Source organism: Rhea pennata, chromosome 5 (assembly GCF_028389875.1).
Source record: "Rhea pennata isolate bPtePen1 chromosome 5, bPtePen1.pri, whole genome shotgun sequence".
NCBI lineage: Eukaryota > Metazoa > Chordata > Aves > Rheiformes > Rheidae > Rhea > Rhea pennata.
The window spans coordinates 58,962,974-59,249,835 of NC_084667.1; the positions used below are offsets into that span (position 1 = coordinate 58,962,974).

At 44.3% G+C, this 286,862-nt stretch overlaps 5 protein-coding genes, 1 long non-coding RNA gene and 1 other non-coding gene across 41 annotated transcripts; 4 read left to right on the forward strand and 3 right to left on the reverse strand.

Annotated features, from left to right (window-relative positions):
* Nucleotides 1-16,762: 16,762 nt before the first annotated feature.
* LOC134141021 (exocyst complex component 3-like protein 2) lies at nt 16,763-64,081 on the reverse strand. 23 transcript variants are annotated; one of them, XM_062576878.1, is made up of 18 exons: nt 63,813-64,077; nt 60,217-60,359; nt 49,996-50,169; nt 47,668-47,872; nt 46,859-46,945; nt 46,427-46,530; nt 40,917-41,231; nt 39,347-39,935; nt 37,476-37,614; nt 33,258-33,332; nt 31,263-31,363; nt 30,035-30,118; nt 28,605-28,737; nt 27,749-27,859; nt 25,892-26,047; nt 22,785-22,906; nt 21,153-21,311; nt 16,763-19,435 (listed from the first exon to the last, which is right to left on the reverse strand). In XM_062576878.1, exons 6-17 carry the CDS (start codon nt 46,428-46,430, stop codon nt 21,158-21,160), a joined length of 1,983 nt encoding a protein of 660 aa, XP_062432862.1. In that variant the 5' UTR covers nt 46,431-46,530; nt 46,859-46,945; nt 47,668-47,872; nt 49,996-50,169; nt 60,217-60,359; nt 63,813-64,077; the 3' UTR covers nt 16,763-19,435; nt 21,153-21,157. The 23 variants fall into 23 exon arrangements, 20 of the variants coding, with proteins under 20 accessions (XP_062432862.1, XP_062432853.1, XP_062432847.1 ...); XM_062576869.1 differs by lacking the exon at nt 46,859-46,945 and adding an exon at nt 49,676-49,853; XM_062576863.1 differs by lacking the exon at nt 46,859-46,945 and adding an exon at nt 54,151-54,268.
* Nucleotides 64,082-72,868: 8,787 nt separating this feature from the next.
* Nucleotides 72,869-81,360, forward strand: EIF5 (eukaryotic translation initiation factor 5). 4 transcript variants are annotated; one of them, XM_062577013.1, is made up of 12 exons: nt 72,869-72,967; nt 73,561-73,753; nt 75,789-76,068; nt 76,342-76,423; nt 76,798-76,970; nt 77,289-77,400; nt 78,089-78,228; nt 78,696-78,854; nt 79,120-79,281; nt 79,508-79,672; nt 79,965-80,099; nt 80,962-81,360. In XM_062577013.1, the coding sequence occupies exons 3-12, from the start codon at nt 75,997-75,999 to the stop codon at nt 81,052-81,054; spliced, it is 1,293 nt and encodes a 430-aa protein (XP_062432997.1). In that variant the 5' UTR covers nt 72,869-72,967; nt 73,561-73,753; nt 75,789-75,996; the 3' UTR covers nt 81,055-81,360. The 4 variants fall into 4 exon arrangements, with proteins under 4 accessions (XP_062432997.1, XP_062432999.1, XP_062432998.1 ...); XM_062577015.1 differs by lacking the exon at nt 72,869-72,967 and adding an exon at nt 73,053-73,144; XM_062577014.1 differs by lacking the exon at nt 72,869-72,967 and adding an exon at nt 73,372-73,390.
* On the forward strand, nt 77,762-77,885 carry LOC134141719 (small nucleolar RNA SNORA28). The gene has a single exon (XR_009958702.1). It is a non-coding gene; the product is annotated as a small nucleolar RNA SNORA28 (small nucleolar RNA).
* Nucleotides 81,361-115,642: 34,282 nt separating the features above from the next.
* MARK3 (microtubule affinity regulating kinase 3) lies at nt 115,643-175,667 on the forward strand. Of its 9 annotated transcripts, none has more exons than XM_062576918.1 (20): nt 115,643-115,974; nt 123,907-123,945; nt 129,269-129,460; nt 135,580-135,633; nt 140,573-140,621; nt 141,317-141,382; nt 143,958-144,028; nt 149,634-149,690; nt 150,559-150,795; nt 150,922-151,041; nt 152,536-152,635; nt 152,875-152,987; nt 153,797-153,950; nt 155,625-155,842; nt 160,735-160,838; nt 165,846-166,010; nt 166,813-166,986; nt 169,433-169,459; nt 173,245-173,289; nt 175,110-175,667. In XM_062576918.1, exons 1-20 carry the CDS (start codon nt 115,924-115,926, stop codon nt 175,453-175,455), a joined length of 2,382 nt encoding a protein of 793 aa, XP_062432902.1. In that variant the 5' UTR covers nt 115,643-115,923; the 3' UTR covers nt 175,456-175,667. The 9 variants fall into 9 exon arrangements, with proteins under 9 accessions (XP_062432902.1, XP_062432900.1, XP_062432901.1 ...); XM_062576914.1 differs by having other exon boundaries at nt 115,645-115,974; nt 166,729-166,986; XM_062576916.1 differs by lacking the exon at nt 173,245-173,289 and having other exon boundaries at nt 115,644-115,974; nt 166,729-166,986.
* Nucleotides 175,668-197,473: 21,806 nt separating this feature from the next.
* On the reverse strand, nt 197,474-205,331 carry CKB (creatine kinase B). Of its 2 annotated transcripts, none has more exons than XM_062576931.1 (8): nt 205,254-205,331; nt 204,274-204,486; nt 202,984-203,138; nt 202,027-202,159; nt 200,963-201,134; nt 199,350-199,473; nt 198,401-198,590; nt 197,474-197,837 (listed from the first exon to the last, which is right to left on the reverse strand). In XM_062576931.1, exons 2-8 carry the CDS (start codon nt 204,464-204,466, stop codon nt 197,659-197,661), a joined length of 1,146 nt encoding a protein of 381 aa, XP_062432915.1. In that variant the 5' UTR covers nt 204,467-204,486; nt 205,254-205,331; the 3' UTR covers nt 197,474-197,658. The 2 variants fall into 2 exon arrangements, with proteins under 2 accessions (XP_062432915.1, XP_062432916.1); XM_062576932.1 differs by lacking the exon at nt 204,274-204,486 and adding an exon at nt 203,622-203,809 and having other exon boundaries at nt 205,254-205,320.
* Nucleotides 205,332-209,309: 3,978 nt separating this feature from the next.
* On the forward strand, nt 209,310-233,553 carry TRMT61A (tRNA methyltransferase 61A). Its single transcript, XM_062577008.1, has 4 exons — nt 209,310-209,381; nt 211,903-212,252; nt 222,675-222,941; nt 232,152-233,553. Exons 2-4 carry the CDS (start codon nt 211,922-211,924, stop codon nt 232,478-232,480), a joined length of 927 nt encoding a protein of 308 aa, XP_062432992.1. The 5' UTR covers nt 209,310-209,381; nt 211,903-211,921; the 3' UTR covers nt 232,481-233,553.
* Nucleotides 233,554-250,455: 16,902 nt separating this feature from the next.
* On the reverse strand, nt 250,456-254,806 carry LOC134141092 (uncharacterized). The gene is made up of 3 exons (XR_009958539.1): nt 254,769-254,806; nt 253,647-253,770; nt 250,456-251,188 (listed from the first exon to the last, which is right to left on the reverse strand). It is a non-coding gene; the product is annotated as an uncharacterized LOC134141092 (long non-coding RNA).
* Nucleotides 254,807-286,862: the final 32,056 nt, after the last annotated feature.

The window sequence follows — 286,862 nt, forward strand, 5'->3', positions numbered from 1 at the left end:
CCATATGCATCAGCAGATACAAAACAGGATTTGTCTTCAGGTGTCCCTTTGAGGCTGAAGCCCAAAGGAGTGGGGAAGCTGTGAAATTTTTTCGGTTCTCATTCCCTGAGTATCTGAGTACAAAGATACTGAGTGCAGCAGCCTGCAGGCGGCACAACCTGAGAGCTGATCAACCTGGAGAGGTCAATGCCCTGCTGGCCCATCCTTAGCATCCCTCTGGTTTCTCTCACTGACCAAGCTGCTCACAGGCTGGAGGAACAAACCAATGTATACAAAATGTCAGCTGTCATGCAGATGGCTTTGAAACTGAGACTCCAGAGGCAAACCAAGGAAAACAACTGAATGAACTATGTGTTCAACCCTGCCAGTGAGGCATCCCCCATGTTTCCAATCAGATATCAGCACTGGTCAGATCCTTCCTTGCTCCCGTGGGGACTGAAGGCTTGAAGAAAGCTGCCAGAGGTGGAAAGGACCTGATAGGGACCTGATCGGTTGGGGAGTGGGGGGTCTGTGTGCCCTGTCTTCAGCCAGTCTTCACTAGGTGAAATAGGAGAAATGCCCAATACAAACTCTGTGAGCTTTTATCCACTACAGTCCCAGAGATGACGCCAAATGTGTCCTTTCAAATGTCACAAATTGAACCTGTAACACAGTCAAGATGGGGTTTATTGGCCACATTGTCAATGAACCATATCCCAGCTGTTTACACTGGGAAAGGACTAGGGTGGGGAAAGCTATTAATTCTTGGAAAACTGTCTTATAAGGTTAACTCCAGCCAATTAATTTACCTCGGGGCATAATTTTCTTCCTGGAGCACTGAATTCTATTCTTCTAAGAGGTCAGTTTGGCTGATGGCTGGATATCGCAGCTTATCATTTTCAGTTCATTTGTAAATTATCTTATGCAGACTGGAACAGGTAAGTTTTTAACTACTTTATGGAATAGAAGCAGCAGAGAAAAGTCACTCTCGTTGGTCAAGAAAAACTCATCAGCAAAGCAGGGTGGGCAACACTAGGAGTTAGTAACCAGAACTGCATCCCCAGGCTCCAGGGCAGTTGCCCAACTCCATACTTGCCAGGGGTACCACTTGAAGAAAATCTACCACATTAAGGCCATTTTAGTTATAGGGTCTCCAAGAAATTTGATATTTTAAATAATTTTATTAGATGCAAAGCTTCCTGCATCAGGGGGCTACCCTTGAACGCTCAGCTTTTGCACCTCTGTCAGCAGTACTCAGACATCGGCACTGAATGGAGCACACCAGGAGAGGATGACTGTCACAAGAACAGCATACCCAAATATGTATGCTCCTTCCCGCTCAAAACTGGGTCATTTCCCCAGAGAAACTAGAATAACTGTTTCTACCTTAAAAAAAATGGAGAAGCACGTGAGATTTTTCTTTAGTTGACATTTACGTCATGAGATCAGTGCTTGTTTTGAAGTGTTAGCTACTCTCTTTGTTTTCATTTCATCTCCCATTTCTCCCTCCCATCTCCTAAGAGGTCTAATTCTCTCTTCTGTCCTCCCATATACTTCTCTGCTGACATGAAAGTCACTGAAAACAAATGTGTCTGGAAAAGGGGCAGCAGCAGCGCCGTGCTGCTGGTGGGAGCAGAAGGGAGTGCAAGTTTTCCCCCCTTCTACACCAGACCTGCTCCTCTGGAAACCTGTTCCCTGACCTCTCCCTGTACGACCCCTTCATGTCCAAGGAAGCAAATGAAAAATAACAGAAATGATGTCAGATAGACCCCTGAACCATGCAAACTGGCTCTCAAGGAGGTTGCCAGCCCCATTCTTCTGGGATGGTAGTCAAGCAGACTGATCATTTCTTCCTAAAACACTCTAGCGGCTCCAGTTCTTACTGCTCTGTGTTTCTAATGGACAAGCCCTGTGTATCCTGGCTGTGAGACATGGGCTGGTGGGACAAAGAGTCCAGTGTCTGCTGTGTGGGCCATGAGGGGGAACAATGTCCACTCCCTCCATTTCTGCCCAGAAATGTCTCACCCCACAAATTCCATTCACATTTGCAAAAACTAACTGTAGAGATTAGCTGACCTCTGAAAGAGGGAGACGCACATGGATAGATCCTCCCAGAAGCTTCAGGAGCCCTGAAATCTCTCGCAATGCCCTTGCCTCAGCGTGCAGCCCTGCACCTTCCTCCCTAGGAGGGAGCTACAGGATGGAAACTCCCTGGCTGCAACACACACCCCTCATATCTCCCCCATGGACAACACACAGACCAGCACCCACATTCCTGGCAGCAGAGCCTTCATTCAGGGAAGGTGCTGCAGCACCACAACAGAGCCTTGGATAAATCACTTCACTCATTTCTCTGTCCCCTAAAAAATAACAACTGCCATACAGAGCATGTGCTGAAGATCAGTCACCCTCAAACTGTTTTAAAAACTCAGAAAATATAAAGGACCATCTTTGCTACAGCCCTGGCTTCCAAGAGCCAAAGGAATGCCTGAAAATGAGGTTTATTTTAGGAGCAAAGAAATGTAGAGCTCCTGAGCTGTGCACGTCTCACTGGCAGTTCACTGGTGTCTCCTGTCCCAAATCGTATCTCACTGACATGGGGGCTGCTGAGCTATATGAGACCCATTGGTAGCAGGAAGCAAATCAGTCTGGGCTGCAGTGATGGACATTTCCAAACAACTTCAAGGACATTCATACAGCCTGGTCTCATCCATGCGGTTGTACAAGTACCTGGCAGGAACCTTGTCATCTGCTGCCTCATCTATTCTTGATTGCGCATCTTGGAAATGAACAGAAACTACAATAAGGATGGACTCAGTGGGCCTACACATGTATGTGACACATTGAGGAAGAGTCAACCCCACTCTGTAAACAGAAATGGCACCTTGCAAACCCACTGGAGCTCTTGGAGGAGGGTCAAGAGAGCTGATAGACTGTTTGGTTTTCAAAAAGCACTTGGCAAGCTCTGTTGCCAAAGGATCTGAAGAAACTAGGCAGCAACAGGATGGGGGCAAAGGTCCTCATAGAGATGAGTAGTAGAGTAAAGCTGGGAATCAGATGGCAATTTTCACATTGGAGAGATGTCCTTCCCTGCAGCGTTGTGCTGGTGTTTCTCCTGGGACCTAGACAGCGAGCATGCTGAGCAGGCTGGTGAGCAGGCATGGGTCAGCATCTGTTGCTGATGCCAGATTATTCATGGTACTATAGGTGACCTGAGATTAAGCAAGGTAGTGTTCAAATGGTAAGTGACAGTCAGAAGAGATATATGTAAAGGGATGCAAATGAGAAATAATCCTGTTTTACATATAAAATAGTGAATCTAAATAAGATCCTGCGCAGATAGATCTGTGGAGATATCAGCTAAGGAAAGGAGGTGACCAGAAACCACAAATTAAATGCTAGGAATTACTAAGAGAGGAAAAAATGAACAGACCATGAACATAAAATCATGCTTCAGTCCGATTGCATGGTGGCCCCAGCTCAAGGACTGTGTGCCATCCTGGTCCCTCCATCTTAAGGAGGTGGCAGCAGAACTGCAGAAGGTCCAGAGCAGAGTTAGCATATTAGCGGTGCTATGAAAGAGTTTCTGGGTGAGTAATGACTACACAGGATAGGACTCTCCACGCTGGAAATGGGGCAACTGAGGACAGAGGTCTGCTAAATCACTGAGGATGGGGAAGGGCAGGAAGGAAAAAACTGTCTCCTCCTACACAAAAGAGGAAGAGGAAGGTAGTAGGCGCAAGACCCAAAATGGGAAAAATGAAGTGTTATATCACACAGTGTGTAATTAAACTGCAGCAGCTCCCTGCTACAGGACACTGTGGTTGCTAAAAATTAACATAGATGCAAAAATCAACCAGGCAGGGATGGAGAGTGAACAACAGAAACAAAAAACACTGAGGGTTCTTAAATATGGACACTGCTCCAGCGTAGGAAATCTGTGAGACACAAATTGCTGTCATTTAGCAGAGTATTTGGGGATGTATCACTACATGCTTCTCCCATATTTTCTGCTTTTCCCTGGCATCTAATTCTGGCCACTGTCACAGAGAGAGTGCTGAGCTAGGTGTATCTTTGGTTTGGTCCATTCCAGCTATTCTTCATCTACTCCCAATCTACCCTAGCTGTTTTAGGTATATAGATTGTGTCGTTTGGTTCCCGACTATCTGAATTTTTTGTATATTTTTATGATTTTGATACAGTACCCAGTAGCTCAAGAGGAGCGGTCAGTGCCATTGTGAAAGGTCACCCTCAGACTGCCAAACCTCACTCATACTCATTTTCAAGATCAGAAGCGGTCTGGGAAATGAGATGGGTAAATCAGTCTCCTCACAGTCCTCCCCAAAAAGTATCTTATATGCTTTCTCTTGCTGTCACCCAGCAAAAAATTAACATGATTGATATTATGTTAAATATCGAAAATACACTACACAGAAGAACTACATTTATAAATTTAAGGCAACTTTATCTCACCAAAAACGCAAAGAGCTTTTCACCCCAGTCAAAGAAGTTCTAGTTTCATGGGAGCCTGGAGACCTGCCTCATCACATCCCTATTTACAGCTGGAACATGTTTATGTTTCAGTTGTATCAACAAGAACAAACATCATGAACAAATATCACTTCTTGGTTCGATGCCTTGAAAAAAGAGGGGGTTGTGGGAAATTCCACTCCTGCCACAGCTCTCAGGAGGCCTTGCTTCTCAAGAAGTGATACAAGAATGTAGGTCCTTGATGCCAAAAAAATTGAGAATTGGAAGGACAATCCAGTGACGTGACAGAAGTCCTGTCCTTCCATTCTGCTCTTATCTGGTGGCCTCCCACAGCGCAGCCAGTGCTTTGTCACAGTCTGGTCTAATCCCTGCATGGACACTAAAGTGTGGTGAAGAAAAGAGACTTCTGACTTTGAGAGACTGCAGAACCCTCTAGTGTGCTCTTAATTATGTTTTCCATCTCTTCATTTGCCCTTTCTCTTAGTACAGAGGTCAATATTTTAAAAAATGTAGAAGGATTTATCGTTTGTCACCCCAGCTCTGTTAACCTCTCTGTTACACCATATTTATAAGAACAACTGTTCAGAGAAAGTCCATAGAGCCCTCACCTCCTATTTCTTCCTCTCAGCTTCCAGTCTGCCCATGGGTGATGGCCAGACCGACAGTGGGTGAGAAGTGATGATGCATGTACACACTCGGACAAGCTTGGCCACAGAGCTCACAGGATGATAGTACTGCTGGAAAGGGATCTTGGGAGTCTCTTGACCACCCTCCCATTCAAAACAGGACTATGACCAATGTCAGATCAGGTCAGCCCATGCCTTTGTCTAGCAAGTCTTGAAAACCTCCAAGAAGAGACACCTTCATCTCTCTGGGTTGTTTCACCCTACTAGGGAAGATTTTTTTCCCTAATGTTGAACCTGAACTTCCCAAATCACAATCTGTGGCTGTTTCCCTTTGGTCTAGCACCTGGTACTATTGAGTTCAGCTCTGTCATCGCTGCAGCTACGCTTCAGGTAGGTTGCTATTAAATTGTCCTTTATCCTCACCTTTGCCAGGAAAAGCAAGCCCAGTTTCTGCAATGTCTTCTCATAGGCCATGTGCTCTAGATTCCTTGGCGCTCCTCTCCTGAACCCTCTCAGGCACCTACCTCTTGAACTGGTGGAACCACAACTGGATACAGTATCTCAGGTGCAGCCTCACCAGCACCGAGCAGAGAGGGGCACTTCCCCAGTCTGCTGACCATACCCCTTCTAAACTAGCCTGATTCATAGTTTACTTTATCCATGCTGAGAGCATACTGCACTGCTGGAACATATTTGCTGTAGTGTCTAGTGTAAGCCAACTTCCACCATCATGTCACATCTTTCTCTTTTTCTGGTGGGTATGTAGTGGCACCTTGTAATGCTTAGGACACTAATTTTTGCAAAAATATAACTTCAAGTAGGTTGCAGACAGGCACGTATTTGAAGGGGGACTCTATTACCAACAATCAGATGTCACTCAGATCCCAAGTCACTCCACCCTGTGCAGGAATGTTTTACACTGTCCATTATGGCCCGAGTGTGCAGGTCCTGGAGGATTAGGAACCACTTTCTGCTCTGAGTTGCATTCACACTAGCACAGAGCTCAGCCCAAGCGGCTGGGAGATTAAGCTAGCATTAGGCTTGGGTAAACATGTGGTGTGTCTGGAAGGAAACTCCATTCCTCTCCTACAGCAAACCTTAAGCCTTGCTTAATGAGGAATATACTGACCACCAAACAGTCACACTGAGAGGAAGGCACATGCAGTCACTGTCCTTTGACAAGTTGATGAAGGTAAAGAAGCTTGTGAGCCCCACTGCTGACTTGGCTGGGCTCCTCCATCCCACTGCAGAGGCAAATATCCCTCTCCCTCCTGTGCTGGCTGAGAGCTACAGGCCACCTTGCTAACAGTAGTTTCCACTACTTGGGCAAAACTCTCTGGCACATGTTTTCAGGAAATGAGATGTGTGGGATGTTGTTGGTAATCCTTCCAGCAAAGAGTCATGGTCATGGTCTTCCAAAGCTAGTGACTGTTATAGGACAGGCCACTGCCCTGTCTCAAAGCCCCCTGACATCCGCTACTAGCATAGCAGTAGGGGAGATACCAGAGGTGTCAGTCCAACCTTTGCTCTGGGGGCCTTTACAGCTCTTTGCATTTTAAGCAGCAAAAGAAAGCTACATCACAATGCAGCACAAGATGTTTTAATACCAAGAGAGCAAGGTTCCCGTTGACCGTCAGTGACTCTCTGACAACAGAAAAAGAGTTATAAACAAAACTTCTCACAGCTTCAGCCAGAGCCCATCTTTTTCAAGCAGGCCATATGTGACCGAAAGAGTTTGTGCGGCTTAGTTACATTCCCTAGGCTGGCTTGGCCTGCAGCTACTGCTTGATGAGCCATATAGATGTGCAGCCTTGGCCAAATTGAGATGCCAGCTGTGAGTTTTCTCCCCAGATTCTTTCTCTCTGCAGAGGAATAACACAGGCACTCCTGAATCATGAGCCTACCCATGCTGCAGGTTTGCCCTGGAAAAAATACAAAAGAGCCTGCTGGGAGATCACTAGGGCTATCAGTCTCCTAATGTTGAGGGGTACTTGGTGGCCTCAACTCTGCCAGTTGGGTGCATTTTATGATACAATATTTGGGCAGGATTCCCAAACATGCCCATGTCCTGTGCTCCCCTGCTTGTGGTACATATATAGTGAGTGCCACCACCAGCTGCTCCCCTGAAAGGATGAAATGTTTTTTGCAATGCAAAGAGCTGGGCAACCCAAAGGAGGAAAATAAAAAAGATGTGGGTGAGTTCCTTCTCACTGCATTTTATTTCCAGGTTACTCTGGTGAGAAATTTCTTCTTTACAGCACCAAGTTGTCCAGCACCTCCACAGATGTTGAAGCGGCGCTGCCCTGGCTATGCTGGCTGCGCCTGGCAGCAGCATGGGGACCATGGGGGACCTGGTCTAGCAGAGTACTGTATCCCCAGTCTTCATTTAAGACCAGAAGGGAGAACCCTGGCTCCATCTTTTCTGAGGCTAAAGGGGAATTCATCTGTGCTGAAACCTTGGGAGTTTGGCGTTGTGCAAAACATTTGAGACTGACATAAACATCTTTATATTTATGAAAATGAAAATGAGATATCATCTGAGTGAACCCAGAGTGCCATCCCCTCAAGGCAGCTCTCTTCCATTTCTTCATAGAGCAAAGAAGCTGCTCCTCCAGGAAGTGTATAGCTTTTCTACCAAATGACTCAGCCTACACTCTGCCTTCAGCTGTAGCAACAGCTATGTTTTGACACGCTCCCTAAAGCATGCAGAAATCTGAGCTTCCATTAAACTTGGCAGCCTTGATTGTTACCAAATGCTTGGCGAGACCATGTGATTTCCTTGAATTGCTTCTTTTCCTGTATCCTTCCAGCCATGCCAGCCTTTAAATACAAGCTGCTGCACTGTGCTGGGCTGAGAGATGAAAAGCTCTAAACACGCAGCTTAACCCCGGAGAGGCTGGCAGTGCAGCCTCCACTGCAGGCCAGGACACACACTAGCTAGGTGAATGCCAGCTTGGACTCACCTGCATGGCCTTGTATCTCTTCTTACCCCCAAGCCAGCTCTTCTGGAGATACCCCTTTTCCCTCCCAGAGCTTCTCATTCCAGCTCCAAATGACCTCCTGTTGGGAGAGGCTCATCCCAGCCCTATCCCATGGCTGTTCTGCTGGCCAGGCAGGATCAGAGACATCTGTGAGCACCCTCTTTGTGAGACAGGAGGCAGGGTCCACTTCTGGGACAGAGGATAGATAATGCAGGAGCCACCTCTGCATCAGACCAACTGCAAGGGGCTGGCTGCAGATGGGAAGAAGAAAGGTGAATTAGGCAGCAGAGATGGTGAAATGAGAGACTGTGATCCTCAGGAGCTGGTAAAATTAACTCAGTGGAGGAAGATTGGAAGGAAGGTTTCAGAGACTCAGATGTGATAGGAGAGACTGCAGAGTAGGTCAGTCCAAGGAGAAAGTTGAATTTCAAGGAGCTGGCAGCTCCTCAGGAAATAATATCAAGGGTATGAAGAAATATCCCAATGCAGAAGGAGGATGTGTGATGGGAACTCAGCTGAATCATAAATTTCTTAATCCTCTGAAGTTTAAGGGGGAATTAGAGAGAAAAACGATAGTTGTTCAAATTCCAGTAGATTCACATAAAACTATGTCACAAGCATCTGGTAAGCAACTGAAAAGGCAAAGCACAAATGCAAGCACAAGGCAAGGGAAGAAAAGCAGCAGAGGAGCACAGCTGTAAGTGCTCAGCAGGTGATGGGAAGGACAGCCAAGCACAGAGGCTGGTATCTGCTGCCCTTTTCAGTCCTGCCTTCGTGAGGACCATGAACTGCAGCCACCATCCTGGTGGGACCAACCCCCTCAGCACAGGGCTGGAATAGAACAAATCTCCTTGAGACTGTGCGGCCTGGTTGGAGGCATGTTTACTCCAGGAGCAACACTGGCTTGAGCAAACTCCATCATTCCCCACTGCCGCTACTCCTACTCCCTCCGCAGGTCTCATCATCCTGAGCAGTGCAGTGCTATGAACCTGATGGGGAACCAATCTGCATTAAACATTTGCTCTGCAAGGAAATCCTACCCCCGAGCAGACCCTCAGTGTGGCTTGTGAGGCAGCTGCCCAAACAGCTGCACTAGCACAGAGTTGGGGACAAGCAGTGGGAACACTCAAGCCAACTACACTGCCAAAAAATAAATGAAATAGCACAATGCTAACAAATTGTGTGTCAAATTGCAACCTAAAAGAACCCAGAGATTTTCAGGGATGGGTTTCATTAGGCTGCTGCGTCCCAGCATATTGTGTTTAGAAAGCTGGTCAGAGCCATCTTGCAGCCACCTGTCAATACATTTGAGAGGGATGTGGTTCTCCTATGAAAGGGCAACCAGTGCTGATCTTTAAAGAGTGGGAGGAAAGAAGTTGTGGGGTTATTTCTTGGAAGATTACTGGTAAATATAAACAGTTTTAAGCAAGAGAAAGATAAGGCAATAAACCAAGATAGATTTACCCAGAACAAATTTAGTTAAAACAATTTGTTTTCCTTCCATGGTAGGAGTTTCCCCTTACTGTGAGCCGAACAGCTGCAGTTGTTGCAAATCTTGACTTTAGTGAGGTTTTTGACACTGTCTCAAATATCACTCTCAAAAGTGATTTAGGGAATGTCCTTTCTATTGCTAAGCACTGTCCCTGACAGTGGCAGCGGGCACCTCATTCAGCAGCAGCAAGGACAGGTTTCACTGCCAGATGGCACTGACCAGGGCAGCGCTACACATCTCTGGTGGTACACAGACCACTGGCAGGGGTCTGCTCTTGAAAAGCTCCTGGAAGGTAGATGCAAACCTGATCGGTGATTCACAAGCAGAGAACCAAACTGCACAGAGGTACTGAGCGTGGCTCCACAGGAATTATTATCTGTTATATATTATCCATTATCCTGTTATTGTCCACTTGTTTCATTCATGATTTGGATGGCCAAATGCAGTGGATGCTGACAATAGCTTCAGGTGGGTGCATGGGAGGGAACAGGATTTGATCTTGCAATTATTTAGGGAAAAAAATCTGTAAGATGCAATTCAGCCAGAACAATCCAGCATACTACAATGATGTAGGAATAATCAACTGCAAAAATACAGGGAGAAATGACCAGTTCAGTAATAACTCTGTAAAAAATCCAAACACTCTGCAGTAATGAAGGGTCACAAACAGGCTATGTCAACACATTTTTGTGAAAAGGGAAATCTCTTGCTGGACTTGCAAAAAGGAACAACACCTGTACAACATGCAAAGTAAGTCTCCTGCTCCTGCTGCCATCACGAAAGCTTGACTACTGCGCAGTGTCCAGACTTGGCAACCCACCTCCAGAGTGTCGAAAAGACAATAGAAAGCATGAGTGGCATTCAGAAAACATGACAGCTGAGAAAGTGTTGAAAGAACTAACATTGCTTAATGTAATAAAGTCTGGAGAAACGAGACACTGGCCCTCAAAGAGGCGAAGAATGCTTCTTGAGAGAAGGGAATTAAATGCAATAGGCTGATGTTGAGCTGCTGTCTGGGAAGAGAGGTAATGGGATGGTATAGGATGGCACAGTTTGGCATTGTATGGCATCTCTGGATATATTTAAGACCAGACTAGACAAATATTTTGCCAGAGAGACCTTAGGTAGGATTGATCCTGTCTTGGGAGAAGGAGAAACATCATTCCTGAAGGTCCCTTCCAGGTCTGCTTTTTGTGATTGACACTGGTTTTGCCCTTTTACCTTTAGGCAACAGGTAATCTCATCCTCAGACTTCAAAACTACCCAGCACAGCACAGACAAGCAGGGACACCCTGTGGAGGGAGTGACAGATAGCGCAGGTCGCAAGACACTGCTTCTCCACAAGACCACAGGCTGTCCTGAGGACCCAAGGCAAACCCTCCTGCAGGAGATACGTGCCCTTCCCACACAAGAGCAGGTCGCTCATGTTTCCCCACCAGGGAGGCCAGACTCAACTTCTCTCTGTACAGAGACAACCTAGCACTTGTGAGGTGGGTGATCTGCCTCAGACTGGAGAAAGCTGGTCAAGTGTTTAAGATACCTGATGCCTTTGAATTTTGGCCTTGCCTGAGCAAGCAGCCCCTTCCAGGCTGCTCCTCTCTCAGCAGTGGAGAAGAGGGACAGATTGACACCCTGGACACACAATCGTTCTCCTCCGCTCCCCTTTCCAACAGCAGCCCTACCACTGCTCCCATTGCTCCTTCTTCTTCCTTTGCCCAGTTTTTCCAGCCACATCTTCCCTTTGGGGACAAGCCCAGCCTGGACAGGTTTTTGGCAAGTCTAATGCACCCAGCTATAAGCAGCAGCTGGTGCATTACTGTGCAGGGTGTGCAGCAAGCTCAAAGAGCTGTGGCACACAAAGGGAAGGTAGCTGATGGCCAGAGGAGCTCTGAGGCCCTGGTAGAGTTTGGCAGTAGGAGAGACTTAGGCCATGGAGCCCATCCAGGCATGGTGGGGAGCCCTTCCTCTCCCACAGTATGGACTCTCCACACCCCACAGGCTTCTTCCATGCTCCGCAACACAAGGGCGCACAGGGAGCATGGGCCAGCCTGGAAGCAGGGGACGAAGCATCCTCTGAGATACAGAGAAGCAGCTGAGGCACGCAGAAATGGTCTATCACTGGGCAGAAGGTGAGCGGAGTGAGCTGTGGATGTGCACAGAAACACACATCCTCACTTAGTATTGCTTACGGATACGCTGCAGGTGGTTAAAACAGAACAGGCACATATTCCACACCAGCCTGCTGGGGCTAATCTCATGATTTTTTTAACTCTCAAGGTCAACAGTCCAGGATTCCACATGTCGGACCTGCAGCCAATAGTTGCAATGTTGTAGCTGCCACCCTAACAGCCGTCACTTCTGCTCCAGTGACTTCCCTGGCGCGGGCCTGGTGTCACACCGCACGGCTGCCCTGGAGCCACACTTCCCGCTGCCCTGCGGAGACCTGGCCTGGCAGCCACACGACTCCACCAGGGTTTGGTTCCGGTCTTTCTTGCCCTGAGGGGGAAGTGTGGACTCCCGCTTCTGCCTGGCTTGGATGTCTTCTGAGAAATTCAGTTCTAGTCTGGCTTTGATCCCAACCCCTGGCTGCATGATGGATGTTTTCTAACAACACTCTCAGGAAACCGCTCACTGATAGCTTCCTTGTATACTGTGAATGTATATCATTTACTGGCAGCTCTCTGCTTCTCCAGGGACACTGTTTTTGAACAGTCAAAAGAGGGAACATTGCTAGAGTCCCACACCTTGAACAGAAGCTTGACATTTTGCTCTTCCTGTCACCATCTCCCAAACCCTCCTCCCTCCCCACAACAAGTATCTGGTACACAGAGGCATTTTCCATTACATTCACAAAATAATCCTGGTCCAAGTGATTATCATACAATTTTGGGGAAAACATCTGAATTGTGACTATTTTTAATTTCAGTCTCATAGCCTGAACTCCACCTGCCTTAATTTCCTTTTCTCAAAAAAGAATCGAGATGAGACGCTCCTGGTAGAGCTGGTTATTAAAGACATGTGGGTCACAACATGGAGCAGAATGCTCCCCAACACATCCCCACTGGTCCAGACAGCCATCTAATAAAGAAACTTTGGCTTAATGTGTGCTTCTCATGATGATGCCCCTCGAGCCGGACTCCCACTGTGGGGAGCACACAGCTGGAGACCAGCACAGCCCTGGGAGCCCATAGCCACCAAGCCTCTGGGCTGCAGGGAGGCACCAGGCAGAGACACCCATGTGCAGAGCTGTCTCAGCACCCCAGGACAATGAGCTGTCTGCCAAACAGGCAGGAATAGAGAAGCAGCTGTGCAGGCTGTGAAAAGGTGCAGGGCTTGTCTCCAGGAAGCAAAAAGCAAAGTCCTCAGCCCCCAGAGCAAGGAGCATGGCTGCACCAGCAGCAAATGCTGTGCACCAGGTATGAGGCTGAGTTGGGGCCAAGAGATGGAGCAGGGTGACATGAAACAGGGGACAAGGAGGAACTGAGAGGACATTTGCAGTCCCAGGGCAAGCAAATCCATCTGCAGTGAAGGCCAGAACATGACTGAAGGACTTCCAGCCAGGGAAACGCTCGGGCAAAGAGAGTTTCGGCCATGAGGGCCAAGTTAAGGATGACTCTGGAGCAGCATTTTTGGGCAGCGCTCAGAAATGCCGCAGGAGAGGAAGATGGGTGAGCTGATGGAGCTTTTACAGGAAACAGACTCAGCATAAAAGCAAAGGGAGAAGGAGGCATGTTTCAGGTTTCCTCTATGCCTTCAGCTTAGCTCTCCTCTCCCCACCTACTTTAGCCCAGACAGACCAGCACCAGATGGGGGAGGCAAGACTCAGTGCACCGGTGAGGGGTTAGTGGCAACTTGCTTGTATGGGAAAAATCCTCAATGCTTTACAATACAGATCATATGCTCAAAAAGCCACACATCAGTCGCATACCATTCACTACACAGGGTACAGCATCTGGACAGTGAGATACAGCCCCTTTCTTTCTGCAGCAGAGAAGAGCACCGGTTGTAGGTCACCCCCTGCTCCCTCCAACCCCAGTATCACAGGAAGCAGAGTGTCACAATAGCCACGAGTTTGCCGAGGCTCTGCCTCAAGTGAGCCATTGGCGTAGTGGGCATCCTTCCAGGGCCACAACCCTTCTGCAAAAATCCCCTGCAGCCGGGCACCAAGGAGGGGACCAGCCCAGTGAGAAACAAAAAACTTTTCCACTTGTGCTATTTTAGTCTCTGCTTGCATCCTCCTTTGTGGAAGTGGGGCTTTCTGACCACAGATTATTGCTGGCCAAGAAAAAGAAAGCGTGAAAGCACAACAATTGGTTTGCGGAAAATCTGGAACACGAGAGAGGTGAATCCCGGTGGCTGCTCTTGTTTGGGGCAGGGAAAAGCGCACAGCTCCTGCTAAGCTCCCCTGGTGCTGCCTGCTTTGAAGGGGGGCATTTTGCCAGCAGATGCCTGCTCCTCACCAGACAAGGGCTGTCAATCAGGATGGGGCCCAGTGTGGTCTGGCACTGGGCAACTCAGCGAGCATCTAGTCCCTCTCCTCAGCCACAGGGGCAGCTCACCGGGGCTGAGAAAAGCTCCTTGCATAGCTCACAGTGCCCTTCCTGGTGGCCAGCCCCATGGCAGTGCCCGGGAGGACTTGAGGAATACCTGAGGCTGCACACTGCCAGCATGGTTGGCAGTTCAACCTGCCAGAGCTCAAGGATCAACACTGATGTTGGCCTCTGCCAGGTCACCCAACCTACAGGTAGCTCTCCAGAAGACATTTGCCTGGATCTAAGGCACTTTCCTCCCTCTGCACTTTAAACCAAGGCTTTGCTGTCCAGCAGTGGCCAACACCTCACATGGAGAGCACTGCATTTAAAATCTGAGAATATTTATTTCAGAGAAACAAGTAAATAAAAGCCATTTTTCTCTCTCTCTCTCCACTGCAGCAGCAAAGAACAAGGGTTATTCCTCAGCAGTGGGCAGGCCAAGCCCTGGCTGTGCACAGCTCCAGATGTTTTGCCAGTTTCTATCCCCATCTAGTGGCTGGTTCCAATCTCACATCAAAACCAAATGCTCCTTCACTTTCCAGGCTGCAGCAGCAGCCTGCTCTTTCGGGGGACAAGGTTTCTGCCCATGGGGATATGTTGGGAGTATACCCTGGAGAGCAGACAGTGGTGAGCAGGCCCTGAAGAAAGACAGCACCCTCTGCCAGAGGAATCAGGGTATGGGATTAGGGAGAAAAACAAGGTCATACTAATAGCTCGGCCCTGCTGAAGATGCATTTTCAGCACATGCAAGGAAAGGGGCAGTACGCACAGCTCACAATCTTATCTTTGCAGATGCACTCTGCTTATCTGCGGGTAAGAGATCTCTCTCTGCAACTCCTTGTGTGCTGCTGCTCAAAGAGAGGATCACCCACGTGTCCTGGCAGCTGACCCAGGGCTACATCCCAAGTGTCTGGACCGCCTGTGGAAGACAGTTCATCCAAGCTGAGCTTCACATGAAATATTCACAATTCCAATAAAGTCTGCAAGTCCATCAGCACACTGGGTATCACTCAGGTGAGGGAAGAGAGCAGCGGGCTGAATCAGTCCAGGAAAGAGTTCTGCATCCTTATGGGTGCTGTGGGGTGGGGGAACACCTAGACTAGACAACAGTGCCATGGGGTGACCACAGCACAGGGCTGCACACACAGATGGGTGCTGCCACTCACACAGGGCCAGTCCTGCAATGTCAGAGAAAGCAAAACACAGATGGGGAGCTGCAGGGCTTTGGGTGCTTGCCCTCCAGAAGACCTTATATAACTGAAACCCTGTTTGAATTACCATGATAAGAGCAAACTTGTGAGCACAGTGAAGCACGAGCGGTTACTCTAGTGCAGCTTGCCTTCATTGCGTGCTGCCACCTCCTGTTCTACAAATAATTGGTAGGAAACATGCCCATGGGTGACCCTCAAGGCCACTGACACACCTGGCAGGATTGCAAAATGCAGTTCTGTGCAGTGCTCTCCCCAGCTCCACCAAGCCTTTAAATAAGAGCCCACGTTGAGGAAAGCCAGCAGCTACGCAAGCCCCTTTCCAGCGGGAGCGTCTCAAGGCTGCTGTGCTCTAGCGCAGGCTTGTTCACAACACCGTTAGCCGCTTGCCAACGCAAGCGATCATGCCCATGGTGTTGCTTTGCAGCGCAGCGAGGTGACAGCTAGCCACCAGCCCACAGAAAGCCCACGTCGCAGGCTCCTCGCAGCCCTTCTCGACACGGCCACAGCACGCTAGCCCAGCAGCCTGATGCCACTGGCATTTGTCACCTGAAGGAGACACAGAGGAAAGAAATCCCTGAGTGCTGCCCTTCCCTTTGCATTCTGCAACCCACCCTCGCATGGAGAGCAGCCTCCCAAGGTATCACCTGCTCCCTAGCACTTATTCCTCTCCAAATAAGAAATGCAACCGGTATCTAGAAATAGAGATTCAAATCTTTCTTGAGAGCAGTCCCAAGGGGTAATGAAATGACATCCGTCAGCATAGTACAAGCCCATTTTGTTGGAAACACGAAAGACCGGTGTGGAGCAGTTAGGAGGATGCAAACCAGTGAAAGAAAAAGATCCAATACTCATTTGTGAGAGACGATTTGCTTTTTACTTTTTATAAACCCCTGCAAGGGTATATGCTATAGCATACCATTACAGTTGGTCTTTGCTACTCTGCCTCTTTGTAAATACAGTATTCTTGAAATGTGGATTTTTTTCCTAGCAGCTGTTATAAACCCAGCCATGTTATTTTAATTCTTTGCAATCTGCCATCCATTTTGCAGCATCTCTTCTGGGCAGTAAGCAAAGATCCCCATGCAGAGTGTGTGCACTGAGGTAGAGCAGGACAGACGTTCATGGAGGATTTAGCAGCTGTAGGTCCTCCACGATGTCGTGGAGAGTAGCAAACCAATCTCCCAGTGAGAGGAACTGCTCTGTCCAGAGCAAGGGAAGCAGCTGGGGAACCGTCTGGAGACACCAGCTGGAAACAGGTTGGAAATCACAGCTCCTGACAAACTTTCATGTGGAAATAAGATAGAGGTCAGCAAACGCTCAGTGCAAAGCTTTCCACGCGGGCCAGCACGGGGAGAGGCAGCTCTGGGTTTCAGCCAGCTGCAGAAAGCAGACAGGCTTCTGGGCTCATGGTCTTTGATTTGGTTCCCACAAAACAAAAGCCAAATACAGCTTGAATAGCACTGTTCCCAGTTTATTTGCTTTATCTCCAGCAATCAGACCACTTGAGAGAAAAGGAGAGCTGGCAGGTGTGGAGCTGGCGGGTAGGACAGAGGAAACAGGCCCAGGGCCCTGGGAAGGAGGGAGGAAAGGTCAGCTAACACATACCTGTTTTATTTCTGCTGCCGAGTAAACTTGCTCTCACCGGAGCGACCGCGCTGAAGGCGAGCGGCGCCCCTGCGGGCTCCGGCCGCCGGGCAGCCCCGCGGCCGCCCTGCCGGGCTCCGGCCCGCGGGCTCCGGCCAGCGCTGCGGGGGCTCCGCGGGGCACCGGCGGCCGGTGCCAGCCCAAAGAGGAAATACAGCGGAGCCAGAGCCCTTCCCAGCCGTCCCGGTTCCGCTAGATGGCACCAGCCGCGCATCCTTCCCGGGTCTCGGCTTCTCCCCTGGCCCGGCTGGGGGATGCACTGGGAGCTGTGGGACGCACTGGGAGCTGCCCCGCCGGTGCCTGCCGTCCTCCCTCTGCTCAGCCCTCCTTGCCCAGGAGCGAACTCGGATCCCCCACATCTTGGGGCCTCCCCACACCCCGCCTGCTCCGCCAGGTGACTTGCAGGCCACCCGCCATCTGCCCCCAGTGACACAGCCGCTCTGCCCCCGTCTCCATTCCCGCATCCTGGTGAACACCCCGGCATCCTCCTGCTCCAGAAAACCATCCACAGGCCACTGATGCTAAAGGCCACGGAGAAGGTTCCCAATCTGAGGTTTCCTTCCTGAAGCGAAGTCTTTATCTACCCTTCCTGTGGCATGATGCTCTACGCAGGGCAGAGGAATCTGTGGTTTAGAGACCCCACCAAAAGCAGTCTTCTTTTGCCCAGAGCACATGGAGCAGCAGGCACTGCCCAGCCAGCAGCAGTGGAGCCGGGAGCTGCAGCACAGACTCGCTCTGAGCCAGGTCACTAGCGCAAAACTGTGCAGCCCCGCCAGCTTCCTCAGCTCACCAGCAGCGTATGCGCTTCCCCAAGCATGAACGTCCAACGGGAGAGAGGCACGTAGCAACCAAAGCGCTTTTGGAAGGAACCCTCCAAGTGCTGAGGAATTATTTTGAGAACAACCATGATCAAAACATCTGAGGGCTTTTTATTTATTTCCTCCAGAAGCACCGCTGATAGAAAATCCAACAAGCAGAGGCCACCTCTAATCCTGCTGTGGAAAAGCAAGGCCTGTGATCACTTCCTGAGAAAACGTCCATTAGGCAGCGCAGGAGGAGGAATAGCACAGTCTGCTGGGTTCCCACCCCGCTTAGCGCCGCCGGGTCACCGCATCTCTGCAAATCCATGGAAGGCTATACCTGGGGCAGCAAGGGGCAATTATAAAATGCAAAGGATGTGAAGTTTGGGCTTTTGAAGTGGATTTGCAACCAGTAGGGCCGGGCAGGCTGCAGGCGTTCGTGGGAACCCTATTCCTCCCCTTTTCCGGTCCAAGCGATGGATTTTGACAGCGCCGAAGCCTCGCGATGATTAAACCACCAGCTCGGCGTGACTCGGGCGCTGCGCCAGGAGCACAAACAGCAGCGGCCATCAGCCCCTTCTTGCCCCCACGCAGCTCCCAGGCCAGAGGGGCTTGCTGCGCCGAGCGGCGCCACGGTGCCTGCCCAGGGCTTCCTGGGGTCTCAGGGCTGGCCGTGCCCACGGCCAGGAGCCCTTATGGTTATTCCCAGATCTGCCCCTTTTCTAGTTAAAGGAGAGTCTGTTCAAGTGCCAGGAGATGAGGGAGCACATCCGAGCAGGAACGGCTGCTCAGGAAGACCGAGTGTGGGAGACAGCACCGCTTTTCCATACTGTTAGCTGGCTGACGTGGCCAGAGCGGCCAACAACCTATATCAACACAACTGCAAACGACCTATATCGATACAATAGCAAATGAGGGCTTTGATCCAAATGCAGCTTGGAGGCTGTGACCAGGCAGTAGATGCGTAGCTGCCTATTTACATCTGAAAGCAGCATAGGCCTTGTGCGAGGTTGGGACGAACAGCGACCTTCACTGCCCGCTTGCTTCCCACGAGAGTCTCCGCAGTAAGAAGTCCCTCTGCAAAGCAGCTGCTTCCCACAGAAAGAGAAATTTCCATTAAGTGAGGTGTAAAATGAATGCAAAGCTCAGCCTCAGAGCCTGCTGTAAAACTTGTGCAAGACCAGCAGCCACAGGCTGCCACGAGCCACGGCGGCTGCATCCTCCCACGGCCTGCCGGGGCAGCCCCTCTCTGCACCGCTCCCGTGCAGGTGCCAGGACTGAGGTTGCGGGGCTGGATCCAGGTCAGCTGTGGACACAGAGGTGCCGTGTCACCCACTAGGATGGGACAGCAGTCCCTGGTTACATCTGAGGTGGCATGTAGGAAATTTGGGAGGTTCCCCCTCCACATAGCACCATGCCACATCCTGAGAATGAGCAACTGCACGCAGCCAAGCTGCAGTCTCTAGGAAATGTTGCAGGAGTATCACTCTGCTTTGACCTTCTTATGCACCATCCAGCACATCTTTGCACAGAAGATTGGGATTTAGGCCTCATGGTTTTCTTGAAGAAGTGCAGGAATTGTCTTCTGCAGCTGGCCTGCTTCTTCGTGCCTCCGACCACAGCATCCCAGAAACTCCCAAGGAGCTGTGATTGCAGGTGCTGCTACAGGGCAGAGAGATCTAATGTTTTTCACAGCAGATCGGAGTGAAAGAAGAAAAAATATGCATAAGTAAAGAGCACTCAGCAGCAGCAGCAGACATGCAAAAGAGTCAAACAGCAGAAATATCCCCCATACACACAGCCTCTTGAATGAATGTGTGTCAACATTTCCGTTGTCAACGCCCAGTTCGTGGGCAACCCTGGGTTATGCAGTCCACAGGCTCACACCATCTGCTCTGCCCACACTATCCAAACCCGCTCGCTCCTCATCTGGGAGGTCAGTTCATGCTGACACTTAAAGCAACCAAGGATAACACTTTTCCAAAGATCTCCCACCTCTGCACACAGAAGGGACTAGATTCCCTATGGATAAGGACTGGTGTACCGGCAGGTCACACCCCAAACCATCACACAAAACTGAGGGGGTGGGATGGGAAGAGGAAGGTGACCTTCCTGCGAGCAGATGCCATAACTGATTTCACTGTTACTGCTACTTGAGAGCTTGGTTGAAACTACCAGTCTGAGCTGCCGAGGTGCTGTCACTGCAGTGGAGACCCAGCCAGGACCTGTGGGATCTGGGAAGCCTCTTTGCCCAGGGGATTTCAGCAACTAGGAGGCTAAGTGACTTCCACTCTTCTAAAAACATTTTCCTGAATGTCTTTGCTAAAGTAAAGGTGGTGCTTAGGTAATTTCTTTAAAGGAGGGTATAAAAGTAGGTGGCTGGTAGCCAAGCCAGTCCATTACCTCAGAATCTGTTCCCATTAAGCAGGGAAAGTTTGCTTGCTTATTAATTGTTTCTCTAACCGCTTTCTCTCCCTGCTAACAGGGTATCCTGCTGCCTGCTTACGCCTAGAGGCCCCAGGTCACATCTCTGCGCACCTCATCCCTGATCTGCGAACACGGAAACTAAAAATAAATGGTGACAGTGGAGAGTGGAGGAGGAGGAGGAGGAAAGGGACAACGATTTTTAACCTAAGATGCTCAGTCTATTCAGTTTATCTGACAGAAATTAAGAGGTGACAGATGTCAGTCTGTAAACATTAACAGAGATATTTTGATAGTAGATGGCTCTGGCCTGGCAAAGATAAAACAAAATTCCCTGGCTACGAGCTGGAGCTGAGAAATTCAGACTAATAAGAAGCTGTAGATTATTTCAAGTGAAGTAAACAGCTATGGACTCTCCACCAAGAGGTATTTTAAAATCGTGATGCAGATCATCAGCAGGGCTGCAGCTCAAACAAAAAACAAAACAAACAAACAAACAAAAAAACAGGCGCCTGGTAGACATACCCCTGCACCACAGACACGAGCAGGACAACCACCAAGGAGACGCCTCCTTGGCGTGCCCTGGCGAGAAGCACTCACACTCGTCAGGGAGACCCGGCACATGAACGCAGTGCAAGAGGCCAGTGTGCCGGGAGAGAGGGCTGCACAGAGAGGCCTTGCTGCAGCAACCCCCAAACAGCGGAGAAGGACAGGGAGGACGAGCCTGGTCTGTCCCGCGTCCCTGCTGTTCCCTGCCTGGCATATCTCACCGTGCAGCGTCTGCACTTTCTGCAATGTGGTGCTTCATGACATGGGAATTTGCAGGTGGAGAGAGCAAAGTATAACCAGCGTATATTGCTACGAGGGACTCAGAGCAGTGATGCTGCAGTCATGTCACCCCAGCTCCCTCCCACCACAAATGCCTGTGCACATACATGTGTTTCACACAGGCACACGCACTCACACACCTACCTTTGCTAACAGAAGCAGTCACACAGTCCGTATGTCCTAGATTTTACCTCTATATCTCCAATTTCCTCACAATTATCATGAAATATCTTCAAGAGAGCAGCTCTGTCTCTTCGGCTGAGTGAGTCTTTGAGGTCCAGTATGATGTTCAGATGTTCTTGCCTTTCCAAAAGGATCAGATGATAGAGTCAAAGAAAAACCTCGCTTTTTAGGATGCAGTTTTGCTGAGCCAAACCAAACTCTGGAAGCTGTCAAACTGCTTTTCAACAGCCTTTGGCCACCTAACAATGAGGAGGCCATATCCAAGAGCTGTGCGTACAATGTGTGCTATAACCAAGCTAATGGGCCCCAGTGCACACAACATCCCAGCAAAACCGGGATGGAAATCTTCAACTCTCTCTGCTAGAAAAAGATCTGCATCGGTCATGCTGGTTTGGGGGATGACTCTACCTTTAATTGTTCAAAAGCATTTTTGTTATCTTTCCTCCCATCAGGTGGAGTTACTTCTTGGTTATCTGGAAGGTTACAGGCTTTTTGCTCTACATAGCATTGCTTATTAGTCTATTCAACAAAGAGGGTGAATGTATCCAGGCCAAACATAGCTTAAAGCATTTGGGAATCTATTGAAAACAAAAACAATGCTTCCGCTCAAACCAGGATGACCTCCTCAGAGATCTGCATCAAAATGACATTTCTCTGAGTATTTCCTATGTATATACATAGATAAAGCATAAGAACAGCTATGCTGTATCAGATAAACATCTTTTAGTTCAATATTGTGTCTCCAAAATACTAAATGCTTAGAGAAAGCATATAGGAACCATGGCAAGCATAACATGATCTTTTGTTGTCTTTTTTTCTTTCGTTGTCTTTCTTTTGGGGGGGCTTCTGGCAGTCTGCAGTTTAGTCACTTCCTTAGCTGGAGGTTATATCAGAACTGTCATGTTGAATAGCTGCTGAGACAATTATCTACTACAAATTATCTGCTCCACATTTGAAGCTATTCATGCTTTTGGCCTTCACGCCTCCCGTGACAGAACGCTAGCTAGCTAAAATATCATCTTTCTAAATAAAAGTGGACTTTCATTTCTGTTAACAGCTTTCTGTGAGAAATAGAAGTGTGTATATCTTTCTGAATATACCTAGGATTATGTGGAAATAGTTATGTCTGGATAGCTATATCCCCTAAATTAAAGGGATTGGTGAAGTATTAAAGCCAAGAGCCAAGTACTTGCAAGTTAAGAAATGTCCGAACTAAGGAAGCTCTTGAAGGTCCCAGTGTGGCCCACCTATGCCTGTGCTGTAAAATGTACCAGTGTAGCCTATAAATTGTCCATTCAGGGAGCATTTTTCCATAGCATCCCTTCTTTCTCGACAGACATCTCTTCCATCTCCACCGTTATGGATGAGACATGTCAGCTCCACTAGTTAATACCTAGCAAAGCGATGAACCTGTAAATCCGTATATGCTAACAGAACGCATTCAGTACATTCGACTGTAAGCACTGTGCCTGGCCCAACTTGGGCCAGTCTGGTGTAAAGAGAAAATATCATGGGACTAACATTGCTAAAGGCATTCTGATGGCAAATAATCAAGGAAGAAACTACATAAGTCAAATGAGTAAAACATCTTACCTTAGATCAGGAAAATCTCTGAGAATGGGCAGAAGGGCTATTTTCATTCCTTCGGCATCAGAAGTTTGAATAAGTTCTAGAATTGCTTTTATTGGATCCTGGAGGGAACCTCCTTCAGGACCCTGGGGACAGAAGAAAAGATGTATTCAGGGCAAGGGAAATAGAATATAATGTTAAAAGATGAGATGTTCACTGTGCAGAGTAGCAGCTTTGCAGGTGAGTATGTATAGGGCCATATTTTCCTCGCAAGGTAAGACAAAAAGAAATGGAGTGTAACCAGTCTACTTCCAGTGCAGCTCAGTAACTACCCTTAGCAGTGCAGAATTCCTTCCTGTGTTTTCTTTTGTAAACCAGGCCTTCCCCTACGTATACCTCCCCTGAAAGGCCATTTTATTCTTTGGGAAGTGGTTTTCCTTCCCATGCAAGCAACAGCCCCTGCACCTATGTGAAGCCAAGCCCTACAGGCCAGCCCGTGGCAGCATTTCTGCAGCCATGGAACAAGCCCAGGGACAGACAAGTGACCTCAGGGAGGGGGCGAAGGGACACATATCTTGTAGCTGAAAAACAACGAGAAGCAGGGCAGGACCCTGTGAGGATACAAGTATGGCTGGTAGAATATGATCAGCTCCCTCTAAACTAAAGCACATCACAGGATAAAGCTTCATAAAGCTAACAAGAAATACGCAGAATTTTTTAAAAAGCTAGGGAAAGAAGACCAATGATGAACTGCCAAGAGAGCGCTTCAGATCTTGCTCGCATTTTTGTTGGTGCGGTAATGCGGTTAAATTGCTAGTCTGAATTATTGATGCCATCACGTCAATAGAGATCCTGTGACAAAGCAAACCCGGAGAACAGGCTGTCAAAGTAGGTCAGGAGAAGCCCAGGTTCCCCTGATCTCCACAGGGTGTTAGAAACAGCAGGCTGGCTTCTCGCTGCAGCTCATCTCCGCATTGAACATAAATTAAAAATAATAGTAATACTTGAAGACAGCCTTCTCCCTCTTCCTCCGCACTGCAGACGCACAGTGTGTCTAGCTCTGCACAGTGAGCAAGCTGCACTATGCTCCCAGCACACAGATACTGTACTTGGCAAGCTCACAAAGTAAATGTTAATTAATTAGAAGGTGCCAGATTTTGTTAAGCATTGCATAGTCAGGAAAGGCCTAAGATAAATGGTCTGCAATCTAAAGGGACAAACAAGAGTTGTTTTGTCAGCTGTACTTAGCTGTCTTTGACATTTTACTGCTTTTAGGAAAGAAGCAAGGTGTTTCCAAACATGTTTTGAGGACAGAGTGACAGGAAGAGAAGCTGGACGGAGGGCAGAGCAGGGCAGGGAGCAGGTGCAGCCTGTGCAACTGCACGATAAATTCAGTCTGCGGCAGAGTACATATTTTGCATGCATAACCATGTACCTCATTTGAGGCTGTCCCCTGCAAATTGCTTATGCATTCCCTCCGCAAGGTTTTCAGTGCTCATGCTGAAGTAAGAATGAGAAGCGAGTGGGGACACAAGGGGAATGGGACTGACTAGATGCAGACTTTTTTCCCCAAAGTAGGATGCAAGATTTTAGTAGGTAATAAGATTTCCCATACCTTAATTACATTATAAAATCGATTTTCCTTGCACTTTTCATCCAAAGGTGTTCCTAAGCACAGCATTACTGGTAAGCTTAAAAGTTAGATATTAGAGATATTCCTAATGGCCTGATTTCTCAAAGCGTCGAGCTGTCTGTGATTGGACACCCTAGGAAAGGTTAGACTTCACCTAAAAGCACTGGGAACTTCCAGCTTTCCACCATGAAACTAGCAAGTGAGTTGTAACAGGTCTGAGAGATTTTAGCAGGAGCCTACAAATGATTTTTTTTTAATCTCATTTTATGCTTTGGACAGTCAGAATTACTGACAACTAACTTATAGGAGGCCTCTTTCGGGAGAAAATAGATTTCTAATCCCAAGCACTTAAATGCAGAAGTCATGAGAACGACTCAAAATCTGTGGAATTATTAAAACCAGTAAATCTGAGGTTTTCTATCTGCTGTGTCATATGAGAGTGCCTGTCTGACAGTCCAGACAATCTTCGCAATCACTATTGCGATGCTCAAGTCGGCTTGCTTACAGGGCACTGTGCCCGGGCGCTCACAGCCTCCATTTGCAAAAGCAGCCATGCCAGAGCCTGTTGCACGGCAGCCGAATCTCACGCTGGAGCAGCCGCAGGATGGGCTGTTCACGTGGCTGTCCTTGCCCTTGGATAACCAAGGAAACCGTGCAACAGAGCGGTGCCATCCACAGACACCATTTGTGGAACTGTCAGTTACATGGGATTATGAATTAAGTAACGAGGCTATTCTAAGCTTCCAGAATTGCTTCTGCAAATCAGACCTAGCATTTTCACTCAAGTTTTCTTCAGTGGTGTGGCTCTCTTTTCACACCTAATCTATCCCTTTTGCATCAGATCCTTATCCATAACCATGTGAGGTGTTTACCTCCTCATGAAGACTCACTCCTCAATGCAAGCATGACCAACCACAACAGCACCAATGTGCTTCCACCCTCATGGCAAACATTGAAATGCATGGACATGGCTCTGACTCACAGCCCCGCCTAGCTCTCCATGGGGTTGGGTTGGTGGCAGCCACTAGCCCATAGGTGAGGAAGGGCTTGCAGGGAAAAGCAGGGGCCACCTGGAAGTGGTCAGGCAGCCAAGAGTTCAACAGAGGCATAATAGAAAACACGGGGCGGGGGGGGGGCAACATTAGCTCCTGGGATAGCCCTTCCTCATCCTCACTGCCACAGCAAGGTACAGTAGGCCTGTCTAGGGGAACTGATAGTTTAGAGCTGTCATGCCAGCTTTGAAGAGCATCTCTCATTCTTATTTCAGTGGCAGGAGTGTGAATCTTGCCTCCTCCATTCACACATTTCAAAAACATAAATAACAGCTTCGGGCAGATTGGAAGGACTGTCTTCCAGCACATCTGATTTTCATTTCTGTGAAGTTGGATATCACTGTGGTAAGACCTGTTAAGTCTTTTCTGTTGTTTTCTGAGCCTTTTCCTCTTTTGGTACTGTTCTTAATAATGGAGAACACAGCATAACCACATCAAAGACTTACTAAGCATTCTTCAAAGATGGTTTGTAGTATCCTATAATCTTCTTCTATCTTGCTGACAATCCTCCTCCTCTGCCTAGAAGACGGTTTCCTGGAAGTGGTCAGGAGGGCCTGCACATATTCTGTGATAATGACGACTTTGACAGCCTTGACAAGATCCTGTTCCAGAGCAAAGAAGCCCAAATTATCTTCCATGTAATGAGGACATTGAACAAGGACTAGGCCAGAGCTTTAGGACTCTGGCCAACATAGGTAGGGGAAGTAGGGCCCATTCAGATGGGTGTCCCACTTCTCTGTCCCTTTAAAATGCCTGGTCTAACACATGGAGTACTTCCAAACTGTATGTGGATGACAGATATTGATAATACATGTGGAGATATTCAGCTGAAGCAGTAGGACCGGTTAGCTTCACCACAGGTCATTCACACTCCCAAGTAGCAAAATAAACTCGTCTTAGCCCCAAACTAACAACCACACAGTTTTGGGACAGCTTTGGGAAGGCAATATCCAGTCTACTTGGGACATACCCTCTAGATACATCCTAGAGCCACATGGTTGTGGCTGGGCCCAGAGAGCCACGTGGGCATTTCTGAGCCATCCACAATCTGCTGAGGGACCTCAGTGATGAGACCATGCAGTGCCTGAGGGGGAGGGAGAGAGGGAGCAAGCCTCCCTAAGGGAAGATGGGCCACTGCACAGAAAACACATTTTCATTAGCAATTGAAATCAGACTAGTTTTAGGCTGCAGTCCAAAGGTACAGGAAATCCCCAGTCCCATCCAATACAGACAAAGCATGAGACAGACAGTTCTGGCGTAGCACTGCACCACTGAGTTACTGCTTGTTCCAGCACTAATGTGACATGATGTCCAGTGACAGGTTCTGAACAGCAGCAGAATAGCTCCTAGTTTTTGTGTTCTGTTACTTTTTCCAGATTTCAAAATGTTAATTAAAATCAGCACTGCAAAGTGCTTACAGACCTGTGAGGGTAAGAGAAAGGGAGTTCAATACTTAGTGGGACATATATAGCATAGGTGGCAGCAACAGATGCAACCTCAGATTGAAGCACATGAGAAGCTGAATTTCCAGTATAATGGTAATTGGGAGCAGAGCAGTATCACAGAGAGCCCAATATTCCCCCTCTGTGTTTGGGAGATCCAATCATTTTCCCTATTCCTTCATTTCTGGTTTTCTCTGCTGAGATTACGGCAAAGGTCCTAGCTGTCCCTGTGAAGTAGATATCCAACTCTGTGGAATTTGACAGAGATGATTAGACCTTTAAAGGCCCTTTCAATGGCAAAATGGTAGTTTGGATTAACATTGAAATACTATGTAATCCAGAGATTCAAAGACTCGTTTTAGCAATTTTCTGAAATTTCCAGCTCTGAACTCTTCAATACAAGAGAGACATGGAACTACTGGAGAGAGTCCAGCAAAGGGCTACTAAGATGATGAAGGGACTGGAGCATGTCTCACATGACAAAAGGCTGAGAGAGCTGGGCCTGTTCAGCCTGGGAGAAGTGAGGACCAGGGGGGGATCTTATGAACATGTATAAGTATCAGAAGGGAGGGTGTAGAGAGGATGGAGCCAGGCTGTTTCTAGTGTTGCCCAGCAACAGGATGAGAGGCAACAGGCACAAACTGAAACACAGGAAGTTCCATCTGAACATGAGGGAAAAATGTTTTTACTGTGAGGGTGACTGAGCACTGGAACAGGTTACCCAGAGAGGTTGTGGAGTCTCCCTTTCCGGAGATATTCGAAAGCCATCTGAACAAGGTCGTGTGCAACATGCTCTAGGTGACCCTTCTTGAGGTGACCCTCAACCATTCTGTGATTCTTACCTTCTTACTTATTTCTTACCTTATACTTGCCTGTATTTTTCTCTTTAAATGTCAGAAAGCTTTGCCTTAATAATTCTAGGGTGTAGCTTAAACTACTGTCATGGTTTTTGAAGTGATTCTTTAGTATTCCCTGAGAGAAAGAGACAGACAGAGTCAAAGGATGAACATCCGGAGGCATGAATTACAGTGCATTCGCTCTTTTTGCTTTTGGAAAGAGACTTCTTCACAAACTGAAGCATCCTGTGCCTTTATTCAAGGAATGGTATTGCCAGCATTTCTTTAGTTATTTTTCCTCTGCTGACTTCAGCATGTTTGAGTAACCGTGTGCAATGAACATGCTCTAGGGATGCTCCGTAGATCTCCCTAAGGGAATGCACAACACCATATGCTTTTAGCAGCCCGCAGTTCACATCCAGGGGCCAGGATGTGAAGGTAGGCATCTGGGCTAAACATCTAATATTAGAAAGTGTGAAGGGAAAGAAATTTATTCCAAGAGAGGGATAAATGCCTAGTCTACCTTGTCTGAATCGTGACTACCCACCACAGTCTTGCTCTCTGTGAGTTGTCACTGCCCCTGGGAAGATGCCCAGCCATTAGGGAGGAGCAGGTACCAGCTGGTGTTCAGCCCTTGGTATGTGGCCGCCCAGGAGCCGCACAGGGTGCCCATTTTTAGCACAACAGCAGATAGTGGAGTTTGGATTCCAAAAACTGGAAAGGATGAAGCTGTCAAGATGCAGCTTCAGACAGGGTAGAAGTATATTTAGAGCCTGAAGACAAAACTATGGTTTTATCCTTTACAAATTAGGACATGAGAATGAAGTGGACACCTGTCTGACAGTATAAAAATATTTAATGTTAATATGGGTCTTCCATACCTTGACTTCAGAAGTGATTGTCTGCCGAAGATGTTCTACAATCTTGTCTTCCATCTGGTCTAGAAATCCTTTTACCTTAACATCCTGATCGGTGCTGGCACTGCAAATGTATGTTAGCTTATTCCAGGTGTCTCTGAACAAAAAAAGAAAAGGAAATGGAAAAAAGAGATCAGCTCAAATCAGGCTGTGCTTTCAGATCAAAACACTTCTCACTGCAACCAACATGACTGCCTAGATAGTCATGCTCAGGTGCAAGGCTAGCACAGAGCCTCAGTGACCCATACTTGTGCACCTATCTTTCAGGTAGCCTGCCCTAAGGTGCTGCCATAAGGACACAAAAGGCATAATGTACATAAATGGCCCTTTTACCAAGCACCAGTGAGTTTAGATGGATGAAAATGCTGGTATTTCCATAAATGAGAAAGTGTGAAGTGGCCTGCCACGAGGATCGGGGTATGCAAGTATCTCCTGATAAATGGAGGCTGGTTGAAGCCTCCTCTGTGCTTTCGACACCCCATATACACAAGATGAGCAGTTGTATTCCATCAGAACAGTCTGCAAGTCTGCAAATCCTAACTAACGCATCCACTGGTCTGAAACCAGACATTTCACTCTCTGGAAAACCTCAGTATGCAACTTCATTCCCAGTATAATTGTAAAGAATTACATAAAAGATTATCATAAATCTCAGTCTAAGGTTCAGCATTAGCAATATGCATGTACCACAAACAAAACAGCTGTCCAGGCCCAAAGCAGAGCTCCAACGTCAAGTTAGCACCGTGCGTATGCTTGATTTGGGCTTTTTGCTTACTCCAGAGATTCCCAGATAATCTTACACAGGAAAAACAGAAGCAATCTTGTTTTCACCATTGCTGCAAGCACTACTGCAGATAGCTCACAGGAGCAAACAGCTCCCCCCCAACGCACACACACACTGCTCTGTGCTTGGTTGCTTACTGCCTTCTTAACCACCCCACGGAAAGCCAGGCACGTTCGATAGAGTTTCATACAGCAAAGCCCTTAAGCCTGAAGCGTGCAAGCACATGCATTTCAGCGCTACGTTTATCAGGATTTCCCAGTGGGGGAGAATCAGAGCAGGGAAGGAAACTCCATCACGGCATGCAGTAGGTTTGACCGTGGCAGTGAAGTGTCCCCACTTTACCACGGTGAATGTGGCAGCTCGGAGCCCTGCCTGCAGCAGAGCCACTGTCGCCAGACCTTCTGCTTACTGGATGAGACGGGGGAGCTCCAAAGGGGCTCACTGGCTGCAGCCTGGTCCCCTCCATGCTTCAAGTTAACTGGGCAGTGTGCATGGGGCCATATGACCAGACCCAGACGGAGGCAAGGCTAACCCCACAGCAGAGTGAGAAAAAAATCAGACTGCAGAAAACCCATTTCACTTCATGCACCACAAGGGTCTCTTTGCTAACCTGAGAATGAAGAAGTTGTTGAGGATTTGTTGGCTGCTGCTGATCTGATGGAACTGGAGAAAGCTTCTTACTTCATTTTCATAGCTAAATTAAAACAGGGAGACATATTCTAAAGCTGATGTGCTTTGTAATGCATCTGACAGCAGTAGCCTGGCAGTATATGGGAGTAAAATGCCTTTTTACTGTGCAGAGTTTCACTCCGGGAGAGGGCTTCTAGACTAGGACAAAGATAGTTCCTGTCCTGCCCCACCGGGGGGGAAGGACAGCACAGTCACAGGATGGGTATATCCCTCACGTTGCATGGATCAGGGGGCAGGAGGTTGATTTAATCACTGCTGCTGCAGGAATATTTGCTTCCTGGAAGCAACTGAGGATTTGTCTATAATGCTGCAAAAGACTAAAGGCTTCAGCATGCATGAATAACCCACGAAGTCTATGGGCAGCTTCAGCCTCACAAATGGCTCCTGGACAATTCTGTTTTATAGGGATTTCCTTATCTTTATAATGTGGAACAGATCTTAAAATAAATCAGAGAATCATATAAAATAAATAAATACATAAACAATTAAAATACTAAAAAATATGTCTATAAATAAATAATTTTACACACACATACACACACACACACATATATGTATATACACACACACACACATATATATATATAAAACAAATCAAACAAGTACCACAGGCCAGAGCTCCTGGTCCTCATGGGGAGCCTGGAAGAGGCACAGCACCAAGGAAGTACAGACAGGGTAGGAAGAGCCAGTATGTTCACTTTTGCAGAAAATAATCTTAAAGTTTTCCTGCAGTCCTTATTCAGGGCCTGATACAAACCCTGCTGAACTCAGGAGGGGTCTGTGCGGCTGCTCCTGGCATGCCGCCCTGCTGCCTCCCGGCAGCCAGGCTGGGCGCCGGCCACACGGCTGCGACGCTTTCTGGTTGTTTTTAAGGTTTGAACTTCTCCGGAATAAATATCCTGCATGGCTTAACCCATCCAGGCGAGTCTGGGTGCACTTTGCCTCCTCAACTTTAGTCCAACAGCAAATGCTGAGAACACAGGCAGCCGTGAAGAGCCGTGCCTGCACCACAGCTGGGTGGGGAAAGGCCGTGCAATGGAGGAGGGTGACAGGGGACGAAGGCAAACACAGAATCACCCAGCGCTTTACCAGGGCTTCTGGTTTTGAGCACTGCTGACGTGCCAGGAGGAAACCACCACGCCTCTTACCTCCTGAGGAAGCTCAGGTACTCCTCCAGGCACACGGCTTCCACTCGCTCCCTCAGGCTCTTACCGACGCGCTCAGCAGCCTCTGTCTTCTCTCCTATTACCTATGGATTTCAAGATGTGAGAGAATTGGCTGAAGCTTTTTTCTTCAAAAAGAAGAATACCTCCTTCACCCTGCTTCACCCTCCTTCACGCCTTCAAAAAGAAGGATGGAATATTTCCCATCCTTCACCCTGCTGCAAATCCCTCTCGCTTCTTAGGCAACCAGGTATGTTTTGGTTTTGAAAGTCCTTGCATACATAAAAGCATTCAGTAGGAGCCCAGTCTGCACCCTCACTGCTGCTGCTTCCAGTGCAGTGAACAGGGTGCAGAAGTTGGGGAAAAGTGTGCCTGCGAATGCTCATCCCCAGCAATGTGTAGCAGGGCTGCCCAGACACCCGCGAAGATTTGCTGCCTGCGGGAACACCTGCACTTCCATGTGACTCCCCCTTGCAGATAACTTTGGATTCCACCCCAAAAAGTGGTTGAGCAGCTCTCAGCTGCGTGCCTCTGCCAGGGTCTCTATCAGGGATGCCTGCACAAGGCAGGGGTCTAGCTCCCGGCTCCCGCTGCTCCCGCCTGACACGGCAGTATGTCTTAAATCCTCCGACCCCTGTCTCGCCCCACTGACCCCTGTTAGGTGCCTGCAGTAGGCAGGCCACATCAGACAGCTAAAAACCCATCCCATATTGGATAGGCCTGAGCAGGTGGCATCTTAATGCCGTCCATTAGCTGCTCCGTGGAAACAAAAGCTTCAAGGGGAGGCGAGCCAGATGGATGGAAGGAGCCAGATGGACTCCTCTGCGGGGCAATCCCAGCGCTCCAGGAAGCCTCAGCTACACAAAGGGTGACTCACATCACCAGTGGGTTTCTCCCGCTGCTCAGAAGAAATATCACCAAAAGGGACAGGAGGAAACACGCTGCCCCAAGGTGTCAGGAAACCAGGGCTGATGAGTTTCCAGGATGCCTTGTTCCTTTTCTAACTGATCTTTAGGTGTCAGCCCATGAAAACTGAGGATGCAATATTTTTGTAAGAATTGTCTATTTATGCAGCTGAGGCCTGGGAGGTTGCTGTGAGGGAGACAAGCCGAGGGAGCAGCCACCTCTGTGAGCCCGGCACTGAGCTGTGCTGCAAGAGCCACTTTTTTGCCCACTGAAGGTGCATCCTTGTAAGGGAGACTGGCTGCTGTTGATCTGCAAGGCGTAGCACCAGCCCAGGCAGGGTGCCCGAGGCAGTTTGCCTCCTGCAGGACCATGGGGCTACTTCCCTCTTTCCTCTCCCAAAACAGGGCTGCTGCTTGGGTAGTGGCGGTGGAGAGGAGAGGAGAAAGACACAGTCACAGCAGCCCCTGAACTGCCCCGATCCCTAGCATCACTGAATCTACATGAAAACCCCAGGATTTACATCAAGACTTCTGCAGATCTTGACCCAAACGCCCTCTGGCAGTGGCTCTCAGATCAGCAGAGCATGCTTTGGCGGGACCTTTAGAGCTCTCTGCAATTGCTTCTGGAGCCGGCGCATGGAGCAGTGGGTGAGCTGCCTGCCCCTAGCAGGCCAGCACAGGGGATCCGCCAGGTGATCTGGTGCTCATGATTTGGTGACTGCTGCTCGCGATGCAGAGCAGGAAAGGATGCAGAGCGTGCACAGGGCAGGCTGGTGAAAAATACACTGTGGCTTTCCAAAGGGCTGTGTGAAATTCCAAGTGTGAACACAGCTTCAGCTTGAATCAGCTAATCTCAAGCTCACTGTTTTTTAGTTAGGTTACTTTTCCTTACATATGCACAAGAGAAAAAAGCAGGTGTAGGGGCAAACAGGTGCAATTGCTAACTTGCAAGCTCGTAACATGCTGAGCTTAGCCCAGGACATGCAAAACTGGGTCCTACTGATACCCACACATTTGTGTGTAATGACATGATTGCCCCAAAGAATGTGAGCTTTTCAGTTCCTCCCCAGTTTACCTGAATGACTGCAGCACTGGCACAAGGGGATTCCCCACTGTCAAAGACTTTTTTCAGGGCTTCCCTTACCTCCTTCTAAATAGTTAAAAAAGAAAAGAAAAAGAACAGTTGAGATCCAACAGCATTTGCAATGGGTTAGCTTTCCCTGACTCTCGTTATGCTTTTGGACCAGACAGTGCCTCTATTTTTTGATCGTCTTGTTCAACCCAAAGCCTGGATATTTTCCAGCTGAACTAATAACATTGTTCTGTTTTGTTCTCCGTGATTTGTTTGAGTATAAAAGATTTGGAGCCTGCTTTCACCCCAGAGTTAGCTCGGGTTATCTGCAGTCTTCCTGAGTTAGCTTAACTCAAATGAAGGTGCCTACACAGCAAAATAACGCTTAGACCCAATGCAGTATTGCCAGCTAGCTGAGATCCCCCACCCTTCCCAGCTCCAACCAGCACCCACGTAAACCAGCTAGTGTTAATGAAAAGTACTTGCTAACTGGAGCCAGGGGCTTATGAGTGCAAATAAGAGTTAGGCTGGTGTTCAGAGCTACTGTGGCAGCGAGATGAGCCCCATGAGGCTGCACAATGGGAAGTTTCCCAAGACTTGGCTGGTTTGTGTTATCGTGAATGCACTGTAAAAACAAAACTAATGCTGCAGACAAAGGGCTCCTTGCTTAAAACATAATCTGACCTTTAAAGCCTTTTTGAGGCTTTAAACTCAGAAGTCTGGCTTAGTTACTTATTCATTTATTTCTCCATCTTTCTTCTGAGAAATGGAAAGTATGTAAAGTCTGATCTTCCATTTTTATCTTTGTTCTTTTCTTGCCGATGACTTAGTAAATTTATGGCTATCGCTTAAGAATTTCATCAAAGGTATATTCAAAATAATGTGCTCTGCCATAGTCATCACAAACTGTTAATCAAACACAAATTAGCAGGTGTAAATAACCCAGGAAAAATTCCTTTCTTCCAGAGTGCTGTCACCTGACTGCACAACTGTATTAACACGAAGCGCTGAGCTAACCCATGCAAGCCGAGCTGCACAAACACCCTTAGCCTGTCCCCACTGCAAGGTAAAATGCGTGGCCTAAACCAACACAAAGGTCTTGCTCCACGATGGGACAGAGCTTGCGTTTAGTTAGTAACCGCAGGGCAATAATTCATTGAGCCAGAGTACTTAGCTGCTTTGGATCAGATGATGTGCCTGAATGAGCATGAGCTTACTCATTTGTAGCCCTTCTGGAGACACAGGGCCCCAGGCTCCAGAGCTCCAGTCTGGAGAGGACCAGAATTTCCGCTGTAACAAGCAGGTCCATAAGTAACCTTTAGCTCCCTCCTCATCCCTCCCTAGCTCACCAAGACAGGACACTCCACACTGTGAGAGCTTCAGATCTAGGGATGGCCAGTTTGCTGGTGCTGACTGCCCAGTCAGCTGCTGCCTCTCAGGAAACACAAGAGGCCAAGTTATAACTCATGCTGACTTGTGTCTCTCACATCTGTTCAACTGCTGTTTTAAAATACGTGAGAATTTAACAACCTTGAGGCATCAGTCTCTTTCAAATGTGGCCAAAATTGGCTACAATGTTCAACGGGGGTGAGAGGGCACAGCTGACACACGGACAGGCTGGTAAGCAGAACAACTGGAAAGCCATATTCATTTTGGAAGCACTAGGTCCTCAGCCCAAATTCTTCAAAGCATACACACTTCTGGGTCCTCCTCATATACCTTTGAAAAAAGTAGAGGGAAGAAGGGAGAAGACGCAGACCCAAGTGACCTCTTTACAGATCACTCTAAACTCTCCTTAATTTTAGGTCCAGATGTGCATACCCTGGCCCTGCCATGTCTGTTGTTGGACAAACAGCCCATTACAAGCTGGGGCTGCAGGAACAGGGGAGAGAAAGTTAGTTTTCCACCTCTCAGTTTTTGAATGAACCGTGACAGCGTTTTTGAAGTTGTCTGCCTTGCATGTGTGTCAAATTCTCCACCACTGCAAGGACATGGTGACTCATCAACAACCCAACAAACTGCACCATGATTTTCTTGTTCACCAACTTTGCAAGCCCTCTAACCTCAACAGACACAAAGGCCCCTCGCCTAGTCATTTCAGAGCCGGGGTAAAGTAGTCTGACAGCAGAGCTGACCAAGTTTCCAGCAGCAGGACTGGGAACTCATATTGAACCCCATGTGGCGTTTGAGCTCTCAGCATCCTTTGATGTGGTCACAGCTCTCCTCACTCACTACTACTAAAAGTGCATGCAAATGCTTTTAGTTTGCACGGACAGCTGGCTGGCACTCCCCATGGCAAAGCCAGGTATTCACAGGCAAAGCAGAATATTGCCTATTCTCTGTTCAATCACTTTTAATTTAGAAAAATTTAGTCATCCAAGTGGCAAAATCAGCACCATGTGACTTACAGTCACAATTATATATTGTGATCAATCAGAGATAAATCATGGAATATTTGCTCAATATACATGTCATCTCCCTATATATAAGGAATAATAAAGGGCTGGAGTATCCTGGAAAAATAAATTAAGGGATAAAGAAGGTTTTATAAGATATGCCAGTGAGCTCTACATGACTCCATGTAGAGTCAACTCAGGTCCACTTAATCTTGCTAAACTGAACTTCAGGCCGGTCCTACCAGGCATGAACCAAGCTGCGACACTGCTGTATTACGCTTCCCAACAACCCACGCTCCACGTGCTGACGCACAACGCAGCACCAGGTAGAGCTGCAACGCTTTCAGAGCCAAGCTGGCCTGAAAAAACACAGCCAACCCAGGGCAGCACTGCACGAGTGCTAGTAACCGCTGCCAGGCCTGGGCGAGCCTGCTCCGTGCAAAGTGCCCGTGAGTAGAGGAGACTTTCCTCCAGTCATTACTGCAGAGAGAGAAAAGGGTTAAATTCACTCTCACTGTTATTCACCATCTTTGAGAGTTTGTCGATGACTCTGCAGCATCCACTAAGATAATCTCACTAGCACTGCCTTGAGGATAGTAATTTTCTTCACTGAAATACATGCCAAAAACAGACCTTAGGAACATGTGGTCTTCAAGGTACTGCTTTGAAACAGCCTATAAAAATGCTTAATGTCAGACACCAAAAGCAGTAAGTTTTAAGCACATTGTCACCAGCTAGTGCCTGTACTCCCATGTTTGTGAGTACCTACAAGCTCTCCTGTAGGGAATAGGGCTGAGGAGAATCATTGCAACTCAGAGCACTTTCCTGGGGGTGATTCAGCAGTTTGTCAGGGAATTTCCCTCCTCTGCTCCCAGGGGCGTGTTGAAATGGAAACTGAGAGAGATGAATGTGGTAATTCCTGCTGCCGCAGTTTGGCTTTAGCTGAATCTAGGAAACTGCTGAGTTTTCCAAACAGTGTGATTTCCCTTGGTCCTCCCCATTGCTATGAGGCCTCTCCCCTGCTTTGTTTGTATTCCATGCACCTAGATACCACCCTTCAAAGGAGGAGCTTTGCTGGGAAAAGAAAGAGATCCCACAGCCTGGGAGCTGAGGTCATCTATGGGACTGCAAAGCAGGACGCCTTGCTCTGGCCTTGCAGAAGAGCTATGCCGAGTGCGCATTGGCTACCTGCTTCCTGGCACTGGGCTCTAGGAATAATCTTTGTGATAACCTCACCTGTGTCTGTTTAGTAGGCTGGAGAGGGTTGTGAGAGGGTCCACAAGCAAATCCAGCAGCCTGGATATCCTGCATAGCTAATGCAAAGGTGCTATAAACACTGGTCCACACTGTAGGTTTATTAACAGCCAGAGAAGACGAACAGCATCTGTAAATGGCCCTCAGCTAAGGGAATAGGTTCTGCCCATAGCTTCCCTTTACTCCAGATATATTGGTTTCTGAACAGATTTCAGTACTACGAAGATGCAGCAACAGGATGAAGAGAGACCATGTAAATGTCCCAGCATCCCTTCACTAAGGACCATCCATTTGGCAGGAGATAACCGTGGATCTCACACCAGGGCTTCTCAACAAAATTGCTGGCAACTTGGCATGAAGCAGGGGCCACAAGCTGCCTGCAAACCACCACCGCTGGTCACTAGCACGTGCAAGACCTGGGCTGCACAGCCAAGGTTGAGCCTTTGGGGCCTCTGTGGCCCTCAGCAGAGCTGAAGGCAGCCAGGAAGGGATCAGCCAGCCTAAAAAGAGCCTAATTTTAATACTTTGGGGATAAAACAGGCAGAGTGAGGTAAAACTCCTGAGTTCTTACCTGGGTGACTGCAAGTAACTTTTCCTCTGTCTTCAAAATAATCCCCATGAGGCACTGTGCATCAAGGGAAAGGAGGTGGTGTGGGGTCTGTCTGAGTCCCAGCAATGTCCACTTGCCACTGCGTACAGAAAATAGAGCTCTGACAAAGGGGTGAGCCATGGCCCTTCTCCCACCTCCACCCTGGTACCTCTGCTTCGTGCCAGTGGCTCATGCTACGCAAACAGGTTGAACAGCAAACACCTAGCAGCGATGGCAGTGCTGGAGTAGCCCCAGGAACGCTGACGATCTTTATCCAGCTCTTTTGCCAGTTATTCTTTTTTGCTGTTTTTCGTTTTCTTCCTGTATTTGCTGCCCTAATTACACCTTCTGTTCTCCTGTTTCCCCTCCTCTTCCCTCATTCCTGCCACCAAATTCCTTCTTAGGCTTGGGTGCAGTTATCCAAACTCACCTCCCTACATGCACACTTTTACAAGTCTCAGATATTATCTCAGTATGGAAAGCAGACAATAATAAAAGCACCTGTGTACTTGGACAACCGTATCCTCACATAAGTTTTTCCTAAGGCTTTAGTTGTATTCAGAGAGGAAAATCCAGGTAGTTAGACTTTTTTCCCCTAAAGTCAGTCTAGCATCTCTACTCTTCTCATTTCAACTTTCTCCACAGATTTTTCCCTCTGACAACAGTCACTGGTCTGCTCTTGTCTATTTTTTTTTCCTGAACAAATTCAGCACTGGCATAATATTTCTATTTTTTTTCCTATCTCTGTGCTTTTTTTATATATATTTAAATGAAGTTATTATTCACCTCCAATTTCATATAAGTTTTTCTATTTCATCAATCCATTACTCATATCTAAAAACAAAGCTTTGCTGTTTTAAACCTATAAAAGTATCCATAGGATAATACTGTCGACGTTTTTCCTGTGTGTCTGAGAACAACATGCACCAAAGGGTACCCATCACCCTGCCTTCTTGGGGATGAAGGAAAAGAGCCCATCTGATGAACTGTTTATGAACTGATCAAGTGTTTATGGGTGTAATTAACACAAGGAGGAGAAGCTCTGGGCAAGGATGGAAGCAATCAAATCACCCAAAACAGCTGAAAACCATTAGGGCAGAAATGGATTAGAGCTGTCAAGTAGCAAAGTAACCATGGATACAGAGAATCAAACTTCTCCTCTCATATTGAAATACAAAAAAGAAATCACAAGAAAACAAGACAGGTTCAGGCTTTGATAACACCTACTGGCATTCTCAGTGAAAGGCTTTGAGTTCGTATGGGGCCAAGAAGTCCCAGATGTGCTGGTGTTCTGAACATGGGGCAAACCACATCCGTTTTCCCAATCCTCAGTAGGAATTTAGTGATGGGCTGTATATTTTCCTGTGGTCCACACACTCATGCAGGAAATAGGGAAACATTTGGTGGAACTACAAGCCAGGTAAGGTGGCAAGAAAGCCCAGGAGAAAAGAGAGGTCCAGATGGTGTAATGCTGATACCATAAAGGCATGAGAAAATTATTCTAGAGTAAAGTGCTTGCTAAAAAGAGGCTCAAAACCATGAGCAAATGAACTCCTGCCAGCATGTTTCTCAAAGCAGGATTCTGTGCCTGTCCAACAGGAGTTCAGCAAGGAAATATCTGCATACCTCAGATAAGCCCCTGAGCTCAATAAAAGGATCTAGAAAAGGCAATAATGCAAAGAAAAAAAGGTCCAGGTTCTTTCTGAAGATAAAATAGGCAATGGGCAAGTCTAAACCCAGCAACAGCTGTTTGTTTTTATGTTCTGCTGTATTAACAAGAAACGGAAATTGTGCTCAGAAATGGAGAAAAGGGACAATGATTAATGTAGAGAAAAAGAAATCTTTGAACATACCTTTTGTACATTTCAAGGAACCATTCATAAACTAACAGACATCGGCTGAAGCTAACATGGTTATTGTCAGTAAGGGTAGAAATATGAGAAGATAAGCAGGCATGAAAGCACCAGGCATACATGTCAGGCAGGCCTGCTTCCTCAAAGAAATCACTTCTGCACTCCAGGCTGGGCAGAAATGTCATTTCCAGCTGTTTTAGATGCTGTTTTAAGGCAGTCTCATCTGTGTTACTAGTGGAATCGAAGTAGGGAATCTGGGCTGTCATGTACTCTGTTAGCTTTTCCTCCAGGTCTTTCTTCCAGAATCTTGGAATCCAGGTGGAAACAGGCTCCATCCCTTGGCTGCTGCCAAACTCCTCCCTTAGCTTCTTCTCCCACTTCAGCAATTTGCCCACTGACTGCAATGGCTCCAGTGATATCCTCTCGCCTCCACTGAACGCTTTTCCCACGGTGGACCACATCTCTTCAGCCAGCTGTGTATAAAGCGATTCAGATTTTCCCACACTATCGCTTCCAGAATGCTCCAGATCATAAATACGTTCACTAGCTTGACAAAATTTCCCATGTTCAATGAATCCACAGATTTCCTCTGCAATAGAGAGAGTAACAACACAAACTGATGTTTGTTTCACGCCTCTGCAGGGGCATCACTTTAATATCTGAGTACTGATGTGTGTAGTTTGCATGTACCCCAAGCCCACTCAGGATCTTTTCAAGATCACCTCACGTGCTAAAGGCCTACCACTACCACCTCTCACTTTTCTCAGGTCAAGTGCTTTCTTTCTCCTTTCTACTTTCTTCCTATCTCCTCCAGACTAAATCTGGAGACCAGACTTTCTTCTGCAGAACCTGGAAGAGAAATTAAACTTGATGAGAACCCAGAGAAAGTTAAACTGAGATATAAGAAATGAGACTCTGGAATCAATTTAATATATACCTTTGGGGTGTGATGTAGAGTCAAGAATGAATGTTTATTATAAATATCACATGTATCCTAATTTTCTTTTGTGAAACTATCTCAGCTGTGAAGTTAGAATTAAATCAAACAAGATCAGAGAGAGGAACATGATAGAAAAAAAAAAAAGAGGTTAAACCAAGGATCCTCAGCAAAGCAATGGGCAAGCTGCTCAACAGCAGGTCTAGCAAGTTGCACTCTTCCTCACTCAACACACGCCACACATAGGAAATGTTAGTTGGTACAACTAACCCATGCACAACCTACCTCCCCTCCACATTCATAGAAGAACCAGAGTTGCAGTATGACAGTGTAAGTCACACACACACCATCTTTTTTACGTGACGTATCAGGAGTCTTTGTAGCGAAAAAATAAGAACATCACAGGGAAATACTCCTGAAGCAAAGGGAAAGTGAAATTCAGACATTTCAGAGGAATGAGTGCACAATTTAGAAAGGGCATGAAATTAGGTGAAAGATAGCGAGGAGGAAAGTTTAAAGCACCTATTCCAGAAGCAAATGAAAACAAGAGTCTCCAGTCTGGAAGACGCAGAGAAGGTCTGGGACTGGTCACAGAGAGTAACAGAAAAATAGCACTTTCCGTAGCATATTTACCTGCAGACTTTACTTCTACTTCCTTCCTACATGTTGTAGTCTTCACCAAATTCCCTACCAAATTCTCATTTTCAGGCTTCTTTTTAGCTGCTTTTTTCTTAGTAGTCATAATCTTTAGCAAGTTGTCTGTTTCGTTTTTCAGTCTCCCTCTCTTCCTTGCTTCCAGCTCATTTCTCTCCTTCCAAGTGGTCTTGGGAAGCATCCTTACACCTTCACCAGTCGCTTTCTCCCCCTTGCTGCTGCCTCCCCTGAAGAGTCCCCAGAAACACTTCATCTTCTTCATTACCCAAGCAGATCCACGTGTCTCCTGCTCAGCTGGGAATATTAATAGAAAAAATGTCAGAAATACCTTTACGCGAGGTGATGCTTGAGGTGCAAGTTTAGCAGCTATGTTCCAGAGAAGTCATTTATGCCCAGATCTTGTTTCTGTGCCACTACAAGCTCCCACTAAGAAATCTTCTAAGAAATCTAACCTGTTTCCTGCCTATGCTGAGGGAGGAAATTTTTATAGACTGCTAACCTTGTTACATAATCTTTCTCTTTTAGGAAAACAGTGTATAAAACCTCATACACAATCTGATCACAAGGCGCTGGGGGGAAAGCCGGTGGAATTTTCAGCGTGTTCTGAATGACTCAACCATCCTTGAGTGCTGCCAATCATTTCAGTGACAATCCTATCAGCAGAAGAGAGTTTATTATTAGTAGCTTCTATGAAACACACCTCACATTTCCACACATGCCATGTGCCCTGACTGCACCTGAGTTCTGCAGGGAGGAAAGTACTCCTCATTTTGCAGCCAGATTTTCCTCCACTTCTTGGAAAATCTAACGCTAGCAAACAGAGAAGTAAATTGTCAGAAGATGGGCATTGTTGGTTCATGTTTTAGCAGCACTGTTCAGAGGAGATAACAGCGACCTCAAGCTTCCAGACTGAGCTATTTTTCAGCTGTTTTATATAGTATTATAAATTATTTATATACCTATAGAAAATAAATGTCATAAAATTAGAGCAGTCCATCATAAATGTGCATGTGTGTCTGTGTGATTATGCATGAACTTATGTATACACAGGTATTCACTAGCCAGGCTCCACTGCACAGACAAAGGAGATTGATGCCTACTCAGTACAAGGATCACATTTTTGAGCCCTGGACTACTAAGGATTCTGATCCATAATCCTCAGAACAAGTTCCTAAAAAGAAAATGTTATTTAACTTCAGGAGCTCATGTTTTAAACAGATTTTTAAGTCTCTGCACTGCTCTAAGAAAGACAATACACTTAGAGATAGGCTGAAATGCTATCCTCACCAAGCTCTGTTTTGATAGTTAGTTGAAACCTGGTTTTATTTTTCCAGTCCATTAATAAAAAACTGGAATCAAGAACATGAGGATTTTCATCAGCTGAAGACAGAGTCTTGTATTAGCTATTACAAGCCATATTTATTCAAAATCATGTATTATTCAAGAATGATTTTTCTGGATATGAATTAAGGATTAATTATTCCACCCAATATCTGGATTAAGGATATTTGAATTTTCTTCCAAGATTTTCTACATTTTCATGACAAAAATCAACTAGTTCACTGCTTGGAAACAAAGTAAATATTGTGTTGTTCTTTACTGATATACTTCTAGTTGAATCTCAGCCTTCATACCCTCTGACTCTTTTGCTCAGTGTTTAATTTCAAAGCCATGTTATTGCACAGCAGTCTGATTCATTAGTAACAAGACGAAAAAGGAGGAAATAAATACAGTTCCTTTATTACAGTTCATTTGGAAAGAGAAATATAAATTCCAGCAGTGGTCATAGATTTGAATTGTTGCCAATAGGAAATACTGAGATTGCAAAATATGGTGTTATCCCAAATTATGAAAAAAGTCAGAAACTCACAGTTTTTATGTACAGTCCATTTTGATCTTATTTTTTATTTACATAAAGATAAAATGTTTCCTTTGGAACATGATAGCTGCAACATATATTATACATGACAAAGCCTGAGCATTAGAACTGAAGAGAAGCATTCCAAGCATACTAAAACAGTTCAATAATATTTTCCCATGAAAATCCCAAGACAACATGTTTATGTTTCATTTCATCAGCATTTTCCAACAAGACCCACTCTAACAAAAATAATGTCTAGAGTTTCCCTGGACTACTTTGCAGAAAGAAGTGGGATGTCAAAGTGCCAATCCCGTAGGCAAGATTCTTTGCCCTATACAAATTTGGAATACAGTACGATAGCAGAATCAAACCCTAAACTGCAGCAAAGTGATATATGGAAATTGGTGTATTTTCCCAGAAAGCTCCTTTGAGAGGAATGAAATATGGGCCTCTGGAAAGTGGGCAGTGAGTGAGCAGAGATGGACAGACTTCCTGAGGTTAGGACCATCTACAGCATAGTCACCTTGATCCACTCAATCAAAGCCACCGTAGAGACCCCTTAAGATCAGAGTACCGTTAGGGTATACCCCATTTGAGCAGGACAGCACCAGCTGCCCAGATGGCTCACCTGCTCTGCCTTCACCTGGTTCACAAAGCAGTGGCAATTTGTGTCTATAGGCAAAGTACACAGCTGCCACGGGGAGCAGACAGCTACAGGTCCTCTGCAAAGGGACAATAATTTGGGGGTGGTCCATGGGGCTGAGTCCGCAAATCAGCAGCATAAGGTGATGACCCATCCCTCCTGCTGCCCTCTTGGGAGCAGCTTTACTCACTCAGGATATCTCTGCCCACAATTCTCTCTTTCTGAGGGCAAGGGTTGAAGCACGGTGTGACTGTCTGCCGTGCCCAGAGAAGGGACATTGCAAAGGAGCTGTCAAGATGTGTACCAGCAGCTTGCTTTTCTGAGTCTATGTGCCCTAGCAGCACATGTGCTGCACAGTGGAGGAGCTGAAAAGTGCCAGGATCAATCTACAATAAAGATCTTTCCCCAGGTGTTAACATAATGCAAAGGAATTGTTTGCCATCTAAAACTGTCACTTCAGAAAGGGCAATCAGGGCACTGCTGCATTTCAGCAGCCCCCTTCCATGGGCACCCAAGAGGGTCCCCCCCAGGCTATCCACCCAAGAGGGTCCCTTCAAAGCAGACAGAAAGGTAGCTGGAAGCCACATGAGCATGGCACCGTGACAAGTACAACCCTGTTTCTGAACAATCTCCTTTGTCAGGTGTACCAAATGACCTCCTTCTTCCTCAAAAGCTACTTCTTGGAAGTAGCTTCCCAACACTGACTGCACGCTACAACTCCTTGCTCCTGGCATTTCAATGCCTCTATTAGTATGCAGGGATAATTCTTCTTTCTGCCCTGACCCTTGCTCTGCTCACTGTGAAAGAGAAGGACATTGTCTTCCTGGGAACATCCCCAGTGTTCAGGAGGTTCTCCCACTGCCTGGAGCTACTGGAAAAGCCCATAGCCTCCCCATGTCACAGAGACTCTGTATTTCCTTCTGGGAAAAACTGTAACTCCTTTGTCTTTAGGAGCTTTCACTAAACAAGAGAATATCTCTGTTGACTTAACTCCTTATCTCGTTGCTTCCCATTTTCTTTGCCCATATACACAAAATCTCCTCATAGTAAGTGGATTGTGTGCCTCACTTGAACAATAGGCGTTTGGTCAGGATGATAATCGGATGAAGTCAGACTATTAGCACTTCTCTTTGAATGAAATGACTTTGCAAGAGTTCAGTTACACTAATATTCCAGTTCCAGCAATGTGATGATGCCCCTTCTTGCTTGGCAGAGACTCCGCATGAGTACAGTGAAGCATATACAATGGAAACTTTGTGCTCAACAGCATCTGTTATATGAAATACACTTGAGTGCTAACAGAGAGCTGGATCCACAGTATCTGGAGAGAGTTTTTTTCACCTCCTTTTTTCCAGAACATGCTGGTATCTCTCCACCATTCTGAACCAAAGGCATGATGGATGGCAGATAACAATATTAATTGCAATGCTAAAACATGCAGAGGATAGCACTGAAAGTATGGTGGTTCCCTAGGATATGAATTCACGTTAAAATCTTTCTGGAAACTATGCTCTAGTCTGACAGTGTGTTCCCCCACCCACACACAGCATCTTTGATTTCATCAGCAGTCAAAGAACAGCCAGCCTAAGCAAGTATGCTTAAAAAAATAACCTGTACATCGTAGCCAGCATTGCCACGATGGACATATGCAAGAGATGATTTTGTTAACTGTGCAGAATTAGTTGTTTATCATTCTATAGAAATTAAATATGCAAAAATTTATACTTATTGCATATATTTAGACTTATTTCATAAGGATACCTTCTTTCTAAAGAAATGAGAATATGTAGTCATAGGGTGCATGCATCTCTGTGCTCATCTGATGTCCTGCCCTAATGCATTTGAATTAGTAGGTCAATTTTAATCAAATTGACAGAGAGTAGCTGGCACAAACTAGTACATCTCTAAATGCTTCATGAAAATATATGGCTTAGGAGAGAAGAGAGACCTGTAATGTTCCTGCTGAGGAACAAAACACAGTATAGCTCAGCCTTTATTAGACATCAGAGACTCCACCCAGCAGCTCAAGTTAAGTACACAGACATGGTTTCCCTGGCTCTGCTACTCACCAAATTCCCTGTTTGCTCTCCAGCTAACCTATATATGTGCTACAGTAAATAAAACAACACAAATATTAATACAAGCAACCTTTTTCATGGCAACAGCTGCAACGAAGTTGCATCTCTACAGCGCCCGCCTCCTCACTGGGCTCTACCTGCTCTGCTCGCTCGCTTTGGGGCTGTCACCCCAAACAGGCGAGAAAGAGCTGCCGTGAATTTGGAGCCGCTGCCTCTGCGAGGCTGGCAGGCGGCCGCGCTCGCTGGCTGCACAGCCACGGCTGGACCGAGAGGGGAACGGCGACCTCTCCTCCTTTCTCTTTCCAAGGGCACTAACTGGTGTATCTCTCCCCTGCTCAGCCACTGATTTGTCATCACATTTTTCAGAAGTTAATCTGAGACTTTTCTCTTGCTCTAGATTTGTCTAAAACAACACGAATTTGAGTTATTAGGAGGGGATAGATAAATGCACTGACAGGCAAAGAGGTTGCATGCTTATGTCAGCTTTGGGCTTCTAAGAAACCAAGCTGAAGTCCTGAAAACAAGCTCACTGGGGAATTGAAACCTGCCCCTTCCTCTGCCCTGAATACTGAGACACAACAAGTTTGGACTTGCTCGACCACTTGCAGTGCCTGTGTTTTCCTCCTCATTGCAAGGACCTGACTCTAAACTGACCTCAATTTTCACTTAATTAGTAACCTAGTTTACTGTTCCTTTGAAATATTTTTAGCTAATTCCTGGGGATTTTGCCTAATTCTGGTTTTGTTCAGAATGAAGCAAGCATTGCTTTAAGGAAGATGCTCCCCCCTCTTTGAAAACAATAAGAAAGTCACATACATGCACACAGGTTTAAGGTTGAACTGCAAAAATTCCAGCAGTAGCGATGTTCAAACTGACTGTAAAAATCCCTACATTACAAATGTCTTACCCATATAGTAAAAGAAGAATAAAGCAATCCTTCTGGAAGTAGCAGTTTTGTCTTCAGTAAAGAAGCTGGTACCAAGCTGGGAATTCCCTTTCCCTGATTTTTCCCTGCAACGACAAGAGAATATTGCAGCAATTGTAACTTCCTCCTAGTTTTCTTCAGCATCTATGAAAGAGGGAGAGAGATTTATCCATGAGAAAGAGTGCATGGCATGTCATACACTCTGGTTAAAAAACTGTCCCCAAACCACAAAAATGAGCTGCTAGGCTCAATCAAATGCTAGGGGTAATAAAATATTTCAAAGCAAGCTCATTTAGTTTCATATATTTAACAGATCTTAAGGCCCCATTCAGGATTAGGTTATATTTAGCTGTGGAGAGGTGCAGAAATAGCAGATACAGGGAGGAGCGTGAGGTGGTTTCCAAGTCCCCTCACCTCCGCACAGAGGCCAGCAGCCAGCCTGGTTTTGCATTACTGGTGGGGAAGGACGGAGAGTTTTAGCCCTTCGAGTGGCACTAGCACCTGCAGAGGACATGGAGAGAGGAGAGAAATGTCACCGTGCCCTGCCAGAGCTGAGCCGGAGAGCGGCTGTACCTGGCTCTGTGCAAAAGGGCAGCGGGCTGGAGGTGCCCCCGGCACGCTTGGAAACACTCCTCCACCTGCACGGCCAACACATCCAGGACACGCAGTGGTTTGAAGGCGCACAAATAAAAGCAGTTAGCTAAGAACAGCAAGTCTCCTCCTTGCCTTTGGGCTTTCGCGTTCCTCCATGCGCCCCCACGTCGCACTGGCAGTGCCCCAAGGTGTGCTACAGGCCCGAAAGCCCTCTGCAACCCTTGATCGAAGGCAAGGACAGTGTCGGGGCGGAGGTGGGGAGCTGCGGGGCCCACGTGCTCCTCTCCTTGCCACGCGCACCGATGGGGATGACAGCTGGGCACAGGCCCCCCCAAGCAGCCCAGTTCGATAAAAGCCCCTGTTTCTGTAAAGGCTTGAGGGTCAGCTCACAGTTTCTGCATGGGTGAGGAGTCATCAGGGAAAGTAGCAGTCATGGAAAAAGTACGGCCACAAAGCAAGTGAGACTGATGTCAAGCCAGCTGAAACCCGTGTCTCCCCAGTGCCTCTACAGACCTGCCTGGTCAGCAAGCGAGGAAGATGTGCTGAGTGACCTTGTGCTCCTATCACATATACCTCTGGATATACGATACATACAATATAAACCTCAGAGCAAACTGTAAAGTACTTACATTGTGCTGAGAAGGGGTTCAAGGGACGGGCAGCCTGGTCCCTCTGCCTGCCTAGGAGGGGATCGGGACAACAGGCAGGAAGAGCACCCACAGAAGTAGTTTCTCAGCCTGTATCTCCAATTCCTCAGGGTCCCCCCGCATTACTTCAGCACTCAGAAGACCCAAATCTTGAGTGGGTTCCTACTGCTAGTTCAGAGAAATATTTCTGCAATAGAAACCACAGTAGTGTAAAGGGCTGATCATGTCCCTAGAAGAAAAGCCACCCAGCAGGTTTGTTGCTGCATCACAGTATTTCCAGTTCCAACCTCAAAAAAGGGTAACCCTAACAGAATCCTGCAGGTTTGCCAGAGGAAAACTACAATTTAAATTTTTGCTATCCTTGGAGCGGAAAGGGCTTTATCTTCAATAAATCATGCGTATTGTGTGCTAGTGCACTACAGAGTGCGTTCGCTCAACCAGCGTTGAGCTCTTTTCAAGCTGTTCCATGATTTTATCAAGAGGTTTTTAAGAAGCATGTATTATGAATAGTTCATCTCTGTTTGTGCAGAGGTAAGCCTAAAATGACTTTATTTGAGTCTTTTTGTCTGGCTTAGATTGACAGGATTCCTCTGTGCATCTTCACAGATCCTCTTCTACAGTAAATAACTCAGATTCAATTTTGAATGAAATTTCCTACATACACCTGTACGCATAGCCCTATATGGTGCAGTATATGTAGAGATTTGGGACTGAAAATGCACATTGCATGTTCCAAAATCATTTGCATGTTTTTTCTGCTGCCACAAGAGGCCAGTGATTCTATAATTTTTAATCATCTCCAGCATTTCACTGACACTGCACTGTTGTGTCTCCATAGACACATCTGTTAGACACCATCTGGAGGCTAAAAATCATAACTACAGATTGGCCTCCAGGACAGCTTGAAATTTCTCATACAGGAGCTCTGTGCAACTGAATACTAACCGAAGATCAAACCTCAATCATTTCTAGCCCTTGGAGACACCGAGAACATTAATGGCAGGTATCACAGGCTACAAAGACAAGCTGAAGAGCTAAAGGCAGGAACTCCTCACCCAGCTGAGCTACCTGCAGAACATGGAAATCTCTGTCTTTCCAAAATAGTTGTTAAATGTTGGGATATAAAATATTTACAACGCAGTTCACAGCCATCATCTTCATTGCTGAACATCCTGACACTGCAGACAGGTTATTTAGGACTGGAGGTAAGAGAAAAGAGTACAGTTCTCATAATAGATACCTAAATAAGTCACATTTTCAGAAATGCTCAGCATCTAGCATCTTACAGCTCATGTTTTCATTTCTAGACAGACTGAAAACAAGCTTCATTCCCATCTCACGGTGAGCATGGAACTGCTTTCAAGATTTATCCACTAGCCCTGGAAGAGCTCAAGATTACAAACAAGATGTCATGATATCACATCGCAAAAATGTCAGTTTTAAATGATTTTTGCAAACTCTGTTTTCCTTCTTCTCTCAGCTCTGAACAACTGGACTTGAGCTAGCTTCAATAAGGGACTTGCAGAAGCAAGTATAACCCGAAAGAGTCCTAAGAGAGAGCTAATCATCCTCCAAACCTGCTTCAGTAAAATACACCATGGAGAAAGCCTGCATGATCACAAAGAGAAGCATTAAATTTTAATCAACATAAGTTCAGGCTGAATAAGGCAGGTCTCCCAAACACATGGTGATAAAACATTTACGCTGTACCATCGCATTTTCTTCCAAACACAGCAAAGCATTCAGAGGAGATTTGGCATTAGAATATACAACATCATTACATGGTGAGGAAGCCCTGGGAGAGTCTTCAACTTTTTCCAACCTCTTCTTTTGTTACAGGAAAGAAAGAAATCTAGACAAAAGAAAAGGTTGGCAAAATTTCAGGGGGAGCAAATCAGACGTAGGCAAGGCAAAGGCAGAGAACTGTATTTGTAGTACATTCATCTGCCGTCACTGTCAGAACATATTTTATCTTTCCGTTGGTGCCTACTTCTCGGTGAAGTGGAGCAAGCACTATATAAAGATCCACAAACGCTATCACGGCTCCCGAGGATGGCAGAGCACGGCCAGCACAGTAGTAGCGCTCCTCTGCCGCATGCATCACCACGACTCCGCTTGCAGGCACGGCTCACAGCAGGCCCTCCTCCACAAACGAGAAGCATGTGGTCCTTGAGCAACCAAAATTAGATAACTTGTAAGGTTGTTTCTAAATTACCCCAAAATGTAAAAGGAACCAATATTTTTTTCCATCCTGAACAGGTATGTTATCTGTACTGTTGTGCCCTCAGAGCTCCAGTACGGGTTACTTACTGGCTTTCAGGAGTGGAGACTCTTGAAACTTGATTAATAAATCAATAAGGCCACATTTCAACCAAGCATTGGAGTACACGGCTATTTCCTTCCATCTCAGAGTGAAGCCAGGCCAGCGTGGTGTTTGTACACTCCATGGCTACGAGACAGTAAATACCTTGGAGTCAACAGCATCTGAAAATCGCACAAAATATAAACCAGTTGAATGTAACTGGTCTTGGCTCAGCATGGAGTCATTGTATTTTAAGGCAGTTTCCTGGAGCTTTTTTGTTTGAGTGAATGTGTTTTTAATGGTATTTTCCACATGAATTTTTGACATGACGTTTCCAAGCCCCAAAATGGTTACATGTTCAAACAAGGCCTCTTTGGCTGTTACCATGCTGTTCACAGTTATACATATTTTAGGTATGCAAAATGGGTAAAAAGTCAGCAAAATGTAAGCTTTCCTGCTCAAAACCTGTTTCACATCAGGAAAAAAGAAGACTGCACTGATTTTACAGATGGGGATGAGAAAATGAACGGGGCATTCCCTAGATCTGATTCCTACTGACCGTGCCCTGTGTAGTCATCTAAATCTATGCAAAGGGAAAGCAAAAGATCCATAAAGTACCTTCTGGATCAAAATGGCTATGGATCACACTTCTTACAGAGTCAAGTAGGGACCGAAGTCCTCTACATCTGCAATTGTCTCCCCTTCACACATATAAACATGGCTGAAAAAAAGCATATTTACACTTTCCCTCCTATTGCTTCACGGTGTTGGGGGGCTGGCACACAGATAGACTAGGAATTCCAAGCTAGGCTGTAGTCTTATACAAAATATATACCACAGCAGATCCTGTCTGGGTACAACTAGTTCTAGGAAACAGATGTACCTTGTGATACTAATTTATTTTAACATTATTTGGAGAAAAGAGAGGGGGAGAAATATTGGTATGTATAGCAGGTATTGGCTGATATTTAAAACCTTTGGCATTACCATATGTGCCTGGAAATAATTGTCAGTGCAATTAGTTGCTGTCATTGAGGATAGCATGTAAATGACTATCTAATCTGCATATACAATTAAATAATTAGATGCCATATGTAAGAGCAGTTATTTATAGGTGAGGAATCAGAGACAAAATTTAAGTGCATCCCCATAATGTATCATCTTATGAATCAAATCCTTTTAAACATATGTACAGATTTTCATCACTGAAAAAAGATTGTTCCATCTTAGGTAAAAATCAAAATGAATATTTCATATTATTGATTTTCTACTGTGGTACATTGAATCTGCAATGCCTACATCTATCCTGCTGACAGGAAGCTGGAGCTGCTGTCCATAAAATGGCTGTCAGTCTTAGGAGCTCGCTGTGAACAAAACAAGCAAGGAAAAATTGTCCTGCTGCAGGCCTGTGCATTCTGGTCAATGAAGGCTGGATCTTTTCTGCTGAACGGCTGACCTAGATTCTCTGCCTGAATGAGAACATTTCACAGCATTGAGGCTGTTCAGAGAGTCAGAATTTCATGTATCACTTACATGAGAGAGAAAAAAATGAGGATATAATCTCAAGGGAAAGCAATGGCTTCCATCAGTCCTAAAAGAGCTTTATCCTCATCCGCACAAAGCACAACCCTACACGCTTCTGTTCTCATTTTGGAGTCTGGAAAGGACTATAGTCCTCATTGCTACACATGTGGCAGCTGAGGCAGCCACCAGCTCCTTGGAGAGGCTGAGACCTGCCAAAGCCATAGGGCCCACAACCACACAGCAGGGTGGCCAGCTTGCGGTTCCTGAGCCACCGGCAGCTCTCCGGCAGCTCGGCTGCAGCTCCCGTCCCCAGGCTGTCTGCAGCAAGGCTCTGCTGGCTCAAGGACTGCTGGCTAAAGTTATGCCAAGAGGAAATGAGCCAGCTAGGTCTGCTGAGCCCAGCATTGCCAGGTTGTGATGGGATCAGCCACTATCTACACACAACACACATCCTTCCCTCATGAAGCTAGTGATGCCTTCAAGAGGCAATGCCATGTCCTACCTGTGACCCATGCATGACACTTCCCTGCTTCCCAGCTATCCAAGGGATGGGAAGTGCATCTGTTGGCCTTCAGAGGCCACAGAGGCAAGCCATGCGGTGTTGGTCACAGGACAGGGACTGCCCAGCAGTCTGAGTCCTCTGGGGCTGAGAGGCAGCCAGAGAAGGCCTCCTTCAATAGCAAAATGTTTTGATCTAGCTCTGCCTAATGGATGGAGACAGGAAGCTGAATTCATATATGTGGTCTCCTCTGATCTGCCTTTTCTCTGGAAGTGAACGTGCTGGACCAAATCTAGAGAAGAGGATTCCTGCTTACGCAAACCCTCTTTGACAACGGGGCACGGTGCTCCGCTGTGTGATCGCAGACAGCGGCAATACGCATGTCAAGCACCCGCAGAAGGAAAGCAACCACTCTGTGCCATCTTACCAGCAAGCATCCCCCTTTCCCACTTCACTGAATCCTCTAGAAGAGCAGAAGAGGTAAGAATATACAATCTAATTAGCCGCTTCTCAATTCAGATCTGGTTCAACGAATGCAAATACCACATCAGACAACTGGGGTTTCCTCACCATCTTATTTTTGTATGTGGGTAACATGCAAACTAGGTCAGTATTATTCCTACTGAAACACTCACCATGGGTGTTATTTTTAGAAAAACATGTGATCGTCTGACTTTTATTTATGAGAGCACAGAAAAATCCACTGTGTATCTTCCTGTCTGTCTTGTTTCGAGTGGTTTGCTTTTCTAGTTCTTTGGATTCTAGTTCTTTTGAAAAGACAGAGTTAGGCTAAATCAAAAGACCTTGTAGTTCACATGCCCTAGCTGTCTGTGAATCTGCACGTGTAGCAGTGAGCAAACTAAACCAGACAAGAGTGTGGAGAGGCTGTGGAATGGCAGTGCAGGGATGCAGTAGCAAGAAACAGAGACAGGAGAAGAAAAGTTGCCAGGGGATTGTGGGAGTTGGGGGATCAGACTGAATCTGAGAAACAGCAATTAGATCTTCACAGCTCTTGCAAGGTTAGACCCAGGATCTCAGCAGCTCAACAAAAGTCAGCCAGACATCCAAGTTTAGCAACAGAAACCTTGTCTGGAGTTTCAGGTTTATTTTCCAAGACCTGTTTTTATCTCCTTGGCACAAACAAAACAGCTCAAGGTAACAAAATCCTGGACCATGTTTTCATTCAGCAGGTTAGTGGTCACAATCCCAAGCAGGATGTATCAGATAGCTGAAAGAGGGCAGAGATCTTCCTCAAGAGATCTCTGCCTTGTGTTCTGAGGCCAGAGCCTAGCTGGAGCCCTAGGTACCTAGATTTCTACCTGTCTGGTTTGCACCTGGCCCATCTGGGGAATCCAGTCTTTGCCTAGGGCATGAGTTAACACGTGGTTTAAACAGTGGGGATGCGAGTTGTTTTATCTAACCTCAGGGTGGCTACTGTGAAGTCTACATCTCTGCTGATCATCTAGACTCCTTTCACAGTCAGTAAAGAGGCATAGGCAGTGCCCTTCCTCTCAGACCTATGCGTACATCTAAAACAGGCAAGCCCTGCACGAGGATCTTGCTTGCCCAGCTGCCTTGGGACAGCACTGCTAGCCAGGGCTCCTGGCTGGGAGACACAGTTGGCTCTTGGCTTCACAGCCATGCAGGCAACATTGGATTTTGCTGCTAAGGGGATAAAAGCATGAGGACATCTGCCCCTGCCCAGAAACCTGGACCCTTTCAGGGAGCAGCTCCTGGTCATTGCAGTGCTCCCAGCGAGCTGAAGCCCCAGGGCAACTGCCTCTCTGGCACATGCTCTCAGTCACCCTGCTGCAGGCCACAGCCCAGGGAACACTAATGGACCTATAGACATTCACCAAACCAGAAGAGATCTGCAACAGTGAAAATACAGCTCTTCCCACAGAGGGCAACACAGAGAGGAAACATGCCCTGCAAAATGCTGCTGTGAGATGTCATACCTGAAAACCACCCAGTTGTGACCAAACCTAATCATTATCAATGAAGCACTTTTCAAAGCAAAATCAAAAGATGCTGTAAGCCCATCATTTTGACCAATTAAGGAAAAGTTAATCGTATTGCTAGTCAAGGAGCTATGGGGCTGCAGTAGGATGGAGATTTTAGCATTAGTAATATTATTTACCAGTTTGTTTGCTCAGGTATTGCAGAGATTTAGAGACTGGCATGCTGGACAGGACTGCTGTGATCAAGCAAGCGTTGTCCTACGGAATGTAAATGAGGAGGACGCCCGGAATTAACTCCTGTTCGGATATGAACATATCCTTGAGAAGAAAGCACCAATCACTATTTGAACTGTTCCAGAATTAGTCAAAGGAAGTTATGCCAGTAGCTATTAACATTTTGTTGTTGAAAAAAATAAGCCTTCTTTCTAGTTTGGCTTTCTCTTGTTTTGTCTTCCAGGCACTGGATCTTATTTTATCATTATCAGTTTGACCAAAGACCCCTATATTATCACATTTCTGCTATTGGATAGACAATCAAACCTCCCTCCTGATAAGCTAACGAGACTGACCTCCTCAAGCTCATTGTCAGGCCTTTTAGTTCTTAGAGGATCCCCCTAGAAATATGTTTTCTTAATGCTAGTTCCTGATTTATAATTTAATTTTGAGACGCAGTAGCCTGGCTTTATTCTATTTCACATACATCATGATTTTAATAATTCAGTTTTCTTAATCAAAGTCAAATGCACCATGGAAAGTCTATTGCACTCAAACTATTTATTACTTTCTAAATTACTTATTAGTCCTTCAACTGGACTTGTAATTTCGTATTAATTAGCACTTGTTCTACCATTCTCTCTCTAATTCTTTATTAAACAAGTCTATATCAGCTACTCAACTATGTTTGGGATCAAACACCCAATTATCTCAGTGATTTGTTAATACTTTAAAAATAATTCTTCTAGCTCTCCAGAATTTCCCAAGTTTCTCAAGATATTTAAAGAATCTGACTCAATCACTAAGAACCTCAGCTAGTCCTCTTAAAACTGTTGATACAATATATTAGTTACTCCTGATCTAATGCATCTGGCTTTATCAGGTATTATTTAGTGTCTCCTAAATTACTGTTTGATGGAAAGGACTTACATGTACTGTTATATGACATGGCTTTTCCCCCATTAAGAAATAGTAATGTTTATTGAACACTTCCGGTTTTCTGGCACTATCCAAATTTCTATTGACTGTTTCCGTCTGGCAATGGACTGATACCATTCCTCAAATTCTTTGCTCATCTAATATACTTCTAACATTACCCTTGTTGTTTTTAACTTTGCTGACCAAAAACTTCTCTGATTCCTTTGTTTTGCCTTACTGAATTTTTAATATAGTTCAAACCACTGATTTACATTAATTACTATCAGTTTCTACTTTTTTCCATTTTTTATGTGTGAGGATTGGCCTTTGTTTTATTTTTAATAACTGCTTTCACTTCACCTAGCTTAACTTAATGTAAATTAGCACAACCTTCTCTGTGCTTTGTTGCTTTTTGATCACATACAAAAGTATTCTTACTCAGCTCTCACTTTTCATTCCTATTTTACTCTTCAAGGTAGGACTTTCTCTCACCTGAATCATCTCATACTTGTTTTCATCTTTATGAACACAGCTTGTTAAAATATCAAGACTACGTAATCCTGTCCGCTTGTCTGGACTTAAGCTTTTTACATGTAGTAACTATAGTAAGCATCCATATCTAAGCAATCATCCATTTTGGTTCAGTTCAACATCTCTTTATCTGCCAGAAGGCTGTTTAATACAGAAAAGGTTACAAGTTATTTTGAATCAGCAAATTTCTGTGTATTATCTTTAGAAAGTTCCAGGCCATTTAACACTAGCAGCCGTTATGATAGTGGTGATGGTAGTGAAACCTGGGTTTTATCTACCTGTCATGGACAAACAACACTTTGGGAGCTCGTGTCTTGCTCTGCAATGATTTGTAGACTGCAGTAGGTATCAGTTAGTGTAATCTCTTGCATTATATGTTAGACCATTTATCCATAAGTATTCAAAATTACTTTCTTCCAAGTGTTGCATTCTTATCAGACAAATCTTCCCAGCAGACTACATGATTACAACTAGTTGGAATGAGGAATTCTAGCTCCTCCTGGTCCTTTCCTGTTTGTGAGTCAGACTCTTTGAATAAGTTTGTAAATAATGAAATTGAAATGACACCCCTCTGACACGCCTGTCAAGCGCCTTTCTGGGTCCTCGGTTGATTTTGTCCTCATCCCACTGAATTCTGCTCTGAAGAAGCACTCATCACTTGTTCCTTCTTTTCACTCTTCCTTTGACTAATAATACAAGAGGAATCGAGAGCTCCAGATACTACCTGCTAGTAGATTCCACCAAACAACATCAAATGTCATCATTCCCCTGTTTCTTCCCAAAACAGCAACCTCAGCCCTTTCTCTGCTCTGTCAAGAGGACTGGGGCTTTGCATGAAACTATGCCCTGTTCAGCGTGAAAGAGAAGGGAGGTATACAGCTATTTCTATTACCACATTGTCACCAACACTGGATTCAAACTCAGAGCTCTCTTCATAGAGCTCTGAAACTAAACTTATCCCAGCTTCTCTAAGCCACGAATCATAGTGCTCAACCAATCATTACACACTGCTACAAAGCAGAAATCAAAGAATTACAAACATACCCAGGCCCCAAGGTTAGACACTTCCGCAGACATACTGTGTGTCTGCAAATTTGTTTTTAATTGTCCTTTATAACTGATCTGCAGATCATGTCCTAGGTAGCCTGTCTCCCTGAGCTAGTACCTGGTACCATCTAGGGGACTTTCCCCAAAAGAAACAAGAACAAATTGGAAAGGAACAACACAGCAGAGACAAAGGAGACTGGACCAAATCCAGCTCAACTTCCAATCTACAAGTAACATTTCTTTCTGCAAGCAAAGACCATGCTGCCACAGAGCATTAGGCATGCAGTGTGGATGGAGCTACACAAGCTATGTCCTCTGCTCAGAGCAGGTAATCACAGGCTTTCCTGCAAACAAGGGTGACACAAATGAATGGGAAGATGTAGCAATCTGTCCCTGCCGTCTTACCGCCTCACCGCCTAGGAACTCAGCTCTGTATTTCAGAGCTGGTGAGACTGAATCACATGCAGGGGAGCCTAGGGGTGTTTAAAGCACACTGGATATACCCTGCAAACTGGCTGGCCTGGCTAACACAGGATGGCTCGATGGGTTAGCCATGCATTGTTATCATCTAATGCCTCTGTGCCACAGGATTCTCATATTGCTCCCAGGAAAACCAGTTGTTTTGAACTACCAAAATCATAAGGATGGCTTCTTTTACTCTAGATGATTCATCCTTTTAACCTGTCACATAAAACTGCCACATAGGTCATTTCTACCTACCACCTGCAGCACATCACATGTGGTATGGAGCTACTGGTGTGTTGAATGGGTAAGCAGAACCAAGACTGGCTGGCTACTGCCTTCTGAACTGAGTATTTCCTATGTCAGGGCAGTAAATTGTATCTCCTCCAGCAGCTGATTTTGACATAATTTGTCAGACCTTTCATATCTTCAAGATCTTTACTTGTCTGTAAAATCTGTTAAAAAAATGCCAAAATACTGGGAGAAAATTTGCTGGAGAGCACAAATGTCATTTCTTCAGGCCATATGCCTACCTGCCTTACTCAGAGCAACTGTGCTATTCAGGGAATAACCTTATCGGAGACAAACATGAGTTGCACTGAATTTCTTTGTAACCTTATTCTTTTGGATTAAAATCATATAGAAAGAAAATGTATTTTATTATTCCCATTGATCTATTCATTTTTTATCTTCTTGTTAAAAACAGGAAATTGGTAATGTCTTGAAAAAGAACTGAAGGCAACAGTTACTGTCTGCACTCATTAGTACCAAAACTGCTTTCCAGTATTTTCCCTCCTGAAATTACGCAGTTAGTTGTTGGTGCCAGATTCCCATTTATCTCAAGAGCCTTTTGTAACAACAACAAACAATAGCTTCTTATTAATTTATCAGGCTTTCTATAAAAGGAAGAACTCATGTTACAAAGGAAGGGCCACATAACTGTGCCTTACTATCTCAAAGTACATGGGACTTTCACAAGTCCCTTAGAAATTTCAGTAAACACAATACCTAGGCGAATTACAAGTGCCCTGAGGAAAATAGTCTAATCTTAGTAACAGAAGAAACACTAATGAGTGCAGAACAATAGATACAGTCAGGTAGGCCAACCAAAAACAGAAGCAGAAGTGTAATGGGAGCCACGTTATCAGCTGTCCCATAACAAGAGAGCTGGTCCAGCTCTGCTCTGTCATCAACCATCATCATGTAGTATATCTATGAAGTCCTTGGAGCCACCCCAGATGCTGAAGTAAAGAGGAGAGGTAAGAAATGCAGCTCTTCTGCTAATCAGAAGGGGTGAGTCCCCTCCTCCTTTTAGCCCGAGTAAGTTATGTTCACCTCACCACCACACTTCCTCACAGGCAACATGCATGGGTCATCCCAGTACAAAACTGGTTTGAAAGCAGATTCAGGGCTACATCAGACTGGCATACACAAGAGAGTCCTGATTTTCCTCATTCTATAAACATCCTTTCTTTGGTTGCCACAAGAATGAAATTAAGACTTTGTGTCTTTTTCTGGGAGGGTAATGTTTTATTTAAGATGACTTGCTAGCACCATGAATTTTGCATAACAGAAGCGTCATTCCACAACACCCTTAAACCTCTCCTTGTTAGTCAGCAGGACTCTGATCCTGCAGCTACACAACCTGGTACTTCCCACTGGGAACTTTGCTGTGGGTTTTGAGTCATGTTGCTCACAAGCGTTGTCCCTTCTCACCACTGACCACCGCTGAAACACACCCTCCTCTGAAGCATCACATTAGAGACCTTCCCAGGAGACAGTTTTGCTGCAGTTCCTTCCTCTCCCAATGACTCCTGCAAATATGTCCCATGCTGAGTGTGAGACACACAGACATGGGTAAAAGATGGGCAGGTCAAGTAGGGCATCCTATCTCCTGCAAGGCCTCTGGGGACTACAGACAAGGACAATGCTAAAGGCATGGACACATAACTAAGACCACACAGCTGATCAAATGTACCTTCCCACAATTTGGGGGCTGGTGCAGGGATCTGTCAATGTCTGTGGAGCTATGCCTGGTAATAAGTGTTTAGAAAGGCAAGCTTTTACAGTAAACCAACCATATTCAGCTCTCCACTAGACATGGAAGACTAGCTGGGGGATGAACTGGAAACTTCCTCACCATAACTGTGGCTACAACACCGATCCATGGCATATGTAATGCTAGGCCCACATAGTCTCTGGGCCATCCCCAACTCAGACCCCAATGGGTTAAAACTGTCCCCGCTCAGCACAGAAACCTGCAGGCTTGTTACAAACCTTGCAAAGGTAAAAGACCCGAATATGTTCTTATCTCCTAACTGAGGTATAGTCTGTACTTGCCAGGATTTAGTTTTATCTAGGTTATCCCATCCCATATTGCCCTGGATGGCTGAAAGCTGACAGCATCTTAGTGAACCAGCCAGCAACACTATGCTAAAACAGGAACATACTGTGTAGCCTGCAAAACTTCGCAAAGTGTTAGGCGGCTGGTGCACTGACACCAGTGCCTACGTGCTGACTAATGATATCTCACTACTTCTTTGTGCTCTCCTCTCTATCTCCTTCCGTCTGTTCTTCCTTGTCTTCCACTTGGCCTGGATGCTGTTCAGATCAGGACCTTCTTTTAGCATCTAGCACAACAGGAGCTGATCCATGACCGGGCACCACAAATTTGGCCTGAGCAGTTCACGTAAGGAATCAGTGAATGGGATTCGACATTGTCGAGGAATGTGCATACGAATGGATGAAGCATGGTGTGCCTGGGTGAAAAACATGACTCACAAGTGCTACTAACATTATTCTTTTTCATGTCCATAAGCCAAAAGAAAAAATGGAGAAAATGGGGAAGGAGTAGAAAAAAGACAGGTAAATAGACAGCAAGCTGGCAGGAAAACATTTCTCAAATACAAATGTACTAAATAATCTGATCTGTATACAGATCAGATGCTGAGAAGAGCTGAGCATTTGCAACTCCTACTCACATTCTCATTTCTTTTATAGTTATTAACTTTGCATGCTTCTCTGTTTTGTTTTTGCTTCATTTTTCAGATACTTAGACCCAGGTTGGATCTTACCTTCATGTATCCAAGTGACTTACTAGCATATCATGTGCACACACAGCTACACCCACAGGTCAAGGCATCTCTTCTGCTGCCTTCTGTATTTAATGATAGTGCAACTACTGTGGTCACCAGGACAACAGTCACAGCCTGTCAAACTGATAAGAAGTTGGTCAGCTGGGTTCATGCTCTGAAAAAAGCGAGACTGAGGAAATAAAGGCACATACATGCATAAATACACAGCACTGGCCTGCAAACTGCATTTACTTTTCCCCTTAGGGAGTTGGAATGAGAATGCACATGATAGCTACAAAGAAAGAGCAGGGACTTCAGAGGCTTCTTGGGTATAGGGCATGAAGGAAATGTTAAGTGAATTATTCATATTAATCCTAAAAGGGCATATTTAGTAGAGGATAAAATAAGGAAGTGCTAAAACCATGTTGCATGTCAGTGTATGGTGCATAGACCCATCATCCTCTCCATAGCTTTACCTGGCTCTGTCACAAATACAGGTATATCTGTGCAAATTTGTCAGCACTTTTAATGCTCCACTATTAATGTTAATGGAGAATGAGAAAGATTTAAGACACGGGACTGGAGCTAAAATACAGGGGTTATCTCAGCCTTCCCATGGGAAGAGAGAAGTTTTGTACTTAGTTGCAAACTTTCAGAAGTGACCAGAGCTACTGTCATGCCAATGGTTTCAGCGGTTGTCCCTGCTAGGCACCAAGGTAAGGAGTAATTAAAGGAAAAGAGCATTACACTCTAAGTATTCTCTATTGCTAGAACTGCCTCTGGCTGACAGCTGCCAGGACTGCTAAAGAACTGTACTAATGCATGCCAACAGCCAGGCTGCCTCTTGGCTGGGCCCTGGATTCACAGCAAGGGCAGGAAGCTGCCCCAAAAGAGCCCCACCAGACTGCTGAACTGAATTGAGAATCAGAGCCTCTCACTCTAGAAAATTACTTCCCCAAGCAGACACTTGGTAGATATGGAGGTCAAGCTATAAATCCAATCTTTTGAATGCTGCCAAAGTTCAGGGAAATGCAGAACTGGTATCTCTAATGTTCAGTCTTTGAGCTTCAAGGCCCACAGTCCAATCATTTTTGCCAGTGTGGAAATAGATATAAAAGATAGTCTGTAAAGAAAGCCAGTTGTAACTGGAAGTCAAGTTCATTTTCATCAGGTCATCTATAGCCCATGGGTGTGTTTTTTTTAATAGATGGAATTTATCAGCGTGGCAAAGACTTGTCAGAACAAGAAAGGATTGTGCACATCCAGTTCAAGAACTCTGATGAGACCATTCCTTGTAAAACAGTTAAGAAACACTGTCCTGTGTCCTTGAGGCATATGCATGGATACAGAAGGGCTTTTGCCAGAGCAGGGTTTGCATCAGCTGTGTTCAAAACAAGGTCTGGAAATGCAGATCACATTGGTCAAGCGGTAATCTAAATGGTACGAGGGAGCAATGCAGTGTCGTTCTATGTGATGTGGGATCAGGCAACCACACCAGTCAGAGCTAAAGGGATAGGTAATGGTTAAAGGTCCCCTCCCCCCCTCTACTCCCCACTCCTTCCTAGACATAGAGGAAGAACTTTAAGCTCTTTATTCTGTCTCCTAGCTGCGATTAGGCAGTGAATTCTCTTTTCAGAGAAGTGCCACAGCACTCAGCACTCACTTTTTATCCCCTAGCCTGCACATTACAGAGAGGGCAACTGCAAAACCAGCTGTACAAATATTTCTGCTCAGCTCAGGCGGAGATGTACACAATACTCCAACACATTCAAGACCTCTCTGAGCACAATAAAGCAACACCAAGAAACAGAAGAATGTCACCAAGGCCATAGAGGTGGGCTTCTTGCATTTGTTCTGCATCTCAGTCAAAATAGGCAGGGGTACTGCACAGAGAGGGTTTTCTCAGTACACAGTTTGGCACAGTTTGCCTGGTCACATAAGGCAGCTGTGTTTTGCTTGTAGCTGCATCCTTTCTCTGTTGAGACATGGATACTTCAGTGTATTCTCACCTTTGCCCTCAGCTACAAGCTGTTTCTGCTTAGCTAATGCTTTTCTTGGCAGGCTGAGCTAGACAAGACAGAGTTCAGTTTGCACCCCAACCAGCTGCAACACAAATGACTGGGCTGGGGAAATGCTGCAGAGATATGGCTGAAATGAACCGAAGTCACTTACATGTAGCCGCAAATTGCTCTGTTGGTATTTGGCTGCCCATGACCGGGCGTCCAAGCACAGCCAAAGGTCAAATCAAAATAAATAAAACAGGAGTTTCTTCCAGGGACATGTTATGGAGAGAGTCTCAAAGCAGGATTTAAGAACAGAATCCTGCCTGTCCTTATATGCCTTATATGCATGGACTGTGGACAATGAAAACACTGCCAGAACCTCTAAAAATCTTTAAATATAGTTAATGTAAGAGGGAAATGGGTAAGATCTATCTAAGACATAGGACAAGAATTAAGACATGTGAGGGTTTTCACAGCTCTAGCACATGTCTGCCTTGCAACTAGTGCATGCTAAGTTTCCAAAAGTGGTCAGAGCTAATGGCTGAAGCTTTAGCTTGTACTGAGTAATAGCTTAAGAATTTGGCTTCATTTTATCTCATACTTTTACTTTATCATTGAGAAGCAGCCATCATTCAGTGGTCCATGAGAGAGACTGCTATGGGTTACCCATGACTAACAACTCTCCTTTGTTCCACTTCATCATGGTAAGCAGATTTTTTGGATGAATATGTTGCGCAGTCTCTTGTGCAACCGTCCTGTCCAGCACCCATGCACGCAGGGAGACTAACCTCCCCAGTAATGAGCATGCTTTCCACAGATCTTTCATCAGGAATGCGTAGGTTGGAATCACTATGGTAAACACAACACTGTTTGCAGAGCAGAAGCACAGTGAGTAAACAGGCAAAAATCAGGCAAATTTGCCATAATCTGAAGTAAACTGCAGAGCTACCTCTTAAGACTTTTTCTAAGGGAAAGAGAAAATGTCACTGAGCAGTTTAGCCTATAGTAAAGGATATGGGGTTTTGTGCTGACTGTCAAACAATTTAGCTAGCAGATTTTGACTTGGCAGTTCACTGCTAATTCGCCCATTTCCCTGCTGCTCCAGGAACTGAGTAAACTGTGAGCTATCTGTCCACACACATCATAGCATATGCCTCCCCATGCACCAGAATTAGCACCCTGTTGGACAAGCCGCATAAGCCAAGTCTTTCACCCCTGTCGCAGATAAGTGATGCACTTCACTCATAAGAGAGAAGCAGCAATGTATGTTTATTTATATAAGACATTGATTTAACAAAGTTCAATGCTAAATAAGCATTTTAACAAGATTCAATGGCAAGTTACACTTGGTTATTTACTGCATAGAGGACAGGGTCAGACTAAATTGTCAAGGAGACAGTCCCATTGAGTCACAAGGTTCAGGGTGGACCCCCTTGCTTTCCGAACTCCTCCTCAGAGGAGTATGGGTGCAATTGGATCCAAACTTAGCCCCAGACTGGTCAACAGTTTATGTCTAAAGGATTATGTGCACAATCAATCTGAGACACAACTTAGCAAAGTTTACAAAGTTTCAGCATGCCATCAGTCACTTACCGAGGACCTGTCGCAGATAAGGAACCTCTCAACCTCGAGGAGTGACCTTGAGAGGCTTCTCAGCTCAAGGGGAGACTCACTGCTGTGCAGTCAGCTGCCATGTGGGAAAGCTCAGTGGGCTCTAGGCTGCAGCACTCTTCATGGGCACGGGGTCTGGCTCATGGGCATACAATATTTGGTATGGAGATGTACCTTTTTTTTTTGCTGATCTCATGCCGTATTTGGGAAAATGTATCTTTTTCTGCTGATTTCATGCTTGTTTCTGGCCTTGCCAGTTGCAACCAGTATCTCCTAGTTCCTCCTGTTCAGCCCTGGGTGCTGTCAGTTATTAGTGGCCAGCTGTAGCCTGAGATAAGGTGCAAGGTCGGGGGAGGAAGGGTTCTTGTGCTCTACCACAACACCTCATGCTCACCTCAGTGTTTTTCAGGGTGCAGGAACTTGGGACTCTGTAGAGAAAGTGATGAGACTCCCTTATACCTGAAAGGCAGAACATTTAAAGCTTCATCTATATGAACCAGCTTCACTGCAGGCCTCTGTGGGAATAGTAGTGGCACTGAGATTCAAAAGGAGCTGTCCATAAAACAAAAAGTTTTATCAAATGTGCATTACTAAACATTCTCCGGAGTACACAGACTGTCACAGAGATTTACTCCTGCAGCAGACAGATAAAACTACCAAAACTCCTTGTTACAGCACTCCTTGTCTCAATGCACCAGGAAAAAAAGGCAAGGCAGGGAAATAGGGGCCTTCTTTAGCCACAGCAAGTGCTACCAATCAAAAGAACTAGTTAGCTACAAACTAAAAAATAAATATTTATAAACAAAGGCAACTCCAAAAAGTTTTATATCTACATGGTATAATCAGCAATAAGTGCACGAAGTGACTATCAGGCAGGACTTCGTAGAAGTGGAATATCTGAGTTAAACACATATCAATCGATGTATCTCCACGGCCTTGAATGAGCTCACAAGCAATTACATGTAACCTTAGAGATCCCAGCCACATCCACACACTCTCCATTACAGAATCACAGAATCACAGGCTAGTTGAGGTTGGCCAAGATCATCTGGTCCAGCCTCCTGCTAAAGCAGGGTCACCTAGAGCCCAGGACTGTGTCCAGCTGGGTTTTGAATATCTCCACAAGGATACAGACTCTGCAACTTCTCTGGGCAACCTGTTTCAGTGATCAGCCACCCTCACAGTGAAATGTTTTCTTCAGATGGAGTTCAGATGGAATTTCTTGCGTTTCAGTTTGTGCTCATTACCTCTCATTCTGTCACTGGTCACTGCTGAGGATAGTCTGGCTCCATCTTCTTTGCATCTTCCCATCAGATATTTATGCACATTGATTAGATCCCTCCTGAGCCTTCTTGTTGCAGCTCCCTCAGCCTCTCCTCATATGAGAGATGCTGTAGTCCTCTTCATGGTCCTTTGCTGGACCCATCCCGCTGGGGAGCACAGAACTGGAACTGGCACTCTCTCAAACTTCTGCCAACACTCACCCTAATGCAGCCCAGGATACCATTCGTCTTCTTTGCTGCAAGTGCACATTGCTGGCTCATGTTCAACTTGGTGTCCACCAGGGCCCCAGGTCTTTCTCTGTAAAGATGCTCTCCAGCCGATTGGTCACCAGCCTGTATTGGTACATGGAGTTATTCCTGCCCAGGTGCATGGTTTAAGAGTATCTGTAACTTAAGCTAGAATGGAGAAATACTCTGAGTTTTTATCCATCACCCAGCCATCCATTAATCTATCTGCCTTGTAAACAATCAGAAACAAGTCAAACTGTGTATTTATTACACATTTCTGAATAAGTCATGCCTTATTTCTAGAACAAACAGTACATTAAACCCTAAAGAATCTTTTGAAAAGTGCGCTACAATGAAAGAGTAACATGATAGAAACTGAATACAAATCATTCGTGAGAACAATTAAAAACAAAGCATGGGTGAAATGCACCAAAACAACACTGGAAACAGTGTATTCTTCTTGAATATCTCTTCATTTACAGACAGTGGAGTGGTTATGCGCAACTTTATGAAGTACTGTTTTGTCTTCTTTAGTGCAGGGAAGGCACACTAGACACAAAATCCAGTGAGATCTGCCCAACTGCAAATTGCAGCTTATTCTGATGCTTCATGACTACACCAGCAACTTAAGCAGAAATGCTACTGTGCTTAAAAATACTAGTGCAAAATATTGAGCTTAATGGATATGCTAAGGAAACAAGTGAAAGAAGTGTAAATTAGACTCCTAAGGGCTGAATAATGCTATATACTACTTATGTCTCTTAAATTCACATGACAATTTTAGAATCCTAAAATCAAGTCCTGAGTTACAGCACCAAAATGTTCACGACTTGCATCCAGTCTAATATCTTTGCTGATAACCTGTCTTCTTAGATAAGTATGAACAGATACTACTTGCAAATCATATTATGAGCATTAATTTTAGATGCCTTCAACTTTATGAAAATGTCTGTTTCAGGAAATGTTTTCAGAACTTGTTTCCTAAAACTATTTCAGGTAAAAAGCTCAAAGAACCAATGTAGACAAGGCTCTTCTTTGTTTTTTTAAGAATCTTAGAATAACATCCTTGAGCTTCAATAACTGATTTTTTAAAATTCAGCCTCCATCATGTAGTTGAGTGTTCAGTGGCCCAAATCTGCATTTTAAGACCTTTCAAGAGATGATCTTGAAAATCATTTCAAGAGAGTAATATTCTTGTAAAAGATTTCTGCCTTCAGTGTGTCTCCTAGGTTGTTCTCAAGAGAATAAACCTATATGCAGTCAATAAAATCATGCTAGACTCTACAATTAACACTATGTTTGACATGGATTCATATGCAAAGGTATTCTTAGACTAGTTTCTTAAACACAAAAAGTTTAGGTGATTGTGTTCCCTCCATGTAAGTGTGTGTGTGTGTGCGTGTGTGTGTGTGTGTCTGCCTGTGTCTTAGGTCCCACCTACCTATTCTTGAACCCACCGCATAATTTCAGATACACTGACATTTGGATACACCGTGCATGGGTAGCTGGATAGAGCAAGACATTACTAGTGCTTCTACTGATGGAAAATCAAATAAATTCAGCTTTTTTTAGACATCACAGAATCCACACAGGCCAAAACAAGGCTTAATTCATTATGCCACTCCTGGATACAATATGTGTTATCAGTTATTTTAATATTGCTACCAGTTTATGCAATATCATAAGCATATGTAACACTTGGCATGTGCAAAGCATAGAACAAAGTTTCTGCCTCTTCTTTCTTATTTTAACTACCACACCTTTCTTTTCAGTATGGTAAATAATTTACTTTAGTAATATAAATATTTGAGTTGCAAACCACTAGAGCATTCAAAGACTTTGGCACTGTGTCACAGTCATGTATTATTTGCTTCATTACCAAAGGTAATCTCTGTATTTTTATTAAGCAGCCTGCACCAGCTGCACTCAAGCTGATGGCGAAGCATACCAAAGAAGCAGCAAATTCTGTATTGCAACCTACAAATTCAGCATGACCCCAATACAAAAACTACAGTGCTCTGCAAAACACCTTTTATGTTGCAGTAAAGGCAAGTCTGAAATGGATACAAAATTGGACTTTGGAGACAGAAATTGTTCTGCTATATCTCTAGCTGTCTCTTTCCAAACACACAGCTCTGCCCTCCTAGCCAAACAGCCCCTTCAAAGGTTTAGTTCTGGGGAACGTAAAACATTCAAAACAGACCTTTTCTTTGCTTTCACCACAAGCATCAAGGATACCTTCTCCCCTACTAGGTCTGCCAGCACAAGCTCATATATAACCACTAGCTGGGCCTTAGGAATGTCTCCAAACTCCAACTCTCCCAGCAGTGTTCTCATATTATTTTAGAACACGAGAACTCCTGCATGCTCAGATGAGCACAACTGAACAGCAAAGCAAGACATAACCTACAGTGCAGACCCCTAGAAACTAGCTCAGCAGCCACCTGTTTTCGTATACAGGAAAAGGGCTTAAAGAGCACTTGACATCTCCAAGGTTTCCCCAGATTAGGAAAAGGCTCTGGAGACGGGCTCTCAAAATTAGGGGCAACAACATGCTCCTCTTGGGAACAGTGAAAAGCAAATACGGAACCCTAAGCACTGGCTTGGCAACTTTCAGAAGCCAAAGAAAAAGGATGAGAGAGGGTGCATATGCGGAGAGGTTGCATGTGACAGCTGCAGACGACCTAAGCAATTTCTTTAAGGAAGTGTCAGTCACTAAGACACTCCTGGAAGGGAGATTTAACTCAACCCACGGACAGATTTCAATAGCTGAAACCTGAATATGACAAGCAGCATGGAAATGTAAATGCAGTGGATGTTAATGGGCATAATGAACAGGCAGGCAGCTCTGACAGCCTGTTCTCAGCTGGAAGCTATATTCCCTAGGGACTCCTTATCTTCCTCATCCACTTCTCTCAACAGCCATATAAATGCAGCAGGCAGATTTGCCAACCACAAGCATGCGACTGCCGGGTAATGCTAGTGTTTGCCAGTAAGGGCCTTAGTCAAAGGGCTCTGCTACCTAACAAACTGAGGGAACCTGACTCCTCTGATTCTCCTCATCTACACTTTTACCTACTGTTGAGACACATGGCGAAAACACATCTCTTGCTGCCAGCCCCATTTGCACTCTTCATTCACTTCTGAGAGTCTGCCTTTATTTGCCTCTTTAAAAATATGCAAAGCCTAGTTTTATTTACTCAGAATTATGCTTTATTTTGCCCCACCATCCAAGCAACTGCTGTCTTTAAAACTCCCAACAGACTCCTCCTACAGACAAAAAATGAGCCAGAAGTGATGCCAAAGGTAAAGGTAGACTATTGAGAAGTCATGAAAGCAGAGAAACACATGCAAAGCAAATTGCACAGAGTTATGTGTTAAAAATTAAAGGACTACTATGACGAATATATATGTTATCCTAGCAAATAGACAGTGAGATCACTCAATATGGCTGTTGAGTACATGTAGCCTGATTCATTTTTCCTGTGCACTCTGAGCTGAAGATATTCAGTGCTCAAAATTCAGAGTATATAACAAGTGCCTAACATGGGAGAGCCATCAGTCCCCAAGCATTGTGTTATTATATATTTCTTCCTTAAAAATTCACACTTACACACAGAATACCATGGTGAATGGCACTTAGCACTGGATGTAGTTGCTGACTAGCCAAGGTGGGAGGTGCAGGTAATGTTACTTCACCAGATGAGCCAGGATGTGGGTCTCACATTGAGCAGTGCCAGCTGGAAATCTGGGGAGGGCCTGTGTCCCCACAGCACTGCCAGTGCCCTGATACAAAACACAAGGATACAGAGAAAGCATCCCCTTCCCTTAACTCTTATCGAGCATTAGAATATCAAATATTCTGCTGAGAAAGCTAGCTGTTTCTCTTTGCTGAGGCTCCTCCCTTTCATGCACAGACACACACTGAAAGAGAGAGGGAGGAAGGGCAGGACAGAGCGTCATGGTGTCTATCGAGATAATAAGAGATTTGGGGCAGAGCCTGCCTCGTGCTGTCGACTTTTTAGTGCGCTCAGACCCAAACACTAGCTGAGATATTTCAGCTCTCCTGTATAGTAATAAAAACAGTAACTACAAGAAAATAATGGCTGTATACCATAACCTCCCTCTCCCACTCCCTGCTTTCCTGTTTACTAATTCCTGAACTACTAAAGGTAATAGCTAATAATAATGATGTTGTGGAGCTGGGAAACAAAGGCATTTTACAAACAGAGTGTACAAAATGAACAGTGAGTCGCATGACAGTAGTGGATGTGGAGCTCCTGAACAGTAAAAAAAACATCTGACCTTGCTGCTACTCAGTGTTTAATGCTGATCAAAAGCATGAATGATTACCAAACAGTAAACTTACAGCTATTCAATGTATCTGCCTTCAAAATACAGAAGAGTGTATCAGCCCTGATGGAATTTGGACTTGCGCTTCTCCAGAGATTACCTATTCAAACCTGGCATGTAAATAATTAAACTTTCTCTACACATTTCCAAGACTGGAAGAAGAAATGGTATAATTTATTTAGGATTCAGTGTAACTATGCATAATCTTAGCCCTCCTTCCATCTTCCGAAATTACTACAGATGCAGCTGGAGCCTGTCTGACTAGCGTCCATGCAGCAGCTCTTTTCACAGTCAGGAATCAGCCATATTTGAGCACTGACTCCTGAAAGCCTCCCTAACTGGTTGCATTTTAGTGCTTTCTGGGGACCTGCTTTAGAGCTGTGGAGTGCTCAGAGACATGGGGCAGGCCTGAACCCACAGCATATGCAGCACCTTGCTCCTGGGTGTCCTGCAGCAGTGAAAATCACGAGGAATCACTTACTCAGGCTGCTCGGGATTCCTGCCTGCATTGGAAAAAATAACTGCCCTGACCATTCACTGGAAGATAACGCTTACAATTTACAGCATAGAAAAACACTCGTCAAGGCCAAGGTTAGCAAGTGAGTATTGAAAGAGGGTTATGTTTACAGCCAACCACATCACTGATAGATTACAAACTTGCTCAGGAACACACTGCAGATAGGACACAAGGTTATTTATTTGAGAATATAAACATGTACTATTAGAATGCCATTTTTTGCAGGATTACATTTTAAATACAGGTATCAAGATAAATAGAATTTTGATTTTGCTGCGTTACATATTACAGACATTGATTCTTTGTTATTTTTACTAAAACTCAACCCAGGCAACCAAGAACAAATTTGAATTGTTCAAGACTGAACTGAACCATAATAAAGCATTCCTGTGATAAGGGTACCTGCCCTAAGATCCATTGCTGAAAACTTCCAACTCTCAGTAACTAAACCACTTCCAGAACCTGACTTGCTATGCCAGCCAAAATGTCTTAATTACAAGACAGGAATATAGATAAAAACTGCTTAGTTTATAACAGTGAAATGCAAAGCACTTGAGTACTTTGAAGGGCACGCAAGCAATGTGAACTATGAACTTCAGGATTCATGAATCCATGACATTTAAAGCGAGAGGAGAGGAAATAATTTTGTCTTGTCTAAGCCACTAGATACAAAAAATGAACAAACAACAAGTATTTTGATTCAATAAAAATATTTGGGATCCAACACTGAATCTTAATGAATTGTTGTAGTGAGAAAAATATCAACAGCTAAGCACCAAGAGGAAAATAATCCACAGTTCTAATCAATTTTGTATGATCAGAGAGAATATTTTCTGACCTCATTTGTATGGGACCTGCCTTTTGCAGTAGGAGCACTATTTTAAAAGGTACCTCTTAACTTAGTGATGTCAATTTATATACTATAAAATAAAAATTTAATCTGTCTTTATGCTACTAAATCATAACTCTTTGGAGTTATTCATTATGTTAAATAGCACCATACCAAGTGTCTCTGTTTCCCTTTTGCTGCATAATAAAATGGTGTTGGCAGCAGTATATTTTAACACTTGTAATTTATTAACCTCAGAGGTGTTGTAGCTTGAAACTAAAGCCACAGAAAGGAGACATTTAGCAAGTTATACATGCTGCATATTTTCACAGCAGAGGAGTTCCTGCTGTGCTTTTCTTGCCTCCTACATTTTTATGATTTTTCTCCTCCCGTTAATTGCCAAGTTCATATATTTTGTAGATACTTCCTTATTTTGCACTAAACCTCTTTAATGTGTTTTAAAAAGCATTGCCGAGTATGCGTCAAGGAGTCATTTAAAATACCCAGAAGAATTTTTAACTTTTTCAGACAGAGGTAGTGAAGTCCAAGACAGTCATGTGTGACATTTTACAGGACAGTGCTGTGGCTACAAACATTTGCTATTCCATAGGCAGAGAAGAAACATGTAACTAGGGCAGCAGCCATGATGTAGGAGGGTCTTGTTAGAAGAAAGCGTTGTAAGAAACGCACATTCATCTCTGGGGTCCCTGTTCCTCTGCTGCTGTAGCTGAGGGAACGCATTTTTCATTACAATGTGTCACTGAGCGTGTTTGTAACGATAGCCCGGCTTTTCCTTTTCTAGGAAAATCACACCTATCAGACAGCTTTGTATTTTAACGTTCTTCTGCATATCAAAAAAAATGTTCAAGATGCTCTTAAAGGGTCACCGGGAGGTGGGTTTCCTCTGACCACATCAACATGATTGACCAGAGTGAGCCCAGAAACCTGTTTCAAACCCAACCTAGGACAGGGAAAAGTTAAGAGTACCTGATATTTTTCATTGTCCTTACTAGTTTTATCCGCTTTCCCTCATTTTCTCTACAAACCCACAAAACCATCAAGAAGCTTAAGAACATTATTCTGTAAGAACCAGTGACAGGAACTGAGGAGACCGGTTCTGCCTCTGAGTGTTTACAGGAGCAGGGGGGTTGTTTCATCGCTTGATTCACCAAGTCTCCGGGAGCACTTTGCCACTTGAACGTTACTCGTGTTCTAAAATGCCCCAAACGAGTAATTTCCGTGAGACTGGAAGACTGAAAATCTTAATGACTAGGAAAGAAGAGGATGGGAGAGAATGGAACCCAGAGGGGGGGGGGTGTTTTCTGCTTTTTAAGGAGAACGTAAATCCAAAGACACATCTCATCCCTGTTCCCGGATCAGCTGTGGAGGGCTGGCAGCACTCTGCAGCCGGGCTGGAGCACAAGCCCGCGGGGGCTTGTTACTCTGCCACCACGCAGAGGCAGCCCGAGCAGCCAGGGCTGCTCAGAGCCGAGCCTTCACCACAGCCAACTCGGATTTCCACAGGCTCTGCGCCCTGAACGCCCGCCGCACAGGCAGCCCGCGGCACCGCCGCCACCTCAGCCGCTCTAAACCATCTGGAATATAGAGGATTCGCTGCGATCCAAGCGCGCCGTACCCGCGGCAGCCGAGCTCCGGGGTCGGGCCGGCGCTCGGCGGCGGCGGGGAGCGGGCCTCAGGCCGACCCGGAGCGGCGAGCACCGCTGCTCGCCGCCCCCCTCGCCACAGGCGGGAGCTCGCGGCGCCCCGCGCTGGGCGGGAGCGGCCCGGCCCGCGCCCCCCCCCTCCCCCTCCCGCCGCCTCAGCGCCGCTCGCCGCCCCGCAGGGAGGTGCCACAGCCGGGAGGGGAAGCCGAGGGGCCCCTCCCCGCCGCGCGACGCGGAGCAGCGCTGGCCGGCGCGGCGCAGAGGTAGCTGCCGCAGCACCGCGAAGGCAGGGGAGGGGAGGGGGCGGCCGGCGGGCCGGGGAGGGAGGGGAGGGGGCGGCCGGGCCGCGGCTGCCGCCCGCCGCGCTCAGCACCGGGCCCTGCTGCACTGACTCATCGCCTCGCCGCTTCCCCCACCCGATCTCGCGAGAGCTCGCCGAGGTAGACGCGATGTCCTTTGGGGCACTGGTGGGGGGAGGGCGCGGGGGGGGGAGAGAAGCGAAGCGAGGGGGTGTCTTGATTGATAGCGGCCGCCGCCAGTGGGTTGGGGGCACGGCGAGCCCTGAGCCAATAGCTTCGTCCCAAGGCGAGCGGCGAGCCAATGGCGGGGCTGGGGAGGCGGGGCGCGCCGCTGGCTGATTGATCCCAGCTTTGGCGTTGTTCAGTCAGAGCGAGAACATTCTAGAGGTGAGTACGGGGCGGCCATTGCCGGGGTCCCATCAACCGCCCCTTTCTGCCTGAGCTGCGCGCCGGCCGCCGCCTCTCCCTTCCCCTCCCCTTCCCTTTCTCCCCCCTCCTCCTCCCTGTCCTCATAGGTGTCGCCACTAACGATGCCCCTGATTGTGTTCTGCACGCAGATTGCCCGGCGCCGCTGTCCCTGCTGATCCCGCCCGCCCCAGGACGCTCGGACCCGGAGGCTGCGGCGTCCGCCTCCGCCTCCCTCTCCGTCTGGATATAAGCGCCCCCACGGCCTTGTTCTCCTCGCACACTCGGCTTCGTCGCAGCCCGGGGCGAGCAGCGTTGGGTTTATGTCTTTATTGGACGAAAACGGTGAGTACCCCCTGTGCTAAAGCGAGTGGGTGAGTGGGGAGGAAGCGGGGGGTTAGAGCAGGGTTTGGGTCGGGAGGAGGAGAATTGCGGCTCTCCAGTCTGGGCTGGAGCACCGCATTACTGATAAACGTTTGATACCGGGAGAGGTTCCTTACAATGAAATAGCCGGGATTTTTTTTTTTTTTTTTTTTGGGGGGGGGGGGGGCGGGCGGGTGGGAAAGAGATAAGTAGCGTTTCAATTACCTTTCTTTATTATTATTATTATTTTTTTTAAGTTTCGTGTCGTTCCTTTTCTTCCCCACCCCCCTTCCCAAAACCATGCGACGAGACAAGATGGCGGCGGCTGGGGCCGCGCCTCCCTGTGCAGTGGGCGGGAAGGGAGGGGGCGCGCGGCGGGGGGAGCTGTGGCGCAGTTACACACCCGCAGCGTGGGGGAGGGGGCGCCGCCTCCCCGAGGCTTAGCCTCTGGCGGGGGGGAGCTACAGAGCGTCCCCCTTTCGCTGCTGGAGAGCGCATGCGTGGCTGGAGGTGCCCTCCCCCTATTTCTCTTAAGGCTGACTCAGTACTTAATTGGTGCATTTGTGACTCATCACAGTCCTGAGTGGGGCGGGGAAACTGCTCTTAAGCAAGGAGTCTATCCGCCTTTCCACTTTCCCTCCGTACTGAACGGGGAGGGGGGTGGGGCGAGAGGAAGCTTGGGATGAGGTGTCCTAAGGACCAGGAGAGGGAGCTTCAGTCCGCGTTAGACAAAAGCAGTAATCTGTAAGGAGGGGAAGCCGCACATTTCTTCCTGAGAGCTCATGCTCGGTCGCCCAGATACCTGCTTCCTCACTGCTGCGGCAGGCACGTGGTCGGATCACGTGTTGGCTCCTTTTAGCTAAAATTGGGGAGGGACGCCTCAGGCTTGAAACAAAATCCATGATGCATTTTTTTCCCTGAAGTGTAAAACTGTATCTAGACATCGAGTGTAGAATACACATCTATTCAAATCTCTGTGTGTTTTCTTTGTGTAAAAGATTCGTAAACCTTGTTCGAGGGACTTGAACTGTGTGGAACCAATAGCCATATTATTATGCATAAATACTAAGAATGGTTATTTCGTTGTGTCAACGCTTCTGTCATTAATAGTAACAACATGATGATGTGTCAGAAAAACCATGCTGTAATTAGTTGTCTGTCCAGTCAACTCAACCAGTTGTGGCTTAAGTAATCTTACATCTGAATATAGACACACATGTTAATTTTAATATGTAAATACTGCTTAAGGTAACTATAATAATAGGATTCATCCTCCTTCCCCTTCCTCCCCCACCCCTTCCCCCCAAGAAAAAAGCCAACTGGAAAAGCTGCTGCACTGCTCTGTACCTCTGCATTGCTAGGCTTTCTACAGTGAAGCAACTTATGTCAGACTTTATCAGGCTTATTGTTAAGTCAAAACTCAACAGAAGCTGCTATGAGAATCCATAATTGAGAGGGAGAATTACCTAATTTTCAACTCTTTTCCACTCCGATCAAAACTGGTAAGCCATGTAAAACTATGTTGGACTACAGATTGCTGCTGCTTCATCTTACTGATATTTCTCAACATCTTGACAAACTTCAGTTTATGTGATAAGTTTGTGCTATGATGAGGAATTTGAAGCTCTGTTCCAGATCTTTCTCCTGCTTCCCTCTGCCCTGCAGCCTGAAACATACCACATGACCCTCTCAGTGCAAGCAACATTGGTCTGCATAATAAGCAGTATTCCTTTCTCTTCTATTATGATTGCAGCACTCATTTAGAAGTTAATGTACAGAAAACATTCTTAAGCTGTTCAAATGTTCTTTGGGTAGTAAGAAAAAGAGGGTGGAAGGTTGTGTGGTTTAGACGAGTAGTACAATTCAAGGCTACTTATGTTCCACAAATTGGAAGTCATAGAAAGCCCCAAGATAACTAACTTTATCTACTTATAGCCTCTTAATACAGCTCTGTGGCAAGACCTGATGGGGGCACATTGAGATAAACTTCATTTCTTCTGTTTATTAACACTTGCAGAGCTGTTGCGCAGCCACTGGTACCTGTATTGGGGAAACATAGCATACAAGCAAGAACCTTACAGCCTCAGTGGCGAAAATCTTTTCATGTCAGAGACCGAGAACTCTTGCAGTCGTTTATGTCATCCCGTCTTCTCCAGACAGAAGATACTAAAAAACTGCAATCAAAGATCTCTTCATCTTATTGATAAAGCTACTAATAAGGCAAAATGTCTGTCAACGTCAACCGCAGTGTTTCAGATCAGTTCTATCGCTACAAAATGCCCCGTCTGATTGCCAAGGTAACTTACTAACCATTACTGGTAAATGGGTAGCATTTTGCTTTGCTCTATAGATAGAAGAATTGAGGTGTGAGGTAATGATATCACTACTTACAGGACAAAAAGGATGTCTACTCCTTTCAGTCTGCATTACATGTTCATTAGCTCTTTTAAAGAGATACATTCTAAAAGCAGAACACTGATACAGTGAAATGGGAAGTACTCACTGGGTTTGGCTGTTGTGGTCATTTAACCATAAAGCACTTTATTTTTTTGTTGTTTTTGCTTTTTAAGGTTGAGGGCAAAGGAAATGGAATAAAGACGGTTATAGTCAACATGGTTGACGTTGCAAAGGCGCTTAATCGGCCTCCAGCGTGTAAGTAGTCTGTGGAGCGATAGGGCATCCTTTGACTTGTGCTCTTTATATTGTTTGGAGTGGTAGTGTGAAATAGCTAATAAAACATTTGATATAATAGGTCTTTTTCACAACTGCAAGGCAGAAATGTGATAATCTCCAGGACAAAATTGTAAATGCAGGAAAATGGGGATGAGACCATGTGAATTGGGAGGGGACAGGGATTAGGGTGGAGGGAAGATGGGGATGGTTCTGGGTCGAGGCATTCTTGTTCTGTTTTGCAAGGGATTAAGTTTTGTAGCCACTGAGAATATAAAGCAGCAGTAGTGTATCTGCTTACTATTGGTTTTGGATTAAAGAGCTATGAGACTATTGATTATCTTTTTTTCTTTAAGATCCTACCAAATTTTTTGGTTGTGAGCTGGGAGCACAGACCCAGTTTGATGTTAAGAATGACCGTTACATTGTCAATGGATCTCATGAGGCGAATAAGCTGCAAGACATGTTGGATGGATTCATTAAAAAATTTGTTCTCTGTCCTGAGTGTGAGAATCCTGAAACTGATCTGGTGAGTACTTTGTCTTCACCATAACACTACAGAAACACTGTGCTACTTCTATAAACCCGAAGTGTAGAGTTAGGTACCTGACTTGAATATCAATTCAGAGAAGACAATCTCTCCCTTGTGGGGACTGTCTGGCAAGGCTTCACACATACAAAGTATATAACTTCACCACTTCCAAACTAGAGGTGCTCTTTTGGAGCTGATGAAAGCACTTAAACTTCTGGCTTAATCCTGCTGAGACTTACATGTATATTGGATTTAGACTTCAATGTGTTCCTCTTCTGTAAGCGGTGTTCTAATGACAGTTTGTTCTTCTTGCAGCATGTCAATCCTAAGAAACAAACTATAGGTAACTCTTGCAAAGCCTGTGGCTATCGAGGCATGCTTGACACAAACCATAAACTCTGCACATTCATTCTCAAAAACCCACCTGGTGAGTGTGTTGTTTTCTTTGGCAGGGGGGAGAGCAAATTTTTAAGCATGACTGCTGTTAACCAAGTAGGGAAGCAAATAGCTAACACATTTAAACTGTAAAAAGGGTCAAGGCTGCTCCTGGAGTTTGTGATTTGGGATGAAGTACTTGTGTTCATAGTTAACAAGATTGCATAGAGGTATGTTGGATCCCTTTTTATATAGGAGCATCTGGAGATGCATACACAGGATACAACGCAGCAAATCAGAAAAGAGGTAGCCTGCAGGTGACCGTTGCAGTTTTCTCCTTAAGTCAGTATGAAGCAGAAGGGTAGGAAGTAAAAGCGTCCTAGTATGTCACTACCTCTATTAGTGTTCTGTGCAAGCAACACTCTGTAGTAAGCATCTGGTTGCCTGCTGCAATTTAAGCTTGCTAGAAAAGTAAAGTCTAACCTATTCCAGGGGTCTCTGCTTTGTGAGGTCCCCTGTTATATGGACTTGAACAGCCTTATGCCTCAATGAGGAGTTGGACTTTGGTAGAACTGCATGTTCTCCCAGCAGGTGTAGATCTGCCCTGAATATGTCTGGGAAAGAGTACTGTATATGCTAATAAAAGCATTGGAACTGATTTATCCAGGGATGTGTTAGAGGTGTAATAGTGCAGATAGATTCTCTACCTCACCAAATAAACTAAAACACTTCACTTCCAGAGAGCGGTGACACTGGCACAGGAAAGAAGGAAAAGGAAAAGAAGAACAGAAAAGGCAAGGACAAAGAGAATGGTTCTGTGTCTAGCAATGAGACACCTCCACCCCCCCCACCAGAGGAGATAACTCCTCCACAGGTTGTGGTAAGTAGAAGAGAAAGTGGGGAGATAGGAGTGCATAGTACAGTGTTTTGGTCTGAATTTAAATCCCTCAGACTTTGGTCAGCACTGCATCAAAGTTAATATATTGAAGGACACTTAAAGTAGAACGGGAGTATTTCTGTCGCTCCCCTGTATTGGCAAGCAGCAAGTGTTGCGAGCTCTTCAGTAACAGCATGCATACCCCAACCTAAGTGTAAGGTGTGTAACCTTAAGTGCTTTCAAAAGACACCTGGATTGTATCTTATGAATGTAACCCTACAGATAGTTAGGCAATTTAAAGCTTTATATCTTCCCTTTCTGTCTGCCATGACTTGCAGATTATAGCATAACCCTTCCTTTGTGGAAAAGTCAAAATAAATGGCATATAAAAGTGCTCTTAAATACCTAGTGTTTTCTATAAGCTTAGTTAGAGAAGACACTCAGCTGTAACTGTGTGAATTCCACTTTAGGAGGAGGAAGATGATGATGACTGGGGTGAAGACACAACAGAAGAAGCCCAGAGGCGTAGAATGGATGAGATTAGCGACCATGCAAAGAATCTCACACTTAGTGAAGATCTGGAAAGAACAGTGGAAGAGAGAGTCAACTTACTATTTGACTTTGTGAAGGTAAATATTTTCTAGCTCATCACTTGGTAGGCACTCTCTACTTCTTTTACGTTCAACAGCATTTTAAGGAAATTTAAAAGACTTCTGTTAGGATGGAGATAGAGAATCAGTCTTCTCTTTCCTCTCCTGCCAAAGCTCTTGAACCTTAAAGCTTAAGAGGATAAAGACTGATTCTCCCAGTGGTGTGGAAGGAAACTGCACTAGAGCACTGACATAGACCTCAGTAGCAGTTAAAATACACTTTGTGTCTGTTTCCATCCTGCAGAAAAAGAAAGAAGAAGGTGTCATTGATACTTCTGACAAAGACATTGTAGCAGAAGCAGAGAGACTGGATGTGAAGGCTATGGGCCCTCTAGTCCTGACTGAAGTCCTCTTTGACGAAAAGATTCGTGAACAGATACGGAAATACAGGCGTCACTTCCTTCGTGTAAGCACAGTCTCCTGTTCCTGGTGTAGCAACTGTTGCTTTGTTGTCTTTAATAGCTACTTGAGGTCTAATTGCTTTGTCTTTAAACTGCTGCCTGCTTTTTAACTAGAAAAAATGAGTGGCAGGAAGAGCTATTGTGAATTCTGCTATTGCATTGAGTTGAGAGCAGAAGGAAAGGTTGTTCTGGAGAGGAAAAAAAAACTTATTTTTTTTATCACTATTCTAGTTCTGCCACAACAATAAGAGAGCTCAGAGGTACCTTCTCCATGGCTTAGAGTGTGTGGTAGCCATGCATCAGTCTCAGCTTATTTCTAAAATACCGCATATTTTGAAGGAAATGTATGATGCAGATCTTCTGGAAGAAGAAGTCATCCTTAGCTGGGCAGAAAAGGTAAGGGGTATTTTAATGGGCCCCACCTGCCAAATGTCTGAATTCAATGCTGTATGTATTCAATGCTGTATGTAGCCTGTCCATTTTGGTAGAGCCTCTTGAGCTCATGTCTTAACTCTGGCTAGTGTGTTTTAAATTGCTGTGTGGGGGAAAAGCTTGTGGTTAAGAAATGGATTATTCAAGGCAGTGAGGTGAGGTTAGACTTCTGATTAGGCTCCCTTGTACTTGGAAATGATCTGATGTAAATTCCTTTGGTATTTAAACCAGGTTTCTGTGCCCTTCTGTCTCCTAGGCCTCAAAGAAATATGTTTCAAAGGAGCTTGCCAAAGAAATTCGTGTCAAAGCAGAACCATTTATTAACTGGCTAAAGGAAGCTGAGGAAGAATCTTCCGGTAATGAAGAAGAAGATGAAGATGAAAACATTGAGGTAGGAAAGGCTCATGTCCCTTTTGGGGGAGGGGGGAGTGGAAATCCAAGGTACTGTTTCTGTGCATTGAAGTCTTGAGCTACTTGGTCTTGGAGTGTAGTGCCCTTACTGTATTGCTTTGTGTGTGGGGGAAACTGGAAGAGTTTCTCAGTTCTAATGACTCCATCCTGTTAGAGTATAGGCTTTAATGCTTTAGCTTCAGGTAAAGAGAGCTGATTTACCCAAAATCCACTTCTACTTTAACAAAAAAAAAAAAAAAAAAAAAAAAAACATATATAAGTAGCCAAAACACCACAGTTGTGGAATAGTATGGGCAGACTCTTACAAAGTGGTGGTCCCTACAATGGAAGATGGACTCTAGATAGCATTATAAAGCCTTCTCTTTTAGATGAGCCTCTGTGCTCAGTTAGTGAAGCTGCTTAAAGGACAAATGACTGATTTCTCATACCTGAGAAGTAGGTAGAAGCTGTTAGCTACACTTAGTTGCCTGGGTGGTGGCTGTGTGTAGTGTAGGCTAGGATTTTCTATTTTGGTAATAGTAGTTATTCCTGGCCCTGGTGGTGAGACACACTGTTTTTTGACCCCCATGCATGCACTCTTTATTTTCCCTCCTGTCTTGCTGTGTTAAGATAACAGCTGCTATGTCAGCATGCCTGAGTTAAGGTTTAAATATGATACAGTTCTACTGGAATATGCTGTCCAGGATAGTTCAAAATGTAGAATAGCATGCTGAACAGGTCTTGGCAATAGGTGGGAGGACTGCTGAGCAGGTGTGTTTGCAACTCCTAACGTAAAAGCAAAGCTATGCTAGTACTTGACGGCAGTAGATGCTATAGCAAGTGTGAACGTTTTGTCTCCACAGGTTGTGTACTCCACAACTGCCAGTGTACCTAAAGTTGAAACTGTGAAGCCTGCAAACAGCAAAGATGATGATATTGATATTGATGCCATTTAAAGTGATGCAACATAGCTTCCAGTATAATGATGCAAACTTCTCTGCATTTTTTCTGCCAGAAGTGTGACTTGTATGTGCACAAGCTGCAATGGCTTAACATCCTGCTACTTTGTATTCAAATATGTAACTTTTTACTGTGACTGGTCTTGTGTAACTAAGCCTAATACCAAGAAGTCAGCACCTAAGTGAACTATCTAGTTTGCAAATGGCATGTTATGTTTTGTTTTTCTAACTTGTGTTGGACACATACTTGGAGCACATTTATACAGTTGTGGAAATAAAGGATTTGGTTTTGGTCAATCTTCATATATGCCTAACTTTCTTTTTTTCCAAGTAAATATTCATACAACTTGAAGAGGTCATTACAGCCAGCCGTGTCACTACTACAGTTGGGATAATGGTTCCCTAATGACAGTGTGTCTTGGACTGAAAATGTGCAATTAGAGGTAAGAAGGTATGTGCCTTATCTTAAAAGAGGTGCTTTTTAAAAAAGCATTTCAAACTAGAGCGATAAAAGCTAGCTTTAGAGGGTAAAGTGCATTAGCTCGAATCAACAAGCAGCCTCTGAGCTGAGGGAACAACTAAGAGCGGAAACTTCAGTAAGGACAAAGGTACTGGGTATGTTTAAAGGGCACAGGCCCCTTCTTTTTGTTTAAGAAGTTGGCATTCTGCTAGTTCAGAGATTTTTTCCTTACCAGTTCCAGTTCTTAGTGTTCCTTTTGCTCATAGAAGAGGAATTGCTGTAGGTGTTCACTTAAACAGCTGTATAACTAAGCACAGCACTGCTCATGGTGATAGCAGTTTGGCACAAGTGCTAAACTGTAGCAAGACGATTCTGATGCAAGGAGGGGAGAGGACAAGGTGTGTTCCCTTGTGAGTCCTAGAAGTGGACTTTGCTTTGTAAGGGATCTTGCAGATGGTGAATACTGACTCTGAGGTACCAATTTAGCTTGGAAATAAGGTTCAGTAAGAAACAGAGTTGTCTTACCCTGTATCTATAAGCCTGTTTTGGAAATGTGAAACATAAGTAATACCTTAATTTAAATGAGAACGGAAAATCCTTAAACTTACCAGATAGAAAGAAGTGGATTGAAGTAACTTCGTGAGCAAAGGGCTTTTGACCTAGAAGTACTGGTAAAAGATTTGCCTGTCTAAAAAAACTTAGCACAGCTAGTAGAGCCTGAACCTCCACCCGCAACCTACATTCCTTCCTGTGAACTTCTGTGCTGTGGAAGTAAATATACTGCTAGGGCAGTTATGGATATGTGTGGAGGTATTTTTTTTTCTTTTTTATAAAAAGAATAGTAGTCTTGCTGTTGTGAGATAAGGTATTAAAAGTTCTGAGAGATCAAGGCTCCTATGCGGGCAGAACTGCTTTTTCTAACCAGATTGCTGCAGCAGAAGTTATGATTAGATGAAACAAAACTTTGATTATTTACAATGGTGGTGATTTGAGTTTCAGGTTTTCCCCTCCAAAATATGATACAATGTAAGCTTAAGAGTATCCTGTTTTATCCCAGGTAGTCCTGGGATAAAACTGTACTTACACACAAGCAGGTCTAGCAAGCAGTATTAAGGAAGATGGGATGAAGTTACACTAGACAATGGAGATAGTTTTGATCTGTTCTTTTACTAAGTTTGTTTTTTTTTGTGGGGGGGTCCTCAATTTCAAAGTCCCAACTTCATCCCTCCTCCCCCCCCACACACACACCAAAAAAGGGAAGCATCTTCCTTTGTTTTGGTTTAGATTTTAAAAATCTAATCTGTCTTATGTGGGAAGAGAGAGCTAGGTACACACCTCCTTTGTATAATAGTCTCCAGGTGTGTGTCCCTGATAGTTACTTAATTTCTCCAGTAGGAGGTGGGAGCTTGTACCTGAAGTGAGTCCTGTAGGTAGGACTTCGAATCTCTTTTGTCTTTCCAAGCAGGTTTCCTGCTTACAGAGGGAATAATGGGAAGTCTCACACTTCTCTAGGATTGTGTATTGGCTGTAAAGCTGAGAAATACTGAGGCCTGCTAACTCTGCCTGCACAAGAAAAGAGCTTTCTCTGCAGCCTGGGCAACACAATCTTCTACTTCTTTGAACCAGATTCTTAGCTAGTGTGATTCAATGTGCTTTGCCAAAATAATGAGTTTATCAGTGCTGATTGCTTGCAGATACCCTGCAATTCTGTCTGATAGTCTCTGAAACTTCTTTGGAAGGCTTCTGTGTAAGTTTTACATGCTGTTGATTGACATGAGTCGTGATGGTCATGTGGGGTTGTGGGGGGGAGGGGGTTTGATCAGATTGACTGTAATCGTAGGTTGTAAAAGAGGCAATTTCTTTTTCTACTATCATTAGTCATGCATGCATGTTCATTGGCATGCATTGGATCTGGTGGCTATCTAGTTAATAGCAAAACAGACCTCGTTGCTCCAATAAGAAGTGAACCCAACAGAACAAATTCTTCCATCAAATCCGGGAACTTAAAGTCTTAAAAAGTTGTATGAGGGATAGATCTGGTGTAAATGTGGTGGGTGGGAGCATGCAGCAAGTGAAAGTGTTCTTTCATGCTCAGTGTAGGTCAGATCGAGTGCACTATAAGACTGTACCCTAATAGGGAGTTTCTTGGAACACTTCTCCCTGTTTTCACGTATGTATCAGCATTTCCATCTCAGACAGTAAATTGGGAATGCTACTACCTAATCATAAAAATGAGTGTTCATATTACCATTTTCCTTGAGGGAAGGACAAAGTCTGACTTTTTGAAAGTTTCCTCCAATCTTACTGAACTTACTGCTGCTGCTATCTAATAAAAGTAACAAGTATGTCTTCAAAAGGCTGCTTGATACTTAGATGCAATCTGCTTGAAGCTTCAAAGAAACTCCTGGCACTGAGAAAGGAAGTAGTAAGTGTTCCTTGATTCCCTTCACTTCAGAGGATGCAGTCTCTGTGTTTAAAAACCTCAGCATGAATGCAGTCATCTGGCAGGTGGACAGGTCTAGCAGTAGGTCCATTAGCCTTGGCTTTAAAAATCTTGATCTCCCTCCATGAGCCTGCAATCTGGAACTTCAGTGCAGCTTGACAACTTTCATCAGTGTCTCCTCTTCATCCAGCACAACAGGGAGCTATTCTGCTGACAGGTTTGCTTGGTAGCATCACAGTAACACAAACATGAAAGGAGCTGAGTATCTTGAACTAGGGTTTGAAGTCCTGACTGTTGTCAAGCATAAGAAAGGCAGAATTGCCTGTTATTACTCTTATCTGTAAGAGCTTAAAGATTTCCATGTGAGGTCAGGACCTTGTTCAGCTGAATAGATAGATATGTACTATATAAAGGGATGCTCTTTGCTCCCAAGAGCATACAGTCCAGATTTGTAATGAGGTAATGGCTAAAGATAAGGGGAAAGTGACTTGAAATGATTGTGGTAGGCACAGTAACATGCTAAACACTTATTAATTTAGCCACTACTGGCTGAATGGCAGAGCTCAGAGGGTTATGAGCGGTGGTGCAAAGTCTAGTTGGAGGCTTGTAGATAGCGGTGTCCCCCAGGGGTCAGTACTGGCTCCAGTATTGTTCAAATTATTCATCAGTGACCTGGATGAAGGGACAGAGTGCACACTCAGCAAGTTTGCTGATGATACCAAACTGGGATGAGAGAGTGGCTGATCACATCAGGGGGCTGTGCTGCCATTCAGAGAGACCTGGACAGGCTGGAGAGATGGGCACGGGGGAACCTCATGAAGCGTAACAAAAGCAAGTGCAAGGTCCTGCACCCAGGAAGGAATAACCCCATGCACCAGTACAGGCTGGGGGCTGACCTGCTGGAAAGCAGCTCTGCGGAGCTCTGACCTGCAAGTCCTGGTGGACAACAAGTTGACCATGAGCCACAAAAGCATCCTTGTGGCCAAGAAGGCCAGTGATATGCTGGGTTACATTAGAAAGAGCATTATCAGCAGGTTGGGGGAGGTAATCCCCTCTACTCAGCCCTGGTGAAGCTGCATCTAGAATTCTGTGTCCAGCTCTGGGCTTCCCAGTACGAGAGACATGGAACTACTGGGAAGAGTCCAGAAATGGGCTACTAAGATGATGAAGGGACTGGAGCATGTCTCATATGACAAAAGGCTGAGAGAGCTGGGCCTGTTCAGCCTGGGAGAAGTGAGGACCAGGGGGGGATCTTAACGTGTATAAGTATCAGAAGGGAGGGTGTAGAGAGGATGGAGCCAGGCTGTTTTCAGCCCAGTAATAGGACAAGAGGCAACAGGCACAAACTGAAACACAGGAAGTTCCATCTGAACACGAGGGAAAGCTTTTTTCTTATGAGGGTGACTGAGCACAGGAACAGGTTGCCCGGCGAGGTTGTGGAGTCTGGAGATACTCAAAAACTGTCTGGACAAGGTTGTGTGCAACATGCTCTAGGTGACCCTGCTTCAGCAGGTAATCTGTGGGAGGTCTTCCAACTTCAACCATTCTGCGATTCCATAATTTACCCTTGCAGTAGTAGTGACTGTCCCAGCCAGTATAATCATAATGTGAAGCTCCCATAGAGTTCATCTTTTGAACACACGGCAGTTTATTATGTGGGGTCACTTGCACAAAGCATTGCAAATGTAGAGTCAGTCTTCTGTCTTACACTGCTCTGCCCCCGCACACACACCCACCTCCTTTTCATTCAAGAAGTCAGTGTTCTCTGCAGACAGACATTAGGACACTGGTAAGTATCTTTGCTCTGCATACGGCAAAGCAAAAACCAAAGCTGCCAGGCATGTTGCCCAAATGCATTCCTGTGTCATAGTCTTATTTTTACGCATGAGACTATCATTCCTTCCCTTCAAGATCTTTCTTGTTCTTTGAGTTGAGAAGCTCACTAAACGATCCTAACTTCCAGCAATGTCAAACAACTCAGCAGATGTGTCACTGTCTAGATGTACAATAATTTTTTAAAAAGCTGATTTACATCTTAAGGGATAGTGCACAACTGGGATGTTCCCACAGACTAAGCAAGTTCCTAACCTTGATGTTTGAGAGGAAGAGATACAAGTGAAAGGTAGTTAACATAGTGATCTGTAACAAAGCTGTACTTTCATCTGATGGCTGCTACACAATAGTAACAAAGATCACAACTGTTTTGAGCTCCCAGTAAAACCAGTGAATGGAAGTGGTAAGGACAGATGGAACGAAAGTAGCTGACCTGCCAATTAGTCTTCCAAACAGTGGCAACTATTTTCTTCTCAGACTAATTACCCAAACAGAGCCTTGAAGGATTGGTGCTGAGAAATGACTCTTTGGCATTCAGTAACACCACTGAACCATGAAGATGTGGAACTGAAAACCCAGAAGGAAAGACAGTAGAAAGCAGCTTGAAAACAATGCTCTTTAAAGCTTTATCTGCAAAATCCTGTTTGCATGCTTAACTTTCTGCTTAAGTTTTATAGAGCTGTTGGAGCCATTGGGATCATTTATGTGCTTAACAGGCTGATTGTGCAGTCTGTATTTCCTGTTTTGAAGACAATCATCCTGCAGCCATGGAGGTGTAAGATCTCTGCTGATCTGGAATTGATGGGGAGTTGCTCTGGTGCCATTAAAACAGGCTAGTCTGTTTATGCTGTGGACCTAATTCCCCTTTAATAGCTAGAAATGTAAAATGGAAACAAGCAATCAGATGCTGTAAATTCGCATAGCTCCAAATTAACTCCATTATAGCTGTTCTGACTGATACCCAGCAAGGGTATGGCTCCAGCACTCAGGTGATGCTGCCTTAGTTTGGCAGAACTGCACAGCTCCTTAATGTTATTCAGAGGAAAAAGAAAAATTGTTTGACCTCTTGGGTTAGAAACCCAAGAACCAAAGGCTGCCTAGCTCACTGGGCAGGTGGCTGTCAGGTGCTTCGCCCGTCAGTCTCCCTGTCAGTAAAGCGGAGGGAACCATTCCTTCTGTTAGGATGAGTGTGAGGAAAAGCCAGTAAATGCTAAACCACCTTTTCCGGATATCAGTTTGCTTGCAAGTGCTTCAAAGTTAATGTTTATTCAGTTATTAAATAGCTAAGGCTGTTTAATAATTTAGCAAAATTATGTTATTAGCCGAAAGCTATGTCCTGGGCTTCTGCAGAGGGGATGCTGTTTGCTTCCAGACAGATCTCCACGCAGCTCTGGGTAGAGTCTGGCAGGAGCAGCAGTGGGCGAGCTGGGGGCGACGAGAAGGCAGGCGGGGGCCGTGGCCTCACCGCCGAGGGCCACAGGAGCCAAGCGAGGAGAGCGGGGCCAGCGGCAGGGCCAGGTTTACCCAACAGCTCGGCGATGGCCGCGCGAGTCTGTAATGACGAGGCAGGTCCAAGGGGAGGCCGGGATCTGCAAGGTGCCTGGCTGGGCACGGACATGCCTAAAGCGTAGGCACGCAAGGGTCCCAGCTTAAACGCAGCTCCCGAGCCAAGGCAGGGAGGCCCCAGATGTGGCTTCTCACGGCTCTTTCTCACCGCTCCTTTCACAGCAGCCAGACCCAAGGTCACCCGACTGCACCGTACCAGAGCCGACCTTGAACGCAGGTGTCCGGCTGAACACCTACAAGGTGGGGGAAGAGGCTGCAGAGCCCGCGGATACTTCCAGCTCCCTGACAGATTTTTCTGAGGTTGGATCTAGAGAATGCTGTTTTTCCCCATTTCTAATCTTATCTCCTTGTTAGAAGCATTTCATACACTCTATTTTCTTTCACAGAAGGGGAAGAGATGACAAAAAGGACAGTTCTGGTTTGTGCCTGGAGTCTTAGGCATTTTGACAATACATTGCAAATTAAGAAAACATCAGCACCAGGAAATCCTCAATGAGACGCTTATGCAGGTGTCATATTATTCTCCCTGAATTTTTACTTTATACTTACTCTTTTTTTGTGCCTATCTGGTACTAATAAAACCCAGCTAACAGCACTGACGTCAATGGAGTTAGCCCGGATTTGTATTTGTGTAATTAAGGTAGACATCTGGCATCTTGAAAAGAAACATGTGAGGAAACAAGTACATTACCCCAGGAGAATCCCATGCCTGCATTGGCACAGAACTGTTAATTTAAGAATTGCGCTTAGGTACAAAGTTACAAGTGTACAAATTGTGAACAGAATGGTTGATGTAGGAAAAAAGCTAAATAAAGAGACTAAGGTTTTTTTACTTCATTGCTGATGCTGGGAAACCTGAATTTAAAGGCTCCTATCTCCAGTTTCACCTTTATTTCAGCCCACCCATATTCATGTTCTGTACCACCAGCTGGAGGTGGTGCAACACTCAGTGGGCAAGGACACTCAAGAGTGGGACAAGAAGCTGGAGCATGCTGGAGATCACCGGGAAATACTACTACACGTGGGAAAGTCATGGGATCGTAATTTTTAATCATCTCTTAAATGACCTCTTTTAGATTCTTATTCATTGCCTGGTGTTTAACCCAGGACTCCACATTTTCTGTGTTTTCTCCATTAACATGATGGATAGATTTTTTTATTTTCCATTTATTCTCATGAAAGATTCTTACGTAGATTCCAGAATACAGAAGCTGCAATTTTAAGGAAAGTCATTGACTATCAGTGGACTTTTAACAAAATTAGAAGAATCAATTTAAACAAAATGAGTGATGTCAACCTGGTCTCCATGAGTTCAGAACCTGTCTGAAAGCGTATCCACTCAAGCTGGCGAGAGGAATGCACCAATTCCAGAAGCAGGAAGTTCCCACTTGGATGGAGCAGTGCAGAGAAAGGGAAGGGAAACCTTTCTGCAAAGAAAGCAGGCTGGACCCTACCTAACAGAGGTGAGAAAAGAACAACGCCTTCATACTGCAGCCAGATAGAGTCGCCAAAACTTTAATCCATTCTTCCCTTCAGAGAATGCCCACTTTCCAGGAATACCTGAAGAGTTCGGAAATGGGAAGGAATATGATAAAAAGTGACAACACCTGAGCAGAAGAGCTGATTTTCTGTGAATTCCTCACACTGATTGAAAATGAAGGAGGGTGATGAGTTCACCAGATCAGCCTGTGATGGATCCTGATGCCACAACAGAGGAGTAACTCCTTAGATTGAGGCAAAACAAATGATGTGAAGAAAAAAGAAAGGGGAGCTTGTGAAACCTACAGAGGCCTCCTGAGCTACCAGAAGTGAACCATTCCCCAGTAACCATTCTTGGCAAATGTCCTCACTTCCATGAGCAAAGCCTATGGACACCTGGAGCTGCTTTCAGTTCTGCATGGCAAGGTTCAGGTCACCAGGTAAAACACTTGCTTAAGACAGGTCCCTCAAGGAGGAGCAGGAAAGTGCCAGCTGGACCCGAAATGCTAGAGAAGGCCGGGCTCAGGCACCAAGGGCTAAGGCTGGTTATATGTCCTCATCCAGCTCAGTGAGAGCAAAACCAGGATGATTGGTGGTTGCAGGTGATTGCAGTATGCGGTGGAAGAGTGAGACACAGCCAGTACAAACTTCCTGTTTTGTAATGCAAATATGCTAGGCCTGGGCAAAGGGGTGGTTTTAGCTGAATCACTGAGGGGGAACTGAATGTTCCTTGCAGGAGGAAAGGTGTGTGAGAAGATACCTGTCTGCCATGAGCAGCTGTTCTGCAGGTGTATGGTGATGTTTCATGAGCGCAAGATATGAACTATTGCAATTTCTTTTTTTAATGCAGTCTTTTATGATATTACTGCCTTCTTCACTCCTTTTTGGAAGGGGGATGGTTTTTCCTCCTGAGTGAAGTGTTTTGCAGTGATTCCCAGCTTTGGTCTTAAACAGAACTCCTAGACCTTCTGGGTGCCAAGTGAGCTTGCAGATATTATCCGTGTGTAGCCAAATCAGAAGGCAAAGAAACAGAGTTCAAGTTATCTTTTAAAACCCTACGGGTTTTTTCAGTGTTGGGAATTGGGAATGCAAGACAGAATGAAGTGGTGGTATCATTAACACCAGAAAACCTGTTCTGCAGGAAAACCTGCAGGTGTGAGCAGGATGGGGAAGGAGTGGCCGCACTCATGACACAATCTGCCCTACACATAACACACTGGGAGGCTAATTAGGGGTGACAGTCGCCTTTATCTGCCTTTTCCCCTTCCTCAGGAGTAAACACCCACTTTCAGCCTTGGATTGAAGTCTGGCTTCTGTTTGTAATCTGTGAGGACTACTCATCTCAGAGGAGTGCAGTGCTTAACCATGAGAAGGAATGAATGTCTCCTTGTGGACTACTCCACCACTTTCTATTTCGTGGGACTTGCTCTCCCGTGGCAAAAAGGGGCCAGGTATGACCAGCTGTGTCTCTGTATTGGTCCAGAGCTGGTCACTGGTAGAGGATTTGGGCCTCTCTAACTGAGATGGCTGTAGCTGTTAAAGATTTCACATTAGGGAGAAGGTCCAGACTGTGTGGAATTATCTGGGTATCCCTAAATGGCACAGAGAACCCATTAGTGCTTCTTTCCATCAATCTGCTTTCCATCCCCAAATTCTGTCTCTTGACAAATACAGAGACCCATTTCCCATTAATGTCCCCAGTCTCTAATGCAGAAGAAGCTGGCTGGGTGTCTCATCTGGGACTGAAGATGTTTGCTCAGATGCATGAATGCATGTGAACCAGCATTAGCACATCCTTTCTGAAGCACTGTGGGAAGAAGACCAAGCAGACAGGTGGGTGATGCAAAGCAAACAAGAAGATTTTGACTTGTGCTTAGTGCTGATGCCATCACCAGTCCTGAATACCCTACCATGACCCCTGACGTGTTTTGCTATTTCTTCTCGCATATAGCATGTACAGCCCACCACAACAAGTTTTGACACTGCAGGTAGCTGAAGGGTGCAAATGCTGATATTCCCGTGCTTAGAAGTGAGCCTGTGCTTGGCCAAGTGCTGTTGTTTCCAACGAGACCAAGAACAAGGATGCCCCTGCACTGACCATCAGGCTTGACCCTCCCTGTTTCTCTCCAGGTCCTGATTCTCCAGCCAGTCACCCTGTGCACAAGCCTCCTACCCAGCCCCCCCAAAGGAAACCTCAGCAGAATAACCCTGCCTGGCTGTCTGCACAGCTCGTGCCAGAGGTGGCCCCGAGCTGACAACACGGACTCGGCGCCTACCAAATTTGGTTCTCTGCCTGCAAGCAGCCTTTCTCCAGCAAGGCTTAGGACGGGGGGGGCGGGAGGGAGGAGCCCCGTCCCGGGGCAGCGGGGGCACCCAGCGCGCGCCGCGCAGCCCCGCGCTGCCGCGGACACTCCGGCCCGAAACCCCGCACGGCTGCTGCCCGCCGGGGCCGGGGCCGGGGCCGGGGCCGGGGCGGGACCCGGGGGCACCGCCGGGGCTGCGGGGAGCGCGCGGCCGCCAGGGGGCGCCCGTGCGGCGGCGGCGGGGCCGGGGCCGCGCGCGGGGCCGGGGCAGCGGCCGGGCTGCTGCGAGAGCGGCCCCGCGGCGCTTTAAAAAAAATAATGAAATGAAATGAAATGAAATGAAATGAAATGAAATGAAATGAAATGAAAAATAAATTATAATAAATAATAAATAAAATAAAACAAAATAAAATAATAAAATAAAATATAAAATAATAAATAATAATAATAAATAAAAACAAAACAAAGCAAAATAATAAAATAAAATAAAATAAATAAAATAAAATAAAATAAAAACATATTTAGCATCCCCCTGAGTCTCTGGAAATGGTTGCTTTCCTCTCAGCATCCCATCGCGACTGCTTCTGCTTTACCGTGGTAATGGCACCATCAAGGGAATAAGGAATACAATGCTCTGCTGGGCTGCAGAAGAGAGTCCCAGCTTCCCAGCTGTGCTTGGCGCTGCAGCCCTGGTTCCCCCAGCCTCAGCACAGCCCGGGGCCGCAGGGAGCGCTGAGGTGCGGCGAGCTGCGCCAGCCTCAGCTGGGCACTGGCCAGACACCTCCTAGGGAAAGAGAGATCAGATCAGCAACAGGAGCTAAAGAAAAATGTGACCCCCGGGGAGGCGGAGATGTGGCACGCTGATCTCACTGTCACCTTCTGCCTTAGCAAGGTAATGGGGTCATAATCTAACAAATCTCTCTGCAGGAGGAAGGCTCCTGGGAGCAGGGAGCTGTTTAATCTGTCAAGGCAGGATAAAGGATGAAAACAAGGGTGGTGGAAAAATCCGCTCCTGAAACAACTGTTGAGAGTTATGTCTCTCGGGAGAGAGATACAGCTGCCTTTCCATCACACAAGCGCTCTAAATGGGAGCATTTTTGCTCCAGGAGGTACACAGGGCTTTGAGTACTGACCCAGGAAGGATTTGCTTGCTAATAGCCTCCAGCCTGTGTCACGCAGGAAACCAGACTGGATGATCTTAAAATCCCGGGTGATACAACCTTCGTTCAGACGCTCGGAGGGCAAAATTATGGCCTTTACATCAGAGGAGATCTGCAGGACCTGCATGGTCTGTTTACCGTCAGCAGGACTTGCGTCTGCGAGAACAGCTACCAGCTCCCGGCACGCAAAGCGGCGCGCGCCGGCTGCAGAGGCCCCCGCCGCCGGGCTGCTCCCAGGCGACGCGTGGTGCCCACGAGCAGCCTCCCCGGGCCGCGCGCGCCTCGAGGTCGCGAGCGAGCGGGGGGGGATCCTGCGCCCGTGGCCGCGGCGCTGCCCCGGGGCCGCTTGCGGAGGGAGCCGCCGGCTCGTGCCCGGCCGCCCTCGCGCGGGTGCTGGGCGCGTCTCCTCCGACGTGGCGTCTCCTCCGACGTGGCGTCTCCTCCTCGGCGGGTGCAGCAAGCGCTCTGCAGCCCCGAGGTTTGGAAGGAGTGAGCTGAAGGGCTTTGCAAACGACACGGGGAAACGGAGGAGAAAAGGAAAATGAAGCAAAAAAAAAAAAAAAAAGAACAAAAGCCGAACTTGCTGCTCGGACGCGGTGGGTCTCCCTCACGCAGCGAGGGCAGAGCCACCAGCTCAGCAGCAGGCCACAGGGGAAGGCGACAGGGGCCGGCGAGCGACACCGCCGGGCGCCGAGGGGCTCACCCCAGCCCGCCGCTCGCTCTGCCTTAACTTGCGTCTCCGCGCGGGGCGAGCGGGGAAATGGTTACCATAGAGAAAAGGCATAATTTTCAGAAGTGGCAGTGTTTTTGTGAGGCTCTTGGAAACGAAAGAAACAGTCCTTTTTTTCACGATAAAGGAAGCCGGCAGGGGATTTTTAAGGGTTGGGTTTTTCCCTGTCTTTTTTTTGCCTCCTCGAGCAGGAGCGGGGCCCGTGCTTTCTGGAAAGGCGCGTAGGTGACCACCCCGCTGGCACCCCCGCGGGTTTACGGCCTTGCAGGTGCCGGAGAAGCAAAAGCTGATCGTCCGAATCTGATTCAGGCAATTTTAGCGTATTTGGGTCAAATACCAGGGGAAAGGGTATTTCACCCAGCAGCTGGACTTCGGAGCAGGGGTTTTCGCAAGGGAGCAGCCGGTTCCCCCGCTCCGCGCGCAGCACGGCTGCGCCAGCCCCTTTGCACGCCGCCGGGCAGCTGCCCGCGACCGCCCCGCCGGCGGGACCCCAAGGGCGAGAGCCGAGCGAGTTGTGGTCTCGGGCTCCCGTCGCCGCGCAGGGGCCGGCTGGCAGCGGGAGCAGAGGGACAGGGTCCCACCGCGCCGCGCCGGCAGCCCCCACCGCCCCCGGCCTGAGACCCCCTCCTCTGCCCGCAGGTGCCAGCTGGACACAGGGAATCCCCGGCGGAGGCCAAGCATCTTTAAGAGCTGGATTCCCCTCCTCCTCCCCCCCCCCCCAAAAAAAAGGAGGTTTGCAATCAGAGCCAGGGCTCTGGGTTCCCATTTTCTCATGCTGCTCTCAAGATGCTTAAAGCTCTCAAGATTTCTTAAAGCCACATTAAACCAGCCTCTGCCTAGGCGTTGCTGGGCATTTTCGCCATGCTGCGCCGCATCTTCCTCCTCCCGTTCTCGCCGGGGGAGGCTGCTGGCGGAGACGGCATGTTTCCCCCTTCCCGCTCCCCCCCACCTCCCGCGCTTTGATCGCAGCAGCGGCGGAAACTAGGCTTTGAAAATACAGCGATTTCACAGACGTGTTTATTAGAAAATGAAATTCCAAGAAGCAAATGACAGCCGAGCCGTACTGGCTGGATCTGTGAGACTGGAGCTCCCCACCAGCAGATGTATTTTCATATTTTTTGACACATCCAGGGTGTTGTATTATTAATAAAAAATGCAGACTGAAGTTCTTAAGAAAAAAATGACTCCCAACAGAAACTGCTTTCTTTTCTTTTTCCTGGGAATCCGCAGTCTCCCTTGAAGACTGCTCCATCCTTCCTCCCTTCTGCAGAACGTACATTCACCCCGGAGCAGGGAGAGTCTCCTGGGCAAGCAGAAAGACTTCAGTGATTTGTCTCCCTTGAGCAGGTCATTAATCAAGGTTTCCAGTTTTGCAGGAAAATGGCTTTAATGCAGGAGGGAGAGAAGGCTGGGGGCTTTCTTGGTTAACTCCAAAGAGAACTAATGCCAGCCTTGCGGTCCTGGGGGAACTGTGTCCAGGCCACCCAGCGGTGAGGGTAGAAGGGCTGATGCGGCAGCCTCCGCTGTAGCTCCAATGCCACGAGATGACTACGAGTCAGTTTTTCCTGATTCAGGAACCCCCAAATCCATCTCTGAAAAACGGTCTCCCCCCACCCTCTCTTTAATAACAGCATCATGTTTTTCTCAAGTGCTCCTGACTACTCTGAGCGATTATCTGGGGTGATGTGGCTGCTCCTTCACATTTTTGCAACTGCTCTCCTGTGCAAGCAGGAATTGCCCTCAGCTCCAGATGAGCTTGGGCAACTTTGTGCTCTGTATCTAGGACATGCTAGACACCGACTCCAGCCTTCCCTGCTGGCCACTGCCACAGCACCTCGGACTTGCCAAGTCCTGGGTCGCGTGCTGGGGTTAAACACGGAGGTGGGTTCACGTTTCTGGAAACTGCCTTCTCCCTGGAGCCTTGGTGTCTCGGCAGCTTCCTGAACACAGCTGCAGAGTAACTCAGACTCCTCTCACTTCACCTCCGGGCTGGTGTCTGTCTGACCTCTGCACAAGCCAGTAAACCAGCAAAAGCTACCCCAGAAAACAAGGGGGAGATGGGGTCTATTTTTCACCATTTCAGCATGGGCAGCTCATCCCTTTCAGCAGGCAGGAGAGCATTTCCTTCTCAGGAGATGCCAGCCTGTAGCTACAGCTGCAGCAGGTTACAGGTAACCACTGGCCAAGCCCCTGAGTAAACAGTTAAATGTGCCAGAAAGGTCCATTGCAGCCAGGCTCCTGCATCATGGCATGCTGCTGTGCTGGGGCATCAGCTGGGGCAAGGATCTAGGCTGGTTGGAGACCAGGGTGCTGCTAGGTGGGTTGTAAATCAAATTAAACGCTGCCACAGTGAGCTGCATAGCCGGCTGAACTACGGCAGGGAGGGAAAAATGAAATGGCCTGTGTCTGTGGGGAGCAGCGGCACGTGGGGTCGGGCAGCAGTTCGGATCCTCTAGAGGGTCAGAGATTTGGCAGCAGGTGGGACTTCGGGGAATATCACCACTGGCTTTTTCCCCAGATCTGGGTTTTACAGAAGGCTTTTCCAGAAGGTTTGAGATGAAGATAAGGAGAGGGCTTTGCTTAACCTTTCTGTGTTGTGGAAATACGTGCAGGAGAAAGGAGGAAGACAAACAGCTGGGAAACACAGCAAATAGCTAGCAAAGCAGAGGCCAGTGTCTGGTTGACACTGCAAAAAGGCTGTGAAGGAAAGGGCCTTCCAAACAAGGACAAATAATGTTTTCCTCGATGCAGTGAGAAAAGAAGAGCCAGGGAAGCAATGAAAAGAAAATCTGCCCCAGTGACAAGCCAGGAAAACAATTTGCAGGCAGCACTATGAATGGGTGCAAGTGATGTGACAGGGGATGTATCAGCGCCAGAGAGAGAGGCTAAAGCATCTAAGGAGATGATGCTGGCCTAAACACAAAGGGCTTTATCCTACTCTTCTCTAGCTGCCTGCAGAGACTTTCTAAATATCTGGGCAGACAGCGTCTGCCTGCGGGCATTGAAAGGAGGTAGACGACAACAGTCTTACCTCCTGTAGGCCTGCATCGCCATTTCCCTCTCGAGGGGCTGCCTCCCCATCCCAGGCACTGCTTAGAAGTGGTTCCAAAAATTAAAAACAAGGAGCAGCCCTTACATTCAGCGAAAGGCGCCCTGTGGGCCACGCGGCTGCGGGAAGGGATGCGATCGCAAGTGCTTCAATACCGCTATGGGCCGGGAGCATGAGGGACCGCGGCCCCTCTCCCAAAACCTGCTCGTGCAAAGCAACCACAAGGCTTTCCCGGGGCTGCCAGGAGGGGACCTCGGCGTGGGAAGCAGGGGGTCGGCACCACAGGGGCCCAGGGGAGCGCTCTGCTCCTGGCACGGAGCCACCCCGCGGTCTGGAGATGCCACGGTGTCTCGATCTGCCTTTCCCCTTGGTACAAGGTCAGCCACCTCCTCCGAGCAGCCTGGCTTGTCCCACTGCCTGCAGAGACCCAGCATGCGGGTGGCACCATTGCGTAAGTTTGTCCACCCGCCCAGGTCCCAGGCACGGAGCAGGAGCTGCGCCCTTGCACGTTTGGGACGCGGCAGGCTGCTGGTCTCAGTGGTGCGCTGACGGAGCTATTGCAACTTGAATGATTTGGAATAACACCACAAAAAGCACAGATGCTGATTGACAGTGACGGCCAGCAGCACGTGTTTCTGCAAATAGTCCCGTAAAACATAGTGCGTGATCTAGGCTGATAAGCAGGAAGCTGTGCAGTAATAGCAGCTCTTTGGAACAACGGAAGAGCTCCGAATTAACCTGCAGAGAGGCACCTTCTTTCACTCTTCTGCCTGTAGGACATGCGCTGCAAGTAGCAACCTAATCACGACAGCCTGGGATAATTAAAGGGTATGAAGCCAAGGCTCAGCTTCAGCTCCTGGGAATCTCTCTCCCTCCTTCTAAGGGACACCATTTCTAGTTCAGATGAGTTCAGGTGATGTCCTAATTAATGGTGTATCTGTTACAGGTGATCCCACAGTGAGTGCAGATGTCCAGCTCAATTCAAACAGCAGCATTACAGCATTCATCTAGCTCTTCCTCACAGTTCTGCCAGTGTGCCAAGGTGGTAGGTCTGCCCTCAGGAAGGGTGGAGGTATCCTGGTCCTTCTCCAGTGAAGGGACAGAGTCTGAAGAGGGCAAGAAGTTGAGCAGCGAGGTGATACCATTGGCCTCCTCTTGTCCTGTCCACTCCCACCACTCCCTCAAGGAGCTGAACTGCATCCTAATCCAGCAGTGGATTTTAAAGGACCAGCTGGCCCTGGGGACATGGCAGTGGCAACAAGCTCTGCCCACCTGTGCTTGGTGGCACCCCACAGCACAAGGGCACCTTGTCTTAGGGCTGCCTTGAGCTGGACTGGCACTCGCCCAAGGCGAGTTCAGCCTGCAAGAGACCTCGGTGCAGGGCCCAGACACTGACTTTCCTGGCTGGTCTTACAAGGCAGCCCAGCAGCTGAGAAAGATGAACTGGGGTCCCTGTTCATCTCTCAGTGCCTGCAAAAATATCACTTTGGTGGATGTCAGCTAGGCACTGCTGTGGAGCTCCAGATCCTGATTGTACAGCCCAGGAGGGAGGGCTGGGAGCATCAGGAGGGCTGAAGGGGTTTGCTTTCCAGCCTGGGACAGCCGGATCTCATCCTGCTCTGTTCCTCCCAGCTGAAATGAAGAATAAACCTCAAGCTAGCTGAATTGCTACTGAGTGCAAAGACAGTGAGATCTGAACCAGATCCGCTCTGTTGCATTTAGGCAAGTTAACTGCAGGTAAGATTTTTCTAAGAAACAGGAACCAACAAGGCACTTGGATCTCCTGACTTTTGGTGGGCAGGGAGCTGCTCCGGTTCCCCTGTAGGCAGCGAGGCCCCTGAGCCGTCCACAGGCAGGCAGGCTGCCTCCTGCTCTGCAGCACAGCCACTGCTGTTAAATCACAGGTGCTCAGCCCCAGCGATCGGCGGTTTCATCAGTCCTCCTGCCTCTTATGTCAGTGACTCTTGAACCTCCTGCCGATCCCTCTCTGCCTGACTGCCTGCAGCAAACATGCTGACCCATGCACACCTGCAGCTCTCTGGGGACTTAGACCCATGAGATCAGCTGTTACAGAGAGTTTTCCAAGGGCTGTCACCTCCCCTGCTGCTGTTGCCACTAAACAACTTGCTGGCCAGAGAGGAGGCAAAGGCTTGCTTATGCTTCAGCACGTGTATCATTTTTAATGCCTTTATTTTTAGCTTGTTTTTGTGGCCAGGAGAGGATTCCACAGGAAATCCTGCAGCCATAGAATTGCAACTAGCTCAGGTCCCCGATTGTGTTACATACGTTAACAGACGTGAGCTATATGGTTTTTTAAAAAGCAGCTATAAATACTTCCTCCAGCTGCACCAATATCCCCTCATCCCTCTTCCCTTGATGACACCTGTTGACACTCGTGTACCAAATTAAGATTAGCTGCTTCGCGGGGAAGGGGAGCCCTGACTTTGGAGGCATTTGGTCTTGTCGCAGCAGCACCTGGCCAGCCCATTTAGGGAGGCCCCTTGGGCTGTCAAAATTATTGTAGCCCTAGAGGACCGCTTCCACCGCCAGGTCCCTCCACCCAGCCGTGGTGCAAGGAAGCAGCTTGTAGCCGTGATGGCAAACTGGGGGGGAGTTGCTAGTTCTCAGCATTTTGTCCTTCCCAAACTCAGTGAGAGGCCACCCTGTGGAGCAGCAGCGCCTGGGGCTGGCGTGCGGGTTTTGTTTTGCAGCTGTGGGGTGCATTGCCAAGAGCATCACTTCCTTCCAGCTGTGGAAGCGGCTGGCTCCTTTGCAAGACCCCTCCAGGCTTGTTGCAGTGAGTAGTGGCTGGGGGTTGGACTGTGTTTGCAAAAATGGGGGATGCCCAGTCTACGCTGCTTGGATTCACAGCATTCATAAGTGCAGGGCAGTCATTAGTATCCTCCCAGTCTTATCAAGAGGGACTTCTCACATGTGAGTCCTGCCTGGCTTTGAGCAGGGTGGGGGAAAGATGCTATGCAGGATGTCCCAGCCTGAGCTCCTGCACCTGGAGGAGGCAAGGTAGGAAATCTGCCCCCTCGCTGACGTGACTCCTTCCTCCTGCAACCTGCTGCAGTAACCCACGGCAGGAAAACTCCTGCTAGATGAAAGCAGCTTGCTCCTGCAGTCCCTGGAGAGGAGCCAGCCTTGTGCTGGTGCTCGGCTCGGGCTCCACTAAGCTCCTGCGTTTTCAAGCCCCATGTGTTACGGTGCTGGTTGCTGGTACATTAATCCTGCACAGCCATCACTGCCCACGCTGCTCTGCAGAAAGCCTCGTCCAGCTGGGGGAGCTGGCAAACACTGGTCCCCCTCCACACTGGGATGCAGCCAAAAATTTTTTTTAGAGGTTTGTTTATCCACATTTTTTTCCAATTCACAATGAGAGATTCCTTGGTCTGCTGCTTTCTCCCATACACAGAAAGTTCTCAGCCCAGTTGCTTACGGCTGTCCTGCTCCATATCACTGTCGCCTCCTCCTGGGTGACCTGTTCCTCTCCACACAAATTACTCAACATGGGCTGGAGCAAGACTTGGACCCTGGCTGCCTGCTCCTTGGAGAGGTATAATCACCATGTAGATAATAACATACCTAATGGTGGACACTTATGACCATTCCACCAAAAGCAAGTAAAATGTCTTGTATCTCACTAGCCAGCAGATTGCCCATCAGATTGCTCGTGGGAGCTGGCAAGTGTGAGTTCAAGTCTCTGCTCTGGGCTAGACACAGTAGGAGCTTGAATCAGGTCTCCTGCAGCCCAGGTCAATGTCACAACCATCCACATTTCTCTGGCCCCAGAGAAATATGTCCAGAGGGTCTGTTCTGGAGCCAGGAGAGAGGCCTCATTAAAGTCTACCTGAACCGCTAAACATTTTGGCTTTCAGAAATTAGAGTTTGGTGGTGAAAGCTTGCCCGCCAATTCCATCGTGAGACTGGGAGCCTGAGGTAGGAACCAGAACATGTATTTTAGAGCTGTGTTCAGTTTTGTTAAAGCAATTGGAAATTTACCCCCTTGACCAGAAACCGTTCTGATGCTCTCCTACAGTCTTTAAAACTGTGCGCTTTGGTTCCCATTCAAGCGTGCCACACTCCCAGTCTGGCACCTGGGATCATGTCTCATTCTCCTTCACCCATTTTTCAGTATTGACTGCCAGTCAAGAAAAGCACTTTATCCCAGGCAGGTTCTGATGTGATTTTTATGTGGATCCTATACAAGGTCTTTCAGATGTGTGTTCTCAGCCTTGTATCAGCTGTGCGGTCCCTCCTGCGTAGCCTGACATCCCCATTTGCTTGTGCAGGCGAGGTGGCAGAAATCACAGGCAAGGTTCAGAGCATCAGCATGGAAGCCAGAGCAAGGGGAAGAGTGGGCTTACAGAGGACAGCTCAGCTGGTGGAGGAGGAGGGCAGAGCCCAGGTCAGGAGCCGAGGATACTGGGCTGGGAGGTAAATTTTGTCTGTTTATGGAGGTTTGGGACCCAAAACTCTGCACTGAAGTCTCTGTCTTGGGAGGAGCTTCCATGGATGAGTGAGAGCAAGCCCTGGGTCCGCTGACCGCCAAGGGCCTTCTGGATCCAGGCATGGTTCTGGCAAAGGAATCACATCGAAGGCAGGGTGGAGGGAAGAGAAGCAGTATTTGCCTTCTGCTGCCCTGCTCCTCCCAGGCTGTCGCTTTTCTCAGGGCTGCGGTATGCCGACAGCCCTTTCAGCTGAAACATACTCCAAAAATGTATTCAGGGCTTATATAAACCTCCCTTACCTTTCGTTACTCACCCGCCTTGTCGTAACACGCAGCTCCCCACAGCCGTTGTGTAACCTGGCGGAGCAGGTATGCAGGGCCGTTTCAGGGACGGGGTTTCTCATGGCACTAGGGAGGCTCAGCCACGGGCTGGCCATCAGGGGAAACGGGAGCCCAGCGCAGGGTCCCAACCCTCTCGTGTGGGCAGAGGGAAGGAGAATCAGGCCTTTGCAGAGTCTCTGGCTCGTGGCCACGGAGGCTGAGGAGCTCTCGGTGTTTAAAACTTGGCTCTCCTACATGCTCTGAGGTCCCCAGGCTTGCTGGGACTGCATCAAGCATACTGTGCCTCACGGCTTGAATTAGGATCCAGCGGGAGGATGGTGTGAGCCCAAGCTCCCGAGACAGAGCTCTTGTGGGTGCAGAGAGAGCAAAGGGCCTGGAGCACGGTTCTCTGAAGCGGGTGGATTTGCTGGGCTCCTCGCGGCCGGGCACTGCCGGCTGTGCCCACCATCGCCCCTTGGGCAGCCTCCCCGGCCAAGCACGACTGGGGCCCCCCAAGTGCAGGCAGCCCCAAGCAGGACCTTGGCTCCCGGTGTCACGTTTACTGCCACTGAAAGGACACGAGCCACTTCTGGGCAGCCTTATCTTGGCGTTTTTTGCGGCTGCAGTTTCATTTGTTTTTTTCACCCTGCAAATATTCTGTGTCCTGACGCGTGTGCCGTGAATAAAGCCTGGATATTTCAGTCCCCCAAGTAGCTGAGCTGCTGTAGATGGGGGTATTTGAGATGACAACTACGCATTGGCAAGTCAGTGGGAAACATCTGCCCTTCACTAAGGAATAACCGTTCCTGCCTTGTGCCGGTGCCTCTCAAAGAAATCGGAGGCATTTAATGGCGCTCCTCAGGTTCAGGTGTTGCCTTGTGACTTCAGGGCCAGATCATCAGTTGGGACAAGTCAGCACTGAAGGCAGCAGGGATGAGCAGATATTTTCCTGATGTCTTGCCAGTTCTTGATTTCTGTCCAGGACTCCACACCTACCCCAGCCTACCTTCTAGTGCAACAGTGCTCGGTCTGAATCATGTGAAGATTCACAGCCTGGCTCACTAGTCAAATGAAAAATGAAGTTAATGAAACTATTCTTGTTTATGTCGGGCAAGGATCTGGTTCCCAATACTTAGTTGCTTTGCAACAGAATGATAACATATTGGGGCTGACTCCTGGCTTCATGACTCCACTTTTAGACTAGTGTAAAATCACAGTAACACAGACATCAGACTCATTATTTATGAGATAGTTATAAATTATGCAGTTTTGCCCCCTCAGTCCATAGCCAGAAATCACCACTTCCCACATGCAGCATATGCAATGTTTTATGTTTTAAAAATAACTTCTTTCATCTCTCTGAAGAGTAAAGGCCCACCGAAAAGATGGATTAATATGACCTATTATTAAGTTACCAACTGCTTAAAACCCTGTAAAACCATACAAGCATTCAACTTCCTCAGGAAAGCAGGCAGTTGCTGCAGAGCTACTGTGACCAGTAGAAATCAGAAATCAGATGAAACTGGCTTCAGGAGATCTACACCCAATTACAGATTTGATTCCCAAATGTGGGTCACCATGAAGGCCAATACAGGTGACACTGAGAGATGCTCATAAGAAGCAGCTAATTATTTTTGTGTTATAATGACTACAACATCATGGCCACCATGAATTAAATCTGAATGAATGCGCCCTGACTTTGCCAGCCAGACTCGTTGGCTGCATGGCCATGGGATGTCTCCATGGACTGGAACGCAGTGCTGCCTGATCTGAGCACTACCTGGCATTTCTCCTTGTAAAACCTGCTTCAGTAGCTTAGGTTTTGCCAGGCTCTAACCACTCAGGCTGGCTTCAGACATGCTGGCTGGCTGCCCTGGGCCGAATTGCTCTAGGAAATCTCAGAGAAGATAGTTCAGCTTTTTAAAGTGTGAAGCTAGGGAATAACATGTTGTTTTGTTTTCAACCTTTGGGGAAAGCTCTGGGGTGAAGTGATAAAGAGAAGAGAGGTGAGTCTCCTGGGGAAGAGGTAGAGGGGGTGCTATGAAGCTGGGGTGGGATGGACAAGGAGCTGTGAAAAGGAGCAGGGGGGGAGGGGAGGCTGAGCCTCAGAGGACACAGGGCAGGAGAAGGCACCAGGAATCTCTCCTGGTAGAAAATGCCTCCTGCAAGTAGCTGGCATGAACAGGATATTCTGCCTGTGTGTCTCCTGTGTCACCAGCTGAACCCTTCCGGTCCTGTGTCTCATGTTGGTCAACACAGAGGATGGCATCCTTCCACTGCTGACAAATGCTTCGTTAGCTCCTGTCAGACAACCTGCCTGGTGGGCCTCAACGCCCTGGCTCTGCCAACAGCCCAGTAGCCACCGCATCAGGGGCTGATGGGGTGGTTCAGTTTGCTTCCCAGCAATGCCCATGCAGACATGAGCACACGTGCAAGCGACCTCTGAAAAGCTGAGGTTACCAAGTCAGCCACTCCAGAATTAGGAAATGCAAAAATGAAGGTTGCCTCTGCACGTTCTTCATTTCGTTATTTCCTCAAGGCTCCCCACCCAAGCTCGTCCCTGCGCGCAGAATGGATAGCTCCCACTTGCAGAACCACAGCTAAGTGAAAATGCTGCTTGGAAAGATGCCTGAAGTAGCCGTGTGTGAGCCCTAAAGCAGTCTGACTGCTGAGTTGAAGGTAAATGAGCCCACTCCGTTGTGCTAATGCATTTATATTGCTCCTGGTCGAGGTACCAGCGCAACTGTTCACTGCATTAGCTCATCCTGGGGAGCAGCTCTGAGACTTGCCCTTCTTCTTGTCAGTCAGTGCATTGGCTCTGTGCTGCATTTACCGGATTGCACAAACTTCCCTGCCCTGGCACTAGGCAAGGGTTTTACAGTCACTGTTGAACTGAGCTTTGTTACGATGTTCAGGGGCATCGGGCAACTGCCCTGCTTCCCCATCCCACAGATGGGAAACTGAAATAGGGCAAGATTAAGACCAAAAGTTGGCCTTGCTTCCCCCACTTTGGATGCTTGGCATCCAAAATGGGTAGGCTTGGGAGTGTTGAGAAGCACATTATTATGCTTCTGTAGGTAGAAGGCAAACGCGGCTGCGAGGGCGTGCAGAGCACACCTACAAATCGGCTCTGCAGGGTCAGAGCAGGTCCCCAGCGGGCTCGGCGTGGGCACGTCACCGGAGCTGGCGAAGCCGCTCGCATAGCAGCCTCCGCCGGGCATGAGGGCAGGGGGTGGCACACGCCCTGCCAGCAGGGAGACCTCCCCGCGCTCCTCAACCTCGGCACCCCATGGAAAACAACACAGGATTCCTCTCCTCCACGCACCGAGCCACCCGCAGAGCCCGACCGTCCCGCACGCCGAGGGAGGCGGGGGCCTTTGGAGAGCCCGTGTGCGAGCCTGGAATTAAAGCCTGGATCCTAGCGCACCAGCACAGAGAGGCCACACGCTGCTGATTTACTTTGTAACCTGAATAGCATTTCTTTAATGTAGGTGGGTTGTTGGGGTTTTTTTGTGCATGCGAGAAACATAAATAGGACTTCATCTTTTATGCATTTTCCTGTGCCTTCCAGACCCTTCCTCTCTGTGACTTGACATCGTTCCTTGTTTTGATAGATACACTTACTAGGAAAAAAGATATAAGGGTATTTTCATTGCAGTACATCATAGTCACACACATAAAATATTAAAAGCAATATAGCTGAGACCAAAAACAATGCAGTACTTTAAAAAATAGCATTAGTCCTTTCCCTAGGAACTAGAGAACGTGGTAAATCCTACTCTGTTACACATTGCAGCCTCCACGGGTTCCCGAGGGGCGCGTGTGTCACACACTCAGATACTGGGAAGGTCTGCTGTGAAGGTCGCAAGAAGAAGGTTCCCTCTTCGATGTATACCCGCATGCAGATATAGATATATGTATACAGGTTCTTACATATCAGTTGTCAGCATTTCTGAGTCGCATTGATTAGGTCTGCCTTGTGCTATTATCTGCAGAGGCCAGAGAGCATTTCCGCAGCCCCATCCCAGTTTGCACTGGATTTTCCCAGAGAAGTCTTGAGAGAGACCCAGTGGCAAGAGGACATAATGCCATTGAGAAGCTGCAGGGCACGGCAGCATGTGGCAAACACACAGCAAATACAGCCCTACAAAAACAGCCCATTTCCATGGCTTTGCAACAAATGTTTTAACGTTTTCGTTTAAGGTCGCTTCTGCTGAAAATCAGAAGCCAGGTGTCCTTATGTAGGACTGACAGCCTGGTCCCTTTGGAAGTCCTCTGCAGCAGGACTTTGGCCATTGGTGAGCTCAGACCTGCCCTCAGGTATCTCCAGCTGATGCCTCAGTCCTTCAGCAATATCCTCTGGGACAAGTGCCTTTGTCCCAAGACTAGTGCCCTAGCAGGTCTTCTGCCTCATACAAGCAGGCAGAATGATCCTCCTCCATTTTAAGGATGTCCTACAGGTTCGTCCCCATAATAACCAACTGCAAAATTAGCTGAAGTCAATTAGTCAGAAAATAGGAACTCCAAGTTAAACACTCACTCAAGATCATGCCCAATTTATGGCCCGTACGGTGGCCTCTCTCTGAAGGAACATCTTATAAGAGGAGTGAATCTACTCAGAAGGAAAATTCTCGCAGGGTTAGTGTTTGTGTGTTTTTCCAGTCGCAAGCTCTTTCCCTGTTTTTCAGATCCGTGTGTTTTTCCAGACTGTTAGATCTTCCTTTGTCTCGCATGTTCCTTCTCTTCCTCTTCTCACTCCTAGCAAGCACCCTGGAGCCTGCATTACCACATCCCTCTCTGAAGCCATCCTCCTGCTCACATTGCGTTGCAAGGACTGCTTACAGGAGGAAAATGCACCATCCCCATCTCCTTTCTCAGTGGGCTTGGACAAAACCACTTTCAATACGAGTTGTTTGAAAAATAGGAACAAACATTTGCTGAATCTTTAAAAATCTGCAAAGTCCTTTTTATTCTGCTGGCTTCTAGAGGGAGAAATCCTTTCTTTGTTCAAAAGTCTTAACAAAAGGTTTCTATTAAAAACTATTGGTGGCTCTTTTATGGGTGTTTTGCTTCTCTCCTCTTCCTTTTTTCCATCTTGCTATTGAAAAAATGGGTTAATATAAAAGTTTTTTAAAGCATGAAAAGTCACATCCCCAAATTTCTCTCCAATACTGTTTTGCTTTCCAAAATCATTTTGAAAATCTAGAATTATTGTGAAAGCTTTTTAAAAAAATTAAAGGCTAACTCTTCAAAGTTCTGGCAAGTCAAGCTTCAGTAGCCACAGAAGAAAGTAAAAACAGAACCAGTAGAAAATACAAAAACTTTCATAGGCAGAAAACACTAATGGCAGAAACATCAAAGGTTTTAATAGTACCAATGCTATATTCAGCATCTCCTATAAACGGGTAAGGGAATGTTACTGTTGGCAATCTTAGGCAATGACGGGCAATATTTATTGGCTCTAAGGGATCCTATATTTGTAAGGGTAGATCCTGCCAGCAAGACCTCCTGCTCCACTGCCAGAGCAGCAAAGAGCCAGGCAAAGGAGGAGCGGGGCAGCAAAGTGGGCATTAGCCAAGGGCAGGGGAGAGGTGCGCTAGCCCCCATCTAAGCAGCACCCACAGGGAAACATGGTCTTCTGTCATTTGCCGCAGGTGCCCCAGGCCTTTGCCCACTCTCCCTGCCCCGGGCTGCCTGTGGCTGTGGCCACTCCTAAGAGATAGGTATTTTTATGAATGGTGAAAAGGAGACTTTGGTCAAACAAGTGCCAGGAGAAGGTGCAGGTGAAAAAGAGAAGGGAAGAAAAGCAATGAATGTTAATTAATGTCATATACTGACTTTAAGCTGTTTGCCTGTAAATCATCTGGTTCCATATAATACGCAAAAAGAAAATCAATAAAAGAATTATAGAGAGAAAGTCCATAGAGAATGAAAAAACTCTGCTATGCTCTGGGCAACAGGCTAAATTCTCACTAAGAATACCTGTAATGTGTGTGGACCTCCCTGCCAAAAGACGATATTTATCTCTCGGGTTTATATAGCACTGAGCACTTAGAGCAAGTCCTATAAAGCTAACATGATTCATACAGATCACAGACCTAATTCCAAAATGTTGTCATCGGCAAAAAAAAAAGCTATCCAGGCAGTGACTGGCGTTCACAGCTAGGAATAACCGGAGCCTGCGCCCTGACTATTTTGGGCAGATGTCCCATTCCTCCAAACCCCGAGCTCCAGGCACCTCACTCCTGCTCAGGCGGCGCCGTGCCCTGGTTTACACCTCGAGGAACTATTGCCAGTCTGCTGGTAGTAAAGAAGAATCTGGCCTTCCACCAGCAGCTTCAGATGTCTATTCAGAGAAACATAGATGCAGATGAATACAGAAAATGAATGCAAAATTTGAACTTATTATTCACGTTTGCTTGAAATTGTGATAGTCCTAATTTTCAATTGCTGATTTTTATTTTGATAATAGTAAAAAGTTTCTTCTAATACATTTTGTTCTTTCTTTCTATGCAGCTTGAAAACAGCATTGTGCTTAGATAATAAAACATCTTCTCTCTCTCTCTCCAGAAGTGTTTTTACATTCTTGTGTGATATGAATTCTAATCAGGATTGTGGCAACCACATTAATTTGATATTTTTCTAATTTGATTTCAAGCTGTTGACCTTCTCTGAGATATTTCCAAATCAGCTTTTCAACTTTTTCTATGAAACAAGCCCAGATATGTTACATCCTATACTTGTCATGTCCTTGCTGTTCTGAAACAATCAAAAAAATGTGATGATTTACTACACAATTAGTTTCCGAATTTGTAGTAGCAACAGAATTGTTTCTTCATTTCCTCTGTTACTGTCATCATTTGAGCAGGAAAGAAGGTAAAAGGTAAAAGGTTTAGAACAAGAAAAGCAAAGGGGCTATAAAGCACTGTGACGGGGAACATGCACAAAATCCATCTGTGCTGTGCATCCCTGTGGCTGGACTTCTAGAAGACCTCCCGTCTCATCAGTCACACCTTCAAATGAAACCTCTTGCAGCCATTGTACTATATTGGGATAAAGAAACTCAAGATAAACAAGCAAATTAAGTCTTTCTTCCCATGCTTTTGCCAACATTGTTTGTAACTGCAGAGTCAAACTGTTCTTCTAAAAGACCATTGCTTCAGAAGAACACACAACACGTCTGCCTTCGGCACCGTGGCTCCTGAGACCGTACTCTCCAAGGCGTAGCCGCAGTGCGAAGGCCGTGCTGACGGCCAGCGGTGCTCTGGACAGAGGGGAAGTTCCAGAGGAAAGCAAAGGTTGGGTAAGTTTTTGAGAAAGATAGATAGAAAGATCTAAGTATTTATAGGCCTCTCTCTCTGCCATGAGTCCCAGCAGTATAATGGAATGACTCACACGGATCCAGATTAACAAAGAACTAAGGGAGGGAAATATAATTAATGCCAATCAACAGGAGTTTATGGGAAGAGACCCTTTCAAACTGACTTGTTTTCTTTCACTGAAGAGATTGCAGGATTGAGTGATAAAGGTAACAAAGCTGATGCAAAACACTGACTTTTCTAAGGCCTTTAGCTTGTTGTGGCAGAACACAATTAAGGAACTAGAACAATATGAACCCGACGCGATGTACGAAAAGGCTGTCTAGCTAATGGTCCTTAAAACATCGCTGCAAATGGGGAACACCACCGAGCCGAGGTGTTCCCAGAAGGGTGCTGGGAGCACCGGCACCCACGCAGACCGCCCCCTCGCTCAGGCAGGGCACCGCCGGGCCGCAGCTCCCTGGATGCCTGCCAGGGACGTTCGGCTCACTGCTCCCTCCTGTCTTTTTCTGAATATTCAATGCTTGCACCTCTTCCCTTTTCTCACCGGCAGATCCCTGTCATCAGTTGGCTTTTATTTTTTTTTTTTTCCTCTCTATGAGTTGTTTCTTTTTCCCACCCTGGGAGGCAGGTTAGCACCTAGCAGGAGAAGGACAAAACATTCTCAGATGTTAAAATTGTGGCTTGGCTGACCCGTGCCCATTCACAAGATTGGTATATGAGCACAAACCCACCTTCAGCAGCAGTTTAAACCAAGCCTCTCAGCTTTCAGGTGGAGATACTGAAGCACAGACATTTAGGCCGTTTGGGAGTTATTTGGAGCAGGGGGCTGGGATAGACAACCAGGCAAGACCCAGTTTTTAGCTCCCCACAGCCAGATCCACCTGGTTTAAGCTATTACTGTTTGCAGTTGTCCTCTGCTGGAGGATATTGGTCCGCAGGAGAGGTTGCCGAGGGGCATAGAGAGACTTGCGTCTTCATCTCAGCCCCAGCATGACCAAGGCCCGGACGCATACCCTCTCGTTGCCCTCCGTACCAGAGGCATGGCAACCTGCAGCAGAGGAGCATGGCAGAGAACCAGGTGCCTTGCGTGCTTTTTCAAGGTGACAACTTCTTATCAACTGTTTCTTATCTGTAGAAAAACACAGTATGGTCCTGTAACCCACTACAGTTGGTTCTTGATCTGTACCGTTTGATATTTTTATTGAGAACCTTAAAGGGAAAAAACTGATTACTGATAAGGTTTGCAGATAACACCAAGATGGAGAGGAGGTGGAAATTAAAAGATGTGTCACTGGTGTGGAGCAAAATTGTTTGCAAAATTGGGTTCAAATGAACAATATATGTTTTAATATGACCAAAGTTGAAATCACACTTGTACAAATAATAACACATACTTTCAGGATGGGATGCTCTATGTGTGTGGAGGAGAAGGGTCAGAGATATTGAAAAGGGCATGTGAACAAGGGCAGCTGAACATAAGTTTCCAGAGTGTTACCATATCTGAAAGGGCTAAAGCGGTTCTTTGTGGCATCAGCAAAATGTTATATCACATCTGTATTTGGGTTTTGCCTTACTACAGCTGGAATGCCATCTTCATTTCTGCTATCCACAGCACAAAATGATCAATAAAGTAGAGCAGAATCAGAAAAAAATATGCAAACTAATGCTTAGAGATTTGAATAGGATGACAGACCCCAGCATTTAAATCTCTTGAGTCTCTTAAAGAGATGGCTATGGCACGTACTGAGTCCTGCTTGGGAGTAAAAGTTTGATCATCCAGTGAGCAAAGGTATAGAAAGATCCTGTGGCTGGAAGCTGATATTAAGTATCTTCAGAATAGAAGTAAATATTTCTAATGGTGAGGGCAAATAATCATGCTAGATTGCTAGTGGATTTCACTAGCAATATTTAAAGAACATGAATGTTTTTTTTTCCCTGAAAGATATGATCTAAATCAAGCACAAATTAATTCAGGAAAATCTACACAAAGGCACCTTAGGGCTTGGTTCTGCTGAATCCGTGCAGACCACACAAGCAAGAGCTTGGGCCTGCATCTGGGGGTGCCTGCAGAGAGCACCAGAGCCCAGACCGATTTGTACCTCCATGCACGCTCTCATAGAAACAGTCTAGACTTAAAAGTGGGCTTGGGTGTACAATTAACCATCTGTGTAGACACACTTAGTGGTCCTTGGGGAACAAGCAATTCTTAATAGATAACAGCAGCAAAGGGTATAATAAACAGAGATGTCAGCTGAGAGGCCCCAGTGATCACTAATTCTTGTAACGGCGCAAAGCGGCAAAGAGCTATTACAGGCACGATATGCTGGTCGGCTGCTAGGTGCTCCTGGCTTGCAGATCGAGGAGGAATCTGTCTTACAAAATTTTGGCAAGTTTCTCCAGACAGAACTCAGCACTTGGGCTTACTGTGAGCACTGGGAATTTCAGCTCAGCTGTGTGCCTTGCATTAGCCCATCCACAATTTTAGATGTTCCTTTTTGAACACGCGTGGGCAACACCAATTTTAGATAACCTGTGCCCAAAAGGCCTGGAATTTATCTCACTGCTACACAACAATTACTTCCTACTAATGCTCAGGCACACCAATTATTAATTTGCACTTGAAAAGATCACATGTACTAGAGTCATCTATTCTCTTCCCATCATTGTGAATGGAGTCTTTGATTCAGTATTAACCACACAGGAAAGAGCGTAGGAGGAACAGTAACATGCCTGACTCAGATGGCAAAGCATCTGAAAGGATTTACGTTTAAGATACAGCTCTGCTGGGGTCATGCAGTAGCAGGAATGGAAGAGGCTTGTTATAAAACACCTACTGTAGTTTTAAATTTACTAAATCAAATTCAGAGCTAGCAACACTCCGAACCGGCTACTTGTCCTTTTGTGTTTCCTTTATAACCCACAAGGGGTCAGGTTTATGGAAAGCTGAGGAGACATTTTAGATTTACTCAATGCTGACCTTGTGCCCAGCCCGTAACTATAATTACTCACAGCTAGCTCTACCCTGAGCAGCATGATTCTGTCCCAAAGTCTATGCCCCATTTGAATCAAATTCCCATGGAAACAGTGCACTTTTGCACATGAGGGTGAACCCACCATGAAAGCTGACATCCCACGTGCCACGCCATGTGGTCTGCAGGCACAGCATACTGTGCCTCTCGGCCTTACGGGTAAGGAGTTAAACGAGGCATGTTTGCTCCTATTACTTTCTCCATATTTGTAGCCAGGTGACTAACTCTCCCTGACCTGAGGAAGGCAAAACAACCTCGGCTGCACAGCCATGGCCATTTTGCTGTCCCCAGGGACCGGGTCTTCCCCTGCACAGAAAGCAGAGTCCAGAAGCTGGGCATGCATAGAGCAAGGGAAGGAGCCACCACACAGAAGATCTTAGCCTGCCTTTGGGATCTTGTCACTGCTTGTGTGACAATACTGGATATGGAGCTGAAGAGGCAGATCTTTCTTCTTTCCACTGTTGTTTTCTCTGCTGACAAAAACCCATTTCACTCTGGCTTTGCAGTAGGTTACATTTGGGCCTGAATGCTTTTTCCAATTATAATTAAGTATAGACTATTGATTCGGGCTGCAGACAGTAATGAGTACTTCTCTATCAATTGTTTTGTCATGCACCATTTTCAAAATCACGTTTCTCCTTCCTATTATAAAATACTGTTAAGATTGTGTATCCTTTGAAAGATAAAATTTAAAAAACGAATACAAATAACAATTTTAATTTTAAACGCAACACTAAAGATAGAACAGTCCTGCAGATTTTCCACTGCATGGGATTATCTTAGGATTTCTAAGAAAAAAAGAACAAGGTGTCAGAGTATCCTGGCAGCAGAACACAACTCATGCAAAATATGACAAATATTTGTTATAACCCTGTGGCTTTTAAAAATGTGCTTTGTAAAGACCTGAAGAAACACTAAAGTCTTATTGGGGTTAACAATTATCAGTCTAAACTGATATTTTTGTATAAATCAAAATGATTTAATATTTGGGCAGACTCCCAGCTGGTGTATATTGTCATAGCTCCAGCAGACGATGAGGCAGCTGTAACAATTACATTAGCTGATCTTCTACTTGCCTCTACCAGCTGATGTCCCCAGCCTTTAAAGTGAGGTGAGGGGAACATAAATACCTCAGTCAGTGCTGTATTTGCAACCTTTTCGGCAGAATGGAGACTCCAAAAACCTCACTTTTGAATAAATTAAAAATTATTCCTCACGTTTCCCACACATTATACTCAATTCTATCATTTTTGCTCTGATCACAAACGCTGTTAAATTTATAGTCTACTATGTATGTTCACTGTACCGTTACAGGGAACAGCTGTGACATTTAATGTTCCCAAGGAAAAAAATTCTAAATTCTTCACAATAACAATGTTGTACAGTGTTGTACTGTTTTCTTTTGTTTTCAGCGTGCAGTAATGGCCAAGGAAGTGACATAAAAATGGCACCTTAACCAGCATATTGGCTTCCTGTGTGTCTTTGAGTCATATTTTCCAACTTCACTAACAAAAACAAGTTTTTACAACTGTTAGCATTATAGAGTCAATAAAGCTTAAAATGCAAGCTGCAGCCTATTCTAGATAACATACAAACATTGTCGTCTAAGTCCCACTTACAAAATCACGATCACTATCACTAGTGATAACACAAGAAGCAGAGAACACAATTTGACTGAGATCTCCGAGTTTTCAGAGCCTTTAGATAGGAAAAATCACTTTTTGATTTGTGAATTCAACTTTAGCAATTCCTGATTATATGGAGAGTATTTATAGTGAACAAAGCAATAGAAAACTCATGCAATCATTTTTTGACTGTGGTAGCATTTTTATAAAGAAAGTGAATTACACTTTGAAATTAACTCATCTGTTTAAACATGAGAAACAGCATATAGCAACAATGAGATATAAAAGAAAGTAGCTACTATGCAATTTTTCATTTATTCTGCAAGCTTCTGCTATATGGAAAAAACAACACTAATCAATGTTGCTGTTTATTGGCAATAGAGCAGCAAAATCAGCTGCTTTGTGTTCTCAAGCACTTTCTTCCAAATCACTTTGCCAGTCAGAAATACAATCCTGAGAGAAACAAAGATTCCTTTCCTACAACTCCCCTTTCCTCTTTGCCCCCCGTCCCTTTTTATTTGGCCTGTGCATGTTAAATGTGGGCTTTATGAAGCCGACAGCAGAAATCCTATTGCATCAACAGGTCTACGACTTCCACCTAACTGTCTATAGCTGCAAAGTTTAGATCTTCTCTGATGGATGTGTAGTATCAGTATACATAAATAACATAATGCTTAGCTTATTTAAATATCACTTAGTGTCTGTGCACAGATACAGATCTCAGTTCTGCTAGTACTAGGGACAGGTAAACTCATGCACACAACAGCACGACTGAACTCGGCGTGCTGCTCACACGCTGGGAACTACTGCCAGGCTCAAGCGCCTGCAGGTCGGTATCGCGATGTTAGCTACAGTCCCACAGGCGCAGGATGAGAGCACTAGCCAGGCTGACAACCAAAGTAAATCTCTTGAGTCTATTTTTATGCTTTTCGGACTCTATCATAAGTCAACGACCATTTTTTACAAGCACGTTGTAAAGAACATATTCTACTGGCAACTGAAACGAAAAGAGGCGAAGAAGCAGCAACAGCAGAGAGTCAGGAGATCCGGATACTTTCCTCGGCTTTCCGTCGGGCTTCATGACCGGCCTTGGCAGCCCAGATAGAGGCAGCTCCCACCCAGCCCTCAGCAAGCGGGTCCTGCCTGCACCGCCACCGAGGGACGGCGGCTCCACGATGGGAGACACGGACTCCAAGCACAAACATATCCACAAACACGGCTGCCTGCACGAGAGAGAAGTACTCCTCAAATCCCCGTGATCGATACAGGGCAAGGAGCTAGCTTTAACCGGGTAGCAAGGCAGGAAGATGTTATTGCTCTCTGCAGATCTACTGGCTTTTCTCCAGGTCAGGTGGCACGGGAGAATTTTGTAGTCCCCACGATGAAGTAACAGAGTTAAGTCAAGTATGTAAAGTAACAGTTCAAAGGCTGCTTCTCCTCGCCCGTGTCTCTAAAAGCAAGGAAAACTATTACCTACCCAATAGGATGGATTTCAAGGATAAGCTAGTAAATATTTGTAGGAGACAAAGTTTGCCAGATAAACTCTGCTTTAGGGAAAATGTTTATAAGAAAATGTTGTCATTATGGTGCCGGATCTCCAGAGACGCCAAGTTTCTACAAATCTCATCAAAACTCGCATTTGTTCTATGGAGGTTCACATTTTCTCAAAAACCAAACCAAACAAAAAAAAAAAAAAAAAAAAAACTGTCAGAAAAGATACTTGTTTCTGAACTACCTATATGTTGAATGTACACTTCCTTGCAGTCTTTGATTCACGGTTAGATCTGCTCACAGCCGCACGAAGGCCTTGTACTCTTAAAAACGAGCATGCAAAGCAACACATACGCGTGTGTATGTATATATATATATATATATATGCACGCATGCATACAAGGCATGAAGTCTGTGCTTCGCGAGCAGGGGCTCTTCACCCTCCTCCAGCACACGAACCAAGCACCAGGCCGGGATTAACACTCTGAGCGGCCACAGGGACGGTGCGAGGCTCAAATCTGCCAGCAGCAGCCTCGGGCCCGGGCCCGGGGCGCGCTGCCCTCCTTATCGCTGGCGAAGACGGCGAAGACCAAAAAAGAAAAAAAAAGAAAAAAAAAGAAAAAAAAAAAAAAGCGGGGGCGGGGGGAGAAACTTCGGCAGAAAGGGACTCCAGCCCCAATCTCGCTTGCTCGGCGCCGCTAGCCCGCAAGCAGGTTTATTCACTGGGAGTTTCGGCGCTGCTGCTGCTCCCTGCCACGGGGCGGCTCGGGACGCGCCGCGCGTCGCCTCAGCGGGGGGCGCCTCAGCGGGGGGCGCCTCAGCGCGCGCGCGCGCGCGGCCCCGCGGCTCCCGCGCGCCCCCGCGCCGCCCCGCGGCCCGGCACCGCCCCTAGCAACAGCCCCCCCCCGCCCTCCCCCCCGGCGCGGCGGCGGCGCGGGGGGCGGGCCCTTCCGGTTCATGTCGGAGCTGGGGCTCGGCGCGGAGGAAGCCGGGCGGCCATCTTGGCTCGTCCGGGAGTAGCAGCGGCGGCGGCAGCGGCGGGGGGCAGGCGGGCGCGGCGCGGCGCGGGCACCCAGCGTCCTCCGGCAGCGCGGCCCGGGGCACGCCGGCCTCCTGGGAGCGCGGGGCGGGAGAGCGGGCGGAGCAGGATGCGAGCGGAGGCCCGGTGAAGCGGCGCTGCAGGGGCGAGGAGAGGCTGAGCCCCCGCGGCCGCCCGCCCGCCCCGCGCTCCATGCGGAGCCCCGCCGCCCGCCCGCCCGCCCGCCGCCCGGCGCCGAGCCCGCCGCCCGCCCTGCTGCGGCCGTAGGATGAGCCCGGCGGGCGCCCGGGGCGAGACGCCGCTGCTGCTTTGCCGCGGGGGGATCTAGCCGGGGCGTGGGGCGCCGCAGGGGCAGGGCCGGGCCCGGGGCGGGGGGGACGCACGGAGGCGACGCCGCCCCCCGCCGCCCCCGTCCTTCATGGTGGCGCGCTGCGACCACCGTCGCGGAGCAGCAGCGCAGCCCGTGCTCGCGGAGGGGAGGGGGGGGCCGCGGCGGCGCCGCCGGGGGCTTTTGTGCGCGGGGGTCGCTGTGGCGGGCAGCGCTGCCGCCCGCCTGAAGGAAAATGTCCACTCGGACTCCGCTGCCCACGGTGAACGAGCGCGACACGGAAAATGTAAGTGCCGCGGCGGGGGAGGGCGAGGCGGGCGGGGGGCTGGGGGGGGGGGCGAGCCCTCCGGGGCTGTGCAGCCGCATCGCCGCCGCCGCCTTCCCGCGGGGTCCTCGGCCGGGGTCCGCCGGGGGCAGGCCGCCCCCCTTCCCCCCCCCGGCACCGCGGCGCGGGTGGGCTCGCTGACCTAGATAGGTAACCGGGCCCTTGCCGTGCCGAGCGCGCACGGCTCTAGCCGAGCCTGACGCTGTTCCGCCAGTCACCTGCTCGGGTGACAGCAGAAAGGCCCTCTTCCTGGAAAAAGCCGCCGCCTCTGCTGTGTTATTTCCTTCCGAGGAAGATGGGGTTTAAGAACATGAACGCCTCGTTTCAAACACGCTGTTTCATTCACAAGCTTAAGGCAGGCGCTCTGTTAGCAATCACACAGGTCGCATGCCGAAGGAGGGGGGAAAAAACCCCAGAGCGCTGCCGATGTGAGCAGATAGCCAAAAATGAAGCTCAGTAGGAGACTCCCTTTCTGCAGATAGGAGCGATTAAAACTCGATACCGCTGTATCCTGTCTAACCATTATTGCATTTATCCTTTGGGCGAAATGCAAGCAGCTGTGCAGAAGGGAGGTGTCACTCAGTATGGGCCTAAAATGAGTTGATCAGTAAACTTTGTATTTGGCTCCTTAAAAAGGCTACTTGATGTTCTTTATAAGTCAGATGCCAAGCTTGATACAAGAGGATTTTTTTTGAAGGGTGCTTATCTCTTGAATTGGCATGAAAAGTGGAAGCTTTGGTTAAAGATCAGGAAAAACTGCTGGATTGTTCAGTCCAAGAAAACTGATGGTAGCCCCATTGTTTAAAACAAGACTAGACAAAGCATTAGAAAACATGCTGCATGGAACAATTGCTGCATTACGAGGGATTTGGATTTTATTGACATAATAGGCACTTCTAACTTCTGTGATCTTTATTTGTTTTAGCACTTGATGCAACCTGCAGGCTAATGGCTATATTGAGCAAAAAGCCAACTAAGCATATTTGGTTGTAAAATCAAAATTAGCTTCCTACTTTGTGGAAGAAAATAATTAAAATATCTTGTGCCCCTTTCTTACGACATGGAGAGAGGTGAAGTTGTCACACACTCTACAAAGTACTTCTCAGAGTTTATTCAGATAATTATTTTAGTCTGTAAGTAAACCTGACTGAGGTTTTTCAAGCTTCACTTAGATGTATCAAGGCTGCCCAGTAAATCACTTTAGCAGCTGTTCAAGTCAGGTTCCTAACATAATTAATTCAAACTCTACTGTAGGTAACTTAATGATGGAAAGGCTGAGTATGTGCTTGAAGAAATGTTATTTCACAGGCTGTGTGTTCTAGCACTTGAGAGTTAGATTTTGCATGTCTTCCACTTAAGGCACCATGTTCTCACTTCAGAATGTTGGACTAACACGTCTCTTTAGTAATCTTTGTAATTTAACGTACAAGGATTGTCTTGCTTACAGATGAATTGCCTTAGGTTTTGATTAAGGCAGATCTTTTAACTACTGTAATTTGGGATGGTAACCACAGAAATACCTGTAGGTAATGATATTGGTGGTTACTCAGATTAATCCCTGCCTGTCAAATCCACTGAAACAATCTCACGATACAGTACTGCATTCCTCAGAGAGGCTCTCTCTGAGATTCTGACCATCAGCTATTAAGGCACCTAATGTATGCTGTTAAACACTGCGAAGATTAAATTTTAATTGATATTTAGTTTGTCCAAATTACTGCTAGAACTGTAAACACATACAAAATTACTCTTCAGTTATACTTTTTTGCTACAGAATATAGGATTTTTGCAACTTCAGCTAACTGTTCTTCCACCCTAAAACCTGATGTTTATTCACAGGTAAATTGAGCCCTTGATTCTCTTTCACTTCAGTGAGGTTTAATTAGTTAATATTCGTAGGATTCTTTGAAGTTCAGGTGGGAAGATGCTTTAGAAGTGCCAGGTATTCAGACAGCCTTTGGGCCATAGACCCCCTTAATGTCTCCTCTCTATTTGGAAGATTACCACTGCTGACAAAGGCTTGGCTGGTGTTGAATCTGGTGTAAGTGTGCTGATCATGGCTTATCCTGCCTATACTTGCATTTTTGAAAATGAAGTTAGCCTCCAGAATGATGGCAAACACAAATTATCATTGTCTATGCTTGCAGCTAACCACGTGCAGCAGTTGGCAATTCTTGTGGAATAGACGAGGCCTAATTGTCAGTACTTGCCTTTTTTTTTTTTTTTTTTTTTTTAAGGTAGGACATACCACTTCTTATTGAGACACTTCAATGTGTATAGTACTGAAGTGGAAATATAGTTACAGTGACTTTCCCCAAAACCTATTCACAGCTATCAAACCTTTAAAGTTCAGGATTAAAGAATCTGTGGCTATGGGTCACCAGGTTTTGAGAGGAAAGGCATCTCAGATGATCTGTGATCATAGGACCTTCACACTCGGACAGTTGGGAGCTGGCCATTTGTCTGCAAATTTACTTGTCACTGCAAAGGTAGAGCAGCATCTTGCTGGCAGTGCCTTTAACAGCAGTGGCTGTCTGCTGCTTAAGGGGCAAAGAGTGAAGGAGAGGATCAGATTTTTTTCTATTTTCTACAGAATTTTATGCCCCTTGTATGGGAGAAGAAGCAACAGAGGCAGAAGAGACCTCCTTCCCCCAAAACAGAGAGAAGGTAGACGCGGTAGAAGAACCTTTAGATGACAGAAGATCGAGTAAATCTGTTTTAATAGTAATGGAGAGGAAGAGAGCAACTCCTTGGAGGAGAAAAGAGTGTGGAAGCACAGTGGAAAAGGAAAATAGGTGATGGAAAACAAGCTATAAGGAGGCACAGAGGAATGTGCATATGACAGGATGGAGGACAGCCAGTGACAAAGAATCAGCAGCAGAAAACAGATTCTGGAGAGTAGGACAAATGTATTGAGAAAAAGATTTCCCAAAGAATGGCAAGGTGATAGAGAATTGTGGATAGAAACAAGGAATTACAGGTAGTATAGATTTTTAAGAGCATGAAATAGCAAAAGAAATAAACATTTTTGAGTGAACAGTTTAATGTGAACCTCTGTTTTCACTGCACAGCTGTGTTTCTGGAAAAAGAAAAAGACTAAGGTAACTGTTCTGACTGTGTTAGTATTGCAGACTAATCTGAATTCAACATACAAGTAATTTGAGGAAAAGCGAGACTAAAATATACTTTTATCTCCATGACTGTGGCTAATGTGAAAAATTTGCTATTGAAAAATGCCAACATGATGGTAATTGTGCTTGTTCAAACCTATACAAAAGAATTCCATGCAGCAAACTGTTTCATTTCTTTTTCTTTATTTAAAAATGGTTAGAAAGTAAGTTTAGGGTTAGACCCCCAATTTTATTTTTCCAGATACTGTGAGGATGTGTGTGGGAGCTCTTGGTTTATTACTGATTAGATCTGAAATGCATTAAAGCATTTGCAGACAATATGCAAGCTCATATTCTATATATTATTTATCGCACTTCTCCTATTACAAGTAGATCTATAATCAGAATGCTTTCTTCCATAGTGTGAAATCTTTTTTCTTTTTTTTTTTCTTAAACAGGCGAAGTGAGGGGAAGTGTGCTTGTGGCCATGAGTTCTGTTGGATTTTTTTCAGGGATGTTTAGGTTCTCTTACATTTTTTACCAATTATAAACATCTTGTTTTTAATTAGATTAGATGAAAGTGACAAAATAACTAGAAATAAAGTATATCTTAGGAATTCATCCAAGATGTATTTTATGTAAATTTTTGCAGAGCAGGAAAATTCTTTCCGTGCATTTCAGAGTGCCTGGGACACCCAATAGGTACAGTATTGTGTTGCTTGTACTCACAAAAAAAACAAAAAAAACAAAAAAAACCCACCCTATGTTGTATAGCATTGTGTCATTGTGTTTCAGTTCTGCTGAACAACCTATACTGTATCAGTTAGACATTTGGGTTTGCTGTCAGCTTGAACTGATGTAAGGCTGCTGCAGGAATCAGTCCTGCCTGGCCACCTCTTCCCACCTTATCATTTTTTTGTTAGCACTAATTATTGTGTAATTGTGTACAAGTCTGGTCAGCTCTATGATCTGACTAAAACTAATTCTTAAGATTTTTTTTTCCTCCATTCTGTGTAGCTGTTAATACTGATGAAAGGGAGAAGATGGGAGTGTCCAGTTCAGGGGGGAAAAGGCTAGAAACACTTCTCACTACTTTGTTGTAGCTTGATTAAAGCCAGTCATAATACAGCACTGTAAGGCTAGGATAACTTGTGCCACAACCAAAACTGGAGGTACATGACTGTGGTTACACACCTTTCTTGTGTTCTTGTGCTTCTGGTAACTATTTTCTTTCTCTTTACATTGTTTCAGTAACTCAGAAAAATTAAACTACAGTACCATAAGCCAGAAGTTGTTAAAATGTCAGATGTTTTTGTTTGTGTGTTTTCTTTTTGCCATTGAATGTGACTTAAATTGTGGCCTTAAAAGTAGCAATCCGCAAAAGGAAACACAACAACAGAAATTATTGAAATAAGACAAGTGGAAATACAGTTTTTAGTACACTGAACTTCCTTCCATAGATGACTTCCAAGGCTTTCTTACCAGTTCACTTAATACCCTTACCTGCAGGATTCTCTATCTTAATTCTAGCTGAAAGGTACTGTCATGTTGATGTAAGCAGATGATTCCTGTTGACTAAACATCTCAGGTGACTCAAGCATAAGGAATTTTAAGAGTGGAAGCATTTGTCTCTCTGGATCTCCATTTCATATGGTGTATAAGTAGCGTGTGTCTGGAACTTGTAGCGTGTGTCTGGAACTTCCTCTTCCTTTCAGTCAGATAATGCTGCCTTGTGCAAGTCAGTACGCTTACAGCTGGAGGTCACTTTTTTTAGGCTCATGGCGTATAAAGTTGGCCCTGCTTAGTTTGGAGAGCATCTGCCCCTAAAAATCTTAGAATATGTGTGGTGAATAGATGCTTACTGCTCTGAGTACACTTAAAAATAAACCAGAAAGGTACTGAGTATGCCTGTGGTAACACTCAAGTCAGTCTCCTGGATGAAACCCTTGGGTTAATAAGAATTCTTGGTCCATAAAAGAGCAGCTTGTTGAGCTATTTGAATGTGTGTGTGTGAATATGTGTGTGTGTACATATAAACAAAAATTAACTATCAAATCAGATTTGTTCCTGCAGGGTTAAAGCTAAACAAAGTTTTCTATCTGCAAGCTCAATGTGGTCTTTGAAAACCAACTGCAAGAGTTTTTTTGTTTAGCATGTAATTACTAACAATGATGATTCTGGAAACAACTTAGTTGGCAGTATTGTTGATGAAGAATAGAATATGGTTGGCTCTTCAGCTGTTATTCCCCAGGCTAATGTCAATAAATATCAATTTTAATCAGCAGTAAAGAAAATTTGGCTTGAAATATATGATAAATGTCAGATCTTGATATGCAAAGTAACAGAAGACCTTTTAAAAGGCTTTTCTGAACAGCACCAGACTTATCTTTTTGATTATGTAAGCAGAATTTCTTCACTGTTGTGTTGTTCAGTGCTAATCATGGAATTACAAATTGCATCTCTTTCATACGCTGCTGTATAGAATGCGAACTGAACTACATCAGAGGCATCAACACAGACATTAGCGCTTATATATTTGAAGGACTCTCGAGGCAGGGTCTGCGCTGCCCGTCACGGGGAGCAACCTTTTCTGTGTTGGAGGCTATTAGTGCTTAACCAGGGGAGCTTTTCCACCCCCCTCCACTGCGTAGCAGTGCCGAGCGAGCTTTGTCTCTTACTCTTTGCCCAGGCTGTCTGTGTGAGCGTGCAGGTGTTAAACACAACCCTTTTGTTAGTAATATTCCCCGTGCAGAGTGGAAATCTCTTGGATGTCAGTCGGTACTGTCAGCCTCCATCAGGTTGTGCAGTGTAGTGACTTGAATCCTGTTGTATTGGTTTTGATTTGAAGCAGGCTTGTCCTAACTGTTGCTATTTCTTATTATTATTGTTTTCCCTCTACCTGTTGAGGGCAGGGAGAATTGGGAATGTTTCAAGAGGTACAGCTTATGTGTATTGAAGATTGTATATTTATTCTTAAGGTTCTGTTTTTAAACTGGTTGTTTGACAAATATGACCTAATTAGACTAACCAATCGTTTTTTTGTAAAGTGTCGTACGAGTTAAACAACTGGGTTGAATAATAGGCCAACAATTCTTTACCTTTTGAGAATGGAAACATCCAAATTAGTCTTTTCTCTCCTTACCTGGCTATAATGGGTTTAGAGAAGACCAGTTTATTTCTTTTGTTTAATTCTAACCATCCTAGCTATTCCACTTGATTATAGCAACTGTAATGGTAGGACTGAACCAAACTTACGTCAGTAAATCTGTTTGCATGGATTGATAACTGATGCTATGTTGGAGAGTATTTTCTTTCATAAGGCAGCATTTAGAATTTCATGAGATGGAATGGCTGTTCATCCTTAAGATCAGTTATGTAGCAAGCTGGCTTAAAAGCTATTTTTAATTATCCGTGCCCAGACCAAAGAATTGGTTATTCAAATGTAAGCACAGTCGTACTGGGCCTAGTAAAATCTGTCTTGCTCAGTGTCCTGCTTCATGCACTGGCTAATAGTAGAAGGGAGATAAAAATGTGGACGAGCAAAGAAAATCCTCCCCTATAAAATAGGAAGAATATCTTTCTATTTTATAATAATTGCTGATTTAGAAACTCCTTGAGCCATATTTTGCATATGGACAATTGTAGTTAAATGTTTAGTGTGAAACTCTTTAGTGGTTACCAAAGATTTAAGTCTGTGTTTTGACTTTCCACTAGAATTCCTTCATAAGCAGCTGCAGGATACTCTACTGGCTTGATCTATGCTTTTTTATGGGCATGTCTGTGCAATAAGACACTACCTCTGAGAATATTTCTAGGGCTAAGCTTTTGTCTCTTATACTGAATAGTACTCAGCAGCCTGTACATTCTTAAAGATGTTAATGATAAATGTGAAGTAAAATACAGCACATTGTTAGGAAGAGCTGCAGTAAAGTTAGTCTTAAAATGTTTGGTTTTAAATATTCTGGTATTTTAAAAATCTGTGTCAAATTCCTGATATGTTTTTCTATAAATAGAGTCCTATGAAATAATGGGGGAGGGAAATTACTATGTATTTCTATTTTGAGTCTCTGAATTAGGGTAATGAAAAAAGTTACTTTTTTTTTCAAATGCTCGTTATGTCTTGGAATGTTCAGTTTACTAATGTTATAAGGTATAGACATGAAAACAGATTTTTCTTATTATAATTAAAAATGCTAAATCTAATGAAACTATCATGTAATTCTTACTGATCTTGACAGCTTTTCAAGAAGTTCTGTAATATCACTTTGTAATATTTCATCCAAGGATGTGGTGACAGCCAAGGTAATAGACATTTCTAGAGATATTTGTGAGGTGAAATTTTAATACTGTATGTGATTGATCAGAAGGTTATTTTCACTATTGCACAAAATAGATGCTTTAAAATAAAGTTAATACTATTTGTCCTCCCCATTCTAGAAAGAACACTTCCTACTTAATATACATAAACATGGATTTTTCTGCTCTTGGCCATTCTAATTTCCTAATATTTTTTAGCTTTTTTTGAATGTATTTCGGATTCTTTCTCTTTCAGGTTGTTTCAGCTGTTGGCACCTTCTTAAGTATTATAAGAACTTTGACGCTAGTCATCCTCTCTGTTCTGTGTGTTTCTAATGCTCTGAATGTTAAGATATCTCTAATCATACAAATATTGGATAATGCTAACATTTACCAAAGAGATATCAGTTGTCAACACCTTCATACTTCATTTGCTTTTTACTTTCTTTTCTTTCTCTTCATGCTAATCATTATCTGGCTATGAAAGGATGTCGGCTCATCATTGGGGGAAGGCTTTTGCGAAAAGGTGGGTTTTGCATTGTGCTCCAAATATAGTTGGTCTTAGGCTCAATCCCTCCCTTGCAGTAAGGATTCTCATAGTTGAAGGTGTTCTACTCCATTTCCAAAATTTTCTGGGTTGAGTAACATCAGTTTGATTTTTAGGGAGGTGGGAGGGCTGGGTTTTGGGGGGGGGGCAAGCTGAGTGAAGTTGTCTTATTGGCTCCATCTTCAGATGGATGGGAAGGCACTTCTACCATGTGCAGAAAAAGCTTCTAAAGCTAAGGCTTCGAAATGGAAGCTGATGCATGCCAAGGTCTGGAAGAAGGTGCTGTCTTGTCATGAGTGGAATTCAGGAGACCTTTTTTTTTTTAAAGAAGAGTGACTCTGGCTAATCTCAGGCCACATAAAATATGCAGTCTCTTTGCTTCACTTCTCTGTCTGAAGTATAATAGTCTTTCTTGGCCTGACCATGGAGTGAAGATAGGTATTTTGGGACTCATTCAGGCCTGTGGTGAATATCACAAAAGAGTTCTACCTTTATGGAGAATGCATGTCCATGAGATACAGCTTGCTTATCACAATGTTTGAAGAAGTACTACAAATAAACACCTGCTTGTTTTAGATGTTACATTTTTAAGGCAAAAAAAAAATTTCTTGTTGAAGGCTTTAGCCATATAAATGTGGACCTGGGAAAAGCCTGAACTGAATAAAATCTTTGAGAACAGAAAGGCAAAATCTGCTAATCTGGAGGCTTATTTAGGAAAAGACAAATGACTTGCATCTCCATGTAGGGAGTGGAGGATCCCATTAATGTTTCTCCTTTGTGAGACAGCAATTGTTAATTGATGGTTTTCTTGCATCAAAGTAGTTGCTGAGGAAGCTACCCTAGGAAGTAGCGAGGTTCAGCCAAGTCCTATATAAACCACTGCCTGACTGAAACTTTTCTGGACCATCTATATTTGTCCTTTTTGCATACAACATTTAGTTTATCTTCCCATCTACCCCCCATGGCTTATTGAAAATGATTTGGGTGGGAGAAACGCTTTATTTTACTTGCTTTTGAGTTTATGGCTTTTGGTACTGTATGCTCTCAAGCCCTTTTCTTCCTTCATTTTCATAAGCAAAGAAAATCCATGCTGAAATTGTGGAATGGTTCTCTAGGTTTTAGAAAGTTTGTGTTCTGCTCAACATAAGAATTATGTATTTGACAAAGGAAAGAGTTGCTGATAGATCCACATAGAAGTCCAAGTTGGATGTGCTTGTAAATGAGCTGATTTATACAGAGCTGAACGCAGTTATGAGCAAGTCGGTTGGAGATAACTGAAATACTTAGGGACACACTGCTCGATTTCAAATGCTGCAACTCCAAAAGGTCATTCTCTTTAAAAGAAGCAATCTGGGTTAAAGTGGAAATGAAAACCTTCCTGCAAGGAGTTTTTGTTAAACTTATCAACACTGAGTACTAATAAACTCACAGCTGTTAGAGGAACTAAGTGCAAAGATAGAAAGCATTAAAAAAATGATGAGACATAAGAAGTCATTCCTCAGTAGACCTAAGGACAGTGAAGCTCTCCAGAGATGTTAATTGGCATGTTTTACTACAAGGAATGGAACTTGCTAATACAGTAAAAGCTCCTTTTTTTGTATAGTATTGTTTATATAGAGTAGAAAATTAATAAGGTCAGTTCTGGAATAACGTATACGCATATTTTCTGATCTGGGAGCAAGTTGTACCTGACATCAAAAACTGAGCCACAGAAAGTTCCACCTGAAAATGAGGAGGAATTTCTTTACTGTGACAGAGCACTGGAACAGGTCGCCCAGAGAGGTTGTGGAGTCTCCTTCTCTGGAGATGCTCAAAACCTGCCTGGATGCAACCCTATCTAACATGCCCCAAGTGACCCTGCTTGAGCAGGGCGGTTGGACTAGATGATCTCCAGAGGTCCCTTCCAATCATACCCATTCTGGGACCATGTCTGAATTACCTCAGTAAAAGCTAATTCTGTCCTAATGCAGCTTATCAGTTCAAGCTCAAGGCAGCACAAATGTAGATACTCTTGTTTTCAGAACCAGCTGTGTGGTTGAGAAACCAACCTATTTGTGAGTCTGTATGCTGTAGAGCCTGAGCTAATAGTGCTCTGGGGGCAGGAAGGCTCTTGCTAAAGCCAGCTTGTGTGCCTGTACCGCATCTGTACCAGATGTGGAAGGGCTGTCTTCTAAATAGTTCTGCTATACTGTAGTTTCCAGGGTAGATTATCAACTCAGTGTAGTGCCATGTAAGTAGTACAGCTGTATTCCTGGGATACTGTACTTGAACTTAACGTGAACCTTTCTCTGATATACCGAAGAAATATCCTTGTAGTCCTGTGCAGGACATCCCCAGTCCCTGATTGCTGGGGATAGCAATATTGGAGGATGTTTTTAATCTACCGTCAGCAGTTGCTGCTTTTTCTAGCTGGTCTGAATAACTTGACACTTTAGTGTAGCAAAAATGCTGACAAGGAAGTTCTCTGCATTGTGTGTTGCAAGTTTTGCTGGAAGTCAAAGCTTAGGGAGGCGTAGAGGATTGACATTGCTGTGCCAGTGCATGCAGAGGCAAATAAGATGACCTGAATAGTTACTGTTAGCCTGGCATTAATGGCATGTAAAATAGTGAAATGGCTGATGAAAGATTTCAGTTTCTTTAGGAAACAGTCGAGGGTACAGTTCCTTCATTTGAGTTTTTGGGGGGAAATTGGTCTCGTCAGCCCTTTCTTTGAGAATGCTTGACTGATAACTGTTGGTCCAGTTGTGATATGAGGTAAAGTAAACAAGGAATTGTTACCAAGCTCTTACATTTCTAATGGATCTTGTTACAGATGTACTTCTTGTTCCTGTGCTGTTTATTAGCATTTCAGAAGAAACATGTTTCTCCTGAAAACTTTCATGTAGGATAAAGATTCCAGAGTATTACCTTGGGCAGGATGGACCGATCATTAGGAATATATATAGTAAACTGGATGGAAGGAAAGTCTATTTCACTACAGCCATATGTGAAATCTTACTACTAAGGAGTAAGGATGAAAGTCGCTGTGTGTGTTAAGGGAGGGGAAAGCAGTATTTTTTGAAACAGAGTTGAGGTTGATGTTGAATGATCAGATATACATGGCCTTCTGCCAAGAAGAGTTAGTTCTGTTCATGTGTAATGAGTGGAGTGTTGTGTAAAAGATGTAATCTGTGTTTGGGTCGTATCACAAGTGCTGCTGGGTTGACATGTCCAGCATGAATATCACAAAAGACGTTGGAAGAATTGGAGAGAGTTCTGAAAAGAACTGCACAAGATGTTTTCTAGTCTTCAATCATTTCTTGCAGCAGCATGTTTAGGGAGTTTGATATACGTATAATTTATTAAGGTAAAAGGGTAATGTGACCATAGTAAGCAAGTATCCATCTGGGAAATAGAAATCTGGTAACATTGCAGCCAATAGTGGTAGCCAGGCAATAGCAAAACACTAAAGCAAGGCTGATACTAAAACATTATATACGTGTACCACATGTTTGGGGAGGGATTTCATTTTTCTTTTTTTTTTTATGGTAGCTGTTGAAACAACTTTCCAAGAGTTATGGTAGACTTCCTATTGCTAATATTTCTTAAATGAAATGAATGTCTTATTTTTAAAAATAATTTGGTCATAGATGTTGGGCTCAGATTCAGACCAAAAATCTTATGATGTCAGAGTATGACAACAATGTTACATAAGATTATTAAATAGAATATAAGATTTGCCAAATGTCAGGCAGCATATATTTGTTCATTTGTGCCTACACCATGATGGTTAGCTGTTCAGTTATGATCTTACATCCCTATATTGCCATGATTTTTCAGACTGATTTGCTCTATGCCACATTTTTGACTTGCTGCTGGACTTCAGCAAGAGAATTAGAAGAGTTGGAGCTAGCACAAAAAGGGGTTAGAGGGATAGATAACTGAATAGGGGTCCATTTGTGGCGGGAATAAGAAACATGGAAAGTTAAGTGGCGAAAGGAACAGACTGAGTGCAGGACAAACAGAGATGACATTTCACTACCATGTATGATACAGACCTCATGGAATGAAAGCAAGCTATTCGGATTTTCAAAGGAACTTTGAAGTTCTGTTCCTAAACTTAACTAGATACTTGCTTAGAATTTGAAGTAAAAATAGTTCTTTGACATTTAAGTTAAGCAAAGATTTAATTGAGGAAAATACTTCTAGATGAAAGTAATTGCTTTAGAGAAGTATAGTATCAGCTGTTATAGTTGGAATTGCTTTAAGAAGGGGAGAAGAATTAAGCAGGAATATATTCTGCTTTCTCAACTAAGTCTACTCTGATGTCTTTAGGCAGGAAACAAGATCCTGAAACTTTGGGATACCAGTACATTTAGCCTATAATCTTCTGTGTGACTATATGTTTACTCCAGCTGGTTGCTGAGCATTTATAACTAATACTTTAATTAGTGAAGTTGGTGTATTGACCTCAGGCATGAATTGAGAACTAAGGGGAATGAGGGAGACCTACTCTTTCAGAAACAGGTACAGTAAATGAAAAATGTTTCAGTAAATGAAAAAGTATTTTACTGTTATCTTAACCATATGATCTAATGAATAAAGAATAATGTAGCTATAATATGTACTTATTTATTTATATAATTAATATATATTCAGAGAGCTTAAATGGAAGGAACTTAACAAATTAGAGCATGTATCTCAGATTGGTGGTCAGCCAGTTAGTGTCTGAGGTTTCTATATGATTGAGATCAGTAAGCTTTCTTTCCTTGTTCTTGAGAACAGCTTGATTATTTTCAGACTGTAAGTTATTTAGAAACAGGAGCTCAGTACAAGAGGAAAGTCTCCTCTAAGAGGAACTCTTATTATTTTGTCAGTAATACTAAACTGTATGAAGATGAGTATTTTACTGTCTGTGCTCTTGGAAAATCTTTGTTCGTGTCTCCTTTCAAGAGTCTTTCCAGTTGGAGTTAGCAAACATAATGCCACCGGGGAATAACGTCAAACACCTCCATATTCCGTAACTCTATAATTTTGCAGTTCATCTAAGTTACTAAAAATGCTTAATTATTCTTGTGGTTCAACTGTAGATCCACTTGGTCTTTACCAGGTGATAGGTTATGAAATAGATACTGTGTTATGATCCAAGAACCTCTTGAGAGTCTGTGTTAGAGTAAAGTTCAGTGAGAATCTGAAGTTTGAATTGGAGCCTTTGAAGGTATTTTCAAAGGAGCTGCTAATGTTTTTGAATGTTGTATGCTGCTTATCATTGACATGTTTTGTCTTCATTTCTCAATCTTATCTGTGTATGTTTTTGTTGTAGCAAACGTCCCATGGAGACGGACGCCAGGAAGTTTCCTCTCGAACTGGGCGCTCTGGAGCTCGTTGCAGGAATTCTATAGCTTCCTGTGCAGATGAACAGCCGCATATTGGAAATTATAGACTTCTTAAAACGATCGGAAAGGGAAATTTTGCAAAAGTGAAACTGGCAAGACACATCCTTACTGGCAGAGAGGTAAAGTGGTACAGGTGTAAACAATAGGGAATTGCAGTAGGTCTGAATGTTTTCTTGGAGTAGCATCATCAAAGTCTGTCAATATTTAGCTTTTTTTTTTTACTAGACAGTATTGCCACTCTTGTAGGAAAGATAGAAATAGAAAAATGGATTTTCTTTTTAGCAATGATTACAAAACAGTTGTTCTTTCAATGGTCTCTTAATTTTGTATTTTTGTCAAGTCTTTGTCCAACTGAACTGTGTTCAAGTTTGCTATTAGAATTTCTTCCTAAATTCTTCATTCCCCCAAAAAGGGCAAAAAATATAGCAATTAAATAGGCTTTTTGGAAAGACTGTTTTTTTGCTATATTTAAGCTGCACGGTTCAGGGCTGTACTGGGGGTGAAATTGGGAATGGGAATTAATATACTTTCTTGATTATGGTACTCTGTGTAGCTTTATGAAAGAAATACTGTGTTTGGGCTAGTCAAATGTATCATCCCAGGATGCTTCTGCTAGTATCTGCAGTGTTGGACTGACTTGGGACATTCCAGTCTGTTAGGCCCTGGTTTGTGTGTCTGTCGCTCTGTGGAGTGTAGTGCAGACAAGCCTTCGCTTTTATCTCTTCGTAGTGTCTAACACAGCTCCATAATTAGCTTCTGCATGCCAATGCAGTGTAATTAATAACTTCCATCTAACGATGGTTCTGATTTGGCGAGCTGTATTCCTCTTTGCTTGTTACAAAAAGTGTTTCTTGTTGCTATTCTAATAGTAACTTTAATTACCACAAGATGGAGAAACACCTTATATACCAAGTGTTTGCCAAACCTATCTAATGAAATAAATGCTTGTTGACATCAGTCAGGATTTTTAAAGAAATCTGTGTGACTGACTGTAGTGTATTAGGTGAATTTCTTTTTCTAAGTTAATATGGAATCAGTAGCACTAGGAGCAACTGAGAGGTTATCATTTTGGCAGAGCTGTTAGGAGAGTTTTTTTTTTTTTTTTTTCTGGCAGTTTTGGTGATCAGTTGTCTTACAATATTAAAATGGTGCTGATTGCTAGACAAAGCTTCTATGTATTTGCTTTCCACTTAAGTTCCCTTCTCTTTTTACTGATATTTAACACAGGAAATGTAAGTACTTGGTTAGTACTTACTTGCTGCTGTTACAGGCATGGGTGGTGAAGATAAGTATCATGTGGCCTATTTGGAGCTTTTGTCACGTATTGTGTAGCAAAAGTTGAACAGTTCTGTGTTCTTTTTTCTTTAATGCACATAATTGTATGTTAACCTTGGATTCAGTACTTCTGAAACTTCAGCAAATACTTTGGGAGTGTAAAATCTTTGGCCAAACTCATAAAGATTTAGGTATTAACTTTCTGTAGCTCTCATGGAATAGATTTCATGTAGTCAAGTCAGAGCATAAATACTTTCCAGGATCTAAACACAGATTTCTGGTTACCTGGAATGAGTGTCATCCCCTTGAAGGCAGCTCTTAACTATATTCCTGTAAAATTAGCTCAAAGTATTTTGAACTTGTCTGCCCTTTATAAGAGGGATTTGTAAAGTGTTCCCTTCCTGCTAGGAAAACTATGCTGCGTTGATAATAAATACATATTTTGGATATGTATGACCAGAAATGTTCACAGTATTCTAGATAACAATTTCCAGTGTCACTAATTTTTCCTTACCCTTGCAGAAGTACCTATCTCATCCATTTTAAGATGGTAGCTACCTCTGTCATGGTAGTCACTTTCCTTTTTTTTCTTCCCCCTTGTGATCAGTGGCTGTACTTTGTAGTGCTGATTCTCACTTTCTTTGCGGCTGTAGTCTCCAAGGTTGTTTACATCAGTTTTCTGTTTTATTTGGTGATGCTTCTTAACTCTTTCAACAGACTTACCATTATGATTTGCCTTCCTGTGCGCAGGTCACCAATGTAGATATTAACAGAATTGGTCCCAAATCTGATCCTTGAGAAACTCCATTACTCATTTACTTGAAATCCCTTTATCCAGTTTTCTTAAATTTTTACCTACAATTCAGCTTACTGACTTCAATAGTTTCCATGTGTCTTCACAGATGAGACTTTTTTTGTAGTCAAGATAGTTGTATCTGCCATGTTCCCATTTTTATTCAGAAACTGGATGCAATTAACTGTAGGGAAAATATGTTGCATTTTATCCATTCTCTCCATTTCCCTAATTTCTTCCTTCAAATCTTGAACTAAAGAATTTTGTGATAATTGGGTCTATTAGAAGGCTTGCAAATGCTGCCTTCAGTTTCCTCTTTTTATTAAAAGAGGGTGAAATTGGATAATTTCTATCCTATGCTGCCATTTTTCACTTGTTAGATGTTAAAAATCTTTACTACAAGAATCCTTCTTCTTTTAAATACATGACTCTTTAAGTCTGGGATATTTTTTCTCAGTCTTGCCTCAGAGTGCACTCATCTCTCTGAATTTCTTTCACCTTATAATATTTTGTTTTTATGTACTCGTTCTTGCTGACCATCCTGCTTTTGTTCCTTTTTTCTTCCCAATCTGTATATTGAAACATAAAATATTTATTTACTTGGGTGTCACACTTAAGTTAGCAATGATACAGCAGAGATCAAAGTTGTTTTGACCCTGCTTATCTTCTTGTTATCTTTGTGGCTATTCTTAATGTCTTTAGAAAGGTCTAGTTCGTTTTTACTTCGTGGCAATTCCCTCTCTGTATCACTGTGCTGATTAACTATTTAATCATGCAGCAGATCCGTACTTTTCTGTTGCTTCTTGCAGATATGGGGGGAGGATATGTTTGTTTAAGTGTTCTGCTGGGGTAGTTCCTATATATGAAGCCCTTCCCTACAAATTTTCCTGTTGCTTGAGATATAGCTCTCATGTTTCCATCTGGAGTAAGTATCAGGACTTTTTTATGCTCCTATCTTTAGGATATACCTGTAAAGATGTATAATGAGCCTACCCTCGAATTACAGAAAGGGAGAAATGTGCAGTCCGTTAGGGGAGATCAGAAAACAAGCCTGACTTGGATGTTTTGAGTCACCCTGCCAACGAGTGCGTGTCCTGTTTCCTGCAGAGGTATCGAGGGTTAGCTTCCCTGCACTAAATCTGGCATTTGTAAATAACTTCGTTTGAGCTCTTCTATCTAGTAGACTGTTTTTTGTAGTCTGTTTACCGTTCTGAAATCAAGAATCTTCATTGCAAATCTGCTTTTGTTAATTCTTTGACTTTAAGTCATGCATTTTTTGTTGTAACTTATCAAAGGTTATTTCCTCTGACAAATTTTCCATACTAGTCAAAACTAATCTAAAAGGTAGAATTACCTTTTGCTGTTTCCAAGATGGTTGGAATCATAGCCAAAAGTATATGGACCCTTCTGTTTGTTAAAGGCATAGGTTCAGTCAATATCCAGGAAGTTCAGGTTTCCTGCTAAGACGGAATTTGCTCAGAATCCTTTCAGGATCCAAGTGTGACTCGAAGGACTCTGTTGTCCTTTTTTTCTTTTGTTCATTCTTTTTTTTTTTTTTTTCCTTCCATTGAAAAAGTTGTCAAATTTAAGAGGGAGAAAATACCTGAGTGGTAGCCATTTAGCCAAGCAGCTCACAGTGTCTCAACCTTTTTTTTTTTTTTTTTTTTTTTTTTTTTTTTTTTTGACTGCTTTAATGTCTGCATTCCAGCCATGTAGGAGGAATGTCTCAAGTGTTGTTACTGTGAATAGTGAAAGCAAAGTTGCTTTTATTTTTCCTAATATTCTCACATAGAATATCACAGCTGATGTTGCAAAGTACTGGTGTAGGTGGACTCTCATTTTTCCAACAATGGCCATAGCACTCAATGCTTGAAATTTTTCCAGGTTTGCTTTCTATACAGAGAGCAGAATGTCTACTTCAGAAAGCAGTTTGCTTCACTAACTATGCTTAGTAAAACTGGATTTTCTTTCTCAAGCTTGTCAGGAATATTCTTGGGGACAGGCTCCTCTTGCTTGTGGTTTGGAGACCTTATTATAGAGCCTGAATATGTTCCCTGTTCTCATCACTTTAAGCTCTCCAAGTCAGTGTTAGCACATTGTACTTTGTTCGTACAGATAGGAATTCTCTAAATTCATCTTGCCTTTAAAGTTATAATTAGTGCACTGAACAATCATGCAAGTTTATCTTTTGAAAATTTAGGTGTGTACTGGTGGTGTATCTCCAGGGCTGAAATTGTTTGCCGGTGTCAGAGACTTCTTTCTTCATCTGGCGCCAGTGCACAGAGGTAACAAGTGACTTACATTTTGCAGGAACCCAATGCCTTAAGAGTTCATGGGCGTGAGTGGTGGTGGTGGTGTTGTCTTTCAAAATTCATCAGAATTAGTACAGCTGAGATACAAATGTAACTTGTTCTGAGTAGGATGCACTTAACAAGCAAACAGCTGTGTTCTGTGGCATGGTTAGTCTAGAGACACCAGATCATTTTAAAATAACATTATTCTCTGTTGAAAAAGGCAGTGGTCACTACATCCAGTCTAGTTTTAAGAGGTTGCAGAATGTAAATAACTTCGTTACCTAGGTGAGAACAGTTCAACAGACATAAAGGTAGAGATAAAATCTTCCTTGGTTTTGTACACAGCTGCAAATATAATAATGCCTCTACTCTAATGTTTTGTTTTTGAAGTGATTTCTCAAGATTTTGTGGTGGAATTTTGCCCCAGGGAGTACAGTGATCTTTAATTTCAATGGCATGCATTAGAAGAAAATATTCCCCAAACAGAAGTGTTCTTAGCCTCTTGGTGTCCTTGCACCATATGTTGCATGTCAAATGGCTCAAAATGTGTCTTGAATTTCAGTTTCAGAAAACTCCATACCCATTGTATAAAATACCTTGATGTGCCCAAATGTTGAACACTGTTTTGCTCTCACCCTCTCTGTCATGATGTTCCATCCATCCATGTGTTTCTGCACTGAATTGAGGGCAATAAGTTTGGTTTTTTTTAATGTATTCTTTATTCCATATGTTTCCAACCCCAAGTTTGATAAGAGGACAGAGATGAAGTGATGCAGGGAAATGGGAGCTGTAGCATGGGAGGGAGCAGTGTCTACTATTTGAACCAAAAGTTCAAGGGGAATTGAGCCCTTGTTTAGTGCTAGTGAGGTATTATAATCAGCTGAGTTGCAGCATCTAGCTCCTTTGAAAGGCACCATCTTCCTGACTCCTGTGGAGTTTCTTCTGGCATGTTTAACCTCTAATTTAGGATGGAAAAATACCAATTGGCACATAATTCTAGGAAGAGTCCCACTTCCTGTTCTAATTCATCTAATATCCAAATTGCATTGCATTAAGTTCCATCTCTGCTGCCTGTGCATTGTCTTAAATCTTCAGATTCTGACTGGTTACTGTGGTACTGAATTTCTCTTTCGGTTATCTTGTGAATTTTTTATTTTGTTCTTTAGCATTTCTGTGCAGTATTTACTGAGAAGATGAAAAGCGGTAAAGGAATAGATTTTTCCAAATTGTTGCAATACAATTCATGGGTCTCTGTTAATACACACGAGTGATATTTCTCTTCATTATCTGTCAAGGAACAGAATGATACAAATATTCAGTGAATTTCCAAAGATGACCTTAGTTCTTGCAAAATCTGTATAGCATTACTTTGCTATGAAATTTATGCTTTAAAAGCACGTTCACAAGTTGGCATTCCCAGTTATTGTTCCATATTCTGTATTGTAACTATGCTCTGTAAATATAATCTCCAGGCGCACTGCTCTCTACCAGGGTACTATCTAGTATTATAAGTTCCAGTATAATACATTATATTATCCACTGTAGTATAGTATAATGTAGTATATAACGTGTGTGTATATATATGTAATGTGTTACTGTTATGTCAAGCAAAAGACTAAGTGAAGTTCTCTCTTAATAGCCTTAAAATACTAGGGTTTTTTCTACTTTCCTGTTTAGTATGTTGCAGTAGAACTAAATTATCCTTCAAGCATCATATCCAAATGCTCACAGGTTAAAACAGTCTACAAGTATGTAATTTTCTGAAGATTTTTTTTTTGTTATTTTCATGTTTCTACTTCTGTTACTAGACCTATCCGTTTGTAACAAGGCTACAGTTGCTCATACTGAAAATATTAATTATTTATTCTTCCTCTAGGTTGCCATAAAAATAATTGACAAAACACAGCTGAACCCAACTAGTCTACAAAAGGTAGGTTTTTATGTTTAGTCTTTCAGCTGTTTTGTAACTTATTTCCTTCCATTAAGCCTGAATGCCTGTGCTGGAGAATCTGAAGTGTTTCCTGCCTTGCACACATCTGACTGCTTTATTTAACTGGGTTTGTAATGGATGTTTTTGAAAGCCATGCAGTTGTTCAAGATGTATATGCAATTTTATAGATGAGTTTGAACAGAGCTGTAAACTGAGAAAAGTGTTACTAGCTCCTCTTGTTTTAAGCTAATGAAATATCCTGAGACTAAGATGTCATCTGGCTTCCTTTGTCTCTAAAGCACAGTCTGACCCTATAGAGAGGATGTTTGTGGCTTGATGTCATGCCCCCATGTCTCCCGCATGCTGGGCGTTCTGCTAAATTTACAAATAGAAAGCTTGTTCTGTCCTCTTAAACTGGTCCTGAAAATGCTGCCTCAGGACTGAAGGCCAAACATTATCCATGCCCTTCACATATTTTCTAGCGGAAAAGGTACTGCAGTTTTCAGGAACAAATTTTAGCGTGGCTGTTCTGGTTTCTTCCCTCTAGCCTCAATTGTTTTGTGTGCTATTACAGTTGTATTGCCTTATCTGTTTTAGTAAGGAGTGATAGATCTTGCTCTTTCATCAAACAAACCTGCAGGAAGTACATTTAAATGTCACTTTTACCTAGGACTTTTCTAACTCTCCATTCTTTTAAGCACTGCAGTTAAAGGCTTTTTATTTACTTTTGTATACTTTGATAAAAAAGCTCTGTGCAATGTTTCTATTTGAGAGAGTACTCAGAACTTACCTGCAAACAAAATTAAACTGTACAACCAAAGTAAACTGAATAATATACACATTTGGATTTTATGCAAATACTAAAAAGATCTTGTGATTAGATGTTTTTATCAAAATTAAAGCTGCAAAGGAAATTGGAAAAATACACAAGTTCTTACATTGTATGACTTGATTGAAAAACAAGAGAAGAAAGAATAACTCTTCCAAGTCTGTAGCAACTTTGGTACTTCTTAGTGACCCTTTAGGCCATAGAAGAGGAAATAATGTGGTTCCAGTTTTCCCAAGGATTTTTTCATCTTAATCTCTGACTTATTGGTAATTTCTGGGAAAGCAAGGAGGAAATAAAATGTAAATTAGGCAATACGGTAAGTTAGGTAAAGTTCCTTGTTGAGTCTTTGGTTCTTCAGTGTGTTCAGTTTGCGTTCATATCTCTGTCTCAGTTGTCATTTTATTTATTTTCAAAACTTATAAAATTAGATATTTTAAAATGTGATTTGTGGATTGGTACTGTCCATTGCTACATTCTGAGCATCAGTGACTTTTTTAACCCTTAAATGGAAGTCTGAAGGCTTGGCACAAAATAGTGAGTAGGAGTTGGATCAAATTTGAAGAGTGAAATTGCTAATTTGCTCATTTCTGTAAGGTTGTTTGGCATACGTACACAGAAGAAGGTCTAGCAAGGTGTAATGTTAGCGTTCTCAATTCAGAAATGGAAAGTCATTTTCTTAATTTTAAGTGCCTGCTTGTTTATAGTAAGCAGAGTAAAGGTAGACTTTAATACACAATACACAATACCAGTGTTGCTTCATCTAGGCTTTTTGCAACCTCTTCTTCCAATTCCCCCCCCCCCCCCCCCCCCCAGTATTGCTGGCAATGTCATAGTCTCAGTGTATTTGAAGCAAACTACACATTTGTGGATTCAGGGGAAAAGAAAATGGAAGTGCTGCTGACCTTGCACTTTTGGAGGGAGCGATAAAATATTTGAGGTATGGTGGGGAGGGAAGGGCTGTGCAGAGGAGCGGATATGGTATATAGTGTCTCAGCTGTGATGTTGCTGCATATCATGTTCATCCTTAGGTGGTGAAGCGAGTGGTGATTGACTTAGTCTGCTGAGTCTGATCCTTTGTCTCTCATCTTCCACACTGATACTTCTGCTGCCAGAAAACAGTTAACCTTGTGAAGGACCTGCCTTCCTTTTTGAAGCAGCAGTAGTCAGTGTGTTGCTGCAGTAAGGTACTGGTGGCTGCAGGTTTGGCAGTTAAGTATTCAGCAGTGCAGTTCTTCACAAGGATGCGGGTTCCTGTCTGCTACTTAGGCGGGCTGTGGTGGCCACAGGCAGCTGCTCTTGACTATTGCGAGCCTCAATTAGGCTAATTACTGCTCTACTGCTTTTGCTTTAGTAAAGAGGAAACTGTAATGGGTACTTCCCTGCTTTAAAAGAAAAGGGAATTCTTAGCTTTTTTCCCATGGCAGTGCTGTTAGTCATATTCATTATTCTCCAAAAATGTACTTGTGTACCCCCCCGCCCCCCCGTGAATATCAGTCTTGCTGGAGCAAGTGTTGGTGCTACAGTAGTTCACTTCCTCCTAGACCAAAAAAACCCTTTGTTTTTTCTTTATTCCATTTTGCATAAGTAATTCCATGATATGCAAGACTTTTACCAAGGCTCTGTAATACACTGAATCACTTCTCATTTTCCTTTTTTAGAACTTGGCTCCTCAGCCAAATATTTTGATTGTTATACGCAGATGTTTTTGCCACTTGTTTGGGCACCTTGTTTTGTTTAAGGCTTTAAAGTTCTTAAGCCATCAATATGTACAGTGTACTTTCTCACCCTTGGTCAGGCAGTATTTTACAAGATGCAATGAAAAGATGAGAATTTGAAGTGCATAGACCTTTCTGATCCTAATGTATTTTGTCTGTGTTTTGGAGTTGTGATCTGTTTGAGGCAAATTTTTTCTTGCATTGTGCAAAGGCCTCCTAATTGAGGCTTGCAATTATATGTAGGGCATATCCAGTGGGGAGTTTATCAGGAGACGCCTAATACACAGCTGAGGCTTAAGCTGGCTTAGGACAGTATCTTGTGAAAATCTTTCTCCCTTTGCGGGGCTGGGGGCTGGGACATGGAGAGCTCTCCATCTGGCTAGTGTATGGACTTGCTGTTTAGCAAACATGTGCCTTTTTCTGTGTTTTTTATAGTCGCTTGTGATTGAAACTCTTGCAATATCTAATGCAGGAACTCTTCTATTTTATCTTTCAACGTGTACCAAGACAGCTTAAAAAACAGTTCCTTCTCCCAGCACCTCATTCTTTTAAGGCGTATACTGGCACATTGAAGTTCAGGTAACATTGATGCAGGGTTATTACTCAGCATGTATCTGTGCTTCCACTGCTAGTTTTCTTTTTGTTCGGTTTTCCCACTAGCAGTATTAATAAGTGCAACTCTTTCCATATGTCTAATATGACTTGCAGTCAAAGGATAAGGCGACAGCAAAACTGAAAGGCATTTATTTTGCAGACTGAGGATGTTTATCTTTGCTGAGTGCTATTTGTAGAGCTCCTGAAAATGAGCTGTTCAACAAGTTGGGAGTAGTTTTTAATCTTTGTATTAGAAATTAAACTGATAAATTGATAGTTTGCCCTTGTCTTATTAAGACAAGTAAATTTTTCAATTAAGAAGTAATTTTCAACTTCTGAGTAGAAAGCCTTGATGTTGTCTTGCTACACCTTCTTCTGTGTCCATATGTCAAAAGACCTCAGGTTCAGCAGTGCATTTTGTTTTTGTTTTCCCCATGATACCTGACTCTTTAATGAACTGTAACGTGGGCTTTAGAAGGTGTGGAAATAGGGACTACTTCATTTTTTGAAAGTTGATGCACATAGGTTATCCACATTTTGTTCTTCCCAAACACTTCCTTTTTATCAGGATACTTTTCAAAGTATCTTATTCCTCTATCAGAAATAGAATATAATATTAAACATTTACAGATCTTTGGCATTTTGACAAAGAACGCAACTTTAAAAGCAACAGAAAACTTTTGGGCAGACCATTTATATTTGGGGGAGTTCTGGTTTTGATGAAGCTTTCGGTCAAATTCATTCCTTATGAGTTGGTCCAGATGAGCACCAATGTTTGCGTAAAGGGGAGTAGTACAAACTTGCCACATGGGAAAGTAGGTGGTGAGGAGGTACAGCAGTTTTACAGCAGTTAGATCAGCTTGCTTGTGTTTTGAGACTTTACCCTTAAAATAATGCTTTAAATATCAAGCATTTCTTCTACTGACTAGAGTTTGTTTGGTCAGGAAGACACAGTTTGTGTTCTGTCCCGTTAATTTTGGCAGGTACATTAGTGTGTTGTATTGGTTCAACAGTCTTGGAGGCTGGATGTCCTGCAATCAGAGAGATTGAAACCATAGTAGTAAATCCCAAAATGGATGTTACCATGTCTCCGTCATCTTAGAGTAACATTTTTAGAATAGTCAGGAAGAAGCCTGGCCTTCCCATATATGCTTAAAATTTGCTTGTTGCTGGTATAGTTGAATAATATACTATTGCAATAGAAGCAGCAGATTTTCCCCTGCAAATTCCTGTCATTGCATAGTAATTCCATGGTGTGCTAGAAGATTGGGCTCTAATAACATACTGAAGAGTGCTGAATTCATGCCAGTAATATAGCAGAGTGGTCTTCAAGCTGTGCTCTATAGGGGGTTCATAAAGCTTTGAAAACAATATTTTCTATAAAGAAGTTTATATATATATAAACACACACACATGCGTACACACACACACACACACATATATGTATGTATGTGTGTATATATATGATATGTAGTGGCCAGGAAGAAGCTCTGTAGGTTCTTAATGGACTTTTGGCCCAAAAAGCATGGGAACCACAGACTTCACTGGTCTCCTGAGCTAACTGAAGTGCTTAGTGGTTTTTCTTTCAGTTTGCAGGGAGGGCAGGGGGATTCTTCGGGAGATTAAAAGAAGCAAGCACTTAACTCTTCCTTCCAATAAATGCTTATTTCATGAACTTCACTGAGATGCTAATAGTATGTTTGCATTTAAAACTAAATAAATCAAAATGATCAAACTTTAGGAAGACTGGGTGTTGCCTATTACTTTCACTAACTAACTTCGTGTTTCATGTTTATTTCAGCTCTTTAGAGAAGTAAGAATAATGAAGATCTTAAATCATCCAAATATAGGTACCTTGTTTCTTTCACGTAATTTCCAACACTGGAGAATGCTAGCTTTTTCCTCTGTTAAAATTATGATGATATAAATTTAATAGAAGATTTTCTGCATCAGAGCTTAACTTACTGTAAAGTAGTAATAAATATTTTGTCAGAGTTGTGTGTGTGTGTGTTTAAAAAAAAAAAAAAGAATCATGTGGACATTTAAAACATTTATATAGCTTTATAATTGCTAATGTTGTTCCTTTTGAGTGGAATGCTCACTTTGCTCCTGAGTTTAAGATCTCATTAAAAATAAGTATATACCAAAAACAAGCAGTGGCCAAGACTTTGTTCAAAATTGTGGTGTTTAGCTGATGTGCTATTACAGGACTGCGATCAGGCTATTTGATAACTTGTCACCATGTATGTCAGTACAGCACATGAAAATGGCTATTGCTGATGCTCAGTTTGGTGGAAATTTTGCTTAATTTGTTTTTCCCATGAAACTGAAGCAAAGTATTGTTTCACGACAAAATACTGTTCCTTATGAGTTGACCAGATATGATACAGTGTTTTCCATCTTGGAACATCAGATAGAAAAAGCTTCTTCAGAGAAGTATTTTAATATTGTCAAACAGCAATTCTGAAAGAATCTGCTATGGAGTTATCTTAAAACAATACTTCTGTAACTAGATAATTGGTTAATAAATGACTTTCTTTTCTAGTGAAATTATTTGAAGTCATTGAAACTGAAAAAACTCTCTATTTAATAATGGAATATGCAAGTGGAGGTAAGTGTCTCTGCTGTGATTATAAATGTAAACAAGTTGCCAAGTCAAAGAAAATAGGTGTTTTCTATTAAGTTTTGCTTGCTTTTATTAAATATTAATGTCATGATTGGGTAACACTTTCAGCAAAATATTTTGTATTCTCTGGGACTTCTTAAGGCTGCATATAAATTATAGCTTTTAAAACTACACTCTGAGTTATTGCAACTTAACAATAATTGCTCTATTTTCACATTTTGAATTTAATCAGAATCTGTATTCAGCTTTTTTTCACTTCAATCACATACAGATTGCTCCTGTTACAACAAATGTTAACTTTTAAAAGTTACTGTATTCAGTACCCTTCCTCTTGTTTTCGTTCTCACAAGATATTTGGTAAAAACACACTCAGATGCAACGGTTTCTGTGTTTAACTGCCACTTACTAAAGCACCAGTACTTCTGATTTTCAGATGTTGATGATATTTGACCTATCTTAGTCACAGACTTTCTACTATCAGAGTTTTGGGGCTTAGTCATTTGTCCGTTTTAGGAGGGAAGTTATAAAGGAGCTTAAACACTTAATTCCTGATTGTTGAGCAAAAAAAATGTATGTCATGCAATGTCATGCTCTTTCACCAGAACTAGAATCATGGTATAGAGAGTTAAATTACTCTTTCCTTGCTAAAACCTAATAGCACACTGTTTTTCAGTGTGACCCTTTAGAATCAGCTGCTGGGAGCCTCAGATTTTTGAGGCTTTTCCTCAGATTTGGGAGGGAGATACAGAGATTTCATAGAAAAGTTTCAGCACTGAATTTGACCCTGATGTTACATTATGTGAAGTGTATCTGATTACCATTAATCAGGTGCTGGTTTTCTACCTGCATACATTGTCTTTTAACAGCTCTCTAAGCACTCAGCAGCACCTTGTCTAAACAAAAACAAGGATGGTAAAATGCTCTTCTAACATTTTCTAGTATTCCCAGAGGCATCCTCTGTTTTTCTTTTTCTTTTTTTTTTTTTTTTTTTTTTTTTAATGGTGCTTCACTCAAAAGTGAAGTCCTATTGCCATCTAGTGATTGGCTTTCACAAGATAGAAGGGCTCACAGTTGTCTAAAGTAACAGGCATCTTAAATGAAATAGTGCAGAAATATGTATTGGTCCAAGAAGCCGTGAAACTATATACGTGCATGATGTAGTGCAAGATCAATTTCCCATCTTTCTTCGTTATCAAGTTGCTCGTCAAATGTGGTCTGTAGGCATTCTGTGGTTGGAAGATGAGGAAAAACTGTATCCCTACAACTGAAAGTTGCAGTGGATAACTCTTTCTCTGGTGTCCTTTTCCCTGAATTATAAAGTAGTAGTTTGTTTCAAGTTTTCTGAGGAAACAACTGTGAAGTACAGCTGAGATGAGTTGTGTTTAAACAATATGCTGTAGACTGAAGTAAAGTTATTCTGTAGAAATTCTTGGGACTAGATGATCTCCAGAGGTCCCTTCCAACCTTACTGATTCTATGATTCTATGACACTGTCAGATGGCTCAGATACTTTTTTTTTTCTTGCTATAAGTTTTTTTTTTTTTTTTTTTTTTAACTTTGTTTGTGGAAGTGTTTCTTGTCCAAAAAAAAGAAAAGTAAAGTGAAGTTACCCAGGTTTTCTCTTGAGGTGCCTGTATGTAAAACGGGAGATATTTTGCTCAGTAGAGAATATTTAGATATTTGATCCACTTCTAAATGTTTTATCATTTTTGCATGTCAGTGAAAAGTTTTTAAAATGGCATATTAATCTGTGTTTGCAGGGATTCTCTTATTTATCTAACTACTGATTTTTAGTAAAGAAAACCTCTGTGCTCACAAACACGTTGATATTTTGTGGGTCAGTTGGCTAAACCTAGAGCATGAATGTTGTAGTCTTTGTGCTACAAAATTGGATTGATTTTAAAAGAAATACAGCTCTTTATTGTGCATTAATAGTCTCCTTTAGATGTCCACAGCCATGCAACACTGGGCTTGTTCAGGATTGCTTCTCCATGTATTTTACAGGTCTGATGCTGGCGTGATGGATTACCTCAGTGTATCCTACTGTGCTCTTTAGCGTGGGTACCTGTTTTAAGCCTAGGATAAAACTTAAGATTTCTGCCTTCATTAGAACACTTCTGTATGCACATATAGAAAAATTACAATACTGGTATGACAGTATTTATAGATACCACTAGATATTTTCATATGAGGCTCATTTTTGTGGTGTAAAAGATGCTCTTTTGAGAAAGTCTGTGAAGGGGTACAGGTCATCTTAGTTAACAAAACGGAAGTATGCTGCTCAGTTTCTACCATAAATAATTGGAAACAAATGTTTTTGCCTATATTCAGTTTTTCATTAATCTTTCATTAATTCTTAATGTTTTCTTATATAGAAGATTATGGTATAGTAAATTGCTGTTGGCCTTCATTGCAGTTTTATCTTGTTTTGTCTTTACAGTTATAATAGTAAACTTCAATTTAAGTAAAATCGTTCTGGTGGAATTGTTGTGGGTAACTACTAGAAAGGAAACTCTAGACTCTGAAATTGGCATTAATGTACCTCATTACTTAATTGTAGGAGAGGTGTTTGACTATCTGGTTGCACATGGAAGAATGAAGGAAAAGGAAGCTAGAGCTAAATTTAGACAGGTATGTATATCATTCCTATACATCAGCTTTTTACTGATTTTTGCTAAAAATCAAAGGATAGCAGTTTTTCAGTTTTATTACAATGTTCAACATGTGCATTTGTTGTAGCACTCAGAAGAATCTTGGGTTTAAGTAGTACTTTGAAGGGGTTAATAGTTCATACTGGGTGCTGGTTTTCTTTGTGCCATGTACCAGTGTGCTCAAGAGTGCCAAAACACAGCAACTGCTCTGTTTGGACATGTACTGCTTTCCAATATTCATTTCCTCTGTGTTGATTTTATATATCCTTAGCTCAGTTGGTCTGTAACCTTCTGGAGGTTGTTCAAATGTAACAAACAGCTACAAAGTAGGTCAGCTTCAAAATGAAGGTGGCCTGTGTAACATACATCTAGTCCTTTACATGAAAAAAATGCAATTTAACAGCTGTTCTAAAAAGTCATGGAAAAATAATTTCCAGGCTTGTTGATTTATAATTTTATTTGATGGATAAACTAACTTTGCAAAAAGGTATGGGAATTTCGTTGATCTGTAAAAAGAATTTCCAGTCTAAAATAAAGCAGTACTGAACATAATTTCTATAAATAGTTAAAATCCAAACCTCTATGCTCTTGTAGCTTCTAGCATTTCATTTGCAGATCTGAATGTCTTATCTGATGTATTCAATTTTGTTTTCTGCTCTTGTGAAGAATTTCATAAATATTTCATATTTCCTTCTCTTTGGTCAGTTGGGTCATCTAGTTAATACTGTGAAAAGTAGTAAATATCAAAATTATGCTCCTGTTTAATGACACTTTAAAATAATGAATAAGGACAAGAATAATGTCTTCAATTGGTTATGGAGGTTAAACTGGTAAACTGACAGTGACATGACACTGATGCAGCGTGTGGGAGGGCAAGCTCTGATAACTTCACTTTTTAGGCATAGTAATACAAAGTTAATTTGACATTAGATTAAACACCGAAAAAATCAAGTAATCTTTTTCATAAAATACTATATAAAGTTTTTATATTTTTCTAATCTCATTTTAGCATCATGTGACCAAAAGCAACAATTTGGGAACTAAGAAATTGTGTAACTGTTTTGTTCCTGGTGTCTCACATTTTAAGAGCCATACTAAAACAATGTAGGCAATAAGCTCAAGAGCAGCAGTGAAACAAAAGAGAAAGATGGAAAGGTATTTAACCTGTGTTTGGGTCAGGTTTAGGTGTTTTGTCCAACTGTTCTCTTTTAAATCAAAACTTGCACAAACAGACCCATCACATTTTAGAGGAAGGCAACAAAAGCATGGTATGGAAACATCTACTCTCTGTAAATCTTGAATTTATCCTTTTTAGTCTTTTGCAATAAATAAATAAAAAAAACCCATCAAATACTATCACACAATGGAAGAAGGCATCTGTAGACTTCCATCCCCAGATGATGTGATGATTGCTTGAGTAATCTACATATTGATAGTAAGGAAAATTTGTCTTCCTATTTAATAAAAATCTTACACACTTTTAAAAACTGTTTCTCTCTTTCATATCCCTTAATGTAGAGAACTTTCTCTTGTTGTTCTGCTTCTGTTCTGTACATTAGATTAAATGTGACGAGTTCTAATGAGCTGTGGAACAGACATTTCCATCTGAATTGTTTTTTTGAATTCCAAACTCTTACCTTGCATTTGTAATGTCACTTGAAGAATTTCAGAATAACATAATTTAGAGGACTTCCTGTTCTTATTCGTATGCGACTATTGAAAATTAGTACTGGTATTGTTCTCTGCTCTTTGTACTGTCTGTTATAGGAATTTTGTGGAAATAGATCTCACAGTAATTCCATTGAAATCTCACTTGCTCAGCGATTGTCAGGTTTGGGTATTTTATTTAAAAGGGAGTCAAATATCTAGACAAAAACTTGCATAAGCAAGCCCATCATGTTTTACAAATACACTTAACACTTAATTTTATGGGCCAGCATGGATAATATAAAACATATATAACCTTTTTTTTAAAAAAAAAAAGAAAGAAAAAAGAAAAGGTCAAGGAAAAGAATTTGAGAGTTACCTACTAAGCTGGATATTTTACCCATAAAGAGTTGCTTCCATGCTTGATTTGTGTATTTCAGTAGACTAAAGGCTATCTGTAAAGATATCTAGATGGCATCGCATGAACCCACTGAAGCATATACGAATATGTATTTCTTTTTCTGAAAGTATAAGAGTTTCTTTTTATAAGGTTTTTTTCCCTTTCAGAAGCCTAGAGGAGGCAGCTATGCTTTATTGTACCTGAATAGCTGCTTTATTGTACCTGAATAGCAACTTCAACTGATTTTAGAGGATCTCAATCTCTCAGAGGATCTTGATACAAGGTTCATGAAACTTTCATGAGGATAAGTGCCTGGGAAAAAATAGAGAACCATACTGATGCCCCCAATGAAAAGAAACTGTAGCATGTGAGCTTAAGCTTTATTAGAGAAGAGAGCATACATGCAAGAGAGAGATCAGAATTTGGCAGATTTTTGGACACTGGGGCTGAGACTGTGGGACAGTGTTAAAGGAAATTGGACCTTACCTCATTTACAGGTCATAAGATTATTCATTTTACCTTACTGTAGTCCCAGAATAACTCCACAAAGCTTTTGGCCATTGTTGGAGCGAGAATGCTCTGTGTAGACCTTTTCTCTGATCCACTGCAGCTGCTCTTGTGCTAGATAGACTTATGACATAATAGGGATTTTTTTTTTTAATTCACTAACTGGCTTAACAGATGGTGACCCTCTTTAAACTGGAGAAACAGTTGTGCCATGATATTGAGCTTAGTTCTTACAATAGGTTGTTTTATCTGTTATTTTCAGATCCTGTTTCTTCTTTTGGTAGATGTGATTTCTGCAGCAAACACTTGTGTTTTATCTTAGGAGGCATTGACATTTTTCTCTCTCTAGTGGGTAGAGAGCAGAAATTGATAAGTCTCCCTCCTTGCTTTTTTTTTTAAGTCCATTTTTTTATGTATACTTAGGATTTTTATCAGGGAAAAAAAAATAAAAATATAGTGATCAAGTTATTCCAGTCATGCTTGACAAGGAACATAGGAAGGGATACAAACACTAAAAATATAGCTATATCTTCTGCAGTCTTCCATTTCAAGATTTTTTTGTGTAGTTGTATATGAGAAACTTAAATCCAGAATGTTCTGCATTCTTAATATCACCTAGTTCTTTCCCTGCTATAGCCTTCTGAGCAGTTCTGGTTTGATGTAACAATCCCTATTTGACAGAAATATCTGGCCCCTGGATAAGAATTAATGCAAAATTAGGAAATCAAATCTCAGAGGGCAAGAGGGATTATTACAGAAAATAAAATTGACAGTTAATATGTATTCCTTCCCTCTTTTCTTTTACCACAGTCAATTAGAACTGGCTTCCTTTAGTCTTCTGCTTCTTCTCTAAGAAGCTGGAGAAACAGTTTATATAGAGAGTTTCTAGTACTAGCAGATTTTAGGGTCGATCTTGAAAATTAAAAAATTCATAACATATCATCCTGTTGTATATACCAATTAAGAAATGAAATACTCATAGCAGTGTGGAAGGAACCTTGAGAGGTCATTTATCTTCTTGTCACTTTTACTCATCAGGTAGCCAACCCATTCTTCATAAAGATTTTATCTAACTTGTTCTTAAAAACTTAATATTATGCAGATTTTGAAATCCCGTCTCAATTTTTTGAAATCCTCCTAAGAGCATTATTCCAATGCTAACCTATATTTTTTCTAGGAAAAGGAGCCACTTCTGTTTCTTCTCTTATTCTCCCACCTACCATGCATCAGCAATTTTGTCACTTCCAAGTAATTTGGGGGGTAAGGGGACTGTCAATGGAAAAAAATGATGGAAGGTGGAAGATAAGGGACTCAACCCAATGAAACATGCATTGCCCTATGTCTTCCTCAGTTCTGACTGTCATTCTTCAGTTATAAATCTTACACGTTTTATTGTTTCCCTTCCATTTAGAGTTGATACCTCACTTCTGCAGTCTGTGCTATTCTGTTGCAATGCAGACTAGTTTAAAAGCATCTTCAAAGAAAACTACTAATTGATAATCCATAGACTTTGACTATCTGAGAGCAGAAGCAGTGTAGAAACAAATAGAATAGTGCTGTGTCTCATACTTTACTCAGGAATGCAGAGGTGTTCGGCATGCTGGCAGCATTGGAAACACCTGGGAAAGTGAACTTGTGACTGGTGCTAAAGTAATGGAAGCAGGGAGGAATGGAAAGAAAACCAAAAGGATGGTACAACTGATGATATGGAAGGAGACTGACAGCTTCAGCAGCTATAAAACAAACAGAACTCAGTCTGAAAGAGTGAAGAAGAGGAGGGAGCCAGTACTGAAAGGAATAAGTGAAGGCAGAGTAAAAATGTAGGCAATTGAAACAACTTTTCATAGAATATTCTAGCTTCTAAGGTAGGATTTTGCACATGTGCAGTACAATAATACAGGGGCACAACAATTGAAACATGGATTGCTTGAAAATGATGGGTAGGGGAGTTTCTTGACCTACCAAGAACCTTGCTTGAACCTATTCTAAATACTGAGAAAAACACTCTTTTCTCCTGTAGAGGAGGATCCTTATTCAGGATGGGCAGGCAGTCTGGTCACGAGTTACTTCGTGTAACAGTAACCATGCCTCATCTTTCTGTATTTGAAGTCTTGTTAAATTGTGGGACAAAAGTTACAAATACATTTATTTAAGCCTATTTATTACAGTAAAATATCTTTATGTGCTATTTTACATATTTAAAGAAGTCATAGTATCCACTGCCTCCATTCTGACCATTTATGCATCACATTGAATTGTTACATATTCAGTCTGTCAAATACAGTATGACTTTCACATGCACAGTTTGGTAGTTGTGCTTATAACTCTGTACTTGTAAGACAATATAGTAGGAGACCTGTGTAAATAGCTTGTATATTTTCCTGCTATGCAAAGCAGGGAAAACTCTTAAATATTTGGAAATTATGTTGGAAGAAATTACTCTGTTGTGTTTGAGAGGCAGACAGACTTTACTTTAAGCTTACTACATTTGTGTACCATACAAAATACAAGAGTGTGAAGGTAAACAGTAGACCTCTGCCAGAAGCCCTGTTGTTTCTTACTGTGTAACTGAAGTTTTGAAAAACAAGCTGTTCCTTAGTTGTTTCTCCAGTAGTTGAGCAGTTTCTTACACTTTTCTTCCCATGCTGTGGCATGAAAAATCACCTTTGGATAGAGATTGGAAAAGTTCAGGCTACAGGGAAGTCTGTTATAGCTGCATACAGTACTGGAATGGAAATACTTCAGTAACCTTTCTGAAAGTCATTGCTTCCCCTGGTCTATAATTAGTCACACAGGAAAAAACAAAATCCTCTTTCAAGTGTAGTAGAAACCAGATAGCTTAAATAACAAACACCTAAGTGGCTATGTATTTAGCAACTTTACCCAAGACACGCTGGTCACTGTAGGAGTTGGTTATATAGCTCTGAATGCATAAGTATGTGTCGATTCAAGTAATAAATTTGGAACTTACTGATTAAAAGTTTGTTTCTTTGAGATGTCACTTACATAATTGGGCTTGTTTTTTATCCAGATAGTATCTGCAGTGCAGTATTGCCATCAAAAGCATATTGTTCATAGAGATCTCAAGGTGAGTAAAAATATTTTGCTTAGGAAGAAGTGAGTATGTCAGTTTCTGTACCTCCGGGGTGTGGATTTTATTCTGCTGATATGTAGTGTGGGTTGGATTATTTATTTATTTATTTATTTTTATTATTGTTTGTGTTATAGCAAGTTTTGAGGAGTGTTGAAAATACAGAAATAAAAGGAAGACTCTCAATGCAGATATTTAATGGCTGGTGGAAGATAGCCTCTCACCTTCTGGCCACATTCAGTTCTGACTCAGATCAGTGTCAACTGAGAACTTTAAATTAAAAAAATAAATTTGGTAGTGATGTGACTAGTTTTAGTCTTGTGCAGAATTAATGAACTATCTATTGTCATGATGAAACTGAGGTGCAACAAGCCTGAAGCTTGATGTGGATTGGTATATCCGTTCTTTACAATGTGCCTTTTGTATTAATAACGTTACCACATAGCATGTGGTATATGTCCTAGCTTTGTAATTTTTTCAAAAAGAGAACAGCCTGAAAAGAGTTCAAAGGTTCTGCATATTAGCAAACTTCTACAGGGATACCCACTGAAAGTATGAATACTGTGAGCGTTCTTTTTCGATCTTAATAGATACAAGAATGTCAGTCACAGTAGTGCAGGATGCATCCTGCGCTAACAGATGCTAAAACACAGTTTTCAGTTAGCATAACAGCTGCTGTAATCTAAGCCATTGTACAGAGATTAAAATAGAGGATATACGAATGATAATCTAAAGTATAATTAAAGACCTTGAAAGGAAGGAGATGTTAATAGTTTTAACTTTCTACCTTTTATGAATAAAAATGGTCAACAGTTCTTTTTTTTTCCCAAGCAAATATCTACAAAGCATTCTTTTTTTCTTCCAGGCTGAAAATCTATTGCTAGATGCAGATATGAACATTAAAATAGCAGACTTTGGTTTTAGCAATGAATTTACAGTTGGAAATAAACTGGACACCTTTTGTGGCAGCCCACCATATGCTGCTCCAGAGCTCTTTCAAGGGAAGAAATATGATGGACCTGAAGTAGATGTTTGGAGTTTAGGTGTTATTCTTTATACCCTTGTGAGTGGATCTCTTCCTTTTGATGGGCAGAACTTAAAGGTGAGATTGTGTAGAATACTGTGCCCTTCAGAGGGCATGTTTAGCCAATGGTTTAGTTGAACTGTCTGCTTGGTACAACTCTTGGTCTTTTGCATTTTGGTTTTTGTTTTTGTTTTTTTTTAATAGGAACTTAGAGAGAGAGTACTAAGGGGAAAATACAGGATTCCTTTCTACATGTCCACAGACTGTGAAAACCTCCTCAAACGTTTCCTGGTGCTAAACCCAACAAAAAGAGGCACTCTAGAGGTAACAGAACAAATATGTGAGCTCAGTGAGCTAGACATTATATTTTGCAAACATTTTTGAAGTTATTAATGATTTCTTGTTATCATGCTGTTTAGAGTGTATTTTGAGGGGATTGAATAAAGGGTATGACTCAAGTTTTCTTTGCTGTGATGACAGGACAGTAGACTCCACAATTACTTCCAAAATGAATGTGAGATTTTCTTATTACACTGCCTACTTCATACAACTTTTTTCCTGACAGTTAGTGAGTGGATTCCTGCATTAATGGATGATCCACCAGAACTTAAATGTGATCCAAAAAATTAGATTATGGTGTGGTTACCTTTTGCTTGCATTTTCTACTATTATGGAGGAGATAAAATAATACATTTCTACCTGCCACTAACACTCTACTTATTAATGCTCCAACAACTTGCACTAAAAATGTATTGGCTGTACTAAGGAAAAATAGAGATTTGGTGATGATGTATAAGTATGTACAGTCACTCCATAACCACTGAATATTGTTAGTAGTCTGATAGGAGTATGATGATTAGAAATCTGGCCATGCAGGCATGCTGTTATTACTTGCGGAAACTTAAACTCTTTCTAAGTGTACTTTGTTTTTCCACAGCAAGGTACTCAGTGTAATCAAAGAAAAGTTACCTAAATTTCTTTCTGGATCAGAAAGTATGATGAAGTAGCCCCCCCTCCCATGAGTACCATTTCAAAATCAACTTCAAGTTGTACGAGACTGTGTCCCTGCTGGAAGAGATGATGCCATCTTTACCAAGCTGCATGCCCCAGGGCAACTTTAGCATCAGTTTATGACCATGCAGCTGAATGGGGAGTTAGTCAGGACCCTGACCTGACTGAAAATTTGTCATGCCACAAAGATTTGCTGTAGCCAACTTGTGATTTGTCAGGGCCACGCTTTTCAGGAATAGTGCAGTCATAGATCAACTGAAGCTCCTTATGAAACTCTGTCCTTAAATACTTCAGAAAGACTTGTGGAGTGTCTGCCATCAGTCAATATTAGAGAAAAGATGGAAACTCAATTTTTATTACTATTATGCATACAGTTTAATCCACTGTCTTTGTTCCTTTTACATGCTTTGGTAGTATTTGCGTTATATGCACTTTCTTGATACTGAGACCCTTCCATGACTCTTGTAGCTGAAGGCAGGACTTTACAGGGAGGATTCCATAGTCTAGTCAGGGCCTAATATTTCTGTACTAGACACGTCAGAGTTGTCATGTTGCTTTTGGTCTTTGTTAAGGGCTTTTACTTTTCATCTGTGTGCTAGAATTTCACTGATTAGGAAGTAATCTGCCTTGACATGTATAGTCTTCCTCACTGGAGCAAAACAAAATTAAGTTGGTCCTGGGGACTGTTCCAGAAAAGAAAAATGAAAAAAAGCATTAGTATTTGATAAATTAGGGAAGTTGTTCTTTCAGTAGTTTCTTTTCTTTACTAGTAAGTATTTCCTACCAACAAGAAGCCTTTCTTTACAGCAAATTATGAAGGACAGGTGGATCAATGCAGGGCATGAGGAGGATGAACTTAAACCTTTTGTTGAACCAGAACTTGACATCTCGGACCAGAAAAGAATAGGTAAACCAGTGTTTTTCAGAATATGATACTGTTTACATTATGCATGCTTTTTCCCCAATCCATACTTGCTATGAATATTTATCATTTGAAAAGTGTAACTACTCTTTTAATGTTGGTGTTGCATTAGGCTTGATTTTTTGCTTCATTCTTTAGATGTTCGGTTCTTGCTTTTGAATTTAACACTCCAGCATAAACATCAGAATATTTCAGTTACTTATAGAGTGTGTGTTCATTTGTAGATATTATGGTAGGAATGGGATATTCTCAAGAAGAAATTCAAGAATCTCTTAGTAAAATGAAGTATGATGAAATCACAGCTACATACTTACTGCTAGGAAGGAAATCATCGGAGGTAAGTATCACTCTTACAAATGCAAATAAAATCAAATCAGCCAAATTAGAAACAAAAATTAATGCAGTAACCACAGATGTTCAATACCTGTCACATGTCCAGTACACCCAAAATCAGGTTATTTTTAATCAGCAGTGCCAACTGAACTGTCCACATGTTCAAAGGATGCTGTGTCTGTTCTTACCCTAGTCCAAGTCATCATCAGTAAGTAAGCAATTGTCTGTAGGTTCCCAGGAGTTACCCTGTTCGGGCAGCAGTTTTCTGTTAAGGATTTTGTGCACCATTGACTATCTCATCTAGTCTAGGAGCTTGAGGGCGAATATGCCAGCAGTAAATATTTTTAAGGAACTTAAGTGTAGAACTGATCAGCCTCTAAATGTTCACTTTTTCTCTATTACTTTTTCATGTGATGCTGACAGGGCTTGGCATCAGTAAGCTGCTCTTGGTTCCTCTACTGTGGAAATTGGTGTGGTGGCTTCTCGGAATGTATCCTCTCTTCCCATTAAAATCTTACAGAACTTAGAGGGGAAAATTGAAAGGAAAGAGATGGATTTTCTTTATCTGATCTTTCTTTAAGGAGCTGCAGATTCCTTTCGGCTTCCCATAAAACAACTGCACAAGAATCTAAAAAGTCATGCCTGATGTTGTGAGGCATTGATGCCTGGGCCTCTAAGCCTTGTTGTCACAAAACTTCCTACATACTAGAGTGATTTTTCCCTCTGCCTCCCAGTTACTGCTTCCTTAATATGATGGATGTTTAATTTGTTTTGTCTGAACTCCTTGTTTTAATATTCTCATTTGTATTGTAGTTGGATGCAAGTGATTCAAGCTCCAGCAGCAATCTTTCACTTGCCAAAGTTAGGCCAAGTAGTGATCTTAATAATAGCACTGGACAATCTCCTCATCACAAAGTTCAGAGAAGCATATCTTCTAGCCAGAAACAACGGCGGTACAGTGATCACGGTGAGCAATTCTTATTTTCAGTGTTGCAGCCCTGTGTTGCAGCCAGCTATGTTCTGTTTCTGTGCCTCAAGATGAGGAAGAGGATGATGGCAATGTAGTTCATGCATGTTGATTAAATAATTTACTGAAAAACTGACATTTTAAAATCAATTTTCCCAGGAAAAAAATAAATAATAAAAAAAAAAAAATTAAAATGCCTTTTAGAGGAATACTGAATACACCAACTTAATTCACTTGGTCTGCCTCGTGTCTTGCACTTCCAACCGTTCTAGGAAATCTTGAAACCCCCTTTTTTTATGAAAAGCACAGCGCTCCTCACTCATACTCCTGGTACATCTGTTAAACTTTTGTTTTCTTTTGACACTAGTAGGTCAGCTTGTGTCAAAAACTTGAAGAAATGTCAAGTTTTGCTAATGTTCCTTGTTTTCTGTTTCCTGACAGTATTGACATTTGATTGTCCTGCAAACATTAAATTTCTAAGGACCAGTGACTTGGACAAGCTTAGAACTCTTATTTGCTTAATGAGTATGCAAGACAGTTGCATAGAGCTTTCTAAATACCTCAAAATCTTCTTGCCTAGACCCTACCTCACAAAAGGAGTCTTCATTAGGTCTGTTTGTAAATAACCATATTGCATTCATAGATTGCTTTCCTCTGGAAGTTTCCTAGGATGATGGATGTTGTGCTTCTGTGCTTCTCATATATGTAACTATTTTGATCTTTTTATTTAAATTAGTTACTGATGTTATTACAATAGTAACTTTCCTCTTACGAAGACATTTAACTGCAACACATAGAAACAAATTCATAACATCCACACAAGTTTTTTATAGTGTCTGGGAACCTATTAATGCAAATGAAAGTACCATGGGCTGTGAAAACTGTTGTCTGACCTTCAGGTATGCCAGAACAGTTTTCTCTTCCTAGTTGTTCCTGGCGTACATGGAGAGGTTTGTGGCACAAACTGAAGCCATTTCCGGACTGTTCTAACTGAGAACACTATCTGCAGGCCATTAGTGCTGCTAGCAGTCCGGCACTGCATCTCAAGAGCCCATTTTTAAAAAAGATTGGCTTGAACAGTTTGTGCCAACTTTATGCTTATGAAGGATTCCCTCATCTGAAAGTCAGTTCCTTGTTAGCTGTTCTTAAAATGACTCTTCAAGTTTTGCATGCTAGGCCAAACCAGTACAAGTATTCAAACAGCAAAGGATTCTATTCAGTTTGTATTTTCATTAAAATCGAGCAATCTCATGTAACAAATTCAAGTAATTGTCTTCACTGCTATGGTCCTTCTTGCCTTAGCAAGGTAAACAGAAGAGTTATTTATCTTTAGATCAAGATATAAACAGAAGCCTGAAGAGAATTGACTTTGCTTTGTTTTTTACCTCCCTCCCTTTAAAAAGGGGCAAACATGAAGAAGCAAATATTTGGGAATTTTTTGCTTTTCACAGAATATTTGCTGACCTCTGAAATATGCATATTTTACTAGCTCTGGATCATCTGTCTCTATCATGCTAACTCATATTTTGCTAGATTGTCTTTTGCAGCTCTAATCTCCAGTGTTCACTACTTTGACTCTCATATGTGTGAATACATTTCCATTATAGGCAAAAGTAGTAATAGGACTTCTGGGAAGAAAAATCTTTTTTTCTGTTTTTTCATTTGTTTTTTAAGCTGGACCATCTATCCCCTCAGTAGTGGCATATCCCAAAAGAAGCCAGACTAGTACTACAGACAGTGACCTCAAAGAAGAAGGAATTCAGTCAAGAAAATCTAGCAGTAGTGCTGTTGCAGGAAGAGGAATTGCACCAGCTAGCCCAATGCTTGGAAATGCCAGCAATCCAAATAAGGCTGATATTCCTGAACGTAAGAAAAGTTCGGCTGTTCCTAGTGTAAGTAAAAATACTTTTTTATTAAAACCATGAAACATTTTGGGGAGGAGGAGCATGCTAATGTTGTGGATTACCAGTGATTAGGGTTTTACTTTTTTACTTACCTGCTCTTCATGAATGAAAGGAAATCTCATATTGTTACCATTTTCTCCTGTTTTCAGTCAACCACTTGATTGTTGTAACTCATGATGTAGTTAATAGGTATTAGTAGGTACTATAACAACAGTAGTAGCTGTTAGCAATCAGACGTCTTTTGGGTATAAAAGTGTATTAAAAAGCAAAGAATGAAACTCAACTCAAAGGCCACCTCCTGAAAATTAGTATATATTATGTTATCTTTGATACGCTAATAGCTCTTCTGAGGCTTTTTGTACCACAGAATGAAATCCCCATATGCATTACCCTATCTTATAGTTGCATATGTTTAAGAAGAAACCTCATCTATGTTCTGTACATTGTTTAACACAGTTGTAAAAGTCAAACAGGCTATTCCAAATCGTTGTTACGTACATTATGATTATCAAACAGATCTACTTCTAAGAACTGTTCAGTGGTGTACTTCAACCTGTGCCTAAAAGCACAGGGGGGGGAGGGACTTAGCTGGAGGATTTCAGCCCAAGAGGTTCCTTAAAAAGACAGATCTTTTATCAGCTATTATTCCTAGATGTGAACAGCAGCTCATGATTTTTTTTTTTCTTTTTTAGAGGACCCTTTTCTGATTGCCTGTTCCCTTGCCCTTTCCTTTCTTGTTTTTTGAAGAATTCTGAACTGTTTGTGTTTTCTTATACAGCAGTTCCTAGCTATCAAGTCCCAAAATAGAAGGATAGCCAAATCATTTTTTTCCTATACTGGATTTCACTCAATACTATCTAATGCCTTTCTCAAGAACTTTGCATCATAGTTACGATGTATTTTGCATTTAGTATCTTTTGCATTTTGATGGGCTGTGCTGTATCAGTCCCTTATCTCTTCTGATTCAGGGTGCAATTCTGATCTTTTACAAGCAGTGGTACAAGATGGTCAAAATGTAATCAGAAACAAGCTTGTGATGTTGCTCGATTAGTGAGTGTTTAGTGAGTGTTTAAAATAGCCTTTGTAATTGTGCAGTCTGACACGAAGAACTATAGACTTTTCCTGCTACAAATTAGACTTTAGCTTGCTGGCAACTAGGGCTAAGAGGGGAGCTCTGACTTCTGACAGAATTCTTGGACTTGATTACAGAGTCCTGTTTCTTATAGTACTGGTGTGCATCTAGAATAAAAAAGGATGCTGGAGTTACTGTATTGTCCTGAAGTTCAAAAATTTTTGAGGTGGAAAGATTTTTGTGTTCTCATTGAGCACTTAAGTCCCAAAATCAACAATACCATGAGAAAATCACTGAAGAGACAGAAAAATACTGTGCTTAAAAATAATTGCTACTTTGATAGATACAGCGAAAGTAGTAATTCTGGTCTTCATTTGAGATTTGTTTCCTTTTGAATTTTTAGGACATTCAGCCAATTCAATTGTGTACTACTCATGTAATAAAGCTTACTAGTATGGACTTAAGGATAAGAGTTGTGCTTGTAGGGCAGTTAGCTAAGTCTGATATTGGAATTAGGGCCTGTCAGTTACTCTTCTAAAGTTAATAGAGCTTTTAAAATCTTGCAAGCTAAATAGTTCTGCAAGCTGAACAAATGTACATCAAAAAGCTTCAGGTTCATTAGGCAAATACAAAATTAATACTGAAAACCTGCTACAGAGGATGCATCATTAGCAGTAACTAATAACTCCTTGTTTACTACTCATGGCTTGGGATTTTTCTTTGTGTTTGTAATAAGGCTACACCAGGGCTGTTAGTTACAACTTTCAGAAAACTGAAAGAAGGGAATAGATAATATTTGGAAAATCATTTAGGACCAAAAGGCATACTACCACTCTAAATTAAATGTATTTCATTATTATGAAACAGAAGCTGACTCTTTTGAAAGCTGTTCATCAGTGCCTGCCTTGATGGCATCTTCTAGTGCAAAAGCAGCGTGTGTAAACAGTGGGCACAAGATTTGCTCTTGGAGCAGAGGAGGGCTCTATATGACAAAGCCTTTATACTGGGATTGGACATTATACATACGCTCAAAAGTCTCAACCTGTGCCGGTGCAGTGTCAACACTTTCTGAAAAGAAAGAAGGCAGCTGTGATGCCGCAAGGATAAACTACCGGTGCAGCTCGCCTGTCTTGTCATCCTATCAGGGTATTACTGTCCTGTGTGATGCTGTTAACAGCAGTTCTAGGCTTCCTGTGCTGTGCATCTCTGCAAGTTAGTCCTTTTCAAAGACTAATAGTGTGTGGATTGAGTGAACAAAAACATTTTAGCTGGAAAGCCTCGTAGATCAAGCCTTGAAAGGGTACACTGAAAGTGTAAAGGCCCTGATACCATGGGATCTCGAGAGTGTTACTGCTAAAGCTGCAGTGTGAAAGCTTGAAATGCTTAGATCACCTCTTGCAACCTCTGAACTCTGAGCCAAACAAAAAAAATGTATGCCGATCCTTCTGCTTTTGAATTCTTGAAAAAAAGAAACATCTGGGAAAGTGCATGCTTAGAGTTCTTTGATTTCAGATATGAATAACAAAAGTAAAGATGTCCGCTCATGAACCTAAAAATGCTTTGTCTATAAAGTTTGATCCAGAATGGGGAATAGTTTCCATCTTACTTTCCAGGTATGCAACAGTACAGCACATTTCAATGCTGTGTAATGTAGAATGTCTTAACAAAAAAATACTGTGTTCTAACAGGGTAGGTGAAGAGAAGGAACCCATCTATTATTGTCCATATTTCCCACAAAAAACTGTTGTCCGACAGTCTAAGTGCTTAACTCGGTAATAATCTTCCTCTTCACTATTCAGGAACACAGAACAAAAAGATATGCAAATAGGACTATGCCATAGTAAATGCACCGTTGCTTTGCGAGGGCTCCACATGCACAGCATGGGCTGTGTTACGAACATAAACAAAACTTCGTGTTCAAGTGCACAACCTTCATTGCTCGCAAGTTTAATAAAGAAGGGGATGATGATTTTACACAATCACAGGTGTCAGAGGAAAGTTAGAGCCAATTTCTTAAAGAATGGAAGAAGAGGGAAATGTGAGGAATAAAGTACAAGGGAAGGATGGGTATTAAAGCAGGACTTTTGATGCTTGGCACATCCCAGTTCCTTTAGGAACTGCAAGAGTATTTGGGAACTGCTGGGACAACTGCATATGTTTTATGATTTAATAGCTCTATTTTATGATTTTAAAAGCTTTAAAATACTTTCTGTGTTTTTTTTTAAGCAAGGAGATTACACAGTTTGCTTTTTCATTTTTATTTGTATGTGCATGTAAAGATATATAACAGGTCTTCAAACAGACAACATGGCTTCCATGTTAAATCTGCAGCTCGGGGATTGTGCAGCTTGAGATTCGCTGATAATAGCTTATAGCCAATATTTTGCTGTAGGACAGCAGGAGCTGTATGTGTAAAAAGCACCGGTGGGATTTCTACTGATTATTGAGAATACTCCACTTAACAGTTTTGTTTCAGGTTCAGAAGCAGAAAAGGTTTGGTACTCTCTTTTTGTGCTTGAACAAGTTTTTCCGTGGTATCTTTTTTTTTTTTTTTGTCCTTCTCCCCGTGATGCTCTGCTGTGACCAGTTTATGTGAAACCTTTCCTTAATGCTTTTTAAAAAATCCACTGAATTTCCCTTGTGTATCATAGCAGTAATTCTTCAAAGACCTCCAAAAGGTTAGTTGAGCATGAAGTCCCCTGCCTGAACTTAGTGGCCATCCTTATTCAACACGTGCTTATCAAGGTGCTGACCAATCTTTCCCTTAAGCTGGCCTCCAAGATTTTCCCCAGCAGTGATGTTTAAGGTTAACAGCCTTCTTTGCTTCCTGTTTTGCCCCTGTGATCCTTTTCTTTAAAGAAAATTTGAATGATTAGCCCACTTTTCAGTCATATGCAGTTTGTGTTATTTTCTTGGGTTGGGGAAAAAATATAAGGCTTGCCAGCTTTTACTTCCTCTACAACCTGGGGGTGCATGTTTGTCTGGACCACCATGCTTTTCCTACAGTAATTGCATCTAACATTTTATAATTCTGTTATCTGTGAATTACTCAGCTTCTCAGTCGTTCCTGGAAAATTGACCACCAACTTGGGCATATCTCCACCCTCTTTCTCTGTAAAGACAGAGGCAAAGTAATTCTATTTCTTTTTTTCCCCTCTGAAGTTAAAGTAAGGTCTGTAGTTTAAGTTCCCCTGGTTCTCTTGCCCTCAATGTATTATGCTTGTATTTATATGTATATTTTTAAAGTTGTTTTTATTAAAATTTTATGCAGTTTGTCTTTTTAATTTGACTTATTCTTCCTCATTTTTTAAAACTTGTCTATTTTTTTTATAGTGTTTAATATTAAAGTCTGTTTACCTCCCTAATGAATTTACCATGTATGTTTCTTAAGTATTTGCTTCTCCTGTCTTGTTTAAGGGTATGACTTTTAGTTTAAAGGAAAATTTCACAATCTACAAGTGGTAAAGTATTTCAAAAATAGCTATAAAGAAATAGGCTGTCCAGTCCTAGGTGAATTATATAGATGCTGAGAATAATTCAGAACATCAATAATCAAAAAGTTTAAGCTAGCTTAATTTTTTGAACAATCAACATGAAATAGACAAAGAACAACTTGTTTGAAGTATTTTTGCAGGTTGTATTAAAATACTGGAAGGTGTTTGTATATTAACTTACAGTGACTAAATAAGTTATATAGTTATGACTATGTAGAGCTAGCATGAAGTGAGACAGTCTTTGCTTATATGTAGACTTTACCACTGTAAAGCCTTTTTTGTGAGGAGTAACATGCTTGTGTTTTTAATTGTAGAATAACACTGCCCCTGGAGCAATGACACGGCGCAATACATATGTTTGTAGCGAAAGAACCACTGCTGACAGGCATTCAGTGATACAAAATGGCAAGGAGAACAGGTATATGAAATGTCTTCCTATGTTTTATGTTGCTGTCTTCACGTTTCCAAAAAGTTATCTAATTTTTAAAAAGTAATATTCTTCCTAATGAAAGGTGAGTACAGATCTTCAGTTCTCGAACACCTGTAAGTATATTTGTTTTATATGCTTAATTTGCATAGTCTTTGTACTTAGAATCTAAAAGGCAGATCCTAATACTTGATTAAACCTATTTCTTATTTGTACAGCTTATCTTAATCAGTGGTTAACTTCTCTGGCCAAGCAACACATGCTTCGGAAGAGACTTTTTTCATGTTAGACTACAAAGTCCATCTCTCTTTGGCCAATTGTTTTCATAGTTTAGTCTAAATTGTACTTGCAGTTGTGATTATTTGGAATACTCTTTTTCTACAAAATCTCAGAAAATCAGGGGTTTGGGGAGGAGAGTTTATTTGTTTTTCAAGAAAATTGATGAAATAGCAATAGGCCATTACCCTGGACTAATAATGTCAGTATTTATACTCTTGTAGTCCAACTGCTTCCCGGTATTTGTAGAACTTGTCTTGGGAGAAGAAGTATTGATATCTCTGTATTCTGAGGGGAAAATAAAGTAAAAGAAACTGTGGGTTCCCTCTTACTTTACTGGAAGACTGACTGGAGCATGCAGTGGGAATTGAGTCATCTAGTTCATGTGTTGGTGCTGTAGCCATGGCACTAAAGCCATCCTTTCCTGTGTACTAAGGCTGGAAGAGAGCTGTAGAAAATAAATATACTGGTAAACATAGACATTAGCCCTATGCTGGAGTAGCACTTATGAAGAATATCATCAAATGTCCTGGTTGACTGAAGAGTTAGACGTTCCAGCCAAGTCTCCCTTTACTGTTCTTCACAGAATTTTACAAGTCTCAAAAACTATTTGTAGATCATCTTTGGTTGCCAATCAAAAGCCAGTAACAAAGTTGTTGATTATTGCCAAGAGAAAGCTTGGATACCTAGTACTTACAATAAAAATGTTTAAACTTGGAGCAATGTGTAATTTCTCCTCTATTCTTCCCAATTTTTCCACACTCCTTCCCAAATTTAGGATTTACAGTAAAAGGTGGAAAGAAGATACTTTCTTCTTGTAGCTCATGTTCATGATGGTGAGAGGATTTGCCATGTTTTTGCACAAAAATCCTCTCTCCTTTCCCTCTCCACTCCCCTCCAAAAGCATATAAGGAAGAGAAATAGAGCTGTAATATTGAATGGAAAATCTGTGTGTCCCTTGTTTGACCCTTGGAGCCTAGGGTAAAGGAGGTGATTTTGACCCTATCTCTTCCTCCTAGCTTTCTACAAACTGAAAGTGATTAAGGAGACAGTCAAGTGTAAGTTTGAAGAGCGCCAAAAGTCTAGCTGGCCAGCTGGGCCTGCGGTCAACTGTCTTGTGGAGTGCAGCACAGCTAGTTGGTGCTGTCTCTGAGTGTCTGTCTCAGCCTTCATTGATTAGTCCTTGTTAGTGTTACCAAGTTTGTTTTGATTGAAGTTTACCATCATTTCTTTGATATGTTAATGGCTTTTTACCTGTCCAAGCTCACTTTGAATCTTTGTCCAAAATAGTTTTGATCATGTTTAACTACCTGATTTCTTGTTTTCTTAATAATTTATATTTAATCTTTAAACTAACATCTTTGCAATATATTGTCCACAATTTCTATGTTTTTGTATAAGTTATTAAATATTATTTACTAGGAGTGCTTGAGATTCAGGTATCCTCTTAATTCAGGTGTAACTTCATGCTGCTAAAGAGTTCTTTTGGAGTTTTTTCTTCTAGCCTTGACTTTCTCAGCAAACTGTCATCTTTCTAGTTCATCATGTGTTGTCTTTAAGATTAAAGTCGATGGTCTGTAGTACTCAGCAACTATGTCAATCAGACCTTACTTCCACCATTGGTTGTTCCTACATAACTTACTTTTTATTGTCAAGAATGCTGTCCTGTGTTGTGTAGTCTTTTTTTTTTTTTTTCCTTTCCTCCCATTCCATGAGCCCAGTCCCCCCAAAGAAATATGGTATCAAAATGTCATTTGCTTATCTGCTGTCATTTGCAGACTTTAGCTCTATTTGGCCTTTGAAATGTCTGAGCATTTATGTTCTGCAGTCAGGAAAAAAAAACATTGTCACTTTTATCATGTATTTTTTGCTTACCTCTTTCTTTACCCTCTATAGAAGGTTAAAATGGGATAAGAAAATGAGACTGCATTGCTAATAGCTTGTTTTACAGTGAGAGACTTCTTTGTTTTCAGAAATGAATCAATGTTAAACTGCAAGTTTGTTTTGGTACAATTTCAGAGTTATTGGAGAGGTTGGCAGAGCCAAATCTGAATAGTCTTTGCTGTAACTGGGCAGAAGCTTGACTGACCCCATGAAGTGCAGACCTTTCTGCAGGCCAAGTAAACATGACTATAGATAGGACTGACTCTTCAGATAAATTCTGTGCGTTTTAGGGGAATGGGGGGTGGTTTTTTGTTTTTGTTTTTTCTCTAGCTGTGTTTTTATAATTCCTCAAATATTACTATGCTCTCAATATGGCAGAAGCTAACTTTAGGAACCTTCAATGGCTTTACTTTTGTGAAGCAAGCTGTGATGTAGAACCTGAGCTTTGTATGAATCCAAGATTTTGTTAAAAATGCTTTCTGTAACTCAGGTTTCTATTTGTGGCAAATATTAAAGGCTGGGGAAATTACTTTAAAGGATTTGCTACAGATTAGATTTTAGATTTATTTTAGTCAGTTGGATACTGACTGTGGCCCAGTGAAAACTCAGGCTTGCTTCAAAGACAGGATGTGCACATTTTAAGTCTTTATTCTTTATAGAAAGAAAGTGATTAAACATTATCTTTGGTTTTTTTTGTTTGTTTTTTTGTTTTTAATCTTCCACACGTAATTCTGAGAAGGCAATATTCCTGAGGGTATGGAAACTTAGAGTTCAGTAGTCAGTCAGTGGACTTCATATTCAAGAAAGAAATATATTGAAGACCCCATGCCAGAATGATAGAAGCAGAGGGATTTTACAGCTATTTTCGCACACTGTGTGGCTGACACAGGCATTGTGCTGGAGGTGACTGTTGGCTTTCCTCCAAAGCCTTAGCATTAATTAATGCACTTGGGAACTTGTGAAACACTCTTCATAATGATAGGCAATTGCTTTAAATCATTTGTAAAACAAATGCCTCAGATTTTAATAAGCCTCGGATTTTAATAAGCTTCAGCACTAATTGATGAATTTTAGCTCACTGTGTCTCTGTTCCCAGGCTAGTACTACAAGGAAGCTGATCTCTAGCTAAGCTTCAGAGGAGAGTGGTTAAAAGGTTCAGTATGTGCTCTGGTACCCTGTTGATACCTTCTAGTTATCACATCTTTGGAGGTAAATAACTCAAGGTACCTAGGGTAAGATTAAATAAAACTTTGGTCTAACATGTTGTTAGCTAGAAGCATAAAGTGCTTGAGTGGCCAGTGACTAGTTATTTTGGGATCACTTTTGAGGTGATCCCTTGTCAAATTTGAATTGTCGTTTCCTTATGACTTCTTAATACCCTGATGTATAATTTAAAAGCTGTACTGTGCTGCAGACTTAGTTTTAGCAGTCATTATAGGTGACATTCTGCTAGATTGACCAATGTTGCAGAAATGAATGCATGACTCAGATCAAGCATTTTCCATTTCAAGTTTTCAGAATCTACAACAATTAGATTTTAACAATTTTGGCAGGAAGTTTTGATATCTGAGCTCTGAAATGTTTTCCATTAGCACTTTGAAAACTGAGTCCAAGAAGCTGATATGCTGATACTTGAAGCTGGACTGTCATTCTCCCCTTTCTGAGGTCTGACTTTCCTGAATGAGAGAGGCTTGAATTTCAGTATGTGTAGCCCTAGAGTAATCTGGAAATGAACACGTGGTGTCATGATGCTGTTGTTGCCACTGAACAACTACCTAATCTTGAAAAATATTTCTGAATTACTACTGATATACTTCTAAAACAAACATAAGATGTATGAATGTATGGTATCTAGCCCTAAGGACCAGATACATCTTGTGGCCTCTGTTTTTTGCCATTCCTGACATCACTAGATAATGTGAAGGCAGTAAAGAATATTTGGGTCCTCAGAAAGAAAAAATATTTCATGCTCCTATTTTAGCATATTATGCAGCTACGAGCCTGCTAGCTGTTCTGCTAAAGACAGTGCTGTAGACCTTACTTCAAAGCCTCAATGTTAACTTGGAGAAGTTAAGGTTCGTTGTCAAAAGTATAAGATACTCTTCAACACTCATCTTCTTCCTTCAAAGGTCACCAAACATTATTCATTACCTTCTACATCCACTTAGTTTCCTAAACCTTTGTAGCATTTAGGTTGGTTGATGTTCGCTTTTTTTTTTTTTTGGGGGGGGGGGGGGAGGAGGAAGGATTTGGGTTTCTTTCTCTTTTTTTAAATTTTCTTTTGGTATCTCTCTGAAGAGTTACACTTTGGGTTCTGTTGTGCCTGTAAAATCCCCAAGTTACTAGAAGTAGATCAGGATTTAAACACTTCAACTTATATTGATTTCTTTTTAATGCTGATAGTTTCTGGCAGGAGACAGCTTGCTTCATTGCAGTAATGGACTTATCATCAATTTTTTGGAAAGTGCAGTTGGTGTTTCAGGTTTTGTTTTTTATGTTAAGACCAATACAAATTGCATCAGTGCTTTAAATTAGTGCTTGGCACAGACCACATGAGAGTTCAGTTCTGAGTTTCTTGTACAGGAGGGTATCGCCACTAATGTTACAGATAAGAGAATTATCACTTCATAGATGGCAAGTGCTGTAATAAGGATACTTTTCTAGGGCAGCATAGGGTAGTTTCTGCTGTTTACATAGAAGAGGGCTGTTAGAGTTCATGTTCTCTTTGACAAATCAGTTAACAGAAGGAAAAGTTTGCTTTTTTTTCTATGCAGTAGTTTCTTGTTGGTCCATCACGCTCTTCTTTCTGCCTCTGCCTGAACCCAAACCCCCTCACAGCCTGACAGAAATGTTCGCTTACGCAGCTAGCCCTGCTTCAGTTTGTACTACATCCTTCTCCAGTGTTCGGCTGCGACATCAGAAGTCGATGTCCATGTCAGCCTCTGTGCACACGAAGATGATGTTGCCTCCAATAGACAATGGCGCAGATAACTTCAGGCCTATGTAAGAACCTGAAATCGTTGTGAAACTAACTTACACCCACCGCTGCTTAACTTTGTGCTGTGGAGTTCTAGTCCTAGACTGTTCTAGTACCTATTGCCCAAAAGGTGTGTGTTTCCTCATTTTTAGTCTTGTTTCCATGTCTTGTGGCCTGTCAGGCTGTATGTGACCTAGTCCTGCGATAGTGAGCATTTTTTTTTTTTTTTTTTAGGTTAGGAATATTGGACATTCCCTATTGTCAGTGTGTGGGAGACTATAATCTGTGTATCCCAAAGGACTTCACTAGTCAACGTGGTTTGCTTGTAGAGTTTTGTGTAGGATATTTTCAAAATAGCAAGTTTTTTAAAGATACATGGAGTGGGGAGGGGGGGCTGTTAAAGTAATCTATTGCTTCTCTTTTGTGGAAGGAAATTTCACTCATCCCTTCTTGTATCAGGCTTCTCAATGAAACTTGTATATACCTAGTTTATCTGGTCTTTTCCAGGATGCTCACGTTATATTTTTCTACCTGTGTAGGTTTCTGTTTAGGCAGCCTTTTAATCCTCACCTCTTAGGAATTTTGATCCCATATGGTGCTGTAATAATGTTGATATTTCCTACCCTGGCCTACATAAAGGTGTCTGCTTATGCTTTATTGTAGAACTTAGTGTTCTGTGTTTCCTGCAAAGCTGTAGTGCTTGTGCAACGAAGTTCTAGCATTGTCTCTTGTTTTCTGCTCTAGCACTATCCCCGATCAAAGAACTCCTGTTGCTTCAACTCACAGCATTAGCAGCGCAACCACACCTGATCGTATTCGTTTCCCCAGAGGAACTGCTAGTCGGAGCACTTTCCACGGACAGCTCAGGGAGCGACGCACTGCTACCTACAACGGGCCACCCGCCTCCCCCAGCCTGTCCCACGAAGCCACGCCACTGTCGCAGACTCGGACCAGGGGTTCCACTAATCTATTTAGTAAACTAACTTCAAAGCTAACAAGAAGGTAAGCTGACTAAAATGGTGAAGTTATGCTCTAGCACAACGTTTTCTTTTTGTCGGGTAGTGGAAGTATGTAATAGTTCATTGCTTGGGTTTTGTCCGCATTCACTGCTCTGTCTTAACCATTTCTGCGTCTTAATGCATTGATTTGTGCTGTTTTTTTTTTTTTTCATGGTTCTTTCTCGTTAGGGAAAGCCATTTGTTTTTAGCAGTTGAGTCAAGTAGGATAAAAACTGAGGCCGAGCAGTTTGGTGTGGGCTGACTCTTCTAGGACTGGGCCCGAATGCTGCAGCTAGAACGCTGGCTTGGCTCAAATGGAGCTGCGCGCTCTTGGCTGCGTGGCCTCCCAGTAGAAGCACTGCTGCCTGGTTGGAGGATGCAGAAACTAGGATCCCAGTCTTGGTGTTTAATGCAGTGTTAAAAGCTCAGGCTGCGGTTCCACAGTCACTTAGACTATTGATGTTTCTAAAATACTTCCTCTCTCCTCCACTCTTCCTGACAGCATACAAATAAAAATATCACAGGATGGAAGGGTAGGAGCAGGAAACAACCATTTCTTTTGGCAGGAGTGCTAGCAATGGCTGTCTTAAAGTGATGGTGATACTGCAGTTTCAGTTTAGGCAGCAGTCTGCTCATGCCTTGAAAAGCTTACTCTTGTTTTAATGCTGAGTTCATCCACGGATTGTTTTTAGTGTGAAGTGTGGCCTAGCTAAAGCCTACCTTAAGCAGGAACTTGTCCCTGTATTGATGTTTAGGGTGTGTTTCTTTTATTTTTAATGCTGATGAGGCCCCTAATTTCAAAATCATGTATGATTTAATTTATTTCCCACAGATCCTAAAATTGAAAAAGCATGTTTTCCTTGAACATATAAAACCTATGCAGTCATGCCAGCTACTTCAGGTGACTGATAACTGCAGCTTTTGTCTGCAGAAGTGAGGGCTTTTCTTAACTGGCTGTGGCTTAAGATAATCTCTAGATTTTTGTACCCTTTTCATCATGAGAGATTTTTTGGAAATATATCATTATGATCTTTGCCTGCTTGCGTTTTGTTTTAGGCTTATATGAGTGTCAAGCCACTTTCTTCCTGTCCTTTCTATGGCTATACATGTGTGCACTCTCTTTCTTTTTTGGCATCCTCTTTACAGTCTCCCCTTTCTACAAAATAATGTTAAGCCAAGCTCCATTTTTTTGCAACTGACTGATTTCACTGATGAAAAATTGGAACATGATATCCTTGCCTTTGGTAAATGTTTTGTCCTGCTCAACTGTCAGCTAAATACTTCTCTGAGAAATACTGTGCTATACCAAGTTCCAGATCTTTTTTATTTTTCCCTTTTAAGAGAGGAAAAGATGAAATTGATTTTTTTTTTTTTTTTGAATAGTTAAGGCATCTGCTTTTTGTTAAGTAAAGCGTCTTAATCAGACGCATCCTTTTGGCACATCTTTCCTTCTGTACTCTTGTTTATAATATTTAATTTTCCATCTGACATTCCAAATGTGGACGCTCATAATATGAACATGCAAGCTCTTTATTTGTGCTGCTGGAACATGCCGTTTAGCATTCAGTATGTCAGTGGATTGTTTAGACAGCAGTCAAGCTTCTATCGTTAGCCCCGAATTTCAGCTTTTGCCGTGTAGTGTGATTTTTCTTTAAAATTTTGCCCAGTACTTTTGACAATAATTTAAATTCTATCTGGACTTTATGAAATAACACACAGTTGTAACAAAATAGCACTGTTGCAGATTACTAAGTTTACGTTTGGAGGACCTCTCGGGATTGAAGCTTTGTTTTATGCTAGATGCCAGATAAACTCCTAGAAGGCAGGCAGTGCCATCACAAGACACACAGTTATGTTTCTCCTTTTTTTAAAAAAGGAACAAATTAAAAACTTGCTAATTTATTCTAGTTTTCTCTATAGGGGAGTAGCATTATGTTTTGATGATTAACCATGTTCTGGTGGTTACAGCTTCTGCCACTAAATTAGTTAGATATTTAAGACTGTGTTTGGCACAACATGACTACAGTAATGTTTTAAAGGAAGTAACCTAACTCTGAAGATATTCAAGATCTAATAATAGTAGGGTTACTGTTTTTTTTTCTTTTTTTTTTTGCCTTCTATTTGAAATATATAAAGAAAATCCAAACATCATTTTAGATGATCATCTTAACCTTACACATTATAGGTTTTAAAGGACTTTGAAACCAGTAAGTATTTTAATTCATAACTACTGGTGGCTCATTTCTCAGAAGAAAGGAAATAGTAATGTTAAAGGAAAGAGTTTGGCTCTGCAGACCTTAAATCATCTGCCTAATCTCAGAATGTGTTGAAGTGTCATTTCTTTGTGCATTTGCAATGAGATCTTTTTGTATGTTTCACTCTTAATGGACTTTTCAAATTATCTTGTACAATTTTTTTGTTAATTATTATTTTGACTTAATTTCTTTTAGAAACATGTCATTCAGGTTTATCAAAAGGTAGGATTTATTTATATTTAAAAAAAAAAAAGTGGCTCCTGCAATTAACAACAGATTTGGCTTTCTAGCCTTCGTTTTCTAAAAACTAAACTTTCTGCTGACAACTAAATACTTCCTTTTGTGAAAGGAAAGCATAGAAATAAATCCATTAACTAATGATTATACTTAAAAATCTGTGGCACCTGTATAACAAGATGCTAAGCATGCCCTGTGAGTTCTTTCTTTGATAGAATTGGTAGTACCAAAGTAATTCTGTTCTTTGTACTAATACACTTAGCATGCTTATGTTTGAAGAATGAGGTGTTTGATAACAATGATGAAAATATAAACAAAACATAAGGTTACAAGCAAATAAAGGTAAGTGATGCTAAATTTATGTTCTTTCTCTTCTGTTTTATAAGACTTTATAAAAAACATTTTGAAGTGGTGTCTGTAGTTGGTACAGTAGAAAGTAAACTGATGGCATTTGTATGTCTAACAGCTCGTTCGGATTTGGAAGATTGAATGAAGGTCAAATGGCAGTGTATGTTAAAGGAAGTATTTGCTGAAGTGAATTGCAACTGGAGTGCAAACAGCACTTCAGTTACAAAAAAAAAAAAAGTGTAACATTTATGCAAATGTACTAACATGAGAAACAATCAAAAGTCTGCGTAAACATGCATGAACTGATAGTTAAGGAAAGAAGGTTTTCAACGCAGTGTACAGCTGACAGTGAGCAAAAGCAAGCTTTAGCCTGTCATGCATTGTGAGCTATAACGTTGTACCTACGAGGCTCATACCACTTAGTGTGAGGGAGCTTTTGCCCCTCAGTAGTCACATTTGCTTTAAAACACAGGCTTATAGTTTGAGTTGCAATCTCCAAAACTGGATGCATGTAAGTCAGTTGTTATGCTGCTCTGAAGCAAGATGGAAAGTGCTGATAGGAGTACTGTGTTAAACTGAAAGGTCACTATTCAGCTCTGAGACTTAACGACGAGTAACTTATGAGTGTGCCTTTTGAATAAGGGGTTTGCATAGTCTTATGCTAACCACACAGGACCAGACCATGTCTTTTGAAGTCTACTTCAAGTGTCCATGGTATCCCACCACACCTGATCCTGTACGTAGGTAGAAAGTTAAATGTAAAATGACAGTTTCTGACAGTTTCTTCTTGCTTTGTACTCTATGAATCATAGACTCTTTTGATTCTGAAAGAACTACAATAACCCAATACCACGAATATATAGTACTGCAAGTTCATTCTAGGGAGCTGAGAAAGAAAAGGTGATCAGTCACTCCTTTTTAAACTCCTTAGTTCTAATACTGTGCGTGGTACCCAGAGATATGAGATCTGACTTGTGTACCTTGCACTGTCGTTTCCAACCTGCATATTGTTGAAGACTAATTTCTTTCATGTTGCAGATAGCAAAAATCACTTTTGATGTTCTGGATTTTATTGCAGCACCTTTTCCATTTCAATAAATTAATCTTATTTTAGTGTCTTGCCAACCCCCTTTTTCTGTTTTTATTCCAGCTCTGGAATATCATTTTAGATAGTTTTCTTTGTGTTTAACTGATTTTTTTAACACTGAGTGTACAAATATGTAAAGAAGAGAAAACACAAAAGAATTGGGAGAGATGTGTAGAAACATTGCTTATATTTTTGAAAGCTGTTCATAAATCATGTAGCAAAAAATAAAGGACGTACTGGAGAGACATTGCATGACAAATGAACTTTTCTACATAGTTCTTCCATTCTTAAGACCAAGGAGTTTTTTGGTCCATTTAATTTATGCAAGAGAAATCAGAAAATTCAGAATGTAAACCAGCAATTTGCAGTTCCTGCAGAAGCAAAGACTGTATTAGCATTTAAGAGACCTAAGTATCTGACTTGTACACCTACCAGAACAATACTGGCAGTACAATAAGTTAGTGTTCTCAAAGTATGCATGCTGTTTTATAGAACATAACCATAGCAGTTTGTTTCACAAAAAAGGAGTATCTAGAGAAACTGGCACAGTTTTCCAAATCTTGGTTTGATATTTTATATTTGAGAGTGCATGTCTGAGCACAGTTTTCAGTCTTAAGATGAATGGCACGCTGACTGATGCATGGAAAAACCCAGTGAAGAGGCTTGCATGAAATAGTATTTATGATTTCAAGATGGCAGGTACTTTGTAAATAAGGAGCTTTCTCAAATTTAGACTATGGTTTTCTAAAGTTTGGTTAACTTTCTACATCATCAGAGAGGGGTTTTTATCTCAAATTGAATCTATCCAGAAAAAGTAACAGGAAGACTATTCATTGTTGGGAAGACCTGTTATGCTCCTGCTTCTAGGACCTTTGACAAGTTAAAAGAAAGTGGAAGTGATCCATAAATGTGTGCAGATTTTAAAGATGTCATCTTCCACTTCCTAGGAACACAGTAGGCTCTTTAATCTTTGAATGCTTTAATTTGAGTGGAGCAGTATTTCAAACTTGTTTCCTTGCTTTGCCTAGTAAAATAAGCCCTTCATGGATCATTTGGATGGGTTTTTTTGAAAAGTATGGATTTGCTCTGTTGCTTCGAGTAATGATTTTCTCCCTTCCCACTGGTAGTTCACTCTTCCAGAATTGTCCTAAGGGATAAGTTTGTGGGTTGTATATTCAGACCTTTTCTTTTTTTTTCTGTCCTCTCTGATGCACGGTACAGTGGAGTAGCACATGGTCTTACTCTGCCTACCAAAATGATCATCAGGTTTGGCTTTTGTTTTAGGAAAGTTGAACTTTAGCATTGGTCTGTAAGATCTTACTACGATGAAAGTGACTAATATTAAAAACACACTTAGTGCTAGAATTAGTTAAAGATTTGTCAATTGTTTTATTACTGTCTTCCTTAATCCAATTCATTATTACAATTTTATTGTCATATTGTCTTGCATTCTTATTACTGGACAGCTGTTGACCAAATCACTTTAGTGTATTTAGTTTTATTCATACTTACTTTTATTTAGTGAAGCCATGTACTAGTTTGTAGTAGTCTGACAACCAAGTCTTGGAAAACTGGCTTCTCTACAAGCAGAATTAACATTGAGATGTAGAACTGTGGTACTGTAATAGGGGGAAGGTGGAAGGAGATGATTTTCCCCCTTAATTCTGTCAATCTGAGACTTTTAAAATATGGCAGAAATCAGCAATATAGCTTTAAGGAGGTGCAAGAAGAAAGAAAACTTACTCCTGGATGTAAAAGATGCATCAATGGGGGAATTAGTAGGATGGAGTTACCACAGCTTGAGAAATCTTGAATTTGCCCCTAAACTTTGTTAAACTGTTTATGCATCTTACTGTTTTGTTTTTAAGTGGTTTGGTATCATTTAAACATCTGATGTTTCAGTTTGACCTGCATGAACACACACAGGGTGACCAGATCAACTCAAATAATTTTTCAGATATCCTTATTCCCAGATAAAACTTTAATACAATTAATCTAAATATAATTAGGGGTGTTTCTTAAATTTTGTAATTTTAATTTAACATACGCTTTTACAAATTCAGCAAAATGTGTTAGTATAGATAAACATACAAAATAAAACTAACTGTTAGCCTTTCAAAAATCTGTGGTTTATAGGCTCTTTTGGCTTGGCAAGTTGCTATGTTCTGAATTTGTTCTAATCTAGAAAGTTTATTACATCTTTATTGCTTTGTGTTCTAACACAACTTTGCTATGATTGCAATAGCTTTTAGCAATGATTCAGATATTTTATATTGTAGTGTAAGATTTGTCTTCTCTTTCCCGCTTCCTTTGCTTCTGCTTTCTTTTCAATGAGGCTCCCGACTGAATATGAGAGGAACGGGAGATATGAGGGCTCAAGGTGAGGGTAAAATTTGTTTAAAATGTTGCGTAGGTGAGTTTGAACCTTTCTTCCCTTAATTATGTGGCAGAGTGGCTTCAGGTGGCAGCTTTTGTTTCCTTTAAAGCTTTGAAACAAAACAAAAAAGCATTTCTGTCTGCAAAACTGCTGTTAAAAGTATTGACTGATTTAGTTCTAAACTTATGTCTTTGCTGTTACCTTTTCCCTTGTGTAGGTTTTGTTTGTTTTGTTGTTGTTGGTTTTTTTTCTGTGGTTTTTTTTTTTGGCATTTTAGTAGTTATAATTTGCTGTTGTCTTGTAGCCGTGCAGGCAAGCTGTCCCTAAAGAGACTGCATATCTGTGGGATAACCCCCGAAGGATGTTAAGATGCTATATTTCTTATCTCTGAAATTCCAAATAGTTAAACAATATTTTCCATATTAATCTTCAAAAACATGCCTACAAAACCCCCCAGAAATTCTCAAATTTGTACTGATTCCACCAAGTGTTTTCAAGTAGAAAAAGCTTTCTAAACTAAAATGTGCACTGAATAAAAGCAGTTGCTTCCTCCCACCCCATCCCATCCATCTGCTGATTCTTACAGATTTATTCAATTAAAACCTTGAGTTTAAAACAAAATACTACTAATTTTGCATGCCAATATTTTTAACTTATAGCAAACTGCATAGCTAGAGAGCATAATCCTTTGACTCTTGAAGTTACCAAAAGTCTTGTCTAATAGCATCTAGAGTTATGCAATAGATTGTCTTTGAGATGTATTTATTTAGCTTTCTAACCTTACTATCACTTTTTATGTATTTTTTCCACAATTACTTGCTTAGTGGTGGTAGAAGGAAAGCATTATGTAATACTCATTACATAGAAATTCATTGCCAAATGTTTTAAAGATTAAATTCTAGAATGAATTATGAAGTTCAACGTGAGACTTAAATTATATGGCTGGAGTCAGGTTAGGTGTCTTCAGAAAAATACTAAAGCACAACAGCTAATGTGTCTCTTGACCTGAGACAGGTAAATTTGAAGAGGCATCTGTGTCTGTCAGCATTTAGATATGCCCAGAATAAATGTCAGATTTTTTTCCCTGAGGTCCAAACGTAGCTCCTCATTCTTTTAGCTATGTGACCACTAATTTGTAATTGAAGTAGAAGAATAATAACAAACTAGAAATTTCCAGAATGTTTCTTTCCATTTTCATATATGACCTTGGTTTTCTTTACCAAAGGAAAAGATTTACAAAAGCAGATATAAAAAAATGTTGCAGAAGATTGCAGACTTGAGGAATGCAACCTTACTATTTTGTGCTTTGTCTCTTAAAATTGTAGCAGTAATGTTGGCCCTCTTAGTTGGATTTTTTGCTAACAGTGTTGCTGAGATGTCTAAAGTGACCATCAACTCTGCATTTTGGCCTCGAGGGAACTTAGCAACGCAGCTCGTAACAGCAAAAGATGTCATTGCTTTACCTGTAGCTCCCCAGTCCACCTGGCCCTGAACAAAACTTGGTTTTGAGTTGAATCATAGGTGATAGATTCTTATATTATTATTACTACTTAAATTCAGCAAGGTAGTTTCAAGCTTCTCCTTCTGGTGGCTTCCAGTCGTTCTGCCCCTCATACCTTACATTTGTTTCAGCCCCCAAAGCTTCAGCTTTATCTCTACCGTGTGCTTACGCAGCGCCTAGGAGAACGGTGCATTGCTCACAGCTGGAGCCTCTAGATGCTGCCGTAGTACAAGTAGTGCGCCTTGAACGTTAGTTGGCTTCACTAACACGAAACCTGGAGGATTTGGCTTGCCCTGCTGACTAACAAATTACTCTGTTTCAGCCGCAATGTAGCTGTGGATCAGAAGGACGAAAACAAGGAAGCTAAGCCTCGTTCGCTGCGTTTTACCTGGAGCATGAAAACCACCAGCTCCATGGATCCCAATGACATGATGAGGGAAATACGGAAGGTCCTGGATGCCAATAATTGTGACTATGAACAAAGAGAGCGCTTCTTGCTTTTCTGTGTCCATGGAGATGGGCATGCGGAAAACCTTGTACAGTGGGAGATGGAGGTGTGTAAACTGCCAAGACTGTCCCTGAACGGCGTTCGCTTTAAGCGGATATCGGGAACATCCATAGCTTTTAAAAACATTGCTTCCAAAATTGCCAATGAGTTAAAGCTGTAACAAGAAAAATAGTTAAGTTGTAAATTAGTTAGCAATTTCAAGTGTTTTTGAGAATTCCAATGGAAATGTATAGAATAACATTTAGGCAATAACTTCTGCATCCTTCTGAATAGTGATATTAAAAAAAAAAAAAGCTGCTGAGCTGGGAGGGAGAGTTGGACTTTTTTATAAGTGCACTACAGCATTAAAGTTGCCTACTATGTAAAATATTACCCCTTCTGCTTTATTTCCATTGCTCCTAAGTCTTTGACAACAAATTGAAACAGAATATATTCATTTAAATATGCCTCCTGTTTGTGTGGACGTGTGAATGTACAGTATGTGTGTATATTATACAAAGTATTATATGTAAACAATTCATTTACATCATCGAGCTGTACCAGTACCTCTTTTGGGGCTAATTTTGGTGCTAAAAATTGAAGTGGCCAAGGAGGAAACACTTGAGTTAATATTTAAAATAACTGAAGGGATAAGCAGTAAATGCAGGTTTACAGTTCACTGCTGTGTTAAGAAAGTGTGTGAAGGGTTTGGATTTACGGTTGTGAACATTATTAGTCCTGTTTTCTAAGTAGATCTCATGAGATTATTAAAAATACACTTTTACTGAGTAAGTCTTGCATTATATTTTGCCCACCTATTTATTATTTAAGTCTGAATCACATTTAAAAAATGTAGTTGATTTGTGCATTAAAACTTGGGTAAATGCTTCCATTCTTTTGCTTCTGCTAAACTACTAAGATTGTATCTTGTCCTTTTGGCTTATGAGTATTGATTGCAGTTAAGAACACTTTTGTGTTTCTCCACAATTCCTCTGCAGATTAATGCAGTCTAATAGGATTTGCTGAATGCTGACCAGTGACTTTTTCTCTCAGACCAAATTCTCCACATTAGACTAGGTCAAACTGATACGAAGGACAGAAGGACTCTCAAATAATGACCATACTTTGATGTGACTCGCCTTCTGAGGTGATGCTGTTCTGAAGTATTGCTGTGCACGTGGCAATACTTCCCTTTGAATCCTGTATGTGTGCACTGTTGAAACCCGAAAGTGGGAATTTAATTGGCTACTGATCATTTCTGGTATGACTTCCAGCTTCCTGAACTACAATTATTAGCAGTAGCAGTTAAAACTTCCTTGCAGTTCTCTTCCAGCATGCTTCCACCTGGCTTTGGATATATTGCTTTTGATGGCTTTATGCCAATTGTGTCTTTAACTCCTGCTGAGGAGGGAGTCCATCGTGGCTCTTGGCATGTAAGTGTGGAAACCTGCCCTTGATGAACTCCCTGACGACCCGTTAGCTTTCTATAGGACACCAAGCTACTGTCAGATGGTCCCCACTTTTTAACCATCACTGCGCTGAGCTGGATTTGATCCTGCAAACTAGAATCAAGAGACTTCTTCGTGCATTGTTTCCTACTGAATACTAAGTTTATTTCATCAAGGACTTCTGTAGATAATACCTGCATTATCTACTTGACTTTTTGTATTAATCAGTGTTTTATGGTTATATTTCAGTGAAGCACTTAAGCATGTACTGTACATGTGCTTTAAACTGGAGCCTAAATTTGCAGTGAGCTAATAGTTATTCATAGTACACAGTTCAGGTTTGACTCGAGGTGCAGATGCAAAACCCTGAATATTTTGCAAGTTTTTTGTGATCTGTAGTCTGTGAAGGCAGCAGACTTCCCCCTCTTCCCCTAGGCATTGATATTATGCTAGTTAAAGGGTAATCATAGCTGTTAAATGTAGTAGATATTCCTGAATTTGCATTTTATTCTCTGTATATTCTGTATCATGCCATGGCTTTAGAACTCCAGGAGTTGCTGGGGTTTGGTTGGCTTTCAGTGCTCTGCCCATGCCTGTGCTGCTCAGTATGTTTTTTTTCCATGAAAACTCCATTTTGTAAAAGCAATAAGACATTTCAGGGCAGTCATTGTACTTCTCAGGTGAATAGTCACCTGTCCTTTCACTTCCTACATCTTAAGCACTCCTCCAAATGTATTTTTTCACCCAGCAGTGCACTTCGTTGTCTGAACTGAAAGTGTTCTGATAAATGATGTAAATCTGTATTCAATGGAAGTTCCAAAAGGTTTCATATTAAATGTTTTCTGAAATAACTCTATTCCTACTTCACCTGTTAAGTATGTAATTGTTTCTAAAAAGTGCACCAATATCATACTTTGGATATTTAAAGTTTGTACTTAAATATTTTTCTTAAAGTGTTTTCAAAAAGGTTCTTTTAGAGTAAATCTGTATTTGAGGTATTAAAAAAAAGGCTTATTACAATCAGAAACAGATTTTCAACAGCGTCCTTCCCAAATGCCATGCAAAACTATCAAGTTGCAAGAAAATACCCATGTTTCTTTATCATAATACACACTAATTGTTCAAGTCTCTAGGAATTCCCTGGAAGGAAAACTTCTTTCACATCTCCAAACCAAAGAACTACAAGACTTCAAGAGTATAAGCTTTTTTATTTGTTTGTATTTTGGGGGGGATCTGTGGGGACTTACCAGCTTTACTGCTAGTATGATTTTACAGTACTACTACTGTTTCTCTCTACTTAAGAGACAAGTTTTAAAAATAACCAGAGGCCAGTGTGCGGTGAGAAAGTAGCAGCAGGCCTAGGGATTTTTGCGTGTCTAATGGCCAAGAGGTGTTGCTTTTGTAATGGCTTGACTGGGGTCCTGGAATGCGTGGTCTGAATGGTGAGTGTCGAGGGGGGCTCTGGGGGGTGGGTGGATATAATGGGCTCCTGACTGCAGTTTTGCATTCCTAAAACCCGTGTTGTCCCATTTTGAAGATGCCTCTTGGTTGCCAGGTCTGGCAGAGAAAAATGTCTTGAGAGTTTTTTGGAGATTGTGTGGTGACTGCTTAAATCGAAGTTTTCAAAGTTGTACCTCTTCTTCCCTCCACCCCCAAAAAAGAAATCTGAATACTGAGCAGGAACAAGTAAGTCCAGATAAGAGTTTCTTATACTACCTTACCTAGACTTTTAAAGTGCTTCAGTCAATTTTATCTGCTGAGAGTTAGACCTAAGACAGAGTGTAAAGTCCAATACAGTGTTGTGAAAAGTGGGAACAGGTAGGTTAGAGGAATGGTAAGTACCACTGTTGTGTTTTGAACACTACTGTCATTCACACTGCAGCATCCTCACCAGTCTTCGTGGATTCAAAAATTTTAATACAGATTTTGACAAAGTTCATCTTTCTCTGTTATGTGCAATTTCAAGAGCATATATTGTATGATACTGCTTCTCAGATTTTTTTTGTCACAAAATTTATCATCAGGGTAAACTAGTAAGAAAAAAGCAAGAGATGGTATCAGCGCATTTATTTTAAGAACATGAAGTCAGAGGCTCAGGAGTCCTTCCTGGCATATGGGAAGATGGTAGCAGATCTAGTTTAATTTAAAGATGCAAATTTGTCATTTTGTATACTTCCAGCTATCAATGTAATCTCATTAGTCCTCATAGAAGCGCCTTGGAAATTACCTATAATATGTATTACCTATATGTTACTAGAAATCACTAATGCTGTCAGTTAAACTCCCATCTAAAATTATAAGATATGGCTGGGAAATTTCCACACTTGAGTAGAATTTTCCCCTCGAGTAGTAGTAAATTGACTCTTAGCAGCTTGACCACTGTCCCTTTCTTAGAAGGCTCCATTGCTTCAACGAACAAACGCTTAGCAACAGGGAGACGCTTATGTTTTGGATAAAAACTCAACCTAGTGATTGCAGTAAATTTTCTTACGTGTCCTGCATTACTATTAGTAGCAGGTGTTTAGAAAGGGGAAGTGTAAGAAACGGGACACCCATGTAATTAGCATCCTCCATGCCTGTGCTCCTAGCTTTTCCCTTTAAGCTTATTGTCGCAAGCTAACACGCTCATCCAGATAACAGTAGTTATACAGTGTTCGTATTTTGCTGGTCTTTTCTTAATGTACTACCAAGTATTGCCTCCAAGCAAAAGGGCTAGTTAAAATAAGCAAAAACGTGGGAAGACGATCTCTTCGCTCGATAGCGCTTCACGTCAGCAGCGTTTGAAGCGGAAGGATTTGGCTGACTCTTCTGTGTGTTTCGCTAGCCTTGTTCCGATCTGAGAGTGCTTTAAGCTCTCCCGAGAGCAGTGAGCTCTTCGTTCCGGCAATAACTGAAAACACGAGATGGGTCAGTACCAGGAATGTGAATGCTGTCAGCATCTCTGTACAGATGCTGTTTTCGGGATAGTAATTGCCAGTTGTGAGTTCACATTCACCTAGATCTGCCATTAACACCTCGTAGTAGTTGTGGTTCGGCACGGATGATATTTATTGCATTAAAAAAACGTGCTTTTGCTTATTTTTTTGCTTGCATGTTGAGCATTTAGAGCTGTGTGTTCTGAGCCTCAAATGTAAAATTCATGCAGAGTGACCGTGGTTGCTGTGGGAACCGTGGCATTGAATTTCAAGGCATAGAAATACTGCAGTTCGCAGTCATTGTGCTAATACCAGTGTATTATCACTTACTAATATTCTTAGGTTATGGAATTCAGAGCGTAAAAACAAAGTAATCATACATTTAACGTCTGCTCATATTTCCTGATCATAGCACACGTATTAGGTGAATGGATTCAGATATTCGAATATCTCGGCATTTACAATTATTCTGTTTAAATATGGGGATGCAAAATCAGCAAGTAAAGTGCTATTGGCAATACAGTCACGCCGTTCTCGGTCGTTGGCCTACCTCAAGGCAAGGTGCTGTGTGGTTAGTGGAGCTAAAAACTCAGCTCACTATGAGCGTTGTAACCAGCTACAAACGGCAACGGTTTTTAAGCATTATATTCCCCCCCCACCCCCCCGGCATTAAATGAAATCCTTTTAGAAATATTTCCAGGTAGATGGGAGGAAAACAAGAAAAAACACTTGAATGTATGTATTATTCTATGTCAGGGGAGCCTTGATGAGCGAGAGCGGAGCGGGCTGTGCGCGGCACGTCTCGCCGAGCTCGAGTTGGGCGCTTCGCGGCAAGCAGCAGCAGTCGGTGGCTGTTCCCTGCTGCCAGGCAGCTCTGGGGCTGCAGAAGGGAAGGTTGTAATGTCCGTAACGGCCACAGGATGTCTCTCAAATGCAGAAACAACCTGCTGGCTCTGTGATAATCTCAAATATTAAAAAAAGACCTTCCACAAACCATTTAGTCCGTGTCTTACAGCAGTTTCACGTAGGTCGTCAGGAATTATGTTCTCTTCAGGGTGCGATGCTGCCAGTTAACTTAGATGTACTGTGGAAAAGCAATAGGGAAAAAAATCAGCGTAAAATTCTTACAGAAGCTGTGTATTTTTCTAGTTGAAAAATACCTTTGTATTACATCTAATTTTCAATTGTATTTCATTTTTTCCAGAGTTGAAGGGTTTTTAGATGGTCTTTAGCTTTGTGATGGGAAACCCTGTAAAACCTGCTGCAAAACCCTTTTCTACTTTTTTTAAATACAGTTGGATCTTTTTTCCTAGAAAACTGCCATGTGAGGCACCATGTTTTTCTGCTTAGAAGGGCACAGGTAATATTTAAGATTTAAATTAATTTCTGATTCTTTAATTAATGATGCTATTTTGCTGTTCATCCGTTAGTAATCATTCTAATCAGGACTGTAAATTGCAGCTAGGTTTTCTAAAATAATCTGGGATCACTTGCCATTTGTATTTCTCTCTGTTAGGTAAATCTTTAAAGCTTTATGCAGGGCATTTTTCATGCCTGCAGTCTGTTTTAGTCTTCAAACAGATCTGGTCACTTGTGCTTTGAGTAAGCAAGAAATGAAACTTGCTTATTTGTTGAGGATTTTTCCAAATCTGGTATCTTGCTGCAGCTTTTATTTTAATCAAGGTTTGAAATTGGTGGATTAGTAGTGTCTAGTACTAATATTTGTCACTGTAGTGTTTGGATTCAGTGAGTGGAAACCTAGAAGATGTTTATTTTAGCTGATCTCAGACTACTTTATGTTCTGTCTGTAAAATAACTGTGTCACTCTTCCCCTTCCTTTTTGCGGTCGTAGATACCACCGGTTGCCGAGTCCTTTTATAGTTGCTCGTTTCCCTGGCAAGGCAGTTTCATGTACGTGTTGCTCGCAGCGGGGTCACGTGTGGAGCTCGACGCTGTGCAGTGGGAACAGAAACACTTGGTGCGTTTCCGTTTAGACGTGCGGGAGGAGCAGAAAGCAGAATTGTGCTCTCAAGGTTCTGTTCCTCATCCCACTTCTGTAAGACACTTGGGAACAGCCACTGGGCAAATTTATTTGGTCCGACATTTTTATATGTACATAAAAATAATCGTTTTATCTAACTGACCCTTTTTTGAACCTGCCCTGGCATCTGAAACTTTGCCCCTTCTCTTCCTCAAGAGGTTAGCAGCGGCTGAGCGCTTCTGGCCGAATGCTTCTGCTGGCTTAAGCCTAGGTTCAAGTGACAGTCCCTTTTTGAGGTTTCCTGTGGTGTCGGAGCGCTGTGAACCTCTGAACTGGATGTGCAAGCATGCTCCTAGCTGAGAAGTGCTCCTGGCCCAGCTAAAAACCTCAGGGCAAGTCTGTGGCGCAGAGCAGTTGCCACCTCTTCTAGATCCTTGTGTTTCCAGATGCTTTCCAGACTTCGCACTGGGGGATAAAGTGCCTCACCAGAACATAAACATCCTCCAACTCTGTAAGGCATGTCGGAGCTGCACAGCGGTGAGCAATGTGCAGGACAGAGCGCCCCAAGGTGACGTGGCTGGCGTGGGCTGTACGTGCTAAGGAGACGGGGCGAGACTGGCCGGTGGCAGCCCCTTAGGCGAAGGAGGGCGGCAGTCGGCTCTTCTGAAGCGCGACCTACACGAGCAGGAGGAAAAGACTGCACCAGTCACAGTGGTGTAAGGAACAACTTGCATTTTTCTCCTCCGTGGGTATTTGGTTCTGCGTGGGCGAGAGATTGAAAGCAGCGTTTGCAAGGTGTGGGGGGAGAGGAGTAGTGGGAGCTCACTGGGGGTGGGAGCGGGGTTCGGTGCGCGCCGCAGCACGAGGCGCCTGGTTCCTGTCCCAGGCGCTGCCGTGGTGCCTCCCTGCTTCGTACTGTGTGTGTTGGTCCCAGTAGCCCTTGGGCTGAAACTACAGCTTAAAAGGCTGCATATAAAGGCCTACTCCTCTACAGAGCTATCTATTTTTAGGAGATTTCCAGAAACATTTTTTTTTAATGTATCTCCTATCCCTCTGACAAATCTGGTTGAAAATAGCTTATAGGTTCAAAAGTTATATGGAGGACAGATCAAACTGACGTGGGCACGTGTGGTCACTCACAGTCCCTGCTTACATAAGGCCTGTTTTTCTAGGAAACCAGGCTAAAAACCACGACAGTTCACAGCGGGGACCAGATCCACTGATCAGGAGGCAGCTCTCCTTAAAAGGTCACTTTTCAGATTCGACCTGCAGTTTGGGGGGGGGGGGGGGGGAATCTGGAGTCAGTGACTTCCGTGATTCCCTAGAGAGAGCTGAAGTCTGGTTTGTGCACATCATGACTCAAGTAATTTAAATATTTAAGGCAAAGTATCCCAAGAAGTTAAGTACTGAAGACTGTTGTCCAATTTTCTTCCTACTGCTGACATCAGCTTGGTCTGCCAGGGTGAGTGTTGCATAGTGCGAGGCAGTTTGTTTTTTCTGATTTTACAGCTGGGTAATTCTGCTGCTATGAAGAAACATGGAAATGTGGAACCACCTTTGGAAAGCAGTAGAACCGAAGGTAGTGACAAAAGCCTTCACTGAAGGGGAGGGGGAAGCACGTAAGGATGAGAACCAAGGTTTGCAGGGAGAAGCAATTTTTATTAAACCAGCTACAATAAATATCCAGCATCTCTTACCAAGTTACTGTTAACTCTGCACTACTCTGCCCTCCTGTCCTATGGCAATGTATGAGAATAAACAGAGCGTTTCATCTTTGCCATCTCTTGTCATTTAAATAATGTCTTTTTCCAGTTTGCTGTCTTGGAGGCAGTAACATTCAGTATCTGAACTGCAAAAATAAGAATTTCTTTGAATTAGCAGCTGAATTGGTGAAGAAGAGAGGGATGAAAACAAGTCCTAAAGCACAATTAAACAAAACATAGAAACTTTGCTAAATGGAGAAACACCTGGATTTAATTTCTGACCACTGCCAAGTAAAGGACTGTGTATTGAATAGTGTATTGAAAGCTGTGGTTATGCTGATGACACTTGTCACACGCTCGCTGCTGAAACTTCGTTGGGGAATGTGAGGATCACGCTGGTGGTGGCCTCTCACACAACGGGGTTTTGTACTGCCAAAATTGGTTACGATCTAGTAACCGTGGAGGTAGGGCATTGCTGAGGATGAAGATGACTGACTACTACTGCTTGAGAGTCTCATCCCCCAATTCTCCCGTGAGGCTTGTGCAGGACACTGCTGGGCTCTCCTTTCACCTGCCAGCACTGCTCAGTCTTTGTAGTTTATTAGAGCAAAGACCGTCCCAGGAGATGGAAAATAAGAATTTCTTGCCCTTGTTGAGTGGTTCTAAGCTGTATGTGCCTGCTTGCCCAGAGCCCTGGAGCGGTCCACCTCTAGGCAAACATCAACCTGAGGAAGCCCTGTAGCCTGAGAGGTTGGAGACTTTTGATGTACTTTTAAAGTAGATTCCCCCAGAACATTTTAAGCCTTCAGTTTTTAGTTAAGTAGTGATTTGGGGCTGCTAGTCCATCACTGTCAAGTATTTTTTTTTCTACAGCTCTAACCTTTTAAACAAAATCTGATCAAATTCACACATGCACTTGGGATGACATCAGTGTCTTTGCAAATGCTTGGGGGGGGGGGGGCAGGAGGCTGTGATCTCCAAAGCTGTGTCTTGTGCCTAGCCAGGAGCACAAGGAGAAATGGTATCCACATGCCTAGATGTGACTGCCTAGCATGGAGTGCTAGTACCAGGCTCGAGGAAAAGCTAAGCACAGACCTCCTCTGCCTGTGCCTGACACCCTGGCTGCAAAGCACCCTCCACCCTCGCTCTCGTAGCAACGGAAAAGGGTTGCAGCACAGACAGCTTGGACAGCGCAGCAGCTCTTCGTGTAGATTAGAGGGACCAAAACACTCTCTCCAGTGCGATGATGAATGGTTTGTGCTGATTTAGAAATCCTCAGCATGCGCACAAAGAGAACGTGATCGTTGGCAAACCAGAGCTCCCAAACCAGTTCTTCTGATCTTAGTGTAGCGAGCTGTCTGCACTTGCACATTGTTGTACAATTTGCTGCTGAGTCTAAGAGGTGCATAGCCTCTTTTACCCCCGTTTCTAGGGCATATAGCAGAGGAAACTAGGTGTTAAACCAAGTAGGAGCTAAAATGCAGCCCTGCTCAGCCTTGATGCCATCAGAGACAAAAAGGCCTGCCAGAAATCCTACTCAACAGCTGAGGTGTGGAAAATCCCAGGGTGGGATGAGATTCAGGAAAAGGTACTAAAATCTGCCTTGTAGAGTGACAGGGTCTCTAACTAGGGCATTTCCAGAATGAGGCAACTGAGCAAAAATGGAGCAAAATCCAGAACAGAAAAGACTAAAGTGATCTAAGTTTATTGACCCAATCCTGATATAACATGTATGAGAAGATTGCTGAATGAAGGAAATAATATTTTTTTCTGTGGTATTTTCTCTTTTTCCTAGACCTAAGCCCCTGTATGCTTTCTAAGTGTGAGACATATCTAAGTTGCCCTTCCCAGTGCCTGTGCTCCGTTGTCTGTGTGCCCTGGCTGCTGAGGAGTTAAACAGAGGCTGCTCTGAGGACCCAATACTGGGAATTTCAGGCCAAAACCAATCACACCATGGGATCCCAGTTCAGTTTTGTGTCTGCCAAGGCAGTGCTCAGACTTAGGATCCCAGGATTGGGTCCAGCACAGGAGTTGGATATGACCCATCCGAGGCAGTTCTTGCTTGGTGAAAGGAGAAAAGTCATGCAGCCAAGCTGTTGCCTGCATAAAATGGTCAAAACCCATGTGTTTATTAGTGTGTGAAGTTGCTGTGGGCAGATACCAGCACAGGGCTCTGGTGCAGACCCATCTGACCCAAGGCCAGATTTACAATGTTCATATCAACACATGGAGCCTAGATGGTACTTCTCCTGATATGGACATTTCTCTTCTTCCAACTGCTTAAGAGAAGGGGCAGAGTCTTTTCCAGGCTCTTTGCTCCTGTAGACCATCCCCTGCCATCAATTCCTCTGCTGTAGCTATGGGGTCACAGAGCAGATCATGACCTGCAGCTGTGCAAACCCAGAGTTCTCACAGAGCAACATCATTTCACGCTATATGTTGCCACAGGCAGCTCCCCACTTACGTGTTTATTTCTCAATATCTCCAGTTTCTCAATGCACACAATTTTTCAGGCCAGTTGCATGTTAATCCCTGTCTCTGTCTGTCTAGTGCTTATAACAAAGGCCCTGCAACTAATGCATGGTCAGCAGAGAGTTCGCTATTACTGGCTGTCTGCAGTGAGGATCCAATCTGACAGGTACAGGAGAGAAGAGTCCTGCCAGCCTCAGGCTGGTGGTAATGACGGCTTGGAGCCACAGTTCACCAGAAGGCAGCACCTTATGCTTCCTGGGTAGATTGCAGGACCTCTGCAGGTTGGCTACAGGCCTGCAGGGACAGATATCTGGTCATGGAAGATCAAGCATTAGCAAGGACCTGAGGACCTCCTGACCAATGAGTGGATTTGGTGATAGCATGAGGGTAGCAGGAGAATGTATAGGGACAGTGTTTGCATTGCAAGGATCATAGCAGGATGTTGACATAAAGTCACATCTGCTACACCTTTCTCTAATTACATCTTTCCACAAAATCACAACCTGTTCTCTTGCCATCTTATTCTATATCACAGCGATCATAGCTGGCAGTGATGGGCGCTGCCAAAAGATGAAGGTGAGCAGGAGGGTGAAGGACAAACCTCTGTCTAACAGCAGCAAAGACTCTTCCTGTCTTGGCTGGTTTCGTTTCTCTGTTCTGGCCTGAATCCAGACTGTGCTGGGGCCAGAAGGCTGGCTAGCCTTGATTTATTTTCTGGTTGCTAGGCTAACTTCTCCTTTTGCTGATATTATGCTCTTCTGCTGGCCACTAGTTCTCACTTTGGAAGGGTCTTTTATGTTGATCAGGCTAGTGAACATGCAGAAGAGGAAGGGAAGGGGTTCTGCTGTGAAAATGGGGAGTTGTGCTGCTTGTGCAAGCTCCTGTCACAAGACAAGAAAGGTAGGAGTTAAATTTACTTAAGCCTTAAGTTAGATATCACTCGATGTCCTCAACTTCTCAGTGAGTGTGGACAGACTGAACTGCAAGACAACAAAAGCACTCTCTTGGTAGATGGAAGCAGAGCAGTTTGAGAGGGTCCCAAATTTACTTCTCAGCAAAGTAGAGTGATAACTTTCCACACCACTGCGAGAACTTTGTTGGAATTGTTTCTGTCCTGGGGAAGAGAAGTGAAAAACAGCTCATAGCACCAACAGACCCTAATAGGAGGATCTTCAGGCTTGCATACAGCCTCGGTGAAGACCAAGGAGGAAGCATGATTTTTTTCTTCGTCCATGAGAATGCTTCATCAACTGCATGGTCATTTGTCCTGTGGACAGGTATCTTCTATCCTTTTCGGAGGTCATAAATATTCACAGTCAACTCACACCCATGACTGGTCAACCATGTCTCTGGGGAGCCAGGAGGTCTCTTAAATTCTCGCTGTAAGGAGCTGACAGCTGTTGGAAGCAGCGCTGGAAAGGAATGTTCTTCCCACTGACGCTGAGGCCAAAGGCTATGGCCAAAGCACAGCCAGCTGTGTCGGCTGGACTGGAGATGTCCTGCAAGCATCCTAGGCAGGAAAGAAAGGAATTGAGACTCAGGATTACTGTCTGCAGCTGGGGAATATGCATTGAAATCTCCTTAGGCAGATGGATAACTGTGGCCATTTCACCACCACTGCTGAGGGGAACAGCAAGCTTTTCTGTGGACCCCTTAGCCTGTGGCAAAACAGAAAATCTAGAGCTTTGACTCTTGTTTCAACAGTCAAATGCTTGAATTCAAGTATGATTTTTCTCCCTTCACAGAGCGGGAGAGAAACTTCCTTCAGATTTGGTGCTGGTGAAGAGCATTGGCACTTTCCGTCCTTCCTGTCCCAGTTGGCCGGCACCAGCTCAGGCCGGGGCGCTTGGCTGGGGTGCAGTTCCTGGTTCCTGGTTCACCAGCCAGGTGTCAGCAAGGCAAGGAGAGGCTGCCTGTCGTTTGCTGGCAGCGGGCTGTACCTCGTGCTGTGGCCCTTGTTCATGTTCCTGCTTCCTTGGGCAGCTCCTCCCCAGGTGACACGTCATGGGCAGCGTCACCAGGCGATCTAAGAGAAGGAGCACTTGTTACCAGGAAGGACAGGTCTCTCAGATGCCTTTTGAAGCTGTTGGCTGCTGAGCCCTAGGAACGGGCAGGGCTGAAGTCGTGTGTTCCTGGAGCAGGAACATACCGGAAGTCTAGAGGAAAAACAGCTAAGGGAATAATAACAATAGTGACGATCCTAATAGGTGGGATTCAGCCCAAAACAAAGACAAAGCATCAGCCAAAGCAGTCCTCTGTTTCCGCAGAAAAGGTCATCTGTTCCTGGGATGAGCTTGTTGCCCTTACTTGTCTTTGGGCTGAGAGGAGGAGAGGAAAGGAGGGACAGAGGTGGCCCCAGTACACTGGGAGTTAGACCTAGCCTGTGGCTGGGGTTAAAGGCAAAGCGTGGTGCCATAGTTAGTCCACACATAGGAAAAAATAAGGGTGCTCGTGGTCCCTGGGCAAGGTTTTGCGAGTGTTAACCCCAGTCGTTGTTCCTGGGCGGTAACAGCTACTGCTTGTGTGACCCCCTGAGCCAGGCTGAGCCTTGGTGGGGCAGAAAGACAGCAGAGTGAACCCTTCGGTCAAAACCCTAGAGCAGGTTTCCCTTTGCAGGAAACCGCGGCGGGTCTGACCCCGCTCAGCTCGGTGGACTCTTGGGATGGCAGCAGGGAGCACGTGTGCTGCAACAGGCCCGGGTGTCTCCAGCCCCCAGGGCCTGGAGCAATGAGTACGAGCCTCCAGCTCCCACCGCAATGTTCTTCATTAAGCTTAGGCAGGACTGTGGTTATACTGGGAAGAGGTGTCTGATGCCAGGGGACAAAGTATAATACAGGTGGGCCAAAACCGTGGCAGCTCATGGTGGCCCAGGGTTGGTGACCTGCAGATGGACGGTCTAGAAATAGAGGTCCAAAGGAGAACCGAGATCCTCCAGAACCTGTCACTGTGGAGTCAGCCTGGCAGTGGTGCTGTCTGGGGTGTCGCGATCCTGTCCGGGAAGTTCAGGGCTTTGCCCCGGTCTGTTGTGACCCTTCAGACAGCAGCCATCTGCGCGGCCATTTGCGCGGCCCGAGCTTGGCCCCGTTTCCAAAGCTCCAGCCCGGTGCCGAGCCGAGCCGAGCCGGTCCTGGAAAGCCCTCGGGGCTCCCGCCGCGGCGCCGGAGCTGGGCCCGCGGGAGCCTCGGCCGCCGCGGTGCCGCGCGCCCCGCAGCCCGCTCCGTCCCCGCGAGAAACCCTGGCGGAAATGTGTACTGCTGAGGTGGGGGGGGGAGCTCTCTTGAGACCTTCTGTTTTAGTTTTACTTCTGTTTTCTCTTTAAATCTCAAGGAAGGAGCAAACTGAAAGGGACATAAATAAAAATCCAAGCAGCTGGGCTGAAAATACCCTGTAGAAATCCTTGCCCAGGGCTGAGAGTGAGTTTTTGCATGACAGAGACACTCAGCTGAGGGAAGGATTCTGCCTGTCAGCCCAGGATTTGGAGGGTTTTTTTTTTTTTTTTCTATTTTCCCTCTGGAGAAGAAGATGAGTGACAGGATGAATCCTCACCTCCAGGTCCGGCGAGCTGGAGGGCAGAGGGCCACCAGCGAGAGCCGGCAGCGCGCCGTCGCCCGCGCCGGCCGGTAAAACGGGGATGACGACAGGCTGCGAGGGCTGCTTAAATCTGCACGATGCTCTGCGAAAACGCAGTATTGCGCAGACGCAGAGGCCGGCCGGCGCTAAGGGCAGCACGGGCTCAAGGAGCAAGCCTCGCTTGCTTTGCCAAGCTCGGGTCTGGGGCTTCAAGGATGGTCAGTGCCTCTAAATCTCGGTCCTGGAGTTTCCCTTCTCCTGGGAGAGCATCGTGGCCCAGCGCAACTGGGAAGGGGCCTTCCTCGGTGCCCGCTGCAGGCTGTCAAAAAAAGCAGGTTCTTTCTCATGTGACATTGGAGGAAAAAGCTAATTTTGGCACCTGCCTGACCAGCTGCTTCTGCCTGCAGGCGGTGTGTGCTGGTGGGGGTCCTTCCTTGGAAAGGAAAGAAAATGCTGCCAAGCTTTCAGCCACTTGCAAAGCACGTTTTTAGCTGAATGCTTTATGTAGGATGCAAGCGCAGTGCTTCAAAATCAATATATTTATTTAGTTTTCTTATCTTATTTTGCAAAGATCCTACCGCCTCAGTCTGCTTTGGTAATAGTCTTTCACCACAGGTTACCTTTTATTTTTAGAGGCTCTCTTCTGAGGCCTAAAGCATCTATAGGGAAAGCTCGTTTTGCAACTGCAGCCACTTCCACCTGGACATGGGGCCTCCTGGGTTCCTGCGCCTTGCCGGTCGCCGTGTGCCCTCAGCAAGCCGGCCGCTGCCAGCCACGATTAGGGGCTCCAGGGGGTTTCGCAGTGGGGTAGAAAGACAAGAAAGGGCATGTTGAGAAATAGCAAACCGGGAATTATGCGCCAAGTTCAAAGATTAGCGGTTTCCTTGTTCGGTTCCCCCCACGCTCAGTATTAAGTAATGCTAAGTGACCCTCAGAGGGGTCAGCAATGGTTTAACAGCGGGCGTTTGCGTTTGAAGGTGTCATGGGACTGAGTGCTAGGAAACGACACCGCATTTTCAGCCCCCTCCCTAGGACCTGCTGGAGGATATTTCTTAATATCTTACCAATAGAAAGAAGCGGGATGAAGAATTTCAGCGCGGACACATCAACAGCAAGCGATATGGGAACAAGGGCAAGCGAGAGGGAAAGTGTAAAAGTACGCCAGGAAAGGCCTGAGTGAACGAGCGCACAGGCTGAGCACAGAAATCTTGTCTTTGGTGGTTTTCACACCGGTTATATGAGAGCATTTGGCCACGACGCGCTGGCCATCTGCTGCCGTGTGCCTCTTCGGAGGCTTCAGCTGACCGACCACTTGGTGTTATTTCTCAGCATTACTGCTCACAGGTTGATTTTTATTCTGCATGAGAAAAACAAAATAAATCCTTTGTCTGCTTTTTAAAACGGGTTTTACTGTACGCACAAGGCTCCTTTCATGGTCTTTTCATCCACAGTGTTTAGGGTTGTCACGTCCAAGCACTCAGACTCTCTGAGGCTGCTCCAAGGCTCAGCCCGGGGATGTGGCGATTCCCAGTGAGGCCCCAGGGCTTGCTGGAGACTGCAGGGTCATGGGCATCATCAGGAAGGTGTGAAGAGCAGCAGGCATCTGGGCAGAGCTGTGCTTGAGGGTGCTTCCCTCAACACACTTCTGCATGTCCTCACCTTAACTATGGTGTCCAAACAGAAGTACCTTTCTCAGCAACCCCTGCTCACCTATGCAGCATCAGTGCACATGTTCAGCCTTGGCTGATGATGGCCATCCCACATCTGCTGCTTCGCATCTGAAGAAATCACGGAGAGGTCTGGACTAATCAGACTGTGGTGGTATATGAAGTCTCCACGGAGATCTCATAAGCTGCTTGTGGAAAGCAAATGTGTTTTGAAAAGCCCCCAAAAGCCTAAACCACCAAGTAACAGGAAAAAAAAAAAAAAAAAAAAAAGTGTAGCTTACGGCTTACATATGCCATTGCTATGGCTCTCTGCCATTTCTGCTGCTATCTGACTGGGAGGTTGGCCCAGTCTTTTGCCTAGAGGAGCCCCAAGCCCTGCCTGGTATCATAGCAGCCCACGCTGTAGGACATCCCAGGGGTGAGGACGATGGTGTCCTTCCCCAGCACTTACCTGCTGGTGCTGGGATGGGGCGTTTGGTGGTGAGGAGGCTGGACCTTCTGGGATGGTGGAAAAGCCAGCGTGGACTTGGGGTCAGTCCCCTGAGAGCCACAGGCAAAACAGGATGTGCCCAGGAGCACCAGGGGGGCTCTGGGGTGGCCAGGTGCTCTGCAGTCTGCACCCATTCCCTGCGCGGCAGACCTCTCCTTCCCACTTTGGCTTTCAGGACAGCCGTAAGAAATACTCGAGCCTCACCCCGGGGGATTTTCCAGGGTTTGGGCAGCGGGACATAGCCTAGCGCCTCTCCGCTGGCTGCCCCGCCAGACGGGCGGACGCCCTCGAGGCGCCCCGCCGCGTTTCCAGCCCCGGCGCCCGCAGACGCTCTCTGCAAGGGCAGCAACCAAGGCCACGGAGAACCTTACAGTAATCATCTCGTTTGCACCTTGCTCCGTGGCCGCCTGCAGGGTTGTGTCCGCCGAGCCGAGCCGGGGAGGCGCGCGAAAGCTGCGCTCTGCCGAAGCCGGTGCACGAACCGCCAGCTCCGAGGGGCAGGGGGAAGGTGGCTGCCCTCAACCCAGCGCCGGCTCTGCCGCCTGGTTTCACTGCGCTTTGAACACGCTGCAGCGTTTGAACGGCAAACAGGGACTATTTAGGTCTAAACAGAACTGCCCTCTCTCTCGCTCCACTTTTATTTTCATGACAACACTTCTCATTGCTGTTAGGGTCCATAAAAAGCTTTTCCTGCTCTTGCAAAGCCTCACGCTTCAGGTCCAAGCTGCCTAGCAAAGTCCCGTTCCAGCAAAGCAGCTCAGTACCATGCACGGTTTTGAGGGAAAGGCTGAGTTTTCATGCACGCTCAGGATGTTTAGGACAAGAGCAAAAATGTTTCTCATGTGTGCTAACCATTGCTGCCGTGCCAGATTAAGGAATGCGGTTTGGGGGTTGAGTTATATTGACTTACTTTCAAGAGCCTCACTCATCCCTGAGGAGGGTTCGTTGTACCGAGCACCACTGCCCAACACCCATGGCGATCGGTCACTGCAAAAATATAAGGTGACGCTTCCTAGCTTTCCTCAGCGCCGAGGACTCTCAGTTTTACTCTCCGATCATAAAAAATGGATGTGGGAAGAGCAATCAGACAACAGCAGCCAGCTGAAGCTCGCGGCAACCCGCGCTGAGCCAACGTTGACAAGTCCAGGCCGTTACGAAGACGCACGGGTGTCTGTCAAATTCATCTCCGTTGTGGCTTTAGTTTGCAGTTACACCAGAGATGACTCTGGGTTGCCTATTCTGTATTTTTAGCAGAAGTTTTTGACATACAGAAAGGACTTCAGCGCTAACAGCCCTTCTACCCAGGTGTTGAGCATGAGCTGTTTTGCCCTTTGAAATTATTCCTGTACTTCTCTCGCTCATATTCACATTCACTGGTTGGAGGAGAGAAAGAAAAAAAAAAAAAAAAAAAAAAAAACTTTGGTAGGTTTGGATGCTTCTCTGTTTATTTTTATCCTGCCTGCTAAATGCAGTTTTCCCCCATGAATTGTTAATTCTAGCCGGAGTGCAGGCTGCCAGTTTGACTATTAGAATCGCACTGTGCGATACAGGTTTGTCTTCCCACCTGGTGCTCTCAGCCTGACAAGTGCAGCATTTGTACCCCAAATATTTCCTTTCAAAAACAAGGAAAATCCACCGTATTCATATACAAGGCACCTTTGAAAACCAGCTGCAGAACTAGCCGTTGTATTTTCCTGTGTGAAGAGTCCCATCTTGCTGATCCGTTTAGTTTCTCACCACAACAGCTTAGGCTATGGGATGTCACCCATAGGAGGACGTGGCTACCCCCACACTAGGAGAAAATAAAGCTGGACAAAATCCTGAGCTCCTAGAAGACTGCCAAGTCCCACTGGCGGAGGGCGGGATCAAATGGTGGCATGGATATTTCCAGCTGTAGTAACCATGTTTTTTTTTTTATTTTTGGTTTTAGTGGATGAAGGAGGCAAAGTAGTCAGAGGAACGCAGAGAAGCCAAAAGCCTGCTGGACTGTTGTTTGCCCAGAGGAAAGGAAAAACAAACAAACAGGAGATGAAAAGGCTGCGATGCCTTCTCCATTCCCAGAAGAGTGCCCTGCCCATCACGCTACCACATATTTTGGTGGGTGGGTGGGTGGAGCAAAATCACTCAAATCCTCCTGTTCAAGCTATTCCCTGTTGCGTAAAATATGGTAATACTCACCTGAAGACAGGCTGGAGCCTAAACCTCCTCCGTCTCAGATGGGTGCCGGAGACATTAGGCAATAGCACCCTCCTTTTTCATCCTGGCCCAGTGACTGCTTGGTTACGCTAGCCGAAAGGGAAGGCTGGAGGAAAGTGCTACGTGGCCCAGGCTGCAATTCTGCATTTCCTGCATAGGGACAGGGTAGGATGAGCCCAGGATCCCTGGCGCTGGGGACGGACTTGAGCAATTGTATCTCCAGCCCTGGGAGGCTCTTGTGGGGTGGCCAGCAGATAAAACCACTTTGCTCCGTGCTTTGTTTGGGAGTGAGAAGAGTCTTACGGTTTGGCTGTCTCATTCCTGGAAGCAAGGAACGAGAGCCTCCCTGGAGCATCTGGACCTCTTCAGGAAGCAGTCATCCCACCGCATCCCCTGCCCTTGCGTGGCTCAGGGCACAAGGGAGGGTGCAGGGAGCTCGGCCACTTCACCCACTCCAGGGAGCTTCCCACGACTTGGCAGGGTGCCATGGCAGGGTCAAGGCTGTAATACTGAAATTAGAGCCTTTTCTTCGCTGTCATCCACATGGCTTAGTCCACAAATGGGTAGAAGATTATGAGTAATTTTCCAGTAGATGTCAAGAAAACCGAATGAGGAGCATTTATGGGCAATCTACTGCCAGTAAACATAATGTAAGAGGTAGATGGCTTCTCAAATAGCTTATTTCTCAAATAAGGATCCTGGGATTCTGGCAGGCAAAATATTGACTATTTGTAGTGCCATACTTGCGGAGAGGGAAAGTGGCCTGAGCTGCCTTACAGTCACTAGCAGAGACCTATAATTACTCTGCCCCTGTACAGGTATTGCTGCTGAAAGGGAACCTTACACAGGGCAGGGCCAGGTAGCTGCTCACAAAAAGTGTCAGAAACATTCAGAAGAAAATGAGGATGATGATAATAAAAAAAAAGAAAAAAGAAATTCATGCTAAACATTATTAAACTGGTGCACTTTTGGACTGGGAAGCTGAGGGACAGCATGCTAACTTGTGAGAACAAGGACTGTGAAGGTGGAAAAACAGGACAACACAGCGAGGTCCTCATTAAAGCTGGCAGACCTCAGCTAGTCCCCCTTGCAGTGGAACAGCAGCACCAATCTCTTCCTTCCCCTAAAAGGGAGAAAAGTTCAGGTTCATCTTCAGAGGGAGATGTTAGTGCCGAGGTCCTTACTGTTTGGCAGCACAGCCTGCAGCCCCAGGGATCCTCCTGCCCGGATTTCCAAAAGTTCTTGCCTTTCCCCCAACCAGCAACCACAAACCATAGGTACTTTGCTGCGTAGTAGCACAGTTTCAGTACCTGTCAACTGGGGATCCCTGGGCTCACCCAGTCACTGCCGTGGGACTGGTTACGAATGACACCATCATTGCTGGGTCGGATGCCAACCATGAGCTCATCGAGCCAGATGGCACCTCCTGCCCCACCGGCTCCTTCGTTCCAGCCCTCTCGGGCTCCTGCCTGGCATGAGCAACTCCTTCAGCAGCACTAACTGCAGTCACACCATATAAAAAACACCAGCAGTTTATGATCTTCCTTTTCTTCCCTTGATACAAGGCTGAAGCACCGGCAAATCACGGCAGCTCACTATCGTCCAGGACAATCTTGGGTGCCTGAGCGACCTGCTCCATCCAGCTGGCTTCACGTGGCTGCAATATTCGAGTAGGTATCTGCGACCCACAGTAGAAACCTAGGTCGTGATGGTGAGTAATGCTAAGAATCAAATTGTTCAGTAAAGCTTTTAAGACAAGGTGTTAGAAGGTCTCATTTCCCTCTTGATCACAAGTTTTTGCAAGTACCAGCTATGCTAGGTCATTTTGTCCAGCCTTATACTGTGACAGATTTATTCCCTGGTATATTTGCAATTGCTTTGTACAAGCTCAAACAAAAGCACAGACTTACTATTTCTTGTGGCAGCAACAGAAGAGAACACAGCTAAGGTAGTGGGTGGGGAAGAAAAGTGAAAAGAAACATTTTCTAGTTGGATGCAAGCAATAAAGACTAGCTTGCGACTTTGACCATGGTTTTTTTTAGCAGCTCCTGGATCTGCCTCAGGACAGCAGATGTAGCAGAAGTAATGGGCTAAGGATACAAGAAAAGTAAGACATTGGGAGAAACAGTTGTTTCCATTAGTCCAGCTGACAGAGCTAGAAAAAAATGGACAACTTTTCAGGCACAACTTTCCATTAGATAATGACCGTGACTGCAGTAAAGATATTGCATGTGTTGAGAAGAGGCACCACTAAATTAACACTGATTATGAGATGCAGCACCAGCCATTTGCCAAGTATCTGTGGAGTAGTGACATGATGTACAGCAAGGAGGATCTAAAAAATACACTGAACTAATCCGTAGTTTCTTGCACCATTTCCTCTTCCCTGTTCCTGCAAGTCTTGTAAGAAAAAAATCTTCTTTGGAGTGCTGATTAACTCAAACACATGAAGATCATCCAGTGCAGATCAAACTGCTTAAATGTGATCTCTTCTCTTCCCCCAGCAGTTAAGTTTTAATCACATAGAAAGCTGTATTAAAAACAAATCACATCTCAGGTGTTCACTCAGCCTTTCCTTCACCAAAATTGTTAGTTTACCCCAACTGGAGACATCACTTCAGCTAGGTGACAGCATGCAATCACAGCCTCAGAAATATCAGTCTCTACAAAAAAGAGCTTCAGTTATCTATATATGCTATATAAAGCTGCATGCTGTGAAACTGTACATCAACCTTTCATCACATTCCCTCTAGAAAGTGGGGTTTTAGAAGTGGATAGAACTGGTCAGCAGATGCTATCTTTACCTAATTGTACCAGCTGCAAAAAGCTATTGTAACTAAGGATACTATGTACCCAGCTATCAGTATTTCTGGAAGTTTCTCTCATTAAATTAGTAACATGAAGTTTCCATGCAGTGAGTACATGTGTACATCAATCAGTTATTCTGGAGAATAGACCTACTCAATCCAACACTAAGCTTATCAGAGCTTGCCAGCCTGATCAAGGTTGAGAAAAAATATTTAGTTAAATGGGGTATGCTCCTTGGTTTTAGAGTTGTGGGCAGTTAGGGGCATTTATAAGATTGCATGGGCCACCACAAGACAGCTAAGAAAAGCCACAAAGTTATTTGATATGTTTTCTGTACCAGGCTTAAGAGTCCATAGCTCTTCATGCTAGCCTGTTCCAGCTCAGCCAGAGAAAAGTCTTGGTTTCAATCTGAGGTTCACCTCACTCTTTACCATAAAAGGCAGCTTAGTTGCTTACATCAACCCTCTTATGCCTCCACAGATTAAAGGACATGATCCTTTCCCCTCTTACCAGCATTAAGGGCTGAAGTCTGACCTGAGAGCATTGCCTTACAGCCAAGGAGGAACAGCAGCCCTTTGTACCCAGACCTGCCTCCCCTCCCTTCCAGAGGAGTCAGTCCAGCTCACCATAGGCAGGGTAATGACAGTTTACAGTTGCCAGGAGCAGATGTACAAGACAAGGACTCAGAGGCAGGGCAGTCTACAGTGACTCATCTATACACTAGTTCTCAGCAATGAGTTTATAGCAAGTACAGTCAAATCAAAAAAAAAAAAAATGGTTATTGCAGCATCAAGTGAACTTTTAACTCAAAGGAACAGACTGCAGCAGTACAGCCAGGAAGAGACACCAGCCTGTAAAGCCAGCCAACCCAGTATAACTAAGAAAACCAAGTCAACTAAACCTACTCTGCTATTCTACACAAAGTCATTCAGTTAACACATCTAAGGCATGTCAGGCCAAAACAATAGTTTATTTCATTTCTGCAACATTTCAGCCATCAAAAAATAAACTCTAACACAGATGGATGGAAGACTTCTCTACAGTGTAACTAAGTGGGCTCTGACCCCAGGGTTGGAATTGGAGTGACATTTTATTATTCATCCAATAAGTTAGGAAGCATGAGAATAAAGTGCTTTATTTCTGAGCTGGTATGAGGTCATCAATGGACTGGCCTTTTTCAAGGTGTTTTTCCATTTCAATGAGCAGCTTCACACCATCCACCACCATCTGCACCAGCTCCACCTCAGAGAAGCCAAGACGATCAGCATTGGAGACATCAAACACCCCTCCAACAGCAGCTGTATCAACACCACCTGGTGCAAGAAATGAAGTTTAGTTAGCACACTGACCACTGCTACAGTAGTTAAGTCTACCTTTCCTCTCTCACTGGCTTGAAGCGAGAACAAGACAAGTCACCTCCTCCTAGTATGAGAAAGTCAAGCTGCATGTGACTGCCTGTATGAGCCACTGAGCCTGCCACTGTGCCAGCTCTTTATCCTTCAAAGGCACACCTAGCCTGTGGTCAGAAGTACCTGCTGAAATTCCCTAGCCAGAAGTTAAATCTGGAGTCCCATCTCTGCTTACAAGAGGAACAGCTGCCACCAGCTCCCCCTTATCTGGTGCTCAAAATATTAGAGAAGGACACACCCAGGAGTGGTTAGAAGCTGGGTACAATGAGGTATAAGCAGAGCACCAGCATGGCCACACTCCCTCAAGCTATGATTTTAAAGCTGCATTCTTCATGTTTCTTACAAGAATCCCTTCCAAATACTGACAGGAACTGTCAGTGCATCCCAGGACATGGCTTCAGTTGGAGTCAGGCTCTCCCTGATGTAGTCAGTCTGTCCTGGAACACCACTGTATCACCACTTCTCACCTGTGCCTCGTTTCTGCAGCCGAAGCCTCTTAAGGACTTCTCCAAATTTCTCATGTTTCCCAAGGTTCGGCAGCTTAATGTGCACACCAGCACGGAGCCCCGTTCCGAGGTTGGATGGGCAGGTCAGGATGTAGCCCAAATGTGGATTCCACATGAACTCATAGTTTTTGGACTTGAAGAGAGTTTCTATCTATAAATAGAGAATAGATGTTTAGAGATTGTTCTCCATCTGAAGGATGCAGGTCATCTGTTAATGCTCATTTACAGCTTCAGTTACATAGCAACAGCCACAACAGTTTTAGTAGTTATTTAATTCAGTCACATAAGCCCCCTCCATCTGGAAAAAAAGTCACTAGTAGGGGGCCTTTAAGGCCTTAATCTTGCTCCCAGTGGCGATATAGCCCAAGTGTAGGATACAGTACAAAATCAGAGGTCATTATCTAGTAGGATGCTTGATTTAGTACATATCAAAATAGCTGCACATGTCAAAACATCCATTCAGATTAGGGAAAGGGCTAGTAATGCTCAAGTTCATATCGAGAGCAAAAGCTGAGAAAAGCATGCACCCTAGAAACTTAAATCCAGCTCTGCCCATCCACACTGAAGCAATTTCTCCTCCCACCCAGAGTCTATATGCTGAGATTTATAGAACCACCCAGAGATCCTTTAAGTACAGTTTAGGTACTTGGACAAGTGTGCCACATTAGAAAATTTATTCTAGATTTCATAGCTGTAATGCTTTGCCATTATGGGCATTTCAGAGCCTTCACAGTTCTGGAGTTCATCAAGATGTTCCAAGAGATCCAAGCTACGTAGAACTCGTAAGTTGTTTCAGCAGTAGAGAATATCTGGCATGCTCCCAGCTTGAAAGATTTCGCATTGCCAGCTTTGACCAGAGAATCACACATCATTTAAACCTACAGCTCAGGCAATACCAAACAGCATTTACCTGTGTTAGCCCAGTACAGAAGCGAGTAAATACTTCCTTCATGTTGCCACCTTTCTGCATAGAAATAACTCTAAGGTGATCCTCCTCATTAATCCAAACAAGGAAGGTCTTGTTATCATTGTGCCTAGGAGATAAGCCAAACAACTTACTGATCCACTTGACACTTTCAGCATATATTCTAGCACCGAATTACTCATCACAGTAGCTTTTTTTTTTTTTGAGAGGCTCACTTGGTTTCTTCTTAAATCCTTATTATCACTGTCCATGAAAGCTCTAACAAAGTTAAACTAATAGTCTTTCCTCTGTTCTTTTCAAGAGAAAGAAAAGTAGTGTATTTCTGGACAGCTCAGAGAAAGTAACAACATAACTTTGGCCAACCTTAATGTATCAAAACCTAAAATTTAGTCATTCTAAGCTCATCTGTGGTAGGAGTTTATACATTTAAGATATTTTCAGCAAGCTCCCAGAAGGATGATCAATATAGACATCGAGGCAGCAACTGTACACAGTGAGGTTTGTAATGATATCATGTCAGCAGTGTATTGCCAAGCCTTTTATCAGAAGTTTATCAAGTTCTGTTAAGCTGCACCTATTCTTCATATCAGGTAAAAAGTTGTGATAAAGAAGCTTTCACTAATTTTAAAATCAAGAGCTCTTAAGAGATGCCACAAGAACTTGTTAAAAGCAGTGGCCCCTCAGTCCTAGCTTGCAGCTTGCAATAGGTACCAATGTCAGTATTCATCATGCTGATGATTTCTCAGCTTGATTGTGATCAAGAATTAACCAGTATCTGAAAAAAAAATTGCAGACTACATTGAGACTTAACACTTCAACCTTGTACATTAGTCATGCTCAGATGAGAATGCTATCTAGTGTTGGCAATCTGCAGGTAGATGATGCAATCTTAAAGGTGACCTACAGAAACAAAGCATGCTTCTCTGGGTTGTCCTGAAGCAGCTACATTAATAAGCTTGGAGTATTCTAGTTTTCAAAAACCCTAGCCCTTAGCTTAGAAGGAAGGTAATTATGCTGCAAAAGCTCCTGAGAAGCAGAGTTTTATGTAGGTGACCTACATCTGACTAACAGAATCCTTCCATTCCACACCTGTGCATCAGCCAACTTATGCCACCAAGTCTCTAGAGTAGAAAATCTTATCACTTGTAGAGATAAAGCCATACAGGTCCAACATCAGAAGCTACAGGTTAAGTTTTTGCAGGTAGAGGCAAATAAGACTGCAAGAGTGCAGTTACATCCCCACTATCAAGTCTGCAGCTAAGTCAATGTTCTTGTTTGTTACCATAAGAAAGGGATCTGCCTTCATAAGCTGTTTTTGTTATTGTATAGTGCTTCACAAAACAGTGCAAGATAGATAGGCATTGGCTATAGCCAGGTTACATTATTCTTACTTGGCACCACATTTGGATGTGTTACCAGCCCAATTCTGGTTCAGATTCAAGTTCCCCAAAGGATACCACTCAGATGCTTCCCATTAGATTCGGTAATACAAGTTCAAAAACTGTTATTTTGCTTTGATACAGCTCACTGCAACTTATATTTCAAGGTATTTTTCCATGTATTTAATATAACATCTCTTCCCTTCCAGAAATACTCACCAGATACCTCTGGCATCTGGCCAGTCTCGTGCCATCCCAGATGCCAACAGAAGAGGAGAAACTGGCTTGTCAAATAAGAAGTGATCATCGATCAGCTGCTGCTGCTCTGCATCGGTCATGTTCCTCAGAGCATAGTACTTCCCCTTGAGATCACCTTCCAGACTACCCAGAGCTGAAAGAGTGACACGTTCAGGATGCAACCAAAGATGCTAGACATTCTTAGCATGTTAGAGATCAAAGTATGGCAGTATCTGATCTGCTGATTTGGGTTCCTCCCTTGCTTTCATCTGCAATGGCAATGCCCCTGTAGCATTACAGAACTTAAAGTAGTATCAGATGATTTGTCTGTACCTTCCAGGCTTGTACAAGTAGCCTTTGTTCCCTTACATACAGTTTCAGATCATTACTGCTGCTTAACTGTAGAACTGCACTGCTTCCAAGGAGAATCAGGGTCATGAATATAAATTGCATTAATCTAATCAGAGACTGGTATCCTGTTCTTGAGAGGTTTTGGAATGACCACATTGCCAGTCTCCCAGACTGGATCTTGGGTGTATCTTTTCCTCTCACTTAAAGAAGACAATAAAGAAAAACTGCAGTTGAGGAGTTCCTCTGAGAACTAGAGCTTATTCCAGTCAACTGCACATTCAGCAGAACAAGGCTACACCTCTGAGCAAGCTGAATGTTAATGGAAGTCAATTAAAAGCAGCCACAAAATACTGTAGCCATGACTCAAGCCCTGACATTGCTACATACCTGTTACATTTCAGGTTTGAGCCATGATGAACCAACTCCTTTCCCCACATGCACATAGAAAAAAAACCTTTCAAGATCAGTGAAGGTCACCTTAACACAGTCCAGCTTCCCTTTGATATGTTCTCTTTCTCCCCAGCTACAAACTGCAATGCTGATGCAGTTATATTTCAAACTGCCCTTTTAAGGGAAGGCTCCATGTTCAGACTAAGAATCCTGAAGACTTTTGCTTACTGCCTCCATTCTCAAACTGCCCAGAACATCCCAGAGGGCAAAAGTATTTTTCCCAATACATACAGTTCTCACTTTACCTTCAACAGAGAGTTTTTCAATAGCCCGCCTCTCTCCTCGACTACAGTGAGGGGGAAGACAGAATCCACGGATGCTCCTACCAGTTCTGACACGGGAACTTAACACATAATTAGGATCCAAATCATCACCACCCTACAAAATTAAGAAACCAGTGAGAACAACCTTGTTGCCAAAATACCTACCCTAAAGTGGCTTCCACTTAATATGCTTAAATATGCATCCAGTGTAACCCTTGCTTTTGATCTCAGACTAGGGCTACTAAACATGTGCTAGATGTCAGGATTACCAGCAGACAACCAGCATCTGGGGTTTTGTTTTCCCTTCAGATCTGGAATCCAGAGATGTAACATGAGGCTTGCCTTGTTGTTTGGGTAGGTGTTTACTCTTGCAAGTGAGAATTATTCTCAGCTGCCATTCAGTATTTCAATATGCAAGATGACCCACAGCTAGCCCACCATGATGGCGCTAGGAATTCCTAGAGTCTACAGTAACATTTGAAATCCGTAAGAGCATGTAGAAAGCCTTACTCCTAACCATAACAAAGGCTATTCTAGAGTATGACATCACCAGAATAGTTTTGGGTTTTTTGTTTGTTTTTAAACATCCAAGATCAGATGGTAAAAAGCATTAAGATTCATGACAGTCTTGAGTCTTTGGACAGTGTTGTTTAAGCTTGATCATGGCAGCTCATAGCTGACAAAAATACACACTCAACATGTTTGGCACAGCTACTTTATAGGAGCACATGAAGCAAGCTCCTGTTACCTGTGAGCTACATCGCTCTACCCAGCCATGGGCAGGCTCTTAAACTGCAGATTACAATGGACAAACTGCTTGTTAGTCTGTGCAGGGTGATACTGGAAGGACAGAACCTGAGCAAACAGTTTATGTAACTGCCAGCATCTGTACCCAGGCCTCAGACTACTAGGCATCAATAATTGATTAAAAATTTATACCTGCAGGTTATCAGCATTCAAGTCAGTCTTGTGCTCATCAGTTGGTTTGTAGCCACCATGCCTGTCTTCAATAACTGGATCAAAGAGTTCCTTAAACACATCATAGGATTCTTCATCACCAGCTACACATCCTACTGTCATTATGAAGGGATGGCCTGGAGTGGTAATAAAGTCAGAAGAGCTAAGTTTGGGTGATGTTTGGCTGTGCTCCAGAGCAGCACTAGCCAGGCAAGTTCTTTAGTAGTATGTCTAGTCACTTTGAAATGCATTCTTATATAAAAACACCATTTGGAGAGACTCCATATTTTACATTTCATCCAGTTAGTTAAATTAGTGCTATGGAAACCCATAGCTTTGCCATTAAACCACACTCTTGTCAAGTTTGCTTTAGGACAATTTTGCCCAGCACTTCCAATTTTTCTAATTTAGACCACTAGATAGAACTTTATGCCCAAACAATTATGCTTTGCTGTAAGCAAGCATGTTCAATTTTTTGTTGTTGTTCATACTGCCATAGACAAAGCTGCATTTCTGTAGCCTGCTCAAACACCAGCTCCACAAGCTTAGTTTAAGTTGCCATATTCAAAAGCGCCAGTTATTTCAGCTGGTTCACACAAAATGTTCTCAATGCATTTTACCAGGATTATCAACCCCAGTCTGAATGACATCATCCAGGGTGAAGCCACTGGGTGTGACTCTGTCTCTCAGTTTCTTGTATAAATCCAGGGTTAGAACTTTGGCCATGTGGTTGTTGTGGCTGCTCAGGTCCGGGTACTCCTCATCAGGAGGCAGTCTCTGATTATTTAGTTGGGCCATTTTGATATTGCTAGAGTAAAAATAAATACTGTAATGTTAACATGTAAACACATCTGCTCCCCCTTTTTCCAGAGAAGTGCCACACAGCATCACATAACCAGTTCGAAACAGGAAGAGCTCAGAACAGCTAAGTAAGCCCACATAACATCAGGGCTTTCCCCTCCCTGCTCTAGTTGCATTATAATTAGAGCACACTTGGTTTGATTTCCTTTTTTTCCCCCCAGATTAGAAGTATTTAGCAGAGCAGTTACATAATCGAAGTGTCTGAGGGTTGATATGTCAGATCATAGCATGGAACACGGCTTGATAGAACAAGGCTTCTTTTAACACAGCCGTGCATTTAGAGCTGTCTCTCAACGCCTTATGAGATTTGCCTCTCAGCAGCTCAAGAGCCTTGGGTGCTGTTGTCAAGAAGCACTTCCAGTAAAGAGGGAGAACAGATCGTTATGCGGATCTGACGGTCCCGGCCGTTACCTGGGTTGTCAACCCCAGTCTGGATGACATCATCCAGCGTAAATCCACTGGAAGTCTGTTTATCCCTCAGCTTCTTGTACAGGTCCAGGGTCAGCACCTTGGCCATGTGATTGTTGTGAACGCTCAGGTCTGGGAACTCATCGTCAGCACAGTACTTCATCTTCAGGAGGTTGTGGCTGTTTGAGAACGGCATGTCTGACCCTACCGCAGACACTAGGGGAGAAAGAGGGGACACCTATCACCCCGGGTGCGTGACAGCCCCCCAGCAGGAGAGCTGCACACAGAGGCAAGGTCACCTTGGCTTTTGTTCCACCGCTGCTTCGCATTGCTACAGCAACTTTCCAGAAGAAAGGGGGAACAAAAAATGAAGAACGACTCTTTTTTTGTTGATGGGTTTTTTTTTTTGGTCACCCTCGGGAGCCGCATCCCTGAAGCGGCCCAGCGGCGAGGGCAGGGCCCCCTGCCGCCGCCGGGGGCAGCGCCCGCCGCGGGGACGCGCCCAAGGTCGCGCGGCGGCAGCGCCGAGCACCGGGCGGCAGGTGCGACGCGGCGGGACGCGGCACCCCGCCCGCCCGCGGCTGCCTCCCCCCGGGGCGGCTTCTGCCTGCTCGGGGCTGGGGTGAAGCCTCCAAGAAGCCCTTCGGCAAGGGACACCCGGGGCGGGGGGGGGAGCGTCGCGTATGTAACTACCCTGCTAAATATCGGGTTAATCTGGTTTCAGAGCGGGAGGCGCCGGGGCAGCCCCCGCGCCGCCGGGGAGCCGCTGCCTCTTCCCTGGTTACGTGCCGGCGCCGCGGCCCCGCGCTGCCCCCCGCGCCTCGCCCGCAGCCCGGGCCCCTACCGCCGCCGCGCCGTCCGCGGGCGGACCGGCTCCGACCCGGGAAAAAAATTATATATTAAAAACAAACACACATAATTAAAAAAATAAAATTAAAAAAAAAAACACCACTGTGGGACGGCGCGGCTCCCCCGGGACTTACCGAGGGCTCCGCAGCTGAGGCAAGGACCTGCGCGCCTGCTCCGCACCCCGCCGCTGCCACCGCCGCCCTAGCCGGAGTGGAGCCCGGCACCGCCGCCGCGCCTCTTTTATATAGAGCAGCACCCGCCGCCCCATTGGCCGCTATTTATAGCCCATTCATTCCATTGGGCGAGGCGCGGGAGGGGGCGGGGCGAGCTCTCCGGCGCGGGCCGGGCCGGGCTCGGCGTTGCCGCCATTTTGCTCGGCGCGGTGGAGGCCGGAGGCGTTGAGGGAGCGGGCGGGTGGGCAGGCGAGCGGCGCGGGGTGGGCGCCGCTGCCGAGGGGCGAGGGCTGCCCCGGGGCCTCACTGCGCACGGAGGTGTGTAGAAAAACACATCATCGCCGTGTTGCAGCAACCAAGTGTTCTCCACAAACCACGGTGCCCTTAGACAAACTGACCCCAGTGCACAGGGCTTCTGGCCGTTCAGGCACTCTCCCTCGATCAAGGACTCGGTGATGAGTGCAAGGATCTGCTGTCATAAAAATAAAAGCTTCGTAGTGTCAGGGCTAGCATGAGTCATGTGAGGGACTTAACTGCCTCTACGTTACCTGTAAAAAGCTGGTGATAGCGGTTGTGAATCTGTGGCTTAGGCTCCAGCACCCACTGCAAGCAGTGGGTTCACCTTATAGTTTTTGTTTGAAGGATCTACCACTTAGTTCTGCACTTAGCCTCCAGCACCTCAAAAGTGGTGGGTTCATTTTACAGTTTAATTTGAAAAAAAGTATGTTTATTGTGTAAAGCACAGCAAGCCTCTTACTCTGTCATGTGCAAAAAAATCTTAACAAAAACTGCGTTGGAGAGTGGCTGATATCCTGTTGAAGACAGAAGCAGAAAGGCTGGGGTTTGATCTATTTAAAATTCACCTCAAATTCATGAAAATAGTGCTATTAGCTTCCATTGGTGTATTTGCAGCAATGAGAAGGATTTGCTCCAAAGTTTGAGAACCTGAGAATTCAATAGTTTGCAAGAATAACTAAATAAATGGTTAAAAAGAATGACTATCTTGATCTTACTTTCACCTTTGTACCTCTTCATAATCTCTCTCTTAAGTTAAGCAGAATCCATGTTTATCCTCTTGTCCAGTTAAGTAGTACATTTATCCATATGAATTCAGATCAAAGTCACACAGTTGTTTTGTTCAACGTGATTTGTGAATGCCTGGAGACATGAATAGAAATTGTTTCCCCACCACAATTCTTTCAGCACCACAACCAGTACCATTATTCAGAAGACAAGTGTAAGCAGTCTACAGAACTATTTAGGGTAAAGAAAAATATAGGAAACCATTACAAAATAAAAACATAGACTGCTACAAATAAAAATGCATTGTGTTTGGCTGCCATCCAAATTTCCAAGTTATACCAGGTCTGATACACAGAGATGCTGAATATACAGATCTCTAGAAGTCAAGGGCTTGGCATCTGTGCAAGTCTGGTCTCTTATCTCCTGGATCAAAGAACAAATCCTCTCAGTGTCTCCTCTGCCTTTTTAACCTCACAAAATCTTCCCCAACCTTTTAGCAGTCATGTGTATTCGCATAATGCTCATACTTAGGTATAGCACAGGTTGCAAATAATGCCATTGCTATGCAAGTATGAAAGTAATCTAAGTGTAAAATCAGACCCACTTTTCAGTTATTATTTTAAATTTAGAAGAATATAAATTAAGAATGTATTCTTATATTACAAGTACACTTTTGTGGTATATTTTTTTGCAAACAGCATGCTTGACTTAGCAGAGAAGGTACTGAAAGCTGCTGTCTTATTCCAATATCTATCGCCACAGGCAGAGAAGCAATCAACTGTTCTTTACTGTAACTGTTCTGTAAGTTCATGAAGTCAAGCTCACCTCAAGAATCAAATTTCCAGGGATCTATTTCTATTTATTGGATATGCTCTTTCCCTCCTAGTTTTCCAGAACAAGGAATACCAGTCACTGTAGTTATTATAAGCTGGTAGTGTTCTCAGCGTGCCATTCATTATGGCACTTCTGATGCACACACACACACATCTCTTCCTCACAAGACTGCTGTCTGAAAAAGAAAGGTGCCTGAAAAGAGGGTCATGGTGTGAACACAATCAAAACACATCCAGTTTACATGCTTGACAAACACTGTATCCTCTATCCTCTTTTTCTCACCATTATTTGACAGATTTCTAATATGCAATACAGCAGATTACCTGGCTGGGTTTTATTCAGATAACGTGTTAAGATTTGCTGAAAGCTGTGTGTAAATTGGATCCTACTCTTGTTACAGTGTCCCATCCCAGCTTCCCTGGTGGCTTAATTAGAGATGCTGAGCTGTGTGTCAACAGACTGATCAACCATTTTATCTGGCTCATCTACTGAGAGAATACTTGGTTTGGATAAGCCTGTATTGCCTGTTAGACTATGATAAAGGCACCAATATGTACCACCTTCGGCAGGATGGTGTCTTAGTGCATCCTTATCCACTACATTGCAGTTTTACCGCTCAGGGTGGAAAAGTGACTACTGCAGAGATCTCTGTACTGAGCTTCAACAACGAAGAATTAAGGGTCGATGAACATGTACCATGCAGCTAACTTCCTAAGAGGCTTAATTATAAATATTGTGCAATGTACAACTGCAAGATGTATGTTGGGTAGTGAATGAATCTTCTGAAATTACTTAGGTGAACATACAGTGAACCTGAAGAACCAGGGAATAAACATCTTCCTGAGAATCCAGAACATCCCAAATCAGGAAATGGCAAGAGAAAGTCTTTCCCTATATAAAACTGAACTGCTTCCAGTGCCTGGAAGAGAAAGTCTTTCCCTATATAAAACTGAATTGCTTCCAGTGCCTAACTGGCAAAAATTCATTATAAACTGTCACTGAACAGCCCTGGAAAATGAAATGTAATACTTATGCTTTGATAGATGAAAGGATTTGGTTATAGCTGCATCTGATGCTCAACTTGTCAAATGGAATTTCTTTTCCCATTTAAATTAATTGCTTAAGTATATCTGCCTAATTATTATCCGTGGTGTATTTTTTCACACTAGTTGGGCAATTTGTTGAAAATTAACAATAATTTCCACGGAGCTGTGGAAATTAAGAGTTGTTGGGAGTCTTCATCTTGGCTGCAGTCAGGTCCGCAATGATTTGAACAGCAATTCGTCACAGGAGAGAAAGGACACAAGAATATAAGCGATGACAAACATGACCAATAACACACACCAAAAGAAAAAAAAAGATGCAGAAAAAAACCATGGTAGGTGCAAATATAAAAGCACAGTGGAGCCATGACTGCCAGTCAGGAAAACAGCTGAGTAGGAGTTTGCTGTTTAAGAAACCTCTGAAACGGCATACATTATGTTTAGATTAGACAGAGGAAGGAGAGTTTCGTAACTGAATGACTACTGCAGTTGTGTCATGGGCCGGTACAGCTGGTCAACAGCGTGACAAAAAATACGCGGGCTCCTGCTCTGGCGGGGGGAACGGGCCGGACCCCCCTCATCTCCAGGGGAATCGCCTCCGTGCACAGCTCCACCGACTGCCGCCCGGGCAGCCTGCCGCGCGCGGCCGGCGCGGCGGCGCTCTGCCCCATGCCGCCGGCCCCACGCCACGGCAGCGCCCGCCGCTCTCCCAGCCCCACGCAGGGCTGGCCGGGGTCGAGACGGCGATCCCGCTCCTCCCGAGCCCGCGCTCTCCTGCTGGACTTCTCCGTGGCCTCCGAGAAGGCTGGGGGCCAAGGGGCCGCCCGGCCTCGAGCGCCCGGCCGCCGAGCGGGCCGCGCGCGCGGAGCTTTCTGGAAGGCGCCTGCCTGCGGGCCGGAGTGGGGACGCGACCGCAGCGGCGAGGCCTCTTCCCGGGGAAGGGGCTTCGCCCGCCGCAGGCTGCTCCCGGCGCGGGAGGCAGCCTCCCCGAGGAGGCGTCAGCAGCGCTGGCCCGCGACAGGCCGCGGCCCCGGGCGGCGGGTCCCGCCGCGCGGCGGGGGCGGAGGCGGCGGCGGCGGGAGCGTCAGCAGCCTGCGACCGGGCCGGGAGGCGGCGCCGGGCGGGCGGCGCGGCGCGGCGAGGAGAGCGGAGCCGGGCGGCGCCTGCCCGCGCCGCGCAGCCCCGCAAGGTAAAGGCTCGGCGGGGAGAGCGGGGGCTGCTGCGGGGCGCCGGGGCCCGGCGGGGGCCGTGCCGCAGGCAGAGCGCGGGAGGCGGCGGCGGCGCCGCTGCAGGCGCGGGTGTTGGAGGCTCGCCCAGGTTGTGTTCGAGCGCCCCGCCGGGACCCCGCGCAGCTCGGGGGGCCGGGGAGGCCGAGCCTCGGCTCCCGCGCGGGGGGCGACCCTGCTGCGCGGCGAGGCTTGACCCGGCGGCGCCGAGCGGCCGCGGGTTGCGGAGCGGGAAGAGGCGGCCTGGCGGGTTGGTGTGCGAGCTGCTGTCTGAAGGGCCTGGGAGGGGAGAAATGGGTCTGTGGGGCTCGCTTGTTTATTTGTTTATTTAGCAGAACATAGCATCGTTCTAGCGGTTTAACTTTGAAGACGGCAAAGGCTCACGCGGGTCGCAGAGCGTAGGCCGCCGCGGCCGCAGGGAGCGTGGGCTCTCGCGGGAAGTTCCCGAGCTGCCGCCTCGCCTCCCCTCCTGCTCCCGCCACCCAGCACCTCCTGGCAAGCGTGGGACTGTGCCAGGACATTTGTGCGCTGCCAGGAGAGCAAAGAAGATCAAAAAACCAGCAGTGTATTAGGCCCTGCAGTAATAGCGAATTTGCTGAATGAAAAATGATTAGAAATTGTAGGTCACCCCTTTCCATAAGAGGAGGCAAAGAAACTACCAGAACAGTAGTGGTTCCTGCAAGAGAGACTCCTCCAGAGCCCTAATTTACCCCCAAATGTATGAAAATAACACGTCAGGTGAGTAGCTGAGAGAGATATCACTTGGGATGCCAGCATACATTGCTGTGGAGATTAGTTCTAATAAACACGATGGCTCAAAAGAAGGCCAAGAAACTAGGAGCCAGTTTACATGATCAAAGGCAGAGTGATTCCTTCTTTGTCCCTCCAGACACATGGGAGTGTTCCTCTTGCCTACTGGCATAACAACAGCCTAAATACGGTAGAAGAAATAGATGGCGGTCAAGCTGCTTGCAAATGGTATTATTGTAAATAAGAACTGAAAACTGTGTGTTTCATTGATAGTATCTACAATGTGAACTAGAAGTGTAATTTATGAGAGATAAGAACATCAGTGTAATCAAATGGTGCAAGCTCTACCATAACTGGAGTTAACCATAACTCTGCTATCTCACATACAAAGTCCAGTGTGTTTACATTTCTGAATTAATGGTATGCCCTTCTTACAGTTTCACCATAAAAGCCAGACAGGCCTATTCTGTTTTGCTGTGTATCTATGACCACATGTTAGAAGCTTTGGAAATTTTGGCTGTAACTGTATTTATTTCTCCATGTCAATGATTTCAACAGAAAAATGAGAACTAAATCTTGCTGCTTAGCACAAGTTGAACTGCAGTGAGTTTTGATCAGCAAAGACTAGAAATTTAGAACTAAAAATAAAGTTTTTAGTGAAAACAGTGAAGTACGACAAGGCTGTTACACTTGCAGTATAACAGCTCTGGAATCAAACCATTATTCCGAAAACTAAAAATAGTGCTGCTTTTAGTTCTCTTGCAGAAGTGCCCAGAATTCAAACTTCCAAAGCTTTCTGTCAGAGACTAACTTCTAACTTTGGGATCACTGTTACCTTATTAGACAGTTCCTCCTGTGAGTTGATCAAGCAACAGTTTAGATTGCCAGCTGCCATATCTGAAAGGCAGTGCCAGATTGTGTTATAAGCTACCTTCTCATTTCCAGATTTTCTTCTCAAAGATAGCAATATTTAATTGTAATTCTCTAAGCAGCTACAATAACACAGGGCTAAAACAATGTAACTGTATTTACATTAGCTTGCAAACACTTGTCTCCACCCAGTTGCGGCACAGATCACTTCCCAATTACTCTGCACCCTTAATGGCAAATTGAAGGCTTGACTACCCTTTTTTTCTTGTACTTAGTCAAATTTATACAAAAATTAATGCAAATACTGCTTGTATTCTATCTCTCGACCTCATTTGAAAAACTTTCAAGTCAGCTTTTCCTGGTGGCCCTAATAACTGGTGATCAATATTCAGGCAAGTAACAGTTGTCTTACATTGTAAATCACAAGGGATAAGGCAGCAGAAGGAAATAAAAGGCACTGCTTAACGACACACTCTGAGAGCTTGTCAACTGGAGTTTAACAGCCTGCTGAAATAGGTATCTCCTTGCAAGCTTCCCAGTAGCATTATGGAGCAGGCTGAATAACTTATATTTGCTTAAAAATATGCCATACAACAGGACAAATACTTTGTTCAAGTCAATGGGATTTTTCCATTGATTTTAACTGGATCAAGAGTTCAGTGCAGGGGCATGAGGGGGAGGGGTTGGAAGGGGAGTTCCCTGAACTTCATCGAGTTCCCTTGCTACCACCTTATTTATGTCGTTTTCCTTTTTTATTATTATTATTTTTTTTTATTATGGAGAAAGTAAAATACCTTATTTTTATCTCCAGTTTCAGCCTCATCACAATCTTGTACACTCTCTGACATATTTATTCTCTTTTAGGTGACAACCACCAACCACAATGAGTTTTGTTGAATATGGAGATACAATAAAAGATGGTGACACAGCTATTGTGTTCTTGGGCCATGAATCCATGTTTCCTGTGAAAGTCCAACATGGCACTGTAACTCAGACTAAGTACGGGGTCATTAGGCATTCCACAGATCTCATAGGCAAGAAGTATGGCTCCAAAGTGACCTGCAGTAAAGGAGGATGGGTGTTTATTCTTCATCCAACACCAGAACTGTGGACCATGAATCTTCCACACAGGACACAAATTCTGTATTCCACTGACATCTCTATAATCACCATGATGTTAGAGCTGAAGCCAGGCTCCATAGTATGCGAATCAGGTAATAATGTGTTGAAATCTTTTATTAAAAATTAACACAAACACCTTAATGAAAACCAGTCTGACCTTTCAGTTTTGCAAGAAATCTTTTTTTTTTTTTTTTTTTTTTTTCCATTTTGCTATACTTTTCTCAGGTTTTCATGTTGAATAATTCTGTTTCATTTGCACATTAGCAATTACTATGTCTTCAGCAAGTAATGTTAGTTCAGTATGCTGGCTTCACATAGATACCTTTACATATGTGTTTGATTAATTCAGCTTCTTAAGGTAAATATATTAACATTTTTCCTTCTATTTTCTAAAACTGAGGTAAAATACTTTAAAATATATTTTAAAATTTGTTTTTGATTGGAGAAATTAATTGAAGTAAATTAGTGAAAAAAAGAAACTAATAATAAGGCACTAAACTAATAATAAGTAGAAAAGAATGGCAGCATTTATTCAATATAATACCATGTAAGTATGTACATTTCATCTTTGTTTTCCAAAGTATGATCTACTTGTAGCACTGCAGTGGCATTCAAAGATCACTGTAGAGGGATAATACAATAGATGATGTGTTCATCGGTGTTGTGTTTTGTTTCTAAAATTGTTTTAATTTATTACAGCTTCCATGATTGTACTTAATTTGCAAGGAAGGAGGAGTTAAATTCTGTATTAAATCTATATTCTCCTGGTTAGATACAGTTTATAGTAATGCCTTCGTGATTTTGTTACTGTAGGCTGTATAAGGGCTTTTTGATTAGAATGTGTCACTGTAGTTTGGAAGAATATGAGCTGTAGACAGTTTGCCTTTTTTTTTTCCTGGCTGTTGCTGTTGAATCTTTTTATGAAGCAGTTTCATATACTTCCCTCTCAAACATAGATATGACAGAGAATCAGCAAGATGGGGTCATTTTCTTTTATTTAAGATTCCCTTTTCCCATCCCAACATCATTTTGGGCAGCTTTTAAGGCATAATGACCCCTTTCCAACACAATCAAAATGCCATTCATTCCTTCGCATCCAGTTACATCTATTAAGAATAGATGGTAAATGCAGTTTAAAGCCCACACTGCTGTATACCGATACTTGAAACAGGTAAAGACATATGCAGAAGCCTCTGGTATTGCTAAAATGGTTAGGCCTTTGAGTTTATAACCCAGCTTGTAGGACAAATAGTCAGCTCTAGTATAGTCTTGGGAGGTAGACGAACTGTGCATTGTGCAGCTGTTTACCTCTTCCCCTCCCTGCTTTGCTTAGACAGGATGGGAAAAATAAATAAATAAATAAAATTGTTCAGAGTTGGGGAGATACAAACTGCTTCACTCAGGATAGGTGAATGTTAAAGTATAGTTGGTCAGAGCATGGTGCTGCTAATGCCAAGGTCATGGGTTCAGTCTCCGTACAGGGCTACGCAGAGGGTTGGACTAGATGATCTCCAGAGGTCCCTTCCAACCGTACCGTTCTATGATTCTATAGAGCTGCACATAAGATGTTTTCAGTCCTATCGGGGGTACCCAAAGAGAATGAAGATGTTTAAAATCCAATTTATCTAAACAGCTAAGAAACGGAACCACTTGGTGATGTAAACTATTTGAATTTCCAGAAATGCTGAGTCAAAGGTCAAAACTACAAACAATCCTTTCTGCTGATAGGAATCTCTCCCCAGGTTTGTTTTAATGATTACACTGTTCTAGTCAAAGTATTTTAACTTCAACTTTCAAAAAAAAGTGAGCAACTCTACTACTATAATAGTGTTTGTATTGCTGAGAAGATTTACTGTTCATAAAAAAAGGAAAAGTGTGACCTCAAATCTTTCTTCTTAATCTTGATGCAAGAGATCTTACTGCAAATTGATTTGCAACTGACTAGAAACAGTGATTTCAACTTAAAATATTACCGGTATTGACAATGGAGGCCTCTAGTGCAATGATATAAGCTTCTTCAGTGACATCCTAGATTAGACTATATTCAGCAATCTGAAATCATTAGTTCTAGATTAACCTTATGTGGCCTAAAAGGAACCAGCCCAATGGTGATTAATAGAAACAAGCCAGGAAATCTGGTCCATAATGACATTTGAGCTTGTTTCCTAGTGGTGCTGCTTTTAAGTGTATCTTAAGCATTAATTAGCATGGAGGTCTATCTTATTTTCTTATTATGCATAATTGCTGTATGGCCTGGCAAAGCAGGAGCTATAAACAGGGCTATAAACTCTCCCTCTTGTCTTACTAACTAGACCACCGCAAGACTGTCCTGCATTTACCCAGCATGAGCAAGCAGAATTGAGAATTAATCTGCATAACTGAGTGAAGGACAGATAGATAAAGTGATATGAAATACCCTCTTTGTGATGTTACATTGCTGTGAATGTAAGAGTAGATGATCTTTTGGGTGGTTAAGAAAAACAGTAGAGTAATGAAAGATCTGATTTTACATCGTTGTTTGAATTGCTTAGACATGATTTGTCATAAATAATATAAACATACTAATACAGTTTTTACTATTTTAGTCATCTTTAATAAATACATAAAGAGCAAGCTTGTCAGCAGTGGGTGCATAACTAAAATGATACAAGCATACTTTGTTGAGGCTATAAGAAAACTCAGCATCTGCCTAATGTTTCCTGTTGGAGGTAAAGAAATATGATCCTTTTCTCTTTCTGCTAATTTCTAGTTTATAAATGAATGTTGAAGTTTATTAGCTGTTAGCATTGTTGTTATAGCTAAGATCTTTTGAAAAATTGCTCCTTGATCTGAGGAATTTCTCAGCTCCTACAAGAAGTCTGATACAGTTCTAACAGCTCGATCTTTCCAGAGCTAAAGGATACTTGAGATAGCTGCAAAATTCCTGCTGTAGGTGGTCTGGTAGTGTGAAACTTTCATCCTCATCAGGTAATTCTCGTTCAGTTTGTACATTTGGTGTTCATTGCATGTACAGTCACTGTGTAGATAAATAAGCTGAATCTTCTTTCATATCACTACTCTCTCTAAAACTAATCTTAATGTTTACTTACTAGGTAAGACTATTTTCAGTCTAGTGATTAGAGCTGTCCCGAGGATAACAACTCCAACAAACATATTTTGTGGTTTTGAAGTTTATTTTTATAGTACATGGGAAAATACAAAACCTTCAAATATTTTTGCTAAACAAAAGAATATAGAAACTTTGTTTCCCTAGTTCCTAGATATTTAGGTTTTTTTACTGTTCTGTCTCCCTGATGAGACCTACACCAGCGTCTGTTCTGTCCTAGCCCTCAGAATTGCTCAGTGAATACAGCACAGCACTGCAAAAACTCATTTAATCTGATACATCTCATAAATATTTTGGCTTTGACAGACCATTGTATTTAGACAAAATGTAATTAAGTCAAAAGTATTCTAACCACAGTCCTGGTGATCCTTCAGCTCTCAACAAAATCCAGACTCACTTGAGCAAATGCTAATTGGAATTTTTGTTTCCCTTCAGCTAAATCCCAAATTAAATATTGCTAAACCCTGTTCATTGTTGTACTGCAATAGGGACTGAGTTTCTGAGACTGAGATCAGTATTACAGGTCCTCATGGCTTACCTGTGAAGGAGTAACATGTTGTAGGCCAGCTCTATGCTAGAACTTCTCAAAATCAATAATGAAATTTCTAAACTTACAGTCTGGGTATAGATTTTACTGGCAGTACACTTACAGAAAATTAATGAGCACTTATCGATTAATGGATACTTAATAAATGATTAAAAGTTTATTCTGGAGTTCCAACAAGTCAGCTCTGTGCTTACGACTCTCCTGAGGTGCTTATAGACTTTTTGATGATTACTACTCAAGTCTGTACCATCTCTGTGGGGTAAGTGTATGTTAACTGATTGCAGCTGTATCTTTAGTGTAAAGTGTAATCCAAAGCCTTGTAAGTATTAATTTGATTTTTGAACATATCCGTACTAATTAAGTCCATGTTTTACAACATCTCCCTTATATATCTTTTAGTTGCTGTACAGGTTAGTGCGAGAGAAGAACATAAAACCTGATCCCTGTATAACACCTTCTAAAGTATAGGAAAAACCCTGTATGTACAAATGCCAAAAAACATAGTATTCTCTTGACATACCAGAAAACTGAACCAAAACTGTGGCCACATGAGGCATCACTATAATGTATTCAGTCTCATGATTGAGCTGCAGTTGATGAGGAATGCTGTTAATACTGAAAAGCATTTGTTTCCAGACTTTCTGGACTCACTTTCAACTTATCATTTCACTTGACCACCAAGTGCATTTGTCATGGAAATCTGATCTTATAGTATTATTATGTCCATTTTGCAGAAGATCCCTCGCTAGAGAACTCCAACTTTTGAATCTCTAAGAACAAATTCTTTCCAGTCTTCACATTCCCGTTCCTCTTATAGGCAGTGCCAGCCTTGAAAACTCCCTTTTACTCTTCCCCCATTGCCTGAATCTAGTCAATGAGCAGTAATCCTCTCTGGCCTCCAGCCTGTTTCTTAAAATGCCTGTTTCAGTAGTGTGTCTACAACAGATAGACAGGAGAAAGAGCTAATCTTCTGTGTAGGCAGCTTCTTGATGTGCAGTCTCCTCTTTCGGTAGCCAGGTGATCTCCTAACTCTTTTCCTCCCTCTTTCCTCTGTGCCTGCTCTTGCTGTCTCACAGAATCACAGAATGGTTGAGGTTGGAAGGGATCTCTGGAGACCATCTACTCCAGCCCCCCTGCTCAAGCAGGGTCACCTAGAGCACGTTGGACAGGATTGAATCCAGGCAGGTTTTGAATATCTCCAGAGAAAGATAACTCCACAGCCTCTTTGGGCAACCTGTTCCAGTGCTCTGTCATTCTCACAGTGAAGAAATTCCTCCTCATATTCAGGTGGGAACTTCCTGTGTTTCAGTTTGTGCCTGTTGCCTCTTGTCCTATCACCTGGCACCACTGAAGAGAATCCAACCCCATCCTCTTGACACCTTCCCTTAATGTATTTGTAGACACTGATAAGCTCCCCTCTCTGTCTTCTCTCCTCCAGGCTAAACAGGCCCAGCTCTTGCAACCTTTCCTCATAAAAGAGATGCTCCAGTCCCTTAATCATCTTTGTAGCCCTATACTGGACTCTCTAGTAGCTCCATGTCTCTCTTGTACTGGAGAGCCCAGAACTGGACACAGTACTCCAGATGTGGCCTCACAAGGGCTGAGTAGAGAGGGAGAATTACCTCCCTCAACTTCCTAATGCACTCCAGGATACCGTTGGCCTTCTTGGCTACAAGGGCACATTGCGGGCTCATGGTTAACTTGTTCACCAGAGGTCCCAGATCCTTCTCCACCGAAGAGGAGGTCTCTCACCTCTGCCATCATGATTTGTACCCATGACTGCCTTCACAGTAAAATTGTTGGATTGGTTTCCACCAGATGCTTAAGATCTCCTCATGTATTCAATAACAACGATTACCAATTCTCCTGTTATGTAATTTGTCATATATGGTGAGTAGTCTTCCTCTGCTCTATGTTTCTTGGCAGACATTAGCTTTGGAGTTGTTAGCCCTATATAAGACTATTTTTTCCTCTGTTTCTGAGACTCCATCCCTTCTCATGGCTGATTCATGACCTGTCTTATTATTTGCTAGATTTAAGTGTCATTAGAAGACAAACACAGCAACACTTTCATTGTATTTACTGATTTCAGAATATCTTATGTAGTGAAATTTTGCAGTAGATACTTTAATTGTATTGAAATGTTATTAGGTATTATATTGACCCAGTAGTTAATAATATTCTGCAAATTTTTTACTTTTCCTGCTTCCTAACACTATGAATCTGTATATGGGTTTATGAGCTTTGTCAGTTTTATTCCAGATTACAAACATACCATAAAGTATTACCTGGCAAATGCTTTTGTGCATGCACAGTGGTAAATATCTGTGTGTCCTAAATCACAAATTGATTTCCTTTTTTAAAAAAGAAGCATTCATGATCATAGATTTTGGAGCAGCAAGCTGAGCAATCAGCTGCACTAAAAAAAGTTGTTGAACACAAAATCGGGTCTCCTGTGTTCATAGCACAGGTGGGAGTCCAGAAGGCTAGCCGGATATCCTTTGCAATAAGAAAACCAGACTAAACAGAAAACAGTGTAAAAATATCCTCTCATTCGGTTGTCAGTCAAGTGCTGTGTTTGATGCTGTGGTAACACTTGTTTCTCTTGACAGTGTTCCTGAGGTGTACTTATATAGTGTAGTAATATCCTGTGTTATTTTGGAAGGGGTCAGATGTTGTCTACTGCAATTTGAAAAGGTGAAGCACAATCTTACAACGTGGAAATTGTCTCAAAGGTAGCTGAGGTGTGTGGAGGCCTCTTTGTGGAACACCTATTACTTGAATAAGGAGCAAGTGAGAAGAGCAAACCTGTTTGAGGTTAGAGGAATGATCTGAGCATTTATTAGATCAATAATTTCTGGTCAACAAATCGGAAGGTGATATCAGTAGGTGCTGAGGTGAATGTTTTATCTAGGTGTCCACTTGGAGGTCCTTCTAAAACTACACTGGTTTCCGTGTCTCAGGAGAGGGCAGAAACAATGCATCCTCAGTTCCTCTGAGCTTAGCCATACCAGAGGAGAAGAATTGTGCTTGAACCCAAGGGCAAGGGAAGAATGGTACATTGGTACCAAACTCCTATGTTTTTAATATAGGATCTTAATTCATGCTTTTGGACTGAGGTGGACCTCTTTTCCTAGCCTACTGATCCCCTGCACTGTGCCTCTTCATCAGGTCTTGAGCTTTGAGCATAGCATAGTGGGGACTCTGTGGTGTCTCATTAATTGCCCGCAATGCGGATATCTATTTTTTGACTAAGATCATTAAAATCATAGAATAGTCAATGTATTTTCAGAAGTCTTCACCTATGACCACAAGTGTAGACTGTGGTTGCCAGGGTGAGATTCACAGATAGTATTTCTTCATCTAAGTGAGCTCTAAAGCAGCAGCCATGGTGGTGAGAATGCCTTTAATACAGTTTGAAGTAACCTAGTTTTAGCTGTCTTTCATAGATTCCATTCATGATTAATACGCTCTAGTTAAATGGGCATTGTCCTGTGGCAGAGAGCAAACGCTTTCTAAGGCTACATATAATCCAAGTTGTCAGAAATGCAAACTGGCGTAAAAATTATAAACTCTATTTGTTCTAGAGGTTTTCTTACCTTCTGCTTTCTGGACCAAGTTAGAAACACAGGCATTTCAGTGCACTCTAGGGAAATGCAAATCTCTTGAAGTCTGTTCAGTTCCAAACTAGCCTTTTCTGATACAAAGTATTTATTTAGCGCCTTCAGGTTTTTGGTTCTCCTTGCTGGTAATTCAGCTGCACTATTTCAGATTTGCTGGTGTTCTAGTCCATGTCTTCAGCAGTACTTGTATTTTGCTGCTTCTTTGACTAATTTTGTATCGTGCTAAGGATACCTATCATTTCCCAAGGAAATCTGAGCATAATGAGAACTTACTTCAAACTGCTGCCTAAGACTCTATGGGTCACAGTTGCTGAATTCTGCTTTTTTCAGTTGTGATTTGGAAATAAGGGCAGAGAGAAACTGAAGAATTGAGGAGGTAATGGGAAAATTAATTGTTGAATTTTACAGGGGGGAGGGGAAAAGGTGAAAATGATATTTTTTAATAAATATTAATTTCCCCTTCCACTGGAGAAACCATGGCAGCTGAACCCCTGACTTCTACAAATAACATTGATTAGGTCTTAGTGGTTTTGACTGAGTATAAATCTGCGCTGAACTGCCACATCCTCAGAGAGGATATTCTTGATGAATAACATCAAGAGTGCTAAACTGTCAGACACGTAAGACTTGAACATCCTCATCACCTCACAGGACTAGACTCAGACTCTGTGATCTCCTCAGGAAGAGAAGAAATCTGTACAACGGTGGGTGATTCATAACAATCTTGCTCGTTTTTTTCCTGAGTTTTTGAGAGTGTTGTCAGGGAGAAGGCATACTGCATCTTTAGAAGTACTCTCATTAATGACGTTAGTGTGATAGAATTTGATACAGTGAAATGTGATACGTATATATTTTCATGTTCACAGTAGCCAGTCAACAATAAATAATTCCTGGTAACCTTGTTTAACATAAGCTCAGTATGTAATATACGCCTGCAAGCGATGACTTCCAACATCCTGTTTTTCATTCTGGATCTGACTAGGGCTGTTTGTGAACAAAATAGAGAACCAGAAAATAAGCCAGAAGATCGTAATGGGGTTTCCTAGGAAGGAGACAAACAGTATCATCTGTCTTGTTTTTAAGAGCAGATTTAAAAGGAAAGTGATTAAAAATGTAAAAGAATATGAACAAGGAAACTAGATACATGCACAAGCTGCCTCTGTTTTCTGCTTACACCCTAGCTATGCTGACAGCCCTTCTGTTCAGTCCTTAAGATTAACAGGGAAAGATGCAGAAAACATGCAGCATTACCCATTTGAAAGGAAAATAATTAAATTCAGTGTGGTTGCAAAAGTTCTCAGCTGTGCAACCCTGGCCTCTGGCATGAAATACAAAGGCAGCATTTTGGTCATTTTGGCATTCTGTGGGCAATAGTATCCTGCTGTTGTCATAAAAGAAAGACAAATCAATAAGATGCTATTTCTTTACTGTGCATATATATCATTGACTACTTACAACCACATGGCTACAGTGATACTGACACTTATTTTGAGCAGGGAAAAGTTTATGTTGACATTCAGAGCTTGCAGGTGCCATGACCAGATAGTTTTTCATGTGTGCGTATGCGACTGTCTTGTGCCTTTTGTTTGGTCTATCTCAATATTGACAAAGATGCATGGATTTTCATTTTAAATACGTGTTTGTTCCAGAGTTTCTCCCTTCCCTAGGTCCTCTTTGGGGCCACTGCTGTAGACTGTAAGCCGTTCCTCTCTGTCTAATCTGCACTGTTAAAGCTGGATGAAGGGCAGGAGGTGTCCATTGGCCTTTTTAGTGAGTCTTTGCCCATTGGGGTCAGAGCCCTCTCAGACAGAAGCAGAGATGTGGTGCTGATTCTGCAATGCACTTGGTTGATCCTATGGTTAGCAAGGGTCCTCAGCTGTTTACAGTCTGAACATATCTACTTCCAGAGCTGTCGGATTAAATATAGGTGCACAACAGTATTTCTTCCCTTATGTGACTAGAGGGCAAGAACTTCGAATTTGTCAATAAACGCTGGCTCCTTGTACAGTTATGGAAAGTATTGCTCCAGTGAAGCAGCTATCCCAACCCCTGTCTCCCCTAATTAATTTTCTCTCTGCTAGTGTGTGGGCTTTCTCTACCACTGCTGTAGTTCAGGTTCTGTTCTTAATAATTTTTATAAGATTTATACTTTAGTTAAAAAAACTTGCTTCAGGCTGAAATTTAGCCTGAACAGTTAATTGAGTTGGCTAGATAATGATTTTCTTTCTACAGAAAAAAAAGGTTTCTGACTACAGAATTACAAATCAATAAACACAGGTAGTTTGGGGTTGCTGTGGCATTTTGAATTTGGGGGTTTATTTTGTTAAATGCCATTTCAGTGAGGAATTTGCAGTGTGAACTTACATATGGGTGTTTTCTTGAATGAAAATGTTGGCTGTTAGTCATTCACCTAATTAATACATTAAGGGATCATTAAAAAAAAGTTTCCTAAGTTACGAAACTAAAACAAAAATATCCTGTGTCTTACTAATTAGGCCCTGATTGTACATGGTAGCTTTACTTATTTACAACTTCAAGTATGCGATGGGTCTCATTAGACTTCCTTAAGATTGTGTAGGTATATATGTAAGTCACCTGCTAAGTCAAGTCGTGTGGGTCAGTGTGACTGCAAGGAGCCGAAAGACCTTAGTTTTGAGTAATTTCAGTAGAAGGTGCGAGGGCACCTTTTTTAAGAGGCATGGGCCAAATAGATTCCATGTCCAGGAAATCATTGGTTTGCATGGAGGCCAATAGAGTTTACAAACAGGACATTTGCCAACCTCTCTTCTTTGTTTTACTGAAGTGTAAGGTTTCGAAATATGTTATAATTTGCCTGTATCTCTTTTCACCCTAAAAGAGTCTGGCATTTTGGGAAAAAAATCTCTGGTTATTCTTCCTGAATTTTTCTTGTTGTGTTTAATTTATCGTGTTTTCTTGTGACTCTTTTTGGAGCTATAGCTGGCACTTTTTGCTATCCTTCTACTCCAAGGAAGTATGAGAGGTCCTGAGCTTGCTAGATGTTGCTTAGGGCTTTGGCATCCTGAAGACAGTTTACTAGGTCATTTAGTACATCTTTCCTTGGGAGGAAGGGAGGACCGTTCGCTCTCAGTTTAAGCAGTGGTTTCTGTTCATTTTAGTTTTGACCAAGTGTTCCAAGCAGGAGGGCCAATGGAGCAGACCACCATACTGATGTCTAGCACTGTCAAAAGGTGTTTCACCAGCTGTGTTTCTTCTCTAGGTACAGGCAGCGGATCCCTGTCCCACGCTCTCATCAGGACAGTGGCTCCCACGGGGCACCTGTACACAGTGGAGTTTCACCAACAGAGGGCCGAGAAGGCCAGGGAGGAGTTCCGGGAGCATGGTGTGGAGCATCTGGTCACCGTGACCAACCAGGACGTCTGTAAAAACGGGTTTGGAGTCTCAAACATTGCAGATGCTGTGTTCCTAGATATTCCATCTCCATGGGAAGCCATAAGACATGCAAAGTCAGCATTAAAAGCTGAAGGTAACTGCACTTACTATATTTCTTCTTAGGAAATACTATGCATGCACACATTTCTGCCTTTGAGCCATATGCTGGATCTGCTCCCTTTCCATTGTGTGATCATTGCTCTCAAATGTCAAAGAGTCTAGTGGTTTCCAAGAATGAAAACCTTTCAAAAGAGGTTGTCAATTTACAGTGGGGGATCTGAAAGGAGAACAACAATTTTTTCCTACAAGCCTGTGCTAACTGTTACAACTAGCATGGGCACTATATGAGAACCTTTGAACCTCTTGTCAAATGCATTTTGCTATATCTAAGAATATGTGGGAAGCAGCAGCAACAGTAACTGCTGAAAACAAGTTTCTTTGGCACTTCAGTGGAAAGGGTGTTTGTATAAAAGGTGTTCAGGCATACTTCCCATTGATCGTGCTTATTTGGCCTTATTGAACAGAGCACCCCATCGGTAATGTCAAAGAAAATGTGGTTGTACTTAAACACTCTTGCCAGTTCCTGTCTTAAATCTCTGCTGTTGAAGCTGATGAGAAGTTTGCCATTGATTTCAGTGAGAGTGGATCCTAAAGGCTCTTCTAGCTTATGCCAGTTATTCCAGGATAGTGACAGCAAGTAGGAACTGCTGCTGAGATACTGGATGAGGTTTTTCAGTTTATTTTAAGTCTTTTCCTAAGAAAAATAAGCTTCAATTAATACATCATTCATTTATCCTGGCATAAATTTTCCTCTATTGAATGTTCTACCAATGTAACAATACAGATGTGAATCTAAACTAACTTGTTCAAGATCGGTTCCATCTATAAAAATGACTTTTCTAATCAAAAGAGTATAAAGTACAGCACGGTACCCATTCTGGGACACTAGTTTAGTAAAATACTTAAATTTGAATATGTGCTGAAGCCCTGTTCTTCTTTGTTAAAATGTATAAACACAGGCCTGACTTCAAGTGAATTGCTAGGTCTTACTGAAATTAGAGGATTTAAGTTTGTTCTTAAAGGTCATTGAACATTAAATACCTTTCTGGGTCAGGACCTAGGTGTTAGGCTCCCTCAACTACTCCTGAAAATTTTCTGGATCCAATAGCAATGTAACACATGCTTTCTTTAAAAAGTCAATAAATAGAGACTTGTGAACACTGTACCTGCAAAGATTACAGCTGAGTTTGTAACTGCTTTCCAGTGTGCCCTGGGAAAAAAATAATTTTCGCTGCACTGTCAATGCCCTTCCCATGCTCAAATTATCTAATCTAGTGAGCACAACACTCAGCTGACTTCCCAGCTTAGAAGAAGGCGCTGCATTGCGCAGTCCAATTTGAATTATTTAAGTGGTTCATGTTTAGAATACTAAGCAGAGCTGCTTGAGCAGTTCCAAGTTTTGAGTCCTTGTCTCACTCCAGTATTTGAAATCCTAGAAAAGAGATTTTAGTCCCAAATTGGCTGTGCTGTCCTCTTGTGTGCTACAAGGTTACATCTCCCTAGCCAGCGTAAAGTAAAATTAAAAAAAACCTACATGCTTGTATTTGTAAAATTGCATCATGTGCTTTATGTACCAGTCAAAAGGTGAAGCTTCTGATCCTCACTGCAGTTTTAGCTGTGAACAGCCAGCAGTGTCTGAGATCTGATTTTAGTCTAAGACTCATCTTTTGAGTTTTGTAGTAGCTGATTGAGCCAAGGGCCATTTTTTTATTTTGTAAATAAACAAAAGCTGTTTTTCTCTTTTGTATAAAGTATAATTGCAGTAGTAAAAGGTATAAACGTATACACAGTTCTGTTTTATTCCAAAGCATGTGGGTAGTTATTTTCTTTCTTTTTCTTTTTTTTTTTTTTTTACTGCTGTAAATTCTAAAACATAATAGAAGGCTATCTGTAACTCCTTCACTTTTCCTACCTCCAGCAGATTATTTTATAGTGCTTTTTTGTTTTGTTTTCAAATAGTTAAAGCTCTTCTGCAATAGTAACAATCTGTGCACATAGCTATGTTGTTCACCACCATTCCCAGGGTTAGTATAATGATAAAGCATCCCTGGAGAAAATGAGTTGTTTCACTCTTTTCCTTCCACTCCCTCCCTCTCACATCAAAACAGGGTCACATTTGAACTATTCACATTACAGGTTTTATTATGATACATAACGTAAACGTTGCAACTGTGCTGCCAGATAGTGGTCATTCGTTTCTTGAAATCTTAAATTGAAGTCAAGGCTAAGCAAATTCAATACAATAACATCATCTAACCTCCTCTTCAAAACCACAATATTCACTACAGAGTTTTCAGCTGGGACAGCCCATGAAGAGAGAATTCTTAACCTTAACAAATCCTTATCACATCAGTGCTTTCTCTCCTACTCAGGCTCAAGATCCTGAGTAGTTGCGACTCTGTTTAAGTAGGCTGTGTGTCAGTGATCCTCTTTACAGGGTACATTTATCATTCATGTTATGCTCTGAATATGCTACTTTGAGTACATTGACCTCCCATTTAAAGCACTGCCATATTGTGAAGAGCTAAGAGAATAAAATGTCACAGTGACTTTGTGGCTAGAAGGTTCATGTTTTCTGGTGATGTGCTCTGCTGAAGTTCAGGCTTGTATGTCAGCTGCATCCTTCTGTGCTGATTTCACTAGTCACGCTTGCAGCAGAAACGCTGCTTGTAACATCTCTTGGGCACTGCTGCACTGCAGAACTTGCTTTTATTTCCAGACCTGTGCTGTTTTTCTTTTGCAGCGTCTGCTGATCAATGCTTTTCTACTGTGATGGCTGCTGTTCTCAGTATCTGACCTTGGTATTTCTGCAAAGTTCTTATTAACCTCTGCAGGGTAAATGAAAAAAAATGAAGCTGTCACTGACATTCTGTGAAGTAACAAAAAAATCCCCAATATCCTACAGTTCTTAAATGCCCTGAAATTTTTGACTCACAGCCATCTCACAGCTGGATATTGTAGTGCTTTTATTATAGTTCTGCACCCACCTACTCTACTCTCATAAATATTGCCTGTTTCTTGCAAGGCCATGCAATATGAGGCAGAAACCCATTTGTACAACATTTTTCATACAGATTTTAAATTTTCATGTAGGGAGATGGAAAAATACATCTGAATATTGGGTTGGATTGGCCTCCTGCATTATAAATCAATCTTTGGTATTATTTAAATCAACAGGCTAAGCAGCAAAATTATTAAAGACATACCTCTTTTGTTTTTCTTTCTTTCTCTTAAAGCTTTTACTCTTATATTCAGACTCACCACTCCATCTTAAGTGTCAAAAAGCTTTAAGTATTGCTGGTTACTGCTGGTTACAATGTCTGTCATGTTGTGATCTGTAAGATACCACCTGAATAAAATACCACGGTGCTGTCAAGTCTCCCTCAAAACCCTGCAAGGAAAGGCCCCTCTGAATGTCTCCTGAGGACCTCTGTGTTTCCCACCATCACAGAAACCCTTCAGCAGTACTGTGCTCTTCATCATAGTAGTTGGTTTTAGTTTCCAAAGTCCTTTGTTTGTTTGTTCACAATGTACTTAAAACCAGTCTTGCTTGCCAAGTAACCCGTGCTGCAGGTAAGACATTGACTGGTTTTGCTAATTTGAACTTTCATTTAAGTTTGCCTCCTTCCTCCCCAAGCTTTCAGGGAATACCAGTTCCATACAAAAAGTTTCCCTGACTATTTTTCCTGAGCCCCAGAGGTTATTCAGGGTCCCCTTTCTAAACCACCCAGGCATGGCTTTGAGGAGCTGCTGAAATCGCTGGCCACAAGTCTCACCTCTGTGGTAGCTGGGTAGGGAAGACTCAAGCTGGACCACCCAGTACAGAGGTCAGTGACATCAAGGCTGCTGCTGTTTGGGCTCGGGCTGCCTCAAGAATGCTCAGGGATGTGTTAGGGCAGGAAGCGGAGCCTAACAGTCTACTGCACTGTCTAGACTGCCTTCCTCCACATATGCAGGTGGTACTCAAGTAGTTATCAGTGCTTTTCATGTCCCCAGGAGATTGTTTTGGGATAAATGGATGAAGTAATAGATGCTTGTAAAATATTAGCACCAGCCTTTACAAATGTGGTGGTTGCTTTGAGTCAAAGAAGAACAAACTCAAGGAGAGGGTGAATATCCACCAACTACTTTTTAGTTGGAGCATATCGTCTCAGCACTGAGGGGCCATCTGGTCCAGTGCAAGAAGCTGCACTGGTGTCTGGAAGTGGGTGCTATACCCCAAAGCATTTTCATTTGGTTCTCAAGTATTAGGTGTTTGCTGACCTAACCCCAGTTGGTATGTGTCGTTGAAGAGTGTTAAGCTAGGAAAGGTCTGTCAGAGGTTGTTAGGGCAGGTGCCTGCAACGGGTCTCGCCCCTGGCCTGAAGTAAAAGTGATTCTCGCACGTGGAGTCAGCAGAAGGGCTTCTGCACTGTAATCCATGCTGTGGATCCCTGGTCAAAGCTGCTGGCCTTGGCACAGCTTGTAGGAGGTAGTTTGGAATGGAAAGAACCTTAAAGAAGTTTTTTTTTTTTTTCCCTCAATTTGGAGCCAGCTGATCTTACTAATCTCTTTGTTACATGCTTTTGCCGTCAGTGGGAATGAATTCCTCCTGAAGGATGTACCTGCAAACACAGAGGCTAAGGCCAATTTTGCAGGAAATCATACTAAACTCCTGTTAATGAGCTGGCAAGTGACTTGGAGAATATTTTCTCTTCTGAATCAAGAGACATCATTTAATTCCCTCCAACAACCAAATCCTCTAATTTCACTTGTCAGGGAAGCTACATCAAATCGCCCACAAGCACACTTGCTTAAAGGACGTTCTGTCCCCTTTTGCAGAGGCAATATTTTTAGTGTCATACTAGCACAGAGTAAATGCCATGGTGATGCTTTTCAGTGACTCTCCTCTCCCCTGCACGATATTCATGCCTGTTTGTTTGTTTTCCTTGAGGTCTTTGTAATTTAATCTTTCAGTTATGACGGTACAATGAAATCCTAAAACACAGAGCTACATTCTTTTACTAGAAATAAAAGTGGTGTTGTATTCTTTACATCACAGAATCGTTTTCAAAATAATGGGCCCGTATTCGTGGAACTTAACAGTGCTGCACTGCATATGTTCTTTTTACATCCTCTGAATAACATTGTGATAGTAAAAAAACTTATCAGAGCACTTATGACACATACTATAACCTGCAGAAGAGTGAGCTCATAACTTGGGCACGTGTTGTTTTTTGTGTAGTGAACATGTATTAGAGTTGTTGTGGATTTGCCAGATTTTCCATAGTTCAATGAAACCTAATGTAGTTTTTAGCTAAGCAGAACTGGTAGAGGTGTTAGTCCTTGCTTGGACAAATCAGAAGTAAAATTGGCTTTCAGTTACACAGGAACATACCAGTACCTGCTTTTGAAGTAGGAGCAGCTTTCAAGACACTGACCTGTAGTAAAGATAGCAGGGTATGGCTCTTGATTATTAATTAGGTAATGTCTGTTCTGGACTTTAAGAATGTACAGCACTGTGTGGATGTAAACCTTTCCATTTATTTCCCTCCTTCCATTTAAGCTTTTCTCTCTAATCGTTCCAGTCTGAAATGTACTTTAAATTTCATGTGATGTTGACCCTACTGCTGGTTACAATGACTAGCTAGACTATGTGGACTCATTCCCAGCCTACCAGTTGAGGAGATTTAACCTTTCAATTAAATGTTTCAAACAAACTCACTCCCTGTAAAATTGAAGGTGGAAAAAAAAATTTAAGTCTTTCATAGGGGCTCATTATTCTCTCCTCAACTATAGCACTTGTCAGATGCATTATACATGAATAAACACATTTTTAGACAGCTCTTCAGATCAAAAAGCTCACACAGCTTCCCAATGTGAACAGGATTAATCTCAGATAATTGCTATATCAATTTATGATGACACACAGATCTCATTAAACAAATTTAGGAATGGTAGGTTTCCTAAAAGGAGAGCTTTGAGAGAGCACAAACTCCATTTGCACGAAAAAGTTTCAGTTTGGTTGTTTTTACTGCTATGTGGTCTAGTCCACTCCTTTGTGATCCATAGACAGAGCAGGGTGCCCCAGAGAGTAGAGAGGAAGGGAGTACATGTCTTTTCTCCATTCGCTAAGGAATCCTTGGCATGGGGAGACAAAGTAATGCATATTCAACTCCCTTAAGCCCTAAATGCCTCTTGATGCCTAAAGGACAAGAGGACTCTTAGAGAATCTGAGAATTGTAAATGCTGAACTCTGGATCTATATCTGGTTGGTGACTGTGGCGAAAAGGGTGTTGCCAAGCTGGTAATCCAGGGGGGGCGCAGGGGGCAACCTACAGTGCAGAGAATTCAGAAGCATCTGATATGTCGAAGAAGGCATCTCTACTCATGGAGCAGAAGAATGTGTCCTCCTGAGTGCTGGTTTTCTGTTGTGCAGTCCTTTTCTTTTACTACTACAAACACACCATGGCAATTGAAGCTTCCCATTTCTTTTTTTTTTTTTTTTCCTTTTTTTTTAAGACTGCCTCTTGCAGTCTGAAACTGCAGTTTCATTTTTACTTTGTTTTCCCCACGTCCTTTATCTGCTGTCAGAATTTGTAGCCTTCCAACCATCTGTTAATGCCTGCTTATTCAAACAAGCCTGGCCTGCAAGTCAAATCCAGCCTACCTGATGATGTGTACAGGAAAAAGCAGAGGAGAGCCCTCTCCCACTTTTTAGGATCAATAAAGAGAGATGCTTGCTGGTTATGCTTCCAGGCCTATTTGTAGGTATGGTTGTTTGTGGGGGGAGGGAGTATATGGTAATCAGAACAACAGGTATTACATGGAAAAAAATGAAAATGATAGAACTACGAAAACCCACTCAGTACTCTGTTATATGGAATACCAGCTGTTACACTATTTTCGCACTCTTAATACCTGAGAATTTCCCAGCAGTGCAGTGAGTAAAGTAACTTTTATTCTACCCTTCCCCTCCCCCCCCCCCCCCGATATTGGCTGTTACAAACAAGAGCTTTCTTCCCTACCAGGTGGCTCGAAAGGCCATTTGCTGTGGCATGACATCTTCAAGCAGTCCACTTTGCAGGGAGGCAGTCTGATAAATCATCAAGTTTAGCATTGACATGCTGAGGCCAGCTGACCATCCCGAAGCAAAACGAACAACATTGCTCTGGCTTTAATTGAAGGCTAAACAAGAACCGTAGGCGGGTGTGCAGCTTGAATTGCAACAGCTGTGTGCAAGCATCTTGCTTTTGGACTGGAAATCTAAAAATGCATATGAATTTGAAAGCCTAACGATGTCTTGAAATCCCTGTAGACAGAATAAATAGGAGAATCGACTTACTGCAAATGTAAATATATTTGCCTTTTTTATTTCCACACAAAACTCAAAAAAGCCTGAATGAAATAGTAGTAAATCTCTGATCTCTCTGCAAATTCTTGCTTTGCAGACAAAGAGTTATTGTGAATTGACATTTAGCTAAGTTAGACATTTGCTCAGTTCCTTACACAATGGGAATATAACATGTTTCTTTATAGCATGTACATCATAGTAGCTGTCTAGTTATGTAACAGCATACAGAAACAGAATATAACTTTCTGATCTTTCCTCTCTTACCTCTGCTAACATGATAGACGTGTACTGTTTTGGCCAGAGAAGACCACCTGTCTGATTCCAAGTCATTTAGATAGCCCTGGCCATACTGATGAACATATAAATCTAATTTCATGAGAGCTAGCAGAATGCATTTGCTATTAAATTGGCATCAGCAAAGTCAGTTAATAATGACACATACCAATGCTATTTTGCAGGTGATTATTAGATTTGTCTTTTAATTGTGACTCTAGGGAATTACTTGTCCTGGGTGCTTTGTTCTGAAGATGCATAAGAGCCCTTGGTTGGAGAGACATCATTCCAGGACTAAAATTAAATCCTACTTAGTGTATGGTGGATTAGTGGTCGTGAAAAGCATTCTTCCCCAATCAGTACCAAGCACATCATTGCTGCACAGTAACCAGAGTGCTACAGTGACGTGCTCAGACCTGATGCTTTCTTTTTTTAGAGATAGGACTTTAGAAATGAGAAAGGGAAAAAAAAGGAGTTTGAGATAAAGCAGACTTCATGTAGTCCCAGCATAGCCTCTATTTTTAGCAGGATGCTTTGCTCTCAATTGCACTGGTTCTTTAACTGCTTAGACAACTGGTATTGGAAGGCTTGACTGGATAAGCCTGGGAGGGGGTTGGGAAGGAATGCAAATCAGGTCAGCAAATATTTTCATCTAATTGTAATAATTAAAACAATAGCTAAAGATATATGGTCCTGCTCTCCCTCCCCCAATTTGAAAGCTTTTCAGAAAGGGCAGTTGCCTTGTGGGACTCTGTCCTGGGTGAGAGCACATGCCCTAGCTTTATGGCAGTGTCCTTATAATTCTTTGATCTGATTTGGCTGTGGCTTTTCAGAGTAAATCTGAATCATTCTATTCTCAGCTGCTAAGGTGACATTGTAGCAAGCAGAAAATTGTAAGGGGGACTATGAATACTCTGTATTTAAAAGCAAAAATCTGAACAGTGTGCACAAGAAAAGGTGAGTATTTATCACTTTAAAGTCCTGTCCTGGAGTGCATGGGTTTTGAAGCACATGCTATCAAACTGTCTGATGTGGTATTTAGTAAACTTTAATGCTCAGCAGACATCCTAGTCAGCTTGACTAAAAGGGTAAAGTCTTAACAGCACGCCATCTATGGCTTGGAGAGATTACTTTATTCTGTGCACGCATACCATCGTTCTCAAGTAAACACAGCCGCTTTTGTCAGAGTGTGTGTGCACGCACACTTATATTCTAACGAAGGCAGCTCTGTACAGCGTGTAGAATATGACTTCTGGCTTTGTGTAGGTGCCAACTTCAGTTCAGTGCCTCAGTCCAGAGTAGTGGATAATAATTCCAAAAGGGTCACCGGTCTAAAGTGATCGACTCCAATAGTGTCATCATCAACAAATGTAGTGGGCAGCGTTGGATTTGGAAGATGAATGAATTTGCCATTGCAGTTTTTAAAGGGTTTGAGTCATCTTGTAAAGTAATCTGCATTTATTTTTGTGCTGACGCTTTAAACCTGCACAGGTGCCTCTTGGAGACTTTCTTTGGAAATGCTTTCACTTTATCTGTTCAATAGGAATTCTGTGAGCAGCTGGGAGAACTTGAATAAAGATAAAAACTGCTTTGTTGGGGTTTTTGCCCTCCTTTCCCACTACCTGTCTTATTTTGCAGGTGGCCGCATCTGCTCTTTCTCCCCCTGCATTGAACAAGTCCAAAGAACCTGCCTAACAATGGAAGAACATGGTTTTACAGAGATTAACACTTTGGAAATTCTGCTGCGAGTGTACAATGTAAGGACAATTAGCTTGCAAATCCCTGACCTTGGAAAAGCATCTGAGGATAATTCTAGCATTGGCTTTGACAGCAGCAACCCATCAAATCAAGGTAGCCCGTGCACTAATCTGCAGCAAGGAACTGTGCAGTTCAAAAGTGGTGTGCCACTCAGGGAGATGGTTGGTCACACTGGGTACCTGACCTTTGCCACCAAGAGCCTGTTTTAGTACATGTTGAGTTTGTGGAGCTTGGAGTCTTTTGTGTGTTCTTCTGTGTTTTCTATTTTCATGGTTCTTTCCTGTAGGGCATCCAAATTTTTACTTGTCAGGGAATTCCATATATAGTCAGATTTGGTTGGAATATGCTTTGTTTAAATAGCACACAAGCATTAAGCAAAGCAGCATCAAGGGAATGTTGACGTTCTGGAATGGTGCTCCACTTGCCGTCAGAAGGAAGATAAATTAATAGCTCATGGCCATTCACTGGAATGCGCAGAAGAAAGGTCCCTCACAATAAGAAAACAAAACAAATAGTACACTAATTGTGAGTAAGTTTGGGGGGAGGGTCCTCCTTTTTCAATTACTTTCCCAGTTTGGTGTTTTTATTTTTCCCCAGTATCACTAGACACCTTTTAAAAATATTTTTTTAACTTTTATAGTGTCTGTTTTGTTCTTAGCAATGTGAAAGTGCCTACTTGCTTCATTTTAGATATGAAAGTTGTGAGGTCCTGTGGTTGCCAGCATGACTGATCACAGAATTAGTATTTCCTTGGGATAGTGTTTGGCTGCACAGAGGATTATTGGCAGTGTTCAGGAACACAACCTCTTACTCCATTCCAGGCTGACATCTGCAAATCATTTAGATTACACAGAGGTCAAACAAGTGTGCTAATTGCTGGATTTGGTTTAAAGTAGTGTGTTATGATTGTCAATCTATAGTAGAAATTTGGACCTGAATTCGTAGTTTAATCTTCTAATTGATCATCCACTTTCATTCTTGATGACCAGTTCACCAAATGGCTGGTTAATGTTATCTGAATGCCTCCTTGTAAGCATTTGGGTTTTTTTTTGTATGTTACGGTGTATGGTCTTCCTGCAGTTGAATTGCAAAAAGATTGCTTTTGGCAGGATTTCTCTCTCCAGTTTGCAGCAATAATGCAATGTTAGAAAAATCATCAACCAACTTACTTATTAAATTTTTTAGACCATTTACTGTTTGGTCTTCCATATAAAGCTGGTCAGTATGATGGATTATTTGAATGCTGGATTCAAATTTGTATTAACAAATTAAAATTATTATGCAAATTTATGAAGTTCCTCCTTTCTTTTTCTCAATTAAGTCACAAGTATTTTTATTCTAGCCACTAGGATTGTCTCTGGAAGCATTTAGCTGTGCCGTGTATTTGGTACCAAATCTGAATATAGTGATTGTGCTTTAAGAATGACCATCCATAAAGTGCTACTTGATCATTTGAACCTGATATTCCTCCCCCACTCTTGACAAAAATAAACAAAGCTAAGCTTTTAACATGTTATAGCAGAACGCTAATCCATAACGGTTTAACAAAAGCTCAACTGAGCACGGCAGCAAAGATAAACTGTTGAGCAGATTAAAGGCAGAAAGCAATTCTGTTGAACTGAATCAGTTATGTAAGTAGGTCTACAATTGTAGCTTTTCTCCAGAAATTATGTGGAAGTTCTGTTACTGCTACTGTTAATGGCCTCCAGAAGGGCAGGTGGCAAACTGCTAACACTTCTGAATGGTTTGGTAGCTGTACTGTAGCAACATACTTGCATGCACGCGTATACACGTTTGTGTGTGCTTAAACACCAGCACCGAGGTAATGCTAAGGCACCGATATAAACCAGAAAAAGGGTGGAGAAATACAAAGTTAGTGCTACAAACCTGTCCTTAACTTACCTCAAGGTAATTCTGATTCTCTGACAAGTGGGAAGACTTGTGATGCCTGTGGTCTGGAGGTCTTGGGATCCCCCGCTTCACTAAGGATAATTCCAGCCTTAGATTTGTTTTTTTTTTTTCCCCTTGACAGACTGTATTTTAAAATGGTGTAACATTTAAACAGGACTAAAGAGGAAGAAAGTCCTATTTCTGTCCTACAAATATGCTTGGAATGGAAATACTGATGTGTCTTCATGGAGTTAGAAATAAGGCTAATGCTTCTTTGCCTACAAAGCCCAATTCAAAACCCCCTGAAATAACCATTGACCCCTCCCTCCCTGAGGGGGGGTAAGCATTGCATAACAAGAGAAGGATTTAATTCCTCTCCTTGCAATATTAAAAAGACTTCTGTGTTTTTGATGCCAATCACAGCCATGGCTAGCAGCAGACTGCTTCCTGCTGTTGCGTTTTTGTGAGGCTCATAGGGAGGATCTCATATCATCCAGCTTAGACAGGACTGCACTGCCAGAACCTCCGTTATTTTCCTCTATGTATCATCACCCATGCTGTATGCTCTAGCTGTATTCTTTGCTGCCAAAAGTGGTAAATTAGAAACATCTTTCCTGCCATACTGGGAGAATCTGCCTGGGCCATACTTTCAGAGACTTACTTCTCTTTATAATACACTGTAATCTTCATGTAGAATGAAACATCTCTTCTCCATGTCCTGACGCAATACAATCTGCATTGGCAGAACATACTTTTCATTGCAGGTTATCTACCAGGATACATCAGTTGTGGACAGGCACTAGTACACAGCTCTGCCTGACCACCAGCCAGTTTCAACTTGTCCCTGCTGTGCTCCGTGCCCTACAAGTTAGCACAGAGAGTGTCTCTGAAACCTTGCAGCCTACCAGACAAACAGTAATGACTAAAAAGAGGCTTGTGAAACTCTCAGAGGTCTGCTGCTGTTCACTGTTTAGCTGAGTTTTAATTATAGCATTAAAGATCTGTATCTCATTGTGGCTGTCTCCTGCTTACCTGTTGGCACAACAACATTGTTTTCCTCTGAAGGTGATGCGATCATAAATCCTGCTTTTGTACCTTAAAGGGATAAAGCAGCAAAAATATTAAGCTCACTATTCTGCTTTATTTCCTGGCCTATCTTCTGCTTAGGTACTTTGGGATACGTGATGGTGAGGAGATGGTTCTTACTGGGAAGCTTTCCAGTGATCAGGGTTCTGTTTCGCTCACTCCCTTGAGAGCACATCTGTGCTCTGTTAGTGCTGGTGAACGGGATGATTGCGGAAGTCGTGGTGACCTAGAAGGGAGAGGTCTCAGAGATGCAGTGAGCCTAGATCTACTAGTGAGTGTACCAAAAGAGCCTGCATTGTGTAGGTGGGCACATGCACTGGGAAAGCCATGTGTTCATGCCTTAGAAGGTTTCTTCTGGACAGAGACTAGAGAAAACTATGTACCTTCTTGGGCTGCAATAGAGGTTAGTGCTCCAAACTTTCCTCCGATGCCTGCAAGAGCTGTGCAGGCTCAGGGAATGAGGGAGGGTTGAGAATTGGTTGTACTCTCAGAGGCCATTCCAGGACTTCATCTCTCTGTCTGCTTGCGCAGAAATGAGAGAGGCACAATAAGAGCAAAGCGGGAGAGTTGGCGTTGTATAACCGTGATGTTACACCAAAGGTACATGCAGCTGTGATTGGTCAAAGAAAGGAAAGGGTTACTCAAGTACCAGAAAGTTCTGTCTCTGTCACCATGAGGGAAAGCATTTACATGCTATTGGCCTCTCGAGTGATCCTGAGGAACTATGTTGTTCAGATGCCAGAGGAGGAGAGCCAGATTGTGTTATTTCCTTTCTCCCTCTGTGACAGCTTCTGAACTGGAATGAATTTGCATCAGTATCAACACAAGGAGCAAATAAACTTGAATTAAATTGCTAAATAAAAATAACCCTCCCAGCTGATACCCGGCCCTTTACCTGCATATCTCACCCAGGAGCTCTGTGTCCTTTTGTTGGCTGTTCAGGACATGCTGTTCTCCTCTGCAGGAGGGCAACAGCTTTGAACTCTTAGGCTAGCTGGCTGATACGCCAATAGAAATAAATGCAGAAGCCAGCTGGGAACACTGGCCTAAGGTGGTCTCACCTTACTGACATGTTTGTACTCAGTGACTCAGGTAAATCAGCTACAACTGTGCCTGTGGTCCATTCCCATCATCTCCCACCTTCTGCCTTCCAACTGAAAGCAGACAAAGCTATCTTGCTGCCATGTGTGAGCTCCAAGGCACTCTTCCTGGCTCTCCGAAATGACTCAGATTGCACAGCCAGGTTTTTTGCAGCTGCAGGCATTTTTCTCTTCCTTACAACTGCTGTCCAGCAAGGCAGGGAGAAGAGCTATTGTTTTCCACCACAACATCAGGACATACAACCGCAAAGGCTCTGCAGGTGAGGCTGCTGCGAGTAGGTGACGTGTGCTCTGCTGAGGAGCTGCCTGACTCTGCTCCTGACCTCCGGGCACCCTACCGAGAGCGGTATGCTGCCATAGCAACAGCACAGCATCCTTCAAACTGCTGAAGACTTCAGCCGTAAGTTATTTCAGTGGGGGCTGAGTGGGTTGATGCTAAATATTCCATTCCTTTGTAGTTCTTAAGAGGGAGAGTTGTGTGAATGATTCCACTGGAGTTGTGGAGAAGTACTCACAGGATGTCCACCTAGCTGCAAAGAAGTGTCACAGACCAGGACCATACGACTGGCGAGCTATTGCTCCCAAAGGAGGTGGCTGAGTCAAGTGGAGGAAAGTAGCTTTTCCATTTTTTTCCATCTTTTTCCAGCTAGCATTGGTACTGCTTCAGCATGAAGCCCAGGTACATGACTAGTTGTGGTCAACCAGGAGAAACCGTTACCTAAGTGACTTCCTTTGGATTAGGTACCACGAAGGAGCGGGAAATCTGCAGTGGGATTTTCCTCACTTTCTCCCTAATGCTGTTCTGGGGGGAGCTGTAATGTTCCTCCCTTTCTCGAGTGAAAAGTACATTAGCAGTAGTTATCCCCAAGGTGGGTGTTCAGGGTACAGCCGGACTGGTCCCTCAGCATGTGGAAGGAAAGGTGGTGATGCCAAAATGCTGTGCCTCTGGTGTTTTCAGAAATGCTGTGTATGTCCCCACAGTACTTCTGGGGAAATGACCATGTCTACGCACCATTTCTGTGCCTAATGAAGCTATAGTGTGGTTCCTTTTTCAAAATCAGCTTGGTCAAAGCTGCATCTTCTAGTCTCCTTGTGCTCAGCTATTAAAAATCCTTGCCTGGGCTCTGCCCTGACTTCAGCACGGCAAACTGTCTTGCCACCTTCCAGCTAGCCTCTCTCCCCTCTGCAGAACCTCGTCTGGCCAAGGAGAGCCTGTAAAGAGGAAGGCATTTGGGCTAGTGGAGCTCTGCTTGCTGCAGGATGGAGCTGGAGGTGATGACGTGAGTCTCACCATGGAAGGTGCACATGGGGCAGAACGGAGGAGCCTGGCATCGGCAGAGTGGTTTCCAGGAGTGGGTTCCTCCTTTCTTGGGTGTTTTTGTTTGTTTGTTTGTGTGTTTCAATGAAGAGGCAATTCCTCAGAAGGTTCCAGCTGTTCCCCTTAAAAAACATAAATCAGAAATGCTCATTAGTCTATATAGTCTAGTTATACAGTCTGTACAGTCTATCATTAGTCTGTACGTCTCTAATCTTGCATCTCAGTGAGTCGGTTTAATCAGGCTGCTCTAACAAGCCGTGCAGGCGACGGCATCGCTGGGATCTAGACTGTTGGTGTGAAAAGGAGAGAAGGAGAGAAAAGAGATGTGTTTCATTCAGCCAGCTCCTTTGTGCCCTCCAGCTCCTTCTGACTGAGGGGGGAAAGGGTATCGGACCAGAGGCATGCAACGTGCCTCCCTAGGAGAAGAAATGTGATCTTTTTCTGCATGATAAATCTCTGCGTAGGACATTATTTCTGCTTCCTCATTCCTCTTGGAGCTTGATTTTGATCCTGCGAATGTTTCCTCGGGGAGGGGGAGGGTACTTGTAAAACAGCCGTGGTAGGAGATGGGAACGCGCGGTGCCGTTGTGAGAGCTTGGCACGTTGTGCTGCACTCACCTGCCTCCCTGCTATGGTGCTGCTGGCTGCTCCATGCTGGGCAGTCAGAGGTGGCCCCATTCTGGTGACTTGGCCATTTTGTATCCCTGTAACTTGTGGTCTTCCTGAAGTATTTCAGAGCATCTTTTAAAGATGAAGAAAGAACAAATTTCTCAAAGGAAAAGGGATCTCACGCCTTAGCATCGAATGACTTTCCTTAAACTTTGGTGGGATTTCAGCACAAACACCTCGACGGCCTGGGCCGTAAGTGCACAGGTTTCTGTGGGACTCGCTTGGCACCGCTGTGCTACAGCGACCGTCCTCACGTTGATGGCTGGTGCAGAGCGGACTGCGCGAGTCAGGGGCCGGCTGGAAAACAGGACCAGAAGTCCTGGACCTACCCCCTGCTCTAAGGGTTACACTTCCTTCCCGAATAACCACTTTTCTAATGCTAAGCAGCTACCCTCCAAGGCAAGCCTGTACACAGCAAGGTGGCATCGCCCACAAGCTCCTGCAGTACCTGGATGCAAGCAGAGCTGGCTGCTGTTCACCGTGCCGCGGGTCGTCACCGAATCAGAGCTTGCAGCCGTATCAGTGCTTGCTGATTTTCTGAGACTCTAATTCATTTTATTCTGTAGCCATTTTTGTTAATTAGCGGAATCAATATTATGCAGATTAAAAAATGTAAATCAACCTCTTTGAATTAGCAAAGTGGCCTTTTTTTAAATCCGTATGCTATCCCAAGTCTATAAATATACATGCTTCATAAAAATCAGCTGCTTATGGTTGATCTTATAGCAGAGAGGATGATTTAAAGAGGCTTATATGCTGCCTTGTTTTTACCAGGGCTGAAAAAATGCCCTATTCCCTGTGAATTAGAAGGATCGTAGGCAGATCCTGTCCATTTTCCCGCCAGCTGAGACATGGCACTGGTTTCAGATAGTCTCTGTAACACTGAGCACAGCACAGTAACACTGAGAGAAAACAGTCAGATTTTGTCACACTTTTGCAGAATACCAGCCAGTGTTTGATTTCCTCAAGTGAAAATCAGCAAAGCAGAAACACCAGGTAGACGGCTAATTGCTCCCGCGGCCCGTGGCTTCGCTGCTCCCGGCCCCGGTTTGCTCTAGAGCGTGCACCGGCGGTTGCGTTGAGTTATACCCCCAGCGACGACAGCAGCAGAACACTGCGAATAGCTGTAGCTGATCGTGGAGTTAAATGGCCATTTAACTCGAAGATCCTGCTCTACCTTCCCGGCAGCGGCACTGCAGAGCTCCTCGACGCCTCCGCGAAGGTGAGGGCTGCTTGGTGCAAGCCCGGCTCGAGTCCCGGGTTGTGCTTCCAGCCCCAGCAGTACGATTCACGTTGCCGAATTCTCGGGCTGCTCCACAGCCACCCCCGAGCTGGGAGGCTTTCATCTCAACTTTGTTTCCTAAACATTTAAAAGCCTTTGAAAAGCAGAGGGCTTGCTCAGCTGTGTCTGTAAACATTCAAATTATGCTTGACTTGTTTTCTACCCTGTATTTATCCCCTGAGTGTGCTTGTGGCTATTTAGCAAATGCAGGAACCCCGTGAGCCCGAAGCTGTTAGGGAGGAAGCCTCACTCCGCCAGCACGGCCCGGGGAGCCGGACCTCCTGGCGCCCCTTCCCGAATTTGCTGTGAACCAATAGGCCAGGCTTTTGAACTCCTAGAACCTCCTTTTCTCCCCAAACAGGTGACTGGAGATTAATGCTAAAATGCTTTTTGACTTATAGACCTTAGGATTTTTACTGCCTTTTTTTAAGAGCCAGCGCTCTGCCTTGCGAACCGTCCGTGTCGCGATAGCTGATGACCCCGCTCTTCCCTGAGAGGCCCCACCAGGCTGCAAAGTGGTATCTGTTTGCTGGGCTTGACTACAGCTGCCAGTGGCACTGCAGCTTTCTCTGGTTACTAATAAATCCAAATCTTCCACTTCTAGGAAAAAAAAAATCAAGAAACATACACCACAAATTTCATGAGATTTTCAGCAACCCAGGCTGAAAATCGGTGTTTACGTGCTTGGAATTTATTAAAAATGATTGCTATTTATGCATTTTTTGGCTTTTTTCCAATGTAATCAGCATAATTTGACTGTGCTGTAATAAATCTGCAAGACTCCAGAACTGCTTTGCAGATCATGCATATTTAGTAGATTTCTGGATCTCTGAGTCAACAGCTTTGGAAAAAAAGCTGGAAATGCCCATCAGTTTTCCCACAAGAAGAGAGACAAACCCTGGGCACACTAGAAAAATGGCTACAGATGTAGACACATGTGAGAGGTCTTCGCTAAAGAAAAGCAAAGAAATTGAGATATTAAACAGCAATTAATTTACTTCTAAATATTTCAAGAATAAAGACCTTATTATAACCTTATCTCACTCTTCTGTGGGAATCAAACATCATTCTTTTAAAACCAATGGATCTAAACCAGTGTGGGATAAAAAGAAAAATGTAGTAGAAGTTAGGAAGATCATTACTGAATTCCCCCACAAGTCAGTTCGAGTAATCCAAAAGCTAAGACGTCAGTAAAAAGGAAAAAACTGTGACTATCATACTGGGAAGAGAACCAGAAGTCACTCTGCCAATATGCGAAGACTTCTTCATTCTCTAAGGTTTCTAAAAGTTTCCTCAAGAGACAGCAATAACGCTATAATAAATGTTCCAGCAGATGATGAAGAACAATAACAGCTGGTCCGAAGATCACTGCAAACAATGGAAAGTCCCAAGTTGACTTACTCAGTCTTGAATCAAGTCCAAAATTCAGAGGATTTCTGAGAAGAGGTAAAACCAGCTGGCTGCCTGCCATAGGGGTACTAGCACGAGGAAGAAGCTTGAACGGCCCCACAATTCAGGTCCCTTCCCACGACTGTTGGCACCAGTCGGGTACACTGGAAAAGCACGCTGGCCTCCCCGGTGAGACGCAGGGTGACGAGTGACACGGGCAGACCCCGGAGGCCGTCCTCAGGCTCCGCTCTGCAGGAGTCTCGTCCCTCAGACCGCCGCGGTGCCCGTAAAACCTCAGCTGAACGTGACAGGGGTATTTACGTGCCCCTCAGTGTAGTCACAAGCAGCCAGGGGGCCGTCCTGACCCCACCGCTACCAGTTTTACGCGAGGTCTCGCAGTTGAGGTCGCCGGCGCGGAGCTTATCACGCCGCACATGGGGCCTCTCGGGCCAGCCGTGCTCCGGTTTCTGCTCCGGTCCGGTTAACGTCCCAGAGCTCTTCACCTTCGGAGAGTACTCGGGGAGAGACCCGCACGCCAGACTGCTCTGATTATTTCCCCTTATAATCTTCAGCGAAGGCCTTTCTTGTTGTGCAAGAGCAGGACGCTGTCACGTCTCTGCCCACAGACCTTGTCTTCGTACCCGGCGCAATTAGGGATAACGAGGCGATTTCGCCGACGGACGGACGGGCATTCGGCTCATCATCTTTGAAACGCAGATTTACAAGGCAGGACGGCTTTGGGAGCACCTAAAGGAAGCCCTGGCGCTAGAGCCTAACTTTCGTTACGCCCAGCCCGCGGGAGCTGCGGGCAGGAGCCGCCGCGCCGAGCGCGGACGCCGCAAAGGGTTTCCGCTCGGTTTAACTACGGATTGCCAGGAACGGGGCCGCCGCGGGGACGCAAGTGCAAGAAATCATCTTAGAAAAGAACCAAACTTACATGTGAGCAGAGTTTCAACAACAGAATTGTTTCTTTAACAGGAAAATCAGGCTAGAGAAAGAATAAAAAAATCATCCAATTCCTGAGCCTTTCACTAGGCACGTGCTTATTTTGTCACATTGCAGAAAACTATGCAACTTTTTTTTTTTTTTTTTTTTTCCGAGCGGCGGCTTGGGTTGCATCAGACACTTTTGCCTAGTTACAAGAAATACACCTAAAAATAATCCTAATGCTCCTTGTGCAAGCACATACATTATAAGCACACTCCTTTCCCAAATTCCTATGCCTACGCCATGTAACGGCATTGACTGCAACAAGGCTTTTCCCATTACATGGTTAAACCCTGCCTGTAGCACGAACAGAGCTGGTGAAGCCTAGTCCTTGTTGGATTCAAAATCCCTCTGGAATTCACGTTAATTTATCCAAAGAGGCACTTAGAAATACAGCGCAGGGCTTTAAACCCCCTTCCCGCTGTTATTTTCGAGCACAAGCTCCAGCAGCTATGAAGCATTTATTTAACTCTCACCAACAACTTTTCATTTTGGTCTCGTTTTAACGTGGCCGTTTAAAGCCTTTTCCCACTCGCAGCAGCTTGCTTCGGCGTTAGTGGGGCCGTGCCCAAGAGGAGCAGCGCGGTGCACCCCGGGGCCCCCTTCCCCGCCGGCCCCGCGCCGTCTCAGGGCTTTGCACGGCTCCCGGAGGACAGCGTAGGTCGGCTCCTGCCCCGAGAGGCATGTTGGCACTTTGGCGTATGTAACGTAGTGCGGTCAGCAGCCTTTTCTTTATCTCCTTAATCAGCTTCATAGCTTTACTTGACTGCGTCATGTTGCGAATTCATTAGACATTGGTTAGGGTTTTTTGGGTTTTTTTTTGCATTTAAAGGTTTTGTCTAGGGAGAACAAAGTGACTGTAGCCCAAACACAAATAATCATGCCCCATCAGGAGTACGCACTTGCAAAGCAAAGGGTAGGCAGTAACCCAAGACTCTCGCCTGAGGTAGAAGTGCCCCAGAGGAAAGTCTCCCGTTGCCCTCCCAAGCAGAAGGAGCTCGGTGCGCAACGCGTAATCTGTGACGCCGCGGGCACCGATAAAAGATTGCAGCAGCAATGGACCAAAGAGTGCCACGTTCGCTAATGGGACGCTCAGCGGGCGAGCGTAGGTCCCTCTGCATGCAGACACACGTGTGTGTGTCCCTGGCACCTCCTGGGACGCTGCAGGACACTGGTTTTGCACAATTAGAGAAACCACCTTCTCTCCCCATCTGCCTCCCCAAGAAGAAGGAAGGAGACAGGTGGCTCTAGAACAACTTCAGAAACTCAGGCCCCAGCTGGGAAGACTTTTTTCATTTGCCTTGTTGAAACTGGTCTTTCCAGTTCTCCACCAGACCTCCTCCTTGCAGCCAGACTTGCCACTGAGAAAATGCTCAGGCCAGCATGGATTTGGGGAGGGCCCAGAGGGAAGGAGCCTTCCCATGGGGGTAATGAATGAGTATGGACAGTTTTTAACAAACCCAACTCCATGTGGGCTGCTTCTTGGCCCATTCAAAATAAAGAAATCCAGGAAAATGTGAATAGATGGACAGGAAAGTTTCACCTGATGCCGGAAGAGTTTGTGTGTTTGGCCTTGGGTGGATCACTGAGGTTCTGCCTTGTGTGGAGGGCAAGAACCTGCTCTCAGTCAGTAAGGGCCATTTAAGGGCCTAGCTCAGTGCCATCCATTTCTTCTTCACATTAATCCCTCTAACATGCTTGTTTACAATATTACTCTACCCTACAAAGGTCTTATGGGGATGAAGATAGATTATATGCAGAAAGCAAAGTGAAGGGGGCTTTATACATTTAGTATATTATTGATTTATTGATTAATAATTAATTAATGCTTTTTGGGGTGCTCAGGTGTGGTGAAATTAGGGTCTGGTGTAAGTTACGTAGATCAGGGCTATTATCTATATTCAAACTTTCTGAAAAATGGGGCACGGTCCGATATAATTCAGCCTTATCTCTACAACAAATATGCACTCAACATTCTTTACCCTTTTAGCAACCTGAAAACGAACTATTTGATGATCTCCGAAGCAGAGTTGCAACAGCCAAGCTCAGTCATAATGCAGACTAGTTGGAAGCAGATTAGTTTGTGTTAGGCCAGACTAAAGAAGGAGCAGTGCGACCCAGTCTAGTGCACTCCCTGCCGCCTGTTACCTGCACCAGCCGTCTGCATTGCAGTAGAGGCACTGTCCAGAAGGAAAAGATGAGGATTTTCTGCTATGATCAGCTCTCACCTGCTAGATGAGTTATTAAAGGGCCATAAAAAGCCCTGTCATGGATTTATTTGCTTTTAATTCATTTCGCTTTTCTTCACCCTGCAAGACGGTCTTGATTCTGCCCTCTTACCATTTGTAAGGAACATATATAAAACCAGCTGAAAAGAATATTAAAGATCCCCTGGTTTCAATGAGCATTGGATCAGGTCCGGGAAGCCCAACCACAGATTTTGGTGCTCTCGACTCCGTGATGGTCATCAAACCCTGGTGTCTCAGCTCCCCGAAGAGGTGTTCAAATGGTCGGCCAGCAGAGCTGGGTAACTGCTCAGCTTGTTCCCAGGTGTGTGGCTGCTGCCAGACCGTGACCTGAGTATCTGTTACCATCCAATGCTGCAAGTTAATGAACAAGCTGTTCCGTCATTTTCCTCCAGATCTTCACAAGATACAGCCTGTTCTCAATGCAAACAGCAAGAATCTCAAAAACTTTTTCTCACAGCACACGAAACTAGAGGAAAATGTTTCTTCCCTAGATCTGATACTATTTAAGAAGTCTTAATGAGCTTCTCTTATTCATAAGAATGCTTTGTTTTTAATAGCTTGTCATTTCATATTTAAGTAACAGTTTTTAATGTCTTTTTTATCTCTCCAAAGTTGCAACATTTTTCTTTCAACCTTCCTCCAAAATCCATGTTATAGAGTATATATGGTATGGCCTTTCACCCGCCTCTCCCCAAGGCCAGCAAACTGCCAAATGGCAACTATGAGGAAATTTCAGCAGGAAATGTTAATTTTAATAAGAAAAGAAAAAGCCTAAGGAAGAAAGTCAAAGTTAGCTTTCGCTGTCAGTGGAAACTGCTTGCTTCCATGGGACCCAGGAACATTAGACCCAGAGGATTCAACTCATATGAGCAGCTCTGCTGGACTTTCTGTCTAGCCTTATCTTTTAAGGTCCAATTTAGCATCCAGTAACATGAACAAAGTGTCTCTGAATTGCACCTGCCTGCAAAAGGTGCAAGAACCGTACTTTCCACTGTAGGTTTTAATGTGCTCTAATGTCACGCCCGTGTTTTCAAACAGCCTGCTGTGTGCTTCAGCAGAACAATAGCAGTATCTGAACAGGGATAAGACCTTAATAAACCTGTTCACCTTGTTAAACAAAGAGGACTTTGATTCTACTGGGACAGCGCATTTAGTGAAAACTTTATTTGCAAACAGGCCTTTCCCTTTAGCATAATAGAAAACTCCGTTGACCTCCAAAGGCTTTTGAATTCACATGCAGCAAAGAAATGGCAAGGTGAGCACCTGACTTTCAATCTGTTTGCTAGATCTGCCACTCCTGGCCCAGCCTCAGTGCATAACCTTCATTTATTTCCTCCACACTTGCAGCTGAGAGTTTCACCATCAGCTCCTGAACGCTTTGAAAAACTTTTCAGCCCCACTCAAAATGGTGACAGCGACGAGAGAGAAGGATTAAAGGACATTGTGGGATGTCATAGGAACTACGATATCTCTTCCATTCTCTGCTAATATTTTATAGGGCCTTATTTCCTCATCTATTTGTCTTATGCAAATACTTCCTATCAGCAGATAAACCAGCCTGCGCCACCAGGCTACGTGATTAAGGTGTCTGGGCTCGAGGTGGCACAGTGGCAGCACGTGTGCCAGGCAGAACAGGCGGATTTTTTCTGTCTAAAAAATCATTTGTACTAAGTATAAGGAATTTGCTCAACACAAATGAAATATCTAGCACAATGTTTTACAGAGCACCACAGACTGGACCCTCTAATCTAGCCAAAATAAGCCCAGTGCAGAACTGGGAGGGAGGCAGGATTGGAAACATGGCTGTAATCCCTTTACCCCCTGGGATGGCTGATGGCCCTGCCTGTTCAGTGCTGACAGTAAATTAGACCAGCCCCAGAGAGACCTAATACAAACCTAGCTGCTAATGTGACATCCAGGAGCTGCTGGAGGTCACCAACAATGCTTCCTTTCTTCTAAGGAAAGCAACTGGGGACTAATTTCCAAGACTGCCATGTATTAATTGTTTCCTTCAGTGGAAACATGCCTAGGATACAGGGATCAGATCTAAACCCACTGACGTCCTTGGAAATCTTCCCATTGACTTCTGCGATCTTTGAATCAGTCGTTAACTTCTGTGGCTGTGCAGAAACAGGGATATGCAGTGCTCTGCAGCAATCTTTTCAAGATGTATTTGGGATTGTACCTCCATATGGCAACCTGTAGTTTAGGAGCTTAATCATTAGACAGGAACAAGACTAGCTGGAAGATTTTTCACTTTCTTGCAAGGAGTTAATTTTCTCCTCTGCTATATTAGACATCATACATGTATTGTCATTAGTTTCTTACCCCCCTCCAGGTCAGAGAGATGCTTAATCACTGCTTGTCAAGTCCTGCCCCTCCATATTTCAACTTGCCAAATTAAAATGCTGCTATTTGCTCCCTGGGCAGCCTGTAATAAACCAGGGCAGCAATCAATAAACGTCCTTAACTGGAGCTCAGGCTGCAGGCGGAAGTGTTGCCTAAAACAACGAAGGGAGGATAAATCCTTGTTTCCTTCCCCCGGCACCACCGGTCACACGTACGCGCTGATTCACTCGTTAGCTGGCCACGAGCAGAGGTGCCGCAGCCGAGGCGCTGCAGAGCAGCCAAGGACGAGGTGCACGAGGAGCCGGGAAGGTTTCAGGTGTCCGTAGCCCTGGGCAGCTCCCAGCATTGCCACCACCCCGGAGTCTCCATGCCGGAGGGCCCACGGCACAGCAAACGCAGCAGCAGCAGTGCTTCCCATATCATCCCCTCCTATGGGACAAATTTCATGTTGGTCTCACACAAGTCTGGGGTGGCCTCTGCCATCCACCCGTGTATAATTGCTCTGCACCCCGCCAGTAGGAGCCGGGGATTTCTCCCTGGCCTCCGCAGGTTTCTATCTCCAAGCTTGCAGGTCCATAACTGTGGTCAGAGTTGCAAACACTGCTCAGATACATGTGATGCCCTCCTCCTCCCCGTGTTTGCTCCCTTCTTGTTCATTAGACATCTTTGGAAGCAAATGAACATCATCCTTCTCCCACCAGCTGTCCTGCTGGAAGCTAGCGAGAACATTCTTCTTACAGGCACTTAACCTTTGGTCAAGGCTACATGACTGTAATAAAACTAAAGTAAAAATTAGTCCACAGCGTTCCCTGCTGCAGTTAAACCCAAAGGCGTTGCCAGGACAGGAAAGCTGCTTCTTGTTGCAACTTGCTGATTAAATTGAGGTACCGAATGCTTCTTCAAAGGGCAGCCTAAATAAGGGTTGTTAATTCTGCCGGTGACACAGCCAGCAACTGATGTGGAAAAGGGTTGATGGGTGGCAAAAACTACCACCTGAAAATGATTTTTTTTAAAAAAGGAAAAAAGTTTACCTGATCCTGACTTGTGAACAAGGCTGATCAATAAATGCTTTTTTCTTTACCAGCTCTGAGCTAATTAAGGGACAGCTGTGCTAAGGCCCAGGCTGAGGCCATGCTCTAGACTGGGCACAGCCAGAGGGCCTGTCCCCGGTGCCCAGCGCAGGCAGCCCCAAGCTGGCGCCGGCAGGGACAACTTCACATTGGAAAATGCAACTGCAGCTACAGGGCTTCCAGTCTGGAGGCATCAACGTGGCGTCGCTCCACATTACATGGGGTGACCGGCTCACGGCTCTGCTCCGGTATGGCTGCGTTGAGCAAAGCTGCCCAAGACATGTAGGCTCACCCCAAGGAGAAAGTCATCTGCTGAACGGGATGAAATCACTCCCTCATCCCTCCCCGGCTCCAGGCCCTGCAGCAGTCCCCTCCTGAGCTGCCTCTTGCAGTCATCAGCCCGTCCATGAATCACTTCAACTCACTGCAACAGCAGAAAACCACCCAAGGGTTTTTTTTTATTATTATTATTTCCCCCTGACATTTTTATGAGTTAAGCAATTCACAGCAGGGCTCCGAAGGATGCCAAGCCTGGTGTGAGGAGAGCTGTAGGGACACGAGCCAGGAGAAGGAGCTACCCCTTTGGGGGATGGTGAGCTGCCAGACTGGCTCCTTGGGGCCAGGGGAGCCGCGTGCTCAGGGACGTGCCGGAGGCTGCGTGGGAAAACAGGGGTGCAGCCTCTTCATCCGGGGGTGCACGGCTTTCACCGCAAGGGCAGGTTCTCTTCCGTGGCCTGTGACGGGAGAAGGGGAGCCCATGCTCCACGCAGCGCATGTCCCCACGTTCGTAGTGAGGACAAAATGGTTCATCTCTGCTCCACTTGCTGCCCGTGTCTGTGGCCCTTGCCAGCCTGGGCACGAGAGGAGCTGCGAAGGCATTCATCAGCAGGAAATCTCCAGTGACTGATGTCACCAGTTAGCTGTGTGATCCCCAAACCCTTCGCCCTGACGGGCATGCTCGCGGGGCAAACAGCCCCACGGCGCCCACAGCCATTGCTCCAGGGACCGCGTCTGCTGCGCGGCATCTAGCCCTACCCGTGCTCGCGCGGATGTTAAGCAGCGCTGGCACGGAAAGGTCCTGCTCGGCTTTAGCAACGGTGTAAGAAAACCGGGTACTGTGCCAGTAGCAAGCATTTGCAGACTTAGGCCCTGTATTTAAGTGGTTCCAAATGCTTAACGTTGATGTCTCATTAGACACAATAAAAAGACGTCAGCGATACGGAATGGGGTTGCGTGACGGTGGATTTACCCCAGAGGCATTTGGGTAATCTCTATAGTAATTGCATCTTGCTTTGTACATTTTTGCCCAGTGAAAACTAAAAGCAGTACCTGTCTTAAGCACAGGCACAGGCATTTTAATTTCACTTGAACACACAAAGCAGTGAGAGGTGGTTTTCTTTCCTGCTGTCTCTGCTTGGGTTCCTGAGTGCATCTACAAGTGCTTGCATTTGTTCACCCAATGCCCACACTTCCTTGACACAGTAAAATATCAGCAATATCCGTTCGATTTGATACCAGTCTGGAGGAAGTATATTTTTCAGTTCTTGCCTTATCTTTCTCTGTGAGCCCTAAAAAATAAGTATTCAAAAGTTAGTTCTTGAGTTGACATATGGAGCAAAACTAGGCAAATTAAGTTGTGGAATGATGCTTTGCTCATAGACACAACTCTCAGGGAAGCTTCAGATTAAAAATCATGTGCTATTTAACAAGCGACTGTCTTGTGGGTATATCAGGCACTTAAAGCTAGGAGCTGGAAGAACTCACTGCTGGAAAATACAGCTAGGATACTCTCCTGATCATGCTTGCACTTCATTTCAATTGCATGAAATGGCTTGATGGACTTTGCTTGTCCTAGGAGTCTATTTTGGTCTGTGTTGAGCTCTGTCGGTGCAGCTGCCGTTTAGTCATTATTATTTTATTTTGCCTTCATTATTTTCACTCGGATCATCAATGTTGGCCCAAACCTAACATGACAATTGTCTTACAAACTGAAGAGCTATGTCAGGTCAGAAGTCCTTTCCAAAGCTCTCTTCAGCAGAAGAGGGATCCCTAGGGGGCTTTGAAGCAGATCCTAAGTAGATATATGGCACAACAGCTGCGAGTACTGGAAGGAGAAAAGATTGTAGGGATAGAGTAAAGGAAACAGAAGGTTACACAGATTGCCCAAAATATCCTCTCGTTCTTGCCTGATTTTAAGTCAGTCTTGTCTCCAACTGTAATACATCTACTAATGCAATTCTAAGAAGCACTTTTCCCTGGCCTCCTTTTCCTGCTGTGATCTAATCTCTCTTTCGTTGCCACTGACACTGGAAGCTGAAGGCAGGGGTCAATGGTGTTGCATTTGCAGCTGCCAAGGTGGACAGAAAAAAATAAAGGCAATCCTGGCTGATCTACTAATATTGCACAGCCACGTGTTTTACTAACTAGCTGCATCGTACTGTCCCATACACACCCCAGCACCAGAGACCTGCACGTACACACGGAGTTGCCCCACGCTTCTAACCAAGTTTTCCTTCTGTCTCCATCTTCTCTTGCAATCAGCCTCCAGGAATTTCCAGTTCACACAACAGAAATATTCTGCTGTGACAGCTCTCAGATACAACCCGAAGCCTGAGAGGTGCTACCATGGTGCTGACTGGGAGAAAATATGCCTTGTCAACTCAGTTCTCAGGTGACAATAAGTGTCACATGAATCATCGAGATACCAGCCGGAGAGCACTATTAGTGTCAAGGAGAATAATGCAAAAGATAAGGAGCGTGGAAGAGCACGAGCAGCCCACTCTAATTACTCCCGTCAGTAACAAGTAAATGAATCGAAGCAAGCAAAAAAAGAATAAAGCTGAGAAAAGCACTCCTTATTGCCTGATGGAGAGGGAGGAAGCCCAGATTGGCAGAAGAGAATATGAGCAGCAGTAAGAAAAGCAGAGCCTGAAGCTGCATTGGCCACACACTGCCTTGTGTGACTTTGGCTAAGCTCAATCTTTGTTGTGGAAAATAGGCACAGTGCTCCCTTTCTTGCAGGAACTGCACCCCCAAATTAAACACAGAGGTAACGAGGTAGGAGTCTTCTGGCCACCTCATGGGCAGAGGTCTCATCAGAAGTATGGCGTTGCTGGAGAGCTGTGCTGTGCCGGAGATGCTCGCAGCCAAGGATGTTCTGCCGGGCAGCTGCCTCCTGCGATGTCTGCAGCTCCGCGCCCATCTCCTGCAGACCTTGGTGCTTTCCCCCTTCCACTTGAAAATGGTGGGAATGTACCTCCAGACACTCGTGCTCTTGTCAGGATGGTGCTTGGCTCATGCCACCATCCATGCAGCAACCAGCTGGCTGTTTCCACAAACAGCTCATTTCCCATGGGAGCCTTACCTATGCAAATATCCCAATAAATTAGCTTTTTTAAAAAACAAATACTCCATGCCATGAATCTTTTCTAAGCTGCTCTTTTAGCAGACAGCTTCTGACGTGGGAGATCTTCTGGGAGGGCAGCGTTGCGGCTGAATGAACATATATAGCCATACATACGTATATATCTGGGAATGAGAGACAACAGCTGTCATGGCAGTGTTCAGAAGACTGACTAATCAGGCCAGTTTTATACTTTACAAGCTAAACTTTACTGATTTTGTTCTTTAACAGGACACTTCTTCCCACTGTTCATTCTTACACAGAAGTAGTCATCACTACTCTGTATCCAAAATCCTTAGTCTTTAACATGTATACCCTAAACTAGCTATGAGTACACAACACCACAGAGCTGATGCCATCTCACTGACAGAGACTGAGGTTGATCAAGGATTGAGAGCTCTGTGACAGGCAAGGTCAGGACAAAGGGGGACCTGTCTTCCTTCTTTTCAGATTTTCCTCCCTTATGCTTGGTGATTTTATGCTATTGCCTCATCTGCTCTCCAGAACGGCGGATCTTCTCTGCTTCTGATCTTGCTTATCTGGCTTTTGGATTTGCCAGTCATCATTTTTGTGTGTTTGGGAGAACGTCCTGCCTCTTTGCAGGCCCTTGTGCTCATCTTGCCTGACAAATTCCGTTAGCTGGAGGTCTCCAATGTGCAGCTACCCCCACCTCTGCCTCTGCAGGGTCACACTGCTCACGTGCTTATGGAAAATCCTTCCACATCGTGCTTGGCTCTGCTATCACAGTGTTGCAAAACGCTAACATACTGGTAGTTACCCTGTTTTTGTAGGCTTGTATTTGGGTTCAAGACAAGCTAATATTAAACCTCCAAGACTCCCTTTATGATTTACAGGTGTCACAGACCCCTGCTTTGGTGACTGCTCCCCTCCTTGATGGGATAGAAATTCTCCATTCCCCTCACCCTGAGGCTGAACCCAGGATGGCATACTCTCCTTGCTGGCTCGAGGCTCACTGCAGCTATAGAACTGAGTTTCTCTTCTTAGGGCAAAGCACTGTCTCTATCTTTCCTTGCGATTTTCTTGCACCATCTTGATGGGCCTTCAGCTGCTTCTGGTGTGCATACAATTCTTGGATTTTTCATCATTAAGATACATGCCATAAGTTACAAGAAAAAGACAGACAGTCAACATGCATGTAGTCGTAAAGGGGTCAAGGAATCAACATCATGTGATTCCTGTTCCTGTATTTGAATATTCTGTAAAACATCATACCACACTACTACTCATGAATACTCCTCTTTCTATCCCAGCATCTTCTCTCCAGTTACAAGGGTCTCCGACATTATAGCAAATCTTTTGGCTGAGAACTAGCATGGCTGAAGCCCATTCATGTGAGTTTTAATCAAACCATGCAACCAGGCTCTTTCGCTCCTCGTTCTGGTGGCCAGAGATACTCACCATCATGTTCTGTTAATACCCTCTGCTCTGGAGCAGCAGTATCAACTCAGATCCTGATTTAGACTCTCCACATCCAGGAAGGAAGGAGTGTTTCACAATCTGATTCAGAGTCTCCTGATGTTCAGGAGAAGGGCTTGTTCCAGCCCTGATTCATGCTGTTGTGATCTGATTCAAACCCTCCTGGCCTGAAAGGGAACTGGGACTATGACTCAGACATCCAGGTTCAGAACAGGGTCACTCAGGACCTCCAGAGATCATAACTGGTCTGACCTCTCTAAAAACACCTCTATCCCTTTGCTAACTACTGAGATGAGATGCTATTGCCTGAGCACTTGAGATGAGCTGGTTTGAGATGCACTATATACCAGAGCAACACGAAGAAGTTCAGAGAACACTAGGGCATGAGGATATTCAGACTGAAGCTGTCCCATGAGTAGATGCTAACCCATCTTTGGTCCATGCTGCACTTCCAACCTGTTGCAAGAACCTGCCTGACACAGTGCCAGGTTTGTTCTGCAGACTCTGCTGGCCTGATGCCCTTTGTGTCCTGCCTTGAAGAGTTCAGTGAGCTTTCTCAGCATCAGCAGTGCAGGGTTGTTGGGTTTTGTACCTCGTGCTAACATTTATGCAACCTGACAGTGGCTCTTTAACTCATAATCCCTCAGAGAAGCAGACTGTGTGTTCCTTCCAACTCAGATCAGTCTGGACCTCATCAGTTCTTCTCACTCAAGTGTATCTAGAGAGGCAGCAGATGCACAGACCCAGGCAAAATTGCAGTTCTTTACTACAGTGTTACTGGAATCAAGGCCAATGAATTTTACACTAAATTGGAACAGAATTCATTGGCAAAACCCCTTTGGCTTCCCCAGAACTTCTGATCTCTCTTGGTATATTTTCATTTTTTCATTCCAAATTTCCAGTTATGTTTAAAATTGAGGTTTGGATAGACCACTACACGCAAACTGCTGACACAGTCTGTGTTGATGTCCTTATTCTCAGTGCTCTTGGGTATTTACTGATCCTGCTTTGTCAGTGCTCAGTACTTGAGTGTGCATACACTGAGGAGACTAAAGCTTCAGAAAATTGGGGAATTCTTCACTGGCATCCATTGACAAACAGTGAGAAAAGCTGAGGGAGGATCTAGAGTGGAATCATTAACATTACCTTGTGAACACGAGAGTCCTCTTCACCAGTGCTTCTAGCAGAAACCATCCTCAGATGCGGGCTGGACTGGTCAACTTTCAGGTAGACTAGAGACATCAAATACTTTCTACTGGATCTCTATGCCCTATGGGGAAAAGGGGGGTGCTCAAGCAGACTTGAGACACACCCGGAAATCTCTGGTGGTGCCTGCCTCTCTCTCTGCTGCATCATTATGTGTTGAAAGAGATAGGTAGCATCATCCTTCCACAGGGACCTCAGATCTGCAAATCTGATGGGACAGCACACTAACTTTTGCCAGACTAGAGTTCCCCCCAACACTTAGTTTCCCAAATTTCTGGTCAGAGGATTAAGACAATGTCGTTTTAGGATTTTGTTTTTAAATACTCCTCCTAAAAAATGAACGCATTATACTGATCATGAGCAGAAAGATTTGCAGCCCATAGCTACTCTGCAGAAATAATCAGGGGGACTGTAAACTTTGGCAGTTGAGCTGGGACAACTGGGACCACTCTGGTACCAACAAGTACAAGGGCTGCAGCTTGGGCTTGTGGTACTGTTAGCTGGATGATAAACTAAAACGACCAATACTGATCAAAATCAAATACACATAAAAGATGTCACTAAATGTAATGACATTTGAACTGTCCCCCTGGGCCTTCAAGTCAAGAGCCAAAGAAGAAGGGAAGCGGGATGTCTAACGTCGGCTGTCTCTGGTTGCTTGCAGAAGGCAAGGGGAAGTGGTTCAGCCCTTGCTCTTGAAGCTTTCACAACACTGAGGGCTAAAACCACCTGAGAGGAGAGAATTCTGCCTTCTGAAGCCCACGTCGTAGCAGAACCCAAGACGCGGTGAGACCAGCAAGCATTTTTAACGCGGAATTCTCTATCAAGAAATTCACAGTTTCTTTCTGCTCCTTAATTTTGCTTGTGTAGAGTAGCTTCTATTTCAGAAAGGGAAAAAATGCCTGGCATGCCCGGACGCACTGCTCTGGGCTCTGGCCATGCGCTCATCATGGAAACAGGCCGAGCTTTCCCTGGGCACCGGCGCTCGGCAATCGTCTGCCTCGCTAAAAAAAAATAAAAGAAGAAGAAGAAGAAGAAGAAGAAGCAGTGATCATAACTTACAACTTATCCTAACGCTGAGATCGCTGGCGTTTTCCACAGTGCAAACGGGACAAGCGCCAGGAAGCCGAGGCTGGGGGCTCTGGCGTGTTTATTCCCCGCCGAGCGCGGACCTCCGCGCTCGCGGCCGCGGAGGGAGGCTTTGTCTGCGCTTCGAGCGGAGCACAACCCCCCCGAGGACACACGGGTCCGTTTGCCAAGGGGCAACGCGCTCTGGGCTCGGGGTGGGCTTGCTGGCGAGGCAGGGCGGGACGGGAGCACTGACAAGTCCGGCGCCAGCATCGCTTCTGAAAACTCCACTTTCGCTGTGATCTGAGAACCTATTTATGGCTCTTTGCTAAATCTGGCAGGGCCGGGTAGGAAAATGTACTTAAAGCCTCACGAAAACCGTGTTTCTCCCTTGTTGAATAGCTTGTGGGATTTCAAAATATACCAGAGCCTTTGAGACTTACCACCGGTCTCCAAACAGTTAATGTGAAACAAACTGCAGCATGGTTAAGTAATTCCTTTTTACATGATGCAGCTGCAATTTGTTCTTCATTGGCATTAGAACCAAATAACTTGGAAGTAAAATTTTTAGTCAAATGAGGACAGAGCTAAGTGACCAGCTATCCTGCTACTCTGTCTGCCTCAAATTCATTTTTTTTTTCCAGATACTGATGCAGGCTTAGATATTTGCATTCGCTCGCTCTTTCTTAGGCGATCAGCAGAGTTTTGCTCCCTCAGCTTTCATCATGAGAAATACATTAGCAGATCGGTAATCTATGCAGTTACATTACCGTTTTCCTCACTGAAAGGAAACACACACACTGCCACAAATCATTAACGCATTAAATCTGTACCTCGGGGCTGCGCTGACGGTAGAAGTAACAGCGCGGCGTTGCAATAGCGGCAGCACTTCCAGTTACGGTGGGCAACCTTGGGCGACCTTGCCAACGTTTTGAGCACCGCACCCAGTTTATCTGAGCAACCTGCAAACTCAGTGCAAGCCTGCGTACGGCGAACAGTCTCGCTATGGGTTTCCGTGTTTCGTATTTTCTGTTTAAGTATTTCTTGACGTCTTTTTCAATAGCTTCAAAACTGGGAGAATCGAGTAGAATCGGGATAAAGACAGTCAGTCTGAACCCAGCCAGAGAGTTTCCAATCGGGGGGTTTGGGCTGGGCCTCTTGATTCGTATGAGTGGAGCACGACCGGTTTCACTGCGCTCTGCCTGCTCGTGTTAATTTTCCTTTTGGCCCATGCACTCAAACCCATTCGGTTTGAAGGATACAGCACAGCACCTCTCCATCACCTCTGCAGCCGTGTCCCAACCTATTTATATTTACACCCGAATCTTGGGCTCAGGCCTGCTGATGTCACGGGGCTTTGCACACTGTGCAGGCCTGCTGGCGTTGAGGTCACTCCCAGGATCCTTTTTTAACTAACAAGACAAAAGTGAGTACATTAATCAAAGAGCTGATGTTGTTATATTGCCTAGCATCAACCATCCATCTCTGGAGATTTGAAGCTACAAGAAAAATCCCTTTTCTTTTTTGTGAAATAAATAGCAATCTCACTATGAACATTAGCTGAAAGAGGATCAGACTCCTCAAATGAGAAAAGTCCAAGTTTAGTTACTAAAGCCACTGTCATCTTCCTCTGTTTCTGATTCTTTTGGGCTGATAGATGCAGGTTTCCAGTCGCCTGCTCTGGCGTGACCTTCACCGAATGACCCCTTTTTGGAGCTGGCTACTCTGCATCGTGCTGTCAGCGATCTCCTTCCTTCACCAGCTGCACAGGAGCTGATTTATTTGCCCTTTAAGAAAACCTTCTTCCCCTAGACATTTCTTCTTCCAATTATCCAAACCTTTGTTTCTTTTTCACTGCCTGGCAAACGCTATTTATATTCACAGCTGCTGAAGTATCTTCTTCCCAATAGCAGGTGAAGAAGATTCCTATCACAGCACATGCTCTAAAAAAATCCTAAGCAAGAATCTGCTTTCTGAAGCCATTTGATGCTACCTGCCCTTTGCCTTGCCAAAATTGCCTCTCAGTATTTTAGTGGCATGCAGGAAATGACAGGAATTTCCCTGGGAGGAGGGTAAAGGATTTTTTTTCCCTAGGAGGAAAATTAAAGGAAAGCACCAAGCACATGGCTGAAAGTAGTGGTGCCACCTCCCCTTCTTCATCTCTCACATTGAAGTAACGTGGCTTATCCAGCCTTGATCAGGGAACCAGCCAACCTTGCTCCTTTTCCACATGAGATTAAATTTCTGATGGTCTGTCTCCTTGAAGCAGCTCATACCATGGGCACAAGAGAAAGAGCAGAAGTGGGAAGGAGACGGAGATGGGAGAAGAAGCCCCTGTCCCAGCAATAACTATCCCATGCATCACTTTGAGGCTTCACTGTTAGCCTGGTACCCTAGAGGTCCACCTGTGTTTGGAGATCTCTGCCTGGGAGTTGTTAATTAGATGTAGCTGTAACACAAGTCCAGATTCGAGGAGATGTGGCATAGTCACACAGGAGCTCTGGCTTCTGGCCTTCAGCCTGAGCTACAGAGCTCCCCCTGTCCCCATTCCCGCAGCTACACGCAGGCAAACGCTCGCAGGGTCAGCAAAACCCACGTCGCAAAGCCCGGAGCTCAGCTCCCTCCCCTCAGTGTCGAGAGAGCCAAACCGTCGTCCCGTCTGGGGAGCTGGAGCTCTGCCGTTCTAGGTCGTCCCGCCGCAGAGCAGTGCTCTCCTCTGAACTGCGCTCGGTTCCTTTCTTGTAAAGGTCCGTATTCAAAGCAACTGTGATTAAAATTGAGCCTTGTGTTAAAACTGACCCTCTCGTTAACAATTGCACTGCAGCTATTCAGAACTTTTAAGATTTAACCTAGCGCAACAGGGCCTGTAGGCTCAACTGCATGACAAATGATTAAAATAGGTTAAAATGATAAAAAGTCCGTCATCAGCAAATTAAGAACAATGCCAATGACCGAGAAAGGATCGCAAACCTAACTCTCCTTAGCTTTAAAGGATGGCTTTTGCCATGTGGCAATTTGCCAACCCAAGGGCAAAGACTTGGTACAAGCACCAAACCTACCCGCTCCAGCTTCAGCTGGACGGCACCACTGGTGTGGACTTAGTCCCACCGGTCCCCCAGCAGGGTCAGTCCGGCACAGCCGTTCCAGAGTTCGCAGACCGCATGGGTGTACTGAGGAGGGAACTGCTGTGCCACCATCCATTCTCAGTCCTTAAAAGTTTTGCAGTTGCTCAAAGCGCTGAGGAAGGAATGAACGAGCTGCTACTCCGTCTGGAGAGAGGTCAATAAATTACACCCAAGCAAATTGCCAATCTGATTATGTTCTCCGCTGTCTGCGGCCTTATCAGCTTCATTCCAGGCACCAGTGTGCTACAGCAATTAGTTTTAATTCAAGTGCTGTCACCTTGTGCTCAAGTTCAATGTGCTGGCATCTCATGTGAGACTGACAAGCGATATCGTAGCTCTGGGCGCTATCCTAATAACACTCCACTGCCAAATATTTTAAAGGGGTGGTGATGCTAAGGAGATGCGCTGAGGTATCTACACTCAAGGTAGCTTTTAGAAGACCCTGGATTTAACGTTCCACAACATTACGGGGCAACCCTAAAATAATAATGAAAAGAGCAAGCCATGTAAGAATAGGCTGCTAAGGAGCAAAAGGAAGGCATTGCTGTGTTCCCTGAGAGCCCAGCCATAAAGCAGGGCAATAACTCCGTATAAAACAGTAGCAAGTTTATTCCAGGAGGACAAGGGGGAGCAAGTCAAAACAGAGCCACAGAAAAATAGAAGAATGTTCTTGTACACTACTAAGAAAAAGCGTTCAGCATGGTATAACCCATTAAGAGCAGACTAATCTCTAGAGAGGGGCTGAAACCACACAACTGGAGTATTCAGTAGGCCACATGCATGTGAGACTCTCAAGGAAACAGTGCCAGTCTTGCGCAAATATCTCAGCGAGGACACATTTATCATACCTTTTAGCCCACAGTGCCAAACCAGCATGCCAGTCCTCATGCATCACTGGCTGATATCAATCAGGCGGCAGCTGTAAAACACCCCATGCCTGGGAATGCTATCCATGTGCAAGCATTCACGTGCACGGGTGTGCCTGTGAAATACCTGCTACTATTTCGGGCATCGTTAGAACCTAACAGTCTCAACTTCCAAAAGTTGCTCTGATTTTTGGGCCTTTCTGCCTTGGAAAAGCAAGCCTAACACATATGAAGAGGTCCTGAGAAACACCTGGTAAAAAAAAAAAAAAAAGGGGGGGGGGAGAGAAAGAGTCTTTATTGCAGCTTTCTTATCGGGGTCCTGAAACCAGAAGCACCAGGCTTCCCCGCCTGCAGCCAGCGCCGCACGGGCAGGCAGGACTGCGAACTGCTCCCCGGCAGCGGGGAGGGCACAGAAAAGCCAGGCAGCGGGCAGCGGGCGCCAGCGCCCCGGTGAGCCTGCGCCCTCCGCGCCCTCCGGGACCCCCTGCCTCCCTTAGCGCGACGGCAGGGACAAGTCGCTGTTTGCACGCCCGGGTTGGAGCACGGGCCTTTCGTGCACCGCGCCGGCGGCAGCTGCGCCGAGGGATTACGGGCGCTTTGCTCTTCCTTGGAAAAGGCCCCCAGCCCCCAGGCGGGGCTGCAGAAAGCACAGCTCTGCCGGGCAGGTGGGACCACCTCGGCTGCTCCTGTTGGTATCGCCTCTGCTTGCCCTCGGCCAGGTCCTAGGGACCAGAACGGGCTCCTCGCCTGCGTCCAGCCCTTTCCCAAGGGAGCTGCCCGTCCCCCTCTCCTCAGAGCAGCCCTTCGGCTTTCACCCAAGCGGACGGACCTCGGCTCCAGCAGCTTCGCTGAAGGTGACACGCATGGAGGCCTCCAGCCGTGACAAACAGCCCCCGACTCGCCCCCCTCCCCCGCCCCGCCTGCCCCAGCCTAGCACCGGGTACAAGAAATCCCAGCTGCCCTTTTCCTTTCCCAGGCCTGATTTGCATATTGGGTCAGGCAAGTGTTTCCAGTAGTCTGATTTCCAGGGGATAATATTATTCACGAAACTAGCTGGGACTGCAGCCCCAAAGTCCTTCGTTCCTGCTTGTTTGCTTCTTTCTCGCGCCCCCTTTCCTGCTTTTTACCCGCCCCCCTTGGCTTGTGTGTCTGCAAAGAGGAAAGTTTCACTTGGCTGCGCTTTTACTAGGACATTTCAAAGTCAGGCTGAGATCGGCAGTAAATGAGGATAGATGCCAGGTTCCTTTTCACTACATCCAAACCTACCAGAACAGCAGTGAAAGCTATAAATTAGGTCATCTTTGTGCAGGAGCTTCCCTAGCTTTTGCTCGGAGCGACGCTGCAGAACACTTTGCTGACTATCGCTTTAAACCGATTTGGTGCAGTTTTGCTCGGGGGACTCGAGTGATGCAGTCGGAGCTCTCCCAGGGCTGCCCCCTCGCCTATATAGACATGCGATTTGGGCCCTGGATCTGCTCAGATCCTCCGAGGTTGCACAGTCAGAGGGAGGAGCAGCAGTGCTGCTGCACGCCAACCCTAGGGCCTGCAAGCCAAAGGAGAGAGTGTGCATGAATATCGGGCAGGATCTCCACCCACAGAGGAAAGAGGTTGCAGCCAGGAAAGATGGGCAAGAGCAGAAGCACCTCTTGGATAAACAAGTAATACGCTGAGTGGTGGTGCCAAGGACTGAGATGGCCTCATGGGGCTTCCCTTGGAGTACACGTGGCTTGCAGCACGGGTCTGTAGAGTCTCAAGAGCCTTTTTGGATATAACTGGTGGAGCGCGAGGATTGCTGGTGCCAAGATGATGCATCTTGTGCTCCCAGGCAGAAGGACAGAGGTCTGGCTGCATGTACTCTCTTGCCAGTTAAACCATTGCTACCTTGGCATGTCATTTGCAAGATGAAGCCAGTTCCTTGCTCCAGGAAATGGAAGATTAGCACCATGATTTTGGAAACCTGGAAGCCAGCAAGAAGGGATATGAGCAGGCAATAGTTCAATTCCAGAGTGAAAGACTGCCATGGAAGAGACTCAGTGGTCTTGCATAACTTTTCTGAGTTTGCAGAGCGCTTGCTAGTACAGCACAGAGAAGCACCATTGGCTCTCCCTCTAGTGCTGCTTCCCAAAGGCTTCTCCTAAGAGCCTGTCTTCAGCCAGGCCTCGTCTACCACCCCAGAATCCTAGCTCCAACAGCAATCAGTAGTAAATGCCCAGAGAAGAGCTAAGAACAGAGCAAAAATACATGATCCTTCCCCAGAATGCTCACCCAGCTCCCACTGACCAACAGCACAGGGACATCTTGATTTACGGGTGGTTTCTTTGTATTTAATACCCCTGGGTGTATTTTCCTTTGGTGAGTTTGTCTAATTGCTTCTTAAATCCATGCAGCCTCGAGGCAATGTGTTCCACCCTTTAAATACACCTGGTGAAGGCGGCGGCGTCTGTCTCATGTCTGTCCTGAGCCTGCCTTCCCCTAGCTTCGGCTGAGGCTCCCGCACTGAGGGAGGCTGTGAGTAACTCCACATTCACCTTCTCCCTGATTTTTATATACTTTGCACGGAGAAGGACATTCTGCAGGTCTATGCAAGCAGCTGGGAACGAGGAAACGGAGCCAGGCTACCTTTCAGGAGCACAGTTTGAGTCTTTTTAAAGTCACACTTTGTCTCTATCACCTCCTTTCCTTGGTCTCCCCTTCTGCCGCTGCTCTGTCGCCAGTCCTTGCTTCAGCCTCTAGGACTTCTCCAGCCCCTTCACCTCCCTGTCCAGCACCTACTGACCTCACCATGGCCTCCATCACCCCAGAAGGACGTGTGTGGATGTCAGACTGGAAGAGACGAGGCAGCGAGGAAGAAGCTGGGGCTTGGAGGAACTCAGATTTACAAGGCCGGCAGCATCCATCAGCCTGGGCTCTGCCCTGCTCCTTGCCTTGCTTTTAGCACTTGATCATTCCCCGACCGAGGCCTGTCTCCGAGGCTGAGGGCAGGTACTCAGGGGGGAGATGAAGAACGAGGAGCAGAGTGGAGCCCACAACGCAGCTGCAGGAATGTGAGAAAAGTAATCAGTGACTTGGCACGGTGCTTGGGAAAGCCAAAGAAGGACATCAGAGCGAGGAGGAGACAGGGATCAGAGGACCAGCCGGGGAACGAAGATCAGAACAGGCAAAAACAGAAAATAAAATGGAGGGGCTGAAATTGTGAGCGTTCGTCTGAAGGACAAAGATGTCCCGGGTTGGGCAGCTCCTCTGTGACTCACCGGGCAACCTGAGGCACTTGCGAGGCCTCGCCGTACCTCTGGGGATCGAGGCTGTGCCACATATGGCATTAAAGGCTTCTTCAGGGAGCTGAAATCCCTTGCAAACCTGACTCGGCTCTGTGCACAACTTGTGCAGTTTCCAGGGAGATGTCATGCTGGGAGCGGGAGCGGAGGTCCATGCAACTCTGAGCAGGAAGGGAGGGACGGGTAGATCTCACTCTCTTTTGTGTATCACAAATCTAAGCAATCACACAGATGCAAACTAGCTGTGGAAATCTTCTCACCATGCCAATGGTTGCAGGAAACACGAGGCTCTGACGTGGAGGTTCACACGTGGGCTCCCCATGGGAGCCGTGGTGGGTCTGGGCGCTCGGCAGAAGGGAGCTGTCAGCACCAAGGGCTGAGCTCTCCTAGAACAAAATAGCCTCAAACTACATGAAAGCAACCACTTTTTTACCTTAAACAGCAACAGCAAAGCCTTAAGTTTGCCTAAAGTGAAGGAGAAAGCTGCAGCTCAGATTACAGAGGCCACTGGTCCCAGCTCCCACTTGAGCAGAGTGGCCTTGTCCTTTGGCACGCTGGGGTCCGCAGAGGTCATGGTTTGCAGCTAGAAGATGGAAAGCTTGGCCTTCGCAGTTGTGTTTATTTGCAAGATACCATTCTGTTTGCACAGAGCATCGGGCAGGATGTGGTCTATAGTAAACACAGGAAAAAGGCTGAAACTGGAGTTGAGTGGAAGGCTTGCTATAATTGCAAGTTTTAATTAACCTGGTCTCTCTTGGGGTAGTCTGGGATCCTGTAAATCATGAGTGATAAAAGGTTTGTTGCTGAGGGCTTCCTCTTCCGTCTGCGTACCTTGTAGTGTGAGTCTCCTTTCTGGAAAAGGTCTAAGGTCTTTCACACCGAAGAAGATTGCAAGTACCTCCGGGAAAATGTCTGAATGCATTTAAACATTAAAAGATCACTTTGCTAATTTTCTTGGACCTCAAAATCAAGCGTCATTTTAGCTGGAATCAACACTAAGCTTTACAGTATCAGTTTTAAACAACCCTTCATAAATCCAAGTGCTGCTTCTCAGGCAGGGAATAACAGGGATACTAAATAACATCCCAAGTTGTGTGTTTGGTTCTGTAATTTCAAAATTCCCATGCTCAAAATGCCTGAAAACCTATAAATGTATTTACCATATAGCACTGCCCCCTGCTGTGAATTCGTTATTCCCACACACTTCATTCATGCAAACCCTCCTGACAGAAACAACCTGCAAAATAACAGTGGCCTCAGGAGATGGTGGGACATTTGTGGCGTATTTGTCTGCTAGATGTTCTGTGGGACTCTCACAAAATAGAGGTTTTCTCGAAATGTTAAGAAGAAGAAATAGCAACAACAGAACAAAAGGGTGGAACAAGGGACAAGGAATTAAGCAAATGTATCTCTTTACCTAAAAGGAATCCCTGGCTGATACCTGAGAGCTGGAGGCATCTGAGCCTGCGGCAGCTGCAGACGAGGCCTCTGACCCTGGGGCTTTTGCAGCCCCCGGGACACGCTGTGTGACTAATGCAGCAGCTGGGGACCCACGGCACCGGCTGTGCACACTTGCTGATGCAACTGGGGCAAGCCGACGACACGCAAAGCGCTTGTGTGCTTTTAGCGTTAAACAGTGATGCAGAAAATACCTATTTCTAAAGCTTCTTAATGCTAAGGAGGTGCATTGGCTCGAATCTTGCAGCCGCAGTGTTCAGGGAGTTACGTTCCTACACAGCAGTGCAAGAGGCACCACCAGAAAATCACCAGGAGCTCACTGGGAGCAGCGCTGTGGGCACCATATCCATTTGGTTGCTGTCCAGCAGCATTTTCCCCACCAGTCAGGACATGGAAATGCACTCCGATGGCATTGCATTTGTAATAACCAGAGCCTCTTGTGCAGTTAGCAAGTTTGCTTTTGTTCCAAGAAATCTAGTGCTAAGGAAGTTTGAAGCTGATTGTAGCTCTTACAATATGCTGCTTTTCTCAGTGTTGCCAGGGCTAGTGTTTAAAGAGCCTTACGTACAATTTAGCCACGCTTAGGGTATGTCTGGTAACTCAAAGTCTAATTTCTGGTAACTCAGTCTGTCACCGTGTGACTGATCTGTCTGCAGCTGTGTTGCTGGACTGGGTAATTTTTTATGGTGGATAATGTATTTCAAAGGTGCCCTCACATCATGGGGTTGATTCTGTTTTTCCCATTTCTGTACAAGAACACAGTCAGGAAAGGCCCCGTCCTCCACCTGCTGAAGTCCTTCACAGCTTTGCCCTTGACTTCAGGAGAAGCTGGAGCAACTTCTAAAACAATAAGAGAAAAGATAGTCAGTTTGTAAGAACAAAACAAATGCACGCAAAGCAACTACCAGATGGAGAGTCCCTGTTAGCATCCAAGCTGCAGGAGGAAAAGTTGCACTTTTTTGTAAACAAAGGGCACAAAGAGGACAGGGAGTTTTGGAAACCGCATACATTCTAGGTTAAAATGCAATTAGTGTTCATTGGCTCTGAATAAACCACCAGATGTCTTGGCAAAGGTCTACCCTGTAGTAGATCATAAGGTACTGTATGTTAAACTGTAAAATGACTAGTCAGATCATACCCCGACTGGCAGATAAGAGCAGGTGACTGTTTTAGTGCTATTCACAAAACGAAGCCCCAGGGCACCATTATCTGCAAAATAGTAATTCCACCCACACCACAAAGACATGGCTGGAAGCTCGAAATGAGAGAGACGAGAGAGATGAGCTTCTCGCTCTGGTGTGATTGGCACCTCGGGGAAGCAGAGACACAGATCGCTCTAAGAGGGGTTTTTTACCTAGGGAGATCGGTGCGGCACAGAGCAGACTACCAGGAAGAGTAACGGGTCTCTCCATGTCAGGGCTTCCCCAGCAGCAGCAGCCCTGCTTGAGGAGCAGGTTAACGTTGGCTCTGGGAAAACTAGGCTGTTGGAGCTGGTGAATCACCGAAGACCACGAGAGCCGTCGTAGCTTGGGAGACTCAAAGTTTGATTCTGCAAGTTGGCCTCTTATTCCCTGTGTTAGCAACACCCAGAAAGAGGTAGAATATGTCACTTTGTGGGGGACATCTATGGCTGAGCCTGGAACTGTGACAGGTGCTGAAGAACGGCTCTAATGGCTTGGGGAAGTCACCAAGGTGATGCAGTGCGAGGTATATATTTCTGTATCCTCCACTTTGCAGAACCTCTCTTTATAAGAAAACAGAAAAGAAAAGGGTTTTTTTTAGCTCTTCTGTCATTTGCTTTTGTTGATATGACTCACTGTTGCCATTAAATTAAATGCACCCAGGTTATAGGAGAGTGAATATATTCAGGGATTAAAATAGGGTAACACAATGCCATAGAAAAATTACTTAGCTTGCTACTGCATCAGAGCTCAGTGCTGACCTGCACAAGTATTTCTGCCCAGGAACAAAAACAGACCTAAAAGTCACAAACGAGAAGACAGCTGGCAGGATGAAATGAAGAAAGAGAGAATGTCAGCTGCCCCTCCAGGGACCCGGCAGGCTTTGAAAGGAGCCCTGCCGGACAAAAGCGAAGCCTTGTTGCCGGGCTCTAGCAAAATATTAGCAAAAGCCAGCTCCTATACTGCTCGAGGGTGCTGTATACAAATGTAAGATGAAAGCGGTGAGCAGGGGAGGAACATGAATGCTCCAGGTCAGCGCTGATGCTCGTGTCCTACCAACGCTCTGCTCCTCAGCACCGGTCCAAAGACCAACCAACGCAGAGGGCAATCTCTGGCGTTCCCCTCGTGCTACCTCCCCAGGTACCAAGAAGGGCTGATGACTTACACAAAACTGTGCCCAACGCACCAGGAAGACGGACGGCGTGAGCTAGCCTGGCTCTTCCCCTCACACCGCCGTGATGGCACGGCTCAGGCTTACGTAGGCTTTCCAGCTGACAAGCCGCACTGTTAGCCATTGTAGGTGGACTTCACGCTCACTGAGGAGCCTACTAAAATGTCCCAAAATAAGACATATTTTTTTTATCCTTTACCACGTGGGTATGACTGAAATCTCAAAGACAGAGGATTCTCGGACTGGAAATTGCTGCCTCCCCTCAGAGAGAGGATCTTGCCCCATTTCTGGCCATACTTGTCTCAGCCCAGCCAGAAAAACAGGGATCTCTAATATTGCAAGAGAGTCTTCAGAGAAATCAGGCTTTTCCTCCAGTGGGGACAGCAGAGTTGTTTACTCTTTTCCTGGACAAGCAGCAGAGGGAATAACCAAGAGAGCCACAAGGTCCTGCCTGCTTTGCCTGCGCCAGGAAGGGTCCGAATAGCTCCGCCGCGTCCTGCCCCGCTGCGCCAGCAGCCGACCCGCTCCGCCGGGTGGCCCGGGGCCGGCGCATCGCGGGGGAATGGCCCCGTTGCTAGAGATACCCCCGAGCCCCCGAGGGGCTTTCTGCTCGTTAAACTCGCTCCTGGAGGCACGGGCGCAGCTGGGGCTGCCCTCGGCAGAGACCTGCCCTTCCCCATCCCCGTCCGTCCCCCCCGGGGCCCCGGGCTGGCTCCCGTCGGAGCACCACCGGCCTGCTTCGGCCTCTCACGCTTCGGATGAGAAATTTGCCCATGTGGGTTTTTCCTTATTGTGATTTTTGGGGAAGATTTGAGCAGCGTAGCGAGACATTTGCGCATTCAGCTTCCCTCTGATTGCAGAAAGTCTCCCTGCATCACTACCCGTCTAAGTGTTTGGTATTAAATTATCCATCATAGCTGCTTCTGTAGCCGAGGGAGTTGATTATACCATCTTTACAAAGGCTATAAATAGCCAATGTCACATGAAACAGCAGCAGAGAGGGCTGAGCCGAGGCTAACAACGGCAGCAAAACTTTTCCTTCGTCTGCGACTGGTTTCTTCACCTGCAGAGAGCAGGAATTAGTGAGAAAAAGGAACTCATTTCTGCGTGATCTGACTGTAAACGGTGTTGTCTGAATTTGTGCTGCTGACCTTCACCTGTTAGGCAGGGAACGGGACGCTGGATACCGCGCGTTTCTCCGCTGCAACCCCAAAGCTCTCAGTCACCAAAACCCCTGCTGGTTTCCTCAGCTGCCTCCAGAAAATAACGCTGTTTTCCTTTTAATGAGAAGCCCCCCGGCTAGACTGAGAACCGAAAACTCACGGCCGCCCGTAGCCTCGCGACGGCTGCAGTTGCTCTCCAAGCAGCCTCCCCGCCGGGTTGCGATTGCACCGTCCCCGTCCGCGGTGGACGTGGCGGGGTCGCAGGAACCGAAAGCCCCGCTTGCCGCCCCGAGCGCTCCCTGGAGCAATGCGGAGGTGGGATTTGCCTCGGCTCCGTCAGCCCTCTCGCCGCCCCGAGAGGCCGCTTGGCGGGAGAGCCGTGTTATATACGTGCTACAGCCAACGTATACAAGAGCTTCATGACGACAGGTCGGTTTGGTGGGGAAATCAATAGGAGCACGTCTCAGGGGATGCATTGCTTGGCAGAGATTTCCCTGTAGGTGCACAAGTCTGGATCGTTCCTGGCCCAGACCTCAGCTTGCCTGGGGCTACAGCTCTGCATGGATAGGGAAAGGCCCCAGTTTTCAGGAGAAAGCAGTAGGCAGCAAATGGGTTTAATGCAGGAGTTTTACAAAAGCGCAGCCTCTGGATAATTAATTTATATCCTTTATCTTGGGAAGATGATACACTACCAGAGCAGATGAGAATCAAACCTCCTCCTCTCGCTGGTGGGAGGGACCAGTGGAACAAGTTGCAGGGAATCTGAACCCACATCCTATGATTCAATAGGATCTCAAAAAAAAATGGTGGTAAATCCTTTACGCTTCCTTAACATCTTCTGCGGACCCTGCCAGAAACCAGGTTTCGCCCACAAGAGCACATTTGCTCAACAGGGAAATGTCAAATGGAAGAGGAAAGTATTTGCTTATCGTTGATGACTTATTTGCAGTATTAAGCTTATGTCACTCAACAGCAGCATAGCTGTAGCATGTGTGTCTCAGAGAAGCTGATATTCTGCTGTTTCGGTGCTGTGCACACAGTCAGTGGCAGCTCTTCCCGCGGTGCAGACGGGGAACCTCGTCTGCCCTGAACCCGCGTGTTTCCCTGCCCTTGCTTTCTAGGAGCGCCCGTGCTCCGCTGGCTCCGGCTGTCCCTGAAAGCACATCTCAAATGTTCACGTCCAAAAAGCTGTGGGTACCACTGGAAAGTGGACAGAGTACCAAGTTCCCTAGCGCTTACTCGTACTTTGGCCTCTACAGCCAAACAACCACCGCGAAGTGTCAGTGCTACGGGCCAGGTCCCGAGGCTGTGACTCATGTGAAAAGAGCCCAGAGGAGTCTGCGTGGGTGTAAAGGAACGGGACTTGACACACGAACCCATCCGCGCTCGCAGACCGGACCCAGGCAGCGGAGAGCTGCTGAGCTCCTGGTCCTCCCAGCAGCTCCGATATTTCCAGGAGAGTTGCTAAGCGCCCTGGACACCACAGATCTGCCGAATTCTCCGTGTAGAAACGGTGGGAATCTGCCTGCTTGTTTTTGTGACTAACCACATCTCACTTATCCAACCCTAGGAAAATTGCTTCACTAATGGAGATGTTAAGCCGCGGAGGAGAAAATGCAAACACTTCAGAATGATTCTGGTTTGCTAGAAGTTACAGCTGCAACTTATAAAGCAAATTGCCATGGTAAATAGATATTAGTAAGGCTGAATCATCTCCCCATCCTCTGCACATTTTCACTTTGACATTTGCTGTCTTTTTTCTTTGTTTAATGAGTGAGAGAAATACATTGGAAACTTGTGTCAGTGCATCCTAGCAGTTGAAAAATTATTATAAAGAAAAAATACTTAAAACAGCTTATAACTTATCAATCTGAAGATAGCACATACCATGATGATGCCTTTAGTGAAATACTATCATGAATTCTGATCTTGTTTGAAGGAAATAAAAAATAAATAAATCTGAAGAGCTAAGGCTATTAATGCCTGGTTTTCTTTCTGCCTTTCACTGCTATCAGCTATGCTTCGTATTAATTTTGACACTTCAGCTTTACATATTTTGCATAATTCTGAGATACCCTATTTAGGAGTTTAGTGAAATCTATAGAAAAGACAGTGGGCATTTCATGCAAAAACATTTTCACCACGTAACATGACACAAGTCACCTGGAAGAGGTGAACTTCCCTCGGAGCGAGAGACAAGGCTCTGGGCACGGCTGACCAGAACCCGCCTGTCCGGGTTCGATCCCTTGGGTGCTCCCAAACTCCACGAGCTGGTGACTAGCAACGACACTGAGCACGGCGTCAACGCCGAATTAGGCTTTACCAACCCCGGGGAGCCCAACCTGCAGGAGTTAGCAAGGTAATAGCAAAACAGAGGTAGCAGAGGGGCTATGGAAGAGCAAGGAATACATTCCTTGTGACGGCTGTCTTCTAGCAAGCAAAAGAGCCAGAAAATCAGATGCACCGACTAAAGGGAAACATGTTTAACACAAGCAGCAGGGAGTAGGGATGGGGGAGGCATGGTCTCAGTCAGCTTTCACTACCTTTAAAATGCAATTTTAAATAACACATGGGTACAAATATTAATAAACAGAGTGCACTGCTGATGACTGCTCAGATTTGGCCTGCTGCCTTTCCGTACAAGAAGCATGGTCGGTTACAGCTCTGAGGGAGCCCCAGAGACCAAGCCTTTAAGGTGTCGCTTCATCAGCTACAGGCACCACGAGCCTGCAGGTGCCTGCAGTGCCAGAGGGGAGTCAAAGCCCTTCACGCCTCGCCTGAAACTCTTGTCTTCCAGCACTGAATTGCAGAGCTCAGTAGTTATTTCCTTAACAGAGACACACAGCTCTTTGCAGAGATGCTCTGTGCTTATTTCTTATCTCCGTGCCCGAGGCACCGCACTTTTCCAAAGATATCAGCGCTTGTGACATATTCATCCTGGGTCTGCCAGAGGTCTGTGTCACTCTGCCAGGCTCACAGGTATCAGATCCGCCCCGGGGACCTCCTGGCATTTCAAGCCAACATGGAACCAGAAAGGCACACCGAGCCACTAGCCGGCTTAGAAAGCGCACCCGGCTGCGGACACCTTTGCAAGAGCTACAGAAGAGTGCTACCGTTGACCGGTCGCAAGCGTCATTTGTCCCCAGACTGGCCCATTGCTCCGGGCTTTCGGGTATTTCAGAACGATTCCTTTCCGTCATGTCACTTGAGCAGCAAAGGGGGGTCTTCTAAAGCTGAGAAAAGGCCGCGGCGGCAGCTGACGTGATCTGTGTTCGGTAAAGGTCTTCCCGCGCCAGGAAAGAGGGGCCCTGCCGAATCGCCGGCGTCTCGCGCGCCTCCCCCGTCGTGCCGCGGTCAGGAGCGCTTTCGAGGTCCCGTCTCCATCTCGGCAAACAAAAAGGCAGCTGTACGCTTGGCTGGCTCCGGAGGTGGCTCTTTGTGTGCCATTAGTACCCTGCTCACATCGTTCAGAGCTCTTGAATAAAGATGACCTCTCGCAGGACAAAACAGGGGGGAAAAAGGGCCTCTGTATTCAGCGGGCGCTGGGATCTGCATACAGACAATGAGACCCTTCCCTGGAAGTCAGAGGAAGAGCTGCATAAATAAATAAATAAGCAAACCACACATTTCCTACAAATAAATAGTCATCAAAACTTGGGCCTGGAAACTTTAAAAAACAAGTTTAGCAAGAAAGTGGAGTTTTCTCTGCATGCGGTAGCTTTTTAATGTTCCCCCCCCCTGCTCCCACTCTCACTCTGAGCTCCTGATTGCTAAGCTAGACATGCGCGGCTGAGAAAATGCTCTGTCGTAGAGATTACGGCCCAAAAGGAGGAGAAATGGAGCATGCAACATGTCAGAAGTGAACTCATTTCCATCTCCTGATCATTGGACCTCTCAGCCAGGCATCTCTGATGCCTCTGTTGGCGGTTCTTGGAGGGTAGATGATGACTGTGTATTTGCGGCTATTTTTTCGGTGTGTACGCGGTCGGATCAGGCCAGTGAGCAATGCAAACAGAGAATGACATACTGAATTTTTTCACATGCTGGGTTTCCTGGCAGATGAAAGGCAGTTCAGCAGATTAGCACCATGCACGCTGCTGCAATTAAGAGCCCTGGGAGCAGCAGTGGCAGAGCCAGTTCTCCTCCCCTGCCCCCTTCACTCCCGTCCCCCCCGTCAGGCCCAGAGGAAGGAGCCGCCTCTCACCACCCACCACCCCAGCACAATTGCAACCCTTATCCTTGGCGCAGAGCTCTGCCGAACTTGCTCTGACCTAGCAGCCAGGGGCATGGCAGTATGCACCAGGATGTCCTCCAGTCCCAACCTTCACATCAGATTAGTTTCCAGCTGAAGTCCCACTGCGTCAACAGGAACGGCCCCTATGAACATGAGTTTCTCCTCGGAAAGGCTTAGCAACAGCAGAGCTAGCTTGCACTTGAAGTTAGCTGAAGGTAGCAGACGAATGAGACAGGTTTTAAAATTAATTTCCAAGCTGTATTTAATACAGCATTGCCATCTTCATCAGTTTTATCAATGCTCACCATATAGCTGCCGCCTTTCTGCAGATCTCAGCTCCTGAAACCTCCTGCAGGTTATGACAGTTCCTTCCTTACCTGCCTTCTGGTCTCTTCTTTAACTGTGCCCATGTTGGTGAAAAAGCCAGAAAACGTGGCCTTGGCTGTAGTCTGAGGGCTCCAAATAGAGGAGACAAACAAATAAATTAAAAAGTTTTTTAGGTCTTGTGATTTTTAAATCCGTCTCATTATTTCCACGTCTTTGCAGCTGGCAATACAACTAATAAGCTGGACTTCTCACAGTGTCTGCTGTGTTTTTTGAAAGGTTCATGAGTCCCCAAGGAAGCTGCAGCAGAAAAATGAATAAAAACACAAAACAAGGCTAATTGCTGAGCTGGCATCTGATTAATCATGTGGTCTGGATTACTCTGGTAATGCAGTCACTTTGGGGCAGTGACGGTAACACTCACCAACTCCAGCCATAGGTTTCGAAGTGATTTACAAAGGTGGTCGTCACTGTCCTCATCCGTGGAAGCAGGAAAACTGAGGGGTAAAATGTCTTGCTCCAGTGATGTGGATTGTCACTGGGAGATGAGGGAGCAGGACATCACTGTTTTATGTAAGCATGTACATGGATATATGCCCACGTACAAGGCTGTGACCTATTTAAGACGTCTCGCAGTGGGTGGCTTTTCATGCTCCATGGAATATTGCCTGAGCAAAGACATTTCCAGTTGTGCATTAGCCTTTGGACTTCAACTGACAGAAAATGAGCCATTTCAAAGCTATTTCCATAAAAACCACTTGCATGTTCCTCCGTTTTTCCAGCTCCCTTTCTTACACTCCATGCTTATCTTCTTGTTTTTGTTTATCTCTAAAGAGGAGGAAAAAAAACTGAATTTAATAGCAGGGGGTGCTAAACTTACACCTATAAGAGATATATCTGATATATGTGATATCTACTGGTCTGGACCACTAACAACCCTGTTTGAGTTGCAGCAAATCAGTAAAAGGAGTTCATAAAGGGCTGAAATAAAATAAAAATCTATGAATGTGGCTGTAAGAAAACTGAAGGGTCTGAAAAGGAGAGCAGTAAAACTGAATAAAGGGATGTCTGAGAAGGGTAGCCAGCGGGAAAAGATTATCAAGAGCTGCTTGTTATTTAGGAACGTTATTAATATATGGGAACTCTTGTCATCCTTAGAGGGACTCTTCCTCTCTGCGTCGCTATGGAAATCCTTCCCTCAGGCCCCAGCTGTTTGGTTTTCTACCGTAGATGAAGGTTGCCCAAAGGGATTCATCACCCCATGTCTCCTACAGCAAACCAAGCCCCACCGCAAATCGGGCAGCGCAGGCTGGCGAACGCTGCCCGAAGAGGAAGGCTCTCCCACCCAAGTGTGTTTCAGGCTCGACTCTGTCATCGAAAAGACTCTCGTACGCTGGTTTCTACTTCCCTCTCACGTGGCCGGGCATCCTGGAAGTAGGCAGGGTGTTTGGGAGGGTGATGTTACACACGCAGAAATTTTGCTGGAAACACGCTCCAAAAGGAGAGAAAGTCACCGCGTGTGCTTGTATCGCACCAGGTCCTAACCAGGATGCAGGCCGGAGACGAGAACCGTATGCAAAGGGCTGATGGAGCCTGAAAAATGAGCCGGACAAAATGCTGTAGGGCTCAAAGAAGAGAATATGTATATCTCCCTCATCATCCATCGCTTCTCTTCAAGCATATTTGTATTAACCGTTGAGCACAGCCAGGAGTAGAAGGCAGGCTTTGCTATTCCACGGCAGGAGTCATGACCAAAAGAAAAAACATTGGGGCTTTTCCAGCTAGAAGGAGAAAGATAACATGTAGAGACAGACTTAGCAGTAGGAAAAAAAAAAAAAAAAAAAGTAAAGAAGAGGGGTGAGACAGCAACCTACAAGTAAAGCCAATGCCCATCTGACCCTGGATACGTGGCACCCTTTAAATACTTAAGTGAATTAGACAAGATGATTAACTTCACAGCTTACATGTGTCATGAGTCTGGGAGACAGGAGGCAGATAGGAGCTGTGTGTGAAGATTTGACTTTAGCGGGGGGGATTAGCACGGCACCAGGATTATCTGAGAAACCCCATACCAGATGCAGTTGAGTTGGGTCAAGTAAGCAGTTGAAGATGGAGCCTCTTGCCAAAAGACCGTCACATAAATACTGTCTGCAATGTTACACGCCCATATGACTCAGGCTCATGGCATTATAAACTTTATTCCTCAACAAAAAATAATACGAATGTGAAACTTTACAACCGAGAGGTCTGTGCAGCCATTGCAACAGCGCTCATCACGGCATCTCATACTGCAGGTTATCCTGCCAGGCCAGCAGCTGACCCTACTGATACCTTTACTCTAGTCCTCTGTTCTCCAGCTGAGATGACTGGAGCCACAAAAAAGAGATGCTCGGTGTTTCTCGGCAACTTTGCCCTCCCGAGCCCTGCAGCTCCTTGCTGAGCTCTGCTTCTAGTTGGAGAGCGCGAGGGCTCGGCGGATGAGACCTGGCACGCGCTTGCAGGCTGCCAGAAGTATTCCCAGCAGAGGATGAGCTCAGTGCCTTGTCAGGCAGGATGCCGGGCAAATAAATTTGGGAGATGTTTGGGAATGGCGATTCCCCGTCCTGCAAGGCCGCTCTGCTCCTCGCTGCGAAACACCACAGCCGTAGCAGGAGGTTGCCCGGGGAGGGGGCCTGGAGCCCCTGCTAATCCTCCTTGTTCCCCCTCCAAATACCATTCAGCCACCACGAGACCCTGGAGCAGCTCCTGCCCTGTCCCCTGCACTAAATTACTGTTATTTGCTCATTATCTTCCGATATCCCAGACATTCACTGGAGGAAATAAAAGCACAGTGAATTACAGAAGACTGCGAATGCCTGAATGCAGCCTTTTTCCTCCCTTTAACGGGAGCCAAAATAAGTCCCAGCCTTTGAGAAGGTGCATTAATATTTGGGGCACTCTCGTTCTTTATTCACCAGTAAAGAGCTCCTCGCTGGAAGGCCTCGGCGGCGCTGTGGGCCGTGGACGCTTCCTCCCGGGCAGATTTTTCGTGTATCCATGGAGCCGGCTCGGCGGTCTCCGTTTTTTTTTTTTTTTTTTTCCTGTCTTTATTAAATCACGGCAGCACCCGCCTGACTTGCAGCATCTGCCCTGAAGGCAACGGCAGAGCGCGGGGGTCCTGCGGGGGCGGAGGGGGGAACCCGGGGCGCGGCGGGAGCCCCGGGGCGCGCGAAGCCGGGCTCTTCGCCCGTCTCTCCTCAAAGCGAGGCCGGTCGCCTCGGCCGGGACGCGTCCGTTCGAGCCTCCGAACAGGTTTTAAAGACTCTCCGGGAGGGCGCAGCGGTGGCGGACCTTCCCGCGGGCTCCCAGCCCCGGCTGCGCCGCGTCCCGGGAGAGCATGGGGGTCGGCGCGGGGCTGCGTGGCACGGCTCGGCAGCGACGAGCATCCTCGGAGAGACTGCGAGAAACCCGACCTTTCAAGGGAAGGAAAAGCCCCTTGAAATATTCCCTGTGCATTAAGAGCATTAAAAAAGCAACGAAGCCTCAGGCCTGCTGGAAGCGCACACGGTGTTTACAACCTTACGTGGGCACAGCGTGGTAGAACAAACTACCGCCAGTCCTCAAGCGAGACTCAGGATTATTTTTCTTTCCCATGCACAAATATTTGCACTGTTCTGTCATTGAAAACTGCCGACTTCCAGCAGGGAAGCAGCCCCGGCGCCCAGCTGCTCGCTGGCCCCGGCGGGCCGGCGTGCAGCGCCGCGAGCTCAGTGCAAGCCGTCAGACCGGGAGCCAGCCCGCTCCCCGCGGCGCAGACCTCCTTCCGAGGCGGTTGTCGTCCTCCCGGACGGGCTTTCCGAGCGCCCCCGAGCCGCGGTCTCCTCCGCGCGCGAAGGTTCGGATCGAATCGCCGCTGCCAGCTCAGGGGCGCGGGGCCGAGGGAACCCGGGCCACGGGCGCCCGAGCGGGGGGCCCTGCGGCGCCGGCTCAGGAGCAGAGCGGCGAAGAAGGTGCTTTGGAGAGCGCCGCTGGGTCAGAGCCTACCTGCAAAACCTTCAGTGTCGTGGATTAGGGAAGCATATTTTATCTCAATGGAAAGCAGAAAGGACTAGGGATTGAAAGCCGAGGCCGAGATGGAGCATATCTCTTGGCTTTGGCAGAGCTTCGTTTTGTGCCATCTGGCCAGTCACGTAAATCCCGCTGTGCTTCAGTTCCTCTGTACCACATATAAGCCGGTAATAATATTAGAAGTAATTATTTACTTTCCTGGATACTACAAGACTTAGATATTTCAGAGTTTTTGGCTGCATTTTGGTGATATAATATATAATTTATTATAAAAAACTGACAGTCAAATGTGTGGCATCTGCATCTTAATGGAAAGAGTAAAAACTGCCCAACAGCCTGGCATAGACAAGGAAGATTTTCCTTATTCTCCAGCACTAGGTACTTTATCCTTTGGAGCAAAAAGATCTGAGGTTTCTCTCTGCAAAACACAGGAAATTCCAAGTTATCACAGTGTGTAGCACGGAGGAAGCCCAGACGCCTTAAAGGGTCATGAGTTTAGGTTTAACCTGCTGTATTTATAGCTGTAGCTGTATTTTCCACTTCACCCACAGTTCCAGCGCTGCTCTGCTCTCTCTTGATGCAGTGATAATTAGTGCATGGCTGAATACAACCCGCAGTTATTATAAAAGACAGCTGCGTTGCCAGGAGAAGAAAAGTGAAACAATTACGTTATAGCAAGGATGAGAAGCTATAAAAAAAAATGACTTCAGATGAATCAGTAGAGGGGAAAACAGTAGGTGGGACCTGAACGTCCTGCTCCCTACTCAGCTCACTGCCATCGAGGGCAGTTTTGCCTTTTCCCCATGTTATGTAAGGAGACTGCTGCCCTCACAACACTAAGAGGACAGTCTGAGCTCCTAATTTTTGGATCCAAAGCCAAGTTCACATTCTGAAATTAGAGAAGTGTGAAGACCTTTCAATTGTAACATTATTCATAGACTCGTCTCAGTTATACTGAAGTTTTAAAGGCTAATTTCAAAAAAAAAAAAAAAGAAAAAAAGAAAGAAAGAAAAAAGATGTGCATGTCTTTCATTTCTCTCCACTAAATTAGTCAAGTCTGGTATAGGAAATCCCAAGAGACCTATAGCAGTCCTTCCTTCTTCGCTAGTGGACTGTGGAACAAATCTTTAGCAATGTACAAATTAATGCAAGTAACGTAGAATGTAACAACACACTGATTTCTAATGGCTGGGAAAATAGACATACAGAGGAACAAGACCACATAGGAAGCCTTATATAATACTGAAAATTCAGAAGTTAGTCTGTTCTTTAGTGTATGAGATGGTAAGGAAGTAGAGCTACAGCTGCTTTGCTGTACCCAGATGTGTAGAGGGAAAACTCATCCTGGCTAGACAACATTGTTCTTGATAGCAGATGACTGCAGGACAGTGCCATTAGCTTATCTATATGTTCTGTTTTTTTCTTTTTTTTTTCCCCCAGGCCATTTCTGGCAGTTAATACACAGAAGGCATCAGTTACTTGATTTTCTGCAACCAGAAGGCACATATCGTTTTATCAAAGTTTGGAGCTACAGCTGGAGGAGAGACTATATCCCCCCGCAGCTCTCTGAACTGAAAGTTGCAGTGAATCCAACTAAAAGATGCAACTTGCATGTGATTACAACTCGTTTGCATAAAATTCAGTCATTTCACTGCTATTTCTGGCAAACTTAAGCTTCAACAAGTTCTTTCCTTCACGTTCTTGAAATTGGATGTATGCATTTCTCATATTGTCACCTTTCCTTCCCTCCAGTCCTGAGTGCCAGGACCAAAGGATTATCTGCGTTACTGGCGCCTGAGGACTACCCTGGGACACTGCTTCCCTGATCCTCTACAAAATCTTGTATTTTGAACCGAGGCACAACTGTGCTCTCTGCAAAGCCGGGGCTTCCCTGCATTCAGGAAACCTATTCTTACAGCAGATACGAGGACTTAATCCACTCAGTTTTGCTCCCTGAAGATTCAAGCGAAGTTTACAGAGCGCGGGTTTGTCTGAATGCATTCATAAATTGCCACAAAGCCTCCTTTGGACTGGCGGCTAAAGCGGGAGAGTGATTACAAAGGATGAGCTCATGCTTTGCCCTGCAACAAGCCCGGCATTGTTAGGGTCCGCGGCGACCGGAGGCTTGTGAATGGCAGGGAATACACTGAGCATCAGGGGCAGATGACGTGGGAGTTAAGAGCTGGAATACTTCAATTATTTGCGGTGGTTGGTTGGTTAAAAAAAGGTTAAAAAAAATTAGATTTTACAAATATGCCCGCAAGAAGAGAGCCAGGGGCCTTTTGTGCAAAAATCTTTCGGTCCTGTTGTTTTCTGTTGGTGAGTAGCATTTACTGGAGTGCTAAAGAGCCTGCTCTGATTCCCATTGAAGCTGGCTCTGAAATTCTGGCTTCAGGAAGCAGAATTGCTGTTTTATAGTCTGCAGTGCCATTCTGCAGTGCTAACCCGGAGTTCCTTAATTTCATCCTTCAGTCGCTATAGCTTCATCTTTTTTTTCCATAGAAACAGTAATGTAGAACCAAAACAAAGATAAACTGCTTCTTGTATATAAAAGTAGAAGATAATTTATTGCATAAGAAAAGCATTTGAAATATTATGTTAGGGCTAGATGTATAATCCCTAAAATAGGTCTTTACTGAAGTGCTTCCCAAGTGAAACCTCAGGCAGAACAACAGAGGGGACTGCAAATACAGTCAAATGGCTGAAGAGGTTAAGAAGGGATTTACGTGAAAAACCCAGAGACCATTAATTCAGATTCCTATTTTGAGATTGGCTTGATGGCAGGAGATCAAAATGGAGACAGAAACGAATTCAGAACAGATGCCAAGAAACACCGTTTACTACAGAGAACAAATTGTGGAATGAGTCTGCTTAGGCAAAAATGTAATAAATGTTTAAAGAAACGTTATGAAAACGTGGAGCTGCTGTACGTCTCTTCCTGGGATTCATGCATTTTGAAACGATGGAATAATGGTTCAGGATGATTCATTCTTCAGAAATATATAAAGGGTGTTAGCCTGAAATGAATCGCAGCTCATGAAGTTTATGTCATGTTATTGAATCAAAGGAATTTCCTGCAAATGCTCCTGCAGAGCATTTGAGTGACATCTCAGCCGCAACAGCATGCTCAGAGTGCCACCTCATGGCAGAGCCTTGCTTTCTTCTCACCCACCCACCCTCCTGAAACAATAGGGCTGCCCATGATCTCATTACGGATTTCCTAGCTGTGAAGAAAAGCTCTTGCTTAAATTACAAATGCACGTTTGCTTATAAAGGCATGTCTTTGGTTTTACAGTCCTACGAGCTATTGTCAGAACTATAGGCAGGACTATGCAGGGTCTTCAGTGGGTGCATTGAGACACAGGCAGGCCTTCGAAGGGGTCAGAGGCCCTTGGACAGGAGACATTCATGGAGGACACACCTGAGAGATCATCCACAGCTCCAGGTCGCTGCTTACATGAGACAGAGTGAACCTGGTGCTTTAGGGAACAAGAGGCCTCCAGATTTCAAACGACACCTATTTATTAGGTGCTCTAGGTAATGTTGTTTGAGCAGGGGGGTTGGACAAGATGATCTCCAGAGGTCCCTTCCAACCTCAATGACTCTGTGATTGTGTGGCTTAAATAAAGGTAGCCTTAAGCTGCTTTGGGTTAATGCTCCATTTTCATTCTAAAATTCTCCTGGAGTTTGAAGTGAGGAGACTCTTTCTGGGAATGTGTGCTGGATAAGCTAGATAAAAGCCACCAAGCTGCACCCCAGATCTGACTCCACTCTGCTGACGTTGCAGAGAAAACATGAGATTTTTGCCTGATCTCTGCCAAGAGAGCAAAGGCAGCCTTTTCCTTCCATGCCCCATGCAGGACTCGGGCACCACCACAGTCCTGGGACTGCCTTCCTCACACCATGCCCTCAAATGCTTCATCCGCAACGTTGAGAACAGGGCCATGCTCCCACAGTCCCTCACACCCAGCAGTGGGTTTTGGCAGAGATGAAGGTTTGTTCTTCCCCACCAAGGACTGCAGCCGAGACCTTGCTGTTTGGGGAGGGGAGGTCGGGGACGTCCCAGTTCTCCTCAAGACAGAGGTGCAATTCAGCTGATTTGTACGGGGATGGGGCTTCACTCTGTTTGGGCTGCAGTCTTCTGGCAGCGTGGCTCCGTGCCGCCACGTGTATTGGCCAACAGCTAGTAGTACATGCAGCAGCATGTGGTTTGGCTTTCTAACTAGAACCAGCTAGCTTAATTTCAGCTAGTCTCTGCTGCAGGGTGTGTAAAACAAGAGTGCTGTTAGTGCACAAAATTAGCTGCTAGTGTATAAAATATGAATGACTGGAACGTTGTTCTGTCATCTTGCGTATCTCTGGGTCCCAAGAGAAACTGCAGGCAATGCTTACGTGCACCAAGTCATGGCTTTATCTTTCCCAGAAGAAACTAAGAAAGAAACTCATGATGTATTTATTTATTTTTTTTAAAAAAAAATGTATTTGGTCTTTAAAACAGTGCTGCTCACTGCTCTATTAGGGCATGAAGCTGAGAAGAATTTAGAATAAATATTCATTGTGATGTCATTTGTAGGACATCAAGTACATCAAGTACAATCTTACTGATTTAAGGATCTTTGAGAGTAAAATATAGATCCTTTTATAATCTCATATTCTCCAAAGAAAAGTGGAAGAACCAGCATTCTTTCAGGCAAGGCATATCAGAAGAAGATAAATATCCAAGCTGGTGTATGAAAAAAACATTTTGCAATGACAGCAGTGAGATGATGGAGCAGAGGGTCCGAAAGGTGCGGATCCTCCATCCTCAGGGATACTCAAAATGCAACTGGAAAATGCCCTGAGCAACTTGACCTAACTTCAAAGCTACCCTGCTCTGGGGGTTGGTTTAGAGGAGCTTTCCAAATAGAGCTGACAAAACAAATTTGGGGGATTGTACAGCAAGCCCTTCCTATTGAAAATCCACAGTAATTGTATGGATTTCTTCTTTCCCATCATGCTAGCTTTCCTGCAAAACCTTCCATTTACCCACTCATCACAGCTGAGCCTCTTTTTGTCCCCAGAGAGCAAAGCGTTTTCATTAATAGCAGCTGCCTGTTCAACCAGCTGGGCCAACCACTAGCTCTTTTTCAGCTTGTATTGACCTGTTCTCTGCTCAAATGGCAGTTTTTTCTGTGGCTTTCATAAAGACAGTTCAAGCTGGACATAAAATATGAGCTTCCAGGAAACTTCTTCCCTCCATTCCCCACAGAAAATCCTAAGGTTCTCTTCAGGTTAATGTTAAATTTATTATCAAAGCTATTTCCACTTTGTCATTATACCCTATGGATACATATCCAAAGAATATAATTACATTTGCATAATAGATCTCTGCTACACATTTTGATTGCTGTTCATTGGAAAATTCTTGACCTAGTGCCTTTTTCCACTCAATTGTCACTTTAAATTTGCCTGCTGTCACAGCTATTCAGAGTAAACTGCTCTGCGCTGTACCGTCCTTTGTGGTCTTTTTCCACAGCTAAAAACCTCCAAGGCTGTCCATGAAGAAGCACTCAGGAAGGACACTAGATGTCCCTACGGCAGCTGGTTAACCACACAGATTGCAACACGATGGTGCAAAAGGCGGTGAGCAACTGCAACCCGACAGCCCTGGCAGCCCGTGGCCGGGCAGGCAGGAGATGCTCTCGCGCCCTGCTGCGGCAGCGGGCTCCCCTTGCCAGGGTCCCTGAGCAGCAGAGCAGATGGGGGCTAGCAGCATCCACTACCTGCCCTCCTGACCCTGTTTAAATTACTCTCGCTCTGCAATGCATTATTCAGACACCACAAAAACCTGCGGGACCCTTGCAGTGCTCTGGTGCGACAAGCCGCTAGCTCCTGTAGCAGAGGGAGTTATATTTCTCTCATTATGTGAGTGTATGTCTGCTGGGACTCAAGCTCGTGACATCCTGCGTCATGTAGAGGTTCCTGGCACTGGAAAAGCTACGCTGTGTGTCACACTGAGAGATTAATTAAATGACTACTCAATAGTCCAGTTTCCTTAGCTAGCAAAAAAAAATGAGGATGTACTGACGCTCGTAGGTCTCCTCCGACGTGTCGTAATGTCACCGGTCATCATACTCCCTCAGCAAGGTCACTGAAATATTTGGCAAAGCACCCGTGCTCTCAAATACCCCACGAGACGAGTGTGGCAAGCGCAGCTACAGCTGACACCTTGCTCCTCTTTAAAAATCCTGAGGTTTTAATAAGGCCCTGGAGGCGAAGGGGGAGGAGGGGAAGGAGCGTGCCCTGACGTTTCAGGAGGCATGCTCATCCAGACTCCCGGCGGGGTTCTGTTTTCTAGCATCCTCTCACCATCAAAGCAGCATCGGTACACCAGTGCCAGCTGAAACGCCTTGTCTTCGTGCAAGCCAAAGCAAGCCGCAGTGTTGCAAGGCCCGAATCTATAACTGACATCACCTCTTTCCACGAGCACATGCAAAGGGCCACGGGGCATCACTGAAAATCACCACGATCACTTCAGTGGAGCTGAAAGAGAAACCAGCGGCAATCTGCTCAGCAGCCACTCGTGGAAATCATGCAGCGTTCACCTTAAAGGGAGTCCCTGGCTCCAGGGGCAGGAGGGAATACTAATGTACCCACAGAATAGTAAGACACTAAATTATTTCAGTAATCCTCCATTGATCTCCAATCACACAGAGCCTGTGGATGACCCAGTGACCTGCATGAAGTATGCAAGTGCAGGAGGCCTAGGCCCAGGGGTTAGGGGATAAAAAACTCTTACAGTGGAAAAAATAGTGGATAAAATGTGGAATTAACCTGAAAGACCTAAATCTGGGCTGCTTTGCTTGAAGCAACGTGCAGAACATGCCAGCTGACTCCAGGTGACAAGGGGCACGCAGGGAAGCACAGATGTACCAGTCCGGCTCAGGGTGTGTGCACAGACAGACAGAGTAGGTGCAAGAAAATGCTGCAAACGGCCTCTGGATTAGGTACCGCCGAAATTCAGGCAGGCCAGCCTGAAAGTTTTCATACAAAGGGTCGGAGAAGCCATGCTGTGATTCCCTTCAGAAAGCCGCGAGGGCCATTGCGTGAGCGGTAGCAACACTTTTTTGTCCGAGGTGCTGGCTGCTTCTGAATCCCCTTCTCATCCTGGAGAAGGCTGGGCCTCCTGCGCAGACCACACAGCCTGAGGACCTGGTTTCCTGGGCACCTGGAGACCTGCGAGCTGGTCCTTGTTGCACCCCGTCTGAAGGGTCGTGCTGGACACATCCCTTCTGCTCACGCTGATGCCTTCCCCTGCTCGTAATGCCGTTTCCTCGTCTGGAAGCAGAGGCCATGGCAGTGCTGCCTTTGATAAATTGCATCGAGATCTGTGAATGCCAAAGTACAAGTGAAAGCTAGTTGCTGCCCCCTGTTACTCTTGCCACTCTTCATTTCCTCAGGAGGCAAGGCAGGGCTGCTGGATTTGTCCTGGGTTGTTAGGAGCTGTAGTTTCAAAGAAGAATTAAATATATATAAAGTAAAGGACAAGTTTGTCTGTCCTGTAGTTTATTCCTCAAAATAAATACATTAAACATGTAAACGTTTTCAGATTCAGTCACTGGGAAAAATTCTGGTAGAATCTGCCTTCTCACCTTCTCACCCTCACCACAACCTGGGTTCCTACAGTACAGGGAGAGGGCGAAGATGGGACGCTCTTCCCTGACCTGTGCAGTATCTCCCCTATGTCCCCTCCGTCCCAGCGACAGGATCGATGCTCTGCTCTCGCCATTCATCCGGTCTCCCTCACCCAGCACTCGAAGATACAAATGCACACGTGGTTTCGGCTGGGGCCGGAGATCCCTTCCCTTCTCCTTGCACAACGAATAGTCACACTGCTCAGAGAAGGAGAGCCCAGAGCAGGAAGACTGTGAGACTGCAGAGGACATAAACAGCAGGACTAAGGGCTGTCTGCCAGGCCACCGGTGCCTGCTTGAACAAGTTGCTTCAAGCATCCATCATCAGCACTCTAAAAAGCTGCATGGCTGGCAGTGAATCTGGATTTTGCTCTTTAGATACCCAAGTCACAGCCACACTGGATGCCTGTAGTAGGCAGTGTGGATGTGCTCATCTCTCGTTAGGCACTGAAAGCGGTGCTAACATGCTGTAGGACCTTTTACAATCCAGTGGTAGTTTGCTCTCAGGGAGGACTGACAGGCCTGATGACTGTCCCTTATCCTGCCTAGGCCTGGGCGAGCAGCCTAGAAGCAGATGAGTGTTGGAAGAGAAGAGAAAAAAAAACACGGTCTCCCCACTTTGCTTTTAGTTTGTGCAGTTCAAAACAAAATGTGAGAGTGACAAAATTTGTAGTTAGCTACAAGGGATGGATAGCTGTCAGATTTTCATTTTGTCTGAGACTGCCCAGCATAAGGATAAAACCTGCTTTTTGTTCCAGAGGTATGTCTAGAAAAAAGGCAGCGTTCAGCTATTCAGCCAGGTGCTTTCTTATCAAATGAAAAGTCATTTACTTCACAGTGAAACGTTCCTAAATTTGGATCCACTTTATCAAGAGGATACCAACTTGCACTGCATGCTGCAAAGAAGATCAGAAGAAAAATACAACCTTCTTGCATTAAATGCTGCTGTAAGGAGGCTGGACGTTGGTGGGGTCAAAAATTCAATAGTGTAATATTGAACGTCCAGTGGGGCTGTCTGCCTGCACATGTGTGACTGGGGCACATCCTCTGCTGAGCCATGAACAGCCCTATTTTTATCATGCTCCTCTGTGACCCAGATACAGCAAACACAACACCCTGGAGCTGTCTCCGCACAAGCAGAGCTCGCTTGTTTTTCACAGCAACCTCCCAGTTAAAACGTCTTCACCTGTCACGCTTGCCAGCTTCTATTCAGCATCTTCTGAGAAAACGGGGTTAGTTAGCACAAGAGACCCTTGGAGAAAGAGGGAGAAGGTGATGTATTGAGGACCGTCGCGACAGCACACTCCGCGTTGCCCTGCCGGGAGGGGAGATCGCTTTACTCAGGGTCGCTGCTCCCCAAGGACGAGCCCGAGACGTGCCAGGCCCGGCTGGCTCCGGCGCCGCGGGCGGCTGGGAAGCAGCGCGCCTGCCCCGCGCACGCGGAGCGGGGATGCTGCGACCGCGCCGCTCCGCCGCTGCTCCCACGCCAGCACGCTGCCCGCCGCGAGCGCGCCGCGAGCAAAACTCTGAATCGGATTTTTAGCTGAGGCTTCCTGTCCTCTGTGCGTAGGTTTAGACATACCCATGTCTGTGCTGGCTAAAGTCCCGGAGTTCTCGTTTCTGTGGCCAGAAACAACTGAGAGACAGAAAGGTTGGCTAAGATCTAGTCTCATGATACATTTTGAAAGGAACTTCATTAACCTAAACCTCTTCTTGTTCTCCACTTCTCTTAGTGCTTCTCCTACTGTTTACATCTGTTAAGGTTTTTAAAAAACTGCCTTAGATGCAAGCATTTTCACTGACAGATTTGAGAAATCTACTCAGTCCAAAAAATGCAGACACATCCCTCGAATTCCATTTCATTTTTTCATCTTTGCAAAATCACAGTCTGTTCTGCACTGGGAACTAAATGAGAGCAGCTGCAGGGTCCCGTCTAAACTGTTTATCAGCCACCTCACAGCCTCGCATCTTCAGAAATTCAGCACCGCCGGCAAAGATTTAGCAGCCCCCTACGAACATCAGCTGGTCGCTTCTTGGCGCAGTGAGCAGGCAGGCTCCCTTCTCCCACCGCGCGGGCAAGGCCACGTGAAGGGAGTAGAGGCTGAAGATTTTGCAAGACAGCCTCCCTGAAAGCTTTGAAGACCCAACAGAAGTGCCATGAGATGGAAGTCAGGGCTGCGTTCTCTAACTAAAAATCTGAGCTGAATCCTGCTTTCTCCAAATTCACAAGCAATAACCCCTCTAGTTTCCGTGCCTAAAAGCAGCACTGCTGACATGTCATTAAAGTACATTTGCTTTATTTGTTTTACTATTGTTTCATGAAGAGGTGAAGCCAATAAAAAAGTCAAAATCGTGCTGTTACAGCAAGAAAGGAGGATTAGCTGTAAAAGCACTGTGTTTCCTTCCCTGTTCCCCATGACAATACAACAGTCACTAGGTACTGCAGCTTATTTTGGGATGTGTGTCATGCACTCCGGTTATATATAGAAAACAGCAGATTAAGTGGTGCCCAGTTTCTTTCTAGCCCCTCTTGGGATTTAGGGGACAAGGTGTAGGTTTGGAGTCCAAGCGCAGGAGAATGTCAGGCAAAATCAGTAAATGCAAAAGAAAGGAGCCGAACTGGAATTTCCCACATGTGTCTCTAGCTCATGCTCTGCGAGGCAGTGACTGTGGTTGGTGAAGAGAGAGCTCGAGGATCTAGAGCGGTGTACAGAAATAGAAGCTGGTACTGTCCCTCCCCCTTCTTTTCCAAACGAAACCTACTTCCATCAAATCAGAAAAACACTGCAGCGAACAAAGCACGTGGATTTGTGCTTCAAAGCAGAAACATCCTGGCAACACAAAAAAGACACAGCAAATATCAAATCAGAAAGAAAATCAAGATGCTGCATGAGACACTGCTAGGTGCTGCCAGAGGCGGTTCTTCCACCCACGCCAAGGAGGAGAAATGAGACAACCAGCAGCAGAGAGTGATCTACTGCCTCCAAGGAAAGAACAGTTCTCCATGGAGACAGAAGACATTCCCAGCAGCTGCTACGAGCCCTGCAAGCATCTGAGCACCTATTGAAAAGAAGTGAAGTGTTTAAACCTTTGGCACGCTGAAAGAGGTTGCTTTCACCTATATAGGTTGCACTAAAAGACTAGAGCTACCCGTGTATTAGCCCTGTTCCTGCAGGAGGGCCGATGGCTTCCCATTCCCATGGGAGGTGAGCACCTGCTGGGAATGAGCTTTTCCTAAAGGGTGACTTCATCTGCGTTTAAGCAGAACTTGGTGGACACAGGCGGGGATTGTAGTGTGGATGTTTGTACTGGTGGTTATATACCTCACAGAAGGTAGTTAATGGACATGGAGGGAGAAAAGCAAAAGTCTCTGTATTTATATTTAAAAATTATTTACAAAATACACTCAGTGATCTGAAGACTGCTTTTCTTTTGTGGAAGGTTGCTCTGCTCTTTGTTTGGTGGCTTATCTTAGCAGTAGATCCACCTGGGCCCACCCACCCAGGGCTGGAGCTGAAGTGGGCACTGAAATCCAAGCAGAAAGTCAAGTTCAGCCCTGGGTTCAGAACAA

What these genes read in the sequence shown, in the direction of transcription:
- LOC134141021 (XM_062576875.1), bottom strand. An exon ending in ATTCTTCTTTTACTATATGG is followed by an intron (nt 41,232 to 46,426) that starts GTAAGACATTTG and finishes TAATATTCCCAG; the next exon opens with CTGAGCAGGAGACACGTGGA. An exon ending in CCAGTGCTGCAGTCATTCAG is followed by an intron (nt 31,364 to 33,257) that starts GTAAACTGGGGA and finishes TGAAATCCATAG; the next exon opens with GTAATAGGAGAGAAGACAGA.
- EIF5 (XM_062577013.1), top strand. Translation starts at nt 75,997, where the DNA reads ATGTCTGTCAACGTCAACCGCAGTGTTTCAGATCAGTTCTATCGCTAC. An exon ending in TGCCCCGTCTGATTGCCAAG is followed by an intron (nt 76,069 to 76,341) that starts GTAACTTACTAA and finishes TTGCTTTTTAAG; the next exon opens with GTTGAGGGCAAAGGAAATGG. An exon ending in AGAATCCTGAAACTGATCTG is followed by an intron (nt 76,971 to 77,288) that starts GTGAGTACTTTG and finishes TTCTTCTTGCAG; the next exon opens with CATGTCAATCCTAAGAAACA.
- MARK3 (XM_062576914.1), top strand. Translation starts at nt 115,924, where the DNA reads ATGTCCACTCGGACTCCGCTGCCCACGGTGAACGAGCGCGACACGGAA. An exon ending in GGGAAGGCTTTTGCGAAAAG is followed by an intron (nt 123,946 to 129,268) that starts GTGGGTTTTGCA and finishes TTTTTGTTGTAG; the next exon opens with CAAACGTCCCATGGAGACGG. An exon ending in ACATCCTTACTGGCAGAGAG is followed by an intron (nt 129,461 to 135,579) that starts GTAAAGTGGTAC and finishes TTCTTCCTCTAG; the next exon opens with GTTGCCATAAAAATAATTGA.
- CKB (XM_062576931.1), bottom strand. Translation starts at nt 204,466, where the DNA reads ATGCCGTTCTCAAACAGCCACAACCTCCTGAAGATGAAGTACTGTGCT. An exon ending in TGAATGCTGATAACCTGCAG is followed by an intron (nt 202,160 to 202,983) that starts GTATAAATTTTT and finishes TTAATTTTGTAG; the next exon opens with GGTGGTGATGATTTGGATCC. An exon ending in CCAGATGCCAGAGGTATCTG is followed by an intron (nt 199,474 to 200,962) that starts GTGAGTATTTCT and finishes CTTATCTCCTAG; the next exon opens with GCACAATGATAACAAGACCT.
- TRMT61A (XM_062577008.1), top strand. Translation starts at nt 211,922, where the DNA reads ATGAGTTTTGTTGAATATGGAGATACAATAAAAGATGGTGACACAGCT. An exon ending in CTCCATAGTATGCGAATCAG is followed by an intron (nt 212,253 to 222,674) that starts GTAATAATGTGT and finishes TTTCTTCTCTAG; the next exon opens with GTACAGGCAGCGGATCCCTG. An exon ending in GTCAGCATTAAAAGCTGAAG is followed by an intron (nt 222,942 to 232,151) that starts GTAACTGCACTT and finishes CTTATTTTGCAG; the next exon opens with GTGGCCGCATCTGCTCTTTC.